At 37.9% G+C, this 288,358-nt stretch overlaps 3 protein-coding genes across 4 annotated transcripts; 1 reads left to right on the top strand and 2 right to left on the bottom strand.

The window, feature by feature from the left end:
• Window positions 1-32,372: 32,372 nt before the first annotated feature.
• Window positions 32,373-33,783, top strand: NKX2-4 (NK2 homeobox 4; the record flags this gene model as incomplete). Its single annotated transcript, XM_084247882.1, has 2 exons — window positions 32,373-32,826; window positions 33,170-33,783. 2 exons carry the CDS (start codon window positions 32,373-32,375, stop codon window positions 33,781-33,783), a joined length of 1,068 nt encoding a protein of 355 aa, XP_084104008.1.
• Window positions 33,784-40,579: 6,796 nt separating this feature from the next.
• Window positions 40,580-121,493, bottom strand: XRN2 (5'-3' exoribonuclease 2; the record flags this gene model as incomplete). 2 transcript variants are annotated; one of them, XM_084247190.1, is made up of 30 exons in its annotated part: window positions 40,580-40,645; window positions 43,040-43,178; window positions 49,666-49,729; window positions 60,793-60,920; window positions 62,906-63,037; window positions 63,133-63,201; window positions 76,452-76,508; window positions 77,473-77,552; window positions 78,162-78,259; window positions 79,189-79,272; window positions 83,740-83,812; window positions 84,462-84,551; window positions 84,641-84,748; window positions 85,989-86,124; window positions 88,221-88,339; window positions 91,796-91,927; window positions 93,379-93,423; window positions 97,730-97,837; window positions 97,921-97,978; window positions 98,078-98,211; window positions 98,624-98,698; window positions 99,721-99,878; window positions 100,351-100,401; window positions 100,925-100,997; window positions 101,758-101,847; window positions 101,924-101,982; window positions 103,262-103,373; window positions 105,214-105,325; window positions 105,407-105,534; window positions 121,419-121,493. In XM_084247190.1, 30 exons carry the CDS (start codon window positions 121,491-121,493, stop codon window positions 40,580-40,582), a joined length of 2,853 nt encoding a protein of 950 aa, XP_084103316.1. The 2 variants fall into 2 exon arrangements, with proteins under 2 accessions (XP_084103316.1, XP_084103317.1); XM_084247191.1 differs by lacking the exons at window positions 101,758-101,847; window positions 101,924-101,982; window positions 103,262-103,373; ... (1 more) ...; window positions 105,407-105,534; window positions 121,419-121,493 and having other exon boundaries at window positions 99,721-99,774; window positions 100,925-100,984.
• A 32,765-nt stretch (window positions 121,494-154,258) lies between these two features.
• KIZ (kizuna centrosomal protein) lies at window positions 154,259-286,182 on the bottom strand (the record flags this gene model as incomplete). Its single annotated transcript, XM_084248451.1, has 14 exons — window positions 286,091-286,182; window positions 280,577-280,639; window positions 278,441-278,603; window positions 266,274-266,366; window positions 233,169-233,814; window positions 232,476-232,791; window positions 203,318-203,431; window positions 195,532-195,673; window positions 184,615-184,780; window positions 183,700-183,765; window positions 166,353-166,457; window positions 164,279-164,375; window positions 156,508-156,551; window positions 154,259-154,362 (listed from the first exon to the last, which is right to left on the bottom strand). The coding sequence occupies exons 1-14, from the start codon at window positions 286,177-286,179 to the stop codon at window positions 154,259-154,261; spliced, it is 2,208 nt and encodes a 735-aa protein (XP_084104577.1). The 5' UTR covers window positions 286,180-286,182.
• Between the last annotated feature and the right edge of the window lie 2,176 nt (window positions 286,183-288,358).

The following is a 288,358-nucleotide window of genomic DNA, read 5'->3' as shown; positions in this document are numbered from 1 at the left end:
ATTGTCCATGGAGAAAATATAAAATAATTAACAAACAAAACAAAACAAAAAAACCACCCTGAAACTAATAAGCAATTACAGCAAGGATATAGAGGATTCATGGTTAATAAGTCACAGTTAACTGCTTTCCTATTTACTAACAATAAAAAACAAGTTTGAAACTAAAACTCAAAACTCCCAAGATCTATATCAAGAAACTATGAGGTCCTCCCTGGTGGCGCAGCAGTTGAGCGCTGGGTTGCAAAGCTGCCCGCAGCCTCTGCAGCGCCGGTTCGATCCCCGGCTGCTCCCCAGCCACCAGAGGAGGGTCCTATATGGCATGCAGACCTCTCCTGCTGCCTGCTGCTCCCCTCAGCGGTGTACTTCGGTCCTTCTCTGCTCTGCTCCCTGCTCTGGCTCTGGTGAATTCTCTCACCCTCCCATGCTTCTGACTGTACCCAGTGCTTGTATGTATGTATGTATAAATCAATCAATCAATCAATAAATCTTTAAAAAAAAAAACTATGAAACTCTGCTGAAAGAAGTCAAATAACTAAATAAAGATTCCATGTTCATGGATAAAAGACAGTATTATCAACATGTTAGCTATTCCTAACGAGCAACATAATCGATGTAATCCCAATCAAAATTCCAGCGTTATTTTATGAATATAATTCATGAATTTTAACTGATTATAAAATGTATATGGAGAGTCAAAAGACCAGGATAGTCCACATCATACTGAAGAATAGTTCAAAATAATAGTTAATTATTTTGTATTTTCTGCCAACCCCTTGTTGGCTCAGGGGTTAAAGTCTCAGTGCTATCAATCTATTGCCAGCCACTGTGGCCTGATTTTGATCTCCCGCCAGGGAGCTGACCCAAATGGCCAATCAGATCTTTCCTGTCTTGCCCGCTGCTCCCCTCAGCAGTGTATTTCAGTCAGTCTGCCTGTTCTGTTCCCCACTCTGTCTCTGGTGATTCCTCTCACCCCCCGCACCTCTGCCCTGTTCCCCAGTTCTTGTATGCATAAATAAATTAAAAATCTTTAAAATATTGAAGAGTAACAAGTTTGGAGGACTGACAGCTCCTGACTTCAAGATTTTCTATAATTCTACAGTAATGCCATAGGATAGCATTTGCCAAATAAATTTGCAAACAAATTTATGGAACAGAATAGAGGACTCCAAAATAGACTGCCCCCCACATAAATATAATCAACTGATCTTTTAAAAGATCAAAGACAATACAATGAAACAAAGACAGTCTCTTCAACAAATGGTGCTGAAACAACTGGATATTAAAAAAAATCACAATTAACTCAAAATGGATCATAAACCTAAATGTAAAACAAGCATATAAAAAGATGTTCCATATCATATGTCATAAAGGAAATACAAATCCAAACAATGAGAGGAAATATATACCTATTACAGTGTCCAAATCCAAAGCCCTGAAAACACCAAGTGCTAGCAAAGATATTAATGGGTAGGAATACAAAATAATGGTACAACCATTTTTTAAGACAGTTTGACAGTTTCTTGCAAACTAAACATAATCTTAACAAAGATCCTACAGTTGTGATCCTTGGTATTTACCCAAAGTAACTGAAAACTTATCACACAAAAAACACCACATGGATATTTATATAAGTTTTGTTTATAGTTGCCAAAACTTGGAAGAAACCAAGATGTCCTTTAGTAGGTGAATGGATAAACAAACTGGTATAACCAGACAATGGAGTTATTCTTCAACACTAAAAAGTAATGAGCTATTCAAGCCATGAAATAATGTGACAGAAACATATATGCATTACTAAGTAAATGGAGTCAATATTAAAAGGCTAAATGATATTTAAATGATAATGCTATGATATTCTGGAAAAGGCAAAATTATGGAGAAAATAAAAAGAACAGAGGTTGCCAGGAATAGAGGCAGGGGAAGATGAAGAGGCAGAGCGCCAAGGATTTTTAGGGCAGTGAAAATATTATGTATGGATGTATGTCAATTTGTCCAAATTCATAGAATATAAAACACCAAGAGGGAACCCAAAAATTAAGGATTTGGGGTAATTACGATGCATCAATGTAGTTCATCCTGGTTTAAAAAAGTGTCATTCTGGTAAATTATGTTGGTAATGTGGAAGGCTATACATGTGTGGGGACATATGGGAAATCTATGTATCTACCACTCAATTTTGTGGTTAATCTAATAAAATTGCTCTAAAATGTTTTCAATAACAGAACTTACCTTCTTATCCAGCACCTAAAGAAGCTATTATAAAATTTGTTCAAAAACAAGGGCCTCCCTGGTGGTGCCAGGGGTTAAGACACAGCACTATGAAGTTATCTGCAGCCACTGCAGCACAAGTTCATCCCCAGCCAGGGAGGTGACCCATATGGTGCACCAGATCTCTCCTGTCTCACCCGCTGCTCCCCTCAGCAGTATATTTCAGTATATCTGCCTATTTTGCTCCTCACTCTCTCTCCGGTGAATCCTCTCACCCCCCACATCTCTGGCCTTTACCCCAGCTCTTGTATGCATAAATAAATAAATCTTCTTTAAAAATGTGTTCAAAAACAGCATACATAACTATTTTAAAAGTAACTTCTTCAATGATGTTGCACCAAAATAATTGACCAACAAGTTAAAAGATAGCAACTAACTATAAGGCAATAATAATTATTCAGTAAACATTTTAAAGCAAAGTCCAAAGTAATAAAGTTAAAGTCAAACCAAAAAAAGTTACCATTTCTATTAAACAAAAGGCACTTGTAATTCAAAAAAGAAAAAATGGAAATACCTTAAACAAAAATAAACAAAAGACATGAACAGATAATTTAGAAAAATAAAAGATAACTCATGACTAATGAACATGTGAAAGATACTTGGCTTTATTTAACATTTAAAATTTTAAAAAATGAAAATTAAAAAAAATAAAATAACATCAAGATATGCATTTTAACTTACTAGTTTGGCAAACATTAAAGTAATTGAAAAATGAATTGCTGCTCAGTGGTGATGGGTAATGTCCTTCAGGGATGGGGAAAGAGAATGTAGACTGGACCATTCTCCTGGAAGGCATTTTAGCATTTGAATAAAACATGTGCATAACAATGACTCAGCAATTCTACTTTTATGAATTTATTCTATTGTAGCAAATTCACCCTTTGTTAGTATACAACTCTGACACATGTATACAATCCCACAGAATAGCTCCATTACCGTCCCATCCCTCCAATTCCCTGTTCTATTTCTTTGTAGTCAAATCATTCCCCCAACCTCACTACTGATCTCTGTCACTATGGTATTGTCTTTTCAGTTGTCATATACTGGAATAATAAAGGATGTAGCCTTTTGAGACTAGCATGTTTCACTTAGTATAATGCATCTGAAATTCCCCCAAAGCATTGGCTATACTCCATTGTATGAGTGGACCAGTTTGTTTATGCATTCTCCAGTATTTAGGTTGTTTCCAGTTTTTGACAATGGATCATTATTTTTCTTTTCTGGATTGATATTTGATGTTCCCATACAACCACAAAAATTTAAGCATAAACTAGAACATGAAATAGTAATGTTGGAGGAGCAGGAGCATCATATAATATCAAAATTTAGTACTTTAGATTTTTTCTTGGAAACTATGTTGAAAATATAATGATTATACCTTCAGAGCATCACTTCATCATAATTTTAATGTTTATTTTCATAGGGAATAAATATAGTTATCTTTTAATAATTAATGCATAGGTGTGCTAAATGTAATTTTGACATAGTATGATGATTATATTGGTCGCATTATAGCATAGGCTTTAATAGGATTCTCCAGTATCCCCTGAAATCTTTCTGAGTTCAGATCTTAGTGTTTTAATTCCATTCCACTTAAGAAAAAAACTAATCCATATCTGCTCCTAGTAGAATCCCTTTGTATTTTATTATGATTTTCTGGTTTTAAGCATAGGGAGCCAACATCATTCTCTTGATTAGAAAAATTACTGCCCCTATTTTAAGTGAAAATTTGTACAACATTTTCCAGGAAAGATGGACTAATGTCTATTACTTTCCTATTTTTAATTTTCAAGGTTTCTACATTAGCAGTTTTTATATTTGCCAAATATATCTAGTAAAGAAATCCTTCAACTTCATGAAGTTGATCTAAATGTGAAATTCCTGTTGATCTTTCAGAAATATCTGGTTTTGAATTTCAGCAAGCAGGAAAATGTAATAAAAAGGATTGATGCAGTGGAATGCACTTGAGTAATACCCTAAAAAAGACAGCAAATTTTTTGTATATGCAATAAGAACTTATGTAGGAAACATGAAATCAAAAGGATTTACAAAAGATATTATAGCTTAAAAACAAAAGAACAGATTAGTAACTCTTTAAAAACAACTTCAAATAAAATCTATGACTTGGGACCCTGGTATATGACAAGTTTTATATAATATAAAAATTAAACATATCATAGCACTAAATGGTGAAAAATAAGTATTTGATTCCTCAGTTTTCCCAACCATGCATTTAAGTTTTGAAAATTAGTATTGGACATGAAACCTAATTTATTTCAGAACTATATATGTTCACAAAGATAAATATACCTAAGCTAAATTGAAGAACCCACTGAAATCAAATGGTCATTTACACTCTCAACAAAAGCAGGGATACCTAAGAAATAAATGCTCCATGATGTCAGTTTGTACAATGAAAGTGGTTACTGAGAAAGACAGAAAATCTGAAAAGCAAGTGGTCAAGGGCAGTAACAGCTGCCTAAAGAGAGAATGAAATTACTGACAATGATGGAGTGATTTCAGGAGGAAATGGAAAAATCGCCTATCAATGAATAGAATTTTCACAAAGGAAAATAGGCACAGTTTACCCAGTTATGATGCTCAGCATTGTAGAAATAAATGCCCAGCTGACATCTGATTCATAGGATATTAGTAACTAAATCACCAAGAAATGGAAAAGCTCAGGACTAAGGCATTATTATTAGAGGAGATAGGACATGTACATTGATGTAGTTAAAGAAGTCATTTGAAATCGGGCACAACATAAATGTGTGGGCTAAGAAGCTTCGGGTTAGGTGTGAACAACCACATCCTAATTATCTGGAATTCCTGACACAGATATTATATTTTTTAAAGGTGACTGGTTGGATGGTTGTCTCTAATTACTAGCAACCACATAAACACCTTTGAGTTTAAACTAGCAATTTGGGGATGTGAAGTTGTCAGTATACTTGTGAGCCTACCTTTCCACACTTGGAGATGCCCAAGGATATATACAGATAAATTGCTCAATGATTGGTGGCTATAATGAGGAGTCTGACAGCTATCAGCTGTTAAGTCACATCCCTCTCTCTGCCCTTCTGCCCCATATCTGAGCAAGCTAATAAGAAAGTCTGGGTCCTCCCTCCATTGATACCGAAACACGCAAGACCTGCCTACACACAGGTACCCTCTCTCCAGCCCCTCCCCCAACCACAGTAAAAAAGCTTATCTCCTTTCCTTACTTTCTCCAGCCATTTCAGGCCTTCTTGGATGCCTGCCCTGCTCTCCACTAGAGATCTTTATTATATATATAATTAACTTTCTCATACCCTCTTGGTGTATGTGGTGCTGAAATGGAGCCAATGTGGGGGAATGGGATCCAGTGTGTGGGTCCTCAGCTGCACACTTAAGAATGCAGTATATGACCTGAAAGTGGACACAGGGTTTGAAATAAACAACAACAAGCTGTGTGTACATAGAGAGTAAGTAAAGGGAAGGGAGGGAGAGAGAGAGATTACAGGCTGGCATGTGGCCAGATGCCATCTGTCCTACCCCAGATAGCATCCATCGAGCAGAGACCAAGGTCTAAGCTGAAGCCACACTTGGCAAGTTGGCACTATTCCATAGACATCCCTCCTGCCAGCAGTTTAATTGCCAAAGCCCCAGCTATTTCAACTGCCAAAAAAACCCCAGCCATTTTAATTGCCAAACTTCAGGCAATTTAACTGTCAAAAGCCCCAGAGGTTGCTCCTTACTCCTGTTACAGTGTCTCAACATGTGATGTTTAGAGGGTGTCCTTTCTGTTTCTCAGTTTCTACAGCTGTTACTAATATATTCCTTAGCTAGACTTCTTTTCCCTTATATATATAAAAATCTAGGCCAATTGATTAGTGACTTAAAAAAAGTAAGGCTTGCATAGATTTGGTCAAAGTTTGTTCAACTTAATAACAAGAGAAACACTGGTTCTATCTTCAATTTACTTCTGAAACATTTGAGGCAACTGTGTAATCAACTGTGTAGACACAACCAATATGATCAAACCCGTTCTAGGTTATGCTCAATTTTTATGATGCCCATAAGATTCTACTTTACCACATGTGTCAAGAAGTGACTTCAGTGTTGGGTGTGGTATGGTGACGCACATCTGAGAAGGTATGAACCTATTCCCCTAAATGGTACACAGTGTTGTAAACCAATGTTACTTCAATTTTTAAAAAGTGACTTTATAATCTCTCCATTCAGCATGGGAAGTCATCCTACAATATTCCATCCCTTAGCAAAACAGATTCTTATGCTTAGATTTTTTTTTAATTATTAGAGGTAACAAACACATTTAATATTTCCATAAACCTTTGAGTGGAAAAAGAATGAAAAATCAGAAGCCATAAAGGAAAATACCATCATGTATGAATGCATAAAAACCCATTTGGCAAAAGGCACTAAAACGTTAGAAGATAACAATTACGGACTGCCTTTTGAGAGCTTCCATATGATCCAGCAATTCCACTCCTAGGTATTTACCCAAAGGACACAGAAACATCAATTCCAAAGAACACCTGCACCCCTATGTTTATAGCAGCACTGTTTACAATAGCTAAGCTTTGGAAACAACCCAAATGCCCAAAAATAGATGACTGGATCAAGAAGATGTGGTACATATATACCATGGAATATTACTCAGCATTCAAAAAAGATAAACACATGCAATTTGCTGCAACATGGATGGCGCTGGAAGGGATCATGCTCAGCGAAATAAGCCAAAAAGAAAAAGAAAAATACCGGATGGTCTCACTCATAGCAGGAATCTAGAAAACTTAAATAAGGGACCAGGAAAATGAATAACTATAAGAAAGTGAAAATCAAAATCAACAAAAAACTATGAACCAGAGACACTTTTAGGGGGGCGGGGGTGGGAGGGGAGGGATTGGGGTCAGAATGGGGGGCTGCAATTGTATGGGGAATATAACAATAAAATTTATAAAAAAAAAAAAAGAAAGAAAAAAAAGAATATTTAAGGAAAAAAAAAAGAAGATAACAATTACAACTGTATCTATCTACAATAGATACACAAGAGGAAGAGTTAGTATCTTTGTAAAGGACTCTTACAAATCAATTTTTTCTAGAAAAAAAGGCATAAACAGGCAAACTCACTGAAAAATAAAATGACCATTACATATGTGAAATGATACTCAACCCCATTATTAATCAAAGATACGAAAACTTGAGATAATAAAGTAAGACATTTCCCCTGGTTTGGGTATGGGTTGAGAGAGATGAAAAAGAACAATAAAGCTCAACAGGAAGGGAAAGTGATCTTATGTACTACTAGTGGGAGCACAAATAATACTGCTTTTCTAAAGGATTGTGTATATTAGAATATAAACTCATCATAGGACTATTGTTCACAATATCTGAAAACTGGAGTGCATGAAGTAAACCAAAGTATAACCAGGTAATAGAATTTCATATAAATAAGAACATGGGAAAAGAACCCAGATAAGGCCTCCCTGGTGGTGCAAGGGGTTAAGAAGCAACCTATGAAGCTATTCGCAGCCACTACAGGAGTTCGATCCCCAGCCAAGGAGCTACCCACATGGCGCAGCAGACCTCTCCTGACTCACCTGCTGCTCCCCTCGCAGTGTATTTTAGTCAATCAGCCTGCCTGTTCCCCACTCTGTCTCTGGTGAATCCTCTCACCCCCCCGGCACACCTGGCCTGTACCCTATTTATAGGGCTTGTATGAATAAATAAATCTTTTTTTTAAAAAAGAACTCAAATATGTTTAAGAAGCATAAAAGAATCCAGAAGACTACATACCAAATGTCTAGATGATTGACTCTTGGAGTTATATCTTGGAAAAGAGGCCAAGAGGGTGGGAGCATGATGAAAGGCCTGGGATTGTCTATCTCCATTGAAGACTGAAATTTGGAAAGCAGAAAAGAGTTATGAAATCTGCAGGTAAATCAGCTTCTTCTCTGGCCCAGCCCTCTCTCTACAGGGGATGGGTCATGAAGGCACAGGGAAAAATTCTCCAATTATAGCAGGTCCTATAAATAGGGTACCATGAACACAATGAGTGTGGATAGCTGAATCAGTGAGTTTATAAATGCATTTTCATTTAGCCCACCTAGCTAGTTATTTCTGGCCATAATGCCCTCAAGAAAAGAAAGATGAGGGGCCTCCCTGGTGGTGCAGGGAGTCAAATTTTGGCAAGCAGGAAACACTACTGCACAGTAGAGGCAACCTAGTGCAACCTTAGCAGGCACAGCAAATGTCCCTATCTATACCAGGAAATGTTTCAACTTTCTGGAATCTGGTGCTCAGCCATGTGCACAGTACAGAGTAAGGGGTAGCTGTTGACTGTGAGTGACCATGCTCAGTCAGTGTCAAGGCAGAGGTGAACAGAAATGATAGCCAACCCAATGGTAGTTAGGAAATGAGAGTCACTGGTAAAGAGAATAGAAGAGATGAGGGTTCCCTGGGTTAAGGTTAAAAAAAAAAGAACTTCCCCTTTCATTCCTCTTTTTCTATAGCCACAGCTATCCCCAGAAGTGAGATATTAACTTAGAACCACAGACAAGGTATAAGAACATAGTTTTCAGTAGTTGATGCTCTATCCCAACTACCTCGAACAATAGAAACAAAATCTATCTACAGCTAAATATGGACTTGGAGAGAGGGTACTTTAGGAAAAAAACTATCTGGTATAGTAAGGTGTGTGCCAAAGGAACTAAAAAAGTCTTGTTTTGGAGGTAGGCAAGGGACCAGCGGGGTCCTCCCAAACTTGATGTGCACTGTGCAGCTCAAACTCAGGCAATACAAGATAACATTAGACAAAAACAAAGACACTTTTACTGGGAATTCGGGGGAAGAAATACCCCTACTTCCTAAGTAATGTTTTATTCTTGAATACCTTTAAGATTAAAACAAATTTGCTAGAAACTACAAAGTAATTATGGAGCAGAGTCAACCAGGATAGCATAAATGGTCATTGTGATATCCGAAATATTTTCACACGACAAGTTTAAACATGTTAACATTTTCATTCCATTATATTGGCAACATAATTAGTTTCGGGATATCTGTACCAAAGGTGTTGATCCAAATGTAATCTCCGTATTTTAGCTCTGAAATATAAATGTCAATGAATTACAGCTGCCTAAGACATTTTTAAAAGTCAAATATCTATACACAGAGAACATCATGTTGTACATCTTGGGCTTGCCACAGCTTAAATAAGCACTGAGATTATGATGGCAGTAAGAGTTAGCTCTTAGCCATACAAATGAATTTCAAATACGTGAGACATCTAGATAAATAAAAGAGAAGCAAAAGCTCAGAAATTTTAGATATACACATATATGGCAATTTGATCTTCAAAAAAGCAAAAGGGCAATTCAACAAATGGTCTTCAAAATAATTAGATACCGACATGCAAAGGGAAGAAAAGCAGCAAGGTAGGAGAGAGGGAGGGAGGGAGGAAAGAAAAGAGAGAAGGAAGAGAGGGAGGGAGGAAAAAAGAAAATTGCAAAATAACTACATCCATACTACTTCTCACTCTTGCAAAAATTGAAAACAGATCATAGTAAAATCTAAAACATGAAAAGAGCATATTTGATATTTTTCAGTTAATGCAAATACCCTGTATTTTTATTGTGATGGTAGTTACATGACCATGAATTTATGGAAGGACACAGAACTGAACACTGAAGAGAGTAAAATTCAATGTATGTAAATTACACTGTAGTTTTATAACATTTAAATTATAGGTGCTAAGAAAGGATCACTTTATATAAAATCTATCAACTTTTACTTGGACAAAAAGCTAAATTTTCTGGACTATACTGAGGTCAATATAGGTGGTTCCTGGAACATATGAAAAATAATATATATATATATATATCTTGCATGATTGGAGGGGAAAAAATCAATGAACTGCATAGAATTCAGAAACATGAATTACATAAATTTCAGACATATCTCAAAATTATATTTCTTAGCCCTTAAAGGCAACTTTTAAAAGACTTATTTTAAAACTAATTTAAAAAGGTTTATTTTTTAACTTTTGGGAACAAGATCTGTTGCCTTAAAATGAAACAGTAAGATAGATGTAAAACAACCAACCAAGATTTTTCCCTCTTTTATCACTAACAATGAAGCTTTTATTGCAAAAGTAATACAAATAGTCATATTACACTCAAGCTTTGTCTTTTCAGTTTGCTATATATAGCAGTTTCCCAGCAATGGAGAGGAATTGAAACACATCTTGAGTCTACTCCTATGCACGTAAGAGGAAAATCAATTGTGAGCAATGTTACTACACCAAGACCCAGTACTACACATATATGCAAATTTGCCTACCGGGATCTCATTTAGATGCATGGCTAGAGTCTGGACTGATAACTCATAATCTCCTGCTGCAGAGACATTCTGTGCCCACACTTAACTGAAAAGTTAGAATTGGGTTCAAGGGACTATGTATCAGCTTCCTTCCTCAAAAGCAATCAACCATCATAAATGTGTAAATAGATTTAAATTCTATATAGAAAAAATTTCTGAGAGTGAACTTTTTCTCCTTAGAGAGCTTTAAAGGACACATTGTCTAAGAATCTCTACATTGGAAGTTGTCGTCCAAGACAGTTGACCTTTCATAATAATTCCTGAGGAGTTGTCACTTAGTTTCTACTTTCACATTCTCAGGAGAGCAGGAAAAACTTCGTGGTATTTCCAAATGAATTCACAATTAGAAATGGATTTTTAAATTTCTAAATTACTATGTATATATCCAACATTGTTGAATAATTATGCTAGAAGGTTAATATATGGAATTAAGATTAAGATCTGCCTACATATATAAAATTTCTTCTAATAGATCTTTTATGTCATCAAGAACAAACCTAACCCTTAATAGCTGACAACAGAACTGAGACATCAAAGGCGGTGAGAGAAAGGAGGGAAAAGAACAGGAAAGGAGGGAGGCAAAATGGTCTGTGGTGGTGGAGTGTGGCCGTTCGGTATTCGGTGTGCTACGGTGGAACTACCTGATGGGGATACCCCAATGTTGCCTCAGTGAAAAAATAAATAAAATTTTTAAAAATAAAATAAACAGTAATGGGAGGGGGGAAATGAAGTTCTTAAATGCATAAAATTCTACTGTCTAGTAGAATTTAGTAGCCACTAAGTGCTCAGCACATTTCACCTCCAACATGAAAAGAGCTTAGAAGTCATCACCCTCCTCTTCACAATAAGCAAAAAGTTGTACAAACTGAAAACTAATGGCTTTACTTGGGTCCATGAGAGAACTGAAGGTATAAGCCCATCTATTACCTTGAAATCTGGAAAAACAGGAGAAACCAAAAGTCACAACTGGAGATTTGCTTACCTGAAGCAGGTGCAAAAAACTGGCAGTGGAACTTAAATGGTAAATTCTTGGAGGCTGAGGGTGGGCTAGTGTAAGAATGAGAATCTTCTGGAGGATGTATTTTTAGGGGGGGTGGTCCACATTCTGTGGGATTTAGCTCCAGCAACCCCACCAGATTCTTACAGTAAAAAGCCGAGAAAGATTCCCCCTCAAGGACCTGGCAGCTGGAGAAGGAAAGTTACCATTGGGAAATATACCCAGAGCATTCCCCTATAGATGCCTGCTCTCCACAGAGAAGGACTTATGAGATTATAGAACACTTACCTTCTCCCACTCTACTACCACAAGGGCTCCAGGATAAAAACAGTGGATTATAACTGAAAGAGTTACAAGATACACTCTACTTAAGGGGTTCTTAGTGACACCCCCACACAACAGAAGAGATGAAAGTAAGACACTAGAAAGATTTTAATTCTCTGGTATCTACCGCTACAGAAAACATTTATTGTAGCACAACTCCCAACCAGATTAACAGTCAAACCTCAAAGCCTGTTTAGATGTCCTATCAGGAAAGGATAAGGAAGATCACTCCTTGGCATTTGGGGGCTCCTTGAGAAGAGACAAATTTACAAAAGATAGAGGTATTGCAGGTGAAATCTGATGGTGATAATTTGGCATGGCCTGTGAGTCCTAAGATAACTTTAAGAGCTTCATCTGAGATTTCATGCAAAAAGTTCCAGCAAAGCAGATCTTAAGTCTATTTAGTTACTTGTGCTCTTATGCAATGAAACAGGCCACATTTAATAGAACCAGACTTAATTGCAATAAATTAATTTTACTGTGAATATTTGGTAGAACTGGGGTGAAAGTGGAGAGAAAAAAATATTTTAGCAACATGCTTTCTTGTAGACATCAGACTCCAATCCTCTAAATCATTTTTGAGGTTTGCCTATAAACTGTGCAGGTTCCTGAATTTTTCTAACAACAGGCTATGACTTTCCAAACCAATATTTCAACATTTTTCACTTGTATTAATTGGAAACCAAAACCAAAGCCACACAAGCTAGAAATGGAGAACTTGGTATCAACTTTAGAGGCTCCATAATGGTGCTGTACATGGACTATCCCTGTGACTACAATGTTTCCCTAAATACCCGATAACCTCAGAGACACTGAAACCCAATCACTTGATCATCAAGGTGCTTCACCCTGACATCTATAAATCTCTTCCCTCAGGACTCCCAACTGGACTTCTGGTTTGTTTCCACCTGTAACCTTTGTTTTTCTTTTGTTTCCAAAGTAATGCCTCTTATTACTGGTACAATATAGATTTAACTTTGAGAAACAACTACAGCATTGCCTCCAAAAATTAGATACAACTATATAATTGGACTGATCTATTCTCAAAATTGAAAGACTAGCTATATGAAATAATTGAACAACTCAACTTCTGAATTGTGTAACTTCTTGAGATGCTCTGAACGTAGGACCCAGGTGGACAAAAATCTAACACCCCAAAATATGTCTTTGGTTAAAGATTGTTTTCATGATAGGGGCTCTGAAGGTTGGCGAGAGGTTACTTATGAAAAAGATATTCATAGGTAAACTTCTATATGGGCCTATACTGAGAAGACCTAACCTCCTTTCCAATGGAAAAGGCAAAACTTAAATCTGCATATTAGTGTCTACTGTGCCTTCCTCAGTAACCTCCCAAATTAACCTTGTTTCCCCCCTCACATGCACAAAGTCCTTCTATCTTAGCTAAGCTATTTCAGATGACATCTGAAGCCATATGGGCAAATTACTCAGTCATGCTGGGTCTCTGCCATGCATACAAGAAGTATACATATTATTAAACATCTTTTTGACTTTTTCTCGTTAAAAGTTTGTTCAAGCTATACTTATATCAGATAAAACAGATTTCAAACTCAAAAAGGTAAAAAGAGACCCCAACGGTCACTACATCATGATCAAGGGGACAATACTTCAAGAAGAAATAACACTCATTAACATATAGTCACCAAACAAAGGAGCACCACAATATATCAGACAACTATTATCATCTTTGAAAACAGACATCAGAGAAAACACATACATAGTGGTAGACTTCAACACACCACTATCAACAATGGATAGATCAACGAGACAAAAAATAAGTAAAGGCACTAAAGCTCTAAATAAGGATCTAGAGCACTTGAGCTTAACAGACATCTATAGAACACTAAACCCCAAAAAATCTGAGTACACATTTTCTCAAGCGCACACGGATCATTCTCCAGGATCAATCACATACTGGGACCCAAGACAAACATCAACAAATACACCAAGATTGAAATCATACCAATCATCTTTTCTGACCACGAAGGCATCAAACTAGAAATAAACCATAAAAAGAAGGCAAGGAACTCTCCTACCTCATGGAGATTGAAAACCACACTACTGGAAGACCACTGGACTAATGAGGAGATCAAAGAAGAAATTTAAAAAATTCTTTGAATTGAATGACAAGGAGGACACTAATTTCCTAAATGTATGGGAAGCAGAAAAAGCAGTAATAAGAGGAAAATATATAGCAATAGAGGCTCACATTAAGAAATAAGAAAGAACTCAAAGAAACAACCTAATCTTGAAGTTCAAAGATCTAGAAAAAGAACAACAAAAAACCCCAAAACCAGTAGAAGAAAAGACATAATAAAAACCAAAGCAGAAATAAATGAAATTGAAACTAAAAAAAAACAATCCAAAAGATCAATGAAACGAAGAGCTGGTTCTTCGAAAAAATAAATAATATAGACAAACCCCTAGCCAACATTCTACATTCTATGAAGCCAACATTACACTAATATCAAAACTGAACAAGGACAACACAAAAAAAGAAAACTACAGGCCAATCTCCCTAATGAACACTGATGCAAAAATCCTCAATAAAATTTTAGCTATCAGAATCCAACAATGTATCCATAAGATAATTCGCCACGACCAAGAGGATTCATTCCAGGAACACAAGGATGGTTCAACATCTGAAAATCAATCAACATCATCCAACACATCAACAAAAAGAAATATAAAAACCATATGATAATATCAATAGATGCCGAGAAAGCTTTTGACAAACTGCAACACCCATTCATGATAAAAGCCCTTGAAATTCTTGGGATACAAGGAACATACCTCAACATCATAAAGGCCATATACGACAAGCCAACAGCCAGTATCATTCTCAATGGCGAAAAGCTGAAAGCATTCCTATTAAGATCTGGTACAAGATAAGGATGTCCACTCTCACCACTGCTTTTCAATATAATACTGGAAGTCTTAGCCAGAGCAATAAGACAAGAGAAAGACATACAAGGAATCCAAATAGGAAAAGAAGAAGTCAAACTAACACTATTTGCAGATGATATGATAATATACGTAGAGAATCCCAAAAACTCCACAGAAAAACTAATTCAACTAATCAATCAGTTCAGTAAAGTGGCAGGATACAAAATCAACATGCAAAAAACAGTAGCCTTCCTATACACAAACAATAAATCTGAAGAAGAAATTAAAAAAAACATCCCTTTTATTATAGAAACAAAAAAAAAATCAAATACTTGGGAATAAATCTAACAAAAGAGGTAAAGGACCTATACAAAGAAAACTATAAAACACTGTTAAGGGCCTCCCCGGTGGCACAGCGGTTGAGCACTGGGTTGCAAAGCTGCCCACGGCCTCTGCAGCACCAGTTTGATCCCCAGCTGCTTTCCAGCCACCAGAGGAGGGTCCCACATGGCACGGAGACCTCTCCTGCCGCCCGCTGCTCCCCTCAGCAGTGTACTTCGGTCCTTCTGCCTGCTCTGCTCCCCGCTCTGGGTCTGGTGAATTCTCTCACCCTCCCGCAATGTCATTCTTCAAAGAAATAGAACAATTATTGATGAAATTCATATGGAATCACCAAAAACCCCGAATAGACAAAGCTCTCCTAAAAAAAAAAAAAAAAAAAAAGAAGGGAATGGAGGCATCACACTCCCAGACTTCAAACTATACTACAAAGCCATATCATCAAAACTGCATGGTATTAGAACAAGAACAGACACACAGACCAATGGAATTGAATAGAAAATCCAGAAATAAACACACAGATTTATGGTCAACTAATCTTTGACAAAGGAGCAAAGAATATGCATTGGAGCAAAGAAACTTTGCTCAATAAATGGTGCTGGGAAAATTGGGTCGCTACATGCAAAAGAATGAAGCTTGACTACTACCTAACACCATGCACAAAAACCAACTCAAAATGGATTAAAGAACTAGACATAAGACCTGAAAACATAAAATACATAGAAAGTAATATAGGCGAAACACTGCATGATATGCACATCAAAGACATCTTTACAGACACATCACCCAAAGCAGTGATAGTGAAGGCAAAGATCAACAGCTGGGACTACATCAAATTAAAGAGCTTCTGCACAGCAAAAGAGACAATAACCAAAACAAAGAGAAACCCCACCGACTGGGAGAACATTTTTGCACACAACACTAATGATAAAGGACTGATCACAAATATCTACAATGAGCTGATGAGACTCAACAAAAACAAAGAAAATAATCCAGTCAAAAAATGGGCAGAAGAGCTAAAAAGAAACTTCTCTGAAGAGGAAATGCTAATGGCCAACAGGCATATGAAAAAATGTTCAACATCACTTGTAATCAGGGAAATGCAAATCAAAACTACCATGAGATACCATCTAACACCAGTGAGAATGGCACATATTAAACAATCTAGCAACAACAAATGTTGGCGAGGATGTGGAGAAAAAGGAACTCTCATGCACTGCTGGTGGGAGTGCAAACTGGTCCAACCACTATGGAGAACTGTGTGGAGATTTCTGGACCTACTAAACATAGAGCTTCCATATGATCCAGCAATTCCCTCCTAGGTATTTACCCAAAGGACACAGAAACATCAATTCCAAAGAGCACCTGCACCCTATGTTTATAGCAGCACTATTTACAATAGCTAAGCTTTGGAAACAACCCAAATGCCCCAAAATAGATGACTGGATCAAGAAGATGTGGTACATATACACCATGGAATATTACTCAGCATTCAAAAAAGATAAACACATGCAGTTTGCAGCAACATGGATGGCGCTGGAAGGGATCATGCTCAGCGAAATAAGCCATAAAGAAAAAGAAAAATACCGGATCATCTCACTCATAGCTGGAATCTAGAAAACTTAAATAATGGACCAGGAAAAAGAATAAGTATAAGAAAGAAAATATCAAAATCAACAAACAACTATGAACCAGAGAAACTCTATGGCAGGTGGGGGATGGGGAAAGGAGGGGATGGGGTCAGAATAAGGGGGTTGTAATTGTAAGGGGAATATAAAAATAAAATTTAAATAAAAAATAAATTAAATAAATAAATAAAAGTAAAATAAAATAAAATAAAACAAAATAAAAGTTTGTTCACAGTTCCTATTACCTGACACATAATTTTTGGTTTTCAACAAAAAAAAAAAATATTAACAAATCATAAAAGGCAGTGTGAAAAGACAAAGCAAGTAACTGAGCCAAACTCAGGTAAGGCTCTCATTTTGGAATTATCAGACAGAGAATTAAAATAATTGTGATTAATATGTTTAGGGTTTTTTAATGCAAAAAAAAAATAAACAATAAGCAAAAACACACGGGTAAGCACAGAGATGAAAATTCTGAGCAGGAATCAAAAGAAAACACTATAAACAAAAACCACTGGTAGGCCTGAAGAACTTCTTAAACTGAAATACAAAGAGAAAAACTAATGAAAAAAGACAATTCAAAAGTTATAACATACACATAATTAGAACATCAGTGGGAGAAAAGAGAATATAAACTATTTAAAGTAATAATGGCTAAGAATCTTCCGAAATTAATGACAGACAACTAAAGAGTCAGGAAGTTCAGAGAATACCAAATAAGATTAATTCCAAAAATCAAAACAAAATTATACTTAGGTATATAATATTTAAGCTGTAGAAAAAAATACAAAGAGAAAATCTTGAAAGAAATGGGATGGAGGAGATTCCTTATTAGAGGAAACAGGATAAAAACTGTAATAGACATACTCATTAGGAACTAGTCAAACAAGAAGAGAAAGAAGTCAAGTACTTAAATTATCAGTAGTAAATGCTACTGAAGATGAGATCACAATATCCACAGCCAAAGCGTTCATTAATTGGAGAGAGATGATTAACATACTGAAAACAGATAATCTTCATAACAACAGTCATGTTTAAAAAGTGAAAATCCCTCCCTTCATTTCCTCCTACTCCTGCTCCCTAGGGGCTGTTCTTTGAAACTATTTGGTGTGGCTTATTCCAAGTCATTTTTTTTCCTTTTTTTTTTTAATTTTTATTTTTGCATAGAAGAACTAGGGGGTAGGCCCAGAGGTGCCGAGGGATGAGAGGATTCACCAGAGACAGAGTGGGGAGCAGAAAAGGCACATTTATTGAAATTCGCTGCTAAGGGGAGTAGTGGGCAAGACAGGAGAGGAGAGGGTCCTCCCTGGTGGCACAAGGGGTTAGGACACAACCTATGAAGTTATCCGCAGCCTCTGCAGCACGAGTTCGATCCCCAGGCTGACCAGGGAGCAACCCACATGGTGCAGCAGACCTCTCCTGACTCGCCGGCTGCTCCCCTCAGCAGTGTACTTCAGTCAATCTGCCTGTTCTGTTCCCTACTCTGTCTCTGGTGAGTCCTCTCACCCCCCCCCACACACACACCTCTGGCCTGTACCCCAGCTCTTGTAGGCATAAATAAATAAATCTTAAAAAAAAAAAAAGACAGGAGAGGACTGCTGCACCATATGTGGGTCAGCTCCCTGGCCATGATCAAACTCAGGTTGTACATTGATAGCATTGAGATTTAATCCCTAGGCCGCCAGGGAGGCCCCAAATAATTTTCTAGGTATATACATAGACTGGTAGAGTTTTAAGTATAAATTTAAATACCTGGTACTTTTTGTTAACAGAAAGCAATCATATCATATGGTTTTATAAGTTATAAAACCATTGCTATCTGTTAATGGCTACGAATGCAGCTCAATGCAACCCTCTCTCACTTATTTCAGAGACTAGCATTTTCCTATGATGGGCACTTAGCTTATATACAATTCTACAGATTGTACTGCTATCACCACATCTTATATATAAACTTATAAACAAAGTTTATATATATTTGTATATAAATACCTGCCCAAATATTTTTGTAGGCTATAGTTCTAAAGATGAATTTAACAGACCAAAGCATATGTGCCTTTAACATTTTCAGACTACAAAAGCTGTATTACTTTACATTTTCATCAACAATGTACCCTTGTGGCCCTATATTCTGTAACTATAGATAGATTGCAAATCTTTCTGGGATTCCTGTGGCTGTTTTAATTTCCAAGTTCTACTACTGGGAAAGGAGCACCTTTTTGTGTGGTTACTAGCCATTTGTGTTATTTCTTTTGTGAACTGTCCATTCTCTACTGGGCTTATTTGTTTGAAGGCACTTTTATAATAACAGTATTAGTCCTTTACAAATATGCTACATTTTAGCCAATCATGCGTCTTTTAACCTTGCATTTTGCTTCATAGGAATTTTGAATTCCAGTAGCATCAAACCTGTAATGTTTTCCTGAACCAAATCAATGCCCTTCATTCTACACTTTTGGAAAAATCAACTCAAAAAAAGTCTGTTTTCTATTCCTAGACAGTATCAGAATCCAGCTCTATCTACATAATGCTCACCAACAATAACAAAATTACAAAGTGATAAATGTAATTGATAAACATAATCATGTAATAGAGTGTAAGTGGGTATATGGCATAAGACAGGAGATCAAAAGGAACAAAGAGGCTTGAAAAGTGTTTATATAATAGAGAATTTAAGCAGGGAGTTTACGTAGAAATAGCATGTAGATTTTGGGGAGGCAGACAGGAACAAAGGAAGGGAGACAGGTCTATGCTTGGAGTGTCCATGGGATAATCAGACACCTCACTAGATTACAAAATGTATCCTAGAAGTAGGATGGTTAGGAAATAGTCACAAAAAAAGACTATGGAAGCCACAAGAGCTGAGTCTATAAAATATTGCCTCTACTTCCCTTAACCCACAAGAAGAACAGGGATGTGAGCTAGTGATAGTGTCCAGTGGAACCTGGAAGAGAAGTGGCTTTGCTAGCTGCAGTCTTCTTCCCTCCGTTGGGTATTCAGAAAAAGTGAAGAACGGGGAATGTGGTGGCAGCTTGAGGTCTACCATTAGCCAAAAGGTTCAGATCTATTGCTAATCAGAATAGCAATAGAACTGTATTATGAACAACATTAACTGTGAGAAACAAGAAGAAGGGAAGTCAGTATCAGAATATAGAATAAACATGTAGTTAGAGGGGAGGTGGTAACAAATTAAGGAAGTTTTAAAAGAAAAAACTGAAGATGGTCCATAGCATCAGTTGTAAAACAAAAGTTAAAGAAAAGGTGCTGGTCAAATCTATTGTATCAACAACAGAGTTTTGGTGGCAGGTATTGTTTGATGTATCCTGCCCCTTCCTCTAGTTGGAAGAGATTCTCTATACATCTCCACTCAAACACACACATATACTGAACCCAACAGTTCTAGCAGTGGTTGACCCCTTGTAGACTGTGGCCACAGTGTGTGAGCACTTGTCCCAAGCTGGGGCAACCAGTTCTTTTTGGGATTAGAGTAGAAGTTACTCTCTGAGGAGGGACTCACAACATGGGAGACCCAAAAACTGTTGCTGGCCATTTCTTCTAACATAGAGGAAATTGATGCATAGTAGAAAAAAATACCACCAACACACAGAGAGGTGGCAGGAGATTACTGTCCTGGTAATCTTTGAGTTTCTAGTTTCATGTGTCCCTGGCATCCAGTTGCACACACATCCTTCTCTGCTCTATGGAACCAATCCTAGCGTCATTCAGTTAAATCCCTCTTCACATAAATCCCTTCAAATTAGGGGCCTGTAGTTTGTAATTAAAAACAGTTATTAATAATACAATATGGGTTTAAATTAAAATTAGTGGCCTGAATTTCCACATGGGGCTATATGTATACAAGTATGTGTATTATGTATGTATTTAACTTACTCAATAGGACTTATACTGCTAAAGAGGGATAAGGAAGATAAATTCATATATTATGACGCCTAGGTTTCCAGACCAAACTATTCTGCCTCTTTTGCCTTGTATCTGTCCTCCATGTCCATGGCTACAACTTAAGTTCATTCTTGCATAAAATTTTGTAACAGCCTCCTAACTGGATGTCCTACATCCAGCATTCACATTCCTAAATGCATTCGCCAATTTGAAGCTTTCTGACCGACGTTCCAGTCCCACTTCCCACTAATTTCCAATTTGTATCTTATGCCCCAGTCACATATAGCCACTTGCCATTCCCTGAACATGCCATGCTTTCATGGAATTGGCACAAGGCAGACATTACTAAGTGGTCACTGACTTAAAATTTTTGTGTGTCTTTGAGTATACTGTTCTGTATGAAACACCATTTCCATCTTAAACTCTCTGATCTATAAATATAAAATTCATCTCATAATCCAGATCACCTTCCTTGAACCTCTACCACCTACTTCCTCTCATCAGAATGAGTTAGGGATCCTTCTTGCACATACTTCTGAGGCCCTTCAATCATAACTACTACTACAATAGCACTTCCTAAAATAAATTTTAAAGTTGCCTCATTTATCTCTTCTTTCCCCTTCCCTGGCCCTACAAAGGATAAAGGGGTTTCAATGAGGAGTCTGTCCTGTCTTCTTATCTACAAACCCACAAATACTTATTGAATGAGGTACTGAGTGGATAAAGCACATGAATGTTTTCTCTATGGGCTAAAATCTGTGACCCTCACTAGACACAGATTCTGTAGTTGTTAGTTTAGCAGCCACACAATACTGGAATAAACTTATATAATAATTAGTGTTCTTCAGTAGTATACAAAATATTAAATATTGCAGAGTACCCAGATATGGTTTCCAGAAACATAAACTTCAGGTTATATTTACCTTGGCATAGAATTTTCCAAAGACAAACTAGATTGATAACAAAATTTGATAAGAAAATTTGATAAAAATTGATAAGAAAATTCAGAATTATGCAGTTGATTTTTTTCAAAAAGAAAAAGATAATCCTTTTATGCCCAAAGAGTCATGTTTTTCCAAAAAGAAGGATAATATTACTTCACATTTTGGTAGCAGAATGTCATGGCACAAGGGCCTCCCTAGTGGTGCAAGGGTTAAAGTCTCAGTGCTATCAAGCTACCGCCAACCACTGCAACTTGAGTTTGATTTCAGGCCAGGGAGCTGACCCACAGGGCGCAGGACTTCTCCTGCCCACCGTCCCAGCAGTGTATTTCAGTAGATCTGCCTGTTCTGCTCCTAACTCTGTCTCTGGTAAATCCTCTCACCCCGCACCTCTGGCCTACACCCCCGTTCTCGAATGCATAAATAAATAAAAAGTATCTTAAAAAAAAAGGAACATCATGGGACAAGAGGAGATTAGGCAAAGGTGTGGTGTCATGAAATGATGAGACTTCCCACAAGTCCAGATGACTAATGTTATTTCTCAACTATTTTCTTTGACATAGCACAGGTCTCAATAAAACATGGCAACTTAGAAAAATGTGTCCTTAACCTCATTTTAAAGAGCAGAGAGTGAAAGTGAATGAAAGGAACCAATAAAAAAGCAAACATTTTGAGGAACATCTATGATAGGGTGATTTCACCTTATTCTTTATGCCTATTTAATTTAATCTTCACATACTGATGAGAAAATTACGATTCAGAAGGGCTTACAACCAAGTTTTACATTTTGGTAGAGTAAGACAAATGAAATCTACCTGAATCTAAATCATAATTACTTTTTTTTAAAGATTTATTTTATTTATACAAGAGCTGGCGTACAGGCCAGAGGCACGGGAGAGGGTGAGAGAATTCACGAGAGACAGAGCGGGGAGCAGAACAGGCAGATGACCAAAAAACACTGCTGAGAGGAGCAGCGGCTGTGCCATTGGGGTGGCCCATAATTACTTTTTCTATGCCATATTCCTCTAACAGAAAAGTAACCAGGATGAAAATGTAAATATATGAGTCCTAAGTTAAAATTTTTAGCTGAATTTCAGGGGACTTTCTCCTTATACTTCACATATTTCTTGGCTAACTTTCTTTGCTTTTTTATTTATTTATTTATTTATTTATTTTAAAGATTTATTTATTTATACAAGCACTGGGTACAGTTAGAAGCACGGGAGGGTGAGCGAATTCACCAGAGCCAGAGCGGGGAGCAGAGCAGGCAGAAAGACTGAAGTACACTGCTGAGGGGAGCAGCGGGCGGCAGGAGAGGTCTGCGTGCCATGTGGGACCCTCCTCTGGTGGCCGGGGAGCAGCGGGGTATTGAACCGGCGCTGCAGAGGCTGCGGTCAGCTTCACAACCCAGCACTCAACCGCTGCGCCACCACCACCGGGGAGGTCCTGCTTTTTGTTTTTTAAATAAGCAAGTGGGGGCCTCCCTAGTGGCACAAGGGGTTAAGTCTCATTACTATGTAGCTATCTGCACCCACTGCAATAGCACAAGTTCGATCCTGGGCTAGGGAGGTGACCCACATGGTGCTTCAGACCTCTCCTGTAGTGCTGGCTGCTCCCCTCAGCAGTGTATTTCAGTAGATCTGTGTGTTCTGCTCCCCACTGTCTCTGGTGAATTCTCTCACCCCCTGCACCTCTGGCTTGCACCACAGTTCTTGTATATATAAATAAATAAATCTTTAAAAGAATTATTTAATCTCAGCTGTTTCTTTTTACTTTGTTTAATGTAGTTACTAAGAAATTTAAATTACAAATGTGGTTCACTCTATTTTTCTGTTGGTCAGCACTGCTCTATATACTTATCAGGACTCCACTAATTCTACTTCAAGTCACTTGAAACTTCCAAACTTTCTACTGTCCTTAAAAAGAAAATATAGGGCCTCCCCGGTGGCGCAGCGGTTGAGCGCTGGGTTGCGAAGCTGCCCACGGCCTCTGCGGCGCTGGTTCGATCCCCGGCTGCTCCCCTACCACTGGAGGAGGGTCCCACATGGCGCGCAGACCTCTCCTGCCGCCCGCTGCTCCCCTCAGCAGTGTACTTCGGTCCTTCTGCCTGCTCTGCTCCCCGCTCTGGCTCTGGTGAATTCTCTCACCCTCCCGCGCTTCTGACTGTACCCAGTGCATGTATAAACAAAAACAAACAAACAAATAAATAAATAAAACATGCCTCTGTTAAAAAACAAAACAAAACAAAACAAAAAACCTTGTTAAATAAAAAAAAAAAAAAAGAAAATATATACAGGGCCTCCCCTCGTGGCGCAGCGGTTGAGCGCTGGGCTGTGAAGCCGTCTGCAGCCTCTGCAGCGCCAGTTCGATACCCAGCTGCTCCCCGGCCACCGGAGGAGGGTCCCACATGGTGCGCAGACCTCTTCCGCCGCCTGCTGCTCCCCTCAGCAGTGCACGTCAGTCCTTCTGCCTGTTCTGCTCCCCGCTCTGGCTCTGGTGAATCTTCTCACCCTCCTGCGCTTCTGACTGTACCCACTGCTTGTATAAATAAATAAATAAATCTTAAAAAAAAGAAAATATATATAATAAATAAATAATTGAATATTAAGTTTGTAACCTTCATTTAGATAACATTCAAAATAGTCTGACAACGTGAGAATAGTCTAACAATAGCTATTCAAGTACCTCACAAATTTTGATCTATCAACCTTATAAAGATGCAAACAGTATAATTTTCTTTGAAATCTTTTTCCCACTTCTTTTCAGAATATTTTTTCACTTGAAATCACTGTCAATGTCTACCACACTTTAAGTTAGTTTCCATTGTAACTACGAAATGAGATAGAAACCTGAAGTTCATGAATATACCTAGCATATTAGTAAATGATTAATAAATGTTAGTGGATTTTAGGACTATAGTCCTATCTCCACCTTACAAATAGAATACATTCTAAATAGTTCAGTTCTAAGTCAGTTGGCTCACATTTTCATATATATATATATATTCACATGCATATATTATATATGAATGTTTATGTAATTTAAAATAATACAGAAAGCTACACAAACATAGGTAGTATAATTTGAAAGTATTATTTCGAGATCAGGATATGGATACCAAGAAGTTTCTCCCCACTGGTGTCACAAGGGTTCCCATCCCAATCTGCTGAAGCACTAGTGACACTCTTAAGCATATAGTAATCGCCTGATAAATTCTTTGTTAATTCAGTTGTACATGTCATTTCCGGTCTCTATGTTCTGAAAGATTCTTGGTATGAAAAGGAGAAACATAAATAGGATAAAATGAAAATAATACATCTTCTCATATTTAGAGAGCTGTATGGGAAGGGACTAAACTTATACTTTGTCGCCAAAGGATGAACAAAGACTGACCTGCAAATTACAATGACATATTTATTAGCCTCAGTATAAGAACTTTGTATAACCAGACTATTGAACAATGTTGGGATTTTTATGAAGTCTTTTTTGCAAAGCATGCTGTTCAGTTCTAGACTATCAGAAGGCTACATGATATATATCACCATCCTCAGAGCTACCTTAATTGAGATGATTTCGTATAGAACTCTCAAGTTCTTGAGGAATGGACTCTGTAATAAGCCAACTCTAGAAAATAATTAACTCCATCTGCTGTACAATTATTAAGAATTTTATATTTAGTGCTCCCTATGAGTAAACCCACCTATGAGAAATTTCTTTTAGAGCTAGAACATGTTTCTTTTCCTCTGGAATCAGGGTCTTTTTCTTCCTAAAAATAAGAAAAATATAACAGGCTTCTTCAACCCAGAAGTTTAGAACCAAGTTTGACATTCAACTATGGGAACTTGATAGGTTCTGTGCAGTTGATGTCTTTTTTACCCTATCTTAACGTCCTACTATTTTATAAGATCTTTATTTATGAGCCCCTGATTCTAACTAAATGTTTAGCGTAAACACATAAATTTATTTATAAATGCCTCGTATCCCTTACAAATCAAGGTAGAGGGAGAATAAATGTTAATTAAGCTTTTTTTTTGCTTCATATAATTAACTCCTATGAGTCCCTACTATCAAAATATCTATGTGAAAGAGATGCACAGAAAGCTAAGAACAATACACAGAAAGCTAAGAAAAATCCAGGATTAGATGCTTGGATATGAAAAGTGATTGACTTTCATGAATATTTACTCACATTAATGTATTGCCTATGTAGTTAAATGCAACCACTTTGGTATATTGAATATATATAGAACATTTCCCACTTCTCCTTTAGAAATAGGTATAGGATATTCACTCCAATTTGTTCACTTCAGATCCATGACCAAATAATCTCTTTATGTCAAATAAATATTTTTTTTCATGAGCAGGACACTTAAACCACACTTGCACCTACTAAACCCGGGTTTTATGTGAAAATGATTTCAGAGGGCATTGGAAACCCCAGGTTTCTTTTTAATCCTCCAGTGTCTTTAGAAAGCAGTTCCTAAACTACCATTTCCATCACCCTTTTAATCTCTGCAAATTGTTGGTAAAAGCTGCATCAATTATGTTCACAATGGTAGCTCAATCATATATGCACTACCACTGATTATGCTAAAGAAATACTACATTTAAGGGATTCAGCTCTAAAAGACATCATTATACATAGGAGACTTTACGGAAAAATAAAACTTCTTGTGTGAAATAGTTCTCATTCAGATCTTTCCGAATATTTTGTTTACATTAGTAAGCATACGAACCATAAAGGTACATAAAATAGTTGCTTTGTATTCTATAATCTAATTCCTAGAGCAACTTAAGCACAACATTCAATGTTAATATACCCTTCACAGTTCAAGAATTATTTATCCCATTAAAATATGACCCTTAAACAATTGTAAATTTGATTCCTCTGTCTTTTTTCACTACAGTATTAAAAAAATATCTTTCATCCATTGAGATCTACCATTGAATCTTAGGGTTATTTTTGAAAGCATATTTTGGATATATGTACTTTCTATTTTGGAAAAGATGGCTAATTTAAAGTTATACATTTCTTCAATTAAATAATTACATATTCTTAAAGACATGTTGTATACCAGTGATAAGAGTTTTCATTCAAGCTGCTACTGATTTTCTCAAACAGTTCTTATTTCTACAGCTTGGCATTTTTGACCCAATTTCAATAGCTTGTATACTTCTGTGAAAATTCCATTATTTCTAAAAGCAAAAAAAAAAAGTTTTAATCACCTTTTAAGTATTAGCCCCATAATTCTTTATGTAGTGCAAAGATAAACTTCCTTTGAAACTTAGCATTTCATTTTCAGAACTGAATAAACACTGAATTTATTGAACAGTTGGATCCCAGTATTAGTTTCCTTCATGAACTAGATTTCTGGAGGCAATAATTAGTAATTTTCAAGTCCATCAAATAGTTTGAGGTGGTTTAAAGGTTCATTAGGTTTTGGTCTTTGTTTTAAAGAAATTTTATCAGGCAAATTTTTATCAGTCAGGTTTATCAGTTATGGTACTCAATGTCTATATAAAATAATCAAATTATTCAATATGAAGCTTTTAAACTGCAAATTATGAAACCAATAATTAAATTATTTTAAATATATCAATATGAATACTGATTTATGAGATGAATGCTAGCCTACAGCATCAAGAATAATTCTCCAAACTGAATATAGATAAACATACTAATATCTGTCAAATATCTTGTCAACACTAGCAGTACACAGAAAAATAAAGCAAAGAAAATTGGGCAAATTGTCCTCCAATTATATTCTTTTAGTTATTTCTTCTAAAACATGTAAATTTTTATTAATAAGTGCAACAAGTAACCAATTCATCAAAATGTTAAATATTGGAGTTTCTGCTTACAATAAGTGATAGCAACAAAAAACCAATCACCTGACACTGATACTTCCTAGATAATTTACAAAATAATTTATAATGAATTTGTATACCTTAAAGGACTTGTCGGAGAAGCCACTTTACATTAAATTCACTGAATCTCCTAGACTTGGAAAATTTGACATCATGTGAGAAAAAATTATGAAAGTATAAACATGTATATAAATACATATTAAAGGCTGTATGCATTCACTCTAATCAGGTATGTGTAGAGATATGGTATAACCTTCAGAAAGACTAGCTCCTCACACAAAATAATAACTAGAAATAGGATTTTGCTTAAAATTCAAGTTTCTTTATCCCATAAAAGTCACTTAAGGACATTCCAAAACATGTTACATATGTCAAAGTTTTTTTTAATGTAAATGTCATTTGTATTAAAAGAAAGTTTTGGCCTTTCTATGTAAGCAACTATATAGAAATTTAAAATACACTTTGCTGTTTTCCCATTTCATATATTTTATTACTTACTCAAAAAAATGTTTAATTTTTTTAAAAACACAAAAAATGAAATTACTAGTTCATGATCACAATCTTAGGGTGAGGGAGTTGTGACATACTGCTCAATTTTCCATAATCAAATGTTATTCTCTACAATGACTGTTAAACCAGTATTACAGCTTGACCCTAGGAGGGGAGGTGTCTAGTTTTTGTTTTTGTTTGTTAGAAAGCATTTAATTATACCTATTATTATGATTTCAACAACGTCTTTAACACCTACCATTTGTTCTCACATTGTACTAATAATCACGTTAACTTAAAATGCATTCATTGCTCAGAAAAGTATTTTCAATCTAAAATTTCTGAATTTTAAGATTTTTTTAAGTAGAAGTTGTAAGAAGTTTGCATTTTGTGAAGAAAATATGAAAGGATGATTGTGTCACACAGAAATAAAGTCATAAACCCAAGTGTAAAATTATTATAAGCAATTCAAAATAATTGAAATAAACATTTAAAACAAAAAGTCTTTGAAAATTAAAAAGAAATAAGAACTAAATTACATAAATTGGTGAAATTAGCAATATTTGTAAATACTTAAACTTTGTGTTTCATCTCTATTGTAGCTGCTTCCTCTTTTTAACCTCAATTTTTGCTTCAAAATGATAGTATCTTGACATGTTTCTTTATTTCTTCCCAAATGCGAAGATGATATTTGAAAGTCCCTTCAAAAAAATGAGAATTTTATTAACCAAATTATTTCACAACTGTTTGAAATTAATCACAATATTGCAAGTGTATCATTTTTAAAAAGCATTATCTTCTTGAATAACAAGCAGACAGTAACATTTCAAACACAGTTTGTCTTTCTAAGGAAGTTAGAAATCTACTTGCCACCTCAGAAAAACAACATTTTCCTTTAAAGTACTGGCTGAATATGTAGGAAGGTTACTCAATGCTTCTCAAACCCCTTTCTCTGAGCTTCTGTCCAACAACAGAAAGTCAGAAGTTTAGGAAGCTTCCTACTTCAGATTTTTTTTGGCCTAATATTTTGCCCTAACAAAAATTACCATATCAGAAATTTTCTATAATTACCACATTTTCATCAGAAAGCAGAGAGCCTACTGAATCTTCCTGTTTAGGAAAATTTTCTGTCTCTGCCAGAGTCATTAATTTGTCACTGCTAAGTGTGATGTATAAAATTACAAAAACCTGAACTTTGAAAAAAGCAAGGTAACAAAACATACAAAGCATACTAAAAGGCATATGCTTCAGGTGTGTGGACCATTCCAGAAGAAACAGACAAGAGTGTCTCTGAAGAGGGGCACTGGGAGTTTGGAGGAGAGGAGGAGGAGGGCTATCTCTTTCCACTGTGTTCTCTTTGGTAGTATTTGCTGTTGTTTTTTGTTGCTGTTGAGTACCAGCACTGTTTTTAAAGAAAGGAAAAAACCCAACAACAACAACAAAAACATTCCTCAGAAATAATTTCCTATGAAATCCAATCTAGTCAACAGTATTTAAGAATCTATTGAGTATAAATTTCCACACCTAATTTAGGCAGACAATGACTTGATGAAGGAATTTGATGGATAGCTTTAATGGAGTATGAATGGGCCTACTTTCATTTGTGACTATCTGTAAATACACATGTATACATACTCTAGACTACATCTGCTTTCAGAATACTCTATATATACCCACTAGTGCTTCCAGGCATGTAATTTGGAGAGAAACAAATAAATGATGGGAGAAATGGTGAAAAACTGTGGAGTTTTCTTCAGAACTGCTCAACCTCCAGGGAAGGAGGTACTACTTTGGGTAGCAAGTTTCCAAGTAATCAGAACATAACTCTCTGCAGAGATATAATAAAGCACTTTTTATTCAAAGATGGGAGCCTTCCAAATGTAGATGCACCTGTAGCAGGACCCAACACAGTTGAAGAACAAAATAATAACTGGTAATATAACCACATGATGTGAACTTTTAGTTCAAAGTTCTTTAAAGTTCTATAAAAGAATTACAAGATGAAGTGTATAAGCTGAAATAGTAATCACCTGGGGGAAGAATCCTGCCATTGTAAACACTTTTTCCATTTAGGTAACTATTTGACATGAAGATTATTACAGTAAATTTAATCTCTGAAACACGCTAGAATCTGAAAAATACAACACATTTCACAAGTGACTTTTATATCCATAGTGCTAATAACCATTTTTCACTTACCCTGTTTATCTCTGAGGAAAGTTTGAAATGAAAGATTTCTACTATCTTCTAATTTAAGCTAACACAAGTGAACAATACAGTTTGAATTAAACCAAAATATAAAAGCCAAACTGCAGTTTTTAGAATTCCAGCAATTTAAATATATACATTAATGATTCCATGCGCATCACTAGTCTGGGGTGGGGGGTGGTGTACACAATTCCAGTGCAGATAAGGACGAACACCTACCGCAAGCGTTTCAAGTGCCAGAAAGACCTGTAAAAGTAACAGCGTGTTAAAATTGTGGCAATGCTAACCTCACTAAGTCAATAACTGAACTCTCTACAGGCAATTTGTATATTTTGTTATTTTTGCCTTTTAAAATATTACTTCTTGCCCCTGCCTAGTTGACACTCTCTCCCCACAGGTGACTATAGTGGTCCCTTCCTCTACCCTCACCAGAGAAAAAAACAGATTCCTTACAAAACTACACTGAAAGGAACAAAACTGTTTAAAAAACAATAAGGGCAAAACCACAGAGGTTATTCCAACCGAGTAACTGAAATCAAACAGAAAGGAATAAGTAACACTGTTCTTGCCTTTAAAACATGTACTGGTAGGTTAAGCGGAAATCATTTTCACACATCCTTTAGTTTAAAAAAAAATAAAATCCTGCTTTAAAAAAGCACTCTCCTAGTGTTTCTTTCTCCTGTCTCAGTCTCCAGAAAAACTTAAAAATCCTGTTTTTGTGTCCCCATTATCATTGTTTTTATTGCAAGATTACTCTCAAAATTTAGTAAGGTTGGCACATTTCTTTTGTCTTATTCCTCGGAGTGTTGAGCATTTGGTGGAGATTGCACAATATCTATGCTTTTCTTTGCTATATAGGTAAATTTGCAAGTCAAAAGATGAAAGTCGGTTTATCTATGGTTTTGTATTTTCACAAGAAGCTACCATTTTCACCTGATTTATGCAACCATTTCACATTCCTTGAACAGGTTACATTTTTCTAACAACAACAAAAAAACCCATATCAAACAGCTAGAAATACTTGAAATTTCAGGGTTTTCCCGTCTCCTCTTCTTGATCATGGCAGTGCTAGGAGCCTGAATTCCTCAGTTCGATATTTACTTTCTTTAGAGAGAACGAGGAAAAAAAAAAAAAGAAAGAAAGAAAACCAGACGGAAAGAAAACTGAAAAGAACTTTCCAGGTAAAAACTGAGCAGAAAACATGATCGCAAATAAAAACATACCCTCTTCCCCGTATCCACCCTCCATTCCCACAGAGGAAGAAAAAAAAAACAACAACAGAATACTTACAAGTTAGCATCTGTGTGTTTGTGAGTGTCTCTATGTGTGTGTTTTCTCTCTTCTTTGGATTTGGATACTTTGAGCTAATTTGGAAGTGCCAGTTTGGTTGCCCGCAAAATGATGCTTAAGAGGCTAAAGATGCATAAATTAGGACTCCTACAATGGCAGAGGACGGTCATTGTACCTCTCCTCTTTATGCGCTCTTATCGTGGGACCCAAGAGCTTTTTTTTTTTTTTTTTTTTTTTTAACACTTTAGACGATGGAGCAAGCGAGCGAGGGGCTGGCGGCCAGAGAGGACAGGGCGAACTCTTGCACACACTCACACACACACACCCCAACTTAGCTCTACCCCCTCCCCAATTAGCCCGGACTTGACTAAGAAGTTCCTGCAGGAAAACCCGGGCGCGGGCGCAGAGGCGCGCGGTGCCTGCACGTCCAGTCTCCGCGCGGGCCTCGGGCTGCCTGTCTCCGGCGCCGCGGGACTGGGGTAACTGCCGGAATAAAGGCGGGAAGCATGGAGCCAGGAAAGGGGGGTGCTCTTTTCCAGAAACACCCAAATGCCCCCTCTACCTTTTTTGCCTCCGTTCTGGGGGGTGGGGGGGCGCGAGAAAAAGATGTCAATGACCATTGTTTGCTCGTTTGGGAAGTTGCTCCGCCCCTCGAGTCTGTCGTAAACCTGGCGCCGGACTGAAATAAACCCCAGCTCCCGCAGCTCGGGGGCTCGCCACGCCGCGGACAGCTCGTCACAGGCGCTGCCGCCGCGGCCGAGGTGGCGCCGACGAGCGGCCGCCGCGTCCCGCCCGCGCCCGCCCGGGCCCCCCTACCTGGCCGCCCGCCGCGCCATGTCGTTGAGCCCCAAGCACACGACGCCCTTCTCCGTGTCCGACATCCTGAGCCCCATCGAGGAGACCTACAAGAAGTTCGGCGGCGCCATGGACGGCGCGCCGCCCGGCCTGGGGGCGCCCCTGGGGGCCGCGGCCGCCGCCTACCGCGCCCCGCCGCCGGGGCCCTCGGCGCAGGCGGCCGCCGTGGCGGGCATGCAGCCCCCGCACGCCATGGCGGGCCACAACGCGGCGGCCGCCGCGGCCGCGGCTGCAGCGGCGGCCGCGGCGGCCGCCACCTACCACATGCCCCCCGGCGTCTCGCAGTTCCCGCACGGCGCCATGGGCGGCTACTGCAACGGCGGCCTGGGCAACATGGGCGAGCTGCCCGCCTACTCGGACGGCATGCGGGGCGGCTCGGCCGCCGCGGCCACCGGCTGGTACGGCGCCAACCCGGACCCGCGCTACTCGTCAAGTGAGCGGGGCCGGCGGCGCGGGGCGCGGGGCAGGCGGACGGCGCGCGGGGGCCCCGCCGCGGCCCGGGGCGCGCGCGCGCGCGGGGCGGGGAGCGCCGGGCCCGGCGCGGGGCTCTCGGGGCGTCCCGGCACGCGGGCGCGGGCGCGCGGCGGGGGGCGCGCAGGGGGGCGCGGGGCGCGGCGGGCACTCGCGCGGGGTGCCGGGCCCCCGGGGCGCGCGGAGGGTGCAGGGGCCGCGCCGGAGTCCCGCGGGCGGCGCGCGGGAAGGAAGCCGGGGGCGACGGGAGCGCAGTGCCCGAGGCTCTGGCGGTCACCCGGCTCCCCCCCTGGGCTCCTCTCCAGTCTCCAGGTTCATGGGGCCGTCGGCGGGCGTGAACGTGGCCGGCATGGGGTCGCTGACCGGCATCGCCGAAGCCGCCAAGTCGCTGGCGCCCTTGCACGCGGCGGCCGCGGCACCGCGAAGGAAGCGCCGCGTGCTCTTCTCGCAGGCGCAGGTCTACGAGCTGGAGCGGCGCTTCAAGCAGCAGAAGTACCTGTCGGCGCCCGAGCGGGAGCACCTGGCTAGCATGATCCACCTGACGCCGACGCAAGTCAAGATCTGGTTCCAGAACCACCGCTACAAGATGAAGCGGCAGGCCAAGGACAAGGCGGCGCAGCAGCTGCAACAGGAGGGCAGCCTGGGCCCGCCGCCGCCGCCCGCCTCGCCGCGCCGCGTGGCCGTGCCGGTGCTGGTCAAGGACGGCAAGCCTTGCCAGAACGGGGCCGGCACGCCGACGCCCGGCCAGGCCGGCCCGCAGCCGTCCGCCCCGACGCCGGCGCCCGAGCTGGAGGAGCTGTCGCCCAGCCCGCCCCCGCTGCACGGCCCCGGGGGCGGCCTGGCGGCCCTGGACGCGGCCGCCGGGGACTATGGCGGTGGCGTGCTCGGCGCCAACCTGCTCTATGGCAGGACGTGGTGACCGCGCGGGCGCCCGGAGGCGGGTCCTGCCTGCGGCCCGATGGGTCTGCGGGGAACTGCGAGATCGGCTGGGGGAACCGTATCGGCGCTGATTCTTGTGTACAAAGCGATCAAAAAACGGACGGGACGTGGAGAGGGGGCAGATCCTCTTTGCTGAGGGAGGGGGACAGCGACAGTTCCAGGACCTAACCTTGTAACATCACACCGGGAAGCTTCCAGATGACGGTCTCCTCCTTCCAGACCTTCTCAAATGATGTGAAAAGCTGGCTGAATCCACATCCACCAAGTTCCTAACGAAAGCTCTGGAGAGTTTTAGAAGTTGGAAACTTTGTTGTTTGTAGCTCTAAAAATCAACCCCAGCTTTCACAGTGAATCCCTTTTGAAGTGAACTTATCTCGGGAGATTAATTTTCGAAGGGCCCCCCTTAAGTGCAATTTCATTAATGTTTGATTGAAATTAAATTGAACTGTGGCTCAAGGTGGATCATGCACATAGCAACATTATTGCAGAGGAACTATTGCCATTTAGGTAATACAGAAATGGAATAAACATAATCAAAATACTGCTTATATGGATTGATATAGCTTTTTAAATTTAATGCGATTTTTAAATGTTTTGATCATTACTTGCAAGAAAGTGTTGTATATTACCCTAAAGGGGGATTTTCCGCCCTAAGGTTCAGCTCATCATAAGAAAGAAGGTTGTAAGCTACTTTTTGTATGGAATTTGGTCTCCCAAAATCAACTGATGAAATAAATATATCCTGTCCTTCTGTAGACATGTTATTTACTCATTCTAAGGCATTCACTGAATTTGAATATCTTGATGAAACTAGAATAAGCAGCAAAATTGCTAATATTGACATCAATTAATCTATTTCAGAGCATGTCAAGAAGGAAGATAAGACAATTTGTTGAATTGTAACCAGGACATAAAGAATAAGTAACTAAGATATAATTTTTCCATCATTTCAAACTTATAGGGACTGCACACCAATTTTGTTGGTGTTTTATTGTACAAAATAATGTATTTACTCTTTAATATGCCAATTTATATTTCCTATGTTTCAAATGTATATTTAAATATAACTTAAAAGAACCTTAAGCACTTACTTGGTAAAAGTCAAGTGGTCATTTCTTTTTCACTAAGTTGTACAGGCTTTGTTTTGGCTTGGTTTTTTTTACACTAGTTTGCATGATATGACAATACAACTCAGTTTACTCTTGATTTCAAAAACTGGTATAAAAAAAGAAATATTGGCGTTGGAGTAAAGATACTAAAAGAAAACTGGGGAAGTGAACTTACAAAAATCAATGAAAATTAAAGACATAACACGGATAAAACATGATTTTTAAATGGTCAAAACCGTTTCTGAGACCCTGTATGTATAGTTTGAGAACTAATTTGAAGCTGAAACAATTTATTTCACTTCATTGTTTGGGTGTTTTTCTAAATGTGGGAAGTGAATCATTAGGAAGGTGTTTTAGAAGTTACAACTTGCACTCTCTCTAAACTATTTCATAAATTTAAAAAAAAAAAAGCGCTCCAGTCCCTATAGAGGGAGAAATAAACTTAGGAAGCAACAGGATCAGACTTTATCAAGGGGCTATGAATACATGTTTGGAAAATGAGAAGCAATTTTTAAAAAACATTTACATTAAAAATAATTTGAGCAGAGCAATTAGTGAAAATGGTACAATAGAGCTATGAAAATTCTATTGCTTTAGGTTTTTGCATGTTAATAATTAACTTTCAAAATGTTAACCAAGTTACCATAACGATTACTGATTTGCCAATTTCAAAATGCTTGTTAATATTGATTTGATTCCCTCACACTAGTACCAGAAGTCTGAAATTTCACTTCTAGAATACATCTGATGATTTGCAATACATATTTTTTACAGTCCAGTACTTAACAAAAGCAATACTAGCTTATAGACTAACAAAAGCAATACTAGCTTATATCCAAGTAACATATATAAAGAAAATAAATCTTTATGGATAGTTTTTTCCTTGATAATTTATTTCCAGAATCAAAAAATGTCTTAAACTAAGTGAACTCTCTATCAAAAAGACCATTATGATGAAACAGCCTTCTTTATACAATATTTCCTGCAAGTATATTTGGTGTGGGCATGTTTTTATTCCTTTCAGCATTCCTTTAAGTAGTAAAGGATTCAAGCCAGAAATAATTGCTGCAGAGGCTTAACACTCTATACCGAGAAATGTACTGAGTTTATGTCTAGTTTATGTCTATACATCCTGCAATTAGGATGAAGTTTAATTCTTGAAACATTAAAACAGAAAATGTTTTTACTATAGAATTACACATTCTGATTAATGCAAAACAAGTTTTATTCTTCTTTTGAAATTAGTGCTTTGCAGATCTTTTATAAAAACACAAATGGCCAGACTAGGTGAAACTCATTAACTGAAGAGGAGGATAAGTGTCTTCACGACCAAGAGGGAGGACTGACACAGGGTCTGAGTGGAACAAAGCCCCCTCAAAGTTTAATAGAAGCCACAACAAAACTCGGCTTCAGAAAAGCAGTCTGCAAGATGTGACATTTTTCAAAATATTTTGAGGTTTAACAAAACTCTAACTTATCTTTTCTAATTGAGGCACAGAAATCAAAATCCAGAATTGCAGAGAGGAAACAACAGGCATTGCAGGTACTTTTCTATAATTTGTGTTAGGATGTAAATTGAAGTGTGTGTGTGTGTGTGTGGGTGGGTGTATGTGTGAAAGTGTGCAATGTTGAAGGACATAGTAAGGGTGTTTTAGGTATGGAAGGTTGTCTTGTATTTAAGGCTTTGCTTACAACTAAAACCTAATGGTCAAAACAGTGAAAGAGACTTTTATCAACACAGATGTTGTGTTCAAACTCCATTCTGCTAGGGATTGTTTACTTTCAATTTAAAGCAAACCAGAGACTCAATCCTGTCCACTAAATGCAACCACCTTCCAAAGACTTGCTTTGTTAACTGCATAGAATACTTATGATTTAAAAAACTTTCACAATAAGTTTGTAACCATAATCACATAAAGACCCATTGATTGGACTTTCAGATATGAATTTGTACGCATGAGAAAACAGTGCATTGTAGTGGCAATGTAAATTTCAAATGTAATTCAAAACAGGAATGCTATTGCCCAACTGTGTAACACAACAGTAACAAGTGTGGATAAGAACCTTAGTTATTTTCAGTCCAATTAAAAAAAATACATTTACTTGTCATGCTCAAATCCAATGAGACAGGGAACTAGGATACATTATATCAAAAACAAATATAGCCATTTACTGCTAGTGAGAATTGATGAGCATCTGGAGGATATTCGAAGGAGACTCATGATGGACTGGGAACAGCAACCACATCTGGGCAGGAATTTGTTCTTTCCAGCCAGTATTAAGATAACTGTGATTTCAGGACAACTTTTATTGTTTTTAAGTTAGGAGGCTAATGGAAGCTTCTAGGTGTCTTTTTGGTTTTACTCGTTTTTGCTTCAGAATTTTACCTGCACTTGAATGAAATACCCTCTATTGCAGTTTTAAAAATATCCCATGTAACCTCGTGTTCAGTAATCATTTAGTGACTTGTAATAAGTTTAACCACTAGTAATGGCTAACTCTAACTTGTGCAAACTCTTTTGCAAGCTCTATTCTCATCTCACAAAAATTAAACGTGTTCTTTCTTGGCCCTCATTCCTTAAATAAGCTATTGGCAAGCAAACAAAACATGCATTTTATTAGTATGTTGCCTTTTTTATCCTTGGTTTAAATGAAAGAGCAGCTGACCGCTAGGACTAGTCTGGCGGCATCTCCGCTCCATGACCTGGAGTGGGCGGCAAGAGGCATCCCAAGAGCAGAGCGGACCCGGCTGGACGGAGACAGCCAGCCACCCCTGCGGCGGAACAGGGAGTCTGAGTTGACATAGATGAATAGCTAAAATTTAGATTTCTACGCGTAGCTAAAGTCGGTTATGGAATTAAAAAACAGCAGCCTTGTAAGGAAGAACATTTGCATTATTTTCTTACAGGTTCGGTGTTTGCGTTCGTGCAGGGCAGTTGAGACGGTGAACCCCAGCGAGCTGAGAAACTGCGAGGGCGCTCCAGAGAACCTAGGGACGGTGCTGAGTGCTCGGATCTGGTCTGGCGGCGGCAGAGACACACAAGTCACCCTGAGAGTCTGAGGTCTGAGCTTTCCCACGCCCACCTCGTTCGACTTCAGCCTCCAGCGAGGCTCCGCGGCGGAGGAGCGGAGGGGTCTGTGGCCCGCGCGCGGGGCGCGACCCTTGCAGGGTTGACAGAGGACCGCGAGTAGGAGTCCGGGGTGCCAGGCACACGCCCCACGTGCTCCGAGAGGCCGGCGCTTCCTGACCCCATGGGGAAAACAATAGATCCGCAGACGAAGAACTTTGCCCTCAAAAGGCCCGTTCTGTGCCGGCCACGGCGGCCCGCAGTTCCCGGACGCCGCCGCCACCCGCACGGGGTGCGAAATCTAAGAGACCAGCGGTGGGAAACTCAGGGGAGGTGCACCCGACCTCCGTTGCGCACGAAGGGAAAGAGTTCCGGACCCTCAGTCCCACTCAGGGCTGCCCCCGACGTCCCGCGTCATCGTACGAAGATTAATCTATGGGTCATTATATCTAATTTGCCTTTGTAAGCGCTAAACGGCAATCTCGGTTTGTAGATGGCTTTGTGCTTTAATGTGCATTACCGAACTTGGTCTTTAAAGCGACAACTGCTCGTTAAGGGCCCTTAGTGCCACAATAAAGTCATAATCTGTTTCCAGGTTCTACGATTTTGAAGAAACTGTAATATGAGAAGTTGAAAAACTATGTCCTACTTTAATATAACGGGAGTTATTTTAAATTGATTCGTTGACTTTAACATCAGGATGTGGAAGTAATGTTTATTGCTTTAACTATTTTAAAGTTCGAGTTTGTTTAAATAATTGCATTTATTTTTTCTAGGAAAAGGAAAATTCAAAGGTGAGGGCAAGTAGGAAAAAGATGGAGGAATAATTAGCGAGAGAAGCTTCAAAGAAGAGTAAAAGATTAGAGCAGGCCAGGAAGCAATGTGATCAGTTAGCTGACAACCTCCATCAGGGTCACACCCGCTTACCTGTTAGAGGACATTCAGACCCCGCCTTATTAGTCTTCAAAAACTTTGAAAATTCATCTTCAAATTTAATGTTTTGAACAGTTACATATAATTGTGAAAAAGGCAAATCAGAAACATTTAAAAATTCACCCCTTTTCTTCCCCCCCCCATCACCCTTCCCTTTCTCAGAGCCCAGAAGGTTATTTATTAATGTCCACTAGAAAAATAATTAGACATGCTCATGACAGCTTAAAACAAAACCCGAAGGTCTGAAAAAAATAAACGTTCTGGAGAAGTGTGGGTTTGGGGTACTTACGAAGCTATACACAGTTAAGACATTTACCTATATTCTTTTGGAAAAGTGTACTTGACTTACAGGATGATACATTTTTAATGTTCAGGGGATAAATTAGAGAAACTTAACGTAAGGCATTATCAATACAATGTGAGTGAAGTTAATATATGATGTGAGGTTAATTCCCATTGGAATGACTGTCTCAACAATAAAGGCCCTGCTGTATTCACACATCACCAGCATAGCTTCAAAATACCTTCCTGTTGAAGGTTAAGGTAGGATTTTTATCCATATAGACTAACAAGTATGCAGTAGTAGAACATTAAAGAAAGATGTCCTAAGTCAGAAGGTCAAAGAAAAACCTTATTTTATAATCTCAGGCTACAATGTAAGAAGGAAAACAAAGCAAGTCTGTGTATCTAAATTTGTTGTGGCAACCAAATGAAAATGCATATGGAACTGCTGTGTGTGACTTCCAAACATAAATTTAAAGAATTGTAGTGTGCTACTGTATCAAGAAAAAAAAAAAAAAGTACAAATTGAATTGAAATCTATTATGAAATAATGCAAAAAATATGCTAAGGTGCACAGACCACTTAGCTATGAATTAAACTTTTCCACTTTTCTTGGATTTAAAGTAAGTATTAAAGCTGGAGCATAAGCCAACCCGAAAGTTGTAACATGTAAATAAATTCGTTCTCACAACTATTTTATAATTTAGTTAAAAACAGCTGACATAGTAGTAAGAGTTGGTTGTCTTGCTAATCATAGCCTCTTAAAATCTACTTCATTGGCTTTCTTTTCATATCTAATTGTAGAAATGAATTGGTTTTTTAAAAGACTGATTTAAAAAACCAACATGGTTGACCAAAATTTTCAAAGCTTAAATACTGTAACAGAATAAGAACACAAGAGACAAAAGTTTTTTTTTTTTTTACTAAAGTCCAGAAATTTCCATAAGACAAGTACATTAATGAAATGTTTTCAAAGAAATACTGAACAATATATATTCTCGCTGGCTGAGTGTTCCAGCTCAAGAGTTCATACCTAATTGTTGTGCATTAAAAATCAGCATGGATCTTAGATGATCTAGAATACACTGTGTTTTGAAATCCACAGCTGGTTTGATTTTTAACCATAATGAAAAACCAGTTTTCCTATTCCATCAAATGTGTTTTACAGCAATAATAAATTCAGATCCACTGTATTATGCAACACACATCTTTGGAAAGCAACAAAAAACAGTGATATCAGATCAGTAAAAATATACACAATTCAAAGAAATACACAAAGTACTGTAGTTTTATTAAAAACTACTACTTGAGAAAAAAATCTTTCCACAAATAGCATAAAATTGTAGAACAACAATGCAAGGATTTGGGAAAGCTTTACAAAAGCCTAATTCCAACTGTATCTTCCTGAGGGTGGTGGCAAAGGGTACTTCCTTCCTTCTCTGGGATAGCCCTGAAAATAAGCAAAAGAAATAATTTATTTTCTGGATTAATACCTGTACAAATAAATTAACTTTACAAATGTATGGAAATTTTACAAATGTATGGTCTTAAAGGTATCACTGGAAAGTCTCCATAAACAGGAGCTTTTAGTTCATAGCTTTATACAAAGGTACTGCAAAGCTGGACATTAGCACAAATGCTACCAGTGAAAACTAAGCAAACAAGCCCTAATAAGCATTTAAAATATTTCTTCAACTACACACAAATGAACTATACTTAAGTGTTTTGCGTAAAACACATTTGTGGTTTACAATCTGTGCCACCATGCCCCAAAGTATCTCAAGCCACACTGTGGTAAAGTACCCACAGCATGTTTGGATATATTACACTAGGAAAGTCACTTTGCTTAACTAAGACAAGATCTTGCTAACCTAATTCAGTTAAAGCCTAATGAATTATCAATTATAGGAATTTTCTTTGTTTACCTATAATAGTAGAATATTAAGTAACAAATTTGGTTTTAAAATCAGTTAGTGATGACATTTGTAACATATCCCAGTACACTTATAAAAAACATTTCTGTACAATGTAAGATAAATGTGACACCTCTTACATCACAATTTCCTTTTGAGGTCTCCAGCATTCAGAAATGAACATTCCTCCCCAAAGTTGTCACATTGAGAGCATTTTATTTTATTTTTATTTTTTTTAAAGATTTATTTATGCATACAAGAGCTGGGGTGTAGGCCAGAGAAGCAGGGGTTGATTGGATTCACCAGAGAGAGAGTGGGGAACAGAACAGGCAGACTGACTGAAAAACACTGCTGAGGAGAGCAGCGGGCGAGACAAGAGAGGTCTGCTGTGCCATGTGGGTTAGCTCCCTGGCTAGGGATTGAACTTGTGCTGCAGTGACTGCAGATAGCTTCATAGTGCTGTGACTTAACCCCTTGAGTCAACAGGGAAGCCCCCATTTTTGCACTGTAAATTATATATATAGACTCTCAAGGCTATAATGCAGCTTAAGGCCTTGTTTATAGTCATATGAACTTTATATATACAGTGAAGTCATAATTATATTGTTTTTAACAATGAATTTCTATAATTTTAGTGCTTCAAATGTTGTGATTTAATGAAAAATACCTCTTACAGATATTAGAAAAGAGACTGGAAAAAGAAATACACTTTCAAAGGTTCTAAAATAATTATAAATTTACCGATTGGTGTATATATTTTCAGTGTAAGAATTTTACCTCCTGTAACAGGAGGTAAGAAATACAGGGCAAGAAGCCCTTAGCTTGTTGCAGGTATTTCAGGGTCTTACTTTCTGACTTGGAAAATGAGGTGATTGGCTTCCATAAACATTCTCCAAGGTTTCTTCCAGTTTTAAGTATGTTCTCATTTCAGTAATACTCATTATTTAGATTGACTAGTATCATCTTGACTCTAGTGGCATAAACACTCTTAATCTACTGATAAGAAGATAGTATTCAAAATAAAATTCCATGGACTTACTCTAATGAACTGTTAACAATATTGTCTCAAAAGACAATTGACTGTTTTCTTATAAAGTGAAGAGAGACTTGTAAGACTATGTCAAAAAATAGTGTAAAAAAAAAAATCTTTCGTAGTTGTCAAACAATTTTCTTAGCTGTCTAAACAAAGGGAGACATGGCAAGAATCTGAATTAGAAAATTGATATTTGAAGTAGTGTGAAAGACTTGTAGGCAACACCAGGTAAGCAATTTAAGAACCACTTCACATCACCACAGGTACCAAACTCCATAAACATCATACACTCTGAATCACAGTGTTCTGATCCTGTTCTTTGGCAGGATTTGATAAAAGAACATGTAAATACTGGCGAGGGTGTCAAATAGCTGAGGAACAGACTGTGGCAAACAGACATTACTAAGACTGAATACTCTGAGACATGGAAATGAACTTTACATTTACTAAATCTGTCTAGAAAGTAGTATACTCATTCAATTCACAACTGTTTAAATTTGGTAGGAAAATTATGGAGAGATTTCTTTCTATGAGGAGCAGTGTTGGAAGAATCAAGACAAGAAACTGATAAGAACAACATAGTTAAAGCTGAAGAGGTAGATTCTTTCAGTTTCCACAAAATTATCTGTAGTCAGATATCTAGTTCCTCTTAAAACAAAGATAAACAATGTGCTTTGGTGACTGACCATATTTATGCTACCACTGGTTGCTGTAATTATAGGGGTTTTGCGCTAAAAAATTCTTCAGCAACCTCAAGGTATTTAATAAGGTAGATAGTCTACCTACAGTTTAAATTCAGCTGAACTACTATATCAATATCTTATCCAGAGTACTGAGAGGCATGGCTCAGTGCAAAGAGAAAAGGATGCTTTTCATCCCACAGCCCATGCTGCATCACCTGTCTCCCTCCGCGGTCATCGCGTCTGGGTGGATAGCCGCCGGGCCCAGCCAGCATCTGGTACTGGCTTGGCTGGAAGGCTGCGTTCTGACTCTGGAGCATCCGGTTCCATGGCAGCAAAGGTTCAGCCCCAAGGCCTCTGTGGAAAAGCATCATGTTTCCATTAGAAGTCAGGCAGTTCATTATACAGTCAAAAAGCTAAAACTGTCAGGTATCAAAACCAAATTTGGATTTGTCCTATGGGGTATATAGTATATGTTTCATGAAGTATCAGCATTTGTTAAAGACGGTATGTGTACTCAACTGGATCAGAAAGGTCTAACCAGAAAAATATTTTATTTTCAGTTGTGGGATTTCCTCTTTAGTCACTTAAGATTTGGACCCAAGATGAGTAAGTTGGCGATATTTAAGATGCTATTTGAAGAGTAAACATGCATAAGACAGGAGAATGAGGCTTTATTTTTAAAAATGTCCAGACTCGTTGTTGGAGTCCATTCTTTCCAGTTAATTGCAGGTTGCAAATGAATTCTTACTGCTGAGTATTCTGAATCTAGGGTAGGGGACTTGGCTGCTTTTTCCCATCTATTATTCTGCTCAATATGTCAGGAGGTCTGACTGGGAGGAAACCTTTTCAAGTTCTATTGATGCAGCTTTCAATTGACCATGGTGACCTAGCAACATGAGCACTAATTGGCATGGGCTGACTGGCATTTGGTGTACAGTTTACATGGGAACACAGATTCAACAGCTATTATAACCCAGTTTGCTGGCCCAGATGACTTGTCAAAAGAAATGTTTTAATTGTCTTCAAGTGCCTATTTTAACTTCACATATACAAAGCAACAGGTATGAGGTATTAAATCATAACTTACATGCAAAACTGTCATATAAATAATACAGAAAAGATATACTTTCTAAAGGCAATCACCATTTAAAACATAACTTTTTCCTTGAGGCATCTTCCTTCAAATTCCATTTTACAGAACAGTCATTATAAAGAATAAACTGGAGCAAAATTCTCAAGTATATTTTAACAGAAGCTTTGGGATTTTTAAGAATGTTAGAAGGAATTACAATAAAACTCTAAATTTGCCCAAACACTGACTAGCTGGAATTAGTTATAACCAAAATGGTCTATGAATTTCATTTCCTAAATATTGCGGGTAAAATTCTGAATTTGGCTCACTGGGTAAGGCATTCTCATAGCCATTCAGGTCTCAATGCCCTATCTTCTCTACTCCACCTCTTCTTCCCTTCACTTACAGCTTGCCTTTAAAAAAAAAAAAAAAAAAAAAAATCATAGATAATAATTTTTGTGTGATGGCTCGACCATAGAAAACTCTCTGAAGAACGCTAGAAAGGTCAAGGCTACTCTTCAGTTAGTGGTAAAACCAAGCTCTAATAATATAATGCTATAAGTGAATCAAAATAAAAAAAAATAAGTCTACATCTCAGAAAGAAATTGCATATACGCAGGCTTTTACTTCTATTTCAAATTTATTATTAGAACAAATATATTTTAGCAAAAATGCCTCATTTGTTTAGCGAGAACAGCTGTGTGCTCAGAGACATGAAGGGTCAGTCTCTTTTGGGCTCTACCAAAACATATGCCAAAAATGCAAGTCACACATTGCATTAACTATGATCAATTTTCCTCTTCAGTTTTAGAATAAAACTCAAATGAGTTTCAGGAAATTTTGCTGGTACAGGTAATACATAAAAGCAACTTCATTTTACATTGTAAAAACAAAAAAAGGTACATTAAAAAACACAATCTTCCTTTTTGTTTGAAATGATTACTTACAATTACTTACTGATTATATTAATTTACAAATACCTGCAAACTGAAATATACGTAGGAAAACACTATTTTAAGATCTGGGATGAAACTGCCATGGCTGACACATTCTAACTTTTTAAAATCAGTAGCTACTAAGGCAACTTACTATAGACATTTAACATCATAAGTAGTAACAATGTATTTTTTTGGATCAGTCTTCCAGTTTTTTCCCCATCCCTTACATATTTCCCCTTGTCCTTTCCTCACTCTTAACTTCAGAGTGCTCAACAGTGTAATGTCTACTAGTTTTCTAAATATTTTAAAACATTATCCTGTATGTAAATGTCCAGTATTTGTCTTTCTGACTTGCTTTACTATACATAATTCACATTTTGCTGAAAAGGGCTGCATATTCTCTCTCTTTATGGCTGAGTAGAACGCCATACAGTGCTTAGATCACATCTTCCTTATCTAACTGTTTCTAGTGGTAGACAGGTTATTTCCTGTCTTCAGGTTATTTCCAAGTCCTAGCTATTGCCATCAACATTGCAGAAATATATTTTTTTGCATTGATAGTTTCGTGTTCTTTGGCTAGGTGCTCAAGAGTGGGACTGTTGGTTGTATGGAATTTCTATACTTAAGTTTTTAAAGATAATTCCAGGGCCTCCCCGGTGGCGCAGCGGTTGAGCGCTGGGTGCGAAGCTGCCCGCAGCCTCTGCAGCGCCGGTTCGATCTCCGGCTGCAACCCGGCCACCGGCGGCGGAGGGTCCCACATGGCGCACAGACCTCTCCTGCTGCCCGCTGCTCCCCTCAGCAGTGTGCTTCGGTCCTTCTGCCTGCTCTGCTCCCCGCTCTGGCTCTGGTGAATTCTCTCACCCTCCCGCGCTTCTGCCTGTACCCAGTGCTTGTATGTATGTACGTATACATCAATCAATCAATCAATAAATCTTAAAAAAAAAAAAAAACTTTAAAGATAATTCCAGACCACCTTCCATAATGGCTACACCAAAAGGGGCACTACTGGTGTAGTAGTATCATGCAAGATTCCCATAATAGCCACACCACTTTACATTCACAAAAACGGTATTATAAGGATTCTTCTTTCTCTGCATCCTCTCCAGCACTTGTTGTTGGGGGGGTCTTTTTAATATGTGCCATTCTCACAGGTACCCCATTGTAGTTTAACCTGCATCTCACTTATTGGAAGCAATAGTGAACAATTTATCTATTGTCCTTCCATATCCTCTTTTGACGAACTTTATGCTCAGATCTGCTGCCCATTTATTAGCTGGATAGTTTTTCTTTGGTTGAATTGTGTAAGTCTTTATGTATCTTGGATATCACCCCTCGTCAGGTTATATTTTGTGTATTTCCTCCCATTCAGTAGGTTTTTTTAATTTCATATTTTCTATTATAAGTTAAAAGTTTTTTAACTCATGATTTATTATAAACTAGTTTGTAACATTTTTTTAAAAAACATTTTTAAGTTTTTAAATTACTGTTTTGGAAAGAAGCTGGCAATATGAAGCATAATTACCACCAATTTGGGTATTTTTAATTTATACTTACGACAAATCAGCGTTCTAAGGGATATTTGTGACTGATTTTAACACCCATGTATAAGGTAATAAAACTTGGCCACCTTGGATACAGCCAGAAGAGAAGCTCACTCTGACAAGAACACAGACAATGGGGCAGAACTAAAGACGAAGGAACTCAAATACTGGACATCTCTTCTAAACACAAACTATTAGAACTAAGTTGTCTGTGTGGGGAGACAAAAGGGGGGAGGATTTCTGTTGCGTTTTTAAATAAAAAATAAAGATTATACAATAGCTAAGCTTTGGAAACAACCCAAATGCCCAAAAATAGATGACTGGATCAAGAAGATGTGGTACATATATACCATGGAATATTACTCAGCATTCAAAAAAGATAAACACATGCAATTTGCTGCAACATGGATGGCGCTGGAAGGGATCATGCTCAGCGAAATAAGCCAAAAAGAAAAAGAAAAATACCGGATGGTCTCACTCATAGCAGGAATCTAGAAAACTTAAATAAGGGACCAGGAAAATGAATAACTATAAGAAAGTGAAAATCAAAATCAACAAAAAACTATGAACCAGAGACACTTTTAGGGGGGCGGGGGCGGGAGGGGAGGGATTGGGGTCAGAATGGGGGGCTGCAATTGTATGGGGAATATAACAATAAAATGTATAAAAAAAAAAATAAAGATTATAAATTATCTCAAAGTTAGGAAATAATTCAAGAAATACGGTGAGCTTAAGGAAAAAATACACTAAAATGTTTCTTTCTTAATAGGGTTCTCAATAGTATTGTAAAAAAGCATTGATCTAAGAATCAATGAAACCTAGCCCTAGTAAAAGTGATACCACTTAGTAGTTGTGAAATCTCAATATTAAGTCATGAGTATATACTTTCTTCTCTATAACTTGTAAGGAATGACTGGTCAGACTGACAAGTACTACAGAAATGACTAATGCACTGTACTTGCTAACAGGCTAACAGAGACGTTCAGGATGGCTATTTTCTTTGTGAATAAATTGGTAAAAGTGACCATAATTTAAGACATAAAATAGAACTAATTCTATTATGCTCACCAATTTCGGTATTTTTAATTTATACTTATGACAAATCAGAGTTCTAAGGGATATCTGTGACTGATTTTAACACCCATGTATAAGTTAATAAAATCTTGGCCACACTGGATACAGCCAGAAGAGAAGCTCACTCTGACAAGAACACAGACAAGGGGGCAGAACTAAAGTTACGAAAACAGCCATCCTGAACGTCTCTGTTAGCCTGTTAGGAAGTACAGTGCATTAGTCATTTCTGTAGTACTTGTCAGTCTGACCAGTCATTCCTTACAAGTTATAGAGAAGAAAGTATATACTCATGACTTAATATTGAGATTTCACAACTTAAAAACATTTTTGTTTTAGGCACAATTTTAAGTTTTTTACTCATATTAAACTCAAAATGCCCCTACAAAACTTGTGCCTAATCTGCTGGGTATACAAAGTCAGTCAGGACAATACCAGTACTTGGCTAGGGCAGCAGAACAAAACCACAATGGATGTCAGGACAATAGAAGGGACAATGGTGATGATCTTGAGAAAACTTTTAAGGTATACAGAGAAGGAAAACTGTCAAAACTCAAGAAAGCGTGCCTTGGAAGTGAAAGTAGATCCTTTACTTTGAAGTCCCTATGGCTTTACTATAACATAGTAAATAAGTATTCAGATAAGTTTTGTTCAAGTGAAAAGTTTCTTAGTGAAGAATGGTGTGTCAGAGAGACCTTAGATAAGCTACTGAACTTCTGTGTGCCTGTTTCCTCCTCTGTAAAAATGTATATATTTAAAAAGTGTATATTTAAAACAATACTTTGAAGAGTTACTAAAGGAAGTGAATTAAGTCATGTTTCTAAAAGCTTATTATTATTAGCACAGTGCTCACACCTGGTAAGCAGACAATAAATGTTAGTGACAATTAATATAGGAAGAAAACAAGCAACAAGGCAGGGAAGACTTAATTTTTAAGGCTTTCTTAAAATCAACCTGACAGACTTACTGTAGAATGACAGCTATTTAAGGATATAAGTTTAAGGTGATAATAGCATTTAGAAAAAATTTATCCTTTATTTTGTATCAGTTTGAAAATGGTGCTATTCTGAGGATGCTGAAATGGGACATATGGTATCTCTGAGCATTTATATTAAAAAAACAAATACAGGCATTATTACTTGTATTATATTTAAAATGCAGTTTGCATTACGTAGTTGATATTATTAATAAATAACATGATTTCTTTTATCTGTTTAAAGAAAATAATGAAATTTTGGTGCCTCCAAAGGAAGGGTTTTCAAAAGAGGGGAACAGTATTCATAACCCTGTTCATAACAATGCTTTATTCATTTCCAAACAGATCAGACTGCTAAAATAATAGAGGAAAGAGGAACAAAACATTGGAATTAGGAAGGCAAAGAAGGAAGACTGCGATGGGCTTAATTCATTTTAGCATTTACAAATTCTGACAAAACTAGCATAAAGGATAGATCTTAAAACTGCCCTTTAAAAAATTATTCTATGGATGTTAATGTAATTATTCATAACACGCCTTGCTGTCTTGTCATGTAGGGACCACCTGATTTAGGAGCACACAAGTTATCAATGAAAGAACACATGTCAAACATCCCTTGTTATTAAACCATGTCACATTCTTCCTAGTCTGTGGTACTTATTAGACTGCAGATCCCATAATCCTCTTCTGAGTCCCTTCTGCGTTTAATTCAGTTCAGTCTTAAGTAGTTAAAGAAACTGTTTTCAGTGGCAACTAATAACTACTGACCTACAGTGACACTGCCCTACAATAGGCTTGTCAGCCCTGAAAAAGTTGTACCAAAGAAGCTGATTAGGACTTCAAGAGGTTTGTAGCAAGAATCAATGGTTGGTCTGTACTAATGCTGTGTTGCCCGCACAGAAATGATAAAAGTGAAACACCATTAGTTATGCCTCATTAAGCCACACAACACTTCTAAAAAGAAATTTGTTTAGCCTGACCAAAACCTAATACAATTTTAAGCTCTCTATGTTGCATTTTTCAGGGCACCTGAAAAGCTTCAATAAAATAAAGGCCAAGAAGCAAGAAAAATAGGAAAGTATAGCAAACATAATCTTTTACTTCAACATGTTAACCATTTATTTTCCTGAAGGATAGGCACAAGAGAAACTTGGGAGGAAGTATGTTTCAATGCATGGGAAGCCCAAACCCCAAATGGTAAAGCGAGAAAATACTTAAAAAGTTACGTTTGTCCTAATATTACCTGTCAAATCTTTGCTGCTGGAAAAGGGGAGGAGGACCTCGCCAGGAATCCTGGGGCCTCATATCTGGAAAATAAACAGGGAAGGGTTAAACACGATTTTTAAAAAGTAACAGCAATTCATCTACCCACATATTTTATAATTAAAAATTCTTGAAAAAAACAAACAAACCTAAGATAAAATATAAAGGAAACAAACTGGCATAATCTACACACACTGAAAACAAAAAAAGATATGAAACCTATAGGGTCAGTATGTTTTTCACTTGTTTTATTAATTGCATTTTGACAATGAAACATCATTAAACATTATTAAACTCACATTTGTGATGGGTATGTGAAAGTATATATTTTAAGCATTGTGCAAAAGGATTTATGCTTTTTCCATAAACAGAAACTGAATGAATTGTAACTTCAGTAGAAGTCTTGACAATTTCCCCCTAAATGTGTAAATTGGAACAGTATTCTAACTTACAGAGCTGTTCTAACAGAAAGCTGGAGAGCACACAATCTTTCCAACACAAGTCAGTAAGACATGTTAATAAAGGGACCACCAACTTTTTTATTGTTCTCTGATAGCCAAACTTCTTTCCCTAACACAAAGCTGAACTAGCAACACAGAATTACAAGAAACGATCAAATGGCTGTTGTTTCTCTAAGTAAACAGGGCGTTCCGTAGTAGCACAGTCAGGTCAGTATCGACCAACCACCTCTCCAGTTTCCAGCCTTGCAGTCCTCTCAGTCACCCTTCAGTGGGGTCTGCATGTGACCTAATTAAAACAGCTGGTTCCAGGAGTTGCCTAATGACTTCACTGTCTGAGGACAGTAACCTCCTCCAGACTCCTGAGACCCAAGGACAACAAGGCTTACCATAATGTATTCAGACTCACATATTAATGGAAACACAAACTAGAAACATGCTTTTCAAAATTACTGTCTCAAAGGAAAAAAGAAATGAAAGCTTAACTCTGGTTAGGAACCAAAAAAATGCAATCTGGGTTTATTAAGAAAAAGTAGAATTGTGCTTTGAAAGAACTCCCAAGAAGAATGTGAGACAAGTAGCTTTGCGCAGTGGCAGTATCGTAGCCAATGAGGTTTATCCGAGGCGCGATTATTGCTAATTGAAAGAATGTGAGACAAGTAAAATACCTGCCTGCTCACAATGATTCTAATGCAAAACCACAGTTACTTCTGCTCCAGGTTTCCTCCCACCTCAGCATGGCTGAATATGCCAGACTGAACAAAGTTTCCTAAATGGACAGATGACCTGCGGCAGAGCAGCTGAGAAAGTTGTTCATCTGTAGCTACCCTGGCTAGCTGCCCCTTGGTGCATGGGTCAACACCTGAGTGTTAAGCAATCAATCCTACAGATATCTGCCTATTTTGAAAAGGAGCAGGGATACCTTCACCACTCTTACTTCTTGATGAATCCCACTTTAAGGGAAATGTGAAATCTCTAGTCAATTTGAATTAAAATTCCTTTTTAATTTTTTAAAAAACCAAACCAGAGTAGCAGTCAAACTGAGGAACAATGCAGAGTTTTCAAGGTACTCATTAGATATTCAAAACCTGAACAGAAACTCAGAAAGCTAATTGTTATACAACCCACAGAAAATAAGGCAAGAAGATCCCTGGTTTAGGTCCAAATTAACTTCTGAACCACTATTATAGACTATACGCTATCAGAAAATCATAATTAGTAGGGTTAAACCCAGAAATCCTTACAGGAACACCAATAGTTTAATCTGTGTGATTTATTTCCATGGAAAAATTTAAGATACATTATATAATTTTTAATGAGTTACTATTTATGAGAAAGCAATCTACTTAAAAGTACATCGAGGCCACCTTTCCAGAGCATTACTTTATTAAACATGAAGCCCACTGACCTATTAAGATACTGCATAAAAATTATTTTATGAGACTTAGTGAGTATAAAAAATATATACAGTGGATTTCATTTGAACCCCTGTTTAATTCTGTACCTCACATGTCTCAGAATCATTATAGACACCCTGGAAACAAGTTTATTTTTACCATTAAGTTTAATTCATGTCATTCTGGTTCCATGGTGTTTCTCTATATATCATCACAGAATACATATCCTTCTCAATAATTAGGGAAACTTCCATACAGGATCCCTAATAATTTAAAACTGAGTGATGATAATGAAAAAAATACCTAATACCTACACTAAGAAAAGTCTATAGAAGTACTTATTCTAATGTTTTATGAAAAACAAAGGCCCTTAAAAAAGCTTGTCTATTTTCTCTGAGGAATAATACAAACGAAGGAAAAGCAATCACATTAGGAATACATATTTATTAGATTCAAATATACTACATGTCAGACTGAGCACAATATTTCTAAGAGAACTGGAATGTGAAAGTTCATTAAGCATAAATGTTTTTCTTGAAGAGAGGTAACCCCTCCAATAGCTATTTTCTGGGCTTAAGAAAAAATGACGAAATTTCTATTCCATTGCATTTACTATTGCTCACCCTCTAAAACAAGTTTTTTTGACAAATTCTGCACATGTGAAAAACAGTTTTCTGCTGAAAACTAAACAAACTTCCTAAAACTTAAAAAAAAAGACACCCCTGTCACACAATTAAACATCTCTTGCTTTCAATTCACAAAAGAAAAAAATATCAATGAAAAATTCCAAGGCTACCTTTAAACAAATCTCTTCATGTGGCTCTGGGTGATAGACAGACAGACAGAGAGATCAATAGACAGATTGCCCCTAAGTATTCACAAGGCAGAAATTTTTCCTGGCTAGTAAGTAACGAAGTAGAAGGTAAAACAAACTTATTATCATTCATTTGTATGGCTCTAACAGAAGATCCATTTGAGAGGGAGGGAAAAAAAATTCTAAGGTGGTGAATTGCACTTCAGAAAGGCACAGGCAAGAGGAAAACGACAGTTAATTTTTTCCTTCGGTCTTTAAAAACTTACCCCTTCCTACAGCTCTAAGGCCATCTAAGCCAAGGCTTCACAAATATCTCAAGTGATAATTTACCTAGTCAGCATGGCAATCACACAGATGATTCCATGTTTACTGATTGTACTAATCAAAAATCACTTTTCAAATGTGGCTAATTGACAAGTTTGCTGACTGAAATGAAGAGAAAGGACATATCAGGTTCTCTAGGCTGAGAAACAAAATGCTTTATTCATATTCAGGGCTGCACTTAACTCCAAGTTATCAGTATACGAGGGTAATTACTCATCAGCCAAAAACTGACACATCAAAGACCAACAGTAAGAAACACCTACAGCAGACACTTGACAAACAGTTGGCAATTTGACCAAATGGCCCTTCTTGAATGTAATTTTGAACTGCATAAGAAAATAGCTGTGATACTAAAAACCATTTTAAAAGGTTATTAAATGGTTTAGATGTCTATTTTACTAAAACAAACTACTTCTGACCAAATTTTAAAGTGAAATTCTATAAAAAAGAAAGCTGATCTTTTATTATTTTTTAATACTTTCACAGTACTTACAGGTTGTGTTCGCTTAATCACTTTCTACTACACTATGCAACTCCAAGTGTCACATGTACTAGTACTGATGGTTGAGTTTGAACTCGTCCTGTTACTCTATTTCAGAAGGATCAGAGAACTCTCTCCTCAGAAGCTTATTGTTTCAAAAAGTAGGATTAAGAATTAGTAAGTTACTTTTAACATTTCAAAAGTTTACAATTAACATTTCTACATGTGTCTAAGACAGGAAGGGAAAATAAATGTACTGAACAAATGCATTTGATATAGTATACATTTGATAAAGACAGATTCATGGGGAGAACCTGCTTAATACATTTGAATCACTGCTCTCTTTAACGGCTGATATTACTACTAAAGATTTAATATTCAAAAGAAAATAGGAAGGATCAGGCTAAAATTAGAACAGGATTATAAAACAGATAAGGATAGATGGATAGATTGACAGAAAAGGAGAGATTAGTTCTGCATAAATATCAAGTCCAGAAATCACAAAATCCGTGAAACAAGTATGCCCCAAAAACCATGACAGTAAACTATAAAAAAAAAAAAAAAAAAAAGCCAAGTCACAGAATGAAATGTATGTATGTATCTAAAGAATACTGGGGAATACAGAAATTAGTTTCTGTTTCTGATAGTTGGTGGCATTTGTCTCAATATATCATACAGTGGTGACCAATTACTCTGCAATGACTATTCTAGATCAGGCCTGACAATTATTTATCCAATGAATCTCTTACAAAGTTATCAGGGAATTATCTGTGAAATGACAAGGCTGCCTTCTACAAAGTCCAACCTCATAACCTCAAGGCTTTTCTAGGTTTTCTTATAACCATGGACATCTGAAATTCATTCATTTATTCCAAATCTTCTTGAACTTTCAACACTTTTTATTTATATGCAGATAATTCCCAAATTTCTCTCTCCAACTCTGTCTTCTCTCTCCTGAGCAAGTATCAGACCCATATTACTACTTGACAGATAACGCCAAAAGCTTCAGGCACTGTGACCTCCATAAAAATCAGATTCATCATGGCTCTGTACCTTTTTGGGTTTCCACATTCTGTTTAAGGGCTCATTAGTTACCAGGAATGCACAACGTACACATAAGCTTCATCTTGAGTCTTCTCTCACACTCAGAACTTTTAATTAATTAGTTCTTCAATCCCTCTTCTTCTACCTTCCCCACTGTGAATTTACTTTGCCAGTGATCTTTCCTTAACTAGAAAAATTGCCACGTCTTTTCCATAACCAAAAGACTTGTGGTTCTAGAAAAGAAATGTAACCAGTATATTCTTCTGCTAAAAGAGCTTTAAAAAGCTCTCAAACTAGAGAAAAACTGGCACACAAGTTAAATCAGCAAGGACAAGAATAGAAATTTATGGAGAAAAAAGTGGATTATAAAAGGTGATCATAAAAATAAGATCAGAATAGTAATTTAAAAAAATCGTATCTTAAAACAAAGATATGTTATTTCTTGTTTATCAAATCAGAAAGCACTTTAAAGAAATAATACCTGGTATTGGTGGGACTTAAGAAACTAGAAATTCTCATCTTGCTGCTAAGGAAATGTAAATTGGCATATTCTTATTTGGGAGTTAATGTGACGACACCTAATCAAAAGTCTAAAAATTCAGGGCCTCCCTGCTGGCGCAAGAGGTTAAGCACCACACTATGAGGCAATCAGCCTCTGCAGCAGGATTTCAATCCCAGGCCGTCCAGGGAGCAACCCACATGGTGCGGTGGACTTCTGTCTCGCTCGCTGCTCCCCTCAGCAAGGTATATCAGTCAGTCTGCCTGTTTTGTTCCCCACTCCGTCTCTGTTGAATCCTTTCACCCCCCCCCCCCACATCTCTGTCCGGTGTCCCAGCTTTTGTATGCATAAATAATTAAATCCTAAAAAAAAAAAAAAAAAAAAAAAAAAAAGAACTGAACTCTTCACCAAAACTTTCTTAAAAAACAAAACACAAGGGCCTCCCTGGTGGCGGAGCGGCTGAGCGCTGGGTTGCGAAGCTGCCCACAGCCTCTGCAGCACTGGTTCAATCCCCAGCTGCTTCCCAGCCACCAGAGGAGGGTCCCACATGGCGCGCAGACCTCTCCTGCCGCCCGCTGCTCCCTTCAGCAGTGTACTTCGGTCCTTCTGCCTGCTCTGCTCCCTTCTCTGGCTCTGGTGAATTCTCTCACCCTCCCATGCTTCTGACTGTACCCAGTGCTTGTACAAATCAATCAATCAATCAATCTTTGGGGGGGGGGGAATTATACCTTAAAAAAAAAAAAAAGTCTAAAAATTCAGACTACAGTTAAATTAAGAAAGATCTATTTTTTTAATATTTATTTATTTATTCATGCATACAAAGACCTAAGGTACAGATAAGAGCTGCAGGGGGTGAGAGGATTCATCAGAAACAGAGTGGGGAGCAGAACACTCAGACTGACTGAAATACACTGCTGAGGGGAGCACCGGGCGAGTCAGGAGAGGTCTGCTGTGCCATGTGGGCACCTCCCTGGCCAGGTATCAAACCAGTGCTGCAGTGGCTGCTGACAGCTTCATAGGTTGCATCCTAACCCCTTGCGCCACGAGGGAGGCCCCTAAGAAAGATCTATTTTTAAGAGATTAGAGAATGCATATATGTTTAAAAATTAAGCAATAATACTTCAAAATAATTCATGACCATATAATAAAAAATGGGAATAAAAAATTTTGATATAAACTGAATAATGACTGGCACAAAACAAAATGAATGTATGAAAAAGCTAAAGTGACTAGAGGGAAATTTACAGCATTTAAGTGCATGTATTAGATGAGAAAGACTGAAAATAATTATTTAAGTTTCCATCTCAAAAAATTAGAATAGTAATTTGATACTAAAGTAGAAAGGAATAATGAAGACAAAAGCAGAAAACATACAATTAGAAAAAAAAACAACAAGCTAAAATTAGTTCAATAAAGAAAAAACTAAATAATAATAAATAGGTCTGAGCAACAACTATCAAGAAAAAAAGCAACAGTGTACATTACCCATATCAAGATTGTCTATAGCCATTATCACAACAAAAGCATATAATGAACAACTTCTAGCAAAAAATTTGAAATTTTAGAATGGGTACATTCCAAAAAAAAGAGGGGAAACTTACCAAAACCAATATGAGAAAAAACAAAAATAAGAAGCTATATCTACTTAAGAATGTAAATACATAATTAAAAACCTTGTGAAGAAATTGTTTAACACAAAAGAACACCATTGAATTCTTCTAAAGATTAAGATATGACAACTATCTTTCAGTAACCTTACAGAAAAAAGAAATGTAGGCAACCCTTTCTAAAATGCAAAGAGAAGAAAGTTATTACTCTCTCATAACATAGGTGGAAAAAAAACTCAATATATTGACACACAGGCAGTGACATATAATAAAAGAATAGTCTCTCACACTGAATTAGGCTTATTCCAGTAATGCCAGGTTAGTTTAACAATGAAACAATCAATGAGTGTAATTCACCACATAACAGATGGAGAAAAGCTTTAATAAGATTCAATACCCACTAGAACCATGGACTAAAAAGAAGGAAACTATCTCAATCTAATAAAGAAAAAAACAAAATCAAACATCTTATTTAATGGTGAAATACCACAAGTTTTCCCCATAAGACCAGGAATGAAGCAAAGATGTCCACAATCACCACTTCAATATATTATAACAGAGACCCTAGCCAGTACAGTAAAGCAAAAAGACCGTAAGGCATTAAAATACGGAAAATGAGTAAATAAAACAATTTGCAGATGACATTACTGTATAGGCAAAAAGTACAAAAGAACATATAAACTTTTAAAAATAAATTTAATAAGGTTGTTGGAAACAGTCAATATTAGAAAGTCAACTTTATTTCTAATATACTAGAAAGCAACTGGAAAATGACATCTTGACGATAGTAATATCCTCCTTATCTTCTTGTGATGATTTCAAAATTTACAGAAAAGGAACAAGAACATGGAGAATACCAATTCCCACAAGCCCTTACCCACTTTCCTCAAATGCTGGTATAAACTTCTGTTTCATATGTGATGCTTATAAAGAGAAAATAGCAAGGTACCAAATGGAAAGAGGTATTTCCAGTACAAAAAAAATTCATAACCAGAATGTAAAAGTACTTGTTAAAAAAACAAACCAATAGAAAAACAGTCAAGGACTTCTCTCTCTCTCTCTCTCTCTCTCTCTCTCTCTCTCTCTCTCACACACACACACACACACAAAGTTGTACAAGTGGCCAACAAACATGAAAAAAATTGCTCAACTATGTCATTAAGATGCTAATTAAACTTCAATGTGCTACCACTACCCATCTAGTAGAATGGCTAGAAAAAACTGAGAATACCATGGGCTGGTGAGAATGTGGAGCACCTAAAATTTTTCTAAAGCTGCTGTAGGAAGGTAAATTGATGAAAAATCCATGAAATGTGGGAACCGTGTCTATCATTTTTATTCACTAACACTGAACATGAACAAAACCCTAACCTGGCAATTCTATTGCTAGGTTTATACCCATGAGAAATGTGGATCAAAAGGCATAAAAAATTTCACAGCAGTATTATTCTAGTAGTCCTAAACCAGGAATCAACCCCAAAGCTATGCCTACTGAATAAATGTTGACATAGTAATATAGTGGAACACTATAAGCAATGAGAATAAAAAAAGATTGCTAAAGCAACAATAGGATAAATCTTTAGAAACATAATGTCAAAAGAGGGAAAATTTTACAGAGTCTAAGAGTCCATTAGATAATAAAAGAAAACAGTTAAAACTCATCTATGGTATTGAAGTCAGGCTAGCAGTTACCTTTAATGAGGAAGGAGGGATACCTGGAAAATGACATGATGTGGGGCTTCCGGGATACCAGTAATTTTCTATTTCTTGATCTGAGTGGTGGTTGGTTACTCATGTAACTTTGTGGTGGTTGGTTACTCATGTAACTTTGTGGTGGTTAGTTACTGATGTAACTTTGTGGTGCTCCCTTACTCATGTTACTCATGTAACCAACCACCAAAGTTACATGAGTAACTTTGTCCACTTCATAAAAATTAATCAAATAGTACACTTATGATTTCTTACATGGAATTCTTCTAAAGATTTAAGATATGTTACATTCTAAGAAAATGTATAATTTATAGCCACTTTTTAAAAATTGCTTATGTGCAGAATGATGAAAGTAACACTGCTTATTTTATAACTGTGGCATAATGGATAATTTTTTTTTATCTTCTATTATATGTTACATTTTATTTAATTAGTTTGTATCACAGTTAAAATAATTTTAAAATGTCACCACAAAATTGGGGGGAGGGAGAAATCAGCCTCTCACTTCCTAAGTTGTTTCATTTTATGCTCCCAGACTAATTTTGTATCCTCAGTTTAATACATCTGATTACTTGCCATGTACTTCAATATCATTTTTTACTCAGCCTAGAGTATATCCCAAATTCCCCCTTATTGGCTCAATTTAAATATCACCTTGTTGAGTGTTTTCCATAAACTTTTCCACTCCCCCCACCACCACTTCCGTTGAAAAGATGTTAAATATAATTAGAATCCCAGCACTAATCCTCAGGTGACTCAATGTTTACAAGTCACCAGGCAGAGAGGCCCACTTGTTTCTTGTTCTAAGTCAATCCCTACAATAGAAGATATGTTCCTTATTTTTAATGATGTAATTAAAATAAAGAGATTCTAACTGGAATAGATTCTAATCAAAGTCTCTTTGTAAGTTTTTAAAAAGATTATGTCTAATAGGAGACCTAACAATGGTAAATGAGGAGTTACTCAAAGCAATACAAGAGGATAAGGGATCCCACTATTTGAAATGAAATGCACAGATGACGAAAGTAGTCTGTTTCCAAAGGAGGCAAACCAAGAACTATAGAACTGTATGCTCCTAAGAGTCCCTAAAATTGTTTACTTCTGGTGTGACCTGAAAAGTAGAATCTTCTAACTTCTCTTTGTGTATGTGGCTGTGTGTACACACATAAACTCACACAAATTTTATTCGCTAAATCTTGGGGGGAAAGCAGCTAAGTAAACCATTGCACCAAGCATATCCACCCTACCCCCCATTAAACTCTAAATAGCAAATAAATAAATAAATAAAAAATTCACTGATATTCATAGTGATGAAACAATGCTCCTTTCAGTATCATTAACGTCACCCAACAAAGTTACAGACACACAGAGAGAACACAGTGAAAACAGCGGACACTTCCTGAGAGAATGAGACCTTTAGAGCCCATCTGTTCCTGGATGATATATATGGAAAATCTGGAGTTCAGGTTCAAAAAGTGGTTTGCAATTTAGTCAGCATGAACACAGTGCTAAAGGCATAGCATAAACACTTCCCAACAATAATATTAATCCGGTACGCTCTCTGATGACAACAGCAAGTTTGGTTTAGAGAATTTCGAGGATTCTCTGCAATAAACTACCTTCTTCCCATTATAAAAATTAAATTTTTTGAAACATTTTGAACAGTTGGAAAAGAATTTAAATAATGAGACACTTAAGAGTTGACAACTGCTAACATTCTGCCTTAGTGCCCATTCCCCTCCATCATTGCCCCAAACTACTGTTGTCTGTCTGGATAGCAACCAGATAATCAGTAGAAGAAAAGCAGGGGTTTCATGAAAGAAGTGGTTGAGAACTTGGCACATAAGTTATACTTTCTTGATAAATGAGCAGTCATGGAGTTAAGAAAAAATAAAGTTAAATAGGGATACAATTTAAAATTAATGTTTAACTTATGTAGAACATCAATGCAAAAAAATAACAGTACAAAACACAACAAAGCAAAACCAGACAATTGTAAATCAAGAGACATACTTCAGGGGAGGGAGAGGGAGAAGTATCAGAGGGAGGGAGGGAGGAGCACAGGGGACTGAGGTGATGGTGCACGGGTGCATTGGGGAAGGAAATTCTATGGGGTTGGGAGAAGCAAATATTTAAAAATGAACAATGATGTAAAAAATAAAAAAATCAAATAAATAATTAATTAAAAAATAAAATTGATGTGTAACTTATGAAATCTCAATTTCATGTATATTCTCCCTTTTCTATTATAGTCCAAACGCCATGTAACTGTTTCCATGGATAACCCTGCTGAAGCACTTTTGTCCAGGAAGTTGAAAAGTATTAGGGAAAAGTCGCCGTTTTTACAGAAACACAAGTTAGAGGCATATTCCTACTTAGATCAATGTCTGGCATTATCTTAGATAGTACTGATACACAATTTGCATAAAAGGGGATACTGCTATCTTTCAGGCAACCAAGTGGCTGCAATTCTATATCTACTACACCTGATTTAATTGCCCCAAAACTTGTATTTATAAACAGTAATTCATTTCACGTACTTAATTCTACATGGGTTCACTTAGAAGCAAATTTATAAATTAAAACAAATTCAAGTCATATTATTCAATTGTAGAGTCAGGATATTGTACAGCCAAAGACTGATCTTACAATCCTTCTAAATTACGTTCTTTAAGCCCACTATCTCTGCATTGATAAATCCTTTTAGCAACACAAATTAGAAAACAATCTTTATTGTAATATTTATCATGTAAAATGATAAGTAAAAACTTACTTGACATAAGTTTTGGAATCTGGGCTTGTCCTCTTAATAGCGGCCTGTATAAGTTTCCCTGATAAGCTGCAGGTGGTGGTGCAGCGTTGCTGTAAATGCCAGTTCCTGAGCCTCTTGGCATAACATGGCTGTAAAAGGATGTCCCCCACCATCAGAAAAAATTACATATAGAGATATAACTATAGATATAGTTATCATATCACAGCTAACACAAATGCAACAAATGCAAGTGTCTATTTCTTACTACTAGAATTGATTAAAATAATATAAATTTAAAAGATAATTTAAAAAGTTCAAGATAGTTCTTTTTTCTTTTTTCAAAATTTATTTATTTATGCATACAAGAACTGGGGTACAGGCCAGAGGTATGGGGGGTGAGAGGATTCACCAGAGACAGAGTGGGGAACAGAACAGGCAGACTGACGAAATACACTGCTGAGGGGAGCAGCGGGCATGCTAGGAGAGGTCTGTTGCACCATGTGGGTAGCTCCCTGGCCGGGGATTGAGCTCGTGTTGCAGTGGCTGTGGATTGCTTCATAGGTTACGTCTTAACCCCTGTGCCACCAGGGAGGCCCTCAAGACAGTTCTTGATGTTAATGGTGACAGCAAAAGTTAATTTGTGACACCAAATTCTTAACTGATAATCATTTAAATTTTTTTTAAAATTTTTTTTAAATGTTTCTTTTTCTTTTTTAGATTTTTTTTTTTATTTATTTATTTGTCCAAGCACTGAGTACAGTCAGAAGCGTGGGAGGGTGAGAGAATTCACCAGAGGCAGAGCGGGGAGCAGAGCAGGCAGAAGGACCGAAGTACACTGCTGAGGGGAGCAGCGGGCGGCAGGAGAGGTCTGCACGCCATGTGGGACCCTCCTCCGGTGGCCGGGGAACAGCCGGGGAGCGAACCGGCGCTGCAGAGGCTGCGGGCAGCTTCACAACCCAGCGCTCAACCGCTGTGCCACAGGGGAGGACCTCATTTAAATTTTTATTAATTATTTTATGCAAAAAACAATGAGTCTATTTTTGCTTTGTTGCATTGTATTTCAGGTATTCAAGGATCAGGATGTATCCGTGTACTTCTCTTCCTAGTTTGAATTTGCTATATCAAATATTTTGTGTCTCTTTGGAAAACTTCATAATTAGAGTATATATACCTATAGACTAGCATGTTATTGAGCCATTCCACTGATTTGGTACTAGTATTATAGATAACAATGCACCAGAGATGGTTAGGCATACAACTTTATGTACCTCTAAAATTCTTTTCTCAGGATAAATTCCAAGAAGAAGGGATATGGATCAAAGAATACACTTCAAAACTTGGAGTTACAGGAAATAACCCCAAGATATTTTTAGACTATTTAAAAGTTGCATCTCTTTTGCTATTAAGAATGAAGAGTTCCAAAACAACCACAATAACAGTTACATAGTTTAGGAACTATCCTATGCATGTGACAGACATCAGCTCACATTAGTAATTCTCACAATAATTTTGTAAGACAGGTGCAGTTATCATTCCTACTTCACACACAGGAAACAAAGGCATAGTTACCTTCTGCCTTTGAATGGATGAATTTGGATTCATCCAAATGCCTGAATCCAGACATTTAGGATCCAGCGTCTGTGCTCTTAACCACTACACAATACTGTCCCTTTCTATTCACACCAGAAAGTACATGCCAGTGATTACCTACTGCTTAAATCCCATCTTGAAATTTAAGATTTTTCTATGAATTGGAAATATTTATGAATTATTGTTAATTCATAATAACTCATGAATTCTTCCTTCAATTCTATTGCTGTTTTTATAAGTTATTGTTGTGAAACTTTCTTGAGGGTAGAGTATTTTATTCCTTCAAAATAACTATATAAAGATAAGTAAAACCTCTTAAGAGAAAACAATGGGATTCTCAAGCAACATATAAAGCAAAATATAAACCACAGAAGTAGAAGTGAATTTTAGACTATGAAAAGCAGAACGCATCAAAGTCATTAAAATATCTGCAAAACAGCTGTATTTAATGGTCTTTCAAATGTCTATGGCACAAATACTGACAATATTTTGTGGATAATTCAGAAAAAGCAAAATATACAAAGGGTAGAAACCTACCACTCACCCCAAAGTCCTGAATGCTGCCTGATCCAGGTGGACAGGCCGACGGTCCCGATTAAAGCCAAGCTGGGGCTTCCACTGCCGTCCATTGCTGGATTTCTCCCAGTCACTAGGTTTCAATACTGGTGCTGGTTTCCTGACCATTTGAAAATACAATATTTAGTTATGGTGATGAACACTGTTCATACAAAATAAACCAAGATAATTTATACTTTGTAACTGTAATGTTACCTTGCTCCTGGAAGCATTACAGCTTTAAAAATGTAATCTTCAGCAAACTGTGGGTCTTTAAAATTAATACTAGAAGAGAACAATAGACAATTTAATGATCTTATTAGCTGGTTTCACTGTCATGTAAACTGAGGTGCTTTTCATGTTCAAATAGATTAACTAATACTCAAAAGACTTCTCTAAAAATTACTGCAGACAACAATTTTGCCAAAGGGTTAAAGTATCTCCCTCACCACACTGCTGCTAATTCCTAGTACGTAGCCTTCATGTAACTTTATGGAAAGAGCCATGGTCTAGCTAACTGTGGATGATCAAAGGGAAATAATAGACATCGTTCCTACTTTCAAGAAATTCCAATATATTAGAAACAGGTGGAAGCGGTTTGGAACACTAAAAAATAAAAACCTACCTTTCACTTTGTTAGGTCTATAGCAAAGACTGTCTCTACCATCTTAGAGAAGATTAGTTTCTACTGCACTAAGGTAAAGATGCAAACACCAACAGAACATTTGTAGAATCAAAAAATGAACACAATAAAAAAAACCAGGATGGAATCTGGCATTCTGCTCTACTAATGTGCACTTCTTTGATAATATTGCAATTTGAAAATGACAAAAGGTTTATATTTTATGGGTTGTACATTTAAGTTTCGAGTATAAGCTGGGTCAAACCTCTCTGGTGACATGTCTAACCTAAAAGCTGTTAGTACACAAATCTTTCTAACACAGCTATGTCTCTTCTAGGTCTCTGGATATGTGCCAGATTTATATTTAAGGATGCTTATAACATTAACATTCCTATGGCTGTAAAACAATAGACTGGTTAAAAAAAATGGTAGCTCTTCCTAAAAATGGAATCCTCAATTGAGATTTAAAAAAATTTAGTAATACTTAATGACATGGGAAAAGTATATACAATATTGGTCAAACATTCACCAAAAGATAAACAGCGACATTCTCTGTATTAACTATCTCTTTTCCTTCTTTGTGTTTTCTTATATTTTCCAAAATTCATCCCCAAATTACAGAATACATTTGTAATCAGTATGAAAAAACAAAAAAAGGTTTATTAAACAGGTTGCCATTTTATAGCTAACTTTATTCTTTTCAAATACTGCCTCTTTAAAGAATTAGGGTCCATCTATTACAGAGAAATGTTTCTTGTAAGGAAATTAACTGTATAAATAGCTTAATTTATCAGAAAAATGCATGATAACAGATGAAAACTTCATTTACTCAATCTTTTCCACTTACAACTCACTCTTCACTGCAACTGTCTTTATCTCAAATGTTCTCTACCGGTCAAGGTAGCACAGAGCAGGGCAAAATAGGACAGGCAAGGTTTTAAGAGGATGATAAAACAGCAATTAAGGATCTGGACTCATTAGGGGTTTGCAGATACAAAGAAAAAAATGGTAAATAAAGCAAGACTTACAAATAAAGTGTCTGAAAGCAATTATCTTTGTGTCAGCGGGACTTGACAGCAGTTTAGCAAACAAACTTTTAGTATGCCCACTGTACACATGGAACTACGGAGGGAGCTGAGGTAAAAACACTGACCAGGAATCAAACCTGCCTCTCCTAGTAAGGGAGATAGGAAATCTTAGTAATAATTTTGTAAGGAAATGGAACAAAATACTAAGTCAAAGGGTGTACATACATATGCCTTCCAAAATAAGCATCTCTTTGTGAAATGGGCTAAAAGTAAGGTGTACGGGGAGGAGGAAAGAGATTCTTTCATCTGGGACCACAGAAGACAGCATGTAAGAGGACACAGTTTAAAGTGAGACAGAACAGGTTACAGAGAGGCAGAGGAACTAAATGAAACAAAGAAATGGAAAGAGATACCAGACAAAGACTGGAGCAGCCTTTTCTTTCCTTTTTTTTTTTTTTTTTTTTAAAGATTTATTTATTTATGCATATAAGAGCTGGGGTACAGGCCAGAGTTGTGTGGGGGGTGAGAGGACCCACCAGAGACAGAGCAGGGAACAGACAGGCAGATCGACCAAAGCACACTGCTGATGGGAGCACCGGGCAAGTCAGGAGAGGTCTGCTTGGAGCAGCCTTTTCAATAGGGATCTAGGAGAGAAGTTGTCCTACAAAAAATTATAAGTGACTTATATTCTCAGTTCTCCCAAAGAAGATACACAACTCTTATCATTCTAAAGGCATAGGACATGATTCATTACATGTAACAGATACTTTAAGTTCTCAAGGCTTAATTCTCAGATGGGACCCTAACTAAGAAAGGCTGAATTAGGGTGTAGAAGTCTGTGAACAGAAGTGGGCAGTAAGACAGGCTCGTTTAACTGGGCTACCTTTGTGAAGGGCTTGTTCTGACCACAACATGAAACCCCTTCAAGCTGTCTGTTAGTGAAAGTGATCAAAGATGCAGAGACCCTCCTGTCAGCAGAGTATAAGAGAGCAGAGGGAAAGAGCCAAAGGGAGAACTCTAAGCAAGAGCCTCCAGCATTCACTTGACATGGGCCTACTGGGCAAGCAAAAGAAACAGCAAGTTGAAACTGGAATGAAGACCATGTTCAGGTGAAGGCTGAAGATAATGATTCCAAGTTATGCACAGAAGGAGTTGAAACTAAGAAAATAAAGGGAGATAATCTAGACAACACAATTCCCGGGGAAGAGATAATTCTAGAGCCACAGGGATAATTTCTCCCTGAAGCACAATGGTTATAACAAGAGATTTAACAAGGTAACTGAAAACTGTGGGAAAAACACAACCATTTTACTTATCAAATATGTGTAGCTTATTATACATCTATTATTTCGTGATAAAACTGATACACTTAGTATTTTAATTTAATTCCTTAAATATAAAGGGATTAAAGAACAAAAGAAGCTAAAGCACAATTCAACTGTACTTTTCCAATAACAACAGCCACAATTTAAACAAATCTACTAAAAGTCAAACACACCAGGAACCCAAAGTCCAAAAGGATAACTTTTTTTTTGGAAACAAATTTTGAAAGCTTGGTCAATTTTTTTCAGATTTAATTTATATAATTCAAATGCTTTGATGCAGAACACTAAAAACAAGAGAGAGAATCATACTATAAAATATATCTTAAAAATAATGGCAATAATAAAGGAGAAAAAAAATACAGATTACTCTGACAAATTTCCACCACCACAAACAAGAGAAGTACTTGTGAGAATTACTAAAAGAGGGAAAGCAGTAACACTGATACAAGACAGAAGACCCATAGAGGGAATTAGTTATCAGAATAGCCTGTGGACTCAACAGTCTGCCCAGATGTGATACTAGAATTGTATTTAGATTTATACAGTTTCATCTAATTCTGTAAATAGGAAAATAATTTTTTTCCCAATACAATCCCTTATGCTCCAGACCCCTTTTGATACTTTTCCCTTCCACTTCCCTCTTAACCTCAGAAGTCTTACTTCCTTCATTAGCAATGGCTAGTTTTTACAAGTACATGGTTTGTCTAATTGTGTCTATGTGAAACTTCAATATTTGCCTGTAATTCTGACTTGCTTTACTACACATAATTCCCTCAAACTTCTTCCATTTTACTATAAATGGAAGTATTTTGTGCTCCATGGCTGAATAATATTCCAGTGTACGAATAAAACACATCTGCTTAATTCAATCCTCTCAGTAAACACAGAGATTGTCTCCACGTCCTACCTACTGTAAGTAATGCTGCAATAAACACTGAAGAGAATATAATTATTTGAATTGATGGCTTAATGTTCCTCAAAAAATGCTCAAGAATGGGACTGATCAGTCATTTGGTATTTCTACTTTCAGTTTTAAGCTAAATCCAAACAGTTTTCCAAAGTGACTGCGGCAGTTTACATTCCCACCAAGTGTTGTAGCGCTCCCTCTTCTGAATCCTCTCCAAGTATTTATTGTTGTTTTGTTTTGTCTTAATAATTGGTTGTCAGAAAAGTCATGATGCATTTCTTCTGTTTTCAAAGAAAAAAAATACGTCATGACTTTTTCGGCAACCCAATTCGTAATACACATGCATGATATCAAGTATCATCTCATTGTGGTTTTGACCTTTTTCTCCCTAATGAGGGATCATAAACATTTTTCCAACGTGTCTATTAGCCATCCTGATACTCTGGTAAATTGTTGAGACCTGGGGCCCATTTATTGATTGGGTTGATTGTTACATTGTTAAACTGAACAAGCTTTTGGTATATCTTGGATGCTAACTGCCTTGCTAGTGGTACACTGTTATGAAAATCTTTTCCCACTCAGTAGGACTTCTTTATATTTTCTTTTATGTATAAAAGCTTTATAACTTGAGGTAATTCCAAATGTTTTATTTTGGCGTTTTTCTCCTAGCCATAGGGTTTAAGTCTCCAAAAACATCTTTTACTATTGATGACATAGAATGCAACACCAATGTATTTTTCTATGTACTTTACTATTGTGTGTCTTATATCTAAGCCCTTAAACAACTTAGCATTTATTTTTGCACATGGAGTTAGGAGTAATCCAACTTCATTCTTTTTACATGCGGCTGTCCAGTTTTCCCAGCACCATTTCTTAAAAAGACTCTCCATTCCCTGACTTCATGGTTGTGTTTTCTTTACCATGAATTAAGTATAGATATATTATGTGGCTTTACTTGTGGGCTTTGCAATCTGTCCCACTGCTGCATGTGCATTATTTTTATTCCAATACCACATTTTTTTTTTAATTACCCTTGCTTTATAGTATATGTTAAGGTTAGGTAGCAAGCCTCCATTTCTCTCCTTTCTAAAGATTTCTTTCTCTTTTTGAGGTCTTTTGTAGTTCAAAATAATTTTTAATATTTTTGTTCATTTCTTTGAAGAGTATTAATGTTTTTTTTTAAAGATTTATTTATTTATTTATACAAGCACTGGGTACAGTCAGAAGCACGGGAGAGTGAAAGAATTCATCAGAGCCAGAGCGGGAAACAGAACAGGCAGTCTGATGAAATACACTGCTGAAGGGAGCAGTGGGCGGCAGGAGAGGTCTGCGCTCCATGTGGGACCCTTGTCTGGCAGCGGGGGATCAAACTGGCTCTGCAGAGGCTGCGGGCAGCTTTGCAACCCAGCGCTCAACCGCTGCACCACCGGGGAGGCCCATTAATGGTATTTTAATGGGGATTAAATTTATATATCACTTTTGGTACAATAGTTATTCTGACTATATTGATTTTTCCCATCCATAAGCAGAGTATCTTTCCCATCTCCTTATGTCACTATCTAAATCCTTTAATAAAATCTTGTTGCTTTCACTGTTTAAATTTCTTCCCTTCCTTCTTTAAGTTAATTCCTAGGTATCTGGTTCTTTTTTTGATGCCAAATTAAATGGAATTATTTATTTTCCTTAATCACTGTGTATAAAAATGCAACCATTTTTTGTATGTTGACTGTACCTATTTTGCTGTATTCACTTGCTTCTAATAGCTTCTTAGTGGAGTTTGTATGATTTTCTACAGAATATCAGATCATCTGCAAATAATGAGTTTCACTTCTCTTCCTACCCAGATTCCTTTTATTTCCTGTTACCTAACTAAAACTTCTGGTACAAAATTAAACAGAAGTAGTGACAGTGGGGCTCTTTTGTCTTGTTCATGATCTTAAAGGGAAAGCTTCCAGTTTTTCACCATTGTTTTATATTGGTTGTAGATCTCTCATCTATTTACTTTATTGGGATAGGTTCAGTCTATTCCCATTTCGTTTAGAATTTTTATCATAAAGGGGTACTGAATTTTATCAAATGCTTTCTCTGCAACTATATTACCATATGATTTAAAAAAATCTTTTGTTGATGTGCTGTTTTACACTGACAGATTTGCATATATTAAACCATCCATGCAACTCTGGGATAAATTCCACTTGGTCATGACATATAATCCTTGTAATGCACAATATGCTGGATTTCTGTAGTAATAATCAACAGGGATGTTGGTCTGCAGTTTTTCTTTTCTTGTACTGGCTTTATCTGGTTTGGTATTAGGGTAATGTTTACATTGTAAAATGTATTAAAGCATTCTCTTTTTTTGGATTTTAAGAAATAATTTGAGCAAGATGGGTATAAGTTCTTTAAAAGTTTGAAAGAATTTACTTATAAAGCCATCTCATCCTGGGGTTTTGTTTTAGGTAGATTTCTGATTACTGTTTGAAATTCTATATTGTGGTTGGTGTATTCAACTCCTTTATTTCTCCTTTATTGATGGTTTAGCTTTGGTAAATGACATTTTTCTAGAAAGTTATCAATTTCTTGAAGGTTACTGAATTTACTGTTGCATAGTTGCAACCTCTTATGATCCTTTGAATTTACATGCCATCTGTGATATTTTCTCCTATTTCATTTATTTTCTCTCATCTTTTGCTAGTGAACTTGAGGGTTTATCAATTTTATCTTCTTAAAGAACCAACCTTTAGTTTCATCAATCTTTTGTATGACCCATTTATTTTTCGGATTTCATTTATTTCCACTCATAATTTTATCAATTCCTTCTACTAACCTAAGATCTTGTTTGTCACTTTTTCTTTTTTTTTAATAATATTTTATTTTATGTAATTCTTACATCATTTTTCATTTTTGCACAATGTATATACATTTTCATTTTGGTTATATTCCCCATACAATTGCACCACCCCCCCTATTTTGATCCTAATCCTTCCTCTCCTTGCCCCGCCCCCATAGTGTGACTGGTTTATAGTTGCTTGTTGACTTTGATTTTTACTTTGTACTAATTAGTCTTTTTCCTGGTCCCTTATTTAGGTTTTCTAAATTCCTGCTATGAGTGAGAACATCTGGTATTTTTCTTTTTCTTTCTGACTTATTTCGCTGAGCATGAGCCCTTTCAGCTCCATCCATGTTGCTGCAAACTGCATGTGTTTATCTTTTTTGATTGCTGAGTACTATTCCATTGTGTATATGTACCACATCTTCTTGATCCAGTCATCTATTTTGGGGCATTTGGGTTGTTTCCATAGCTTAGCTATTGTAAATAGTGCTGCTATAAACATAGGGGTTCAGGTGCCCTTTGGAATTAACACTTCTGTGTCATTTGGGTAAATACCTAGGAGTGGAATTGTTGGATCATATGGAAGATCTATCTTTAGTAGGTCCAGAAATCTCCACACAGCTCTCCATAGTGGTTGGACTAGTCGTCACTCTTTTTCAATTTGTTAAGTGTAACGTTATATATTAGGGATTTTTTGTTTCTTAACGTGGAACTGTATTGTAATGATCTCTCTTAAGACTAGTATGCTAAATCTCATAATTTCTGATAGTTTGTATCCTTATTTTCATTTGTCATGAGGTATTTTTAAAATTTCTGCATTACTTTTTTAATCCAATAGATATTAAGCAGTACACTACTTACTCTCCAAGTATTTATAGTTCTTCCTGTTTCTTTTCTCTTTCTCTCTCTCTCTCAATTGATGTCTACTTTACGGCATTATGATCAGAATGAGTACATGGCATGATTCAATCTTATAGCTATATTGACAACTGACTTGTGTCCCAACATATGGTTTATACTTAAAAATATTTCATGTGCACTTGAAAAGAATATGTATGAAGCAATTTTTGGGTGGAATATCTGTTAAGCACATTTGTTCTAGTTCCTCATTTAAGATTGTTGTTCCCTTATTTATTGTCTGTCTTATTGACCTATCCATAGGTGTATTAAACCCCCTATTATTATTTTATTTTTGTCATTTCTTTCTGCAGTTCTATCATTAACTGCCTTCTGGAAATGTAGGGTTTCATCGTTTGGTGTATATATACATTTATAAGTGTTATTTCTTCTTATTGTATTAGGTCCTTAATCATAATGTAATATCCATCATTCTCTTATTACCTTTTAAAATTGGAAATCTATTTTATCTGATGTAAGTATAGCTTGTTCCTTTTTTTGATTGGCTTTTGTCTGTAGGATTGTCTTCCAGCCTTTAATTCTAAGTCTGGTTGTAAGATGAACATCCTGCAAACACAGAAGGACTTTATTTGCAATCAACTCAGCCACTCAATACCTCTAACTTGGTGAATTCAAGCCATTTGATTTTTTGAAACCTAAGTGCTTGACATTTTGTTATTTTTAAAAAGGTTTAGGAATCTCAAGATCAAGCCAGTAATTAACACTCTGCACCTTTACTATAATAGTTCTCTAATAGTGCACTGCTTGTTCTGTACACCAACTATGTACCCACTTCTCCAGGTCAATGCCAGGTCTCCAAAGTCCTTGATGTGGGTATGGCTCTGAGTCAACAGAAGCAGGATTTCCACAGAGTTATCACTACCCCCCTCCACCCCTCATCAATTATACCACCCAGTATTGCTCTAAACACTGTTCGGTCACAGTTTTTCCTTTCCTTCCTCCCCATGTCACTCCTCTTGATATATGCAATGGCTGGCTGTTTATCTTTCAGGGGTGTTGAATTTACTCTGTTGTAATCTGGTTGTAGATATGTGGAGAAGGCAGGCCCGGTGTCACCATCTTGCTGGACTCAGAAATAGTTTTAGCTATTTCTTTGAGCATAAGCTTCTCTCCACGAGGCCAGCACTGATTCATGAGTAGCCTTTGTAGATAATCTGCCTAGTAGCTAAGAACCTAACTGCCTTCATAAACACACTGAGGACAAAATACATGAATAAAAACAGAAAACCTAGTTTGGCTGAAAATAAGGAAACCAGGACTGTATTCCTGTAACAACAAGTAGCACTTTAAACCATATTTGTAAGAAGAAAATAACCTTAGCAAAGTGTGAACAGAATACAATGTATACCTTTTTTACCAGTCTATTCACTTTAAGAATTATCTCTAGAAATGCCCTTTTAATACTGATTGTTTGAGAATGCTAGCACACTTCATAAAGATAGCAGAGAATTCTGAATACCAAATTTCACCTTTACTCTACCTTTTCCTGACACATTCTATAATTAATGTGAAATCAGCATACCAATGCAAACTGATACATTTGCATGATTCATAAACTTGATATTTGAAAACACCTAGAAGAGTTTATAGAACTTAAGTTGTCTTTTCTAACATTCTATAAAAAGAGGGTGACTAGTTCAGAGTCCATGAAGTATTACAGGCAGTGAAAAGTAAAACCCTCCCAAATGTTTTCAATCATCAAGTCTATTACTGATTGCATATACTCCTCTTCCTTCTGATTTCTAATTATCCATGTGTAACCATATGCCTTATATACACTTAACAGTTACAGTAAAAGTTCACTTTCACATACATTCACATTTTTTAAGGAAGTTGCTTGATATAAAACATTCTATCAGTTGCCCAATTTATTCAAAGGCATACAGAGGAAGTTTGAGAAACACTCCTCTGAAGAAAGAAGTGTAGGTTCTTAGAAGACTTTGGCAAACACTGATTTGAACACTATGAACATTTGAGTTTTTATGTGGGTTTAAAAGTATGCTAGGTATTGAAAGGTCCATACAGGAGGCCTGAATGCAGGAGCCAACCAGGAAGCCCACCTGGGGGGCAGGAATGCAGATACCTGCCTGGAGGACTCAGGCAATGAGCCCCCCCCCCTTCCCCCCACGAGTCTCTTCTCAAACAAAGAACCTCTACCTGCCCTACAAACTTTTCCCGCCGTAGGAGCCCAACTACCCACCTGACCTCTCCTCACCCTATAAAACCCTGCTTCCCCCTAACAATGTGCGCGACTCCACTGACCCCCGCCTTGGGTCTGTGAGGTCCGCCCGGGGCGCAATAAACTTTCCCTCCCTTTGAGAAATGTAGCCTGGCTCTCCTTTTCTTCACCGCGCCGAACCTTTCAGGTATTATGAGAGAAAAAGAAAAAATTGACAATTCAACTGATGAAAATAACATTAAAATTACACACACATTATCTTTTAAAGTGAAGAAAAGCAACAAAAGGCAGGCTACAAAAGGACATTCCAGACCATGGGAGGAAGGCACAGGTCAATGGGATATCAAAAGGACCAAACTGGGTAGCAAGAAGGCATTCCGACACAGAGCTATGGCTGGACCAAATTACAACAGGCCTTGAATAGACAAAGGATGCAATTCCCTGGCACTACAGAGTAACCAAAGATCTGAGGGATGGTAGTGTTTAGGAAAGCTAAGCCTTATATATACCAGCAGATTCAGTAGGAGAAAAGGTAGAATCAAATAAATTAGCTTGGAGACCACTATAATAAATCCAGGAGAAGAGAGTATAAACTAGTCTTAGTGGGAAAAGTCAGATATGAAAAATAATGGGAAAGAAAAAATTATTCTAGAACAGTGGTATAGATATAGGAAGTAATGTAGAGTGAGTTGTAAAAGCATATAATGGGCCCCTAAGTCTGGGTAAGCAGTGCACAGGCCCAATAATAGAAAGGTGAGGTTGGCAAAGAGAACTGTTAAGGGGCAAAGGATAAAGAAGACAGTTTGGAACTCTTGAGTCTGAGTAAAACAAATGTAGTGAGGTGTGTTTATATAAATGTCAGTATGTGCATTGTTTACTCCTCCAGATGAACAGAAAATTGTGCTGATACACCAGGAATATAATTTTTCTGTAATTTTAAAATCATATGCAGAGGCTTTTCTATTTAAAGTTAATAAAGGACTGTCCAAAGGCTTGGACCTTGAGTTGATTATGTTAGGTGAAATTACTCAAAAAAAAGTGAAAGACCTATCAGATGGTTTCATTGATCTGCAGAATATAAGTACCCAAAGAACAATTACATGCAAACAATAGAAGAAATACAAATCTGAACTCAGCAAAAAAGACTGGTTACCAGAGAAAATAGGGAAAAGGGTGGAGGGGATGAGGCATGGAGACAGATGGGCTATGGATATAGGTATGGGTGCTTTGGTGGAGGTGAGGGAAAAAAAAAACACCTAAATAAAAAAAAGAAAATGCCAAATTATAAGTGATTAATATTTTTAACAGATTCATTGTTGTGAACAATTCATTTTGCTAAAATAGCTAACAAATACTGAGCACAATTTAATGTTAAAGCACAGTGTGCTCTGTCATGAACTCTAGTCTATATTTTCCCTTCCAAGAGCCAAAACTCCTAATAATGAGGCAGAATTTTCATGTAAGAATTAGGGGATCATGTCCATTGTTATTATGAATGAAATTAGATTGAGCTGTTTCTAATGATACTCATTTGCAGGTATACACATTATTGCTGAAATCACTTTAGCAAATATTTTAAAGAGGGTCAATTATAAATTTACTTTAATTGCTAGACTATACATGTATTAAGTTCAAAGGTATAAAGTTCGTCTTAAAAAGCAAAATCCAAGAACTGTCCTAAAAGTATTATATCTAAGCAAGTTATAATGGTGGAGGAAGATCAACATGAAGGAAATTGAGGGAAACAGCTCAGTTCTGTTCAAAATTCAGCAACTAATATGGTTGATTTATAGAATCAGAATTGGGGAAAAAAATTTCCTAGGTCACAAATAAATGACTGCAATCTGAGGGTCCTTTTATGAACTTAAAGGATGTTCAGTAACTTCTATATTTTCTCAACACTACAGATAAAAATGTGATGGAAAGTATCCACCTAAATTCAGCTTGAGGAAAGGAAAGGAACACTGGATACACTCAGAGAAAGGGGAAACGATAAGAATCAAAAGAGAAAAATACCTAATAACTGGCACTGGAAGCTGTATTTTCAGGTTTTCACTTATAAAGCAAAAAAACCACTGGGATCCACAAAGCCAGAAACAAACAAAAAATTGCAGCAAAATAGATCTCAATCTCGTTATTACCCTAAGAGAAAACACTGCAAATTAATGTACAAAGCAAAAGTTAACTTTGGTCTTTCAGGAATCGATACGAAATTAACTAATTAAATCAATTCCATTGTAAAGTTATTTCCAACATAAACTTAATATGCACTTCAATCCAGGGCTTATTATATAAATTTAATAATTTTGTGAACAAAAGTGAATGCCAAATAATATGAAAGGCTCCTTCAGGCTCAGAACTAACCAACTAACATCATCACAAACAAAAACTCCAGGATTTGTCATTTTTTAACTCGCCCCTTGGGCAAGTCTCTCTGTCCTAATTAGAAGGTTAAGTAGTATTAACTATTTCTAGAGGGCTGTGTAGGAAAGCCCTTAAAAACCTGCAGAAAAACTGAGGAGCACAAGCAAACATGTAACCATCCAAAGAGAGAACTGGTGGGATTAACTGGCCTGAAGAATCGCTGCAAACCAGAGACCACAGGGTCAACAGGCATTGTCCACACCAGATCTGTGATGGGCAGGCACAGAAAGCACGGTTTACAATTCTGAGCTCCACCCTTAACAAAAGATCTCAAAGACAAAGAGCCGGGACAAATTATTTGTAAAGATAAATGAAAGCAAGTAATATAGGCAGATTTTCCAAATTCACTAGTTTTCTTTAAATATCTTTCATTTGAATGGTAGTTGCTATCTCAACATTATATAGGAAATATAAACATTAGAACATTATCTAAACATAACATTGGCAAAATGTTATATAGGAAAATATACAATCACACTTCACAATAAGAAATATAAGTAAAATCTAAAATATTTCCTGAGAGTGAGAGAAATAATGAGAATGAGTAGGAAAGGAAGATTCAGAAATAGACTTAAGTAAGCTTTTAGGAAATCCTTGAATGACTAGAATGTGTCACATCTATAGACTGAAGAAAACAATAACATAAATTCTGCCATTAAGATTAGTAATTATATACAACTGTTACACAAATGAGTAGAAAATTTGATTTTCATTTTAAACAGTCATGTTATGTTTTACATTTCTTCTTCACAGAAAAATTCCATTATTATTGAAGAAATGAAGTATAAATGTCTACCAGATAGCAGAAACTACCCCTTTAAAGTATAGTTATTGATAAAAATTTCTACAAACATTCTATTTCACCTTAACCAAAATAAAGTACAAAACAGTTGTTTTTAAATACTGCAGGGACAAAATTATAAATATAATTAAAATAACCTGCCTCAGACAGTGAAGCTGTGGGGGTCAATGAGTATAGCGGTCTATTTGCTCCTATATAACAAACTACTCCTAGAAATTCCTACTTTCTACCTCCCAGTTTCCTAATCCAGGAAGAATTAGGTTGTCAGGGAAACCAGAAAGCAGAGAAGAAAGCTTGTTAAATCGGTACCCTTAACAATATACATAATTTAAAGTCAAGAGGTTCTGCTCAGAGTTTGTAACATTGGGACTCTCCAATCTCAAAGCACTGGTAGAATAATAGTCGCCATTTCCTTGTGAATCATAGATCTTTTGAAACTTATTTGCAAGTTCAGAGATGGGTGCTGGGCTAATGCCATGAATTTTGGGAAGACTTACCTGATTGCAGCATTCTGTGTCAGATCCCTTAACATGGGAACAGGAGAACATACTACTCTAAAGAAAAACAAAGAGAAGAACCATCTATTTGCCAATTGTAACGTTTTAAATAGTTGGAATAAGATGTTATGTTTGGCAGGTTTTAGGAAAGAGAAATCATCAAAAGTACCAACAAAAGAAAATGATATAACCATTAACATTTTTAAAAATGGACTGTTTCCCTTATTGTAAACTCATCTACAGAAAACAATTATGGACAAAGGGCTTATACTAAAATTTGTAAAGATTACCTACAAACCAAAACTGGGGGTATGGAAAATAGGTAATGAGGAAAACCAAATGGTTAATAAATGTACTATGTGGCATACAATTTCATTAGTAATCAGAGAAATGCAACTGCAAATTGTAAGATGCCAGTAAGCACAATCAAACTAAAATTAAGGTTGTGACTATTCTAAACTTGCAAGAAGAGTAGAGCAACAAGATCTCACAAACTGCTGTGACTATATAAACACCTTGCATAACTAGAAAAGATAAAATTACACATATGATATGACCAGCAATTCTTTTCCTAGATACTATGAACAGCAACTGTTAAATTCTGATTTCAGAACCACTTTACACTTCTATAAAAATTGAGGACCACAAAAAGAGTGCTTTTGTTTATGTTGGTTATGTCTATCTCTTGAAATATCATACTATAGTTTGCCTCTGGACGTGCAAGAATGAAAGAGAGTAAGAAAAACAAATAATATCATCTTTGTTTTGACATGAAAATAGTTTTGACCTTGTGATCTCTGGGAAGAGTTTTAGGGACTCCTAAGATTCTCTTCACAAAGTTACATAGCTACAATGGCTGAGGAGCTGTCCAACCCAAAAGATCTTTTTAGTTCAGCACATTTTTTGTTGTTTTTTTCCTGAGTTTTACTATAAAATAAAACTTAGGCAACAGGTAAAAAAATGCTAATTAAACTTCCTCACCCGAATTATACACCCCAATTATACACAAATGAACACTTACTGATCTGGAAGAATGGCTACTTCATCCAAAGAAAACTTTCCTTGAATCCCATGGCATAGTTCAGGTGGTACATCTACTGGCTATGGAAAAAATGCACCCCTCATTAGTTACCCCCCCCAAAAGGAAAGTAGAGAGTCAAACATACACTTTTACAAAAAAGTTCATAGTAGCACTATTTTAAATAGTCAAAAGGTGAAAACAACCTAAGTTTCCATTAACAGGTGAACAGAAAAAACAATAGTTTACACAAGCAATGGTATATTATTATTCAGACATAAAAAGAATGAAATTCTGACATATGCTACGTAACATGATGAACCTTGAAATAAGCCAGACGCAAGAGGATAAATACTATATGATTCATTTATATGAGGGAACCAAAATAGGCAAATTCATAGAGGTAGAAGGTAGAAAAAGGTAGAAGAGAGGTTACCAGAAGTAGAAGAGAAGGGAGAAAGGAAACAATTGCTTAAAGAGTACAGTGTTTCTGTTTGGAAAGAAAAGTTTTGGAAACTGATAGCAGTATGGTAGTACAACACTGTGAATTGATTTTAATGCTACCAAATTATTCACTTAAAAATGGTTAAATGGCAAATTTTGTTTATATTTACCAAAATTTAAAAAAATGCATTCCTGAGTAACCAAAAACTTAGTCTAAAAACACCTGATGATGGAAAAAGAGACCATACCTCTGTGGAACCTGTCTGGTAGAGTTCTAAAATGAAGTCGTGGAGTGGGTGATGTTTCCCCACAAATAAAACATCACCTCCAAGACTATTTCTTCTAGCTGGGGGTAAAGTAAGAAAAGAATAAAGATTAAACAATTATATATGCAAGAACAATGTTTATGAGGGTGAACAAAAAGAATCATCTACAGTTAAAAAAGTTCTAAGGGTAACAAAAATAATTTACAAGTAAAAGACCTACATGTTTGGTATGTATGTAAAATAAAAACTTTTGACAGTAAGGTTCAAAGATTAAAGACTATCAGAAAAAAGTGTCACTAAAATATACTCTAATATAGTACTGCAAGCTAAGGAACAAAATTTTCTCCTTGTATTGAACTCAATTTCTTGATATAAGAAAAACATAAACAGACCCTGAGAAAACACAAATTGTATCACAACAAAGATAATTCTAAGGATATGAGAAAAATGGTTTCTATAAGCTTATTATATTCAAATTAAGTAAACTTTCCAACATAATCCAGCTTCTGTCAATATTAATATTAAAATGCCACTTTTTGTCTTATTGTGCAAAATAACATTTCATTTAAGCACTGACAGCAATGTTTCTGTTTCAACCTAAACTCTCAGGCAAAGTTATTATTTGGGGAGGGCTAAAGGGAAGAATGGCAAAGGAAGAAATAATCTCCTAACACAAAAAAATGCTTTTGTATGCACATACAAAAAATAAGAAACATAGGACATTCCTGAAGTGTTGCTTTATAATACATCTGAAAAATACTTACACTAAAAAGTTTTAGTTACTATTTAACTATGGATAATTTTTAAAGATGTAAAGCTAATTTTTATTATAAAGAAGCAAGATAAATTATTTATGTCCCCTCTGCGGGAAAATTTAACAAAGGCCAAAAAAAAAAAAAAAAAAAAAGAGGCAGGGGGTTGGGTGGGCTGGTCAAGTTTTATTTTATAAGGAAATATAGTCTGTAATTCACAGACTCAACATTGACCAAGAAGTATAAGCAATCCTTACTCTCTTCTGGAGTGAGATCTGGATAAACCTCCTCTAGAGCAGCTCGAAGTCTTCGTTCATCCACAAATGGTAACAGTGCAACCCCTGGGGAAACAAATGTACACCAAACCCCTCAGTTATTTGAACATCTAAATTCCAACACATCATTAGTGCCAAATAAACATTTCTGTTAATATAAAAACACAGAACTGAATTCTATTTAACCAAAGCTCAGATATGTAAGTACTTTCCACATGTAGTAATAGAACAAAAAAATTGTACGTATTTTCTACTCTTAAAATGACTCATATATAGAAAACCATATCTGCTGAATCCTAAGTCTGTGATAAAAAATTTAAATTAAATGAATAAGCAGCCACCTGGACACCAAAGTATGTTCCTGCTTTACTTACTACGATGCCTTCGGGCAAGTCTGTTAATCTCCTAGGACTTGAGCTTATCCTTTCATCTTTCTAAGACTTCTTTCGGTTTCTCTTATTGTAAAAAGAAATCATTCATCTATAAAATACTAAAAAGAATGTCTTTTCTAGCTCTAAAACTGCATAATAAACTGTTCATATTTTCAGAGCTAGTAATTTACATATATATATATATATATATATATATATTTAGAGATTTGCTTAAGTAACTTAGGAGGAGGATGTAAGAATAGTAGCTATTCATTCTCGAGCTGAAAACTGTCCTGAGTGTGCTAAAATTAAGGTAATTGTTTTAGTTGGAATATACATGCATAATTTTAAAAGCAGCACATCAGTAATAAAATATCTATTACTAGAAAAATATATGCAGGTACTGAAGCATATATATCCTCTACTGTATACAGTACAAACAGTATTTTGGTTAATTAAAGATTTTAAGAAAAATAGCAAAAAAGAAATGCTGAATAGAGATAATTTTGAAACTAGTGTCACTCGAAACTGATAAATTTATGATTATTCCCTTGAAAATGATGATAAAAAAGCTTCCCACGTTGTCATTAATTATTCAATTACCATACCGTCAAAGTTAGAAAATATGTTCAATTCTACAGCAATATGTGTATTTTAACATTATAAAGAAACTAAGTTCCAGTGTGAATTTTAAATGACTTCTAAGACATTAACATGTATTATCTGAGCCAGCCTATTTCAATGACAAGTAAATATTTACATGGAACACATCTTAGGGGTTGTTCAAGTTTTATTTAATCATACACTTAAAATTCATACCATGAAAAACTACATTATCTAGCTTTCATTTTTACACATTAGATTTAGTATCTAAACAAAATATCAGCAACTCTTTCCTACTTTATCCACTACATAAGCTAACTACAACTCATAAGCAACTTGCAGAGCTAATGACAGAAATATGATTACAAAGCATCCAGGGTAGGAAGGAATGCCTTACACACAAATGTGATAAATGGCAGTGCTTGAGTGAGCTGATGGTAAAAATGATAAGAGCAGCTACTTTTGTCTGAGCACTTATATATTCTACTACAAGCATTGTAATATGCTCAAAAACCCAGAGATAGTACAGGTATAAGTAATAATTAGGAAAACATAGGGAGTTGACGTGAGTTTTAGTCATACTCTCCAGCTTCATTTATTAGCTCTACCACTGTGTGACTTTGATCAGATTACTTTAAATTCTCTGTTCATATATAAAATATATAGAACTCAAAATGACTGCTATATTCTTCTTATATATACAAAGGAAATATGAAAACACCATATTGCTATTATTACATATAAGCATACATGTTCAATAAATATTGAAAAAATACCCAGACACACGGTTATCTTCTACCACTTTAAGGTGTACTCAACTTAAGCAAGAACATAACTAAGTATTATTATTACTTTCAATAAGTTTAAAAGACATGGAGAAATAGTTACATCACCTGTGAGTATTAAATTTTACCTCAGGAAAGGTGTGTTCCTGCTAGTCTAGTTAATGAAAATATTTATATAAAATACAAAATTCTAAAGAACTGAGGTTAGGGTCATTCTAAAATTCATTTGGAATCCCAAGGACCCCAAATAGTCCAAACAATTTTGTAAAGGGATGAAGTTGGAAGACTCACACTTCCTGATTTCACAACTTACTAGAGAAAGCTATCATAATTAAAACACTATCGCACTGGCTTAAGAAAACACATACTGACAAAGGGATAGAGCACCCAGAAAAAACCCTCACAGTCAAATGATTTTCAAAGAGTGTCATTCAATGGAAAGGGGTAGTCTTTTCAACAAATGGTGCTGAGACAATGGGTATCTACATAAAAAGAATGAAATTGGACCCTTATATCATACTGCAAAAATTATCTCAAAGTAGATGAAAGACTTAAATGTAAGAGTTAAAATTATAAAACTCTTAGGAGAAAATAAAGTGGGCAAGCTTCATGACATGGGATTTGACAATTTCTTGGTTATGACACTAAAAGCACAGGCAACAACAAAACAGATAAACTAAATTATACCAAAGTTAAAATCTGTATATAAAAAGACATGGAATGGAAAAAAAAATGGATGCAGGTCATATATCTGATAAGAAGTTAGTGTTAATATATTAAAAAGAGTTCCTAAAATACAGCAGCAACAAATTCAATTAAAAAATGGGGGGCCTCCCTGGTGGTGCAAGGGGTTAAGACACAACCTATGAGGCTATCTGCAGACACTGCAGCACAAGTTCGATCCCCGGCTAGGGAGCAACCCACATGGTGCAGCAGACCTCTCCTGACTCGCTTGCTGCTCCCCTCAGCAGTGCATTTCAGTCAATCTGCCTGTTCTGTTCCCCACTCTGTGGTGAATCCTCACACCTCTGGGCTGTACCCCAGTTCTTGTATGCATAAATAAGTCTTTAAAAAAAAAATGGGCAAAGGACCTAGAAGATGAAGAAGATAAAGAAACAGCCAACAAACACATACTGTACAACATAAAGTATGAAGATTATGACTAATAACACCATATTGCACATGGTATGAAAGCTTTGATAAAGGAGAAGATTGTAAAGGTTCACATCACAAGAAAAAAAATTTTGCAACTATGTACAGTGATAGATGCTAGAAAGATTTACTCCATATTGGGTAAAAACAAGATTTACACATATCCATATGTGGTAGCCACTTTCACAATATGTACAAATATAGAATCATTATTTTTATGCCTACAACAAATATAATGCTAAATATGAATAAAGTAATTTGGGAGAGTATTAATAGAGATTGCTTTGCTTTGGTGATTCATCCCCAATAAAAGCAATTTTTTTTATAAAGTTTAAAAAAAAGTCAATAAATACATTAAAAAAGTTAAAGATCACTAATTATTAAGGCAATGTAAATAATAAAAACAGTAACATGCCACCTCATATCCATTAAGATGAGTTGTACAAAAAACAAGCCAAAAAAAAAAAAAACCAAAAAAAAACCTACCTGAAAATTAAGGTTGGTCACGATATGGAGAAATTTCTTTTTACCGCCCTCCCATTCTCCCATGCCTCCTCTTCTTCCCTCAACTTTAATCAAACTGTACTTCACAAAATGCCTCAAAAGCAACTAAGAGTCAAATACATCTACATATAATAAAATGACTACAGAACACAATACTTACATAATACCAATCAATGGGTTACATTTCCTATAATCACTCCATTAAATATGAAACTTGTTACTACATAAGCCAAAATTCAACCCTAAAACATCATCAAATGATTTTCAATTTGTAGATTATTATTTACCCCCTTTGCCCCCAATTTTCTTTGAGTTGTTTTACTGATCATCTGTATGCCAGATAACACTCAAGTAAAAGAATGAAAGCATGGTTTTACCAAATGTCCTTACCCTAGAAAAATATATGGTGGAAGAAAAAGGTTAGAATGATTTGCTGAAAGGGGCTCTGGTATGAAACAAGTTTTATGTGTGAGAGACTCCTTTATTATGTTTATATTCAGTCATTATCAAACATTTGTTTATTGGTAAATAGTGTATTAAATTTAGTACTAATTTCATATTGCCATTTTTACAAAATCTGTGAAAAGGAGTAAAAAAATAACAAATAAGAAATAAACTTTCAGTAATGATAAATGTCAAGTATTTAAACCAAATTTCTAACACATTATTTCAAAATCTTCCATGGAATATAAGCAAATTTTCACATAGATCTTGTCATGTTTCCTCATGCCTCAGCAACCTTGCTGGGTATCAATGAGTTACTGACTGGAAGGAGCAAGTCCCATGTCTCATTAACTAATCACAAAGAAAACAAAAGATAGAATGACTAATGTATTTCAACCTTCTTTACTACCTATCTAAATGTTACTACCTGTCTATTTACTACCTTTACTACCTATCTAAATAGGTGTAACTACCTTTACTACCTATCTAAATGTTACCATTAAAATTACTATTAATCATTACTAGTTTGGGGTAAATAGAAATATCAAATTTTCGTATGTAATTCTTTAAAAATCTCTAACAGAAATTCTTTCATACCATAAATCATGTAGGTTTACAGTTTTACGAAAATGAGTATAATATTTTAACAAAAAGGGATAAAATCTGTAGTTTACCTTGCCATGCATATTTCTTTCCATTCAAATCAATAGCAAAATCTTCAGGGTAGAAGTCAATTATACTAGAATCCTGTATCGAGGGAAAAGTAAAAATTCAAAATTGAAATATTTTTTCCCAAAACAAAAATATTTATAAAGAATCTGGTAACTTTTGTTCAAGTTATCAGACCTTTTGAGAGAAGTTTTCATTTCATTTAAAAAATATTAAGATATTAGATTATTAAACTCCTGTCAATAAATCAAAATGGGATTTAGGGCCTCCCCTGGTGGCACAGCAGTTGAGCGCTGGGATGCAAAGCTGCCCGCAGCCTCTGCAGCGCCGGTTCGATCCCAGCCACCAACGAGGGTCCCACATGGTGCACAGACCTCTCCTGCCACCCGCTGCTCCCCTCAGCAGTGTATCTCATCAGTCTGCCTGTTCTGTTCCCCGCTCTGGCTCTGGTGAATTCTCTCACCCTCCTGCGCTTCTGACTGTACCCAGTGCTTGTATAAATAAATAAATAAATCTTTTAAAAAATGAGATTTACTGGATTGGGTACTGATGGCCAAGGAAAGCAAGGAAAGAAAGTAGTAAAAAACATACAGAAGAACTCAAATACTTTAACTTTGGTTCTACACACCACTGTTTTAACTATGAAATGCAAAAGTAATCATGACTAATATTGGTAAAATGTATAACATATTAGTTACCAACACATTCAAAATACTTGGAGACTCACAGGATCACTCATGAGCTTTCGCCAAGATGGAGGTAGAAAATTACCACTTGCAGCTGGGAAAACTCCCATAAGTTGTTCCAATGGTTTAAACTATAAGAAAGGAAAAAATATATATATAAATATATAATTTTCATCTAAGCCAAACTATGAATTTTAAGGCATGAAATGATCATGCTTACCGGTTTAGTACCCTTCTCAAAATCAGAAGGCATGTCTGCAATACCTTCAAAGTCTGAAGCAAATGGTGCATAGTGGAATGGATAATACCATTTCCAGGAAGCACAGCCCTAGAATCATTAAAAACAAACAAAACAAAAGTCTGTGTAAATGATGGCACCATAACACACACACAAATGAGACTAATAACCTGTAATGTTCTATTTATGAAACACAGGACTTTTGGTACACATTCCATATATTAATTTTTTCCACAAGTCTCCCAAGTGGTTTGGATTAGATCTGAACTTTTAATTTCACATTAATGGGTTCCTTGATTTAAAAAATACACTGCAAAGCATCTTTAAAAGTGGGTAGTTGATACCTATTCACAAAAACATCTAGTGAAGATTTTTATTCTTAAAATGTGTTTGGTGACATTTTCTTTCAACTCTCAAGCTATTACCACCAAATAAAGAAAAATTGCAAATAACAGTTACTCAGCATATACATGGATAAGGGATATAATCAGAATAGTGACTGAAACAGAAGTTCTTTTTATAATTCCCTATTACATTTTCATGATAAAGACTTAACATACCAAAAACAAAACAAAAGCAAGTTATATAACACTCATGGAAGTGTTACAGAACTGTATTTTGACTTTGTGCCTATGAATTAAAATGCTGAGAGGGAAAATGAAATAGAATAGAATGAAAGTAGAATATTTAGTCAATTCTTTGTGCATTAAATTACTTTCTACTTACTGACCATCTTCCTCTATTCCCAGGTCACACCAAATCTAGCTTGCTTCACTCTCTGAGCACGAAACCCAATATTAACTATTAGTGTTATAATCCCTAATATGTCTACCTAATCTCTCATCAATCTGGTATATCTCAATTATCAAAAAGCTTTAAGTCAGACACAGATTACTTCAATTAGAATGTACTTCATGTAACATCACTACACTATGGAAGGAAGAGAATCATTTAAATTTCTTTCAAATTCCTACTAGTATTTTCTAGGCTTTGTCTTTTGTTCATCTAGTGACTACTTATTAGTTACTCAGTTATTTTTTAATTCCAATTAAAAAAACTAAACTTTTAATCATTTTTAAAGACACACATTACTTGATGCTAAAATTCTTTAACATAACACACAATAACTTTGTTTATAAAGTAATACCTAGGGAGCTTTAAAGGCTTTACAAAAGATATTTTTTAAGGTAATGAATTTCTAAATAGGAAGCTTTTTAAAATAAGTCTGGGTTTAATTTCAATATACCTCAATAATATGTATTATTATAGAAATTACTACCTTCCTAAAATTATTAGCTAGAGATGTAGCGGAGACTAGTCATTCTTGTACCTGGTAATAATATCGAAGAACCCAGCAGAGCCCTTCAACATAAGACTGTACAACTTTACGGCGGAATTTCTCATCAGCTGCGTCAACATCAAATTTGTTCTTGTAGTACCGCTGCTTCCAACCAGCTTCCCACAACCTAAAAACCAGGCAAAACCAGTTTATGTTGAATTAGAACACTTTCAGCAATTGTCTACTAATTTATAACCCAAATTAATATCCAGGTGAAATGTAAATGAGTTAAATATCAATGTTAACCTAGTTTCACTTAATTTTTTCTAAAAAGTTCACTTTCACAGTATTTATTATCAACTTAGACAAACACCAAAAACCCAAACACTGATTCTATTAAAACCATTATAAAACTACATTTAAAAAATGATAATCACTTATTAATATAGACGACTTGTTTGTTCAAACATTAGTGATGTTTTACATGTTGTTTAAACATGGAACATTTCTAAAACCACATTTTAAGATTCAAATACTTAAGGTATTTTATACAAGTTCCTTAGTTTGTTAAACAGGTAATTCTATATCTATACTATTCAAAGAAAAACAATTGCTCTTTTAGAAAAGACTTGCATGGGTAATTTTTTAAAGGGTAAAAATAGTTTATCAAAGAACAACCTAGGAACCAGGCAGAAATTATGTGTGTAACTAGTCTCTCTAACCTCTCAGCTAAGAGTTGTTAGTTTAAGGTCACACGCACAGGTATACTTGCACGTTTTGATAAAATTCAGAAGCAATCAATCAATTCAAGAAATTATCATTAATTACTGAAAACACAATGTAACAAATCACATTTTCACTCAAAGTACATGTTTTAAAAAAGTACTCCTTGTTCTCTAAAAGATTTAAACATTTTATTGAAGGAACACAAGTAAGTCAAAGAACACTAAATTAATCAGGACAGCTCAAGAATACCAATATGATTCTCCATTAAAGGCTATTTTCTACTATGCGCCTGCTTCTTACAAATTAATTGCAGTCATGTTTCAGAATACACCATACCAATTTTAATCACCACCCCCCCAACACACACTCACACAAAGGAGTCACAGAACATCAATTAGGAGAAATATCCTCTCGATCCCATATTATTCATAGATATTATAGATTATCTATATTTTACAGAAAATATTAATGTAGCAAATGTTACGAATCCAAACGCTTCTTGATAGAAGCATTTCTACCATGATTAGCCTCAACACCAATCTCAAAAAATAAAAGCACTAAATAAATCAACAGAACCTACCAAGTTCTGATCATGATTACAACATAGTGAAACAAAAGCATACTCTAAAGAGAAAATCTAGAGCTACAGTAGCACAGGACAAAAACTCAGATCAGGTAAATGGTCACTCAAAAGTCATCACAGATCTCAAAATCTTACATGAGGATGTTAATGTTGGGAAATACAGAGCTATACATGTTACTGGTTAAGTTTCTAATCACAAATACAAATCACCCGTGTCCTGTAAAGGAAACATGAGCTGTGGATCACTATTGTTTAAATCTGAATTACATCATTTCGTCCAATTCTTAATGAGTTACAATTACTGAGATTGTGGGTCTTTTGTACTTGCAGCCCAGAGTTCAAGTCTGGATTTTTTTTTTTTAAGCACAAGAGGCCGTTAATTTCACAATGATCTCAAATGTCTAGATAAATTAAAGAATAAAAGCTTCCTGATACAAATTTTAAATATACAGCTAAAGGGAACCTTCTTTGTCACAAAAAGTATTGTGCATACACAAGATTTTTAAAATTATACATCTTTATTGCTTAACTGAATGACTATTGCATATTTCATTTTATGGAAAAGCCTTTCAATTGAGAAGATTAAAGCAAACTATATTAAGTATCCAAGTGTAACTGAACTTTCTGGGTTAAGCAGCTTGAAAATTTAATCTCAAAACAGTAACATTCAGATCACATAGTCAGAGCTAAACACCTCCTGTCTAGCCCATCTAGTGCCTGGTCTCAGAGGGAAAAGTGGCTTGGAGGACAAAAACCTGCACGCATACTAATCTAGATACTTAGGTTTAACAGCTATAGCTTATACATCTCACTGGAATTTACTGACTATTCTAACTCTCCACATTAATTACTAGTGGATAAAAAGATCACAGGCAAGCATTTGAAGGCACTGCTGCTCTAAGCTAAATAGCATTAATTAGACCGCATCTATTTCAGCAATTTGCTAACAAAGTGCTACCAAAAAATGGCTTCACCTGACGTTATCCTCTGGCTCAGGTTCACTGTCACTGTCTTCTGCTTTTCGTTTAATTCCTCCTATTGGAGATGGGGAGCCATCAGAAGTGAAACTTGTATTAGGAGACACTGAAGGACTCTGCAAACAATTATATTACAGAGGAAGAACTTAATTATTCATTTCACATAAAAAGCTGAACACAACCATTACTATCACCATGCTTCACAGTAATACATTTTTAAAAGGCTGTTAAATAGACATGATAAATATATTTAGAAAGTACAAAGATTGATCTTGGTCTATTTCAACTCCCCTCAAAAAAGTAATTAATAGTACACTAAGCATCTGTGCTTGACCTCAAAATAATTTTTAACTAGGTAAAAATTAACTGGGTAAAAACTGTTTAAACAGATAAAGAAAAATTTAATTTTATGTTTTTTAAAATCACAGGACTTGAATGCTTTATTTTCCTTTGGTGGTTTCCTTGTGTTATGAATTTACAATGACTTTCCATGAAATCAAACAGCAAAGTTGTAAGGGAAAAAATTACATTACTGAATACATGAGTTAATACTGAGGAAAATGAAGGTAAATAAAAATGTTCAACCTAGCACAACTACTTCAAAAAGTAACAGTTTAAGGAGACTATTAAGTAACTGTCAAATTATTTTAAATGTACTGTTTTAAAATTCAATATACAAATAAAAATCTACTAGTCATCTTAGGAAAATGAATATTTTATTACTATTTCACAGACTTAGCTATCATTTTAATTTCAATATTATATTCCTTTTATATCTAACTCAATACTATACTTTGTATTTGAATCTATATTTTATTACTTAATTTAAAAAGAAAATAAAACCTTTTTCAACCTTAGTTTTATGTTAATGACCAAAAATAAAAATAGCAAAAAGTTTTTCATGGTAAAGTGTACCTTCTGCTATTCACAGTATATATTAGATATTTTGAGAAATTGAGTATTTTTTAACTGTGCACTTAGGTGGCTATTTTAATGATACTTTAAAATAAAACCTTAGTAAGAAGGTGTTAACAAGAAGTTACAACAAAACAAAATTATATTTCTTATAGAGCTTAGAACAGTTTCCTTTTAATTATGTATATCAACTTCATTCATTATAATGTATGGGCAATATTGTTTCAAAAAGTTCCCCCCCCACCCAAGAAAACACTATTGTACTTGGAAAATGAGATTTGGGCTTGAAACACCAAATCCAACCTTCAATGAATGGCTATGTGGCCTTGGGCAATTTATTTAGCTTCTGTCAGCCCCAACATCAATCGGAAATGGCAATCATATTCTCTTTTTACAGGTTATTAGAAGGATAAAATAAAACAGTATATGTGAAAAAGCAACAGACTGCTGCCTGCCTGGGACATCGGTGGTTAACCATTCAGTCAGTAAGTGAATCATTATTATTGCTTAAAATTGTATGATATTTCCATCAATCATTTAAGTGCAGAGAAGCTGCATAAAAAAAACTCTCCCAAACTGACAAACATGCTATGGTCTCTATCATAAGATAACAAAAATAATATATGTTCAAAAGTTTAAAAAACTGTTTGCTCCTTAAAGTCTCCACTGTTCTCTTTTCTGCTCTGTCTCTAACCAACAAAAGTATTCTTTCTTGAACACTGGAGTCATACCAATTCATTCAAATTTCTTTTTTTTAAACTGTTTTTTACAAGCAGACAACTATTAAGTTGAGAATGGTTGCAGATATCCTTCTATACAAAGATTCCCATAGAAATAATTTTGTCAAGAGGAATTAAGGGAGGATCAAATAAGCAACCTAATTACCAATCTTCCTGCTCCTACTCTCATGGCATGTGTTATTAATCGAACGTGAGTCTAGTTATGTGGAGCCTAAATATTGAGATTCTTCTCAAAGCAATCATAGCTGGCAAAGTTTAAACCAATCTCTCTCTGAGATGAGGAAAAAAGCATTCTAACATCAACGTGGTGTTTGAAAACATCATCCCCTCTCAGTTCCATTCTGAGGACTTCAGTTACTACGGTATAATCTTAACCAAAGACAACAACTTTTTCTGTTACATTCAAGTGACTCATTTAACCCCTCTCTCTGACTAATAGTATAAGGAATAAGAAAACAAAATCAAAGAGAACAAAAACACAACAGAAATGTAGGCTCCTTCTCTCAGGAGATGCAAATCTCAGTTCTCAAATTCCAAATCTAAACTCCTAATATTTCTAGGTCTGAAATTAGGGTAAAAAGGCTCAGAAAGCCCTCCATAACACCTTCCACTTTGTCATGAGGATTATTCAGAGCTGTAATCAACTGTGGCTCTGCAGGCTCAAGAGAACCCTTTATTACTTCCTTAACTACTAGAAAAATGTCCTCGGGGTCTTCCAAAGAATTAGGAAATAACCTTTCTAGCTGCATAACCTATCTACATGACAGGGAAAACATCTAATTATTGAACATCTGCTCTTCTTTTCATTATGCAAATCATCTTCCTTTGCTCCATGAAAGCCATAGGTCCTTATTCCATTCCCAGCTCAGAATGGCATGTACACCCTTACTTTACCTTTCTGTCCTCAGAACCCCCATGTCTATGTGGATTCCCCCATACATACAAAATTAAATTTAGGTTTTTCTACTAATCTATCTAACATTAATTTGATTACTGACCACCCTGAGAAGAACTGAGTAGGAGGAAATTTCTCTCCCCCACAACAGAAATAATAAATGTGTATCAGTCTTCAGATATAGCAAAATTTCCACAATAAGGTTGCCCTGTACTATGAAATTCAATAGGATAATGATTAGAATAACAAAATTTAAATATCCAAACTTATGCAACTCCCTTAGATAAACCACAAAGGTTCATGTAAGAACCCAAACCTTATAGAATATCTTTTTCCTTCAACTACTCTTTTGCCCAAGCCCACTAGCCTGAATAAGCAACAGCTTTAATTATCTGCTGTCTGTGAACACAAAATTTCCTTTTGTGTCTCCCCCCGACCCCTGCTCTGCCATGTGCTTTGAGCTAATGGTTTTCTATGATTACACAAGGAAGCTACTGGATAGAGTATATACAGTCTTGCTATTGATTTAGATTTTCTTCTGCAGCCTGGATTATAAAAATCCAAAGTAGAGATGCCGCAATGCAAAAACATATTGAACTGAAAAGTAAGAGTCTGGGCAGCAAGAAGTACCTGTATTTGATAGATTAAGGAACATTATTCTGTAAAATGCCCATAACTGATGCCTGGAAGGAAAAGGGAAATAAGGCAACAAAACCCACTCTCTTTTCTTGCCTACTTATGAGAGTAAGATGCTCCCCTCATGCTTCTAGTACCATCACCACCGAGCACCTTTGGAAAAAAGGAGAAGCGCCATGGTCCATTTACATTACAGGAACATTGCAGCCCCTCAGTTGTCTATATTTACCTGTATACTCTGGGAAATTTAAAATATGTTAAGGCAAAAGAAGTTCAGAATCCTATAAACAAAACAACTCCAGGCTAAGTGATAAAATTCACACACAACTACAATAGGCATTGGATAGTCATTATTCTTCAATGCTAGATAAAAGTAAGTCACTTACAGAGTTATTCTGCATCCTCATTTCATAGGCTGCTTGTCTTGGATTACTGGCTACTTGAGAACTGGGTGAATTTCTTAAACCCAAAGCATGAGGGGTTAATAATCCACCAGGAGTGAAAGCTGGCTGATCTCTCTAACAAACAGAAATGAATACAGAAAATTAAAATTAAATCACAACACCGTAAAATGACAGGAAAAAGAGGGCAATGGTGTAAGCACTTAAAAAAACAAATAAATTTCCATCAGCATTACAGGGGTGTCTCCACTATGATGAGACAGTAACTTAAACTGCAAACAATAGCCTTTAATACCTACTAACTCTGGTCTAAAAATACATGTGATGAATACACTGTTATGACACATAAAACCTATTCAAGTCTTACTAATCTAATCTGTTCTGTTTATTTATAATTTCAGACTATAGTCAAAACACAACTTCAGCCAAATAAATATATTAACTACTATTGGGAAAAATAATTTAGGTAAAACAATGAAACTACTACTATGGCAAAAAAAAAAAAAAAAGTCAAGAATTTGATTTACACTTATGAAATAGACCTTTCATTAACCCTTCAATGTGCTAGAATTTCACTATTTCTAATTAATCAGTTATGATTACAGCTACAATAGGTGACAGTTGTAGGTGAATGAGAAAACATTTTTTTAGCAGATATTGTTTGAAAGAATAATATATGGTAGAAATCAAAATTGTTCCTTCTAATTTAGTGATCTTGAAGTTGCTGGTAGCAGTAAGTAACTACTTTTCTCCCTTCCAGGTTCTTGAAATTGCTTAATTCTAACAAAATATAATAATAAAAGGTGGTTGCTAAACTCTATGTGTTTAAAATCCAGAAAACACAAGAAAAACAAGAACTCAAGAAATTGACTATAAAGGCATTACTCAATCAAGTGAGGAAACAGATATTACAAGCAAGAAACAACAGATTTCAAGAAAAGGATTACTCAAGAGGACATCAGCAGAAACAAGACTGTATGGAAAGGAAAAAGTAAGATGGGAAAGAGGCGCTAGTGAGAAATCCATTTGGAGGTGACAACGAAGACACTTTGAGTTAGGAGGGACATGATATCTTTAGAAACGGCAGGGGAAAAGCCGGGCAGTTAGAACTTGGAAAGATCATAGTATACACTGCATGTCAGACTAAGAATTAGATTCTAAGGGGACTAAGGAGTCAGCGGTAAGGAGTCAGGATCTGAATAAAGAAACAACTAAGTTTCTAGTATCATATTCTAGAATAATTAACCTGACAAAAATGTAGGAAGAAATAAGAATGTAGTAGCTTTCAAGATGATATAAAAGGTTGACATTTTATTATAAAAACAAGATAAGACTGTTGAAAAAATTCAGATAGCTAAGTGATGCCTGCCCATCAATGATATCCTCTCAGAATCCAAAGCTCAGAAAGGATTTCTTTGAAATTGACACCAGCATTCTTTCTGCAGGTAAAAGGCTGCTGGGTAGACATTATGTCCCTACCAAATACAGAACAAAGCAACTGTAATAAACATCTTCCTCCTAAATAAACCTACATTATTGTTAATCTTACAAAATTAATTAAAACTCACCTTCATTCTCTTTCTTTTTTCTTTCTGTCGTCTTCTAAAACTGTCCTAAAAGTATAAAATCCACATATTCTGTCAAATAATTACACAAAATGTAAGTTAAACATTACCAGGAATGATTCAGGAAACAATTTAAGTTTTAAAGGAAGACCCCAGAAACTTAGTTATATAATTAAACTAGCCAATGGATATTGTACACAAAATGTTGCTTATCAGAGCTTTCGACAGAGAGCTTTCTAAAATGAGTTTCGACACAATTTAATCGTTCATTTTGGTTTTTTCCCACATAATTTTTGATATCACTTCAGGAGAGAATGTAGAGTCATGAAAAAGACCTTTGGTTTCACCCTAGAGTGAGTAAGCTTCAATTTAGGGAAGAGACAAGTAAGTAAGAAAATTAAGTTTTACGTTGTAGCTGAATACAGTCAATAACCGAAATGTCAATTTAAAAAAACCAACAAAACAACCTTTTATTACCAAAAAAGCTCTTGCCAGTTCCTAACTATGTAACATGGACACACAGAGGGTAGGGAGAGAAGTGGGTTCTATGCAAGCCCTCCCCAACCCGCTCCCAAATTACAAAAAAAAGCAATCAAATGTAAGAAATGTCTATGTATATGTATATACCACTTATTCTGGAACATTTTAATTGACAGGAAAAGGGTCCAGTCTGAACTAATTCTTCCCCTCCACTCATTGTCAAAATGTAGCCATGGTTTTCAAATGAACAAAACTTGGGGTTGATCTTGCTCCTCACTATTTGGGAGCATTGAAAAGCATCCTTTGCCTGAGAAAGAATTCCTCACATGTCCAAGTTTCTATGAGTATTAAGGCCTGAAAAGATAGCTAAGGTGAATATTGCTGCTGCTGTGGCTTAAAGCAGGGGCCAGCAGGTACTATATTGATCACAACCTTACTAGTTCTGTTTCTATTCCTTTCAAGTCAGTATTGTCAACTGCAATATAATTTCTTAATGAGATATGCAATGTGTGCTCTCTGCCAGGAGAGGAGCTGAATGTTACATTCATAGTGACACTCTACCTTAAAACCTCCCAAAGACATGAAAAACACCAATTTCTTTAATCAAGATTTTTGGCCCCCTAATTTTTAAAGAAATATCCCTTATCTAGGTCACCAATGACCTGCAGTAAGTTTCCAGTCCTTATCTGACCATGACTCTTTGCTTCTTGAATCATGCTCTTTAGTTTCCACGATACTACACTCACCTGGTTCTCTTCTCTCTCTGGCTACATGCAAACAACCCCTTAACCTTTTAATGTTGGTGTCCCCATGGGCCCAAAACTTGGAACTCTCCCTCCTACTTTCATGGGAGTAAATATCTACTACCATGGCTCCAATCTGGACCTCCTCCTACTCAACATCTTCATTGGGATATCTCAAACAACTGGTCCAAAATGGCATCCCCACCTTCACCTTTGTACCTCCCAGTCTAGCTCAATGCTGTTGCTCAATTTTACAAGTGCTCAGACAAATACCATGGAATCATTATTGACACAATTTCTTCTTTCACACCACACATTTAATCCATTAGCCAATCTTACTGGTTCTACCTCCAAAATATGTTCAAAATCTAATTACCTCTTATCTCTACTGCTACCATGCTAGCTCCCTTAGATTACAGCAAAAGAGCCTTTTAATTAGGTTCACAGCTTATATCTTTACCTCCAGACAGCCTGCATATGGCTACCGAGGGATCTTTTTAATAATATGTCAGACATGGTCTCTTCTTCCATTGACGCAGAATGAAAACTAAAATCCCTACAATGACCTACAGGGTGTGAGCAGGTCTCTCCCTCCTATCATCTTTCTGACTTCTTATCCCACTACCTTTCTTCTGCTTGCTCTGTTCCTGCCACACTGACTCCTTGCCGTTCTTAAACGTCCTGAGTATGCTCTTACCCTAGAGTCTTTCCACTGAATATTTCCTGTGTCTGAAATGCTCTTCCTCTAAGCATCTGCATGGTTCACTCAATCACATCTTTCAGGTCTTTCCTCAGTCATCTGTCAGAGGCCTTCTCTAGTAACCTTTCCTAGAACTGCAACCTCCCCATCTCCATCTTCCTAGACATTAACTCACTACTGTAGTTTACTTCACAACACTTACCACTCTTTAATATACTAAGTTTTTGTATTTAATATCCATCTCCCCTAGAAGAATGTAAGTTCTATGATACCAGGAATTTTTATTTGTTCTGTTTTTGTTGTATCAGTAACACTCAAAACTATCTGGCACATGGTAAACACTTAATAAATATTTGTAAGACAAAAGGCAAACATCAATGCTCATAAAATAAAAGGCATTGTGTCTGGCCTAACTCCTCGATTTTAATGATAAATATTGATGTATCCCTTTTCTACCTATTCTGCTAGTTAAACACCTATACCTAAAGGTGCTAGTCACAAATAAGCAAAAAGAAAAACCTGTATGGCCTTACTGATGTTTAATCTTTTGCGTGCTATGAACTTCTTTGGAGTTTTGTCAAAAGCTATCAACATATTATTCAGGAAAATACACCTAGATAATTTTATCTTAAATTTCTGAGGGTTCAAAAATTTCCCCCAGGCCCAATCATGTTGAAGGATTTCACCCCAAAGTCAGGAATAACAAAAAAGATCCAAAGCGTTAAAAAAACCCTCTCCATCTGGCCAAATGGAAACCATTTACTTAAACCTGAGGCACAATGTTATCTACCAAATCCTATACATGGTTTCTCTAATATCGACTAGCCCCAATAGCTAATGGTACAGAATCTGCTAAAGTCACAAAGGATTGCTTTAATGTGAAGTGTTTACACCAAGCAGTACACAGTAAATATAATTCTTTCTTAAGTATAAATGGCAGCAGGTCATATAATTGTTGGAGACTTACTTAAAAAATGGCTGTTCTGGCAGACATTTGATACTCCAAAATTAGTTCTGTTATCTGAATTTTACCTGTGAAAAAATTTTGCCATCACAGAAGACTGACAAATACCAAAGGCTAATGCGTACAGTCAATTCACTCTGTTATATGAAATAGTTTCCTAAGCTCTAAAAAAAAAAGTTCATTAGCTATAAATTAGTAGTATACAAAGTTGAAGAAAATACACACTCCTGTCAAACAGAGTGACATGTTTTAATCTGTTAATTAAGCAATGTAGCAATATTATGGTGCTATTTATTCAAAATAGCCATACGACTTTTTACAAAATAAATTTCTGAAAGGACTTCCTTTTCTCTCTAAGAAGCTATTTTTGTAACAATGGTTTGCCTTTCCTGCTACTCCCCCACAATCACCCTTTAACCCACTCTGCCTCCAGCATGCTGCCTCTCCATTACTGCACCTCCCAAGGGCCTCTGAAACCTTGGCTGCAGGTATTTGTCCATCTTGCTCTGACATCTCAGGCAGCATCAACAGCTTCTCCTCTCTTACGGATTTCCTCCACCTCTCTAAAATGGTCTCTATCTCTTTCAAAGTCCACACAATGAAGCTCCTATGGGAGGTGCTCTGACCTCACACAAGTTGTAAGGGATTTCAAGTTCACAGTCATGACTTGAAGTATTTCCCAACTGCTAATGGTTCTCAAATCTCCTTTCAAAAGACTTCTACCTTGAGTTTTACACCCCTCCATCAAACTGTTCAAGGACTTTTCTGTACTGTGGCCCCTCAAACTCAGTATCTACAAAACAGAACTCAATTTCTACCTTGTCTCTACCCTAACTTGTTCTACCCCCACTGCTGCAATATCAGTGAATTGAACCAGGAAACTTCCAACTACCCAATCATTCACCCAATCACTGGGCTTCTCACCCAATCACTCACCCTATAGTATGTAATCAATTTTCAAGAGATGTGTTACCTTTTTTTAATTTTTTTTAAACATTTTTATGTTACATCTTTTATGTTTAAGTGCCTTACTCAAGTTGCAAGCCTTTGCCCTTGCTGATGCAATCTAACCCAGGTCCCCTACAAAGTACAAGTTTCTAGAACTTAACCTGTCTTCTGAAACATAAGTATTTCAAATAAAACATGGAGGCAACATAGCTCAATCCCAGCACATTCTTTTAGCCTTGAAACTTTCTTATATCCTATTAGACAGTATTTGAATTTATAACTTAATTGAAGTTGTGGAGAAAAAAATACAATGCAACTCAAACAATGTGCAATATAGTACCACAAAGCATCACACCCTTTATAAAATAATCAAAGCACTGACCACTCACGATTACATTGATGTGTGATACACTATAACAATATAACAACACACTCAAAGAGATTAAAATTACAATCACAGGATCATCATAGCCTATTAGAGACAGGAGCAATTTAGCTACTGCAATAGAAACACTTTACCTCATCATCCTTTCTCTTTTTAAAAATGCTATCCTCAACTTCACCAACTGCTAACATGATCATCTGTACTCTTTGCAGATTGACATAACCACTTTCTGTAAGGTAACCCTGTAAGTGATAAAATACATGTAAAATGATCTTCTTTTAAAAGCAAGTACTTTTGTTTTGAAATTATTTAAGAGTGAACTTACCCCAGTTTTGTGTACCACATTTTTGTATATGTTAACCAAGCGGTCAATTGCACCTTCCCTGCCAACGGGAAACAAACATTATGCATTAGGACCAGTATGCACTATAAAGGCAAGAAGGCTCAAACTGCAGTTTAAAAACCCACACAAACAGACATACCTAATCTCTAATGATGGCAGGTGAGGAAGGAAGTCATTTCCCACAAAGAAGCACATGAAGACCCAGTCATCAATGCTCCTCTCAATATCAAATGTGAATGGCAGGCTGGCCATGGTGAGTTCTCTTTCCAAATACTACAACCAAAAAAGAACTTTGTCATTAAAACTGTTAGAAGGCAACCTGCTTTAGAATGCCAATTCTTTTTTTTTTTTATTTTGTGTGTTTTATTTTACACCTTTAAGAAAAAAAGATTTATTTATTTATTTATACAAGAACCAGGGTACAGGCCAGATGCGTGGGAGGGTGAGAGGATTCACCAGAGACAGAACGGAGAGCAGAACAGGCAGACTGATGAAATACACTGCTGAGGGAGCAGCAGGTGAGACAGGAGAGGTCTGCTGCGCCCTGTGGGACCCTCGCCAGCAGGCCGGGATGGGATCAAACCGACGCTGTAGAGGCTGTGGACAGCTTCACAGCGCAGCACTCAACCACCTGCGCCACTAGTGAAGGCCCTAGAGTGCCAATTCTTATGTCACTGCCACATACCTCACGGAGAACGTTAAGACGAAGGAAGATGAACTCTCCTTCAGCACAAGGAAGACTATCTGCAAGTTCATCATGCTGCAAGAAAGAACAGATTAAACAAGTCTACTCTAACCCTGTATTTTTTCCCAAGCAAACAAACATGGTTTTTTCTAACGGACGATCCATTTTAGTGTTATATGTATTAAATTAAAAGGAACCTAACCAAAACATTTTAAAAATAAGCCACCAATAAAAATAAAAGCACCAAATAATCCATTTTTTTGCAAAGGGTCAGATAGTAACTATTTTAGGATATGAAGGACAAATATAGTCCCGATACATAGTCTCAAGTTTTATTGTTTTTATAACCCTTTAAAAATGTAAATAACATTCTTAGTTCATTGGTGAAATCCAGAGTGCCATGGTTTGCCAACCTCTGACCTACAATCCAACTAATATTAACAATTTGTGATGCAGATGGACCTACAGCCTTCTCTGTGAAGATATATGCTGAAACACAAATATTTATTTGTTACAAATATGAAATCATATAGTGTTATTTCTTACGTGCTTTCCCCCCCCCCCCAACATTTCTTTTAAAGAGGCACCATAATCTTAAAACAGATAGAAACTTCTTCAAAGGGGACTGGCTATAATCAAATGAGCCCAAAATATACAGAAACTAGGAGTAATTAGAAGTATCAAGAAACTTAAAATATTTGATTAGTAGTTCCTTTTAAAAATAACCATTTAAAACAAATAACTTCTACAAACAAATCATGTTCAATGGGCATTATTACCTATGTCACCTGAGCCTCATAAAGGTAAGTTATGTTAGAAAAAGTGAAGAGCACAAAAAAAATTGAGTGTGTGCATGCTTCTGAATGCGTATTTGTTTTAAAGCACTGTAAAAGATACATCTCTCTGAGGGTTAACAGAGTGCATGGATACAATCTAATCAGTCTTCTCTTTATCCATTTCAAAAATAAGGCAGCCTAAGTATACTTAATACCACTGAATTTAAAAATGATAAAAATTGTATATTTCGTACATTTTATCACAATAAAAAGAATAAATTTTAAAAAATGAGGCAGCTACTATCATCTCAAAGTTCTTACCTTTCCCTTCTTTTCTCTTGGCAAACCTTCACAGTCCTTGACCTCATGTCCAAACTGATTACAAAGACCACATGGTTTGGGTTTGTTTGGTTTGAATTCTTCTCTAATAATGGTAAAGTTGGGTTCGTGTGTAGCAAGGCCGAGCATAATGAGATCAGCTATCAATCAACAAGGACAAAACACTGAACAGTGAGCACTTTGAGAAGATCCTTACCATAACTAAAGACATAGACATGACTTTAACATGAGGCACAAATGCAAAGAAAAGCCCAAATGAACATAGAGTAGCAGCAGCAAAGCCAAAAAGCCTAAAACGCCCTAGCGGTTCTCAGCCAACAACGTGTTCCAGATACATGAACTAAGAATACAGACTACTGCTTGGGAATCCAGACAAGAAATTTTCCATTTTCAAGGTATGTGCAGCAGTATTAAAAGGTTGAAAATTTTTAGAAAATTCAAGATGGGTGAACACGATCATAGCTTAAACAACTCAACACTAGTTCCACCTTAACATGAAATAAGCAAGGTATTTTATAATTTTCAGCCAATGATGACAAATCCATTACAACACACCAACCCATTGATTTGCTATGGTTTAAAACAAGAGAATCAGATTCCAAAAAAACTTACCATCTGCTCCACATAAGCAATGATGAGTGTTTGGATCATGGTTAGGTTGAGCTAAACAGGGGAGAAATGTATTTGTATTTATATATATATATAGAGAGAGAGAGAGAGAGATAGAGAGAGAGAGAGAGAGAGAGAGAGGAGAGGGAGAATCACAGGAATATCACATTTGCTAAATATCTTCTACACATGGCTTTTTTTTTTTAAGTAGAATAAGTCATCCCTCATAATTCATGGTTTCACTTTCCATAGTTTCAGTTTTCTGTGGTCAACCACAGTCCAAAAATATAATGCACAGAAAAGAGTTTTGAGAGAGCTCATTCACATAATTTTTACTGTAGTAAACTGTTACAAAATTGTTCTATTCTATTTTATTATTAGTTATTGCTGCTAATCTCTTACTGTGCCCAGTTTATATATCAAACTTTATCATAGGTTATTATGTACAGGAAAAAACATGGTGTATATAGAGTTAAGTACTATCTACAGTTTCAAGTAGCCACTGGGGGCCTTAGAAAAGTCTCTCCTGCGGACAAGGGTGGAATACTATAATCAACCATTTACAAGAGATTTTTACCTCTTTGTCTTCTAATGTAATCCATGATTTTATGTTCTCCTTCTCCAGGAGCACTAGCATCAGATAAAATAACCTATAAAAAAGTTTCAACACTTTCAGCTCAATCCCAATTTTCTAGCATGAAAATCAACAAAAGTGAATATCTGAAAATAAACTAAAGTAATTCTATTAAGTCTTATTAATTGGAAATTCTTAATAAGGGGTGTGTATGTGCCTGAGCACACACGCTAAATAGAAAAACCATTCCACGATTAATTTACTACATGGAATATAAAAAATGTAATGTCTGGGTCAGCCTTAGTCATTAGAAAAACAGTTCACAAGTTTCAACTATTCTCACTGCTACCCATATAAGCTCCAGGGGTAGTGAATAAAAGACACCCATTAAATACAATTTTCAATTAATAGGAAAACAAGCTTAAGGACCTAAAATTACATAAAAGTTTGTTTAGATTTTACTTACATACTTAGCAGGACACAGCCATACTTTAAAGGGAGCCCCACAACTTTAATATTGCTTTATTTTGATTTCTACTGACAGAAACTTTCATTTAAAAATTACCTTCTCATATATACATTTTAAAAACCCGAAGTCCCATTTTATGGCTTTATAGCAATGGTAAGAGGAAAAATTGGCGTTGAAAGAAAATTCCGCTGTCTAAAACTGGAGCATGCAAGCTACCCCATTTCTAATAATCCTGGAATCTTCTCTTTCCTCTGACAGTCAACTACTATTTTATGGGGGGAAAAAGGACAAATAGTATCAGTCAGATCAAAGTACAGTCTTAGATGATCACCCTAATCTTTCTGAAGTACCAAAATGTGAAACTTACTGTCAAATTTTTCCACCCAGGGTCATTATTTAAACGATCAGCTATGTAATAGCGAAGGCATTTAGCAAGATTGTCCATGAACTCAGTTCCCTAAAACGATAGAAGGAAATAAATTAACCTATCATTTAAGAGTTAGCAATAGCTAGCAAAGTATGAGATTACTTACTGGTGTAATACAGTTGCTATCAAATCTTTCTTTTATTTCTTCTGGAGGAAGATAGCCACCTGGAGAAAAAGAGGCAATGTTTTCTTCATCTCATAAGTAAAGTGAATTACTTAATATTAACCCAGAACAACAACAACAACAAATACAAAAGAAAGAGAAGTATTTTCATCTGAGGAACAATGCTCCCCCTTTGGGGAAGAAAACAAAGAATCCTCCACTCAAATTTAAGTTAATTTTTGACATGACTCTCAAACAATATGGTACATAAAAGATACTATCTTGCTATATTATAATGTAAAAATTATGACATTCTTCCTAATGCCCTGTGCAGCAGTACATGTGCACACACAAATCAAGAGTTGAATTTGGTAACAGTTCTTAAGATAAAGGTGTCTATGAAAAATAAAATTAAAATGTTGAGTTTACCACAGCTTTATATAAAAAATGAAATTATCAGCTAGAGGGATATAAAAAAATTCCATTTTCTCCGCTATGTCACTATTTGGCTATCCAGAACACAAATACATTTCATAGCATCTTTGAGAAAGAAGACATCTCTAAAAATCTTTCTCAACTGCCAAGAGCAATAGCCTGAGTCAATAAATTACGGTTAACAGAACACCAAACAAATCACCCTGCTACAATCACACCCTATCTCACACAGGGGGATCTTGGAAAAGAATCAATCTCAGTGGTTATCAGGATCCCTTGACCTCTCTTCTCTCTGAAATTTAATTTCTATATACATACCCATTGGGAAGCTTTAGTGAGCTACAAAGATGACTGCATCCCCACCCCTACTTTCAAAGTTGGGGAAACCCTGGGGGTACAGCGCCTCCTATATCAACCTATTTTGAAAGTGTTTATGACTTGGTGAAAGTCTGTAAATTTAGGTCCTGACTTCATCCCATACATATCTATGGGGAAGCGATAAGTAAACTACCAAGACTGATTTAAGAAAAATGTTTATAGAACTGCAGCTTCCTAGTAGCCGCCACAGGAAAAAGAGATAGCAAGCACTCTTAATGTATTTCTACATTACAGAAAGATGAAAGTTAGCTGAAAGCTGTACTCGCCCTGAAAGAGGTTGACAATTTGCTCTCTCAGTGAGAATTCCCTTCTTTTATTTCCATATCCTTTTGACCACAGAGTTGGGAAATAAAGTTTATTAAGGGGAGTAAAAGTTTCCACAAACTACTTCTCAATATAAATTTTTCTTGAATAGTCTGGGATTCTAATTAAATGAAAAACATCACCTATTCATAAAGGAAAGCTACCACCCTTCCATTTCTGCATTCATCTTGTAAAAAGTCCAATTTCAAGATGCATATTCTTTACCTTTTGCCAGTATTTCTTCCCTGACTCGCTGCTTTTCTACTGCGGCTTCCATTCCTTCTTTTGATGCTCTGAACCTCCTCGAACGTTGCTGGTTCATTTTAGCACGTGGTGCCTAAAAATATGCATTTTATAGTTACAGGATGTTATACTAAGTTCTGTACATTAGTTTGAACCAATTCTTATAAAAATAGTATACTGAAATAGAAAAGTAAATAATATGTCTAGTAATCCTTTCATGTCAAACAGTCTTGAGAACTTTAAATCAGACCAAGAACCTAAAAGTTGAGTTCAGTCACAGGAGTAACAATGCCAACTAGATAAGCATTCCATGAAATCATAGCACTTAATGCTGCAGGGTGCACAACCTAATGTGCGTTCCATGGAGTTACAGTGCTTGAAGACATCCACAAAGGAAAGATCACTTAGCTCAAAGATCCAATTAGCTTAGAATCAGCAGTTGCTACAGAACCAGAATCAGGGAGACATACTCTTTGTTCACACCTTAAAAAAAAAAATATGGTCTCCACATGGGATTCATAATTCCCTTAAAAGTAATAGAAAACTATGGCTTAATCTATCAAGAGTTTCTATTTTGTATTTTCCACAATAAGGTTCATTAATTACTGCCGTCTTTACAATAAGCAGTTAGAAAGGAACAAGATTTTAACCAAAATACTTTTTAAAATTATTTTAACCAAATTTAATTTAAAACACTGGAAAGGCCTAAATAACTACATAAATTATAAAGTTTTGATGTTATTGAACTCAATTTTGGCACAGGAAGGGAATTTAAAATATCCTGCATTTACCTAAAATAAGTTATTTTAAATTCTTTTTAAAGTCTTTCTAAAATGAGGCCATCTAACTCTTTTATGCACTAAGTATTAAAAATCTACATTTATATTTTAACAAAAAATATGCTCTAGACGTGTATATGTATATATGCATGCAAATATGCACATATTTTATACTTGATCTAGTAGTAAAAGCATATTGGATAAAAGTTAAAGATTTGCTTCAAGAAATTTACTTGGACCTTAAATGGAATATGCTCCAAATAAGACATATATGTGTTTCCTTTATTGTTTACCCCACTTTAAGTGCAACTTAACAAGTTATTAGGCAGCTTTTCATTGAGTAAACAGAACCTTCCAGAAAAATTCTTATACCCAAAGTTTTTTAGATTTTCAAAAATAGTTTCATTAGTCACTAGGATGACTAAATCAAAGAGAAAAAGAATCTATTTGCATATGACTAAATAAATTTAGGGTTATGATTTACCTAAACTGTCCTTGAATCCTGACATAGTTTGCTGGTCATTTATAACCTAAGCTATTTGGTATTATTATAGGGCACTGTCTTGCCTCTAAGATAAAATCCAAATTCCTGAGTGTGGCAGGTAAGGCCTTCTCAAATCAACAAACTACTACTTTTTTCAATCTACATCACCCGCAGTTGCCTCTCTGTGTCACTGTAAGAGTGTGGAAAGCGTGTTTATCTAATATTTGAGGAAAAAGAAGTTCCCACCTCTGTCCCTCCATTCCCCCCCACCACCACCCACCCATCTCCAGCTATTCTTCACTTTTCAAGAAATAGGACAAAGTTGCCTTCCCCACCTACTCCCCTCAGCAGCACTGCTCCCCCTTTCCCTCCGCGCCCAGCATGTAACATCAAGTGTCTATAAAGTCCAAAAATAACCAATCCCATTAATTTATCTATGTTTCTGTCCCTCTAGTAATAAACCTTCAAAGCAAGGGCAGTTACCAACACTCCCAGCATTTCTAGCACAAGCCAGGCATAAAAATTGTTTGAATGAATGGCTGAAAGATGAGGCTTTATTTCCAAACTCACTCATCAGTATTTTTCATAATTTATCTTTCAGTTCAGAAGCTGAAAACACAGCAAGAAAAGGGAAAAAAGGAACCTTCTAAATTAATTATTTTAGTACTTACCACTCCGTCTATTGCCATATACAGAAGTCGTCTTGGTCTTACAATATTGAAAAGTCTGTCGATATACTCAAAAATTGCAACCATCATTTCATCCTCATTTTTTGGTGCTGGTCTATAATGATAAGTAAACAACGTAATATAATATAGTACTCTTTGTAATTTGTGATATCAGTGACCATAACAGGCTACATACTTGTCTTCGGGATGAGTGCAGGGATGGATAATTCCATTCATATCCAAGTACAGATTATCAAACTCCACATCATTTGGATTAGGTTTACTGGCATCAACAGGAATCTTTACACCATTGCATTCTTTTGGCTATGAAAAAGTGATAATAATTTATTCATGTCTGAAGTTGAAACATCTTAAGCTCGTATGAACCTAGATTTCATGTCTGAACTGAAAATACAACATATTAGTAATCTTTAAAGTACATGATAAGCTATCTTACTCCTTAAAATAAATGAAGCAAATACTTCATCTGTACAGAGTTTCAACACAAGTTAATCTTGACTGTGTAGGGGATATTTATCAAATTCCTAAATCATTCAGTTGCCCAAGTAAGATATCATTAGGAGTAATACTATAAATCTTAGAATTCCTCACTACACATTTTATCAATAAATCCTGTCAACTTAACCTAATGAAAAATGCCCCATCACTTTATTTTCCCACTCCTATGACAAATACCAGAACATCATTCCTCACCTAAAAGATCAGTAAAATTGTACAGACTCTCCCATTTCTAGATTCTCCAGTCTCTAATCTACATGCTGCACTGTCAGTTTTTTTTTCCTAAAATACAAGTGTGACTGTATCTTAATCTTGTGTAATTTTTCCAATGATTTGCTGTAGCAATTGCAGACCAATAAGCTTGGACCATTACTATCTCCTGTCCTGTCACAATACTGTTTAGTTCCATCCTATTTCTCCTTAAGTTCTTGAAAAACATTGTTTCATTTCACATTGTCTTTGCACACCGATTCTTCTTTCCTGCCAATATCCACTTCTGGAAATGTTATTAATTTTCCAGGGTACAGACTCAGATCAAATGTCGTTCAATCCAAAACACTTTATACACATACCCCCGGAAAATGAACTGCTCCTCCTTCTGCATTTCTTCATAATTTTGCTTATTCACTTGCAGTACTTCCATGGCTTTATAATTAGTCATTCTAACCCAACTACACAGTGAGTTCTTCAAAAGGTAAGGACTGTGCTTTATTTGCTACTGAAGACACTCAGCTTCAGCAAATGATAAGAACATGAGATAAATTTCTACTGTTACTACTAATAAAATACAGCCAAAAATAACAGTTCTCCTATACATACACTGTCATTTGTAATGCAAAACTTTGCAAACTTAAAAACCCATCATGTACATGCTACATCATGGATAAACCAAAAAACATTCTGATAAGTGAAAGCTAGTCACAAAAGATCCCATTTAGATAAAAAGTCAGAACAGACAAACCCAGAGACAAAAACAGATGAGCTCCAATCTGAAGAGTGGAGGAAGGGTGAGAGATAGGAAATGACTAATGTGGGTACACTTTTTTGGGAATAATGAAAATGTTCTAAAATTGGTGATTGTTGTACAACTCTCTATATACACTAAAAGTCACTAAACTGTACACTTTAAACAGGTAAATATGATATAAATTGCCATGATAAAGTTGCTAAAAAATAAAAATAAATGGTCAATTAGGAAAAAAAGAGAAAAGACCCCATAGAATGGATTAATAAACTGTAATGTGCATATATAATGGAATGCCACATAGAAGATTCAAAGAAATAGAAATGAATGGCCACAAATATTAAGCCAAAAAAAGAGCAATCTATAAACACAGTATACCACTTATAGAAAGTTATAAAATAGACACAATATTAGATATTGTTCAGGGATGAATACATGCATAGTGAAAGCACAGAGGAAAAACCAAGGAAATGATAAACACCAATTTCAGGACAGTGGTTATCTTTGAAAGAAAGAGAATGGGAGTAAGACTGGGTTTTAATTTGTTTTTATAATTGTGAGAAAAGGATATCAAAGTGACTTAAGGGTAAAACAGGGAAGAAGTTATCAGAGCATTTAATACATAGATGCTGCGAGACTGGAAAGAAATGTTTGATCAGAAGCAGTGAATTGAGTAAGGGGTAATAAGAAGAGGAAGAGGTGAGTTTTGAGGTGTCCACTGAAGAAGATAAAATGGTAACTTTCTTTAATTTTTTAAAAAAGATTTATTTGTTTGTTTGTTTGTTTGTTTGTTTATACAAGCACTGGGTACAGTCAGAAGCGCAGGAGGGTGAGAGAATCCACCAGAGCCAGAGCGGGGAACAGAACAGGCAGACTGACAAAGTACACTGTTGAGAGGAGCAGTGGGCGCAGCAGGAGAGGTCTGTCACGTCATGTGGGACCCTCGCCTCGCAGCCAGGGATTGAACCGGCGCTGCAGAGGCTGCGGGCAGCTTCGTAGCCTGGTGCTCAACCACTGTGCCACCAGGGGAGGCCCTGGTAACTTTCAAACATGTACCCAGCAGATACCACACTCAGTGCAATCGAGACCCACCTTCTTTATGCTCCTTAAGAAGCCAGATAATAAAATATTTTAGACTTGTTGGCCAAATGATCTTAACTACTCATAACTGTCTTTGTAAAGAGCAAAAGCTATAACCACTATAAACATGAACGAAAATGGCTGTGTTCAAAAAAACACCTCTTTTGTTTACAAAAGAGGTCAGTGCTTGCTAATCTCCTCCCCAGTGCCTAGCACTAGGCATATTATTGTTTGTCAATCACTGTTACAGTTGCGTGACAATGGCTATTTCTACTACCTAGAAAATACAGCCTGGGGAAGGGAATACAGAAGGCCCCACCCTGAGAAAAGAGCTTTAAGCATACACAATATGAAAACTGTACATATTTTCCTCTCAGCACTATTATAAATATGTCCAAAAGTTAATTATGTAGATTTAGAGTTTGTTTCTTCAAAAGAGGATTTTGATGCTCAACAAAGGAAACCATTCCCCAAGAGCCTTGCCAAATACAGTGCCAACTTGACAGATCCTTAACTCTTGCTGATTTAAAAGGGATTCTTAACCAATCAAAGAGGAGCTAAAAGGAGAGCCACTCTGAACCTAAAATCAATTCATTTCAAATAATGTTTCATTATTTTTAGATTTTCTTGACAATAACCTGGAGCATACACTGCAGTTCTACCTTTTCTACCCCCAGGCCACATGAAAGGCTAAAAAGCAACCAAATAACCACAGTTGTGTAACTATGCTAGAAAACCAAAAGAACCTTCTATTGTTGAGAAATCATGAGGGATGCCTGAGATGTAGAAAACCAGTAGATTTGACAAAATGGAGTGTACAATTAAAACATGCTGAGAGGAGCTCTTGATGACAAGAAGTGGGAGAAAATAAGAGGACTCTGGGAGAGCCTCTGCATGAACCATCGGCACAGCCACTCAAAAACCATGTGGGTGAACCCCTGCATGCTCCTTTCCCTTCATCCTCTCAGGCCACATGTGGACAGGGCAGCTTAAGAGGCAATCCCAGAGAACACACAACCTTAAGTCCCTTGCCTGATTAGCCGTTCCCAAGTGAAATACAAAGCACACTGACACATTAGGTTTGGCAGTCAAGGTAGCTCTGCCCAGCAGGAAGCCCATTTCTCCTTCACTACATGGAAAAAGGAAGGGCTATATGGATTTCAAATACGTAGCTGGAAAATTATTCTATTTGTGCACAAAGATGCCAAGAAATCAAGATTAATTATGGTACAAATAAACAAATCACGGATCTGCATAAAAATATACTCCATAGGTTTTTTTCTTTTAAAGATATAGTTATTTTTATACGTACAAGAACTAGGATACAGGTCAGAGGCATGGGAAGGTGAGAGGATTCACCACAGACAGAGCAGGGAGCAGAACAGGCAGACGACTGAAATACACTGCTGAGGAGAGCAGCGGGCAAGATAGGAGAGGTCTGTCACGCCTTGTGGGAATCTCCCTGGCCAGCCGGGAATTGAACCGGCGCTGCAGAGGCTGCAGACAGCTGAGCACTGCACTCAACCCACTGCACCACCAGGGAGGCCCTTCACAGGTTTTGAAGTAAACCCCTAAAATGATTTTCACATCAAACTATGTTCCAGTCAATTCTATGCCAGCAGCCCCATGTGGCAGCTAGCACTGGAAGCCTATTATCTCCAACACAAACCTATAGATCCCAGGCTTGGAGAGCTGGGAGATTTCAATACATGCATGTGTTACTACTGACTAGCAACACCTCCAAAGAGGGCTGGGTGCTGGAAGTGGACTTTGGCATGGTTATCACAGCCTCTAAGGTGCAGAAGGCATCCATCCAGGAGGGAGAGGGATGAGAGGGAGGGAGAAGGAGCACAGAGGACTATGCTGGTGCACCAGTGAATTGGTGAAGGAAATTCTATGGGGACCACACCTGAGGGAAGGGGGAGCAAACATTGTTTAAAAATGAACAATGAGGGTGGGGGAAAAATAACAATGATGTAAAATATATATATAAAGAAAAAAGAAAAAAAAAAAGAAGGCCTCTATCAAAGATCACTGAATTATCAAGTGCAATGACACCATCTTTCAATGGCTCAAGGATTGGGCCACACAAGCTGGTTCCTTTGAAGGGACTGTGGGAAGAAGTGGTGCCCATCTTGCCATACTGCCATTTTATTTTTTTATTAAAGATTTTATTTATTTATGCATAGAAGAACTGAGGTACAGGCCAGAGGTGTGGGGGGTGAGAGGATTCACCAGAGAGAGTGGGGAGCAGAACAGGCAGACTGACCCAAGTACACTGCTGAGGGAGGCAGGCGAATCTGCAGAGGTCTGCTGTACCAGAACAGAAGCACTACTGGGGTAAGCGGAACATTAATTAGCAATTAACAACCATTAATCTCAGAAACTACTGCCAAGAGAGTCACAATTTGACTGAATTAGTCCGCAAAGAAATTTATGCCCCAGGAACTGTTTAAAACAACAGAGCAATGGACCTCAATTGGGGGAATTTAAGTACTGAGTGTGATCAAAGTTAGAATGGAAGAATGGCTGTGGGTATGCTCCAAACTGTACCTTCCTGGGGGGCAATATGGTGCAGTAGTCGAGCGCTGGGCTGCGAAGCTGCCCGCAGCCTGTGCAGCGCCGGTTTCCATCCCTGGCCTCCAACAAGAGTCCCACGCAGACCTCTCCTGTCACCCGCTGCTCCCCTCAGCAGTGTACTTCAGTCCTTCTGCCTGTTCTGCTCCCCGCTCTGGTGAATTCTCTCACCTTCCCGCGCTTCTGACTGTACCCAGTGCTTTTATAAATGAATGAACAAATGAATGAATGAATGAATCTTAAAAAATAAAATAAAATAACCCAGTCAGATAAATCAATGAACAACAATTACAAGTCTTGGAAAAGCTCGGAAGGGAACAGCATCCAGAGTTGATAAAATACATCCAGAGTTGCTATACTATACATAAATAAAAACAAGTGCAAAAAACTACCAGGAATGCAGAAACACAGAAAATTATGACCTGTACAGAGGGGGAAAGGAAAATAAAAGAAAATGTCCATGAGATTGTCCAGGTGTCAGATAACATAAGAAATTCTACAGGAGCTATTATTATATGTATGTTTACAGAAAATATAGAAGTAAAGCTAAAGAAGTAACTTTAAAGAAATAAAGAAAGTATGATAACAGTTTGTACAAATACAAAATGTCAGCAAAGATAAAAATCATATTAAAAGGAAGTAAAAAAAAAGAAATAAAAAAATTCACTAGAGGGGATCAACAGATTTGAACTGGTACAAGAAAGAATATGCCATCTATACTATGCTTACAAGAGACCCATTTAACATTAAAAGACAAAAATAAACTATATATAAGAGTTAAGATCATACATGCCAATAACTTAGAAAGGGCAGAAACACTATTCTCCTACCAGAAAAAAGGTAATCAAAGAAAAAGATGGCCACTATATAATGATCAAGGGAACAACTCACCAAGGAGATAACTTTTAATATTTATACACCTTATGCAGGAGCACCTAGTTACATAAATCAACTATTAACATCTACAAAAATACAATCATGATCAGAGACCTCAACACACTATTGACACAAAGGGATAGATCATTCAGACAGAAAATTAACAAAGAAATATAGGCCTTAAAAGAAGTATTAGAACAGATGGATTTATAGAGCTTTCCATACATTTCTTCTCTAAGACACATGGAACATTCTTTTTTTTTTTAAAGATGTATTTATTTATTTATTTATATTTTATTTATACAAGCACTGGGTACAGTCAGAAGTGCGGGAGGGTGAGAGAATTCACCAGAGCCAGAGCAGGGAGCAGAGCAGGCAGAAGGACCGAAGTACACTGCTGAGGGGAGCAGCGGGCAGCAGGAGAGGTCTGTGTGCCATGTGGGACCCTCCTCCGGGTGGCCGGGGAGCAGCCGGGGATTGAACCGGTGCCTCAGAAGCTGCGGGCAGCTTTGCAACCCAGCGCTCAACCGCTGCGCCACCGGGGAGGCCCAACACATGGAACATTCTTAAGAGCAGATCATGTAGTAGAACATAAAACATATCTCAGTAAATACACAAAAACAGAATTTACATCAAACATTTTCACAGACCACTATGCCATAAAGCTAGAAGGTTCTAATGCTATAACCACAAAATGAATCCTGGAATAAACCAAAACATGTGAAGATTAAACAAAAGGCCTCGGGACAATTCCCAGGTCAATGAAGAAATCAAAGAAGTGATCAAAAAGTATCCAGAAACTAATAAAAATGTAGACACAAGATACCAGACCTTATCCTGTGTTCTAAAAGCAGTTCCAAATGGGAAGTTTATAGCAATATAGGCCTACATTTAAAAAAAAAAAAATTTCAAATAAACATTCTAACTGCAGCTGCAACAACTAGAGAAAGAACAAACGCATCTCAAAACCAGTAGAATAAAGAAACTGCAGCAGAAATAAATGAAATAGAAAACGAAAGAAAATGTCCAAAAGATTGATGCAACTAAGAGTTGGTCCTTTGAAAAAATAAAATTGGCAAGCTATTAGCTTATATTTATGAAGAAGAGAGTAAACCCAAAACAAGAGAATCAGAAAAAATACACATGATCATAAGAACCCATTACAAGTCTCTATGCAAACAAACCAGTTTTAGACACATACAACCTCCCAGGATTGAACCAGGATTAAACAGCTTAAACAGTCCAATCACAAGTGATGAAATTGAGAGTGGTAAAAGTCTCCCTCAGAACAAACACCCAGGGCTAGATGGCTTCTCCAGTGAATTCTACCAAGCCTTCAAAGAAGATCTAATACCTCTCCAACTCAAACTCTTTAAAAAATTGAAGAGGGAGGAAAACTCCCCAACATATTCTAGGAGGCCAAAACTACCATGATCCCCAAACTAAAAAGACAGGACAAAAAAAGAAAAGTATAAACCTAAATCTCTGATCAGCATAGATATAAAAATCTTTAACAAAAACCTAGCAAACCAAATATAGCAAACATATCAAGAGAAGCATCCACCATGACTAAGAAGGCTTTATCCATGCAAGGCTGGCTCAACATATGCAAATCTATCAATGTCACTCCCCTTATCAACAAAAAGGAATATAAAGACCACAATGATCATCTCAACAGATACCGAAAAAGCATCTGAAAAATTCAATATTCATTTATGATTAAAAACATTCAATAACATGGGAGTAAATGCAATTTACTGAAACATTATAAAAGCCATGTATGACAAACCCATAATCAACATCACAGTCAATGGTGAAAAACTGAAAGTATCTCCACTTAAATCAGGAACAAGACAAGGATGTTCACTATCACCTCTAATATTCAACATAATATTAGAAGTCCTGTCAAAAGTAATTAGGCATAAGAGAATCCAAATGACTACAGAAATAATAGATGAATACAGTAAAGTCTTAAGACCAAAAATCAGTTGCATTTCTGTATGCAAACAAGCTATCAGAAGAAAGGGAAGTAAGCAATACAGTCCCATTCACAACCATGTCAAAAAGAATGAAATTCCTGGGTGTTAACAAAGGACCTATATATTAAAAACTGTAATACTCTGGAGGCCTCCCTGGTGGCGCAGCGATTGAGCGCTGGGTTGCGAAGCTGCCCACAGCCTCTGCAGCACCAGTTCGATCACCGGGCGAGGGTCCCACATGGCGTGCAGACCTCTCCTGCCGCCCGCTGCTCCCCTCAGCAGTGTACTTTGTCAGTCTGCCTGTTCTGTTCCCTGCTCTGGCTCTGGGGAATTCTCTTACTCTCCCATGCTTCCGACTGTACCCAGTGCTTGTATTAAAAAACAAAAAACAAAAAACAAACAAACAAACAAACAAAAAACCTGTAAAACTGTTTAAAGGAAATAAAAAACACACAAAAAATGGAGAGATAGCCCATGCCCATATATTGGAAAAACTAACATCATTAAAATGTCCATATTACCCAAAGCAGTTTACAGATTCAATGCAATATACCACAGTATCAGTGACTTTTCAAGGAAATAAAACAATTGTAAAATTTCTATAGAAACACAAAAGGCCCCAAATAGCCAAAACAATCCTGAGAGAAAAGAAAAATGGGAGGTATTACACTTCCTGACTTCAAACTATATTATAAAACAACAGTAATTAAAACAATATGGTACCAGAACAAAAGCAGAAATGCAGACCAATGTAAGAGAATAGAAAGCGAGAGGTAAACTTACACAAATATGGACAGTTAATCTCTGACAAAGTAGCTAAGGCCATACAGTGGTGAAAAGGTAGCCTCATTAATAAACAGTGCTAGGAAACATGGATAGCCACTTGCAAAAAAAAAAAAAAAAAAAAAGAAAGAAAATATACTTAACTCCATACACAAAAACCTTAACTCATACTTAACTCCACACACAAAAATTAATTTGAAATAGGTTAATGATGTGGATATAAGAATCAAGACCATAAAATACTTGAAAGGAAAAAAAACAGGAGAAACACTACAGGACATCTACCAAAATGATGTATTTGAAGACTCAACTACAACCACAAGAGAAACAAAAACAAAAATAAAAAAGCGGGATGAAAAAAGAGGGACAACATGAAATTAAAAAGTCTTGTACTTCAAAAGAAACCACAAAAACAAAATGGGAAAAAAAATTGCACATCACACATCGACAAGGACCTAGTCTCCAGAATTTACAAAGATACAATCCAACAACACGAAAACAAAAACCCAATTAAAAAATGGGCAAAGGACATAAATACTTTTCTAACAAAGACATCCTGTTGGTCTACAGACATGAAAAATTGTTCAACATCACTTATTTATAAGGGAAATGCAATCAAATCCATACTGAGATACCCCTTAACCCCTGTGAAAATGGCCCATATAAAAAAGAATGGAATCAACAAATGTTGGCACGATTGCAATAAAAAGGGAACTCTCACCCACTGCTGCTGGGAATGCAAGTGAACACAAAAGGGACACTTCCACAAGCTCTGTGTAAAACAGTAGTGAGATCTCTTAAGAAAAATAAAAATGGAAATGTCATAAGATCCAACAAATACCTCTATTAGGTATTTTCCCAAATAATGTGAAAACTCTAATATGAAAAGATTTACCCACACCTATGTTCATAGAAGCGCTGTCCACAACTGCCAAATCATGGCACCAAAATAACTGCCATTCAGCAAACAAATGGATAAAGAAATTGTGGACTGTATACTCACTGGACTATTACACAGCTATGAAAAAAGAAGAAATAGTGGCATTTGCAACAATATGGATGGCTCTGAGGTGATTATGTTAAGTGAAAATAACATCCAGAAAAGATTGTTTAAAAAAATTAAAGGGGAAATAAAGACTTAGCCAGATAAACAAAAACTGAGAGGATTTGCTACTAACAGACCCAATTTACAAGGGATAGTGAAAGAATGTCATCAAGCTGGAAGCAAATGACTCCAATAAAGCATACTTTTTATGCTTTCTTTCTTTAGGTGATTTAAAAAACAAATGTATACAATGGTATAATGGACAATTGGGCTATCACACAGAATATATTTTAAGTAGCAGAAACAGCCCAAAAGGAGGTCGGTGGAAGCAATATTGCAAAGGGCTAAGGAAATAACTGCAGATGATGAAGTAATAGTTACAATGTTGCACTGTTAGGCTTAAAACATTAATATATAGGCGCGCAGACCTCTCCTGCCGCCCGCTGCTCCCCTCAGCAGTGTACTTCGGTCCTTCTGCCTGCTCTGCTCCCCGCTCTGGCTCTGGTGAATTCTCTCACCCTCCCGCACTTCTGACTGTACCCAGTGCATGTATAAACAAAACAAACAAACAAACCAGCAAACAAATAAAGCATGCCTCTATTAAAAAAAAAAATTAAAAAAAAACATTAATATATATACACACACAAATACATCTATCAAAAAAGGAAAAATGGGAACAAAGTATGTACAAGTATTCGACTTATTACTAGAATTAAGCTAGTATAAATCTAAAGATGATGAGATGTATATGGTAAACCCTAGAGCAACCACTTCAAGACCTCAAAGAGTTTTAAAAGTCACTAACGAAATAAAAATGCTGTATCAGAAAATCCATATAGGAAACAAAAAGTAAAACGGTGAATTTAAATCCAACTATATCAACATTAAATGTGAATGGATTAAACAATCTAAGCAAAAGATTGTCTGAAATGAAAACATTCAGTATCATCAGTCATCAGGGGAATGCAAAGCAAAACCACAATGAGTACCACTTCATACTCATTAATATGGTTAAGATATTAAAGTAACAAAGGTAACAAGTGTTAACAAAGAATGCAGAGAAACTGGAACCCTCAAAAACTGCTGGTAGGAATGTAAAATGCAGCCACTCTGGAAAAGAGTCTAGCAGTTCCTCAAATAATTACACAAAGTGACACATAACCCAGCAATTCTACTTTTAGGTACATACCCAGAAGAATTAAAAACATGCCAACACAGAAACTTATACCGATGTAGTAGCATTATTCTAATAGTCAAAAAGTGGAATAACCCAATTATCCATTAACACACAAATGGATAAAAAAAAATGTAAAGCCATACAATAAAATATTTGATAAAAAAGGACATACTAAACTACATACTACAACATGGATGTGTCCTGAAAACACAATATGAAGTAAAAGACATCAGCCAAAAAAACTATGAATGATTTTGTTCATATGAAAGTCAGAATAGGGAACTCTATACACACAGAAAATAGTAGCTGCTTAGGGCTGAAGGTAACTGGCAGGGACAGTGGGATAGTAGCTAAAGGGTACAGATTTTCTCTGGTGGTCATAAAATTGTTCAACAATTGACTGTGATGCACACATCTGTGAATATACCAATAAAAAGCATGAATTACTGACTACACAATTTCTCCATTTTAAGTTTGTAACTCAAAGGTTTTTCATATATTTACAAATGGGTGCAGCTGGAGTAGCCAGCTCCAAAAAATAATCATATTGAAGAAAACAGAATCCAAGGACAGAGGCCAACACCACCCTTATTTACTATCATCCTCCCTGTCCTTAGAGCATTGCCTGTCATAAAAAAAAGTAAGCAATGAAACAGAAGGGAGAAAGGAAAAAAGCAAGGTAGAAAACCTGGATTTTACAACATAATAATAGGAAGAGCACAATTCTACACTGGCAATGTTGCCAAGAGTCAGAAACAAAAATATCCAGTTTTAAGTGGACATAAAAATTATCTTGGATAAAATTCTGAACTATCAAATGCTTCTATGCAAGGCTATTCTGAAGTACTTCATTTGTACTAATTGATTTAATCCATACAACTACCCCATGTGCTACATATACAGCTAATCTTTATTATTATTCATGAATTCCTATTTGCAAATTCACCTACTAACATTTTTTTGTAATCCCCAAATCAATACTTGCAGTACTCTCTTGGTTATCTGCCAACATGAACAGAGTGATGAAATTGAGTTCACCAACTTACACATCTTTAGCTTAGGTTAAACAAGGTGACACTCTTATTTCAGCTTCTTATTTCAGCTCTCATACAGAGATAAACAGAGGACTGAAGGGAGAGCAGTACAATGTTAACGCAAGAAGTTTCTGTTCTTTAGAGTTAAGGAGAGCTCATTCATTTTCCCCAAATCATGAAGTTATTGACTGGAGGACTGTATGAACTAGGACACAAAGTGAAGAAACTGATGATTGAATGAATTAAAAGTAGTTAAAAAAAAAAAAGATATAATGGAATAACAAAAACGCCAAAAGCAGAATTAGAAAATGAAAATAGGGGCCTCCCTGGTGGCGCAAGGGGTTAAGCACTGAACTATGAAGCAATGCGCAGCCTCTGTAGCACCAGTTCAATCCCCAGCCGGCCAGGGAGCAACCCTCATGGCGAGGCAGACCTCTCCTGTCTCACCAGCTGCTCCCCTCAGCAGTGTATTTCAGTCAGTCTGCCTGTTCTGTTCCCCACTCTGTCTCTGGTGAATCCTCTCACCCCCCCACACACACCTCTGGCCTGTACTCCAGCTTTTGTATGCATAAATAAATAAATCTTAAAAAAAAAAATGAAAACAATGAAGATTGAAAACAAGTAGTAAGATGATAGGTTTAAATTTAATTATCAATAATCATATTAAATGTAAATGTTCTAACTGCCCCAATTACAAGACAGAGATTGGGAGAAGAGTTTGGTAGTTCCTAAAAGTCCATCATGGGGCCTCCCCGGTGGTGCACCAGTTGAGCACTGGGTTGCGAGGCTGCCTCCAGCCTCTGCAGCACTGGCTGGGGTGAGGATCCGACATGGCGCACTGACCTCTCCTGCCGCCCGCTGCTTCCCTCAACAGTGTACTTCGTCGGTCTGCCTGTTCTGCTCTCCACTCTGGCTCTGGTGAATTCTCTCACCCTCTGACTGTACCCAGTGCTTGTATAAATAAATACTCTTGGGGGGGGGGGGGGGAAGGAAGTCCATCATGACCCAGCAATTCCGGTCATACATATCTACCCCAAAACAGTGAAAGCAGGGACCAATCACAGATATAAACCCAAGCACTAATTTGATGTACAGATACTTGTGTAAACCATTTCATAGCAGAATTTACAAATCAAAAGATAAAAACAAGTGTTCAAACAAAGTATGACATAAGGATACAATGGGAAACTATTCATTCAAAAAGTATTAAACCCCTGACACATGCTAAACACAGATAAAGCTCAAAAACATTATGCTATGAAAAAAAAGCCTGACATAAAATGAGAAATACATTATTTCACTTATATTAGGTACCAATAATAGACAAATTCATAAGACAGAAAGTAGAAGGGAAGGGAGAACAGGGAATTATTGTTGAATGGGTTGAGTTTCTGTTTGAGATGATGAAAAAGTCCTAAAACTGAATAGTGGTTACTGCTTCACAACATTATGAATGCATTTAATGCTACTTAGTTGTATGCTTAAAAGTGGTTAGAATGATAAATTTTATGTATACATATTTTTCTTGAGTAAAAAAGGAGCAAAGGGCGTCCCTAGTGGCACAAGGGGTTAAGACACAACCTATGAAGCTATCCACAGCCACTGAAGCACAAGTTTGATTCCCGGCCAGGGAGCCACCCACATGGCACAGCAGACCTCTCCTGACTCACCAGCTGCTCCCCCAAGCAGTGTATTTCGGTCAATCTGCCTGTTCTGTTCCCACTCTGTCTCTGGTGAATCCTATCACCCCCCACACTTCTGGTCTGTACCCCAGTTCTTGTAGCATAAATAAATCTCTAAAAAAAAAGGAGCAAAGATCATCAAAATGTATTAAAAAAGCAAGACTCAACTGCATGTTGCCTACAAAATATACACTTTAAAGACATAGACAGAATGAAAGACGAAGTATGAAAAAAGATACACCATGCTAACTAACACCAATCAAAAGGTCTGGTTATATTAATACCAGACAAAATAGATTTCTGAGCAAAGTAGTACCAAGGGATAGAGAAAGTCATTAATTTATAACGATAATGGGGAATATTCATCAAAAAGTCTTAACAGCCCTAAGGATTTCTGCACTTAATAAAAGAGCTTCAAAGTGCAAGGAGTGAAAACCAACAGAACTCAAATAAATAGACAAATCCACAAAACTCAGATGTCCATACTCCTATCAATAATTGATGGAAAAACATGCAGAAAATCAGCGAGTGTTACTCAAATCTTCTATTTTCTAGCTGTAAATGGTAACATTTAACCAACAAGAGCAGAAGCTGTCTTTTTCAAGTCAAATGAAACACTTAACAAGACCATATTCTGAGCCATAAAACAAATTTGATAAGCTTTAAAAAAAAAATTCAACTCAAATAAAGTATGTTCACCGACAAAGGATCTAAATTAGACTTCAAAAACAGAAAAAAAAAAGATCTGGGAAATCCCCTAACTATTTGAAAATTAACATTTTTAAATAATAAGTAATGGACCAAAGAAGTTATCAAAGGGGATATTAAATATCATTTGTTAAAGAATGAAAATAAAGACACATGGAGCTGAAACAGTAACTAGAAGACAGTTTATGGCACTATATCAGAGAAGAATGTATCAAAGCGATCACCTCAACTTCCACTTCAAGTACCAAGGACAAGAAAAGCAAGCTAAAACCCAAAGTGAGCATAAGAAATTAAGAAAAGTCAAAATAAAAACAGAAAAAGAGTAGAGAAAGTCGCCAGACTGATAATGGAAAAAAGACAAAATTATTAGTATCAGGAAGGAGAGAGGTGACGTCACTACAGATATTACCGACATCAAGAGGATAATAAGGAAATCCATGAGTAACTGTATATCAACAAGTTCCGCTACTTTTATATGACATGGCAAATCTATAAAAGATATAAACTATAAACACCCATTCAAGAAGAAATAAATAAATCTGGTAGCTCTATGTCGACTGAAATAGCAGGCAGAATAAGAAATAAAGGCACATTACTTAACAGCATAAAGTTTACCAAAAGAAAAAATAAAGACAGTTATTTTCTATTACCAGGAGGAGGATGGGGTAGGGGTTGCATGTGTGGTTAAATATTCTTCTAGCATAGCTAGAATTCAATAGATCTAAAATCAATAAATGAAGAGAACCAAAACAGTTTTTAAAACACAAAAGAGGTAAAATGCAAATAAAGTTTGATAGAAAGTTTCTAAATCAAAGGAAACGAGCATTCCGTTTAAAAGCTTCTCGGAGAAAAACAAAGAATAGTGGGGATGTCATAAAAACAAGAATTTCGGTTCCTCCTTGGACAGAAGTTAAGCAAAAAATCTAGATCTCATCAAACTAAGTAAGCGATGTAAGTTCACAGACTGACCGATGCCTTCTTCAAAAACGAAGGGGTGGGGATATGTCAATGCCCCTGAACCTTTCCAAACCAGAAAATTCTAATTGTAAAGCACAAAATCGAATTCGGATGGAATCTTGGCAAAAAGAAATACAAACCTCAAAATGGCCCCAAAAAATCTATTTACACATTACAAAGGATCAACAAAAAGTGCATTCAAGCGCACCCACGGTTTGCGAAAATTTCAACAGGCATCCTGTTCAGCAGCGGGACACCGCGAGGAGGCATTGATCAGAATTCTAGTTGTCTCTGACATTTCGCGCTGCTTTCTTTCACCTTAAGACCCGACAACAACAAATGGCCTCCGATATTAGGACAAAACCTTGTGGGCACGGCCAGTAAGCAACGAAACCCCTGCCGCCGGACATTTATTTACAAGGTAGTCACAAGGTGGGAAGCGCCAGCGCCTCCCCAAGCCGCCAGCTCAGCGAGTGGCCTAAGAGTCTCCGGGACTCTTCCGAAAGCCCCGCGCGCGGCGCCCGGAGGAAACAAAAGCCGGAGGCGGGGCCTTCCGGTCCCGGGAAACCAGCAGCACGGTAGGTGCGGCCCTCCAGCTAATTCACATCCCGCTCGGCCCCTCGCCCCATCAAGGCCATTTTCCAAGGTCTCGAATCCGGTGCCACTGCCAACCGCGTGCCGGGCGGCGGCGGCCCGCGGGGGCGACAGGAACGCGAGTCCCCCCGGCGAGGCTCCCTCCAGGGCGAGCGCGACCGGCCCCAAAAGCCGCGGCCTAGATCCTCCGGGGGTGCCGGGGGTGGCGTGGCGGCCGCCGGACACCTCCTTACCTTCTCTTCCACGCAGTTGACAATGATAGACGGGTACTTGCGGCTGAGCCAGCGAAAGAAGGCCGGGACTCCCATGGCTGAGGCCGAGCTGGAGGTGCTGGCCCGGCCCGCGGACGAACGTAACCAGAGAGACTGGCGAGCGCCGCGGCTACGGGAACCGGCACTTCCGCCCACGTGCGCGCCGGCGACAGGAAGTGGTGTCACGGCAGCGCCGCTGGGGAAGCCGGGAAGGAGGCTCGGGTGGGTCTAGGTGACTCTGGACCCGGGGGAGCAGGGGCCGATTGGTTGTTAGGGCGGGGCTGGGCCCCGGATCAGGTGCCGAGCGGTGCGGCTGCGCTGGCTTGGAGCCCTCGCTTTCCCAGGTGCGCAGCTCGGAGCCCGAGGCGGAGCGCGGCTGAGTCCCGGGGCCCCCGGGGTGGTGCCTTTGCCGTAGCTCCCCCAGGATCCGTAGCTCTCCCAGCCTCCAAACTCTCTGGGGGTGAATCGCCACACCCCGCAGACCTCCAGGGAGCACTTTGCCCCTTTGGTCATGTCCTCTTTCTCATTCATTTCAATTCGAGTCTAATGAAAGCATCTAAACTTAACTGTATTTTTCCTTCCTGTTTTCACCCGGTTTTTGTGCCCTAATATGTACCTGTACTATCAGAAGGTGTATTTTCAAGTATTTTGCACTAATGATGGCTGGTTTGCACAACTCATTCATCTTAAATAGTTACAGAATGGAATCTAGCCAGTGTTTTTACTTTCTAATTCAGTTTTCCGGCTATATTTGAGTATAAAGTAATCACTAATGTCACTCTCCAGCACTGAGTATTTACAGCGTACTAATGCCTTGGCTAGGGGATTATCTCATTTAATAGTCATTTGAGCCTTTGGGGGGTACTGTTACTTTTATGTAACAGATGAGAAAGCCAAGTTGTAGAGGGGTTAAGTCACTTGTGTCTTCTAGCAGCTTGTAAGTCAGTCCAAGCAAAGATCATTTAATCCTCTGTTCTTGCACTAACAGGATTTTTTATCCTTTGTTTTCTGATGGTTTCAAATACATTTTTCAGCATATGAAAGGAGAAGTCTGAAAGAGGAGAAGGTATTTATGTCCACTTTCTCAAGCCTGGAAGTCTCTCTCCCTGGAATCCCCTCTTGGCTTGATAGATCACACTCAATCCTAAAGGCTCACCTCAAGAGGCCTCTATGAAAGCATTTCTCTGAGCTTCCTGCCATGCAATATTCATTGCCCCCCTTCTCTGTGGTCTGATGCCACTTTGTTTAAACTGGTAGTGTGGAAATTAGACAAATGGTTATCCCATAGTTTACATCCCAATAGTTAAAATTATTCCAGAGTATTCTGCCTATGGTGAAGTCTCTCATTTCTCCTAGAAACAGCCCCTCCTCATCAAGTGTTTGGGTTTCTTAGGACAAGCTGTGTTCTTAGTGAAATACACATACTTTAGACAATGGGTACAGGGATGAACAATGGAGAAGTTGGGCCATTCAGATGCCTTGCCCAGCATTTTTAAATTTTACAAAATAAGGAAGGTAAGGCATCCCCTCTCAGATGGTTGAAAGCGAGACATTAAGAGTTTGGACAGTTGCCAGCCCGCAACGAGAGAAGCAAATTTAAATCCCTAACTCCAGTGGTTTTTGAGTACAGCTAAATCCCTCTTCCTGCAATTTTGTTAGTTAAACCTGTCTTTTGATTCCATGAGGCAGTAACTTCTTTTTGCTAAGCCGGTTTGTGCTACATTCCTATCCCTTGCAAAGGAAAGACTACAAACAAATAGGGAACTGCACAGCTTTATATATCTCTGCTAAAATTGTTTTACATAAGAAAGATACAAAAATTGGAGATTTGGGCACTCAGAAAATGGTGGGGGTGTGTGGAAGGGGAGGTGTAAAGTAGAAAGGAGAATGAACCTGAAAGGTGTCTGGAGGATTATGGCTAAGGCTTGTGACACCCTTCCCAGCGGGTGTTTCCAGTAAAGTCTACCAGACTCAGGCTTGGGATGAGGTTTGTTGTAGAAATCAAAAAAGAGGGTGAGTCTCATGTTGGAATCGCTGTGGACAAGAACCACAGAGCTGGACAACATCACGGAGCTCAAGAAGCAAAAGAGATAGAGATTTTATAAGCATTGAAACTTAGCAGGATAAGTAAAATAAATCAGAAGTAGAAATACAAAAATCAGATGACTTCACTATGTGGAATATAAAGAAACAAAGCAAAGGAAGAAACAAAACCAAGCCAATATAAACCCTTGGAATCTTTCTACAGAATGGAGGTTGCTAGAGGGAGGATGTGGGTAGAGTAGGCAGCAGAGGGTAAAAGGGGCCCAATGGACTGTGGCAGTGGCTTATTGGTGCTTTGGTGTAGGCATGGTATGATGTGAACCCATACCCCTAAAACACCAACACTACCTCAATTAAAAAAATTAATTAAAAAGGTCTATTCAGATCTGCCTATTTTAAAACCAAATTGTTTATGTTTTTGCTATTGAGTTGTATGAATTATTTTAATTTTTGGAATATTGATCCCTTGTCAGATAATATGATTTGTAAATATTTCCTCCCATTCAGTAGGTTGCCTTTCAGTTTGTCAATGATTTCTTTTGCTGTGGGAGCTTTTTAATTTGATGTAGTATCACTTGTTTATTTTTGTTTTTCTTGCCTTTGTTTTTGGTGTCAGATTAAAAAAACCTTTGCCAAGACCAATGTCAAAGAGCTTTCTGGTTATGTTTCCTTATAGTATTTTATGGTTTCAAGTTTTACATTCAAGTCTTTAAGATTTTTTTTTAAAGATTTATTTATTCATGCATAAAAGAACAGGGGTACAGGACAGATGTGTGGGAGGGTGAGAGGATTCACCAGAAACAGAGCAGGGAACACAACAGGTTAGACTGCTGAGGGGGGCAGTGGGTGAGACAGGAGAGGTCTGCTGCACCATGTGGGTAGTTCCCCGGCTGGCCGGGATCGAACCCACACTTCAGAGGCTGCAGACAGCCCCACAGTGCTGTGCTCAACCACCTGCACCACCAGGGAGGCCCCTTTAAGATATTTTGAATTAATTTTTGTGTCTTGTACAATATAGTGGTCCAGTTTCAGTCATTTATATGTGCCTGTTCTGTTTCCCCAATACTATTAATTGATGAGATTGCCTTCCCAATTGTATATTCTTGTAATAAATGCATGAATATATTTATTCATGATATATATTTATATATGATAGGCATATGTTTATGTGTATTATATATGTATATGCATATCTATGTATATGTAACATCCTATAAGTTTGTTAGTCTGGAGAACCCTAATATGGTTGTTTCATTTACTTGTGAAGTGTCATGTGCACATTTGCTATTTCATGTGTGATAAGCTCCCGATTAATTTGCTTTCCACTCAAAATCTACTTTTCTTAGCTTTGGCACAGCAAAAGAGACATTAACCAAAACAGGGAGACACCCCACTGATTGGGAAAAAATCTTTGCACTCCAGTCAACTGATAAGGGCCTGATTGCAAAGATATACAAAGAACTCACACAACTCAACAAAAACAAAATAAACAATCCAGTCAAGAAATGGGCAGAAGAACGTAAAAGACATTTGTCCAAAGAGGAAATGCAAATGGCCAATAGGCATATGAAAAAATGTTCAACATCCCTGATAATCAGGGAAATGCAAATTAAAACCACATTGAGATACCACCTTACACCAGTAAAAATGGCACATATCAAAAAAACAAGCAACAACAAATGTTGGCAAGGATGTGGTGACAAAGGAACTCTCCTACATTGCCGGTGGGAGTGCAAATTGGTCCAACGGCTATGGAAGCTGTCCGGAGGTTCCTCAGTCTACTAAAAATGGAGCCACCATACAAGCTGGCAATTCCACTCCTAGGGATCTACCCAAAGGACACAAAAACATTGATCCAAAAGAGCACCTGTACCCCTATGTTTATTGCAGCACTATTTACAATAGGTAAATCCTGGAAACAACCCAAATGCCCCAAAATAGATGACTGGATCAAGAAGATGTGGCATCTATACACAATGGAATATTATTCAGCAATCAAAAAAGATAAACTAATGCCATTTGCAGCAATGTGGATGGAGCTAGAAGGAATTATGCTCAGTGAAATAAGCCAGAAGGAAAAAGAAAAATATCGGATGGTTTCACTTATAGCAGAAATATAGCAGAACCCAGTAGGAATCAGTGTAAAAAATAATAACAGTACAAAACACAAGCAAAAATGGACAATCATAAATCATACTGCAGGGGAGGAGGAGGGAGAGACATCAGAGGGAGGGAGGGAGGAGCACAGGGGACTGAGGTGATGGCGCAGGAGTGCCATTGGTGAAGGAAACTATGGGGACTAGATCTGAGGGGGTGGGAGGAAGCAAATATTTTTTAAAAACAATGATGTAAAAAATAAAAAAAATATTAAAAATAAAAATTATCTACTTTTCTTGAGTTGAATGATTTTTTTTTCCTTTGCAGAATTTTGTTTTTAATCCAAGTAAAACAAGTTTAGGACTTAGAAGTTAATGTATAGTTTGCTGGAGAAAGGATGTCATCTAAATTGAGAAATAAGCCTGATGAAACACAAAGCAAAACAGCAAAACACAAAGGAACCTAGAGAAAATTAGCCCCCAAATAGACCTGCATATGTATGAACACTTGATAAATGACAGGAGTTGCACGGTAGAGAAGTGGAAGGAAGAACACTTTTTAAAAGTACTGATCGTAGAGTAATTCCTTATCAATAAGGAAAAAAAGAAATTGTATATCCTGCCTGAAACTGAAAGCAAAAAGCAGCTCTTGGGCCTCCCTGGTGGGGCAAGGGTTAAAGTCAGTGCTATCATGCTATTGACAGCCTCTGCAGCATGAGTTCAATCCCGAACCAGGGAGCTATCCACACGGCAAGGCAGACCTCTCTAATCTTGCCTGCTGTTCCCCTCAGCAGTGTATTTCGGTGGATTTGCCTGTTCTGCTCCCCACTCTGTCTCTGCTGTATCCTCTCACCCCCCCATCCCGCACCTCTGGCCGACACACCAGTTCTCGTATGCATAAATAAAAATAAATCTTTAAGAAAAAAGCAGCTTTTATTAGATTATTGTCTTAAATATGAAAAGCAAAAGTATGAAACGTTCAGAAGGTAATGTAGGAAAATATCTTTATGACATATGGATGGGAGAGAGATAAAAAAGCATTACCCATAAAGGAAAGACTGATAAAGTTAATGACACTATAATTAAGAATTCTGTACCACAAGGACATGACAAAGGCAATAAAAGGACAAGCCATCCACAAAGTTAGAAAAGATTATTGCAACACATATAACTGATAAAGGACTAATAGGCAAAATTCTTAAGGAAATCTTACGATCAATTAGAATAAGACTGAAAACTCAAATAAAAATCAACTGAAGGTTTGAATAAGCTCTTCAGCCAAATAGTAAATCCAAATGACCAATAGTGCTTAATCAGTGAAAATTGCTTAATCAGAGAAATGCAAATTAAAAACACAAGATCCCTTTATATATCCAACAGATTAGCAGAAATTAGAAAGGTGTGGAGCAATAAGAACTTTTGTCTATTGCTGATCGGAGTGTAAAGTGGTAAAATCTCTTTCAAAAACAATTTGATGTGATGTGCTAAAGTTGAAGATAGACATACTGTCCTACCCCACCATTTACTCCTGGAGAAATGCAAGACTATTCATAGCAATGTTCATATTCATAGTTCAGACTAGCCTAAACATGAACCCATTCTAACATCTTCAACAGTAGAACAAATAAATAAGTTGTAATTCCAAAGGTCAAATACTCTACAATAGTGAAAATGAATGAACTGGATCCACATAAAAATATGGATCCTTATTCTCTGTGCGGGTTCAGGCATGCACAACACAATCTGTATGTTATTTGTCTTTTGCATTTTCCTTGGCACTTAAATGATTCAATCATTCCTTCAGTGAACATTTATTGAGCATCACCCGTGTGCCTTTGAGATGGCAAATATTTTCAACGAGAAAGAGAGGGAAAGAGGAAATTACATCCTCCAGACTACTTCTCCCAATTTTCCTTAGCCACCACTTTGCTCTTCCACAGTCATTCTTCTCAGCTTCCACATCTCCCTTCTCTACCTCCAGGGGGCTCATTTCAGGATAGCTGGGCCTGGACTTAGCTTCATCAAAAGGTTTACCAGGATACCAATTATGGGGGAGTGTTTCCATCCTTTTGTATCAGCTACTTTGGAATCAGATTTTTTTTTTTAAAGAATTATTTATTTATTTATACAAGAACCAAGGTACAGGCCAGATGCGCGGGAGGGTGAGAGAATTCACCAGAGACAGAGTGGGGAACAGAACAGGCAGACTGATGAAATACACTGCTGAGGGGAGCAGTGGGCACAGCAGGAGAGGTCTGCTGCACCATGTGGGACCCTTGCTGGCCGGCCAGGATCAAACCGGCACTGTAGATGCTACAGACAGCTTCACAGCTCTGCGCTCAACCACCTGCACCACCAGGGGAGGCCCTGGAATCAGATATTTTAAAAGGAGTTTCCTTTTTGAGTCATGTTATGAATAGCCTAATGCTCTCTTACAATATTGGAGGAAAAAAGCTTCGAGAAAAATCCAGATTAAATGGTTTAACAAAAAAGAAATATTCTGTTTCAATTTTACCCTCTTAGGACTTCTGCAAGATACTGTTGAAGTGACCACAGTCACATCATTTTTCTCACCTCTTTACATTTTATTGACAAAATTTTGAATTTATGTGGTGTGCATTTCAGAAGAAAGCATCTTTGTACTTTTGGACCTATTAGGGAGCAGGACTCGACTCTTCTTTAACATTGCTGTTCATTGAATTTGAGTGATTTGCTGACATAGACTCAATTCAAATCTAAAATTAACCTTGGTCTGTTAAGGAGTTTTGTGGTATTGGAATCAGAGAAATTTGAAGTCTAGACCTAGGTTCTTGGGTGTGATGGTTAAAATTATTTGTTAACTTAGCCTGACCATGGTATTCAGATATTTGGTCAAATATTATCCTGGATATTTCTGTAAAGGTGTTTTTCACATGAGATGAACATTTAAACCTGTGGACATTGAGTAAAGAGGATTATCTTCCATAATGTGGGTAGGTCTGACCCAATCAGCTTAAAGCCTTATAGAACATAGGCTCTGTCAAGAATGAATTCTGCTAGCTGACTGCCTTTGGACTCAAACAGTAACTCATTCTTGAATCTCCAGCCTACCAACTTACCCCACCAATTTTATATTTGCCAAGCTCCTACAACTGTGTGAGTCAGTTCCTTAAAGTAAATCAGCCAATCTCTATCAATCTGTCTACATGCATGCACACACACAGAGAGTTGCTTCTCTGGTGGACTTTGACTAATATGTTGAGATAGATGCTTAACATCTTTTTTTTTTTTTTTGATGCTTAACATCTTTAAACTTTGGTTTCTTCATCTGTAAAGCCAGGATTATACACTTCACAGGTTTGTTTTTGTTTTTGTTTTTGTTTTTTGTGGGACCCTCGCCAGCGGCCGGGATCTGGCGCTGCAGAGGCTGCCGGGAACCTCCCTGCCCAGCGCTCAACCGCTGCGCCACCAGGGGAGGCCCTACACTTCACAGGTTTTCTGTGAAGATTCAGTGATATTGCACTCAGTGTACAGTCCAAAACACGATAAGCACCTTGCAAGTGTTAGTTGTTGGATTATTATCTGTTGAGTTCCACATTTTTGCCTTGATCACAATCTTATTAGCATGTTCCACTTAAGATTTTAGATAGTTTAATAATCTAGTGACCCCTTATTTTTCCAGTCCCCATCTAGTGTTAGCTTTCTGTCTTAACAGGCTTAACAATGTTAACAGGCTGTCTTCATTTTCTCCCTATGTTTCCCACTCATTCCCACCTTACTGGATTTATACCAGTAGTCTTCCCACCACCTTTCCACCTATTCAAACTCTACTCATTCTCTCATGCCATCTCCATAAATCTCTCCCAGCAGCTCACTCCCAGCTGACTCCTGCCCTTTCTCATATTCCACAGCACTCCTCAACTCCTAACATACAGTATTGTATCTTAAATTATTTCTGATTTCATTTGTAAATATTCTCTTTCCTCTAACACATCAGGAAAAGTTAGGCTTTGCTATGATAATAAGTCATGTCAGAAATCTCACTAACTTCCCATATGTTTGGTTGAGCTACTCTCTAGGGCTCTCTTCTATGTGGTGACTCAGCCTCCAACTGCATTCAACTTAAAAGGCTCTGATCTGCCAGATCAGCCTTGGACCAACACCCTTGCCACCTGAAGGGGAGACAAGGCAGAAGGGCATCACTGGAACTTTTATAAGACCAAGTTTGGTGGCGACTTAAATTATTTCTACTCACATCCATTTGGACCAAACCCAGTCATATAGTCCCAGCCCACCTGCAGAGGAGATTGACAAAAAAAGTCTTCCTGAGTGTCCAAGAATTAGTTAAGGAAACAGAATTGGTGAATACATAGTATTATTGCTGCCACTCTCAATTACAATGCAAATAAAATTATTAAATATCTATTTAAGACCCACAATTTTACTATATAAATTGGGCACCATCAGCAAAAAGAGAGCCCACCATCAGTAGAAAGGCCCAAATACAACTACAAAAAAAAAAAAAAAATATATATATATATATATATATATACATCAGTAAGTCTCACACTGCAGCAAATCTTTAAAATCCCAAGCTAATTGTTTTAACAATAATTACTAATGATATTTTAAAAAGACAGAAATCTAATCATCAGAGATGATAGGGAGGAAGTGTTACAGGGCCACCTAGCCAGGCCCTGCTGGTTGAATGGTAGGACATGCCAGCTTAATTGGTGCCATGCTGTGGGCCCTGTGGTACAAGATACTCTGCAAGTGGTTACAGTGGTGGCAGCTGTAGCAGCCACAGCAGCAGCAGTGGTGGGCAGCGGGAGGCTCTGGCAGCAGAGACAAACCCCAAGAACCACAGCTCCTGGCACAGGGTTGCTTGAAGGAGTATTGGACCCCACTAGGGCAGCTCCCACACTGTGGATTTCTGAAGTCAATTATCTCACAAGCCTACCCTGCAGATCTCAGTGCAGGTCAGGTCTGGAGAGAGGTGGAGCTTTTCCCTTTTGTATCGAGAGCCAGGATTGTAAATAGGCCAATCCAGTTCAAGCTCTCTGGCTGTCATTCAAACCTTAAGTTAATTACGTCAATTGAAAATGGAGTGACTTTGTTGCTTAAAGGCACCAATCAAATGCTTAAGATTAAAAATTGGTCTAATCATTATCACAAGTGAATTTGAAATTGTAGAGCAAATACACAAAATATGTTTGTTTATCTGCAGTCCTATATTTTCATTGAGCTTTACACTAGAGCTCAGAAATATAGATACATTTCAAACAGAAATGCAGGTAAGTCAAAATGCATTTTTAAAATTTATTTTTAATCATGCTTATTAAGAGGTAACACTATGTATTTTAGTAGTATAGTTTCACATCTCTACAGATGTCATCACACCAAACCCCCAATAGTTTTTAAGAATTCAATATGTACATGGTAAATATATTCAGAAAGGTTATTTATGTCCAGATTTCTCAGTTTACTCTCACACCTAAGATAACCAAATACATATAGCAATGAGTAGTGAACCCCAAAATGTGTGAGAAAGGGAATCTTTGATGAAATAATAGGGAAGCTTTGGGTTAAATTGAACTGAGCAGACTGCTTTTCTGGGGCCATCTTAGAACCTTTTTATATGCCCTGTCTCTAAATTTTTCTAGCCATGAAAACTTTTGTAATGCATTTAATAGGTCTTGTATCCCTTAGATACTCTGGGAAATGATGCTATATAATTGTAAATGTATACAGCTGCCCCTGATGTTTTAGAAGCTTTGGTTGTATGTACTTAGTGCTCAAAAAAAAAAAAAAAAAAACCAGGATTTGACCAAAACCACACATCTAAATCCATACTTGTTATTACATGGATTTAGATGACAAATCCCCATGCTCTAAACATAACCCCAAACAGTGAAAGCCTGCTGGAACATGATTCGTTTGTAAAGCAGGTAGAAGACATCCAAGATCCAGTGGCATGAAGGAGTCCTACTACATTTTATTCCCTAATATGACATTTGAGAAAATTCTGGCAGATTTCTGTTTAAGGTTGCAGGTTGTATTGTCTCCTAAAGCAAAAGACAGGAAGTTGACAGAAGGCACATGTTTCAAAGAGTTGAACTGTAATAATTCCCTCTGGGAGAATAAATGGAGGGAGCAGGATGGAAAAGACTTCGTTTAAAGGATAATAAAGTAGAAAGCACTCAGAAGTGTTGAAGGTAAGACCTCAACCCTAAAGCTGATAAGCAGGCCCAGACTTTTATTTATAGTGACATGAGTGACATTTATCTCCTTTCACTAGAACATCTAATCCACTTGTCAAGGTGTGTCTTAAACGGAGACCTGATTTCTGGCCAGAGTTGGCAGGCTTTGAATACAAATGTGAATGCCCTGGCTGAAATTCCTGATTGAAAAAAGAAATCATTGAGATATGAAACTATTTGGGTAAATATATCAACTCAATTTCAATTTGCTTCAAAGAAGACATTGTTTAAGAGGGTCTTGGCTTTGCTTTAGAAATTATAATCTATCAATTAAAGTAGAAGTAGAAATGAGCTACTGAGAGGTTCCCAAATCTCAATATCTCTCTATTTAGTCCCTGAGCACAATCATAATAGAATTGTACCTGCATCTTTCTTACCTCAAATTGTTAACACAGTCCACTTTTAGGAACCGAAAATAGGATGAATTAAGAATATCTATAGTGGGGCCTCCCCGGTGGCGCAGCGGTTGAGCGCTGGGTTGCGAAGCTGCCCGCAGCCTCTGCGGCGCCGGTTCGATCCCCGGCTGCTCCCCGGCCACCGGAGGAGGGTCCCACATGGCGCGCAGACCTCTCCTGCCGCCCGCTGCTCCCCTCAGCAGTGTCCTTCTGTCCTTCTGCCTGCTCTGCTCCCCGCTCTGGCTCTGGTGAATTCTCTCACCCTCCCGCGCTTCTGACTGTACCCAGTGCATGTATAAACAAACAAACAAGTAAATAAATAAATAAATAAATAAATAAAACATGCCTCTATAAAAAAAAAAAAAAAGAATATCTATAGAAACTGCCCAGTTGCTACAGTCCAGTAACTATGGGAGATCTAGGGTACATTTGTCTATTAAGAAGCTTATTATAGATAATGAGATAAGGCCTAATAGCATTGAAAATTAAGTGGGTAAGAAATTTGAATACTTGTTCAAGGGAAAAAAGACAATGGTATACTACCAAACTAACTGAACAGAATTTCATAGTTCAGAGGATAGAAAGAAGAAAAATTCCTGTGGGTAGGGAGTCAAGGAAGAATTATAAAGTGGGATTATGAAGTGGGAAAATATGTTTTGGAAGAGTGAGCTAAATGAGATCTTTACCAAAATTAAGTGTCATTAATTCCAGGCCATGGTGATACCCTCATGTCCCACACACACCTCACACACACATGAAACAGATCCCCTTCTTTACTACTTTGGTCACTTAAACATACTGCCATCCACTGTTCTTTGTGTCATAGGGCTGCATCTTGTTTTCATATGAGATCACCAACACCATAGAGTAGTCTCTCCCATTTCCTCTCTGCCTTGATGATTATGGAAATCACCTCCATGAGCAGTATTGTCATTGCACAAAGCTTGGAAGCCTCCCTGATTTCTATAGAGTGGAGTTCATCCTCCTTAGTCTAACATCCTTGGTTCTACCGTCTGCCCTTATTTTGCTTTTCAGACTTTATCTTCCACCTCTCTGGCATGTGCTTCATTCATTCACTCACATACAGTGAGCTCCACTCATCCACAACTGAGCCACACATAGTGACAGTGCTGCCATGACTGCAAATGGATTTGTTCTAGTCCGTTCTCTTCCCCTTACCCCACATTGTCCATGTAAACAATGGCACATACTTACCTACCAAATGGTCAGGTTAAGGTGCAACAAGGTCAAGATCAGGCACCAAATTATACATGTGACTCACCATATTCTTAAGATGAATTTCACAGAAATTATTAATCTTGAAACTCATGTGGGTCTAAACAGGTCAAACATGTATTTAAGCTCTCAGAAATACTCTTTTTTGAAAGGCAGGGAAAGCAGAGGACATTCTCGCTTCACAGATTCAGTCTGCAAACGTTTAGTCAGCATCTACTATTCGTAAAGCTTTGTGGGAGATTCAAATAGGTAGTGTCTCTGTAAGATGGATGTGAGTCACTGCAGTGGTCTAAACAGGGGAAATAGCAGATGGCTCCTAGAGACTGAAGTAACTAAGTGGGCTGATGCGATTTTAACTGAAGCACAAACTGGAAAATTGGAATGTACAGCTCATGACAATTACAAAGAGGAAGAAGAGAGAAAAAGAAAAATGCAGCCTGCCCTGTCTCATTATTCATTCATTGCTTAAGCAAATAAACTTAAATCATCCATTTGGGGATGCTGAATTTGAATGAAGTCTGTTGCTATTAGAATATTTGTCATGAGTGAGATCTGGCCCCATAACGTCTCTTGGGCTCAGCCTGTGGTTTCTACAAGGTAATGCTAAGCATGAAGATGAAAACAAAGAAGGAGGGGGAAAGAATCATGCATTTTAAAAATCACCATTGGCCAATTTTGCTTGTAAGATGATGATATCAATTTGAAGGGAAAAATATGTTAGTAATTTAGTGTGGAAAGCGTTCAGGCACCATTTCACAATTTTCTCTATTTTTTAAAAATCTGATTCGTGCTGTTCTCAGAATCCCCATGTTCTTTTCTGAAATGAATCTTCCACCAGGAGTAGTGCGTTTCTTTGTCCCAACACACATAGTTAAATAGAATCATTCAAAAACCCGAATAAGAACTAAAACACAGAATTGGATACTTAGGTTATGCAAAAACAAGTCATTATTTGGCTTGTGGCTGCACAATGCGGGGCTTGCTCCCACTCCAGAATCTAGTATAGCACAATGGGGAGATGTCTTAAATCCACCAACACTTTCAGAAATGTAACAAAGGTAAGAATTCAAAAGGTTTTGTAAGAATGAGTGGCAATAACCTGTTTCTATTTGACTATCATGGAATTATTTACTTAAGGAGAACAGGCTTAGAAATCTCTACCTTTTACAGAGAGTACTTTAGTGGATGATTGGGGATAGGGGTTGGGGTGGGGAGAATATTTTATGTCACCAAAGAACAGGAATAGTTTTCATGCCACTTATCCTACCACCTAAGATCAATCAAATGAGCTAAAACTTCAATGAAAGTGCATTTCCCTTTTGTAAGTAAACAGAGATTCCACAATGGGTGGGCCTGACTATTATCGTCCAACTTACAGAATCAGTCTCACTTCTAAAACCTCATTCTTTTTGTCAAACCACTGTCAGGCTTGGAATACTCCTTTCCTAAAATATGTTGCACTAGAGAATGGGGCAGCCCTTCTCCAAAGGAATAAGACACCTGGAGCTTTAATTTTACCTAGTGACCCAAGCATGGGGTCTGGCTCCTAAGCCTGCAGCTGTGTGACCTTGAATGAGCCTCTGGCCACCTTGGAGCCCACTACTCTCATCTGCAAAACAGGAACTAAGCTATGTCACTTCTAGGGATCCCTCCAATTTTAACAGTCCACGATTAGACACTGCTCCCGTCCCTGATGCCAGTGACATTTGTGATTTGCATTAAGGGTATTGATGTTCACAGCCCTATTGCCACTTGTTTTCAGTTGTGTGGGTCTTCACTTCCCTGCCTGGAGCCTTCAATACATCCAATAACATTTGACACGTCTTGACTGAGCAGCTGCCAATTTCTAGATTCTATTGTAGGGGCTGAGTGTCTGAAAATCCTCTGGCACTGTTCCCATATCTCCCTTCCCTTGAATTTTTTTTTTAAAGATTTATTTGTTTATACAGCACTGGGTACAGTCAGAAGCGCGGGAGGGTGAGAGAATTCACCAGAGTCAGAGCAGGGAGCAGAGCAGGCAGGAGGACCGAGGTACACTGCTGAGGGGAGCAGCGGGCAGCAGGGGAGGTCTGCAGCAGGGGAGGTCTGCGCGCCATGTGGGACCCTCCTCAGGTGGCTGCTCCGGTGACCGGGGAGCAGCCGGGATCGAGCCAGCGCTGCAGAGGCTGCGGGCAGCTTCGCAACCCAGCACTCAACCGCTGCGCCACCGGGGAGGCCCTCCTTCCCTTGAATTTGGACTGGTCTTAGGTACTTGATTCCAGTTCACAGAATGGAATGGTATGACATGGTGTGACTTCTGAGGCTAGGTTAGAAAAGTCAATACAGCCTCCACTGCCCGGCTCATGTGCTCTCTCTTTTCATCCTCCCCATTACCCCACCCCATCAACCAAGCAGCCCCATGGAGGAACTATGTGTAAATGTTCTGGCCAAGAGCCCAGCTGAGGTTCCAGTCAACATCAACATCAATGACCAAATATATAAGTGAATGAACCTTCGGATAATTCCAGCCCCAGGCTTGAAGTTTTCTAGCTGAGGTGCCAGCCACCACAGAATAAAGTCTCCACTGTGGCCTGTTTAAATTCCTGTTTCACAGAAACTGAGAAATAATAGTTTTGTACAATTGAGTTTAGGAGCAGTTTGTTACTTGACAATATACTGCTACCTCCTGAGTTTGATCCCTAGTCAGGGAGCTAACCGTGGTACAGCAGACCTCTGCTGTTTTTTCCACTGCTCCACTTAGCAATGTATTTCAGGAGATCTTTTTGTTCTGTTCCCCACTCTGTCTCTGGTGAATCCTCTCACCTCCCATACCTCTGGCCTACACTCCAGTTCTTCTATGCAAAAATAAATAAAATATTTTTAATAAAGGAAGTCTGGAAGTTCTAGATTTTACAGTCTTTGACACAAGTGGCTAGGGAGACCTTCAGGAACTTCTCTTTTCCTTATCTTCTGAACAAAGTACAACTCAGAGTTGACACTGGTAGATCTGGGAGCTGGGCAGACAAAAGGTAGAGATGGCATGCCAAAATGTGGTAAAAGAAATTGCATGTAGGTAGGATGAGTTGCCCCATAGCCTCTCTGAACAGGTGGACTAAATCATGGACTGGTGAGCCCTGTGCAAACTATTTGTCCCTCCACACTGACTGTGGAGCTCCATGCTAGACAAAAAGTCTTACACCCTGGCTAATGATTATCTCACAATTTCCTTTGGGGAGAAGGCTGACAGCAGGAATGTGCAGTTGGAGTATAACTGGTCTGCGCATGCCCAGGCATAGGCCAGCCCAGAACAAACTATGTTGCTGCTCTCCTCTCTTCCTTTCACCTTCATATGGATTTATCCTGTAAATATCTTCTCCTAACTGCCTTGGAGGAGTCAGGTTAATTATCCTTTCTGGCATTAGTTCCTTCAAGCATGAGACCCTAATAAAGCCTTGCCTGGTTCAACCACACTTTGTGCTCCCTGGGAATTCTCTTTTGTGGGTAACAACAGGTCCAGGCTGGTAAGACAGGGTGGAAGCAGGAGAGGGTAGTGAAGTGTGCTGTGGCCAATGATGGAACCCAACAACTAAAGACCTTCAGGAGCAAATGTAAAGTCCAACAAAGTTAGCTTTGACAAGCAGCTTTGATAAGCAGGCTGCAACAAGAGAGAGCTTCAGGGGAATTACAGAGTCACTGGCAAAACAAAGGAAGAAATGGGAATATTCTAAAATTGGGGTAACAAGCAATATTTTGATAGGTTCAAAGTGAATTTGGATTTTGTAGGAAGGAATTAGTATTTGGTCTGTACTGAGAAGACGACCCAGGAGCCTATGTTCTCTTAAACTACAAAAGTAAGATAAATGGTGACATTGTATCCAGTGCAAATGGAGGGGTCCCCTGTCTGTGTCAAGGTGACCTGCAATGCTCATCTTGCAGGCCAGAGGCAGTTGCCACGTTCTGACTGATAAGGTTCAAAGAGTAGAATATCTGTTTTAACAAAAGAATGATTTTAGAGGTTTCTCAGCACCTAGTCCATTTTGTTGATTAGCAAAGCAGTTTTTGCAGGTTCTTTAAAAATTCTTTAACATAAAAATTCTTTTATCATAAAAATTCTTTAACAACCATTTGTTGGAATAGTATGGAGAAGAGAAGGCAGAATCTAGATCATCTCTGGTCTGCAACTATTAATGAGCATCCTGGTTGGAAAAGAATAAATGAAACTATCATTATTTGCAGATAATACTACCTGTAGGAAACCCTGGAGACTCCAAAAGGCTATTAGTAATTATTAGAGGGGTCTCCCTGGTGGCCTAGGGGTTAAGTCTTAGCACTATAACTGCTATGGCCTGAGTTCAATCTCCAACCAGTGGAGCTAACCCACATGGTGCAGCAGACCTCTCCTGTCTTGCCTGCTGCTCCTCTGAACCGTGTATTTCAGTATATCTGACTGTTCTTCTCCCCATTCTGTCTTTAATGAATCCACTCACCCCTACATCTCTGGCCTACACCCCAGTTATTCTATGCATAAGTAATAAATAAATAAACCTTTTTTAAAAAAGAAATAATTGGTGAATATAGCAAGTTACAAAATCAACATACAAAAATTGCATTTTTATATGCAAATGATTATTAAAAAGAAAAAGAAATAAAACAAATAATTCCATGCATTTGGAATCAACCTAACCAAGGAGAAGTGGATTTATACAGTGAAAAATCTAAGATGTTATTAAAGGATTTTAAGGTGATAGAAAGGCATGCCATATTCAGGGGTGGGGAGAATCAATGCAGTCAAAATCCTATTATACCAAAAGCGATATATAACCTCAGTACAATTCCTATGAAATAGCAATAATATTCTTCAAAGGGATTGAATAAAAAAATGCTGAAATTTATTTTGAACCATACAAGATTTCAAACAATACAAGTAATCCTGAAAAAAAAAGGAGAGAAATGGTGGCACCATGCTATCTGAACTTAACCTATATATAAAACAATGTAATTAAACAGTTTAGTACTGAAATAAATATAGACACATGAATCAATGAAACAGATTACAAAGTCCAGAAATAAATCCAGGTATATGTTAATGCTTTTTTCATGGTAAAGAAAGCACAAGCATACGATGAGAAAAGGAGTGTCTCTTTAAGAAATGATGTTAGAAAAACTGGACAGCCACATGTAAAGAATGCAGTTGAATTACTCTCAAACTCTATGCATGAAAAAAAATTCTAAACTGATTAAAGACTTAGCTATAAGACTTATGAGAATAAGATATGTAGAAGTTATTGGTTCCATGACATCAAAAATAAAGATGCTGTAGACTTCCCAATGGCAAAGGGGATAAGAGCAAAAATGAGCACTTGGTATTGCCTCAATCTAAAAAGCTTTCACACAGCAAAAGAAAATGCAAGAAGATTAAAATGACATTCTATTGAATGGCAGAAATATTTATGTACTACGCAAACAACATGTAATCCCCATCAATTGTATACCAAAATCTTAATCAATTTAACAATAAAAAAATGACCCAAATAATATATAGGCAACAGATCTGAACATATTATTTAGCAAAAGAATACCCAGAAGGCCAACAGATACATGAAAAAAATGTTCATCATCAATTTTAATAAGGAAAATGCAGGTCAAACCCACAATGAGATCATCTCATTCCCATGAGAATAGCACATATTAAAAAGATTCCCAACAGTAAGTGCTGGAGAGTCTTTTCAGAAAAGGATGCTCTATTAAGCTGTTGGTAGGAATGTAAACTTGTGTAGCCATTTTGGAAAGTGATCTGGCTTTACTTTATTTTTTTTTTTTAAGTTTTTTTTTTTTTTTGTATAGAGGCATGCTTTATTTATTTGTTTGCTGGTCTGTTTGTTTGTTTTGTTTATACATGCACTGGGTACAGTCAGAAGCGCGGGAGGGTGAGAGAATTCACCAGAGCCAGAGCGGGGAGCAGAGCAGGCAGAAGGACCGAAGTACACTGCTGAGGGGAGCAGCGGGCGGCAGGAGAGGTCTGCGCGCCATGTGGGACCCTCCTCCGGTGGCCGGGGAGCAGCCGGGGATCGAACCGGCGCCGCAGAGGCTGCGGGCAGCTTCGCAACCCAGCGCTCAACCGCTGCGCCACCGGGGAGGCCCTCTGGCTTTACTTTAAAGGATTAAAAATGGAAATAATATATGACCCAGTAATTCCACTCTTGTGTATCACCCTGAAGAACAGGAACTGCCAACTTAAAAAATTATATGCTCTCCAATGTTCATTATAGGATGTAATACACCGCCACACCCCCAACTCTGACTTCCCCAACCCTGGATTCTAATGGTCCTTGTTACATGTTAATTGATTGGAGAGCTTAGACTTTGTAGTGCAGAGGTCAGAGTGAGAACCAGAGAGTTTATTTGAGCTGTGTAAACAGAACATGAGGTCTAAGAACTAACCTTCCATTTGTTATGACCTGGTTCTTAATCCAAGTCAAAGACCAAAAAAAGAAATCTGAGCAACTAGAAGGAAGTTTGCACTTCAAGCTGGAAAGATTCAAACAATGTCCTGGTGAAAAGCAAAGAAATTGCTAATCGGGGATACATTTATTCCATCTGGGAGTGAGGAGATGATACTTACACTGACCTATGAGCACAAGAAAGAGCTAATGGTGCCTAAATTAGGAAAAAATAAAACCCATACTTTTATTTTTACTTTTTTATTGTATTATTTTCTTATTGATTTAATTTTGGTTTACAACACTGTGTATGATTCAAAGGTACAGAATCACACCTCTTCAGAATGTATGTTACCAGACTATACCCACTATGAAGGCACCCCTAGGTCTCCACCCTAGTCCATTGGCCCCCTTCCCATTTACTCCCCACTCTCTCTGGTAGTTTCAGTTCCACAGTCAGATTTTTAGGATTTGTTTGGTTTAGTTTTGTCTGTTTTTATTTTCATTTTCCTATATTTCACAAATAAGTGAAATCATCTGGTATTTGTCTTTCCCCTGCCTTATATTGCTTAGCATAATTCCCTTTAGTTCCTGCCATATTGTCGCAATGACAAGATTTCTTTTCTTTCGGATTCTCACTTATTTTTTTTTTTTGGAGATTTATTTATTTATACAAGAACCAGGGTACAGGCCAGATGTGCGGGAGGGTGAGAGGACTCACCAGAGACAGAGTGGGGAACAGAACAGGCAGACTGATGAAATACACTGCTGAGGGGAGCAGCGGGCAAGACAGGAGAGGTCTGCTCACCATGTGGGTTCCTCCAAGGACGGTGGGGATTGAATGGGCACTGCAGAGGCTGCGGACAGCTTCACAGCGCTGAGCTCAATGGCCTGCACCACCATGGGGCCCTCTTTCTTTCTTTCTTTCTTTCTTTTTAACTGAGTAGTATTCCTTTGTGTTTATATACCACATCTTCTTAATCCACTCATCAGCTGTTGGGCACCTAGGCTGTTTCCATAATTGGGCTATTGTACATAGTACTTCAGTGAACATAGGAGTGCATCCTTCCCTTCAAATTACTGGTTTTAAATTTTTTTCAGGTAGATATCTAAGAGCAGAAAGTCTTGATCATATGGTGGATCGATTTTTTTTAATTAATTTATTTATATATACAACCACTGGGTACAGTCAGAAGCACGGGAGGGTGAGAGAATTCACCAGAGCCAGAGCAGGGAGCAGAATAGTCAGAATGATGAAATACACTGCTGAGAGGAGCAGCGGGTGGCAGGAGAGGTCTGTCGTGCCATTTGGGACCCTTGCCAGTGGCTGGGGATCGAACCGGTGCTGCAGAGGCTGTGGGCAACTTCGCAGCCCAGCGCTCACCGCTGCGCCACCAGGGGAGGCCTATGGAGGATCTTTTTTTAATATTTTGAGAAAACTCCATACTCTTTTCCATTGGGGCTGGACTAGTCTACATTCTTACCAACAGTGTACAAGCATTCTTTTTTCTCCACATTCCTGTCAATACTTGTTGCTCTTTTTGATATGGGTCATTTTCAGGTGTGAGGTGATATGTCATGGCACGTTTGATTTGTGTGTCTGTGATAATGACCAATTTTCATGTTTCCATTGGATCTGTATGTCTTCTTTGGAGAAATGTCTATTTAGCTCTTCTGCCCATTTTTTTGATTGGGTTATTTGTTTTCTTTTTGTTGATTTATATGAATTCTTTGTAGATCTTTTTATTAGCCCTGTATCAGATGTATGATGTACAAATACTTTCTCCCATTCATAAGGGTGTTTTTTTTCATTATTTCCTTTTACTGCACAGATATTTTTTAGCTTGATGGAGTCCCATTTGTTTATTTTTGCTTTTTTTTTTTTCCCTTCCTGTTGGAGTAGAGTCCCCAAAGAAATTCCTGAAGCCAATCTTGTGGAAAGTTTTGCCTGTTTTCTTTTATGCATTTTGTTTCTGGTCTTACATCGAAGTTTTTAATCCAGTTTGAATTAATTTTTGTGTATGGTGTGAGAGTGGGCTAGTTTCATTCTTTTGCTGTCCTGTTTTCCCAACATCATGTGTTGAAAAGACTTTCCTTTCTCCATTATACTTTCTTGGCCCTTTTTTGTAGATTAATGTTCCATGTAAGTGTAAGTTTATTTCTGGACTCTTAATTCCATTCCATTTGTTGGTGGGTCTATTTTTATCCCCAAACCATGTTGTTTTGATTACTATAGCTTTGTAGTATGATTTGAAATCTGGGAGTGTGATACTTCGGGTTTTTTTGTTTTGTATTGTTTTGTTTTGTTTTGTTCAGGATTGCTTTGGCTATTTAAAAGCCCATGTATTAACTCAGATTCTAGACTTGCAAACATTTTGCCACATTTGCTTTCTCTCTCTCTCTCAACCCCCCTCTCTTGTACACACACACACACTTGTCTGAACTATTTGAGTAACTTACAGATCTCATGCTCTTTTCCCTCTCAATATCTCAGTGTATTTTCTGAAAATAAAAACATTCACTTACACAATGAGCAAAATCAGGAAAAGTATTTATTTATCCAATATTATTACTAAATAAACTTTCCTTGCTTGAATTTTGCCTTCTGTCCTAATCGTGTCATGTGTAGCAAATGTTTTTCAGTCCAGTATGTAATTTAGGATTGTACACCTGCATTTGTTGTCTTGATCCTTTAGGCTCCTTCAGTCTAGGGCTGATCCTTCTTTTGCATTTGTCATCTTAACCTTAACAGTTTTTAAAAGTACAAGCCAGTCCTTGTGTAGGATGTCCCTTATTGTGGTCTTGTCTGACATTTCCACAAGATTAGTTTTAGATTATACATTTTTTAGGAGGAGTAGTACAGAATTGACGCTGTTTTCTTTTCTTAGGCCTAAATAAGTCAAGTTGCTGGTGACAGTAACATTGACCTCTGGTTTCTCCTTTGTAACATGACTATCTTTATCCTGTAATTAATAAGTAATTTAAGAGTGAATATTTTGATAATATGTATAAGTCTTATTTCTAATAGAATGTTCATGTCCTAGTTTTAGCATCCACTGATGATCCTTGCCTGACTCAATATTATGATGGCTGCAAAATTCCTAACTATGTCATTCCTTCTACATTTATAAGTTGACATTTTGTAGAGATATAAATGGAAGAGAAGGGGAAGCTCTACATCATAGTAGAATGCCAACTAATAACGTAAACTACTATGCAAAGGCACAAATACATATGATATACTAATAATGTATATGTATATATACTTCATTTCAGTAAAGTTTATACTATTGACACTCTAATATATTTTTCATATTCTATATGTACATTCATATACACTGTATATATGCAATAAACAAGCTGGTAAATTCTTATTAGTAGTTAAAATTTATTATTGTCATTATTCATTTTGATGCTTACATTGTCTCAAATTTGGTCAATGGGAATCCCTTCAAATTAACTCCTGCTTTCTTTGGATATGTTTTCATCATTTTTAGAGTATGTGCTTTCTTTGGCACAATAAGATGTCTCCAGTTCACCTTCAACTTTTCCTGCTTCAGTTCTGGAATCATCCTCTAAGGTACCCTGAAAGCTTACATGTTCTGAAATGAATCTGGGGATGATAAAGAGGCAGAGTTGTCAGTCTAATACTCTTGAAAGTTCCTCAAATGTTCCACTGTCATATCTAGTAATAGCCCCACCTTTTTGTAATAAAAACCATCCCTCAGCACTAACATTCCATATGAAGTTAAATTTTATCTCACTTAATTTTTTTATGTCATAATTATTTGTAGCACGACACTGAAATTCCTTTGCCTCTGTTTATCTATAATTACCTTTAATTAGAAACCAACTCAAGGCCCAGGAAGAGCAGTTGGTAGAAGTTTCATTTTAGCGTATGACTCAGTTTTGTATTCCTTTCCATATTCCAGGGGTCAGTTCAAACGAACTTCAGGGAGAAAAGCATTTTTACCATGTTACATGTTAGGGAGACATGATTTGCCCATAGTGCGTGGGTGTGCATGGAAAGCAAAGTAAGAGTATAAGCAGTTGACACTACAGAGCTCTAAAGGCAGTATCCATCTCCTGGGAACTGATAAGAAGTGAAGGTTCCCAGTTTCCACTTAGACCTCTCAACCTGAATCTCTGAAGGATTCTTATCTCTAACATACGTTCCAGGGGATTCTGATGCCACTCAAGTTTGGGAACTACTATTCTAAGAAAGGTGCACTGTCTAACAAAGCTACCTGACTTCCCAGCAGGCCCAGGGAGCAGAAAAGGGAAGCATCTTATACTGGACAGTAGTTTTCCTGCAGTTCTGGCTCCAGCAACCACAAGTTTGTGCACAGCCAGGTGTCCAGAACCGCAGGGGAAGCTACAGGTAGTGAGTCCACTATGTTCACTGAAAATTCACAACAGACAGTGTTAAAAACTAAACTGAGGCACAGTGAAATTTTTAAGAGATTATTTGAGCAAAAATTGATTTCAATTGGCAGCACTGAACTGGAAATGGTTAGGAATACTCCATGACAAGAGCTAACGGAAAGACTTTCATAGAGTAGAGACAGAAGCAAAACAATTATTTGTTGGTTACAGCTTAAGCAGTTGCCTCATTTGGGAAAGCCTAGTTCCTTTGGGTTGTCCTTAGGTTTCAATTTCTTAACATTGAGGCATTTCCAGCTTAGGTTTTGGTTTGCTTACGTAGGCTAATGAGGTATTAAAGTCACTTTAATCTAATGACCTCCTTGCTTAATTAATTTAACAATGGTAAGAGCAAAGATGTGCTTAATTTTTTTGGTCTCCAATAAGTCCTCATTCTATAGCTAATTCCATTTTTAGTGCAATCTTTTTTTTTTTTTTTTTTTTTTTAGTGCAGTCTCGAATCTACCTGACAGGTGAGAATGTGGGAAATCTAAGACAGAACAGTCATATGGCAAAAGGGTTGGGGGCCAGGGACTGAGGGCTGGTTAATGGAGACAAAGGTGGAGGGAGCTTCTCTTCAGCCTTATGGTCTCATATCCGTTCCCACCCCATCCCTGAAATGGGACTGTGGTCAACCTAGGGTTACTATTCATGGCTACTGCGCTAGGGGAAATGGCCATGATCCCCAACTAAAGTTATTATAATATTTGACATTTATTTAAAATCTCAGAATATAGTTTTCTGCTGCCCTAGAAAAGTGACTGACTGTGTTTTGCAAATAAACATAGAGTTAGAGTGTTTAGAAGTGGTTACATAAAAGTTTTGTTTTAAACAACCTATGCAAACAGGAACCAGTGTGTGATTGTGGAATCATGTGGACCAACATCAGTCACCATCCACTTTCTGAGAGAATGGATCTAAAAATTAAGTCTTTTCAGGAAACTATAAAGCTAGGAGCTATGGCAGATGATTTTCTCAGCAGGGCAGTACCAACAGCATAAAGACTGAAATATTTCATAGTTAACAATGAGCGCTGGCCAAGAGTGGCCTCCAAGTGGAAAGCACTGAGTCCTTTTTCTGTTCACTCAGAACAGGGTTTGAGAGTCCTACTAGATTGAGAGGCTCTTCAAGGCTCTCAAGTTTGCCCAGCAAGGACAGTATTTGACCTTCCATTTTGTATCAACAAACAGTTCTCCCTCTGAGACTACACAAACAGGAGATTCAGTCTGTCCTTTCAGCTTCCTTTCTCTAAAGTCTTCTCCCAGTTCTTGCAGAGTTATTTCCTGTGAGAGAAAGAGGTGAACATTTATACATGACTTCCAAGGTCCTAGTTATAGCCTGTGGGGTTCCTGTAGCATTCTATTTTGGTAAGATTTCCTGGGGTAAAGTATGAAGGAGGAAAACTATCTATAGCAAACTTAAAACCTTTCTCTCCCAGCAGAGGTCTTACAGCAAAGGCAGTTTCACCTTACAAGACTGAGATCATGAATATATCTTCCAAAGTAAATAATGACTCCCCCACATGATGTAAAGCAAGGAACTTTAGAATTCTTCCATGAAATATCATCAAGAAACTTGGGGATTTTTTTGGCTTTATGGGAGGTAATGTGTAAACAAAGGATTACTACTCTGTGTATGTCTGGTTCTTCATTAAAAAAATTTTTTTTTTAAAGACGACTAGAGTTGATTAACTCCCACAGCCTAGACTCCCCTCTTTTTCTGCAGTTGTCCTACCACCTCTGCTGCCAACAGATACAGGAAATCCCTGGTTTTACTTACTTTCATTCTCTTGACACTGTGCTCAAAAACTCTTTCCCCTGGAGTGAAACTTTTTTTTTTAATTTTAATTTTATATTCCCCATACAATTGCAACCCCCTTATTTTGACCCCAATCACTTCTTCCCCCCCCGCCTGCATAGTGTGTCTCTGGTTCGTAGTTGTTTGTTGATTTTTATTTTTTCTTTCTTATAGTTATTCTTTTTCCTGTTCCTTTATTTAGGTTTTCTAGATTCCTGCTATGAGTGAGACCATCCAGTATTTTTCTTTTTCTTTCTGACTTATTTCACTGAGCATGATCCCTTCCAGCGCCATCCATGTTGCTGCAAATTGCATGTGTTTATCTTTTTTGAATGCTGAGTAATATTCCATGGTGTATATGTACCACATCTTCTTGATCCAGTCATCTATTTTTGGTCATTTGGGTTGTTTCCAAAGCTTAGCTATTGTAAATAGTGCTGGAGTGAAACTTTTAAGAACCCCCTTCACAGTGATTCACCTTTGCTCAGAAAAGCTTTGTCAAAGTGAGCATGGAAGAGCTAGACATTCCCATGAGGGAAATATACAGCTTGGAATTACTATACAAGAAAATAATGACACATCAAGAAATACAGTAAGAGCATAGACAAGGCTCATGAAGAAATAAATACACCAAATAGCAAGGATACCAAGTGGTGATGTATAATTGAAAATTATACATGTGAAGTTCCTTTATAAGGACTAGTTTACAATAGTGTTGACCTCAAATAAATAATAATTCTTCCTGAAACATTACAACCTATGAAGTAGGTAGAATTGGTAATGTTTCCCAATCTGATAGAAGAAAAGAACTGCCCAGCTAATAGCCACATATTTTGAGACACAAATAGCTAAGTCAAAATAAGGACTATATATGGGATGGCATTATTGAATGAATGCTAATCACCTTAAATATGAAAACAGTATGGTGATTAGGTAAAAGATGCTTTTATTCTTCAAGCAGACTGGAGAGTTCAGGGCATCAGGAAAGAAGAGGAGACCCTGGAAGAGAGGAGAGTGAAGGTATTGGAAGGTCTGGCTGGTCTGCTCAAGATCCCCCCAATCATATGGAAAAACACTGTTTTGAGGGCCTCCCCGGTGGTGCAGTGGTTGAGCGCTGGGTTGCGAAGCTGCCCGCGGCCTCTGCAGCGCCGGTTCAATCCCCGGCTGCTCCCCGGCCACCGGATGAGGGTCCCACATGGCGCGCAGACCTCTCCTGCCGCCCACTGCTCCCCTCAGCAGTGTACTTCGGTCCTTCTGCCTGCTTTGCTCCCCGCTCTGGCTCTGGTGAATTCTCTCACCCTCCCGCGCTTCTGACTGTACCCAGTGCATATATAAACAAAACAAACAAACAAATAAATAAATAAAAAACATGCCTCTATCTAAAAAAAAAAAAAAAAAAAAGAAAAACACTGTTTTGAGTATCTATTGTTGCATAATAAAGCATCCCAAAACAAAGGCTTAAAACAATTGCTTATTTACCTCCAGTCTGTACTTTGGGAGTGCAGCTCATTTCCACTGCATGTATCATCACCAATGGTGCTCAAAGGGTTGGGGGCTAAATGGAATAGTTTGCTGTTGGTCAGGATCTTTGGGTCTCCATTTGTCTCTTCACATTATTAGCTTGGTATTTCTCACAGTTTGGCGGTCTCAGAGCATGTGGATTTCTTACATGGCAGTTGGTTTCCTTCAAAATGCAAAAGTAGAAGCTGCCAGATCTTCTTAAGGCTTAGATCTAGAACTGGTTCTGTGTTAATTCTGCTGCATAGGGCCAGAATAAGAGGCTCACTGGGGACCACTAAATAAATAGTTTACCACACACAGGGATAAGGAGTTGTGTAGGCAACAACCATAGGAATGGGGTCTAATAGAGGGGACTGTGTTTCAAAAATCTTTAACTCTGATTGTACCAGGTCACCTGAGATAAAAAGCAGTGGTCCAACTGTGCTATGAAAAAAGGAAAAACAAAGGTTTCTGGATTGCAGTACCTTTCCAAGAATTTAAGATGTTTGGATAAGTCGGGAGTATAACAGAACGTGCTTTTCAAATCTATCTGGCCATGGTGCACACTTTTTAAAAGAATATCATTTGAGACATTGGGATTATAAAGATTCCAGTTTGGATTATTTTTTCTACTTCAATAATGCTTTATTAAATACATACAATGTGAAATAAAGTACATATAATATGAAATTTACCACTGTAACCATTTTTAAATGGACAGATCAGTGGTGTTCAACACTGAATTTGGCATTCGCATTGTTGTAGCACCATCACCACTGTCCATCTCCAATACTCTCCATCTTGTAAAACCAAAATTATCTACTCATTAAATAAACCCCTAGCAACAATCACTTTTATTTTCTGTCTATGAATTTTTGACTTTTCTGTGCCATGAATGGCATCATTCAGCATTTGTCAGTTTGTGACTGGCTTATTTATACTCACCCTAACTTTTTGGGTTACAACACGCACGAAATCTCTTTTTTCTGTATTTTTAACTTCAATCTATTTGTGAGTCTCTTGTACAGAGCATATGTTGAATCATGATTTTGAAATCCATTCTGTCAATCTCTGTATTTTGATTGCAGAGTTTAATCCATTTACATTTAAAGGAATTCCTTATAAGGAGGGACTTATGTCATTTTGCTATTTGTTTTCTACAAGATTTAGTTTTTTGTCTCCCATTTGCTGCAGTACTGTCTTCTGTGCTTAGTTGATTTTTTTGCAGTGAAATATTTATTTCTCTTTTAATCTACTTTTGTGATAATTTGTAATGATTTTCTTTTTATTTACCATGAGGATTATGTTTAACATGCCAATATTATAACACTCCTTTTGACTTCCACAATATACAAAAATTGCTCTTATAAATCTTCATCCTCACCCCTTTCAGCTACTGATGTTACAAAATTAATCTTTATATAATGTTCAAAACCATAAACTAATAATTATTTTAATACATTTATCTCTTAAGCTATATAGAAAACAAAATGTGGAATTACAAACCAAAGTTATAATAATGCTAGCTTTTAAACTAATTAAGTTTTTTAAATGTGTTAATCTCAAATCATATAGATTATAAAAATTGGAATTGTAAATCAAAGTTAAAATGATACTAACCTTTATAATTGTCCATGAACTTATTTTTACTGGGATTTTTTTTTTTTTTGAGATCTTTATTTTTTACTACAACTTCAAGTTATGATCTACTGTCCTTCCATTTCAATCTGCAGGAATTATTTAGCATTTCTTATAGGGCAGATCTAATGGTAGTCAACACCCTCAGCTTTGATTTATCAAGCAATGTCTACATTTTAGTTTCCTTTTAGGCTTCCTATTGAAATACCTTTATTGATATTTCCATCATTTTCACACATTTCTTTTTTGTGTCCCTTCATGTCTCCTTTTAGGTCTTTGTGTGTATTTATGCCAGTTGTTTTAAAGTCTTTATCTAGCAAGTTATCATTTGATCTTTCTCAGCAACTGTTTCTGTTGAAATTTTTTTCCTTTGAATGGGTAATACTTTCCTATATGACTGTGACTTTTTCTTTTGTGAAGCTTTGCTGAAAACCAGATATTTTAATCTAAAAATGTAGTAGCTCTGTAACTCAGATTCTTTCTTCTTTCCACAGGGTTTGCTGATTTTTTTTTTTTTTGGTTGTTTAAGGTTGTATAAGGTATATATTAATGTATATATTAAGGTCCTGTCAGGTATATTTTAAGCTTGCATATTTTCCTGAACCTGTATGGTGACTTGAAATTTGCCCACATATGTGGTTTCTTTTTAAGGTCCTAAAATTTTACATTTATTTCTCCCAAAAATGAAAAGAAGAAAAATGAAGGGAGGAAATGAAAAAGGAATGTCTTTTTAATCCTCCTGGAAGTTGCTTCCTCTTGGAGGGAGGGGTTTGCATTGTGAAGAAGGGTGCTACAATGACCACCTGTCTTATGTTTCTGTACCTCCAAGATGAGAAGTAACAATCACAAATAGTCAGGTTTTGGAAAATTAAATCTTTATTATCACATAAGGGGTTGGAGGGGATTGGTATCCACTGCCATGCTAGGAGCCAAATTAGCTGACATTAGCAGTTTACTATCCAAGTATGCCCTCAGAAGTTTTTAACCTTAAAATAAACTCCAGAGTTCCAAAATAGGTGCACTAGCTAGATTCTGTCAGTACAATTATTTTCTTTGTGGGGAGACAGATTCCTGAGGCTTCCTGCTCTGCCATCTTCCCAGAATCTACGCTCTTCAGTCTAGATGCCTCTAGATGTGGAGATAGGGTTTTCATTGAATCCCAGTACAATGTCATATACATAGTAAGTATGCAGTAAATATAGCTGACAGAATTATTATTTGCTATTCCATGGAAATACATTCAAAGAATTAGACTACCTGTGCTTGTGTCCTATCAAGTTTTGTTTGATAAGGAGGCAATCTTTGGCTAAGGCTAAGTCTTTGACTTAGCCTGGCTTTTATGCTACCTGTCTCAGTATCAGAATGACACCTAATTCTCATAAAGTATATTGATAGTTTCTCTTCATCCATATTCTCCCAAGGGGATCTGCTTCAGTTCAGTGTTACCATGGAGTCAGGATGTGAGACTCAGTAGCCTAACAAGTTCCTTTGGTATGAGAAAATTCTAGTTGTCTACAAGTAAAAATGATTGTACAATCATGCACATCCCAGAATGACTGAAACCCTAGCTAGCCACTTGTTAAGACTTAGCCCAAGTCAAAGACTTAGCCTTAGCCAAAGGTTGCCTCCTTATCAAAACCTGATAGGACATAAGCGCAGGTAGTTTAATTCTTTGAATGTATTTCCATGGAATCGCAAATAATAATACTGTTGGCTATATTTACTGCATACTTACTATGTATATGACATTGTGCTAAGTACTGGGATTCATATCTAGTCTTGTGTGACTCTTGAATTTGGATGTTTAATCATTGCATGGGTCAGTCTCCTAGAGATATTCCTCCGTCAATATTTAGCATATACACTATGTGACAAAAACTGCCAGTTTTCTAGCAAAATTAATTTTCTTCTTCTTCCTGGGAATATGGTTACCCAGGTGGATAATGTTTTCCAAATTACTCTTTGGCTAGGTTTACCCAAGTTACTATTCACCAATGGAATGTGAGAAATACCAACACCACTACTAAGAAGGAAATCTCTTTCGTAGGAAATCCACTCTCTTCCTCCACTAGTGCTTACCACTCAGCTAGGCCATGCCCACCAAGATAACTCCCTGGAGATGCTGGAGGAACAAAATTAAAGGGACCTGGATTTCTGGATTCTGAATATAAGAGCAGAGCCCTTGCCAAACCTGGGGCTATTAATGACAGAGAAATAAGCTTCCATGTTCTCAAAGCCACTATATCTTGAAGCATGTTTGTTGTAGTAGCTAAAACAGTACACTAGACAGCTTGCATTTAGATGATCTGTTTCTTCCTTATTAGGGAGAGAAGTCCTTGAGGGCAGGGATCTTGCCAAATTCGTGTCCCTGGGTATTTCACCTGGCATAGAGGTTGGGATATAGCAGGTACTCTAGAATGAAAGCATTTGTTAAATAAATGTTAATTCCTATATTATTACAAAAAATGCCAATGAGAAATGTTTGAGCATTGAGCATGAATGCAGGCATATCTGAAAAGGGATAAAGAATTGGTCCTCAGCAAGAATTGGGACCAGGATGCAGGACTAAAGCATTCTCCTGGCACTGGAGGGATGTAGCTTCAGTTTGGTTGATTTCACACCAGAAGTGTTCTTGCAAAGGCTTAGCTAGTGGGACCCTGTGAAGGCCATTTCATAACTACCATGGTGATTAAACCACAGGATGCTGCAGAGTAGCTTCCTAGCTCTTTTCTCTATCATGTTTCCTTGGTCAAGATTCATCCGGCTTTAAATTTGGGAAGGCAGGAGATGGCAGTCCTACTGTCCATCAGTATCATCTGTCCCCATCTTTGAGCTGCCAGAGTGACAGCTGGGGAAAAGCAGGATCAAGTTGACTGGCAGAATGTTTTACATCTAATGAGTTTGTGCACAATAATAGTATAATAAATAAGGCTCTAGAGGAACTTGGTTATCGCTTGCATTCCAAAAGTGAGATATGGCCTTACCAGAAGCTCACAGAGCCATCTGTCATCAAATATTAGTCTTTGTGTCAATGGCTGGACTGGCCTGAGGAAATGGAAAACATCAGCAGAAGGAGGCAAATGACAACACCATGTCGTTCAAAAAGATTTAAAGGGAGCTACCTTAAAGAGTCAGAGATTTCCAGAAGATGTAGAAATATATAAAACCACTACCAAAAGCAGTTAGACTTGAAATCTTAGCTGCTGAATGCTGATGAGTCTTTCCATTGAATGAGTGCAGTTTCTGTCAGTCAGGGTAAGTTCTTGAGTAATATAATCCTTATCTGTTTGAATTTGGGGCTGGAATTATTGCAATCTTCTTTAATGTGTTTTTTGCCAGTTTGATACATCAAAATCTGATTGTCACTGAAGCACTCTGCTGATGACAGAACTGCTAGTGACAGGAATATTGAAAGTGGATGAAAGCTTGAGAATTGGATAAAAGTTGTTAGGATTTGTGGTTGTTTGACTTCCTCGTCTTTTGTTGAGGAAAAGAAGGGGAGAAATCACAAGCTGTCACAAATAGAGAATTGGGCCTAAACACAACTAAATGCTGAGTTTCTCAAACACCTGGTAATGGGGCAGAGTCTGGGAGGACACAGGCATGGTGACCATTTAGAAACATGGGAATTAGAAAAGCAATTCATGAGATGAAAATTTTAAGGATAGCCAGTCCCCAATGGGGACATGGAGATGTAGGTGGTTTTTGGTGCCGTATCTGCGTGTGGCCTCAGCTTACATTGGGTTTATTCATGTGATTTACCATTGTTGATGGGAGGCCCCGGATTGGCCTCTTTTGGGAGTTATGAGGATGGTTTGCCAGAGACAGAGTTCAGGGAGGTTGACTTTTGATGGTTCAAACTCACAAAAATCACCTCCGGATTTAGAACAATTCTCTCCAAGTATATTCCAGGACAAGTAATGGTAGACGTCTACAGGTGATATGGTAGAATGAGGTCACCATCTACCCTAGCCCCTTGTTGTAGGCTTTGCTCTACTGCAGATTCTGGAAAGCTAATGTCTCTATTTTCTACATTCCCTTGCAGTAAGAGCCTATGGTGATTTAGTCAGTTCTAAAATCAGGTGTACTTGTGTTGATTTGGGGAGTTGGCTCATTAAAGTGGTCAGACATGGGGAGTTATTTTTAAATGGGTAGAGAGTTTCAGTTGTACAAAATGAAAAAAATTCTGGAGATGGGTGGTAATGATAGTTACAAACAATGTGATTGCAGTTAATGCTACCAAACTGTACTCTTAAAAATAGTTGAGAAGTTAAATTTTATGTTGTGTATTTTCGTTTGCACACATACAAAGGAAAATACGGCCAATAAAGTAACTTAATGCTTTCCTAAAACTCATTCACATATAACGTACCTCTTTATAAATCACTTTTAAAATAAGATTTTTATTTATTTATGCATACAAGAACTGGGGTATAGGCCAGAGGTTTGGGAGGTGAGAGGATTCACCAGAGACAAATTGGGGAGCAGAACAGGCAGATTGACCGAAATACACTGCTGAGGGGAGCAGTGGGTGAGACAGGAGAGGTCTGCTGCACCATGTGGGTACCTCCCTGGCCAGCCAGGGATAGAACTCAAGCTGCAGAGGCTGCGGATAGCTTCATAGTGCTGTGCTTAACCGCTTGCACTACCAGGGAGGCCCTATTTCAGCCTTTTAATAAGTTTCAAAGTTGGGAATTGTTGAGTATTCCAATTTTGTGTTTCTTTTCAAAGACTGTTTTGGGTATTCTGAATCCCTTGAATTTCTATATGAATTTTAGGATCACCATGTGAATTTCTACAAAGAAATTAACTTGAATTTTAATGGGTGTTTTATTCACAACTTTGCTTTTTGACACACATATAAAGGAAAATGCCAGGTAATAGTTAAATCATGAAATTTCACTTGAATAGCAAAGTGGTTTCAAATTTTCCTACTAAACAGAAGTCATAAAAGGATATGTTTATTTTGGACATCACATATGAACACCAGCTTTCAATTTGTTCAAAGTTTTTATTTCCAACAGACATTACAACTTGTTAGTCATAAAAATCATCAAAATCATCAGTGGATGTGTTATGGTTTCTAGGACGTAAAGCAGCTTCAATTTCTGAGTTACTGTCATCAGACTCACCCCAGAAGGCTGGAAGAGAAAACCAGACAGTTATTTAACATTTCTGCACTCTGATTAGTTTGGTTTAATCAGAAGACCTGGTTAATTGGAATACTTGTGGGCAAAAGGTTACTAGGGACACCACATGATGTGTCTGTTCAAATACACCTGCAATGCAGGTCTACAATACACCAATCTATACATTTCACAGTGTGCTCTGTACATTGTTAAAGAAAACACTTTGCAGAATACCTCCTTTTCCCTTCTATTGTGTCCTGCTCTTTATTATAGAATAGGGATTTAAAATCAGGATTAACACAGAGGTAGGGTTACCTAGGGGTGTTTAATCACCTTTGCTGCTCCTTCACTCTGACCTCCCTTGGTCTTTATAAGAGAGGGAAGAGAGGGCCAAGACAACACGGTGGAGGGGTAGTAGTGAGGTTTATATTGAAACAGAGGCTCAGGTATACATGGTTTATTTGGGAAATGATTTTGAGGATGATGTGGAGGGGCTGGGAGAATGATACAAGGAAGAAAGGAAGCCAGGAGAGGAGGTACTGAGTGGGCTGGCAGTGGCAGTGGGGCTCAGGCATGCAGGGGTCTTCTGAGAGACATTAACTCTCTTCAGATTGTCTCTGAAGAATAAGGAACTCTCATTTCTCATTGGCTAAGGGTTTTTCTCAACCAGGGCATCAACTTTCTGGCACTTTGGGCTGCCCTGGGAGGGTGAGTATGTGCCATGTCTGCTGAAAGCGCTCAGGGAGAGGCCTGATGTAGAAGGCCATGGGCATGCCCATGAACTACACTGAGGTGACATTCAAGGTGATTCAATAAGATGTGGTGGGCACACTGTGACATTGACATCTCCATGATTACTGATAACAACATGGCAGGCTTTGTGATGAGTTCTTATGTGTGACCCTATTTAATCCTTGTACCAACTTTTTAAGGTAGATAAGTATTAACTAATGTCCTTGTTTCTGAGCAGATCGAGGCTCAGAGGGGTAAGTGACTGCCCACAATCACAACATTAGGGGATGGCATCAAGTCAGGACCCACATCATCTGACTCACACCCACATTCTCAATTACAGTCCTTTGGAATGGGGTAGCATTTTCCCTGTGAGCTGGTGTTAAAGGAGCTCGCTGAGCAGAGGAAATAGGAAAGAAATGTGACAGCTCAGGAACAATAGGAGCTAAGGAATGGAGGTACAAGGGTGGTTTATCTGGAAAATGCTGTCTGTGTCTAGACCCAAAGAAAAGAATTTGGGAAGAACTGACTGGAAAGCAGGACAGGGCTAACCTATGAAGAGAGAAAGTTGTAAACTCTGTTTTATAGGTGGCAGGGAGACACTGGCAATTCTTAGATGGGTAAGAAAGTCAAATGATATTTTATTTATTTATTTATTTTTTAATTTTTTAAAATTATTATTATTTTTTTAATACAGGCATGTTTTATTTATTTATTTGTTTGTTTGTTTGTTTTGTTTATACATGCACTGGGTACAGTCAGAAGCACAGGAGGGTGAGAGAATTCACCAGAGCCAGAGCGGGGAGCAGAGCAGGTAGAAGGACCAAAGTACACTGCTGAGGGGAGCAGCGGGCGGCAGGAGAGGTCTGCACGCCATGTGGGACCCTCCTCCAGTGGCCGGGGAGCAGCCGGGGATCGAACCGGCGCCGCAGAGGCCGCGGGCAGCTTCGCAACCCAGCGCTCAACCGCTGCGCCACCGGGGAGGCCCTCAAATGATATTTTAGATGTTGGTGTCCAGGTGGAAGCCAGTCAGGTGTTGGAGAGTGGTTGCTGGTAAGGAAACTGGTTTGCGTCCACTACGAGAGCTCTGTCACTTCTGAGGATGGGGACAGAGGCAGGAAACACTTCATAGGTAGAATATACTAGTGCTGGGAATCAGTTGGCCACAGAGGCCAGGAATCCTTGAAAATTCAAATGCTCTGCCTCTCTGGTCTACAGTGTTCATGTGTTCTCAGTTTGCAGCTCTGTCACTGAAGAATGGGGCCTCAGAAGCCCCTAGAACCCTGCAGATACTACAGGCCCTAGGGGAATAGCAAGGGGTGCCCTGTAAGCACAGTGTGCTGCATATCTCAGGTGTGGCAAAGACATGTCACTGATTATTCTTAGTTAAAACACAAACATCTGGTCTCCAGTTATTTCTCTTACCTTTAGACTTTAAATTGGCAGTCAGTTTCTTTTTGTTTTCATGCCTGTAAAATAAAGAAACAGACTAAGTCCAATATATATTTTACAATGAGTGTATATTAGGAAAGAGACCTGGGTTAGTCACTGAAAGGCCAGGAAATTTATACTTACTCCCTAAATTTTAGCAGCATAAAGAAAATGTAAGAACACTGTGGCCAGAGGTATTTGCTTAATCTTTGGTGGGGGTCTCCCTACTGAGACAGCATTACCATAATCCTTGAGTTTCTAAATCAGACCCAGCCCTGCCCTCAGCGTAACATATGGCATGGCTGGACTGTGAGGGCATAGCAGTGAGGCAGAAGATCAAATTTAAAGATTTATTTATTTATGCATACAAGAACTGGGGTATAAGCCAGAGGTGTGGGGGTGAGAGGAGTCACCAGAGACAGAGAGGGGAGAAGCACAGGCAGATTAACTGAAATACACTGCTGAGGGGAGCAGCGGGAGAGACAGGAGAGGTCTGCTGTGCCATGTGGGGTAGCTCCTTGGCCAGGGATCAAACTCATGTTGCAGTGGCTGGAGATAGCTTGACAGTGCTGTGTCTTTAACCCCTGCACCACCAGGGAGGCCTGGAGGACCAAATTTAGACAAGCTACAGGTGAAATACCTAAAGCAGAGAATTTAAGAAGGTAGAATGCAAAAAGAAGTTGATAAGGTAGTTAAAATAGCAACTGTAGTCAAGCCAGTGATACCAATACTTAATGATTTAACCAAGAAGCTCAAAATTAACTCAGTTTTTGTACTTATAAATATTAACATGCAGTAAAAGAATAAAGCTAATACCCTGAGCACCAAGTGTAGATTTTTGGGTACCACTCACAGACACTGAAATTTAAAATTCATAATTTCATGTGTCACGCAACACTATTCTTTGCATATCTTCCAGCCTTTTAAAAACACACAAACCACTCTTAACTGCTGGTTTGCACAGAACCAGGCTGGGCTTGGCCCCAGGGCTGTTGTTTGCCAAGCCTGTTATAAAGCATGGCCTTCACACACTGCACAAACAGCAAACCAAAGAACCTGCCTTTCCCTGCATGGTCTTTCACAGATAACTCTTGGAACCCCAAAGAGCAGACTTGGTATTCTTTCCCTGTAAGTATACAACTAGACTTGGTATTCTTTCCCTGTAGTAATTTTGAGAACCTACTTCAAAATTAATCATTTTAAGTAAGACACCATGGATATTTGATTTGATTAAAATGTGACCATATTCTATTGGTCTTATTATAACAGGACAATGATCTCTGCAGAACTTCCCAGGAGATTTGGTTTTCTTTTCTCCCGGATGTACAGTGAACACCATAGTCTCACCAGGGAGATGCTCAATTGCAAACATTTTGCCATTCCTGCTTTATCTCATATTTTCTTTGTCTACCCATTAAGTTGTCTTATTTCTTGGTGCATTTAGGCAGTTGCTGATAAAGTCTCCTGTTATTGACAAACGAGATCAGTACAATTCTAATTGGGGTTACTTTTGTTCTCATCCTTGCAAATTTTTAGATGTTATAGACAGCCAGGGTCTTATCAGAGGAGTTACATTCTAAGCATGTAGCAGAGTGAACACCCTATGTACGCCAACATGATGACCCCAGAGCACTAAAGGAACAGTGGGAATTATGCGTGTCAGTTGTTCATCTTATATGAGCAAAGGCTAATGTAGCTAGAAACAAAACATAAATACAAAATTAAATGGGAAGAACTTTTGCAAGTGTGGAAGCAGCAAGTGGCCACAAAAATGATACGTGGAAATATTAATTAGAGCAGAGCATTTTACAGATTAACAGTTCAGTGTCTTTACTGTATGGGTAGTAGAGCCTAGAGTGGCTGATTGTCCCAAGACACACAGCCAGTGGCAGAGGGGAGACAGCAGACGTGAAACAAAATGCTCTTCCAGACACACTGATACAAAATGCAAAAAGCTGTCTCTACCAGGCCTTGTGAGAAGCAGTAAAACAGCAGGGCAGGGGAAACTTGGATCTCAAGACAACTGGTCCCTGTCAAGACAGTGTTAGCTCCAGGGACAGAGAGACTTTACCCCCATTGCTCAACTCTTCCCATTATATGGCCCTGAGTAATTTCTTTACCTCTCTAAGCATCTGTTTTCTTGTCTGTAAAATGGGTCGACACCCCTTCCCTCAAGTGTTTTAAGCTCAGAGGAAATCCTGCTTGAGGTTGTACACTGCAAGTTACAGGAAGCCCAGCCAGGGTATTGGGATGAATAGGGGCACATGCTTGGTTAGGTGACATGTGATCGTGGGTTCTAAGGAGCGATGATAACTACTCAGTGACGAGGACCAGGATAGGTACAGATAGAGAGGACACAGGCCTGACATGCATGGAGTTCCCTCCTTGAGGAGGCTGATGGGCAGGAACACTCAAGGAAACTGCATCCCCAAGACCTTCCACAGCCAGGGGGCAGAACATCTTGTCTGCAGTGTTTCTTTCATTCATTCATTTCTTTTCTTACCCATTCCTTCAGCATATACCTTAGAGGTAACACTATAAAGCATCAGGCTCTGCTGGGGCTGCAACAACTAGCAAGAAAAGCTTGCTTTCTCTTCCTGGGGCTCTCAGGCTCCAGCAGGGAGACAGACAGCAAAACAGCTGTGCCACAGGTCAGAAAGACACTTGTGGAGTGGGCTGGGAATTGACAGCAATGGAACTGGGCATAACATCTTACAGCCCTTATATGTCAAAGGTCCACAGACCCTCGTCAAGTTCATGACCAGGAGCAAGACACCCTTTCACCAGCAGACAGGATGGGAAGGACCCCCCTGAGACACTGTAAGCGTGCCTGCCAGGGCCTGACTTTCTACAAATGAATGCAGAATGCACGAGCAGACCGTGAGAGACTCTTTGAAAATATGTATATGCATGTGCCTCCCTGTCCAATACACTCATGCAGAGGACTTTATGGAAAACAGGATTCTCTGCAGGTCAAGTATGCCATGCCAATAGAGAAGGAAGGTCACTCGTGCAACTGATTTTTATAAAGAAAAATGCCTGAGGGTCTCCCCGGTGGCGCAGCGGTTGAGCACTGGGTTGCGAAGCTGCCCACAGCCTCTGCAGTGCTGGTTCGATCCCCGGCCGCCAGGCGAGGGTCCCACATGGCGCGCAGACCTCTCCTGCCACCTGCTGCTCCCCTCAGCAGTGTATTTCGTCAGTCTGCCTGCTCTGCTCTCCCCTCTGGCTCTGGTGAATTCTCTCACCCTCCCACGCTTCTGACTGTACCCAGTGCTTGTATAAATAAACAAACAAACAAACAAACAAACAAACAAACAAATAAATAAATAAGAAAAATGCCTGAGTGGTACAGCTGTGGATTGATGGCTCCTCACCCAGAAAGCCCAATGGTTACTGAACACTGGACATGGAGAAAAGCCCCCACCCCCGACCACAGGGAGGAGTTCACAGTAGGGAGGGGGTACCTGTAAATAATGTCCACCCCTATAGATGATAGATATAGCCACAGGCCATCGAAGGGTTATCTTGTATGGCCAGGTTCTCTGGTTAGGAAATGTTTAGAAAGTTAAGAGATAAGCTTTGACAATCTGGTAGGCATAAGGCAGGTGAAAGACGGGGTAAGAAGTATTCCAGTCAAACAACAGGAATAAGAGCCAGGGCACATGACATCACATTGTATGAGGGCATGACATACATGGCTATGCAGTGAGCACAGGGATGTGGGGAGCAGGCTGAAAGGCACTGCAGAGTGTAGGCCTTGCAGTGCCTTAAGGCAGGTGAGACAATAGGATCTCAAAAGAGTCTCACAGCTGCAGAGGTGAAATAGTTGTTGGGTTGCAGATACTCATGGCACTTGGAGAGGAATTATTTGGAAACAAGTAGACCTGAAGTTAGTAACACATTGACTTTTCAATTTCATGGTCAATTTCCATAGCTCATTAACACAAATACCCAGGTTACTGTGATTTTGAGGCCATGTCAGTTGAGTTTGGCAATGAGACTCTGAGGGTCCTCCGAAGAACACAGTCTATGGTGTTGGGGACAGTGGGGAGGGGTTCCCAGAGAGACATATCTTTCCAGTTCTATGGTATTATTATAAGCCTTAAAAATAATGAGCTTAGGAGAAGCTGTGGTCTCAACTAAATTCTGTAATTTCTAATGATTTTTGACTGCTAGCTAAAAATCAGTAGTAAAATGTCTCATGCAGCATCTTCAACTAGAATTTTTCTCAAAACATACATATGTATTTCTGGGAAAAAGAAGGCAAAATCAATCCAGAAGTTAAAAATCCAATGAATGTGTGAACAAATTTCTGAATACACTGATTTTAAGTTTTAAAGGCAGACCAGTCTTTTAATTTGACAAAGTCTGAGCGCCCCCTGATGGTTAATTAGGGGCTCTGCAGCCCATGATATTTTTTAGTTTCCTAGGATCAACTTAACTCCTTCCCTGCAACTAATTAAGCAAATGATTGTTCTTTCGTGCTCTGTCTAGAAAAAATAAAGTATTTGAGCTTACAATGAGAAACAGTGAATATTTAGGAAGCTGCTAACTCAACAGAATTTAAGGAGAGTACAGATTTTCTAAGGCAGAGAAAGATGGGTGTTTTTTTAATGAGAACCCAAAAATTTCCAGGAAAATCTTATTTTTATCTCACTGGACTATTGGTTTCTTGGGGAAATTGCACAGTGACTAGGCAAGGAGAGACGCCACAGCCCCCACCTGAGCATCAGTTGTAGCCTGGCGCCCTCCGCTGTCCATTCCCATGGCTGCAGAGAGGACACAATGCCACCCACAGCGGCCTCGCCAGGGTGCGATGGCTGGGTGACTTCTGTTACCTTTCCCCTGAGCAATTATGTCGCAAGCACACATCCTTTTCTTTTGGCAAAATGTTATCTCCATCCTAGCAGTAAACTGAAGTTACACTGCAGGCTGTTAAAATATACTCTCCATTGAATAAATGATCCCGGAGAGTGGAAACAGCTTCCTGGGGAAGGTAAAGGAGACAATGTTTGCAGAGGAGAGGAAGCTGTGGCATGCACCCCTGAACAAAAGGGAACAAGTGGTCTTTACTAGGAGAACGGCTTCCCATTAGGACTCACTCCTTCGTACATTATGCCTTTCATCCCCACTCAACCACAAAATGATTTTGCTGAAGCAAATACAATGGTAGAAAAAGATTTACACTGAAAGAATCTTTAATAATAAACTGTTGCCGATCTGCCTACTTGCCCGTGATTTATAATACAATAAACATCGGATTCTATTACCACTCATACACTGAAAAACAGAATATATGAAAGCACCCGAACCCTACCACCATCACAATGAAATGAGCAAGTATAAATGTGCTAAGAGTATCTCTTTGCATCTTTTATAGCTTGTGTGTATTAATCTGTAACGCTTATTAAGAAAGTCATTGCTATGCAAAGCAGCACCCAATCCCTTTCTCTGGCTTTTCAACAGAGTGCACTGTTTAGCCAATAGGACGGACCCTCTGGCCCTCATTCTGCATTCATCACAGGCAACATTTGCACAATGTATCTCTCAAAGGCGGCTGAAAAGAAGGCCTTAATACTCATGTAAACAACTGCAAACCAATTACTTAATGAATCAGGCCCACACATAATGAGGTGCAGACAAAGAGCTATAAATGCATTTTTGCGCCCAAGCCGCTGCTTTAAAGTAAAATCCCTCAGCTGTAGTTTGGGCTTAACTAGCACATCATAATTATTGTCTCTAGGACATCAGAGGAAGCCATTTTTTTTTTAGGTCCAGAAGGATCTTTTTTTTTTTTTTTTTTTTTGAGGTTGCTCATCAGCTCACTGACAAAACAGAGCAAAGAAGAATTTTTAAAAGTGCTACAGCAGCACTGCACTGTTATGTTTATTCTCAAGTACTGGGTTTCGAGACCACTTGTAAAAGCAATAAAGCACGAGGAGTGACTGCAGTAAGTGGGATCCTTAAATGTAAGCCTCTAAGAAATTTCAGTGAATCCAGGCACAAACAGCAAAACCAGAGCTCTCCAAAGTCCAGGGTGGCGTATTAACAACACCAAACCCAGCACAAGAACCAAACCGTGACAAACAGCACGCCAAACCCACACACTCGACACCCAGACCTTTTCAGCACTGGATTATTATCAAGTGTCTAGAACCAATGGTTTCTTGAAGACCTGGGTTTTTTGTTTTTTTTTTTCCTTAAAGGGGGTGATGAGGTTTCTTGTAATTTATTTAGAAAATTAATTTCATATGGGAACAAGAGTAATAAAAGGCTCCCCTGCCTCAAATTGAAGGAAAAATTTTTTATTTTAATTTAGTAAGATAAGGATGAAAGACATGAAATTATCAGGCTGAGAAAACGTTCCATATAATCCAATGACCTTCTGAATGTACTTAAAAATTGACTTAAGAGAATATTGTATGTGTGCACAAAAGTTTAAGAAGATTGGGCTTTTTAAATGCCTCTTAAATATAATGGAAACAAGCACTTCTAATGTTTAAAAACTAAAGGGATGTATTACTAAGCAACATGGTCACACTAAGCCCTGAAAACTACCAGTTGGATAGATGGTCTCTTAAAATTTCTTTTAGAAGACCTAAAACTTGAATTTATACTCTAATTATAAAACAATCATACTCTTAAACTTTTTTTATCCCATAATTCATTATCTCCCATTTCATTGAAAAACAGGGATGAAAACCCAGGGATTAAAGATATTAATTTCTAAATATTAAATAATTCCCTAAAAGTTAATTTGTCAGTTTTCAAAAAGAAAGAATTTTAGAAAACCCCATTTTAATACTGAATTCCAGGTCTTAAAATTATCGTGAGGTTTTCCAAAATATATATGAAAATGGAATTTTTTGATTTACAAAAATATTACATTTCTACATCAAATCATTTTGTTTTGTAGGACATTATATGTTAGAAATGTAGAGTTTCCTGTTTAAAATTTCATCAGGGCAAGCAGTTAATTTATATGTAATGCAATCATCTAAAGGACATCTTTTAAATGAGAAATATTATAAAAAAGACACTTTTGTGTTGTTTTAAATGCAGTTAGCCTAAAATAAAGGCTAAAATAAAGGTAGATATTTAATCAGATCACTGCTTCTATTCCAATCTGTATATTTCTAAGTGACTAAATGCCACTGCATAATTAGTATTTTATGTTGATGACAAATATAGCATACAACTCACTTATTATTGCTTGGAAAAACTTGCAAGAAGTGCTACTGTTTAACAAATGTGAAAAGATAAATTTTGTTCTTTATGGAAAATAAGCAAAAAAGTATGAGAAAAGATAAGCATCAACAGGCCCAAATACTTGGTAAAAAGGGGGGATATGAAAACAAATATCCAGCAATTGCTAGTATATATATCAGCCCTCTCAGAAAGAAAAAACAGGCCACCTTATTTCTTTTAGGGCCTGATGTTTTCTCTCTGCCCTTTTCCGACACCCTCCATTGTGTGGTCTCTAAGCAGCCCTACTGAGAGCAGCTGTAGACGCTAATTTGTGGTTCACTGAGGTGTCAATTGAGTCTTACACCAAGGAAACAACAGCTGCAAAACAATACTTGGCTCTGGTGCAAATATTTTCAAAGGTAGACTAAAGATTCAACTGTTATTTTAGATAAACAAAAACCCAAACCGTAACCTTCCATCAAGTCACACAAAATAATCTGTGGCCAGAGCTGAATTCATTGCATAGTGACATTTCTTATCTTGTTGTCACTATTTAGAAAGGCTTCCACAACTTTACCTTGACAAAGGACTTCCTTCACTAGATGAAAAACTAGTTTCCGAAGTGATTTTGTTAGTTGTCTTTGTCTTGGATGTACCGCTGCCAATATTCAAACCTGTGGTAAGCGCAAACACAGAGTGAGCATTAGCTGTCACACAGCAATAAAATGTCATGAATGAAGAAGCGGCCTCACAATAACTTTGGCAAAACAAGCATCAACACATAAAGATGCTGTTCAAGCCAAAGAAGGCAAGGGAGCTTCTGAGGCAAGGACAAGTATGTTGGTAGAAAAATGGAAGGAGTAGGGGGCAGGTCTCCTGTGATACTTATAGAGAAAACACAAAAAGTAAAAAATAAAATCAAAGAACTATTTTAAATGACCAAGATGCACTTGTGGGCACATGGGTCTGTACTATGGCACTAAGCACTGGATAATTCTCATTATTATAAGACACAGGCAATGACAGATTACTAAGAGAGTGGATATTGGGAACCAGGTTTCAGAAATAACTGACACTCCTGGATGACTGTTAGCCAGCCACCCACCCATCTTTAAGTTCTCTGCCAAATCCTTCCATTTTTCTACCTTCTAAAGGAGAATGAATCTCCACTGAAAAACCCTCAAGGCCACTCTTCAACCATTCTGAAAAGGCTGAAGGGGAAAATGCACAATCCACTTCTTTCCCTGGAGCTGGGGAACTGACTATGCCCTCAGTACTCCCAGCCTGCAGGGCAATCCCTGCCCTCTGTCTCCTGGGTGTCATCAACCTTGGGTGTTTTTGCTACAAGCTGTTTTTTAACTTGTTGAATAGTGACAAGAAGTCACTCGAGATCATAGACAGAGTGCCTGGGCATCTCTGCAAAAGGCATTTGCTGAGTTTCTAACCTGTAACCTGCTTGCCTTGCAATTAACCTCCACAGCAAAGCAATCTCTTGACAGTGTGTCCAACCCAAAGAGGGTCTCCATGTGCTGAACAGGACCAGGCCTTTTGCACACATGAAAATGAAGGCACAGGTTTAAGTGACTGGTCTACAGACAGAGACGGAAGATATCTGACACATAAAGGAACTGAAACATGTACTGCTTCTTCCATAGTTAGATTTGGGGGTGACTCCTGAGTTCAGAGCTCGCATTGCCATTAACAGTGATGTAAGTTTAACATGGGGTACGTGACATCCTGTCCCTTCTGCCTTGCCGGTCCACTTCCTGCTTTGCTTTGGAGCTCAAAAAAAGTCCTAGGATCAGAGTGAGAGTAAGAGTGAAAAAGTAATGTGTGACCACATTAAAATAAATACCAGAGGGATCTAATTACAATGACAGTCAAGACCAGCAGAAGCACTCCTATGATCTCAGTATAGTGTAAGTCTGAGTGTAGAGTGAGGGGATTGAATCTATGGGTGCTTAACAGCAGAACCTATAAAGTCTCACATTAATTATGAATAAATTAATAGACGAATATGTAAATTATTAGTATATTAATAGTTCCATAATTTTGGATACACATAAAGGGGACAAATTTACTCACCCTTTGAAGTTGTACAATTAACTATTCAGAATATACTTACCAAACCAGATTTATGGAGTCACCTTCCAAACTGTATGCTAACCAGCTGTGATGCTCTGAGAGAAGCGTTATTCTCTTGGGGCCTCATTTGTAAAAAGAGAGGATAGATAACTAAGACATCTCTGAATGCTAACTCTGTGACTCAAATGTGAAGTCAGTGATGAAGAATAGTTAAGGGCTCACAAGTGCCATGTCTTTCCCAAAGTGATGAAGACTGCTAGCAGGACAGAGGCCCTGTTTTCTACTTCACAAAGTATAACACCTTGTATTTCTGGAGATAAATCACTATCACCACCACAGCCAGCCCTCTCTAAGCACTTTTCTCTAACAGGCACTGTGCTGGGTATTTAACCTTCTGTGACTCACTGAGGCCTCTAAACAACCAAAATAACTGAATTGGGTAGCAACTGATCTCAATATTATCTAGAAAATGGTTCTTCAAAGACAGACCAGCTAAGTGCGATGCACTGGCTGCCACCTTGGGCAACCTGGACACTGCCTTCCAGTGTTGAATCTGCCTTTCTTACCTGACAGTTGTGATGCAGAAGCATCCCCCTTGTGGAATCTGTCTTCAGCTGGATTTGTATTATCCTGAAGAGTAGACTGCTTCAGCAACTGGTAGGCTTTTGTTTCTACAGATTACAAAACAGCATTGGTAACTGGATAGTCACATGCAAAAGAATGAAGATGGACCCTTATCTTATGCTATATAAAAACATCTACCGAAAATAGATTAAAGATTAAAATGTAAAACTATTAAATTCCTACAAGAAAACAGAATAAAGTCATCAAGATACTGGGTTTGGCAATGATTTCTTGGATATGACATCAAAAGTATAATCAACAAAATAAAAAATAGATGATTGGAACTACATCAAACAATGACAGAAAATAATTGATATCATATACTTGATAGGGAATAAATATCTAAAATATATAAGGAGTTTCTACAACCTGTCAACATCAAAATAATCTGATTAAAAAATGGGCAAAAAACTTGAATAGACATTTCTCCAAAAAAGATAAATAACTGTAATAAACACATAAAAAGAGGTCAAAATTACCATTCATTAGAGAAATGTAAATCAAAACCACAATGAGATACTGCCTCATACCCATAAGGATGGCCACTATCAAAAGAACAGAAAATAACTAGTGTTGGCAAGGATATGGATATTTTGGAATGCTTATGCACTGCTGGTGGGAATATGAAATGGTCAGCATAGAAAATGGTATGGTGCTTCCTCCATACTTAAAAATACCATATAAAATTATAAACAAAATACAAACTACCACACCATATATAAACACACACACATACATACACATATAAATTGAAAACAGGATTTTGTAGAAATATTGGTACACTGGCATTCATTACAGCATTATCTGCAATAGCCAAGAGATAGAAGAAACCTGAATTTCCATCAATAGTTGAATGGATAAATAAAATGTGGTACATACATACAATGGAATATTATACAGCCTTAAAAAGGAACTCCTGTCACATACTACAGCACAGATGAACCCTGAGGACATTATGCTAAGGGATATGTCAGTCACAGAAAATAATGTATGATTCCACTCACATGAAAAACTGAAAGTCAGTCAAAATCATAGAAAAAGAAAAGTGGAAAGGCTAATAGCAGGGAAGAATGAAGAAGGGGCACTATGATTTATTTGGTATAGTGTTCTAAAGATCTGTTGTATAACAATGTGAATATACTTAACACTATTGAATTAAACACTTAAAAATGGTTAAGATGGTAAATTAAAAGCATATATTTTTTTAAAACTACAATTTAAAAAAAAAAAAGGAGAGTGACCAGACATCCCTATTTGTTTATGACAAATTTCTCTTTACTTCAGACCTTGCAGAAGCCACTACAGGACTAAATCAAAAGAGACAGACTTAATCAAAAGAGACAGATTTCTCGATCTATCACATGGTCACTCTGGAACACTCCCTGCTTTGGCTGAGGCTCAGGTTCTTATATTTCAGTGTGGGGACTCTGGCTAAGTGGGCAGCCAGGAGGGTGAGGAAGGTAAGTAGCAGCAGGATGAACTTAGAGACCCACTGCTGAGAAAACTGAACTGAAGCTTCTTATGGGGACTGTAAAAGAGCGTCTGTAAGGAGCAAAGCCAAATGCCCCAGAGGGATGAACAGCAGCTTGGGCCTGGCTAGGGCCCACAGGATGCCTTTGGCTCTGCAGGGCTTCTGTTTACAGAAAGTTAAAGTGGGGAAGATTGTTGGAAAAAAACAGTAAGATCACATAAAGGGCCCAAGTGATACAACCTTTCCCATTATCTCAAGTCTCAAGGATACCTGGATGGGATAGAGGATGGAGAATTAGAGCTTTAGCACAGACCTAACAAAATAGCATGGATACCCACATTTTCAAAGTGGCCACAAATAAAAGGATTCCTGCTGTCAGTATCAGGAACTGGCAATCAAGTTGCATTCCTGCTTTTGCTGACTCAATTGAAGAACTTAACCAGGAGTCCCTTATTATGGGATTAAACTACTATTACCTTAGAATAAAAACGAAACTTGTTTTGCCCTTTTGAGAATCAATCAAGATAAAAAAGTATTTAAAACAACCATCATATTTAGGAATTAAGTGCTATATAATTAAAATACATACCTATCAGGGACTCTTAACTTTGAAAATAATAAATCCTAAGGCAACATTTTAAAAAATTTGCTGGTGCATTGGAACCAGTATTTTTAAAAACTATTAGGAAAACACCAGGTGTAGTGCATACAGAAGGAGAAAGCCACATTTGCATGTATGTTGGCCTGAAATAGAAAGGGTTTCTTGTAGGTTGGTCCCTAATATCCTAGAGTCCCAATGGATGTCACAATAACATTCTCCAACTAATCTTAATGTCCATATTACTTCAGATTTGTAAGGTAATTTTGGGTGGGGGAGTTATTAATAAAATCAAAGACAGAGCATGTGAATTTTTAAAAGGTAAAAATGCTCTGCTGTTTTGTTTTTCTTTTAACAAGATCAACCAAAAAGTTTTCTATCATTTAGGATACAAATTCAGATAAAAACAACCACATGCTATTTCTGTATTCAATTAAATGTTATCTGGTCAAGGAAAAGAATTTTCTTTAAAGTGAAGGAAAGAAAAGGTAGCTTCTTGATAAACAACAACTCTTGTTGGTTGGAACCTGGATTTGGGGGTTCTGGATTTGGGGGCCCATCTGTTGTTTTAAGATAAATCATTTCATTGTGGGACAGCAAGCACTGAGGGTCCTTGGTGTCTTACAAAAAAAGAATTTCAGGAAGCAACAATAATAAAGCAAGTGACAAGCGTTTATCTGAGAGTGAAAAGTACAAGATACCACAGCAGGTCCTCTCTGAAAACTTGAGGTGTGCCCACAGACTCTAGAGTAGCTGGACTTCGACGCTTCTTTTTGTCTCGGGTTGGGTGGGGTCCCTGATGATTATGCTTATTACCTTGTTCCCATCATTCCTCTCAATCCCTAGATTTGAACTCACCCCCTCCCTTTCTCTTTTTGGGTGGAGAGAGAGAGAGAGAGAGAAAGAGAGAGAGAGAGAGAGAGAGAGAGAGAGAGAGAGAGAGAGAGAGAGAGAGAATGAGAGCGCCATAATGGAGATGGAAGTTTTTTAATGCTGAATGTCAAAACCACAAGATTTGTTGCGTAGTAAGTTGTTGTTAAAAAAAAAAAAAAAAGGCTGTGAAAAGGATAACTGTGCCAACCTGCAATAATTGTTTTTCTTAGCAATAGACCAGGGCTACTTGATGGGATAAATGCAGATGCTTCCTGGGCTCCCGGACCTGTCAGTTTATCTTGAAGTGAGATGATAGTGCCAGCCAGAATGTGGGAATGAAGGACTGTGGGAGTACTCCTCTGGGGGAGTGTGTTAAAAGGGGTCTCCTCTCTATCCCTAACAATTTGACTCTGAAACTAGGGGGTGAAATGTGCTGATTTTCAGGAACGGATTTTTCTGAAAAATATCAAGCTAGAAGTTGTGAAGTAATTTATGACTGGGGGGGATTAAGAATTCTGTACAAATATAAGACAGTACTGATTACTACTGGTCTGAGTATAACAGAGGAAGAATGTGAAGTGAATTCATTCTTAGCAGTACCATGGGAGTACTCTCATCACCATTTTACTGTGGGAAAAGACAGTCTATTTCCATATTCCACACACTTTCCATTCTGGTCTCCTCCCTTTCTTCTTGAAGGACTTGGACTCTAGCTGAATGGTGGGCTTTCAAGGCTGTCCTGAGTCTCTTTCAACTGTACAACAGTTTTGAAGGGACATATATTATCTTCCTTGTCTTATTCAACCAGAACCCATGGTATCGTACTGGCATTTTATCCTTAATCCTTCTGTGGCCCTTCTCTTAAGGGAGAGTTGCTGAAATTCACCTGGACAATTTTTGTCTGGGATGAGGCTGCCCAGACTTGAATAACAAAGGACTGGTGAACTCAAGTTGACTGTTGTTGGACACATGGCTTTTCCTGAGCCCTGATACATGCTTCCTACAACGGGCATAGTAAAGTCTCAAAGGCAAAAGGATTAAGTGCATTCACTTGCAGGAATAAACACTGATATAGGACTGAGACACCAAACCAGCCAGAGTAGTTAGAACAGATGGCAGGAGCTGCTTGTCTAACCCCAGGAGATCTGTGTTGGAGATCTGATGCTGACAACTGGGAACATCTCCCATAGCATATATCATACTCTTATTCACCCTTCTTTTGGTCAGAAGAGCTGCACAAAGCAATATATGGAGACCTGGAGAAGATCCAAAGAATAAAAAAATAAGGATTAAAAGACAAAATCATGAAAGGTTACAGGCTGCACTCTTGCATAAAAACAGGGGAAGAAGGGCTCAAGTACATAGATGCTACAAATAGACTAGAAGAACAAGAATGTAAATGCAGGCACTTTCTGGGTCCAAGCAGGGGCCCACATACAGCTGGTTGGGTGGAAGCAGTGGAAGGGGCTCCAAGTAGCAGGCTGGAGAACAAATGCCTTCCCTAGAGGGGACAGCTGTTTTCCTAGATACAGCCAATGGCTGCATGGCAGGAAAGTGGACCTAGTCTACCTTAAAAAGCAACAGAGTCAGGGCCTCCCTGGTGGCCTAAGGGTTAAGTCTCAACACTACCACAATGGCCTGAGTTCGATCCCTGGCCAGGGAACTAATCCACATGGCACAGCAAACCTCTCCTGTCTCTCACTGCTCCCCTTAGCAGTATATTTACTGTGTATTTCAGTAGATCTGCTTGTTCTGCTCTCCAATCTGTCTCTGGTGAATTCCTCCACCCACCACTGACCCCCCGCCCCCCACCACTGGCCCCCCGCCCCCCGCCACTGGCCTACAAAGAAGAACCCAGTTCTTCTATGCAAAATAAATAAAATCTTAAAAAAAAATCCCAACAGGGCCTCCTTGGTGGCACAAGGGGTTAAGCACAGCACTGTGAAGTGATCCACAGCCTTTGCAGCATGAGTTCGATCCCTGGCCGGCCAGGTAGCTACCCACATGGCGCAGCCGACCTCTCTTGTCTTGCCCATTGCTCCCCTTAGCAGTGTATATGAGTAGATCTGCCTGTTCTGTTCCCCACTCTGTCTCTGGTGAACCCTCTCACCCCCCATACCTCTGACCTATACCCCAGTTCTTGTATGCATAAATAATTAATTTTCTTTTTTTTTAAAGATTTATTTATACAAGAACTGGGGTACAGTCAGAGGTGCGGGAGGGTGAGAGAATTCACCAGAGACAGAGTGGGGAGCAGAACAGGCAGACGGACCAAAGACACTGCTGAGGGGAGCAGTAAGCGAGACAGGAGAGGTCTGCTGCGCCATGTGGGATTCTCGCTGGCCAGCTGAGATCGAACCCACACTGTAGAGGCTGCGGACAGCCTCATAGCACGGCGCTCAACCCGCTGCACCACTGGGGTGGCCCAAATAACTAAATTAAAAAAAAAAACAACCCTAACACATTCAACACAATCCTAATAAAAATATCAATGGCATTTTTTTTTTTTTACAGAACTGGAGCAAACACTAATGAATTTCATATGGAATTACAAAAGACCCTGAACACCAAAAGCAATCCTAATAAAAAAGAAAGAGAATGGTGGTATCACACTTCCAGACCTCAAATTATATTATAAAGCCATAATAATTAAAATAGCCTGGACCTGGAACAAAAACAGACACACTAACCAATGGAATAGAATCGAGAACCCAGAAATAAACCCACACTTCTATGGACAGTTAATCTATGACAAAGATGCCAAGAAAATATACTGGAACAAGGATAGCCTCTTCAATAAATGGTGTTGGAAAATCTGGACAGCAACATACAAAAGAATGAAACTAGTCCACTGTCTCACATCAGACACAAACACATAAATAAAAATATAGGCAAAACATTTCATGACATAAGCTTTAGTGAAGCCTTTAGGGATTCATCTCTCACAGCAAGGAAAATAAGAGAGAATATAAGACTGCCTCAAACTAAAAAGCTGCTGCACAATGGAAGAAACCATAAATAAATTGTAATGGGAGAACATATTTGCATACTATGCATTTGACAAGGAGTGATATTAAAAAGAGCTCATAAAACTATAAAAACAAAACAAATAACCCAATTTAAAAAATGGCAATAGAACTAGACAGATATGTTTCCAAAGAAGACATTCATACTACAAACAGGCACATGGAAAAATGTTCACCATCACTTATCACAGAAATGTAAATCAAGACCACAGTGAGATACTCTCACACCAGTGAGAACAGCCCTGATTGAAAAAACCAAAAACAGGGCCCTCTCTGGTGGTGCAGTGGTTGATCGCTGGGCTGTGAAGCTGCCCGCAGCCTCTGCAGCGTCGGTTCCATCCTAGGCCCCGTCGAGGGCCCCACATGGTGCAGCAGACCTCTCCTGCCACGCCTGCTGCTTCCCTCAGCAGTGTATTTCGTCAGTCTGCCTGTTCTGTTCCCCACTCTGGCTCTGGTGAATTCTCTTACCCGCCCGTGCTTCTGACTGTACCCAGTGCTTGTATAAATAAATAAATCTAAAAAAAAAAAAAAAAAAAAAAAAAAAAGAAAGAAAGAAAGAAAAGACCAAAAACAAGTACTGGCGGGGATGTGGAAACAAGGGAACGCTCTTACACTGCTGGTGGGAATGCAGACTGGTCCAGCTCTTTTGGAAAGCTGTGTGCAAGTGTCTCAAAACATTACAAATGGATCTGTCATTCAACCTGGTAATTCTACTCCTAGGCATCCACTCAAAAAAATTAAAAACATTAATTTGAAAGGCAACTTGCACTTTCATGTTTATTGAAGTGCTATTTACTATAGCTAAATTATGAAAATAAGTGCCCTAGAACAGATAAGTGTGCCTTAGAACAGATAAGTGGATTATGAAGATGTGGTATGTATATATATATATATATATATATATATATATATATACAGTGTAATACCATTCAGTGATCAAAAAAGAAATTCATGCCATTTGTGGCAACATGGTGGGGCTGGAAGGGATAATGCTAAGTGAAATAAGTCAAAAGGAGAAAGATAAATATAGGATGGTATCACTAATACATGGAATATACAATAACTAAACTAGAAGTCAGATAAAGGCAAGTTAAAAACTAACCCTTGATAGCTGATTAAAGAACTGAAGCTCCAAGGCTGGGAGGGAGGAAGTGAGGGGTAAAAACAAAGAGGGAGGGAAGCACAACAGACTATGGTGGTAGGCTATCACTAATTTGGTGGTGGATGCACTGTAGTGGTAATACCTGGGGGTATTCAATATTACCACAACTAAAAATAAGTATATAAATTTATATAAAAAATAAAATAAAAGCAGAGACTGGCAATAAAAGGGGAAAAAGAGGCACAGGCCAAACAGAACTTACTTGTAACCCTGAAATTAGATGGTGATGAGCAATTTTCAGAGTTTTTACTAAAAGTAGCACAAGAACACTTGAAAAACTTCAGCCAAAGGATATAGGCTGGATGTCAGGAAAAGCTTTCTCAGTTGAAAAAGTTGAAACAATGGAGGCTGCAACAGCTGTATGGAGATTTTCAAGGAGCTGTCTGTATCAAATGAACTAGCTTTCAGACTCTTTGGAGGCTAGAGTATACTTTTTGCCAGGAAGTGCGCAAACTAAACATCCTCCTGGAACAGCATAGAAGACTTGCCCAGAACACCAACTTTATAAAGCAGGGTCAAAGCTACATACTGAGGTTTGTGGCAACTCACGCTCAGGGGTTTTGGGAAGGAAGAACGAAAAGAATCAAATGGTGAAAAGTTATACTATGTCACCCTACAAATTCATAATTATTAAATGAAAGAAGCAAAAGCAACAAATCCAGAGATTCAAATTAGCCTGTTATAAGCAAGGTGGGGGCAAGGTTCACGTAATTCCAAGGAGGAAGGATTTTCCAGTCTTTCAAATAAATTCTGCAAATACCAGGAGTGGGTGGCCCCTGAAGTCTTCACTTTCTAGCCTGGTAACTTAAGACTCCAGGAAAACACTTCCTCTCATCAGCAATGTCAAAACTCTCAGGAAACTATTAAGTAGTGAAAACAGCTAGACAAAACAAATATTGTAAAGAATACAATTATTTCCAAACAGAATATTTTTGTACACACAGAAACATATACACTCAAGTTTCCATTTCTGGATCTTTCAGTCAAGAATCTGTTATATACTCAAATCTCTCTCAAGATTAAATTTAAAAAATAGAAAAACATTGCAGTTTAAAACATAAAGGCAAGGGGTTCAGGGGCTTAAAAATCTATCCTCATCTATTAATTCCAGACTGATGACACAATGAGATAGAGGCTTTCTGAAACCGGTCATCTATCTTCTTGCAAAGTGGTGAAGGATCACTGAAATTGTTTTTTTCTTTTTGATATGTATTTTGTGTCTAGAAAATGGAAACAGAGAGAAAGTGAAAACATGTTGAATAAAGGGGGATAGGAAAGATGAAGAGGGGAGGAGAAATAAAAAGCCTCAATTTCTTATCTTTTATTCTCTTTTATATGCAAATGTACACCTGCTAAAATACTTCTAAATCTACAAATAAAAAGAAAATATCTGATGAACAAGTGCTTTTAACAACCCATTACAAGAGTCAGATAAATGCGTGGTTCACCAGCCTCTAAGGGGTGTCTCCAAGGCAGAGAATCTGCCCATGGCTTTTGCAGAAATCCCTAATAAAAAAAAAAAAAAAAGGAGTTGGGCCTAGAAAAGGAATAACAAAGGGAGATGCAAACAATACTATCCCAACAGAAAGAAAAAAATGACCTTGAACCAACAAAGAACTGGGCATACTTGAGTAAGGAAGGATAATTATTAATCCTATACGTAATGTGTTGAAATTTTAAAATTAAATTTGAAAAATATTTTTTATCCACTGAGTTTCCCAGCATTGTTATTTTTCACATATTTCTACAACCATGAACCACCCCCCCATATTGCGTTAGATGTATTGCTGATGTAACAAACCTAGTTGTTTTTACAATGTAAAATAAAAATTGTGGGATATGCTGCTAAAATAAATTCCAAAGATAAATATCATCACTTAAAATCCAAAAATCATTTGTTCAGTAATCTGCTCAAATGAAAATAAGAAAATATTAGGATATGGGCATCTTTACAATTCTGAAAATACAGAAAACTCACACTTAAGTGTCTTTTTCAAAGGCATGAATCTAAATGAATGTGAGATATACATGTTGAATACATAGAAACCATAACCAGAATCACTTTTCATGTCCAAACTTTCTGTCATAAACTCTACACCCACAGTAGTCCTGGGCCTATAAATCTATTGATCAGGTTTCTCTCTGATACATAAGAGAAAAGAAAGTGCTAATTTATATAACTTGACCAGGGTTGCCTCAGAAAAGGGTTATTTACATCACATTCTTATTTTCTATGGAGCAATTCACAATTATACCTGAAAATAAATGCCAGGCTTGTAACTGACCTGTAGTGAACATTCCAAAATGGAACACACTGTTGGCATTACATCATACCTAAATTTACAATCACAGTGCCTGCCACCTATCATTGTTCAAACCATGGGAAGTGAATTCTTAGCTTTCAAGGTCACTGAATTTTACTTTTCAAAGTCTGAGAAATCCTGACCAAGAAACATACTTCATTGACAACTAATTTTAAAATCACTATTTACAGCAACTTACATTCTCTATCTCGCTCATTCTCTATCTCTCTAAATATATATATAGTAAGAAGAACAAGAAATATAGACAAGAATATTAATATTATAATTATCATCATTTATAAGGGCTAGAAGTTAACAACTGTATAAGCTGAACTGAATGCTAGAAATGTAAAATGTGAAGTTTACCCTCCTATAGTGAGTTGAATAATGTCTCCCTCAAATTTCATGTTAATCCAGAACCTCAGAACTTTCCATTCTTCGCAGATGTACTTAAGAATCTCAAGATGAAATCATTCTAGATATATGTTGCACCCTAAGTCCAATGACTGATCTCCTGATAGGAAAAGGAATGGATATAGAAACACAAGAAGGAAGGCAAAGGCAGAGACAGAGACTAGAGTTATGATTCCACAACCAGGAACCAGCAGAAACTGAACTGACAAGGAAGGATTCTCTCTTAGAGCCTTTAGAGGGAGTACAGCCCACTGACCCTTGGTCTTTATACTTACAGTATCCAGAACTTTGAGATAATACATTTTTGTTCCTTTAAGTTTGTGGTACTTTGTTATAGTAGCCCTAAGAAAACAATATACTCCCCTGATCCTTGATTAAAAAAAATTATAATCCAATTTCTTCTCTCTCTGTTTGAGCGTTTCATAATGTGACTTGTCAGGGCTATTCCAGCTTTGAGACCCCCACGCTCCATGGTTGGTCCTCAAACCTGGTTACTCACCTGGGTGTTATAAAAGACTGATGCCTGGGTCTCGATCCTAGAGGTTGTGATGTGGCTGGTCAAGGGTAGGGCTGAGGGATGGGTGTGTTTTCAAATTCTACATAGAGTCTATTATGCAACCATTGAGGAGAATTTCTCTTGGGTACATTTCTTTGAACACAGGAGCATCCAATAAAGAACACTCTTCAGAAAAGTGCCTTTTATTCTTTCATCACTATTAAAGAAATAGCAATCTCCTGAAATAATCACGAGTGAAGAATGTTGTTGCTGCACTGAGCAGTGGGAAGCAGACTCCACGGGTAAAACCCTGGCAGCCTGACCCTGCCATGTGAAATCCAGCAGCTTACAGTGGTTCCTTGGTTTTGCACAAGTCAGGGGCTCCCTGCCTGAGTTGCAGCGAGTATTATGTCTCAGCTGATTCTCATGTATTTCTGGGGTAGCACTGGTGAGGCACATTCTTAGTAAAGTCCTGGGAGTGAAGGTATTATGCCACTACACTCTGGCCGTTCAGAGTTGTCACTAGTCTTTCTCCCAGAATAAATTTAGTTGCCAATGACAAGATGGCCATTGTCTATTTCTAGCCCTTTTCTAATTTGATGTAAAACTCTCGGAATAATGCTTTGGGAAACACTGCTCAAAACCCCAGGTAGCACCCTTCACATCTATGCTGACCTCCCACAAAGCTTCTAAATGGACATACCTTAGGATGGCCTTGAATATTTCAGCTTGCTGAAGAATATCAGTGAGAAATGGCACAGTCAGGCAACCACTTTCAACACAGCTTGACCAAGAGAATTGGTGTCAAAAGAATGAGAGGCTGAATGGACATTCTTAGAGGCTTAATCCTCTTGAGATAAAAGCTGAGAGCCCTTTTCACATGGAGCTTAAGGAGATGAGTTTTGCCAGGATGGGCACGTGGGGTGGGAAAAGTACTGCTGGAGTGAATAACTGAAAGAGATAGTATTCTGGCCTGAATCAACAAGCATTTAAGGAAACTCCTTAAAACTCTCATTTTTATTCATTATTTTGACATAATAAATGCCAGATACTATGTTAGGTGATGAGTTCTATGATGATTAGTATAAGTAACATTAACTGCTATAACTAAAACTCACTTAACTTTCAAGGGCAAATCTAGTGTGAATACAAGTAAAATTGCCAAGGTTGGAAATTGCACTTTGGGGACATACATAGTTCAGAGGAGATTTTTTCTCATAATCTAGATGAGCTATTCTTTAATCCTCGCATAAGCATTTCAGGGATACTGACCTGAGTATCTATCTGACTACCTGCACATCATCTCATCTATGTATATTCAGGAATGCTCCACTTTATAAAAAAGGCATTATCTCTGGGTACAATCTGCACTCCTTTCAAGCTGTCTACCTCTTTAGATGTAACATGAGGGATAAGAAGGTATGGTGCTGTTCATCAGTGCTTTCAAAGCATCCTTATGGAGTTCACCTTTTGTTGTGAGAAACACTGATGCTCAATTGATCTAGACATCAAATGAAGTTACCTCTCTTGCAAACCAAAAGAGGCAGGGTGGTAGAAAGGAAGGAATCAGGGTTTATATCCTTAAGGCTGAGTTTGATTCAAGATCGAACACACTAGCTATATGGCCTTGAGCAGACTGATAACCTTTCTACGTTTCCACTGGACCATTGTAGAATGAGTTACTAATATTTACCCCACAGGACTGTTGTGAAGATTAGAGATGATGCGCATGAGGACAGGCACCCAGTCTTGAGCTGCCCCTGGACTTAACCCAAGTAGACGTATAATATACATGTGCAATATACATGCAAAGGATGCATTATTTATTATATACAGAAAACCACAAAGTCTTCATACATGTGTATATGTTTCTGCATGTGTGTGTGTGTATATATAGTGTATATATATATATATATATATATATATATATATCTCCACAGATATCAAAATTAATCTTTGCTTTCTACCTGGAGTCTTTTCAATTGATTAAACTTTTCATTTTCTTACACGTTATTCATTTTTGTGTAGTATTTGATTTTTCCACTTAGGTGTAGTCCCCATAAATCTCCCACTACCACATCATCTGTGAACTGTTACCATAGTCAAGATGCTCTTCCCCCCCCTGTTTTGACCCCTCTCCCTCTCCTGCTGTATGCCTCAGATCTATAGTGTGCCTGTAAATTTTGTCTTTTTTTTGGCCCTTTGTTCAGTTTCCCTATATTCCTCTTAAGTGAAACCATCTGATATATTTCTTTTTCCTTCTGACTTATTTCACTGAGCATAAACCCTTCCAGCTCCACCCATGTTGCTCGGAATGGCATGAGTTTATCTTTTTTGATTGCTGAACAGTATTCCATTGTGTATATATTCCACATCTTCTTGATTCAGTCATCTGTTTGGGGCATTTTGGTTGTTTCCATATCTTAGATATTATAAATAGTGTAGCAATAAATATAGCAATGCATGTTTCCTTTCAAATTAATGTTTTTGTGTCCTCTGAGTAGATTCTTAGGGGTGGAATCACTGGGTCATATGGTAGATTCATTTTTAGTAATTTGAGGAACCTCCACACAGCTTTCCATATTTCTACCTGCATTCTTAGCATAAACAATTAGACTAATATATCACTAATATATCACACAGGCTATAGGAATACTTACTCTGGTTGTGTGTGTGCTAGAATTTGTAGGGGACAGATTCTACATAAATCTTAGTACATATTGCAGGAGCTAGAGATATAAAATACACTCTCCATAATGATGATTAGCAAAGCAGATACTTTTCAGATGACAGCAAATTTCTTAAGGATAAGTCCCTCTGCTAAGAAGACCTAAGTCTGGTTGGCGGGGGTAAGGGGAGGAGACAAGCAAATCAGAAAAGGAAAAAATAGAAATGAGAATGTTGGCATATTTGGTTCCTTTAATATGGAATGAGAAACACTGTCTCTCAGCATTAGAAGGAATGTCAGAGTTTGAAGATACATGATTTCTTCTGGAGTATTCTCCTGAGCACAGTTTCCCACCATGGTTTAAGCACCCAGATAGAAACTCATACCTGGAAGATACTCAGTTTGATTTTGCTGAAATGAAGAGTCAGAAAGTTTTCTGTTATTGAGCTGTGAATTCCTTTCCTGCAAAATTCAGACAAAAAGGGCCCCCTGAACTATAACTCTGTAAATGTGCTTGATAAAAGATATGCCTTGTATATGCCAGTCCTGCATAAAGATACCTTTTGTGCCCTTCTCAGGTTAAACTTCTCCAAGGCCCTCATCATTATGAAAATGGTGCAATTCAGAACTTCCCATCATCCTGCCCAATACCCTATGTCTGAGATTTCACCTTGGCTTCTTTCTCTTCTATATGCCTTCTAAGGTAGCCTTAAAGCAATAAAGTAATGAAGGCCCATCCTGAAGAAGAGTGTTTCTTGACAGTCAAATATTACTATTGTAACCTGTAGGTCATCTGCTCAGTGAGCAGCTTTAACAAGTAATTTTCAATCCATAACAACATCTGGAGTTTAGTTACACATAAATATCTCAAAGTTTCATTATAGAGTAATCTCATCTAGGGAGGTTCCACATAAAGGAATCATAGGAAACATTAACAATAATTTTAGTTTAATGAGAAAACTGGGGCCCTTTTTAGACTTAAGGTTTTAAAAAATGTTCTATGTCTGTGTGCTGATTTCCCAAAATTTCTGCCAAGAAAATTCTGTTAGCTATTTATAGGAAGGATACCATTTTTTCAAATAGAAAATGTTATTTTTTGACTATAGGTTCACACTGTTAAATGGTTCATTGACTGAAAATATTTTCAAAGTCTTCAATGAGCTCCTGTATGTTGGGCAATCTACAGAGGGAAAGAGAAATTGTGCAGGGATTGGCCACAAAATATGTATTCCTTGAAATATTTTCTTGGGTGGAATATTGCATAAACACACTTGAGGAAATGTTTGTTAGCCCATCAACACCTCAGGGGTCCTGTAGTGTACTCGCCCTTTAGCACCTACGTACGGCAAACAGGATCTCACAGGCAGGGATGGTCTGGCTTTTACCTAAGATCCCCAGGGGCCAATCAGCTTTTTATGACTCTTTCTCTTAGGGTTTCTTCATGGCACTAGTCAGGCATTCCAAAGTATCATGAAATGCTTCAAGATTCCTTTTTGATAAGGTAAATAGCTTTCTTGATTAAAATCATCAGCTGAGTTCTAAGTGGAAATTTCTTGCAGAAACTAATTTAGCTGTAATGTCAGGAAGTGCTTCCTATGAGGAATTATGGCAGCACAGGGCCTTGGGTGGTTCTTGGTCCCAAGTGGATATGGCAACTCAGGAAGGCCAGCAGCTACCAGAATAATTGGTAGAGAGGGTCAGATTCCCTTCTAGGACCCACCTGAGGATTATTCTTTCTGTGGCACCACACCCCACCTCCTGCCTCTTTTCTTCTTTTGAGTTTGCTTTGTGAAATTCCTTTTATCTAGGTGTCACTGGTTTGAAAATGTTTGGGATTGTGGACTAGTGCAAACGCTCAATACTGCTATTAACACTCACTTGAATATAATTATAACAAGTGACAGATAACATGTATCAAGTGTCTGGCATATGCTTGGCGCTTTTCACACACATGATTATTATTTAAACTTTAAGACTATTTTGCCAGGTAGTCTATTTCTGTCCTAACACAGAAGCTCAGAGAGGAAGACAAATAGGGCAGGGAATAAAGATATAGAGCATGCTGGATGATGCCAAAGCCTAGGCTCAACTGCCACATATCAGCTCTTAGGGATAGCCTTTGGAATATTTGGTTTCTTTGGAATATTCATGAAGGAATGCAGCCCATACAAGCAGGAAAGCCTCAACAAAACTATTATAAAAGAAAAGGCAGACCCTTTCTTAACTCAAAGTAGACAGATGCCTTATTCTACTAAAGGCCAAATCTCCAGATAATTATGCCAAATGATATAAAAATTTAATAAAGAGATGATGGTCAAAAACTTAGAGACAGGGCCTCCCTGGTGGCGCAGTGGTTGAGCACTGGGTTGCAAAGCTGCCTGCAGTCTCTGCAGCGCTGGTTCGATCTCCGGCTTCTCCCCGGCCACCAGTGGAGGGTCCCACATGGCGCGCAGACCTCTCCTGCCGCCTGATGCTCCCCTCAGCAGTGTACTTCGGTTCTTCTGCCTGCTCTGCTCCCCGCTCTGGCTCTGGTGAGTTCTCTCACCCTCCTGCACTTCTGACTGTACCCAGTGCATGTATAAACAAATAAATAAATCTTAAAAAAAACAAACAAAAAAAACCAAACAAACTTAGAGACAATGATAGATACAAAAGTATTAAGTAGAGGCAAGGTGCATGTGGCCCTCAAACATTAACTCCATGGGAGGTACAATGGATGGGGAGCAAAGAAGGGAGAGGATGGGGTGGTTAAGGACAGGATAGCAAAACTTGAATGAAGTCAATGGTTTTGAATGTTAAGTTCCAAAATCATACAGCAGGCACAAAGCATATTGTTCTTAAACTGTCCACTGCTGATGGATTGATAACAGGTTATTGGAATTATAATTTCTTTAAAAATCTTAATGGCAATAGCACTATTATTTCTAGGTAAATCGTATCTCTTTCAACATAAAAAGAAGATTTGAAACTCTATTACTTAACTATTTCTTCTCTTATAAAAAGAAACAACATTTGCACTAATTCAGAGGGTAATCTCTTACACCTAACAAGGGATGATTGGAAACAATACTCAAAAGAGAAGAACAGGCAACTAAGTCATTTACTGTTTTCTCATCAGAATGCCTTTATAATTTTAAATAAATTCAGAGGTCATTAGATACTTCTGCATTTAAACATGAATAGAAAAGCATTCAAATGACTTCTTAGTTATTGCAGCTTGAGATCATCTACATTGCTCCTACTAATAAAAAAAAATAAAGAGATTCTATCAGTTTTTTCAAAATGAATATAAAATTGCAATAAATATATCACTGATAAATGTTTAAAAGAAGAGAAAAACCTCCATTTTGGAGTGAAATACTATCTGATGCAGAAAATACACAATAATTGCTCTACAATAAACTCCTTTCTCAAAACCAGAGTTCATCACAGGAACATGGGTTTAAAAAATTAATCATACGGTCATGAATTGTATTGTCATAAGAGAAAGCTATTCTCTTCTGCTTATAAACAACAAAACTATCACATATGCAGATGCATGCCTTTGTAGCTTAGTGCAATCGTGTATTTACTTGTATAAATATTTAAAGCCAGACCTTTGAATTTATAATGAAGTAGTATACCACTTTACAAAATATTAGGTACTAGTAAATTTAGATGTATGACAAATAGAACTCTGTTCAGAATACTAATTCCTGCTGTTGATATTCTAAAACTAAAAATCATAATGATATTCAGACTCCATCTAAACAAGCTTAATATATGTGTAGAAATTTTAATAGGTCTTGATGAAACCATATGGTTAACATTTTTAAATTGTCAGATAGGCTTAGTAACTGAGACACAAATAAGTTTCCTGTCTGGCACTTTTTTCTGCTCTTATTTTAATGATACACATTCAATTATCACAGGAAAGAAAAGAGTAAAATCAGAAACATCTGTAGTTTGCCATATAATGACTGGGTGTTCCAGGAGACTGTTCCATGGAGACTGACCTTTTAACACAGACGCAGGTGCTGAAAGGCTACGTGATGGGGGATGCTCACATGTGTAAATGGATAACATGATTATGAAGAATTCAATAGAAATGCTTATTTTCCATCTTAGTTTATATTAACAGAAGCTCACATATTATGCTCTTATGATTAATCTCCTGCTCCAGCATACAGTAGTTGAATATACTTGCTTTCAGCAAAGTCCTCAAACCACTAGCCAAAATGCTCTGATAATATAAGGTTAAATCTTGTGTTTGAAACTCTTAGGCAACCATTACTTTACCTGTGATTGGAATCTTTGCTGCCAGGCTTTCTTCCTTGCTCACATTTTCACAGCTACTTGAAACTTCTAAAAATTGAACACATGATAATAAAAATGCATTTCAAGGTTATATTTATGGACAGGTGTTTATCTGACTTTCAACTGTTATTCCTTTTATTTTTACTGCTTCCCTCTTTATTTTTTTGTTTCATTTTACTACCTTCCTCTTTTTTTGCTTGCTTTGGTTGGTTTATTTCTTGTCTGAAATGATACTACTGTTTCTAAAAGGAAACCTATTAAAAAACTAAGGTATCTTGATGTTGCTTTAATGAAAATATAGTCTGCCATTTGCCAAATTTGGGTGGAGTTAAAAATCAATGAATCTCAAAATCTGTGTGTGTAGATCAACTTATCAATACATCCTCACAGCTGTTTTGGTGATACTATAATAGCGGTTTACTGGTGTGTTTTAACAGTAAGGCTAAAATAGTCATAATTTCTGGATATTAAAAACTGGTTATTAAATCTGGGAAGGCATAATTTCATTCTTAATCATCTGTTCAGGCTTTTAAGAATTTCTACTATAAGAATGTTTATAAATTATTAGTAAATTCTATTATGTGCTATAAAAAACTGTAATTCTTTATTGAATCATGTTTATCTTTATGGGGATGATCAAAATTGTCTACTGCCAACTGATTAGCTTTGTTAGGATTTCATTACTTACAATAACTTATTTTACTGGGAATTAAATGTTTTTCTAAACAAAAATACATATATTATTGGAAAATGTTATGAAATATATAACACATTATACATATTTAAACCAGAAGTATTTACTAGTCCACTTTATTTTATAGGTATACCTTGAGAAAGAGGGTGTAGTCTTGACTCTGAATGCATTTTTGCTGTGACAGAACCTTTAACAATAGTTACCTTGTTCCCTTGTAAGAACACTGTTGAGCCACAGAGCGGGTTCTGCTTCCTTTATTCGACTATTGTCATTCAGAATAGATGGCAAGCTGCAAGATGATTCATTACTGTGAATAGCTGACCTATCCACACACTCTTCTGTAAGGGCTTTTTTCAATAAAGCTGTTGCCTACAGTGTTTAAAAGCAAGCACAAAGAAATAAAAACAAACTAGCCACATTCCCCTTGGTTTCAAAGACCCAGTCTTTAAATATGATTTTAGGTTAAGCTTTACTTAGGATTTAATTTGCTTCCGATATTTAACTGAAGTTAAAATATCTTCAAGACAAAATAACATCTGATTATTTTCCAGCATAATTTAATTCTTTTCAACTTACATTTATAATAACATGTTTTTGAGGAATGAATCTTAAGGTAATGCAGAAATGTTTTTCTATTTGTGAAGTTTGTGTACGAGATGTGATTACCTCTATTAATCTAAGCTAGTTTATCCAAGATTTACACTTTCATTGTATGAATCCTGTTTTGTGGCATGGTAGACAGTGGATTTGGATTGAGAAAGATCTGGAAAAATGTCACCTGACCCCTGAACTGCAGTAAAACTGGGTGGCTGGGGAGGGTACACTAAGCAAAAAGAGAACTGACCTAATTCTAAATGATAATCTTCAATCAGGCATAAAGATATGCACTGCTTTGTCTCTAAATCTGCTGGGGAGCTCAGGGAAATTCACCCACCACATTGCCCATCTGTTTTTAAAAGGTACTAAGTTGTCTTACATATGATCTCAGGTGTTCTATGAAGGGTGGTAAGCACAGATTTTATAAGGGCCAACTTGAGAGGTAGAGAAAAAATGGCAATTAAAACCCACATTTCTAATTTCCAGGTCAGCACTCTTACCCCAACGAGTAAAAATATACTAGGAACAAAGTGAAACAACTAATGATGACATCATCCATCAGCCAGAATGTGTATTTCTTTCTCACTTTCTACTTGGAAGTGCTGATTTGATCAGGTGGTTGAGAGAGAAAAACTTGGTGGTGATGCTGACCTTTCACTGATATCTGACAACAGTAGTAAATAAAGGACCATGTTCAACCCAGCCTGTGGGAAATGGACATAAAGAGTGAAACTGGACAAAGTCTTCTATGTTATCTTAAGCACAAGAGCAAAGCAGTAACAACACAATTATCTAGTGAACACGGGGAAAGATAGTAATCTTTCCTTGTGATTAACAGGAAAGGTGAAGACGCCCTGACAGGAAGAATCACTGAGGCAGAACACAGGAGACGCAGCCCTAAGAATTTGGCTTTGAATACCCTTTGAGGCTACTGATATCTACCTTGACATCCCTGCAAAGCTCTTCCCCTCTGCATATCCCTAACATTGGCTGGCCTGCAGTTCCTATGGCTTATCCTAGGGGCTGGAACAACTGATTTTAGGGAATTTAAAGGAGTTCTATTCTCCTTGGCCAAAAGAATTGGTATCACGTTAGCCTTGCTGTTAGGACCTGTTTGTGGTTCAGTTCTAATATCCAGGAGCTTTTCCTCTCTTTATCTTTTGTATAAAGTAGCCCTGGATTTTACTTGAGTTGTGCTCTCTGTTGGGTGACCTACATAGAAGCCCTGATCTGCAGATTGGGTTTCTGATATAGTGTCCTGGCCATGAAGCTCAGGTCAGAACTAGGACTCATCACTAATGGCTGCCATGGCACTCCTATCCCAGCTGCCGACAACAGCCCACTAGTCTATATTGCCTCCAGAATCTGTCGGGGAAGAGAAGTGTGAAGAGTAAATCCACCTCTTGAACTGCGGCCTGTCAGTGTGCTCCCTAGATTATCTTGGCATATCTCATTTTTAGATCTCTACCCATCCTAATCTAGTTTGTTTCCACAGAGGGCTAAGCTTTTATTCTGTGTGCCCAATAACCCTAGATGTATCAAATATTTAAGATATGAACTGGCCCACATTCTGTACTGAAAACTATACTTTTCTTTTTTCTGATATTTAAAATAATCCAAACATTCTAACAGGGCCCTCTCTCTCTCTCTCTCTCTCTCTCTCTGTGTGTGTGTGTGTGTACACACACATATATCTTCCTCATATTCCCTTACACAATAGCTGTTACTAATAATTTATTGGCATGATTTCATAATAGCCACTGACTTAAAACACATTTTAAGAATAAAATTATTAAAGGACCATAGAAAATTTCTACATGCAGGATTTTCAAACAAAGGAAATTGTTTTTAGATGGTCTGTGACTCATATTACTTCTCACTAGTCCTTCAATAATGACACACAATTTATCTTGTCATTTTGCATATCTTCTTCATAGAAGACCCTCTTGTGTTTAGTTGTGTTCTAAATGGGCTTCAGAAGAATGCTATAAAATGTTATAATAATTTTGCAAATGTTTTTCTAATAAATCCTTATATGCTTGATAAAAATATTACCACTGGCACCATTTCTATCCTGAGCCCTTTTTTTTTTCTTTTGCCCCAGTGATGTTAGGAAGGCAGTGGGAATACTGCAGGTTTTCATTTATTTCATATATCTTATCTCATTTATCTTTACTACTCAATACTCGTACCTATAAGGTGTGTGTGTGTTTTTTTACTTTTAAAATAGAGATATTATAAAAGGATTCATCTTATAAGATAACTCTGTAGGTATCTTCTCAAATATGCGTATTTTATATCTATAAGGGTTTCTAGGGATGGCCAAACAATAACGAGAATGGTTGGCTTGACTCTATTGGATCATGGAGGGGAGAGAGAAGTGCAGGGGGTTGTGAGGGAAAGAGAAAGAGCAGATCTGTCAAAGCGTCATCTGCAAAGGATACATAGTATAAAATGCCTAACAAGCAGGGAATAACAATAAACAGGGGCAGAAACAAAAGTGAGCCTTAGGCAAGGAATGGTTAGGCAATTTCTTGTCAAAAACTTCTGCCGACTCAGGAAAAACATCTATACTATATTCACAAGATACACTGCTTGCAGATCTTATAGGGAGGCATTTTTCTAAGAAAGCACTCAATTTGAAGGAACTGGTAGTCTGAAGTTGACAATACTACCCATACCTGCAAAGGAACAAAAGCCCTGGGAAAAGTGAAGAAGCTGCCTTACCTCATGCTGGGATTGAATGGGCTCTAAAAATTGGAGCTCTGTTTCTAAAAAATGCCACCAGACAGCAAATTTTCCAAGGGCTTTTGATGCTATTTATGAATGGACTATGCAAGGGTTTCAACTTATCTGTTAGCCAATAAAAGCTCTCTCTCATTTTATATATTTGAAGACTAGAAAGGAAGACTGGAGACCATTGCATAGTTCTCAGCAGCCAGAAGCCTAAATCAATACAAAACAAATGAGTCCCTGACTTCTTTGCTGAAGACTTAAATAATTCAATGCCAAGGCATACACTATTTACAGAATGACTGATAGTGACACCTCCATATTTCAAATCTTAAATCATCCTATGAACTACACCTAACAGAATATGTAGAATTATTGGCTCAATTGTACTAGAATTTTTCTCCAAGTTCAGTTTAAATATGGATCCTACAATGTCTAGAACCCCAAGTTACCAAGGCTAACTCTTAATTTATATTTACAAACTTACCAATTGTGATATTTAAAAGCATAAATAGATAAATAAAGGTATCAATGGAAAAGACTTTGTGTCTAAAACACCACTAAGGAAAATGAAAGGTGAAAATTAAATTGCTCAAAATATTACACCAATTGTACAAATCTACTATTTAGTTTATGAAAGACTCCTTACAAGTCAATAAGAAACACATATTACTAACCTAATAGAAAGATGAACAAAGAACATGAGCCAGCAAATTATAAAAGAAGAAATATAAATGGATAACAAATAGGTAGGGTAAAAATCTGACTTCAATTGTATTACAAAGGTCAAATGAACAAAAAAAAAATTAGATGTCATTTTTACTTCTCAATTTAGTACTCCAAAAATGTTGATAGTATCCAGTTTCATAAAGAGCCCAGAGAAATGACATTTCATCTCTCTGGCACTCTCCTGACCCTTCCAGAGCGAGATATGGCAGAGCAGAGCAAAAGCCTGACAGGTATAAACACTTTGTGACCTAACAATTCTACATCTAGGAATCTATTTGAAGGAAATAGCATTATATTTGTAAAAACTGAATTGCTCAGCTGTTCTTTTTTTTTTTTTTTTTAGGTTCTCAGTAACATTTTTATTTTTTTTTAAATAATAAATTTTATTTTTATATTCCCCCATACAATTGCAAACGCCCCATTCTGACCCCAATCCTTCCCCTCCCGTCCCCCACCCCCCAAAAACTGTCTCTGGTTCATAGTTTTCTGTTGATTTTGATTTTCACTTTCTTATATTCATTTGCCTGGTCCCTTATTTAAGTTTTCTAGATTCCTGCTATGAGTGAGACCATCCGGTATTTTTCTTTTTCTTTTTGGCTTATTTCGCTGTGCTCAGCTGTTCTTTGAAAATTTTTACTATATGAAAAATTATAAACAGGGGCCTCCCCGGTGGCACAGCGGTTGTGCGCTGAGTTGCGAAGTTGCCCGCAGCCTATGCAGCGCTGGTTCATTCCCCGGCCACTGGGCGAGGGTCCCACATGGCACGCAGTCCTCTCCTGTCTTGCCCGCTGCTCCCCTCAGCAGTGTATTTCATCAGTCTGCCTGTTCTGTTCCCTGCTCTGGCTCTGGTGAATTCTCTCACCCTCCCTTGCTTCTGACTGTACCCAGTGCTTGTATAAACAAATAAACAAACAAATATTTTTTAAAAAGAGAAAAATTATAAACAACTTAAATATTCAACAATGGGAGACTGGTTAAAGAGACTGTGGATGATCCATGCCAGGGTGTTTGTTACAGACACCTGAAATGAGTAGAAAACAGGAAATGGTATGACAAAACAGGTAATGTCTTACTTATGACAAGTGAGAAAAACACCCATGCACACAAAAAGCACAACCTTGTTTGTCAATATATTAAATATTAAAAACCACACACCATACGGTCAAAGAGGGTTACAGATATGGAAAGTAGGATCACAGGCAAATTCTTTTCTTTTTCTTTACCTTAATACTCCAAATCTACTCCCATATTTATGCCCTCGGTAGTTTCCTCAAAGAAGACATGCTAGCTCTACAAGAATCTGATCTCTATGATGGGTGGTGCAAATACAAAGAAAAACTGAGTGGAAAAGTATTTAGTAAAACTAAATTTCCTTCTATATGTAAATCAATGTTATAAATGCAGATATAGAAAAAGCAAGAGAATTAAAAACCAGGGATGTAGATATAATATTTTCTCCAAATATAGATATTCAATTGACTCTTCCTTGAGAACTAACTTTCCTCTTTCACACTAGAAGTAACTTTCAGTCATTTTTTTAAAGCATTATCACTTATGTTATATCTATGTAAATGATAGGAGAAAGGGTTTTATCTATGTAGCAATGATAAGAAAGTGACTATATTAGTCAGCAAATGCCTATTCAAAAGATTAAAACAAGAAATCAGCACACTGTTTAGGGAGAGGTGAAGGGATTTCCATGACCAGTCACGTCCTTATGGGGGTGGAGAGGGGAAGGCACCCCCGGCAACCAACATGGTGTGTGGTAAGGGATAGGACCAACATACTCTGTGAGTAAAACCAGCAAGCTGCTCCACTTTGCATGGAGAAGTTCTTCTGTGTAGAAACAGACTTCACTTAAGAGAAAAGGAGTATTAAGGCACTTTGTCTTTTTTTTTTTTTAAGATTTATTATTTATTTATTTATGCATACTAGAGCTGGGGTATAGGCCAGAGGTGTGGGGGGGTGAGAGGATTCACCAGAGACAGAGTGGGGGGGGGGGCAGAACAGGCAGACTGACGAAATACACTGCTGAGGGGAGCAGTGGGAGAGACAGGGGAGGTCTGCTGCACCATGTGGGTTAGCTCCCTGGCCATGTGGATCAAACTTGTGCTACAGTGGCTGCAGAAAGCTTCATAGTGTTGAGATTTAACCCCTTGTGCCACTAGGGAGGCCCAAGGCACTTTGTATTTTAATGAAGCACCCAACTAATTTTTTTTTTTCACATCAAGTAATTATAAGTTTTTCTGATTTAAAAGCATGTAGCTCAATTATGTAATTGCCTAGTAGGTTATTCGGGTGCTAAGGATCTTATCTGGTCTCGAGGGGACATAATATGAGTTTCTGTGGCTCTATTTACTCAAGAGACAGGATTGACTGACAGCTAGGGGACCCACAGGTAAACATCATTTACATGTGGCTGTTTAATTAGTCATTTACCCACAAGATCAAAGTAAATATTTCTGAGCTTCATTCAACTCTTAATCAAATAACTTCTAGTAGAGCTTTCTTAAATTTTGAAAATCTCTTCCTTTTAAGATTTTATCTACAGAAAAATAGTTAACCGGTATTACATATTAAATGGTATATTTTTTCAATACAGGGAAACAATTAAAATATACTTTGTTTTGCTAAGTATAAATGGATAATGCATAAACTAAAATAGCCCAGAAGCAACAAAAGCATTTTGTCCTAAAGTGTGCAAGGGTTGCCCTGCCTTTTAGTAAAACATTGTCCTTTAGGGCTATACATCTCTTCATTCTCAACCCAACTGAGACACTGCCTGCTTATTTTCATTTTTAAGGAGAGATTTTGTCATTAATTTATTGGTAATGTTTATGACTGTCACTTAGATGAGATCATTATGATTTAAAAGGGAACAACAAAACTACAAGGGGATGCAGAATATTATTTGATCCAGAAGTTATTAACTGGGCAGCTGCCTACTTGTTAGTAATGGAGTTATTATTTGAAAATTATGAGTAGATTGGTTGTCCGCAACACGGAATATGTTTTCTAATATAAACAATCCCTTTAAAAAAATGATTAGACAGCAAAGAGAATTAACCAACACCTATTTTACCCTTGACATGGCTGATACACTGCACTTGCAGTGAACAAGAATGGAAAACAATTTTGCAAGATAGTAATAAATGAAATAGACAATAGAACCTAAAAACAAAATCCTTCTTAAGACTCACATATATCAACAAATATTGAATGGATCTAAAAAAATCACAGGCTCTGCTTTTCTTTTTTTTTTTTTTAAGATTTATTTATTTTTTTAAATAAATTTTATTTTTATATTCCCCATACAATTGCAACCCCCTTATTTTGACCCCAATCCCTCCCCTCCCCACCCCCACCCCTTATTGAGTGTCACTGGTTCATAGTTTTTTGTTGATTTCGATTTTCACTTTCTTATAGTTATTCATTTTCCTGGTCCTTTATTTAAGTTTTCTAGATTCCTGCTATGAGTGAGACCACCTGGTATTTTTCTTTTTCTTTCTGGCTTATTTCGCTGAGCATGATCCCTTCCAGCGCCATCCATGTTGCTGCAAATGGCATGTGTTTATCTTTTTGAATGCTGAGTAATATTCCATGGTGTATATGTACCACATCTTCTTGATGCAGTCATCTGTTTTTGGACATTTGGGTTGTTTCCAAAGCTTAGCTATTGTAAATAGTGCTGCCATAAACATAGGGGTGCAGGTGCTCTTTGGAATTGATGTTTCTGTGTCCTTTGGGTAAATACCTAGGAGTAGAATTGCTGGATCATATGGAAGCTCTATGTTTAGTAGGTCCAGAAATCTCCACACAGCTCTCCATAGTGGTTGGACCAGTTTGCACTCCCACCAACAGTGCAGGAGAGTTCCTTTTTCTCCACAACCTCGCCAACATTTGTTGTTGCTAGTTTTTTTAATATGTGCCATTCTCACTGGTGTAAGATGGTATCTCATGGTACTTTTGATTTGCATTTCCCTGATTACAAGTGATGTTGAACATTTCTTCATAAGCCTGCTGGCCATTTGCATTTCCTCTTCAGAGAAGTTTCTTTTTAGCTCTTCTGCCCATTTTTTGACTGGATTATTTTCTTTGTTGTTGTTGAGTCTCATCATCTCTTTGCAGATTTTTGTGATCAGTCCTTTATCATTAGTGTTGTGTGCAAAAGTGTTCTCCCAGTCGGTGGGGTTTCTCTTTGTTTTTGTTATTGTCTCTTTTTCTCTGCAGAAGCTCTTTAATTTGATGTAGTCCCAGCTGTTTATCTTTGCCTTCACTAGCACTGCTTTGGGTGATGTGTCTGTAAAGATGTCTTTGATGTGCATATCACGTAGTGTTTTGCCTATATTTCCTTCTATGTATTTTATGGTTTCAGGTCTTATGTCTAGTTCTTTAATCCATTTTGAGTTGATTTTTGTGTATGGTGTTAGGTAGTGGTCAAGCTTCATTCTTTTGCATGTAGCAACCCAGTTTTCCCAGCACCATTTATTGAACAAACTTTCTTTGCTCCAATGCATATTCTTTGCTCCTTTGTCAAAGATTAGTTGACCATAAATCTGTGGGTTTATTTCTGGATTTTCTATTCAATTCTATTGGTCTGAGTGTCTGTTCTTGTTCCAATACCATGCAGTTTTGATGATTATGGCTTTGTAGTATAGTTTGAAGTCTGGGAGTGTGATGCTTCCATTCCCTTCTTTTTTTTTCAGGAGAGCTTTGGCTCTTCGGGGTTCTTGGTGATTCCATATGAATTTCATCAATAATTGTTCTATTTCTTTGAAGAATGAAATTAAAATTTTTATTGGAATAGCACTGAATCTGTATATTGCTTTTGGTAGGATGGCCATTTTAATAATGTTTATTCTTCCAATCCAAGATTTATTTTATTTATACAAGAGCCAGGACACAGGCCAGATGTGCAGGAGGGTGAGAGGATTCACCAGAGACAGAGCAGGGAACAGCACAGGCAGACTGATGAAATATACTCCTAAGGGGAGCAGCGGGCGAGACAGGAGAGGTCTGCCCACCATGTGGGTTGCTCTGAGGCCAGCGATCAAACAGGGATCAAACCAGCATTGCAGAGGCTGCGGACAGCCTCACAGTGCTGCACTCAACCACCTGCACCACCAGGGAGGACCCAGGTTCTGTTTTTCTTAAAGAATATTGTTTTCTTCTTAAAGAATATTCACACAAATAGTATCATACATCAAACAAAACAAAACTGTAACGTTATTTATTGGGTCACATATAATGTAGTTAAATGAAAATGTATGTGGGAAGGATACACACAAGACATCTCTGAAAAGGGGCATGGGATCCATGAGAGGCACGGGGCCCCCTATCTGTGCCTACAATAACTTATTTCAGAAGAAGGAAGGAGAGGAGGTGTTTAGAAGGGGAGAAAGGGGAGAACAGGGGGAAAGGACAGAAAGGGGAAATTGTGAGTAAAAGGAAAAGAGAGAAGATGAGATAGGGATTTGAGGTGAGAAGAGGTGGGGTACAGAAATGGGGCAAAAAGGAAGAGGGGATGAAGAGGGAGGTTTGATACAAATGTGGTATGAAGGTAACAGCAGGTGTGAATTTAGGTTGGTGGGTGTAGGATTGGTGGGCTCATTATATCACTGTATGTATGTATGTTTGAAATGCTCTCTAAAATGTCCTTTTCTCTTTTAATTAAGGGGACAAGGAAAAGTGGGGATATGGCATGCTCTAGAAGGACCAAAGTGACTCCAGAAATGATTGAGGGGTGAGTGGACTGCAGAGGTGTCTGATTTTGATACATAGGTGGTAAGGCTTGCCTCCAGGTGGGGCACACGTAGAATCCTTGGACTATGTCCATGATAAAAATTAAAAACTTAAAAAGGATCAAAGCCAGAAAACTCATATTGCATTTAAGGATTAAAAACATACTGTGAAACCAGACAAAGTCCTAAAATACTAAATGTTGGAGAAGTAAGTTCATCACTCTGAATATTAAGACTTTTCCAAGGAATCACTAAGGCTAGATAGACCTGGGCTTCTTGGTTCTTCCCCATTCGCTCTCCTTGGGAATTGGCTCCATCAGTTTCTATTTTCTGTTCAGCACCTTCACACTCTGAGGACTGGTTCCTGAGTCAGGCCCCTCCTTGCTTTGTCTGAACTTATGCAGGGCTCTCTCCACTTCAGTCTCCTTGCCAATCTAAGCAGGTAAATTTCCCTTAGGTGCTGCAGAAATCCTATGGTAACCCTGCTCAAAAAGCTCCACTGGCTTTCCAGAATCTACTAAGCTAAATACATACCAGCTTGCCTACACTGGATCCTGCACAACAGGGCTGGTAACTACTTTTAACTTTTTTGCCACCTTCCTGGCCTGGCTCCCACATGGTAACCACAGTGGATGGCTCGGTTTCCTGCACACTGTTGGCTTTCCAGGTCTGCTTTTCATTTCATAACAACACTTCCATGTTGGCCCTGTCCTCCTCCACCTTCCACCCCACTCATAGTTTTTGCTGCCAAAATGTTGTCTGTCTTTTAAGGTTCACTTCATATCCTATTTACTCCTTCTATCACAAAGTCTGCCCTCATTGCCTCTCCAAATACAATAGCTTTGCTTACTTTTCTGAGAATACATATCCTTTGCCATTTTCTTCTTACACAGTTCCCACTATGCCATTCCCCAGGAATGAGGGGGGGGGCACATTTTATTTATTTCCTTATCTCCAGTGGATCTGGGCTGGTGCCTGTGTAGAGAAATGGATCAATATATATCTGCTAAATTGACATGAATGACATTATATAGAGTGGAGAGAAAAAAACAAAATGCTACAAGAAGCTTCTAAGTTCCTCAGAAAATGCTGTGGTAGACATATTTAATTTGGTTACTCTATGGCCTGATTTAATTTTATATAAGAAGTTAAGACTCTTATTTATTTATAACACTAAGAGATCGGTAAATCGAAGCAAACAAACCACAAAGTCTCACTTATCATTTTTTCAAATATGTTCATCATTGTTAAGAATCTGTTTCCACAAATGAATAACTTATACATCTTGAAACTTACTTAAGAAAAATAAAAATTACTAACCATTGTGCTCTGGTCCTTGTTTTCTGGGGTAACTTCAGACAGCTTAGCTACCTCTTGGATATAATTATCATGTTCTTTTAAGGTGGCAACATGCTGACCCAATTTTCCCCTCAATAAGCCTGAGGATGGAGCTTGTTCAGATCTACAAAATACAAACAGAAGATACACTAGAGATTTGTAGTGCTCAGTAACTCGTGATATTTCCACATTTTAATTTGTTTTTAAAGATTGATTTATTTTTATACAAGAACCGGGGCACAGGCCAGATGCGCGAGAGGGTGAGAAGATTCACCAGAGACAGAGAGGGGAACAGAACAGGCAGACTGGCGAAACACACTACTGAGGGGAGCAGCGGGTGAGACAGGGGAGGTCTGCTTCGCCATGTGGGATTCTCGCCAGCCAGCCGTGATCGAATCCAGGATGGAACCCGCGCTGCAGAGGCTGCAGACAGCTTCACAGTGCGGCGCTCAACCGCCTGCGCCACCAGGGAGGCCCTTTCACATTTTTAAATCAAGTTTGTAGAGGACAGATTATCCAGAAAAGTCTAGAACCTATTATATTCTGGACAAAGGAACTTTCCAGAGTCCAGGTATTTTCCCCCCAATTTTTATTTTATTTCAATTATGAGTTCATCACTAGGTAAAAATTCTTTTTTTTTTTTTTAAAGATTTATTTATTTATGCCTAAGAGCGGGGGTACAGGCCAGAGATGTGGGGGGGTGAGAGGATCCACCAGAGACAGAGTGGGGAACAGAACAGGCAGACTGACTGAAATACACTGCTGAGGGGAGCAGCGGGTGAGACAGGAGAGGTCTGCCTCGCCATGTGGGTTTCTCCCTAGCCAGCTGGGGATCGAATTTGTGCTGCAGAGGCTGTGGATTGCTTCATAGTGCGGTGCTTAACCCCTTGCATCACCAGGAAGGCCCACTAGGTAAAAATTCTTAACTTTGGCTACATACTGGGACACCCTAGGGTGGTTTGTAAAATTTAGATGGCTTGTGCCTTCCCCACAGAGCCTAGTAAAACTGCTCTGTGAACAATCTTACCAGTCATCAAGAATTTTTAAATCTCACACACTGATTCTAATACGTAGTCATGGTTTTGAATCACTGCATAGATGGTCAGGTTTTTCTTAAATGTGATTAACAGAAATAGATCACATGTCTACCTTGATGGTTCATTCCTGTTATAATCTTACCACTGTCTACTTATAATTAAAATAGAAATTATGATTATAATAGAGAGAGTCAACAAGTGAGGAAAGTAAGGAAGCTATCAAAGACTATAGAGTCACTGAAAAGGCCTCAGGGGTTATCCTGACGTGCTCCCACTGAACAAAAATGGCACAATTTAACACCAAAAGGAATAATGACTGCAATGTACTGAAACACTGCAAACATATGAAAATCCACAAGCTCAGTAGAAAAAATTCCAAAATATAATGAAAACCAAGGTCTTAAAAAGGAAGTAAATCTTATCACATGCTACAATATGGATGAATCTTAAGGACATTATGCTAAGTGAAGGAAGTCAGTCACAAAAAGAAATATGACATAATTCCACATATATAAAGATACCTACAATAGTCAAATTCATATAAAGAGAAAGTAGAGTGGGATTTCCAGTGCTAGGAGGAGGGAGAAATGGAGAGATGAATGGCTATAGTACAATGATGTGAATGTGTTCAATGCTACTAAATTGTACACTTAAAAATGGATAATTTTTGAGTTATCTATTTTGTTTTTGCCACAATTAAAACACAAACCTTTAAGACTACAAAGGGCAACAACTTGGTATTCTGAAAATTATTAGGTAAAGATGCTAGAATTAAGGATTTATTCTGCCTTGATGGGAATTAAATGGATTTCAGTTGCCAAGTATTTGACAGGAGAAGTTCTTCCAAATAATAAATGAAAAAGAAATGAAGGAATTAGAAAGTGAACATTTTGTTAAGTCTAAATTAACAAATACATCTAGAAAATGATCATGATTCTGTGAAAACTGCATTTGAAACTTTATGTTAGAGGCATCAGTCTTAGTATCACTAACCATGGGGTAATCAGATGTCATGTGATGCCTGAGGAGGGATGATAAGTACAAACACCACCAAGATACCCTCTTGCTAAAATGCCTGGCCTAGAATGTAATCACATATCTGGAGTGAGCCACCAGTTTACAGATAATATCATTTGAATCCTGATTCCAACAAAGCAAATGTAAAAGACTTTTGAGATAAGGCAAACTGACAAAAACAAGGTGTTAGACAAAGTAAAGAATTTTGTTAAGTAGTAATGTATTAAATCCTTGTAAGCTAGGTATCTGGGTAGTTATAAGTATTTGTGAATGAAACATATTGCGTATTTTAAACTACTCAAGAAGAAAGCATAAGTGTGGGAAAAGAGATAAAACAAGATTGGAAAAATGCTGACAATTGGTGAATCTCAGTAATGATTACATGGGACTTCATTATACTGGTATATCTGCTTTGTGAATGCTTTAAAAATTTCCAAGTAAAAATTTTTTAAGTGTAATAATGCATTAAAAAAAAAGTGTACAGGGCCTACCTGGTGGCGCAGGCGGTTGAGCGCAGCACTGTGAAGCTGTCCATAGCCTCTGCAGCGTGAGTTCGATTCCCGGCTGGCCAGGGAGATATACACATGGCACGGCAGACCTCTCCTACCTCTCCCACTGCTCCCCTCAGCAGTGTATTTCCGTCAGTCTGCCTGTTCTGTTCTCCCCACTCTGTCTCTGGTGAATCCTCTTACCCTCCCACATCTCTGGCCTGTACCTCGGTTCTTGTATAAATAAATAAGCCTTAAAAAAAAGTGTACAAAGCACTAAACAAAAGAGATTGAGACTAAAGGTGAATGGAAGAACATAGAGATGCATTTATATGCTAAGGAGAGAAATAAAATGCTAAGGAGAGAATCTGGGTGTGTTAGGGGGAAGTGATGTCCTGAGTTAATCCCATACAGGCTTTGTGGACTCCACCCCCACTCCAGACTAAAACCATCAGGACATTGGGAAAGACAAATCCCATCACCACCAAGGGGAGGGTGGCTGGGACCTGAGGGTGGAGTTGGGCAGCCAGGTTGGATATAAAAACCAAACACGTGGGCCTTGCTCGCTCTCTGGCTCACGATCGCTCGCCTCCCGGCTTCACCGCTCCTGGCTGGCGGCCAGCTCTGAGAGCGCCATTTTGGGATTCCTGATTGGCGGATCGGGTAGGACTCATTTAAAACTTTGTCTCCCGCTTTTCTCCCAGAGCTGTACATTTCCTCATTTCCCCTTCCCTTGTAAATAAACCTTTTATTAACCTTTCACGTGTGCCTGCAGTAGAGCATTGATAAGTCCTTTTAAGCGCGCGGGTGAGGACCCACAGTCAGGCACCCCGTTTTGTATCGGGGTTGCTCTACAACAGGTGGATGTCATATGGATGTTCACTATACAGTTCCTTCTTTACCAAAGTTTAGTTGTTAAAACATTAGCCAGACCTAACCCTTGTCTGCCCCAAGACTTGAATAAAGTCAGATACTTCATTGGAATCCTTGAATTTATTTAAAAACTTCCCAGAATGATTCCAAGGTTCATGACTGGTTTCCTGGAAGCCCCAAACACTTTCTTTTCTTAGTTACATGCAGACTTCACTGATGTCAAAAAACCACCCTATTCCTTTGTTCTGATTCTATGTCAATGAAGCAACCTTTGTGCCTGCATTTGGCTCACAGATCTTCTGACAGAGAAAATACACTATACATGAAAGCATCTATAGTTAGGTTCAATTAAAGTTAGAAACAAGTTTCATCAGGATGAATTAAATCATTTAAGTTAGTTGGGAGAGAACAAATGACTAGAGACAAGTCTCTCTACAAACCCAAGGCAAGACTAGTTTTTAATACCACAGCCAACTGTAACCCTGCCTTGGGTCATGGCATGAAAGAATTAACTAAGGTTTCCTATCATTATAATACTTACTTCACAAAAGGACAAAACCCATTAATTGACTTGCATGAGGTCAAACAGCAAATGAGCTATTGAAGGAGGTATAGCATCAAGTTGTGATCTGAACAGCTAAGCCAACACTTTAAGCACAAAATCAGGCTTTCTTACAGATTGATTTCAAGATGGATTGGGCCAGGAATACACGAGCCATGGTTGTCCTGCATGGAGCCTTGCCCATGTTCTACATAAACACACTGAATCAGAAAATTTGCAAAGTGACTTGGAGGATTTTTTTTTCTCTTTTGTCCACTTTACATTGGAAATTTATAACATCATGCCACATAGGGGGAAAAAAGTTTCGTATCAGCTAATTTATATACTCCTCCAACTGAAAATATTTTAAAAATACACTTTAAATAGTCTATAATTTATCTCATATACTTGGACTGGCTTCCAATCAGAAAACTGCAATTTAAACAAATGTACCAGCATTTCCTAACTACAACTGATTAACAACAGAATGGTAATTAGACCAAAGTTTTAAATGCAAAGAAAGTAATAAACACCTGAATTTTATTCATGGCATAGGCAGGATAAAATAAAGAGGCTTTTACATATTATAACACAAACAATATAAAGCTGACTCAATATTTCAGCTTGAGTTTGAGAGCACAATTGGGCAATTGTATCTGAAAGTAGCCATAACAGAAACAATCAGTTGCACCTGGAAATAAATAAAATAATAAGTAGTTTCATTATGGCTTTCAGATAAATAGAACTACTTACTAAGTAATCACTCTTATGTTACCATGTTTTCCAGAAGGCAATAATGAACATAATTATCCATCAATTAGTCTAAATGACATGAATCATTTTAATAATTCATTATAAGTTAAAAAGACTTGGTTCTCTACCTAGTAATAGTAAACCTTTCATATGAAGGTCTTTGAACATGTAATCCTTGATAGAGCAGAAAAACAATAATGATGGTAAGAATGGTTTTGTTCTTTTTTCTTTTAATATGTTCTGTTTTGGAGGCCTCCCCGGTGGCGCAGCGGTTGAGCACTGGGTTGCAAAGCTGCCCACAGCCTCTGCAGCACCGGCTCGATCCCTAGCCGCTGGGCGAGGGTCCCACATGGCTCGCAGACCTCTCCTGCCACCTGCTGCTCCCCTCAGCAGTGTATTTCTTCAGTCTGCCTGGTGGGCTCTCGGCTCTGGCTCTGGGGAATTCTCTCAATCTCCCCCGCTTCTGACTGCACCCAGTACTTGTATAGATAAATAAATCTTAAAAAAAAAAATGTTCTGTTTTGTGATCAGAAATGCAGATGTCTTCACTCTTTTTAGGGTATGCTATGGTACATGTACCCCATTTTACAGATGAGATTAAAGTAAAAGAGACATGTTGACTGCCATTGCTTGGTCAGGACCTCTATTCAATAAGCTTTAAGGAGTTCATAACCTGTTGAAGCCTTGCCACTCTGCTTAGTTCAGAATTATATGACATTAGAGTCTTTACCAAATAAAGAAGAAAGGTAGATAATTCTTTGCAAAACTGTATTTCTGGGATGGTTTATCAAACTGACCAGAGAATTGCTTCCATCCAAGGGAAATCACAAAGCAGACAGGAATGTTTCACCTAAGGGAACACTCAGAAATAACACTGGATATTGAGGGACAAAAGGGATGGTTAGGGCAAGGAGGGTGGGGGGAGCTTGATGCCCTGATAAAAAGAATCTATAAAGACCTGACTGCTTGTCTCTCAAAGGTCCTATAAATATGTGGCATGTTTCCAAGGCTAAAGATGAACCAGTGACAATCAACGTACATTAAATAGCAGCCCTAGTCACAACACACAGGGCAAATCTAAATGTAACAGAACATAACACTGCATTAGTAACTATTCCTGACTTTTTTATCTGGCTTTAAAAAATGATTGTGGCAAAGAGACAGTCTTGAAGGCTCCAGATATTAATTTTAAAATTTGTGTTGGTCATAAAGAAGGATCATTTCTTATGAAAGGCTGATTTATAATGACTGTAGATCAATAGCCACGTAAAATGCAACCTTTCATGATGGAAATCAATGCTCTATTATGTGTGTTGAGAAACTACAAGGAACGTTAGTCTAGAAGGTGTAGATATCATATCTTATCACCCACAGTTTGGCAGCCTAGGTTAAGAGAGTCACATAATGAATTATTTAGTCTAACAAGTCAGCTTGCACAGAGCATTATAAATATATATAAGCTTTCTATGCCACACACTACAACTGTGGTTTATGCCAAACAGTATATCAACAGATATAAAAGGCAAGGAGAAAGAAAGGGGGATCTGATTAAAGAGCCTTACAACCCATAACTACCAAGTGACCTAGAGAGCTCAGAAAGACTTCTCCCAAGCTTGCTTCTTCTACCACCGTACAAAGGAGTATGTTAAGATGGCATTTTTTATTTCATAAAGTAAGATTTTCTTGCATTGTCTTAGGCTGAAAAGCGACTGACCAGGAAGATTGTTTCCAGCATTTTCTATGGCTTTGAGATCATTATTATAGATATATAAACACATTCAGGACTTGTGAACCTCATCATGTGACCTATAAAATGGTAGCATATGATTGAACTAGTTTTCCTGTGACAAGGTCCTTCTAAAGACCATTATCCTGTCTTCTCCTAGGCCTTGATGGGGTCCAATATACACAAGATTTATGCTGAATTCTACTCTAAAGAAAGTCATTACCATAAAATAGCCCACGTGGCATGTTAAAGATAGAAAATATGAGGTTGGATATAAGATAATCAGACCTAAAGCCCCTCTCACTCTCTCAGCCAAGTAAGGTCCTTTCAGGTGGACTTTCACATATACTCATCTGCTGACCATTTGTCCTCCGCTAGTAAATAGTGGGGACATATTTTAATAAAAGGAAATATAGTCAGTACCCAAAATAAAAGCCAGGGTTATGATACTGATAATATTTATGCAATATGAACTAGGCACCTACCAGGTACCAGAACTGGATAAATTAATTTACATATTACACATTTGTAATTTATATATTCAGTAAGTAGTCCAGAAGTCACAAAGTTCCTAGGCCATGGAAAGAAACTCAGACTGCCTAAGGTGGGCTGAGAGTATAAAATATATTTCTAATTTATAGTGAGGAAGGATGTACCAGAATCATGGTTCACATGTCCCAACTACTCTACAATTAACCTTTTCTGTTGTCCCAGCTTTATGGTCATTTGAGGCATATCCTTGGAGTGATGGCTTTCAAACTTGGGGAGCCAGAGCACTTTTAAGGGCTCATTAAAACCCAGATGGCTGGATCACACCTTCAGATTCCTAATTCAGTGAGTCCTGAGTGTTTCTAACAAGCTTCCAATTCTTATTGGTGCTGTTGGTGTGAGAAGTATACATCCTATATCTTTTAGATTGGAGGGCCTGTAGCATTTACATAACCTTGGAAATTAGGAAATAATCTGGGGTTTGAACCACCAAGGACATCCCTCTAGGTGATGGCTACCCCTGGATTGTATACTGGGTTGTTCTCTAAGATATGCTATTAGACAAAGTCTACCCACATTCCCTTCCTCCCAGTAATTCCTTAAAATACTGCTACAAGAAGGGGCTGAATGAATATATCCAATTAACAATCAGAAACAAGTATACTTACAAAGAAGCAGATGGTGAAGTTCATAAAAAAGTTAAAGTGATGACTACAAATGACTACTAGTGTTGACTGTGGACTAGTGTTTTGCAACTCTGTGACCCTTTTCATTTGGAAGTGTCTGGGAACAAGAACAGCCATCCCAACTTGCATCCCAAGCAGCAATCTCATGACAGTAATACCTGATTTGTTTTTCACTGCTTCCAACTCCAGGGAAGAGTCTCGGAAGCTGGTGAAGGACAGCTGCTCTGCAGGCTTCAAGGTCTTCTTTCAGAATGTCACTGTGATTATAGAACCTATAAAATAAAACAGGTGCTGCATGAAATGTTTATTTAAGCACAGACGGTCAGCTTCTAGAATCTACGGCAGTTCTTTGGAGTTTATTGAAATGTATCTGTAATATAATCTAGACATAAAAATGCAGCAACTAGACTGTCTCTTGACAAAGATGTAAAAGGGGGCAGTTTGAAAAACTTATGTGTATGTGGCAGTTTAAAATCCATCAGAGGAAGTAACTTTTAACCCTTTAAAGACTTTAATGATGCTCAAATCCACAGCTGTGCAATCTCATTCCACATTCCACCTGATAGGAATGCTAGATAATCTTAACAGCAGAAAAGACTAATTTTATATTGTCAATCATAACAAAGTTAGATCTCCACAACTCATATGAAATTTACTTAAATTGTCACTGCTAAGAAATTGAAAACTGCTGGCTGAAGTATAGGTTACGTCCTCTATTTCTGAATGCAGAAAAAATGACTATTATTTCTCTATTCGAATCCCACCACAATAAAATTTTCTTTATTATTAATAAGAACAGGAAGACATGAATACATGGATTTAAAGTTTGTTATCTGTTGCCAGGCTACTGAGGGACTGGTAAAGGCTACAATCTGGCCACTATTTAAGCTTAGGTCCATCATGGTATCACAGTAGCCTCTAAAGAGACTGTTAGTCACTACCTTAAAAAAAAGATATCTATCTGGAGAAAAGGATGATTCTAAAAAACTATGGGAGATGATATAAAAAACCAAACAGTATTTCTACTTTAAAGGAGTTGATCACTCATTATAGTCAGGAATATGTAATACATACCCCCAAAAGAAAATGAAGGTTATTTACAAAGCAATTTATAAAATACGTTAATTAGCAAAGTATTATTCCATAATTGGTATGAAAACTCGTTAAGTTACTGGATCAAGCTGATGGTATGTGTCTGCTCTTTCAGTGATGCAGGAAACATGCTCTGTCCATTTATTGGAGGGTTAGTGACAACCATAGGCTCAAGCTCCACCCACTCTGAAGCAGGCTGTTACCCTAGGCAGGGAATAAATGGTTCCCCCAAATTCAAGCCTTCTTCTGGACTCTGGGGCACTTTCTGGGTACTCTAACTCCTTTCCAAGTCCCTGCCAAGTCCCAAGCTCTTATCTAAATTCTGAATCTGGATTCTTAGTCCCTGCTGGCTGGTTTTAGTCTCTACTTCTCAGCTCTGCTGCTAAAAACCTTCCAGATTCCTGACCTATGCACACCTTTTTTTTTTCTCCCTCAGACAAAATTTGGGCCCTAATTCTGCCTGGAAGGCTCTATCTTTTCATGACTTAATTCACAGAATAATACCTGCCCTCAAGTGGAGGAAGATAAGGAAAGAGTAATATGGCAGCAGAGGGAAGGTGCCAGGCTCTCCCCCCTCTACATACTCACAGCTAAGATTGCAGCAGAACACAGCCAACAACTCCCGAAGGAAAAATGGATGATAACAGCACACGCTAGGTGCAGTGTTCCCTGGAGGGAGGCCCTCACCTCACCTCAATGATAAGCACAGCAGTGGAACTTAACAGACACTCCCTAATGCTGGTGTACAACGGTAGGGTGAGGGGGTGCCACTGTGGCGCTGCTTTTCTTCACAGGAAGACTATTTTATTTCCACCATTTTTAGGAATTGTGATAAGGGAAAGCAGGTGAGTTTCAGTGGCTAACTATTATTTATAACTTCTCTATAGAATATCCTGCATCTGCATCCTTCCTGTTCCACCATAAGACTATATTTATTAACACCTGAATGTCTAGTTGAGACAAATGTTCTTGTCCAGTATGATCAACCCACATGTCAGGCTTACTTAGACTAGCTCATCTCACAATTGTTTAGAAGCTTCTCTATCTCATTCATAGGAATATTTCTTCCTTTAGCATATACAGATCTGACAATCTTTAACACAAATGCAGACAACTCCTACAAGATTCTGCGCTCTAGTTATTTCATCCTTGCCTAGACTTCACAAGACCAAAACTCACTGAGAACAGCAACTGAATGTCTACATTTTTATCTTAGAGTCTAAGCTTCTCCAAGCACTCAGGACAAAGCTGAAAACACACCTAAAAACACTATGACCCTATGTGTTGAACAACAGACCAAAATTTAAACCTAGATTAGAGAAATTCACGACACCTATTTTTTTTTTTTTTTTAAAGATTTATTTATTTATTTGTTTGTCTGTTTATACATACAAGCACTGGGTACAGTCAGAAGCGCGGGAGGGTGAGAGAACTCACCAGAGCCAGAGCGGGGAGCAGAGCAGGCAGAAGGACCGAAGTACACCGCTGAGGGGAGCAGCGGGCGGCAGGAGAGGTCTGCGCGCCATGCGGGACCCTCCTCCGGTGGCCGGGAAGCAGCCGGGGATCGAACCGGCGCCGCAGAGGCTGCGCGCAGCTTCGCAACCCAGCACTCAACCGCTGCGCCACCGGGGAGGCCCACGACACCTATTTTTACAGTATCTGTTGAAATGGTTGTTATACCAGTCCAGAGCTTCAAGGGCTTGGCAATGAATGATGAATAAGATGGCCTTACAGAGCTTATGGTTTCCTTAGAAAATTCTCTGGTTAAAACATCAGTTCTGTGCTGAGGGTTTCTAAAAGTTATTTCCCCACATGATACTAGGCTTTAGTTTGCAAAATATCCATCAGTCTTTTGCTGAACACACCATTATAGAATGCAAAACTTCAATTTCTTTCATGTTTTCTACTTGCATTCCTACCCAAATCATTTCAGGTCGAGGGGCATTGGTCTGACAAGCACATGTCCAGTGTTCAAGACTGCGTGGATTGGCTTGGTACCAACAATGCCAGGTCCAACCATAGGCTTGTTCCCTGTGAAGCCCGGCAAGTGGACAAACCTACTGGATGACAGACAAGTAATTCTTAGAAATACCAATGGCACTTTAAGGAGGCATGTTTTATTTTACCTAACAAATAAAGAGTAGAATACATGTTTGGGTGGGGGAGGAACTGCTAGTAGATGCTTCATTTTCATCTTTCAGTCACACAGAATTTAGGAGATAATTAAAAGAAAAAACTCCACTCCAGACTAATGTGAGGACTCAAATTAAATTACTTTTTCTTTTTTTTAAGTACAGAAGAGAGAAAAAGTGCTATGCTTTTTCTTTCAGTATCACAAACTAAGAATTACTTTTCAGCAAAAATAACCCTATATGAGGGCTACAGAAAATAAACTTTTCTTTACCAGATAACTTTCACACGTTCCTGTGGGTATTATCCTCTGGGGAACTGGGAATTTATATTTCAGTTGCAGCACTATAGGTTTGACCTTCAGGTTTTATTTTCTTTAGGGAACAAAGGTCTCAAAATGTGTGGTAATCAGTGACCATAAATAGTAATGAGTTTACTTAATTTATATAATGTGTTACTTCTAAAACATTTTATAAAATATGTTTACTATATTTTTAATGAGACTGAAAAATCATAAAGCACCATAGCTGGTCACATACAAAAAAATTTTGGAAGGAAATTGTATTTTAAAATGAGCAACAACAAAAAGACATTATTTGTAGAGATGGTCCATTAATTTGTGATGAACATGTGATTTAGGAATAGCACATGTACAGGAAGGTGGGAAATTGGCTTTTGTTTCCAAGTCTAGTGCCCATAGAAACTCTGGTTGAAAAACTCAATTTCTGGGCCTCCCCGGTGGCACTGGGTTGCGAAGCTGCCTGCAGCCTCTGCAGTGCTGGTTCGATTCCCGGCTGCTCCCCAGCCACCGGAGGAGGGTCCCACATAGTCCCACATAGCGCGCAGACCTTTCCTGCCGCCCGCTGCTCCCCTCAGCAGTGCACTTTGGTCCTTCTGCCTGCTCTGCTCCCTGCTCTGGCTCTGGTGAATTCTCTCACCCTCCCACGCTTCTGTCTGTACCCAGTGCTTGTATAAATAAATAAATCTTTAAAAAAAAAAAAAAAGAAAGAAAAACTCAACTTCTTCCTCTTCAGGAAGAAGAGGAAGTACCCTGCCCTTCTTCCAAAACATAAGAAGGCTTTGATCTTTAAGGGAAGGACACATGACCAGGATAGAAAATACTGCTTTTAAAACTATCACTTTAGGGCCTCCCTGGTGGCGCAGGGGTTAAAGACAGAGCCATCAAGCTACTGCCAGCCACTACAGCACAAGTTGCATCCCCAGCAGGCCAGGGAGCAATCCACATGGCGCAGCAGCAGACCTTTCCTGTCTCGCCTGCTGCTCTCCTCAGCAGTGCATTTCAGTACATCTGCCTGCTCTGTTCCCCACTCTGTCTGGTGAATCCTTTCACCTCCCTCACCTCTGGCTTACACCCCAGTTCTTGTATGCATAAATAAATAAATCTTTAAAAAAAATAAAACTATAGCTTTATCAAGTTCTAGTTCTGGATTTTTACATTTAATTCCCAAGGAAATGAATTGATTATAACTAACATTTAAAGTCCTCCAAAGATTTATGAGGGTTCTTAAGTGTGAAGAAGTAACAATGCATTCATGTACCAAACACTCAAAGCGGACAACTGCTAAAAAATATCACTAACAGACCACAGCTGACTGATGTCAGTCAAAACCTGAGATTCAAATTCAATTTGTGTAGTTTGCTTGTCATCCCGAAGCCATTTAGCACCTTCATCAATAAAAGAAAACCTTCAATGACCTCCCATCAACAGGTACACAAACACAAGGAGAAGCAGAGAGGTCTGTAGAAGCCCTACCTCCATAAAGATGCAAATTAAGATTTAAACAGTGTAACAATTGGCTAGCGCTAATCCTTTTACAGAGGTGTAAATGGCTATTGAGAACTGAATTCCGGGCTGCTAGCTTTTGTGAAGTAGCATTATAGACAAACTTCACCCAAGAGCAATGCCAAACCACCAACTCTGAGGACTGTTACCAAAATAGTTTAATAAAACCTGTGTGATTTGCTTGCTTCGATATCAAATTTCCTGACCATAAATCCAAAAGTGTAAATATAAACCACATCAAGAATCAGAGCCCTGGGAAAATAAACTGGAAGCAACTAATTCAAGCCTGACACCCTATGGCAGGAACAGCTGTATGTGCAGCCACAGCGAAGTTTGTATATGGGGTTTTGTTTGCCACACAAAACAGTTGTAGAAAGGACAAACACATACATAGTTAAACAGTATTTTCCTTTTAACAGGCTGTCTAACAAGACCTATGTTTTGGTGGCTACCTCAGTGCCCATTGTGCAGCCCCCTGGGTGGTCCTTTCCAGGGGGCCACTTGAAGGGAGCACAATGCCAAAAAGGAGGGAAGGAGGGGACCAGGACACAAAGGCCAACAGAGCAGGGCGGTCTGCGGCAGGCTGCAGACCAGGGGTCAGCAAACAAGGCTCCTTCTCTTTACCCAGGAAACAAGGGCTCCTTCTCCCTACCTGGAAACAGTGTGATTAAGCTGACAGCTTGAATTATGGGCTACATTTTGCAGGGGACCGTCTGTCTGTGTTAAGGTTCTTTATTGTAGCAGAGGCCGCTCAAGCAAAACCCTTGCCTTTCCTCCCTCTTTGGCCTCAAAACAGACCTCATCATTCTGTTCCATTTTAATTCTCAGACCTATTCCCTCTCCCATACCACCTTTTTAAAAAGTTCCTTAATGAGGCACTGTGAGGCCTAGAGAATTTATAATAGGTGTTTCCCTTCACTGTTAAATAGAGGTAACCAACCTGAACCCATAAATTATGAGGAGCCAGGAATCCTTAGTGACGGGCAGATGTCTTGTATGAAATGGTTTAAGTATCATTTGTCCATTTTTCCTTGATAACCTACTTAATATCTATGTTGGTGAAGTTGCCGAGGGGGTTAAGACTGGAAACATCTGCTCTTGCTACCTAGGTTTTATTTTAAATCAGCACTGACAGGTCACCAAAAGGGTGCCATCATTAGAGTGCACTTAATAGAGGCAACAGATTTATGGAGCCAGTTCCCTAAAGTGACCTTTAAATATCCTCTGCATAAAAGAACATGGAAGGTAAATTCCTGTTATCATCTAGTCCTTTCAAAATATAATATAGTGAGGCCCTATATTGTGGAAAAACCTTTTTTTTTTTTAAATTTGTGAACACGGTGTTACAGGACAGGGAGAGGGGCAGCCCAAACCCTGCAAACCTGCCTATTCTAAATGGGTTCTGCCATCTGCCGCATCAACACAAAACATATGAGACTTTAATGGGAAGGAACTTTAATAAAACCAGGAAACAATACAGGAAAGGCAAAGAATTTCGTTTCTAAATCAAGAACCCAAAGTTACCCGTCCCCTCTTGGGTAAAAGTCCATCCATATGGGATTGGCCCAGAGCAAGGCCCCAAAGCCTGCCACAAGCTAAAGCATCTTCCAGTGGGGACCCACAGAAAAGGGTCAGAAACAACCAGAAAAGCCTGGAAGGAAAAGAGCAAAATCAAAATCAAGATAAAAGCTGCCATTTTCACCTCCCCACGGGTCTCACCCACATCTGTGTCACCCAGTCCACGACCAAAAGACAAGCGCGGTTTCTTCACGTGTCTCTAGGCTCCATGTGCCTCCTCCAGGTCTCCTTCTGGCTCAGTCTGCCTTCCTTCCTCAGTCTCCTCTGCAGCTTCTTCTCTCCCTGCTCAGCTCCACCCTCCCTTGGGTGGGGCAGGGAACCTGGAACCTCCCCCTTTCCTGGGGACTACCCTGTTACAATGGTACTTTTTTTGTTTATTAAACTCCAGAGAGTGCTTTGTACTGTATGGCGTCTGATCTTGCAGGAGTAGAATTATCTTTGCCGAGGCTTAATGACCGATTCAGACTATAAAACAAAACACTACACCTCTTTATGCTGTTACATGTCTTTTTGTGTCTATCTCTGTGTGTGTGTAGGTGTGTGTAAGAGAGGAGATGAGGAAGCTCAGACTACTGGCAAGGGTTACACTGGATGAGGAGATTCAGGGAGGAAGGAAAGCAGAGGGTTTGAGGGGGAGGTCTTACTCATACTCAGGCAATGTTCAGACTTTGAAGTAAGTTAGTACATCACTTCTCTGGGTTAAGTACATCACTTTAGAGCCCAATTAACTCTGATGAATGCTTATGGAAACCAAAGAAAAGTCACCCTTCACTAAGAGGGAGCTCAGATGACTAGGACAGATCCTTCCCAGGGTGTCAAGGAAATAGGAGTGGCTTGAAAAGGAAGTGGATCCCAGGGAGGGAACCTGCCAGAAAGAGATTAAAACACTTGGCTGTGGGGCCTCCCCGGTGGTGCAGCAGTTGAGTGCTGAGTTGCGAAGCTGCCCATAGCCTCTGCAGTGCCGGTTCAATCCCTGACCACTGGGCAAGGGTCCCACATGACGCGCAGACCTCTCCTGCCGCCCACTGCTCCCTTCAGCAGTGTACTTTGTCAGTCTGCCTGTTCTGCTTTCCGCTCTGGCTCTGGTGAATTCTCTAACCGTCCCGCACTTATGACTATACCCAGTGCTTGTATAAATAAATAAATAGTTCTTTTAAAAAAAAAAATACTTGGCTGTGATCATTTGCCACCTGCTGTTTGAGTATGGTAGAAATCAAATGTAGGACTGCTGAAAACACTGCTGGTTTGCCAATGGGCCCTTTAGAGGGTCACTATTGTATTAAAAATAAGTTGGATCAACTTATCATTCAAATACTCACTTACCTAAGAACTGCTAAAAGGAAGTCCAAGACAAAAAGAAGGAAGAAATAAAAAAGTGGACAATACCAAATCATTATGGATAAAGAGATTAACTGTGGCAGAGAGGCAGGCTGGATGAAAGTACATCTGAGGCTGAGCTGGACGACTTCAGGCTCTGCTGGGTACTCACTGCAGCACCTACACATGGCCTCTCCCTGAGGCCTATTTGCTGTTAGTCACATTTTTGGAAACCTGAGTTTGTTCCAATCTCCCCTACCTTATTTGGGTCTTAAACAACCAGGGATACCTCCCAGAGTCTCCTCTCTAACTTCTGAAACCAGGAATAAATTTGTTCCACTCAGAATAAATTACTTTTTGATCCAAAATTTGTTCTGAAAGATGTAGTTTAACTACACTCCTAACCGGATTTGACCTGACCATTGGCCCCTTCCAGGGCATAGGCACAGGCCTGCTGTTCTCACTGGCCTCCCGAGTCTTCCTCCCCTGACCCCTGTCCCTCTCAACCCTTTCTTCTTCCTCTCCCACTCTATCTCTTGTTCTGCTCCCAGACTGCTGGATGGGACACCTTAACATTCCACTGGGAGAAATCCCCCCAAAGGTGTAATTTACTTAAATATCAAATGGCAAAAAGAAGTTTAGGGAAACAGTGGTAGCACAGTCTATCTATTTCTTTTTATTCTTTCTGAATTCCCTTACTTAAAGAGAGAGTGCACAACTAGGAAAACAATCCAAAAACTCATAGATAATATCTATTACAAAATTAGGTAGGACAAACTACTGATACCAACCAAATCCATCTGCAGTTGTATAGAAGGAAGTAGAGATGCTGCAAAAAGACAAAGGATATTCCTGAGAATGCGAGAACAGCCAAATCATCAAGTGTTACTCACTCAAAAGACTGGCAAGCCTAGGTGAGAGCAGCTCCCTTGGGAGGGGGCCTGCAGGCCATTTCAAGGGTGAGAACAAAGACCTCAGCAGGCTGCAGGATCAGTCTTACAATTTGCCAGTCTATGTGCTCTTTCAGCAGAGTTCTGCACTCTGTCTGAGACTGCTGGGAGTAAACTCTAAATTGAGTTGAACTGATACTATAAGAAAGAACCTTTCCACTTAACTCGGAAGAGGGAACAAGAGCTAAGAGATGTAACGGAGTAAGAGGCTACACATGTAAACATTCTGAGAGAACAACAGAAGAGGGAGCTCCGGAGCCATAAAACTAGGAAATCAAGCCTGGCCTACCTGCCCCTCCTGAGTGCAGAACACGTCTCACTTGAAGGTAACCCCAGAGAAGATTCTAGGTTCTCTTATTAGCAATATGTAGGTAGTGACACCTTGCTGCATAGAGTTGCCGTAGTAAATGAGATAATGTGCGTAAAGTGGCTGGCACAGCATCTGGTACACAGTAAGCACTCAAAGATATTAGAAATATGTGCCATTATTATAAGTATTAGCATATCAACTTTAAATAATAACCACAAGCCTAATCCTAACAAAATATTAAAGATTTCAGGTAGACAAGGGTAAAGTATGATAAATCAACACTGTCCCACTCCAGAAAAAGTCTCTCAAGTTGTCCACCCCTGGACTCAGTGCCTTTCTCCCAAGGTCTGTATTGGATGCTTAACTACTCGCTTCTGCCTACCTTTCTAGTTCCTGGGCTGCAGGTTCACCTTGCTCATACACTCACATGCATATACCTTGCTTCAGGGAGTCTTCACAGCTGACTGATAAGTCTGTGGTGTTACTTTATGATAAAGTTCCAACTCTGGTCATCTTACTTCCGGAAAATAACTCAATTTTTAGGAATACTTTTTTTTAAAGATTTATTTATTTATTTATACAAGCACTGGGTACAGTCAGACATGCAGGAGGGTGAGAGAATTTACCAGAGCCAGAACGGGGAACAGAACAGGCAGAATGACGAAATACACTGCTGAGGGGAGCAGCGGGCACGGCAGGAGAGGTCTGTCGCGCCATGTGGGATCCTTGCCTGGCGGCCCGGATCAAACCAGCGCTATAGAGGCTGCGGGCAGCTTCGCAGCCCAGCGCTCAACCGCTGCGCCACCAGCTGAGGCCCAGGAATATTTTTGATCATACCCATTTAGATGATGATTTCCTGGTTGAACTTGCAAAATTCTGATGCCTCACTAGTGATCTGATATACTTATGTTAAGTATAAGTTATTCTTAAAGCCTATCATATCCAGCATTTCTCAATAAAAAGGTAAGTAAAACAAAATTCGCTTTTTGTCATCATTCTACTATGCTAGGAATTAAATTTATCAAATTGCCAAAAATCTGAAGAAGGGAGTATATTTCTGATTTAAAAAAAATTGATTATTCCTGTTTCACCTCATATATATAACTACATCTTGACTTCTAGAAGCACCATTTCAGGTTACCATTAACTGATTACCATATGCCAGCTACTATATCAGGTGACTGAGCTGAAAAAATGAATATGATGAAGGTGGTAAATAAGAACTTAGAAGTCAAGTTCAGTTAGTCAACTGTGATACCAGCCAAAGGGAAATTCAGGATCATAATCACAAAAGGTAACAGCTCTGCCATCTTGCTAATTTTACATGTCTGGAACAAGAATAAAACAAGAGAACATTTCAAACCAAACAAGTAAGTTCCTGACTTCTTTCTAGATAAAGTAAGGGAGTTAATAAGGAGTAGGGTTAGCCTGACATAAGAGATAAAAGAAAGGGAAATGGGTCATAATCTGGATTGTTTCCCAAAAAGTGTATATAACATCATGGAATAGCATATTTTACATGTCAGTTCCACAGTCATGAGTTTGGAAGCTTTCTAGTAATCACATATAAGAAAACAAGAAAATAATGTATACAATCTACAGAGACATTGTTACACATTTTGAAATGTAAGGAAAGAAAATCTATTCCACAATAGATTTAACAGGTAAAAGGAAAACCAAATTAAAAATGAGTTGGCCAATGGGGCCTCCCTGGTGGGCAAGGGGTTATGCTATGAAGCTTACTGCAGCCACTACAGCACAAGTTCAATCCCCGGCCAGGGAGGTGACCCCCATGATGCAGCAGACCTCTCCTGACTCACCCACTGCTCCCCTCAGCAGTGTATTTCAGTCGATCTGTTCTGTTCCCCACTCTGTCTCTGGTGAATCCTCTCACCCCCCCACATCTCTGGCCTGTACCCCAGTTCTTGTATGTATAAATAAATCAATCTTAAAAAAAATGAGATGGCCAAAGCTATGCATTTCCAATTAAAAATGAAAGAAGCCAAATGATATGTTTTCCTTGTTCTTCAGAAAGGAAGCAGTAGCCAGGTGGAAGTGATCAAGAGGGAGAAGGGAGGAAGAGGCACATGGCATCCTTCAAGGTGCTGATAATATTTTTTGACTGAATAGGGATTACTGGATGTGTTTATTCTTTAATTAGTCAAGGTATACACACATGATTTGCTATAATTCAATAATAAAATTTATTTGGGAAACAACATAAAGAGGATTTCAGATTCTCATAATTACACACGAGGGGATGCCAATCTTTGCACTAAGACCAACAAAAAATATAAAAGATATCTCCTCTTTGATAGCACTAGAGAGATAATGTGATAAAGAATTATGGGATGAAACTCAGGAGAGAAGGAAATTCAGAGATGAGCCTGACACTTGGAGCAACTTTTCTTTGTTGGGGTAGATAAAAATGACCAAAAAAGGCAGCTGAGAGTTTAAAAAGTTAAGCAGAACTTTGGACAACCTCACAGAGTTGGAGAATAAAAATTGAAGTCTAAGTCAACCAAGGAAGGAGAATCTCAATAAATCACTCATCTTTTGAACTGGAACCTCAAGGAACTACTTCCTACATATAAAGGGGAAACAGAAAGAGTCTAGCCCTCACTGGGAACAAACCTCATATCTGAATGAAAGGATGCAGGACTGCTTCTGCCCCAAACACCTGCTAAAAGCAAATGCTTATTCACCTAGGAGGAGAACTTCTGAGGTCTCAACATCATTCTGAGACTACAATACTCATTAAAAAATGACTAGAGATTTGAGAAAAATAAGACAGAGTGATAAACCAAGGGAAATAAAATAGAAGGAGAGCCACAAAGAGTAAATGGAGGGCCTCCCCTGGTGGCGCAGCAGTTGAGCGCTGGGTTGCGAGGCTGCCCACAGACTCTGCAGCGCCAGTTCGATCCCCGGCCACCGGCAAGGGTCCCACAAAAAAAAAAAAAAAAAAAAAAAAAAAAGAGTAAATGGAGATATACAGTTTAAAGTACTTATATTGTCCAGAAGAATAGAAAAATACTAATTAACAACATTTGGAACAAAAAATAAGAAAATATACAAATGATTACTATTTAATTAATAAGCTTGAGGTAACGGAGACATTGAATAACCCTATACTAACAAAGACTAAATATACATTCTTTTCAAGCATAGATGGGCTTTTATGAAAATTGACCACTGTGATGACCAATCAACAGAGCTCAAAGCACAGATCTTGTGAACAGTACATTCTTTGTATGACATTCTCTGCACAAAATGTGATAAAATAAGAAAGCCATAGGAGAAATTTAGTCCCTTTCCCCCCTAATATGTTTAAAACCTTTAAAAAATATTTCTAAATAATGCCTGTCAAAGAAAGTATAATATTTATAAACGAGTTGATAATTAAAGTATTTAAAATCGAATGACAGCCATAGCGTTACTTGTCAAAACCAGTGGGGTGCAAGTCCAGCAGTACTTAAAGGAAATTTAAAGACTTAATAGCCTGTGCTCAAATATGAGAAAGATTGAAAATTAGGCACCCAATTCAAGTTAGAAAAAGAACCACAATGTTAAACCAATGAAAGCAAAAAAAGGAAATAATAAAGATATGAACAGAAACAGAAGATATTTTTAAAAAGGCCCAAATGAAGAAATTAACAAAATAGAAAGGATTAATGAAGGTAATATGGCAGATATAAAATTACGAATGAAAAAAGGGAACATAGTTATTAACATAGCAGAAATCCTAAAATATAGCTATGCGTACAAAGTTTCAAAACTTTAAAAAATCAGTAATTTTCTAGTTCACCAAATATTTTCGAAATTGGCTCAAGATGAATAAAAACTTGGGATATATATATGAGCATTTGTGAACTGGAATAGGTAAACAAAAACTGAAGGTAAACCTGTTTTACCAGAAATGTTAAAAAAGTTCTTCAGGTTGTAACCTTCACAAGTACTTCTCAGTCTACCCCACCCCTGCCTTTGTTCCAGGTCATCCAGGGATTCTGACCTACAGTGAGATAGTTGGCAAAGTTTGGGGAACCAGGTTCAAGCTGACCAATAGAAACTTCTTTTAATATTTCCTTTCAAGGTCGCAGGACTATTGCACTCTTGGAAACCTATCTGTGGACTTCTGAAAATCTAAACCAAAGTAAAGATTAAAATATAATGAGCTAACAAAAGAGGCATAGGCAAGGTGGGGAATCAAGTGCCAGGTCGAACACAAAGGGGATATAATGATGGCACCACCTGCTGGCACTAGGTTATTTTTTCGGAAAGTATAATACACAACTACCCTTTAGGAACAAGGACTAGAATTGTTGGGTAGCAAGAAAAAGCTCAGTGGATCATCTGTGTTGCAGAGCAAAGGTCTTGTCTAGGAAAGACAAGTTACAGTGGTGTGGGAAAAAAGAGCTGAGAAGAGACATCTGAAAGTATGATCACATAGAAAGAAACACTAAGTTTATAAATACGCTTCTAGCTCCTCTTAAAGTGAATTCAGGGTAAACTCCAAAAGAACACAGTTGTAACTTATTTCAGGCAATATGATTTCAAGTAGCAAATCTTTCTCAAATGCAAGAACTTCCCACACTTGACTTTGAAGAGGGACTAAATTAAAATTGCTAGATTGAGATTCAATCTATGTGGTCACATTTTTATGTGAAAAACTAAGCTGGATTTAGCTTTAAAAGCAGCATTATGTTTTGTTTTCAGTCATACTCCAGGAGGAGAAAGAACAAAGCAACTTTGCTCAAGCTTGAAGAAAGGCACATAACACTTCATATACTAGATGGCACAAAAATCAATATGGACAGAGCAAAAGGTCAAATTGCCATCACTTAGCTTTCTCCTCTTTTCCTAATTAAAGAATATAATTTTCTTCTTGAGTTTCCTTATTCAACCTTATGAAATTTTATCCTTGAGGACACTCTAGTTACACAGTAAGTAGAGAGCAACTGGGAGACAGGCCAGGATACCAGTTAAGAATGCAGACTCTGGGCCTCCCCTGGTGGCGCGGCGGTTGAGCGCTGGGCCTCTGCGGTGCTGGTTCGATCTCTGGCCGCTGGTGAGGGTCCCACATGGTGCGGCAGACCTCTCCTGCCATGCCCGCTGCTCTCCTCAGCAGTGTGTTTCGTCGGTCTGCCTGTTCTGTCCCCCGCTCTGGCTTTGGTGAGTTCTCTCACCCTCCCGTGCTTCTGACTGTAGCCAGTGCTTGCATAAATAAATAAATAGGTTTAAAAAAAAAAAAAAAAAGAATGCAGACTCTGGACCCAGAAGGTGAAATTCAAAGTGCACTGAGCCACTTTGTGACTCTGAACATAAATTCTGTCTCAGCTTCTTTCTCTGTAAAATGGTGATAACAGCAATACATGGATTATAATAAATTAAGATCTTAGAACAGTATCTGGCACAGGTTGGTGGGTTGGTGCTACTGAAAGGTAAATCACCATAATAATTGTGATTTTTGTGATAGAGCTTAGAAATTAAGAGCATGAATTCTGGTATCCAACTGTCAGTATAGATGTTAGCTACATCTTTGATGAGCTTTGTTTAACCAGTTTATTTAATCTTTCAAAATCCTTCTACTTACTCTACTTGACATCTGTAGCCCAATTTCTTCTTGCTTTTCTCTTTCTTCCCTTCAATCTCTTCTCTGACTCCTTCCCCTGATTCCTTCTGACCTTTCTAACTTCAGCTGTGGAGTCAGGTCTTGGGCTACTTTCCTACTAAAACTTACTTCTTAATAGTCTTTTCAGGTTCCTTGACTTTAAAAATGCAGTCAGGTTAGAGCATGTGAAATCAATACACAAAAATTAGTTGCATTTCTATATAACAAATAACCCAAAAAGAAAATTACAAAAATATTCCACTTACAATAGCATCAAAAAAATACTTCAAAATAGGGCCTCTCCTGATGGCGCAGCGGTTGAGCGCTGGGCTGCAGAGCTGCCCGTAGCCTCTGCAGCGCCGGTTCGATCCCCGGCCGCCGGCAAGGGTCCCACATGGTGTGACAGACCTCTCCTGCCACGCCTGCTGCTCCCCTCAGTTTCATCAGTCTGCCTGTTCTGTTCCCTGCTGTGGCTCTGGTGAATTCTCTCACCCTCCTGCACTTCTGACTGTACCCAGTGCTTGTATAAATAAATAAATAAATCTCTAAAAAAAAAGAATACTTCAAAATAAACAAAATAACAATATAAGCAATTAAAGAAGATGCAAATAAGTGGAAAAATACAGTGTTCATGATTTGGAAGATTAATGATGCTAAAATGTCCATTCTACCCCAAGTGATCTACGGATTCAATTCAAACCTTATCAAAATCCCAATGTTTTTTTTCAAATAAACAGAATCGCTAAATTTCATACGGAACAACAAAGGATTCTGATTAGCTAAAATTATATTGAGAAAAAAATAACAAAGCTGAAGAACCTGAATTCTCTGATTTCAAAACACACTACAAAAGTAAGTAATCAAGACAATGGGGTATTGGCACAAACACAGACATATAGACAAATGGAACAGAAAAGAATTCAGAAATAAACCCAAGCATATACAGTCAATGGATCTTCAACAAAAGTGTCAAGAATATTCAAAGGGGAAACGTAGTCTTTTCAACAAATGGTGTTGGGGAAAATGGATAGCCACATGCAAGAAAATAAAATTGGACCCTTGTCTTACACAATACACAAAAATCAACTCAAAATGAATTAAAGACTTAAAAGTTAAGACTGAAAATGTAAAACTCCTAGAAGAAGAGAACAAAGGAAAAGCTGCCTAATACTGATTTACCAATGATATATTGGATATGACACCAAAGGCGTAAGAAACAAAAGCCAAAGTAGCCAAGTGGGACTAGATCAAATTAAAACATTTCAAGGCGGAGCAAATGGCGGCGAGGAGACCCTGCGAGTAAGATCTCCCATTAAAAAAAAAAGTTAATAGGGAGGAAAAGCGGCAGGTCCCAGTGAGAACTGGGACACGGAAGATAAACCGGTGACTCCAGCAAACTGCCCGAAGAAGAAAGTTGCCATAAAAGAGGACCAGAAGGGAGGAAAGTGCAGAACCCTGCTCCCCTCCCCCGCCCACAAAGTCAGCACTCTCCGACCCTCAGAGAGGAGGAAAAAAAAAAAAAAAAAAAAAACTAAAACGGCCAACAAGAACAAAGGACGCAGCAAGCAGGACTGTGAGTGGAAAGGAACTATTGCAGCCACCACACCCCCTGAACGGGAGCTGTGGAGAACCCTGCAGGATCCGCCTCGGAGGTGAGCTCCAGGCGCCATTAAAGAGCGCCCCGCCCCCCAGGAGGAGGCCAGCACCAGCACACAGCCCCGGCCGCCCGGTAAGCTTGCCTGAAAAGCGGCGCGCTGGAAAAGCAGGTGCGGATCAGGATCAGGATTGCGCGGAAAAGCAGCGCGCTGGAAAACCAAGTGAGGATCGGAATCGGGATCGCGCGCGGAAAAGCAGTGCAGTTGAAAAGCAAACGCGGATCCAGATCGCAGCTGCCCAGGTCCCTGCGCCTGCGATCTAGGCTTGCGGGGAGACGCGCGAAGGCCCTCACTGAGTGAGCAGGAACCAGGCGCCCAGGCACGGGAGCATGATTCAAAAGGCGCCATTCCCGCGCCACTGAACTGGGCTACAGCCTGAGTCCTGGAACTGAGGGCTTTGGAACTGACACCCGGGGCACGAAATTAGGGGCGTGGGTTCCCACGACGGTGGGGCACAAGGCAGACACAGCACCCCAAAGCCGTTGAGGTTTACCCTACCATTCCCGCTCTATTCCCTGTACCACGGGGTGGAAAATCAGCTCCCCAAGGGCTCCAGGAGAGATTTCTGGCGCCACCTAGCGACTTGAAGCCAGCAGAGGCGCCTAGGGGAGCCAGTGGCCAGCTGGGGAGTTAGCCCACGCCAGGCCCCTTCCTACCAGTAGTCTGAGCCCACAGGGGGAGCGAGCACCCACAGCTGGGGCAGACCAGGCGCGCAGAAGAGTGTGCCTGAGACCAGACGCGCAGGGAGTGTGTCCCACGTCACCATCTTAGAACAGGGACATTTCTTCAATAAAGACTACCTGCAGAAGGCTTCCTCAGGAGCCAGAGGTGAGCGGGGGAAGTTCGCCCACGCCAGACCCCCTCTGGCCTGCAGTCCAAGCCCAGAGGGGGAACAGGAACCCACCGCCGAGGCAGACCAGGCGCACAGGGGAGTGTGTCCCCACATCGGCATTTTAGAACAGGGACCTTTCTCCAGTAAAGACTGCTTGAAACTGACAGATGACTCCTGGAGGAACCAGAGGAGAGCAGAGAAGCTCACCCAAGATGCCGGCCAGTCCCAACTACACAGTGTCCCAACGCATACGGCAAATTAGAAAACAGACAGTAGGGAGGAGAAGAACCACACGCAACCTAGCAACTCCCCAGGGAAAAAGCACACCACAAAAAGAAAACCAACCCCCAGATTGCAACGACAGTAACTTGGAAGAACTTCTGAGCCTTCCAGAAAGAGAATTTAAAATTGCCGTGATTAAAAAACTGACAGAAGTCATAAAGGAAAACAATGATAAGGGAAAAATAATCAACGATCAGAAGAATGCAATTGAGTCCCTAAAGAGGGAAAACAATGGTCAGAAGAATGCAATTGAGTCCCTAAAGAGGGAAGTAAAAGAAATACAGGAGATCAAAGAATTAATGGAAGAACTAAAGAATTCTGGGAAAAGCAATGAAAGCAGAATAGATGAAATGGAAGAACGAATAAGTAGTCTTGAAGACACAGAAATTAAAAGAACCAAAACAGAAAAGGAAAGAGAAGTATGAAGGAAAAAGACCGAAGAAAGACTTCGGGAACTATCTGACTCCATGAGGAAAGGAAATATAAGAGTCATAGGAATACCAGAAGGAGAGGAGAGAGATGTAGGAACAGAGAAAATATTCAACGAGATAATTGAAGAGAACTTCCCAAATGTGAAGAAGGAGCTGAAAATTGATATACAAGAAGCAAGAAGAACACCAAACTTCCACGACGAAAGGAAAAATACAGCAAGACACATAATAGTAAGCTCCCAAGAATCCAGGACAAGGAAAAAATAATGAAGCTGGCAAGAGGGAAGAAACAGATAACATTCAAAGGAAAGCCAATCAGGCTGACATCAGACTTCTCTGAAGAAACACTATGGGCAAGGAGAGAGTGGAGGGGGACATAGTCAACAGACTCCAAGAAAACAGATGCCAACCAAGAATACTCTATCCCGCAAAGCTCTCCTTCCTCTTTGAAGAAAGAATATGGACCTTCCCAGACAAACAGAAACTCCGGAATTTCATTACAACTAAACCCCCACTCCAAAAAATACTACAAGGAGTCCTAAAGCCAGAACCTCAGAGGGACGAATAACAATGAAAGAAGGCCAAAAAAAAAAAAAAGTTATTAAAAGAATAAATAAATAAAATCAAAGGAAAGACAATCACAATGGCAAATACAGATGATAACATATCAATATTAACTCTAAGTGTAAATGGACTAAACTCTTCAATAAAAAGACACAGAGTTGCAGCCTGGATTAAGAAACAAAACCCACCTTTTGCTGTCTCCAGGAAACACATTTAGCTACAAAAGATAAAAATAGGCTCAAAGTTAAAGGATGGAAAACAATCCTACAAGCAAATGGACCAAAAAAGAAAGCAAGAACAGCTATACTTATTAGATAAAACAGATTTCAAACTCAAAAAGATAAAAAGAGACCCCAATGGTCACTACATTATGATCAAGGGGATAATACTTCAAGAAGAAATAGCACTCATTAACATGTACTCACCAAACGAAGGAGCACCAAAATTTATCAGACAACTGTTGTCCTCTCTGAAAACAGACATCAGAGAAAACACATACGTAGTGGGAGACTTCAACACACCACTATCAACAATGGATAGATCAACAAGACAAAAAATAAGTAAAGAAACCAAAGCTCTAAATAAGGACCTAGAGCAATTGGGCTTAACAGACATCTATAGAACACTAAACCCCCAAAAAACGGAATACACATTTTTCTCAAGCGCACACGGATCATTCTCCAGGATCGATCACATACTGGGGCACAAGACAAACATCAACAGATACACCAAGATTGAAATCATATCAACCATCTTTTCTGACCATGAAGGCATCAAACTAGAAATAAACCATAAAAAGAAGGCAAGGAACTTTCCTACCTCGCGGAGATTAAAAATCATACTACTGGAAGACCACTGGACTAATGAGGAGATCAAAGAAGAAATTAAAAAATTCTTTGAATTGAACGACAAGGAGGACACCAATATCCTAAATGTATGGGATGCAGCAAAAGCAGTAATAAGAGGAAAATATATAGCAATAGATGCTCACATCAAGAAACAAGAAAGAACTCAAAGAAACAACCTAATCTCGAAGCTCAAAGATCTAGAAAAAGAACAACAAAAAAACCCCAAAACCAGTTGAAGAAAAGAAATAAAAAAACCAAAGCAGAAATGAATGAAATTGAAACTAAAAAACAATCCAAAAGATCAATGAAACCAAGAGCTGGTTTTTTGAAAAAATCAATAAAATAGACAAACCCCTAGCCAGGCTCACAAAGGAAAAAAGGGAGAAAGCACAAATAAACAGGATCATCAATGAAAGAGGAGAAATCACAACAGACACAGCAGAAATCAAAGAATAATCAGTATCTACTATGAACAGTTATATGGAAACAAGTTTAACAATCTAGAGGAGATGGACAAATTAATACAACTCTACAATCACCCAAAGCTAGATAAAGAAGAAATAGAACACCTAAACAGACCAATTACAAGCAGTGAAATTGAAATGGTAATCAAAAACCTCCCCAAAAACAAAAGCCCAGGACCTGATGGATTTACAAATGAATTCTACCAAACATTCAGAGACGAATTAGTGTCTATCCTTCACAAACTCTTCCAAAAAATTGAGAAGGAAGGGACAATACCAAACACGTTCTATGATGCCAACATTACACTAATACCAAAACCGAACAAGGACAACACAAAAAAGGAAAACTACAGGCCAATCTCCCTAATGAACACTGATGCAAAAATCCTCAATAAAATTTTAGCTATCAGAATCCAACAATGTATCCATAAGATAATTCACCACGACCAAGTAGGATTCATGCCAGGGACACAAGGATGGTTCAACATCCGAAAATCAATCAACGTTATCCAACACATCAACAAAAAGAAATATAAAAACCGTATGATAATATCAATAGATGCTGAGAAAGCTTTCGACAAAGTGCAACACCCATTCATGATAAAAGCCCTTGAAATTCTTGGGATACAAGGAACAAACCTCAACATCATAAAGGCCATCTATGACAAGCCAACAGCCAGTATCATTCTCAATGGTGAAAAGCTGAAAGCAATTCCATTAAGATCTGGAACAAGACAAGGATGTCCACTCTCACCACTGCTTTTCAATATAATACTGGAAGTCCTAGCCAGAGCAATAAGACAAGAGAAAGACATCCAAGGAATCCAAATAGGAAAAGAAGAAATCAAGCTATCACTATTTGCAGATGATATGATAATATACATAGAGAACCCCAAAAACTCCACAGAAAAACTAATTCAACTCATCAATCAGTTCAGTAAAGTGGCAGGATACAAAATCAACACGCAAAAGTCAGTAGCCTTCCTATACACAAACAATAAATCTGAAGAAGAAGAAATAAAAAAAAAAATCCCTTTTATTATCGAAACAAAAAAAATCAAATACTTGGGAATAAATCTAACAAAAGAGGTAAAGGACCTATACAAAGAAAACTATAAAACACTGTTAAAAGAAATAGAAGAAGACACAAAGAAATGGAAAGACATCCCCTGCTCATGGATTGGAAGAATAAACATTATTAAAATGGCCATCCTGCCAAAAGCAATATACAGATTCAATGCTATTCCAATCAAAATTTCAATGTCATTCTTCAAAGAAATAGAACAATTATTGATGAAATTCATATGGAATCACAAAAAACCCCGAATAGCCAAAGCTCTACTGAAAAAAAAAGTAGGGTATGGAGGCATCACACTCCCAGAGTTCAAACTATACTACAAAGCCATAATCATCAAAACTGCATGGTATTGGAACAAGAACAGACACACAGACCAATGGAATCGAATAGAAAATCCAGAAATAAACCCACAGATTTATGGTCAACTAATTTTTGACAAAGGAGCAAAGACTATGCATTGGAGCAAAGAAAGTTTGTTCAATAAATGGTGCTGGGAAAACTGGGTTGCTACATGCAAAAGAATGAAGCTTGACCACTACCTCACACCATACACAAAAATCAACTCAAAATGGATTAAAGAACTAGACATAAGACCTGAAACCATAAAATACATAGAAGGAAATGTAGGCGAAACACTACGTGATATGCACATCACCCAAAGCAGTGATAGTGAAGGCAAAGATCAACAGCTGGGACTACATCAAATTAAAGAGCTTCTGCACAGCAAAAGAGACAATAACCAAAACAAAGAGAAACCCCACCGACTGGGAGAACATTTTTGCACCCAATACTAATGATAAAGGACTGATCACAAAAATCTGCAAAGAGCTGATGAGACTCAACAACAACAAAGAAAATAATCCAGTGAAAAAATGGGCAGAAGAGCTAAAAAGAAACTTTTCCAGAGAGGAAATACAAATGGCCAACAGGCATATGAAAAATGTTCAACGTCACTTGCAGTCAGGGAAATGCAGATCAAAACTACAATGAGGGCCTCCCTGGTGGCGCAGCGGTTGAGCGCTGGGTTGCGAAGCTGCCCGCGGCCTCTGTGGCCCCGGTTCGATCCCCGGCTGCTCCCCGGCCACCTGAGGAGGGTCCCACATGGCGCGCAGACCTCTCCTGCCGCCCGCTGCTCCCCTCAGCAGTGTATTCGTCCTTCTGCCTGCTCTGCTCCCTGCTCTGGCTCTGGTGAATTCTCTCACCCTCCCGCGCTTCTGACTGTACCCAGTGCATGTATAAACAAAACAGACAAACAAACAAATAAATAAATAAAACATGCCTCTATAAAAAAAAAAAAGTATGAAAAAAAAAAAAAAAAAAAAACTACAATGAGATACCATCTCACACCAGTGAGAATGGCACATATTAAAAAAACTAGCAACAACAAATGTTGGCGAGGGTGTGGAGACAAAGGAACTCTCCTGCACTGCTGGTGGGAGTGCAAACTGGTCCCACCACTATGGAGAGCTGTGTAGAGATTTCTGGACTTACTAAAGATAGAGCTTCCATATAATCCAGCAATTCCACTCCTAGGTATTTACCCAAAGGACACAGAAACATCAACTCCAAAGAGCACCTGCACCCCTATGTTTATAGCAGCACTGTTTATAATAGCTAAGCTTTGGAAACAACCCAAATGCCCAAAAACAGATGACTGCATCAAGAAGATGTGGTATATATACACCATGGAATATTACTCAGCATTCAAAAAAGATAAACACATGCAATTTGCAGCAACATGGATGGCGCTGGAAGGGATCATGCTCAGCGAAGTAAGCCAGAAAGAAAAAGAAAAACATAGGATGGTCTCACTCATAGCAGGAATCTAGAAAACTTAAATAAGGGACCAGGAAAATGAATAACTATAAGAAAGTGAAAATCAAAATCAACAAAAACTATGAACCGGAGATACTCAATGAGTGGTGGGGGGCGGGGAGTGGAGGGATTGGGGTCAAAATAAGAGAGTTGTAATTGTATGGGGAATATAAAAATAAAATTTATATAAATTTAAAAAAAAGATATTTCTCAAATGAAGACATACAAATGGATGAATAGGCATATGAAAAGATGCTCAATACCATTTATCGCCAGAGAAATTCAAATCCAAAGCTCAATGAGAAATCATTTTATATTATTAGAATAGACAGTACAAAAACACCAACAACAACCACCTCACTGGGCCCCCCTCCAAAAAAAAAAGGGAGAGAGAAAATAAGTGTTAGGGAGAATAATGAGAGACTGAAACCCTTGTACATTATTGGTGGAGACTGTAAAATGTTACAACTACTATGGAAAACAATATGGAGGTTCCTGAAAACATTAAGAATAAAAGTACCATCTGATCTAGTAAACCCAATTCTGGGTATTTACCCAAAGAGTTGAAATCAAGATCTCATAAAGATAACTGCACTCTCACATGAAGAGCAGCACTGTTTACAATAGTCAAGAGGTAGAAACAAACTCTATGTCCCTTGATGAATCAATGAGTACAGAAAATGTAGCATATACATATAATGGAATATCATTCAGCCATAAAAGAAGGATATGCTGTCAGATGCTACAAAATGGATAAATCTTTAGCACATTATGCTACATGAAATAAGCCAATCAAAGAATAGACACTGCAGGATTCTATTTATGTGAGATCAGTAAAGAAGTCAAACTCAGAGAAGAGAAAGTAGAACTGTTGCCAGAGGCCAAGGGAGAGGTGTACTGGGACTTGTTATTGAATGACTGTGATGTTTTAGTCATTCCGGATGAATAAGTTCTAGAAATATGCTATACAACATTGTGCTTATAATTAGCAATACTGTATTGTACACTTAAAAGTATTACGTTTTCAACAAATGGTTTTGGAGTAATTGAACATCTACTTGACCAAAAAAAAGAAGTAAAAGAAAAAGAAAAAGAAAAGGAATCAAGGAACAGATCTTATGTCATTCACTAAAATTAACTCAACATAGATTATAAACAGATGTAAAACACAAAATTATAAGATTCCGAGATGATAATACAAGAGAAAACACAGGTGATCTTGGGAATGGCCAACTTTTTAGATACAATCGCACAGGTGTGATCCATGATATAAATAACTGATAAGCAAGACTTCATTAAAATTAAAAACTTGTGTTCTTATGTACAAACTACGTACAGTGAACTCAAGCCTCAACAAATAAGAAAATTAAGAACCAGATTAATAAACCAAAGATTTTGACACTTGACCAAAGAAGATAGATGGCAAATAAAATATGAAAAGATGTTCCACACCATATGTTATCAAGGAAATGCATATGAAAACAACAATAAGATGCCACAGCCCACCTATTAGAGTGGCCAAAATCCAGAACACGTTGGTAACACCAAATACTGGTGAAGATATCGAGCAATGAGAACTCTCATCCATTGCCCATGGGAATGCAAAATGGCACAGTAACTTTGGAAGACAGTTTGAAAGTTTCTTACAAAACTAAATGTATGTGCATGTCACCCACCATTTGCACACCTTACTTAGTATTTCCTGAAGTGAGTTGAAAATATTCAGCTACACAAAAACCTGTACATGGATGACTATAGCAACTTAATTCATAATAGCTAAAATGTACAAGCAACCAAGATGTCCTACATAAGTGAATGAATAAACTGTGGTACATCCAGACAACAGCATTAAAAATAAATGAGCAGTCAAGTCACATAGAACTAAATATATATTACTAAGTGAAAGTAGCCACTATCAAAAGTCTGCATACTGTATTATTCCAAGTATAAGACATTGTAAAAAGGCAAACTATGGAGACAGTAAATTTATCAGTGGTTACCAGGGGGTGGGGAGAGAACATGATCAGGTGGCACACTTAAAATTTTTAAGACAGTGCAAATACTCTACAAAACCACAAAAGTACATACATATCATTTATTACACACTGTTCAAACCTTTAGAGTACAATACCAAGAGTGAACTGTAAGGTGAACTATGCACTTTGGATGATTATGATGCACGGTGGTCCATGAATTGTAAAAAACATACCACTTTGGTTCAGGATATTAATAATGGGGGAGCCTATGTATGTGAGTGGTCAGGGGGTATATGGGAACTCTCCAAATCTACCTTCACTTTTGTAGTGAACCCAAAACTACTCTAAAAATGTTTAGTCATGAGTGACAGTGGCACTGTGAACATTGAGTGGTCCTACAAAGTCCTTCCCCAGAAACTACTTAGCTATGTTTGAAACTGTCTGGTTCCATTGAGGAGAAAACATGAATATTTATTTATAAAAATAATATTGATATACTAATCAAGGTGATATTGCCTTGTTTGTTTTTGTTTGATTATAAATATGAATGGTAATATTCAAAATTTTAAAAAGGAGGAAAGTTCTTATAATGTATAATATAGTCAAACCTTGAAAACATGCTAAACACTAAAGGACAAATATTGTAAAAATGTCACTAAAATAGACAAATTTATAGAGTCACAAAGTGAAGTAGAAGCTACTAGGGCCTGGGGAATGGGAAGAGTGCAGTTACCACTTAATGGCTATGAAGGTATATATGGGTTGATGGAAAACTTTTGGAAATAGTGGTAATGGTTGCATAATATCACAAATGTAATTAAAATCACTAAATTGTACATTTAAAGATGGCAAATGTTTAGTATATATTTTAACATTTTATTTATTTTTTTAAAGATTTATTTATTTAGGCATACAAGAGCTGGGGTGCAGGCCAGAGGCGTGGGGGGTGACAGGATTCACCAGAGACAGGGTGGGGAACAGAACAGGCAGATCGACCAAAGTACACTGCCAAGGGGAGCAGCAGGTGAGTCAGGAGAGGTCCTCTGTGCCGTGTGGGTAGCTCCTGGGCCAGGATTGAACTCGTGCTGCAGTGGCTGTGGATAGCTTCATAAGTTGCATCTTAGCCCCTTGTGCCACCAGGGAGGCTCTATTTTAACATTTTAAAAACAACTAACAATACACCAAAACTCCCTGAATTGTACATTTTAAATGGGTGGGTTGTATGGTTCATGATATATATCTCACAAAACAATACCCAAACAACATCCTCCACTTCACTTTTCTCCTCATATAGAAATTATGCACCTTCACTGCTTGAAGCTTAAGACCAAGTTTTGTGTTAAGCACAGCAACTCAGCTGGCACACTGACATGCAAAAACATAATAGCTATCATCATCATTCTCATCAAATCAGAAGTTCCAGTTTCCTGTCAATATCATTCTGTGTCTTCCTCTGTCCCACCTCTTCATCTTTGTTAACTAAATTCATTCAACTGACTCTTCTCCAGGTCCCTGGAAGACTCTAAACTTAGATAATGAAATTTTGAGGTCATAGTGTTAGCTCCAAAAACATGATACTATAGCCTCAGATTAAAATTTCACCCTCAGAGCAGAGACGAGCTCATGCTAAAGAATATAAATAAGGGCCTCCCCGGTGGCGCAGCAGTTGAGCGCTGGGTTGCGAAGCTACCCGCGGCCTCTGCAGCGCCGGTTCGATCCCCGGCTGCTCCCCGGCCACCAGAGGAGGGTCCCACATGGCGCACAGACCTCTCCTGCTGCCCGCTGCTCCCCTCAGCAGTGTACTTGGGTCCTTCTGCCTGCTCTGCTCCCCGCTCTGGCTCTGGTGAATTCTCTCACCCTCCCACGCTTCTGACTGTACCCAGTGCATGTATAAACAAAAAAACAAACAAACAAACAAATAAATAAATAAAACATGCCTCTATTAAAAAAAAAAGAATATAAATAAGGTAAAGTAGGGCTTCAGAGGCAGTGGAATGTCACAATCACCCAAAACTACCTTTAACCTATTTTTAGGGAGCACTTTTTAACCATAGAAAATCAATAGATTCACCCTGCAACAAGGAAAGCCTCTTCAATAAATGGTGTTGAGAAAACTGGACTGCCACATGCAAATGAATGAAACTAGACTACTCTCTCACACCATACACAGACACCGACTCAAAATGGATAAAGACTTGAATGTTAAGATCAGAAACAATAAAATATATAGGGGAAAAAATAGGCAAAACACTCCATGACATAAAGGTCAGAAATATCTTTGAGGGTCCTCCCTGGTGGCACAAGGGGTCAAGACGTAGCCTATGAAGCTGTCCGCAGCCAATGCAGCACAGGTTCGATCCGCAGCCAGGGAGGTACCTAAATGGCACAGCAGACCTCTCCTGACTCGTCCGCTGCTCCCCTCAGCAGTGTATTTCAGTCGATCTGCCTGTTCTGTTCCCCACTCTCTCTCTGGTGAGTCCTTCCCCACCCACCTCTGACCAGTACCCCAGTTCTTGTATGCATGAATAATTAAATCTTTATAAAAACAAAAGAAGATGTGGCACATATAAATAGTGGAACACTACTCAGCTATCAAAGAAGATAAACTCACGCTATTTGCAGCAACACGTATGGCTAGAAGGGATTATGCTAAGTGAAATAAGTCAGAAGGAAACAAATAAATATTGGATGGTTTCACTTATATGTGGAATATAGAGAAACTGAACAAAGGGTCAGGAAAAAGGTAAAACTTGCAAGCTGACCATAGATCTGAGGCATCCAGCAGGGGAGGGAGAGGGAGGGAGGTCAAAAGAGGGGAGGGAAGAGCATAGGGGATGCAGTGATGGATAACAGGTGCTGTGGTGGTGGAAGAACTACAGGGGCTACAGCTGAGGGCAGAAATCAAATACTGTACAAAAATGAACGATGTAAAAAAATAAATTGAATAAAAAATAAAAGTGAAAGCTATTTTAAAAAGAATAATAAAATAAAGAAAATCAATAGGCTCAGATTTGTTAACAGACACAGAAAAGAATTATTGCTGATTAACCTTTCATTCTGTGGGTATTCTGTGAAGATAAACATATAATGATTCTACATATTTCCCAGTAAAATTTTAGAAAACCATATCCTTAGATTACCAGAAGTTTGGCTTTAAAGTTAGGAAAAAGTGACTGCATAGAAGGATGGGAGACAGAACATTCCTAATAATACATAGCTATTCAACTTCTTTCATCTCAGAAAAAGGCTAAGTCCTGGTTAAAGTACATTGGAGCCTCTTAGTCTACTAGAGTACTTAACTTGTCCAATTATTTGCTATAAAAAAATACAAAACCCAAATACACACATTCTATTTCTGGTAATAAAGTTTGTGATGATGTAGTATGTAAAAACTGTGTTCCTTTGATGAGAGAGAAGTGTTATTACTAGAAGAATGAATTTGGCTTGTTTCTGCAATAAATCAAATTTCCTATAAGTCTATTAGTTCCTCTGTTCACAGTGCAAGTACTTTGTACTTGGATGTGATTTTAATAAATACTTCTTGAACATCAGTTTGCAATCATTTAGATTATTAAACTTTTCACCATAAGTGGACAATGAACAGTAAGAGGCAATATGTTAAAAGGTATAATGGCACTCTAAGAGAATATATACTTGCATATACAAGAATGCCCACTGGCTTCTCACTGTCTCCAGGATTGCTGGAAAGACTTACAGTATCAGAGTTTAACAGAAAATTCTGGGAGGCAGGCTGTATGGAGGGCTTGCCCCAATGGCCTATGTGTCACTCCTATGATCCTGGCCTCGGTATCCTCATTTTTAAAAGGTGACCTTAGTTTGTTTACTTAGGTTCTCCCTATCCCTAAAAGAGAACTGATGCCATTCTGTTGTTTTTCTTTGCAGAATTGGTTTTCAATAGTTTCCATGTTTTCTATACAATTCCTACCTAGTATTTCAACCAACAGTAAAAAAAAAAGTAAGTTTTATAAGTTGGATATTATAAGTACTCAAAATATATAACATTGATGTTCCTATTTAACATGTAATATTCCAATGCCCTCATATTTATATTTAGAAAAGGAAAACTGACTTAACACATAGAATAACTTATTAACTCATATTTCAGCATATAACAAAAATAAAACTGTTGTAGGCATGTAAAAAGTAAACAAATTAATTAGATGCAAAGTTTGTAGTTTCTCAAATTGAATCCCTACTAAGTTTAACTGTTCGTCACCTTCTGTGTTACCAAGACGTCAAAATCATTTATTTTATTAAAATATGGAGGGTAGGAGGGTGATGGGGTTTGACCTATGAATTAACCAGAGAATGTCTGGACAAAGTTTTAAACTGTTATTTAACATGATTCAATTATATCAAGACTTTAAAAGCTATTTTGTAAAAAAACAAACAAACAAAAAAAAAAAACCCAAAAAACAAAACTGAACCTTATCTGAAAGACTATGAGACTTAAGAAACTTACAAATTCATGGCTGAGTATTCAATAATACATTCCCAATAGAATGGTCTCAAAAAATGTCTATAACTAAAAACAGAATAGTAAAAATATTGAATGGCTTACTGTCTTGTTGGTGAGTTAGTGGAGGATTCCTTTTTTGAATCAGGAGAGCTTAGAGTTTGCAAAATACAATTATGTTTTTCAGTGGATAAGGCATCTTTTTCCTGCTCAGAGTGGATTAATTTTAAGGCCTCCATTCCATCTTCTCCCTCCATCTTGTCACCCGGATTTGGCTGTGGTTCTGGACTCTTGAAAATCAGATCATCTTCACTTACAGAAACTGTGAGGTCACTACTGCTGCACAAACTTTCCTCCTCCTGCTCTTCCTGCATTTTTCTGAAGGGCTTCTGTGACTCTAGGTCCCCTTGAAGAGCATGATCTGTAAAATGGGATATGAATAAATTACTGATCACTAACTTTAGGAGGGGCGAGTTACGATGTTCCACTTCACAGAGCAGAAACTAACTCACCAGCTAAACAATGGAGAAACAATCTGAAGTCATTACAGAGTTTAAAAAAAGCATTAAAATATTTAATAAATGCAACACAAGGTTTAAAAATCAGAGAATTCACTTGCAAAAATATCTGCATGTATATATTTAAAATCCTATTAAATAGAATTTATTGGTAAAGTCACTACTTTGTTTTGAGAAAGAGAAAATGAGAGAGTATATTTATTCTTACATAAGACCACAACCACCCAGAAAAACCAAATACTAACAAAAATCAGCAAACAATCTCAGCCTCTCACCATACCTGAGAAACCTTCCCAAGTAGAATGCTTCTCTTGAGAACACTTCTTTTCAGATGTACAGTAGTCTGTGACTGATACGGGAGAGACTGGCGGTCTGGCTCTTTCTTCCTTGACTTCTATATGTTCCTGTGTCAGTATTTCTCCCTCTGATCCCTCTGATCTGCTGGAACTGTCATGCTTTAAATCAGTGGTTCTGTTCTCTGGACTTAATCTTTCCAGTAACGGGGAATGGAGTTCAGCAGACTTTTTAACTTCAGATAAATTACTCCTGCCATGATGCGTTCTACTTCCTATCTCCAAGCAGTGAGTTTGTTCCTCCTCAGACAATACAGTGACTGTGACTGGCATTTTCTCACCAATCTGAAGAGTTGTCTTTCCATCTATTTTGTCAGACTTATTTAAGAACGGTGTGTCACTATTAGTTTGTACTACATAGCTGTCTGTCACATTACTGCTCTGGGCTGTCTGTTGGTGTGAATGTGGGTCAGGAATTGAAAAGTTCTTCGTGGGTTGGGGAGATTTCCGCTCTGTACTGAAATCTCCAATGCTTGAGACTGCTGACATTTGGCGGCCCATAAAGATTGTGGCTGGTTGATACAGTCCTCTTGACATGGCTGTCCCAGAGTTAATTTCTGCCTGCATTGCAACCTGCAGTACCAAAAGAGATGTGTGTATGTACAATTAGGTTCGTCAGCTGTTCGTCAGAAATGCAATGAGGTAAAAGAAGCATGACCATTCAAATCAGTGCCTACCATGTTTTATTAAACTCAAGGCTTCTACAAAACAAGCAAAAAAAAAAAAGTACAGCCTTATTTAGTTTTAATAACAATGTTGTTTATGAAGCAAATATTGTCAAAGAATTGTGGAGTCTATGTTTTTCAAAAAGAAAAGCATACATTGCACAACTATATGAATGAAGTCACCTAATTCTACTAGTTGCACACTGAAACATGGTCGAAATGGTAGATTTTATGTTACATATATTATAGCACAATTAAAAGGAAAAAGTAGTGAATGAGATGTTCATAGCAGGCTTTGAAAACAGCACATTTTCCGGGCGTTCTACTTCAGATTAGTGAGTTCTAACAACTTACAATAGAGAATTTTGTATTTGATGGAGCTAGGAAGGTACTCAAAAAAAGAGAGAGATTGAGATTCATACAAGGGACAACTAGAAGTTTCAAAACTTATTTTTAGTATTATGTATAATATAAAAAAATTCCAATAATTACATTTAGGATTGCATAAAAATATACTTCATATTCAACATATTCAAGTAATTTTAAAGACATTTAAAACTATTTAAATTTATCAGCATGTCTATGTAGAGAAAAGTGAGGGATAAAAGGAAAGGGGAAAAGGGAAACAGAAGCAATTGGTTTATAGGCTTGATCAAGGGCATACAGTGGGAAGCAGAACCAGAATTAACAATATGAAGTCTTGAGGAAGATAAGTGTTTTTCTTCCAAAGGTACCAAAGCATGTCCATATACATCAGCATTTAGTTTGTAAGTCCTATATAGTAGATGTGGGAAGAAGTTCTTTCATCCATCCTTTGAAGATGGAAAAACTGATATCTAAATTTTAAGAGTGAAAATGCCATACATATGATTGAAACAATCCAGATCTAGTTTACCTTAAAATACATTAAGATATTTTTTTGAAAATAAAAGACAGCTTTGAAGGTAAAAATAAATGATCAATGATGCCTGAGAAAATGGTGGAATAAGGACCTCTCAAACTCTCTGCTCTATAAAAAAAAAACAATTAACACTAGAAACCATCTTTAGAAGAATTTTTTTCTGAACTTTGGAAATTAATCAATGTCTTGTGACAATTTGGGAAGCATTTGTTCAAGAAAAATAACTGAATCTCTGTGTGAACAGTGCACTTTTTGTGTTTTAACTTGTTCTATTCCCATTTGTCCTCTCCTCGAGTCTGTAGTAAACTTGAAAACCAACATGTTATAATCACAACCTGTAAAGCAGCAGACTAACAGTCAGAAAGGAGTAAAAAAGGGGATGAAATTCTTTCAAAGCCCCATTCCCAGAGAATGACCATTTTTTTGGCCTGCTTGGTATTTCCCTAGAAGACCACACTCATAAGACTGTCTTTATTTGATCTGACTTGGATCTTTTCTTCTGAGGACATTTGTTGAAAATAATTAGAGACAACTGTTTCTGGCTACATAAGTCAGTAGGTAACTGCTGGGCAAACAATAGATTAGCCAAAAACAAACAAACAACAAAATTTAAAAATAAAAGCTAGGGAATGAGATTTCCACAGGATGCTTTCAAAATCTATTGCTTTCAAAACCTTTTCCTGGAGATCTAGATGACCAAGTATATGCCCAGGATTGTGTGCATACTCAGCAAAAGTTCTGAGAAGAGCCAAAACTTTTACTTCAGGTTTGTTTAACCTTCAGGCTATTTGCAAGCAGAAAGAGAAGGCAAATGTGGAGTTATAAACTATTTGGATGAGTGTTGAAGGTGTGCTTAACATACATCCAAAGCCCCTTGGTAAAAAGATTGTGAGAATTAGTGGTTTCAGGTATAAAGAGAGATCAATCTAATTACTTCTTGATCATTAAAGTAGCTGACCAGCCACCGCTGGGGCAGACCAGGCTGCAGGGGAGCGCGTTCCCGCATCGCCATTTTGCACCAGGGACCTTTCTTTGCTGGAGACTGTGTGAACACAGCAGAAGGCTCACCGAGGAGACAGAGGTAAGCTGGGGGGCTTGCCCATGCCGGGCGCCTTCTAGCCTGCAGTTCCAGCCCAGAGGGGAGCAGCACCCACCGCTGGGGCAGACCGGGCGTGCAGGGGAGCGCGTCCCCAGCACCGGCATTTTGCAGCAAGGTCCTTTCTTGCTGGAGACTGTGTGAACCCAGCAGAAGGCTCACCGAGGAGACAGAGGTTAGCTGGGAGGCTTGCCCATGCCGGGCGCCTTCTAGCCTGCAGTCCCAGCGCAGAGGGGAGCAGCACCCACTACTGGGGCAGACCGGGCGTGCAGGGGAGCACATTCCGGCATCACCATTTTGCACCAGGGACCTTTCTTTCCTGGAGACTTGAGAACCCAGCAGAAGTTCCCCAGAGGAGCCAGTGGTGAGCTGGGAAGGTCGCCGAAGATGCCGGCCAGTACCAGCAACACAGTGTCACAAGGAATACGGCAAATTAGAAAACAGGCAGTAGGGAGTAAAAAAACCACATGCAACCCAGCAACTCCTCAGCAAAAAAGCACACCGCAAAAAGAAAACCATCTACCAGATTGCAACGACAGTAACTTGGAAGAACTTCTGAGCCTTCCAGAGAGAGAATTTAAAATTGCTGTGATTAAAAAACTGACAGAAGTCATAAAGGAAAACAATGATAAGGGGAAAATAATTAATGACCAGAAGAATGAAATTGAGTCCCTAAAGAGGGAAGTAAAAGAAATGCAGGAGATCAAAGAATTAATGGAGAAGCTAAAGAACTCTGGGAAAAGCAATGAAAGCAGAATAGATGAAATGGAAGAACGAATAAGTACTCCTGAAGACACAGAAATAAAAAGAACTAAAACAGAAAAGGAAGGAGAAGTACGAAGGAAAAAGACCAAATAAAGACTTCGGGAACTATCTGACTCCATGAGGAAAGGAAATATAAGAGTTATAGGAATCCGAGAAGGAGAGGAGAGAAATGTAGGAACAGAGAAAACATTCATGGATATAATTGAAGAGAACTTCCTAAACGCGAAGAAGGAGCTGAAAATTGATATACAAGAAGCAAGAAGAACACCAAACTTCCATGACGAAAGGAAAAATACAGCAAGACACATAATAGTAAAGCTCCCAAGAATCCAAGACAAGGAAAAAATAATGAAACTAACAAGAGGGAAGAAACAGATAACATTCAAAGGGAAACCAATCAGACTGACATCAGACTTCTCTGAAGAAACACTACGGGCAAGGAGAGAGTGGAGGGACATAGTCAACAGACTCCAAGAAAACAGATGTCAACCAAGAATACTCTATCCCGCAAAGCTCTCCTTCCTCTTTGAAGAAAGAATAAGGGCCTTCCCAGACAAACAGAAACTCTGGAATTTTATTACGACTAAACCCCCACTCCAAAAAATACAAGGAGTCCTAAAGCCAGAACCTCAGAGGGACGAATAACAACAAAAGAAGGCCAAAGAAAGTTACTAAAAGAAAAAATAAATAAAATCAAAGGAAAGACAAACACAATGGCAAATACAGATGCTAACATATCAATACTAACTCTAAATGTAAATGGACTAAACTCTTCAATAAAAAGACACAGAGTTGCAGGCTGGATTAAGAAACAAAACCCAACCTTTTGCTGTCTCCAGGAAACATATTTAGCTGCAAAAGATAAAAATAGACTCAAAGTTAAAGGATGGAAAACAATTCTACAAGCAAATGGACCAAAAAAGAAGGCAGGAACAGCTATACTCATATCAGATAAAACAGATTTCAAACTTAAAAAGATAAAAAGAGACCCCAGTGGTCATTACATTATGATCAAGGGGACAATACTTCAAGAAGAAATAACACTCATTAACATATATTCACCAAACGAAGGAGCACCAAAATATATCAGACAACTATTGGCATCTCTGAAAACAGACATCAGAGAAAACACATACGTAGTGGGAGACTTCAATACACCACTATCAACAATTGATAGATCAACAAGACAAAAAATAAGTAAAGACACTAAAGCTCTAAATAAGGATCTAGAGTGCTTGGGCTTAACAGACATATATAGAACACTAAACCCCAAAAAATTCTGAGTATACATTTTTCTCAAGTGCACATGCATCATTCTCTAGGATTGATCATATACTGGGGCACATGACAAACATCAGCAGATACACCAAGATAGAAATCATACCAACCATCTTTTCGGACCATGAAGGCATCAAACTAGAAATAAACCATAAAAAGAAGGCAAGTTACTCTCCTACCTTGTGGAGACTGAAACCCACACTACTGGAAGTCCACTGGACTAACGAGGAGATAAAAGAAGAAATTAAAAAATTCTTTGAATTGAATGACAAGGAGGACACCAATTTCCTAAATGTATGGGATGCAGCAAAAGCAGTAATAAGAGGAAAATATATAGCAATAGATGCTCACATCAAAAAACAAGAAAGAACTCAAAGAAACAACCTAATCTCGAAGCTCAAAGATCTAGAAAAAGAACAACAAAAAACCCCAAAACCAGTAGAAGAAAAGAAATAATAAAAACCAAAGCAGAAATAAATGAAATTGAATCTAAAAAAACAATCCAAAAGATCAATGAAACCAAGAGCTGGTTCTTCGAAAAATTAAATAAAATAGATAAACCCCTAGCCAGGCTCTCAAGGGCAAAAAGGGAGAAAGCACAAATAAATAGGATAATAAATGAAAGAGGAGAAATCACAACGGACACAGCAGAAATCAAAAGAATAATTAATAACTACTATGAACAATTGTATGGAAACAAGTTCAACAATCTAGAGGAGATGCACAAATTCCTACAACTCTACAATCACCCAAAGCTAGATAAAGAAGAAATAGAACACCTAAACAGACCAATTACAAGCAGCGAAATTGAAATGGTAATCAAAAACCTCCCCAAAAACAAAAGCCCAGGACCTGAAGGATTTACAAATGAATTCTACCAAACATTCAGAGACGAATTGGTGCCTATCCTTCACAAACTCTTCCAAAAAATTGAGAAGGAAGGTATAATACATAACACGTTCTATGAAGCCAACATTACACTAATACCAAAACCGAACAAGGACAACACAAAAAAGAAAACTATAGGCCAATCTCCCTAATGAACACTGATGCAAAAATCCTCAATAAAATTTTAGCTATCAGAATCCAACAGTGTATCCATAAGGTAATTCACCACGACCAAGTAGGATTCATGCCAGGGACACAAGGATGGTTCAACATCCGAAAATCAATCAACGTTATCCAACACATCAACAAAAAGAAACATAAAAACCATATGATAATATCAATAGATGCCAAAAAAGCTTTCAACAAAGTGCAACACCCATTCATGATAAAAGCCCTTGAAATTCTTGGGATACAAGGAACATAACTCAACATCATAAAGGCCATATACGACAAGCCAACAGCCAGTATCATTCTCAAAGGTGAAAAGCTGAAAGCATTTCCATTAAGATCTGGAACAAGACAAGGATGTCCACTCTCACCACTGCTTTTCAATATAATACTGGAAGTCCTAGCCAGAGCAATAAGACAAGAGAAAGACATACAAGGAATCCAAATAGGAAAAGAAGAAGTCAAACTATCACTATTTGCAGATGATATGATAATATACATAGAGAACCCCAAAAACTCCACAGAAAAACTAATTCCACTCATCAATCAGTTCAGTAAAGTGGCAGGATACAAAATCAACATGCAAAAGTCAGAAGCCTTCCTATACACTAACAATAAATCTGAAGAAGACGAAATGAAAAAAAACATCCCCTTTATTATCGAAACAAAAAAAATCAAATACTTGGGAATAAATCTAACAAATGAGGTAAAGGACCTTTACAAAGAAAACTATAAAACACTGTTAAAAGAAATAGAAGAAGATACAAAGAAATGGAAAGACATCCCCTGCTCATGGATTGGAAGAATAAACATTATTAAAATGGCCATCCTACCAAAAGCAATATACCGATTCAATGCTATTCCAATAAAAATTTCAATGTCATTCTTCAAAGAAATAGAACAATTATTGATGAAATTCATATGGAATCACCAAAAACCCCGAATAGCCAAAGCTCTCCTGAAAAAAAAAAGAAGGGAATGGAGGCATCACACTCCCAGATTTCAGGCTATACTACAAAGCCATAATCATCAAAACTGCATGGTATTGGAACAAGAACAGACACACAGACCAATGGAATCGAATAGGAAATCCAGAAATAAACCCACAGATTTATGGTCAACTAATCTTTGACAAAAGAGCAAAGAAAGTTTGTTCAATAAATGGTGCTGGGAAAACTGGGTTGCTACATGCAAAAGAATGAAGCTTGACCACTACCTCACACCATACACAAAAATCAACTCAAAATGGATTAAAGAACTAGACATAAGACCTGAAACCATAAAATACATAGAAGGAAATGTAGGCGAAACTCTACATGACATGCACCTCAAAGACATCTTTACAGACACATCACCCAAAGCAGTGATAGTGAAGGCAAAGATCAACAGCTGGGACTACATCAAATTAAAGAGCTTCTGCACAGCAAAAGAGACAATAACCAAAACAAAGAGAAACCCCACCGACTGGGAGAACATTTTTGCACCCAACACTAATGATAAAGGACTGATCACAAAAATCTGCAAAGAGCTGATGAGACTCAACAACAACAAAGAAAATAATCCAGTGAAAAAATGGGCAGAAGAGCTAAAAAGAAACTTCTCTGAAGAGGAAATGCAAATGGCCAACAGGCATATGAAAAAATGTTCACCATCACTCGTAATCAGGGAAATGCAAATCTAAACTACCATGAGATACCATCTAACACCAGTGAGAATGGCACATATTAAAAAAACTAGCAACAACAAATGTTGGCGAGGTTGTGGAGAAAAAGGAACTCTCCTGCACTGTTGGTGGGAGTGCAAACTGGTCCAACCACTATGGAGAGCTGTGTGGAGATTTCTGGACCTACTAAAGATAGAGCTTCCAGATGATCCAGCAATTCCACTCCTAGGTATTTACCCAAAGGACACAGAAACATCAACTCCAAAGAGCACCTGCACCCCTATGTTTATAGCAGCACTGTTTACAATAGCTAAGCTTTGGAAACAACCCAAATGCCCAAAAATAGATGACTGCATCAAGAAGATGTGGTACATATACACTATGGAATATTACTCAGCATTCAAAAAAGATAAACACATGCAATTTGCAGCAACATGGATGGCGCTGGAAGGGATCATGCTCAGCGAAATAAGCCGGAAAGAAAAAGAAAAATACCGGATGGTCTCACTCATAGCAGGAATCTAGAAAACTTAAATAAGGGACCAGGAAAATGAATAACTATAAGAAAGTGATATTCAAAATCAACAAAAACTATGAACCAGAGACACTCTATGGGGAGTGGGGGGCGGGGAGGGGAGGGATTGGAGTCAAAATAAGGGGATTGTAATTATATGGGGAATATAAAAATAAAATGTATTTTAAAAAAATAAAATAAAACTCAAAAAAAGATACTGTATTTACTAGGTATAGGCTTTAATTAACTAATTTAAATGGGTTCAAAGAACTAAAAAAAATTATCATGCCTAAAACTAAAGGAAAGTATGAGAACAATGCCCAAATTGTGATTATCAATAGACAGAAATTATTTTTTAAAAAAGAACCAAGCAGAAATTCTGCAATTGAAAAATACAATCACTAGAATGAAAAATCCAGTAAGGGGATTCAACAGCAGACATGAACAGGCAGAAGAAAGAATAAACAAACTTGACTATAAGTCAATTGAGATTATACAGGCTAAGGAAAAAAAAAACATGAAGAAAAGTGAACAAAGCCCCAGTGATCTGTGGGACACTAACAAGAATGCCACCAGACACATAATGAGAATCCCAGATGGAGCAAAGAAAGAGAAAGATACAGAAATAATTTTGAAGAAGTCATGCTTAAATTTTTGTAGGAAAAAATTGTGTAGGAAAAAATTTGTGTAGGAAAAAATACATTAATCCACATTTTAAGAAGCTCAATAAAGTCCAAGTATGATAAACATAGAGATCCTTACCTAGACACATCATAATCATGCTACTGGAAGCCAAAGAAAAATAGGCAATCTTGGAAGCAAAAACAGAGAAGAGAGTCCTCATAAAGAAAGGATTGTTAGGATTATCAGGTGATTTCTCTCCAGGAACTATGGAGACCAGCAGGCAATTAGGTAATGTAGTACTTAAAGGAAAAAGACTGCCAATAAAGAATCCTATATCCACCAAAACTTTTCTTCAAAAATGAGGGAGAAATTAAAACATTCATCACTAAACAAAATCAGAAGATTTATTACTACCATACCTTACATACTGGAAATATTATACAGAATCCTCCAAACTGAAATGAAAGGATACTACATTAAGAAAGGAGGGAGGAGCACAGGGGACTGTGGTGATGGTGCATGGGTGTATTGATGAAGGAAATTCTATGGGGACTATACCTGAGGGAGTGGGGGGAAGCAAATATTGTTTAAAAATGAACAGTGATGTAAAAAATAAAAAATTAAAAAAAATAGTAAAACCTTTACATATTAACAGGATAAAAAAAGAAGTTCAAATTAAGAAATAAATAGTAAGAGTAATTACACTTACTATTACACTGGTATATATAAAAGCCACCATAAATTTTTGTTTGTAACTCTGTTTTCTCCTATATGATTTTTAAAATTTTATTTTTTAATTTTATATATTTTTACATCATTTTTCATTTTTGCACAATGTATGCATTTTCAATTATTATAAAACTATGTTTAAGAGCATCATATAAGATATAAATACACAGTATGAATTATAACAACATCGCAAAGTAGCAGACATATATGTATATATATACAAACATAAACGAACACACATATAGATATATCAAACAAAGCCCTAAAACACATGAAGCAAAAACTGACAGAAGTGAAAGGAGAAATAGAAAATTAGTAAAATTGGAGAAACTTCAATACTCCACATTCAACAGCTAATAGAATGAGACAAAAAATCAAGGAAATAGAGGGCTTGAAGACATATAAACTAACTAGATCTAACAGATTTATCCAAAAGACTCACCCACCAATGGCAGGATAGATGCCACCTGCTAACTGTATGTGGAACATTTGCAGGATAGGTGCACCTGTTAGGCTGTAAGTCAAGCCCAATAAATTTAAAGGAATTGAAAGTAGGCTGTCTGATGACATTGGAATTAAATTGGAAATCAAGAAAATAAGAAAGTTTGGCAAACTTACAAATATGTGGAAATTAAAAAACATATGCTTAAGTAACTAATGGATCAAAGAAGAAATCACAAGGGGAATCAGAAAATAATTTGAGATAAATGAAAACATAACATACCAAAACTTCTGGGCAGCAGTGTTTAGAGGGAAATTTAAAAAATAACTCAAATCAACAGCTGTAGTAACTGGACTCCTACCCAGATTTCATTTATAGAAATCCTTGAAATATTTAATTTAAACCTCCTTGAAAACTGCAATAGACTCATTGAGAAGCTCAGAATTCAGATAGCATTCCCAGAGCTATCTAGAGCATTGGCAGACTCATTTTGGGCTTGAGTTCTCGGTCTTGATGCTTTAAAAAAAACTCACTTTTCTTTGCCTCTGATTAAGTTGACACTCCCTGCTCCTTGGAAGATATGTTCCAAGAAGCCCAGTGAAAGCCTAAAACAACAGATAGCATAGACACTGCTTTTCCTTACACATACATAACTTTGATAAAATTTCATTTATAAATTAGGCACAGTAAGAGATAATCAATAGTTACAAGTATAAAATGGAATAATTGTATCAATACACTGGAATAAAAGCTGTATGGGGCAGGTGGGGGCGGAGCAACATGGCGGCGAAGAGACGCTGCGAGTAAGATCTCACATTAAAAAAAAAAAAAGTTAATAGGAAGGAAAAGCGGCAGGTCCCAGTGAGAATTGGGACACGGAAGATAAACGGATGACTCCAGCAAACTACCCGAAGAAGAAAGTTGCCATAAAAGAGGACTAGAAGGGAGGAAAGCGCAGAACCCTGCTACCCTCCCCCACCCACAAAGTCGGCACTCTTTGACCAACAGAAAGGAGGAAAAAAACGAACTAAAACGACCAACAAGAACAAACTACGCATCAAGCGGGACTGGGAGTGGAAAGGAACTATTTCAGCCACCACACCCTGTGAACTGGAGCTGTGGAGAACCCTGCAGGATTCGAGCGGCGGTGAGCGAACGGCTCCAGGCGCCATTGGAGAACAGAGACCCCCGGAGATCCACACACAGCCCCGGGCTGGCCTGTAAGCTTGAGCAGAAAAGCGGCGCGCTTGAAAAGCAAACGCGCACGGATCTCGGCTGCCCAGGTCCCCGCGCCTGCGACCTAGGCTTGCCGGAGACACGCGGAGGCCCTCACTGAGGTGAAAGTCCCTCACTGAGTAAGCAGGAACCAGGCGCCCAGGCACGGGAGCGGGGTGCAAAAGGTGCCATTCCTGTGGACACTGAACTGGGCTACAGCCCACGTGCTGGACCTGAGGGCTTTGGAACTGAGACCCGGGGCACGAAATTCGGGGCGTGGGTTCTCCACGACGGTGGGGCACAAGGCAGACACAGCACCCCAAAGCTGTTGAGGTTTACCCTACCATTCCCGCTCTGTTTCATGTCCCACGGGGTGGAAAAAACAGCCCAAGGACAATAGGAGAGATCTCTGGCGCCACCTAGCGACCAGAAAAAAAAGTCACTAACACCCCATAGAACAGGGAAATTTCTTCAGAAAAGACTGCTTGAAAAGGGCAGAGGGCTCCCAGAGGAGCCAGTGGCCAGCTGGGAAGTTAGCCCACGCCAGGCCCCTTCTGACCAGCAGTCTGAGCCCACAGGGGGAGCGGGCACCCAGGGCCGGGGCAGACCCGGCACGCAGAAGAGTGTGCCTGAGACTGGATGCACAGGGACTGCGTCCCACATCGCCATTTTAGAACAGGGACATTTCTTCAGTAAAGACTGCCTGAAACCAGCAGAAAGTTCCCTCAGAAGCTTGGCTCCTGGAGGAGCCAGAGGGGAGCGGAGAAGTTCACCCAAGATGCCAGCCAGTCCCAGCAACACAGTGTCCCGATGCATACGACAAATTAGAAAACGGACAATATGGAGTAGAAGAACCACACGCATCCTAACAACTCCTCAGGAAAAAAGAACACCACAAAAGAAAACCACCCCCCCGATTGCAACAACAGTAACTTGGAAGAACTTCTGAGCCTTCCAGAAAGAGAATTTAAAATTGCCATGATTAAAAAAGTGACAGAACTCATAAAGGAAAACAATGATATGAGAAAAATAATCAACGATCAGAAGAATGAAATTGAGTCCCTAAAGGGGGAAGCAAAAGAAACACAGAAGATCAAAGAATTAATGGAGGAACTAAAGAATTCTGGGAAAAGCAATGAAAGCAGAATAGATGAAATGGAAGAACAAATAAGTACTCTTGAAGACACAGAAATAAAAAGAACCAAAATAGAAAAGGAAAGAGAAGTACGAAGGAAAAAGAATGAAGAAAGACTTCGGGAACTATCTGACTCCATGAGGAAAGGAAATATAAGAGTTATAGGAATACCAGAAGGAGAGGAGAGAGATGTAGGAACAGAGAAAATATTCATGGATATAATTGAAGAGAACTTCCCAAACACGAAGAAGGAGCTGAAAATTGATATACAAGAAGCAAGAAGAACACCAAACTTCCATGACGAAAGGAAAAATACAGCAAGACACATAATAATAAAGCTCCCAGGAATCCAAGACAAGGAAAAAATAATGAAACTAACAAGAGGGAAGAAACAGATAACATTCAAAGGGAAACCAATCAGACTGACATCAGACTTCTCTGAAGAAACACTACGGGCAAGGAGAGAGTGGAGGGACATAGTCAACAGACTCCAAGAAAACAGATGCCAACCAAGAATACTCTATCCCGCAAAGCTCTCCTTCCTTTATGAAGAAAGAATAAGGACCTTCCCAGACAAACAGAAACTCTGGAATTTCATTACGACTAAACCCCCACTCTAAAAAATACTACAAGGAATCCTAAAGCCAGAACCTCAGAGGGACGAATAACAACTAAAGAAGGCCAAAAAAAAAAAAAGTTATTAAAAGAATAAATAAATCAATCAAAGGAAAGACAAACACAATGGCAAATACAGATGCTAACATATCAATATTAACTCTAAATGTAAATGGACTAAACTCTTCAATAAAAAGACACAGAGTTGCAGCCTGGATTAAGAAACAAAACCCAACCTTTTGCTGTCTCCAGGAAACACATTTAGCTACAAAAGATAAAAATAGGCTCAAAGTTAAAGGATGGAAAACAATCCTACAAGCAAATGGACCAAAAAAGAAAGCAGGAACAGCTATACTTATATCAGATAAAACAGATTTCAAACTGAAAAAAATAAAAAGAGACCCCAATGGTCACTACATTATGATTAAGGGGACAATAGTTCAAGAAGAAATAACACTCATTAACATATACTCACCAAACAAAGGAGCAGCAAAATATATCAGGCAACTGTTGTCCTCTCTGAAAACAGACATCAGAGAAAACATATACGTAGTGAGAGACTTCAACACACCACTATCAACAATGGATAGATCAACAAGACAAAAAATAAGTAAAGACACTAAAGCTCTAAATAAGGATCTAGAGTGCTTGGGCTTAACAGACATATATAGAACACTAAACCCCCAAAAAACGGAGTACACATTTTTCTCAAGCGCACACGGATCATTCCCCAGGATCGATCACATACTGGGGCACAAGACAAACATCAACAGATACACCAAGATTGAAATCATACCAACCATCTTTTCCGACCATGAAGGCATCAAACTAGAAATAAACCATAAAAAGAAGGCAAGTTACTCTCCTACCTCATGGAGATTAAAAACCACACTACTGGAAGACCACTGGACTAATGAGGAGGTCAAAGAAGAAATTAAAAAATTCTTTGAATTGAACGACAAAGAGGACACCAATATCCAAAATGTATGGGATGCAGCAAAAGCAGTAATAAGAGGAAAATATATAGCAATAGAAGCTCACATCAAAAAACAAGAAAGAACTCAAAGAAACAACCTGATCTCGAAGCTCAAAGATCTAGAAAAAGAACAACAAAAAAATCCCAAAAGCAGTAGAAGAAAAGAAATAATAAAAACCAAAGCAGAAATAAATGAAATTGAAACTAAAAAAACAATCCAAAAGATCAATGAAACCAAGAGCTGGTTCTTTGAAAAAAATCAATAAAATAGACAAACCCCTAGCCAGGCTCACAAAGGAAAAAAGGGAGAAAGCACAAATAAACAGGATCATAAATGAAAGAGGAGAAATCACAACGGACACAGCAGAAATCAAAAGAATAATCAGTAACTACTATGAACAGTTATATGGAAACAAGTTCAACAATCTAGGGGAGATGGACCAATTCCTACAACTCTACAATCATTCAAAGCTAGATAAAGAAGAAATAGAACACCTAAAAAGACCAATTACAAGCAGCAAAATTGAAATGGTAATCAAAAACCTCCCTAAAAACAAAAGCCCAGGACCTGATGGATTTACAAATGAATTCTACCAAACATTCAGAGACGAATTAGTGCCTATCCTTCACAAACTCTTCCAAAAAATTGAGAAGGAAGGGACAATACCAAACACGTTCTATGAAGCCAACATTACACTAATACCAAAACCGAACAAGGACAACACAAAAAAGGAAAACTACAGGCCAATCTCCCTAATGAACAGTGATGCAAAAATCCTCAATAAAATTTTAGCTATCAGAATCCAACAGTGTATCCATAAGGTAATTCACCACGACCAAGTAGGATTCATGCCAGGGACACAAGGATGGTTCAACATCCGAAAATCAATCAACGTTATCCAACACATCAACAAAAAGAAACATAAAAACCATATGATAATATCAATAGATGCCGAAAAAGCTTTCGACAAAGTGCAACACCCATTCATGATAAAAGCCCTTGAAATTCTTGGGATACAAGGAACATACCTCAACATCATAAAGGCCATATACGACAAGCCAACAGCCAGTATCATTCTCAATGGTGAAAAGCTGAAAGCATTTCCATTAAGATCTGGAACAAGACAAGGATGTCCACTCTCACCACTGCTTTTCAATATAATACTGGAAGTCCTAGCCAGAGCAATAAGACAAGAGAAAGACATACAAGGAATCCAAATAGGAAAAGAAGAAGTCAAACTATCACTATTTGCAGATGATATGATAATATACATAGAGAACCCCAAAAACTCCACAGAAAAACTAATTCCACTCATCAATCAGTTCAGTAAAGTGGCAGGATACAAAATCAACACGCAAAAGTCAGTAGCCTTCCTATACACAAACAATAAATCTGAAGAAGAAGAAATAAAAAAAAAATCCCTTTTATTATCGAAACAAAAAAAATCAAATACTTGGGAATAAATCTAACAAAAGAGGTAAAGGACCTATACAAAGAAAACTATAAAACACTGTTAAAAGAAATAGAAGAAGACACAAAGAAATGGAAAGACATCCCCTGCTCATGGATTGGAAGAATAAACATTATTAAAATGGCCATCCTGCCAAAAGCAATATACAGATTCAATGCTATTCCAATCAAAATTTCAATGTCATTCTTCAAAGAAATAGAACAATTATTGATGAAATTCATATGGAATCACCAAAAACCCAAAAGAGCCAAAGCTCTCCTGAAAAACAAAAGAAGGGAATGGAGGCATCACACTCCCAGACTTCAAACTATACTACAAAGCCATAATCATCAAAACTGCATGGTATTGGAACAAGAACAGACACACAGACCAATGGAATCGAATAGAAAATCCAGAAATAAACCCACAGATTTATGGTCAACTAATCTTTGACAAAGGAGCAAAGACTATGCATTGGAGCAAAGAAAATTTGTTCAATAAATGGTGCTGGGAAAACTGGGTCGCTACATGCAAAAGAATGAAGCTTGACCACTACCTCACACCATACACAAAAATCAACTCAAAATGGATTAAAGAACTAGACATAAGACCTGAAACCATAAAATACATAGAAGGAAATGTAGGCGAAACTCTACATGACATGCACCTCAAAGACATCTTTACAGACACATCACCCAAAGCAGTGATAGTGAAGGCAAAGATCAACAGCTGGGACTACATCAAATTAAAGAGCTTCTGCACAGCAAAAGAGACAATAACCAAAACAAAGAGAAACCCCACCGACTGGGAGAACATTTTTGCACCCAACACTAATGATAAAGGACTGATCACAAAAATCTGCAAAGAGCTGATGAGACTCAACAACAAAGAAAATAATCCAGTCAAAAAATGGGCAGAGGGGAGGGATTGGGGTCAGAATAGGGGGATTGCAATTGTATGGGGAATATAAAAATAAAATTTATTAATTAAAAAAATAAAAAAATAAAAAATAAATTAAAAAAATGGGCAGAAGAGCTAAAAAAGAAATTTCTCTAAAGAGGAAATGCAAATGGCCAACAGGCATATGAAAAAATGTTCAGCATCACTTGTAATCAGGGAAATGCAAATCAAAACTACCATGAGATACCATCTTACACCAGTGAGAATGGCACATATTAAAAAAACCAGCAACAACAAATGTTGGCGAGGGTGTGGAGAAAAAGGAACTCTTCTGCACTGTTGGTGGGAGTGCAAACTGGTCCAACCACTATGGAGAGCTGTGTGGAGATTTCTGGACCTACTAAACATAGAGCTTCCATATGATCCAGCAATTCCACTCCTAGGTATTTACCCAAAGGACACAGAAACATCAATTCCAAAGAACACCTGCACCCCTATGTTTATAGCAGCTCTATTTACAATAGCTAAGCTTTGGAAACAGCCCAAATCCCAAAAATAGATGACTGGATCAAGAAGATGTGGTACATATATACCATGGAATATTACTCAGCATTCAAAAAAGATAAACACATGCAATTTGCAGCAACATGAATGGCGCTGGAAGGGATCATTTTTAGCGAAATAAGCCAGAAAGAAAAAGAAAAATACCAGATGGTCTCACTCATAGCAGGACTCTAGGAAACTTAAATAAGGGACCAGGAAAATGAATAACTATAAGAAAGTGAAAATCAAAATCAACAAAAAGCTGTGAACCAGAGACACTTTTTGGCGGGTGGGGGGCGGGAGGGTAGGGATCGGGGTCAGATTTGGGGGGTAGCAATTGTATGGGGAATATAAAAATAAAACTTATTATTTAAAAAAAATTATAGCTAAATGAATGCAGTATCTCTCAAATTTTATTACTGTATCTAATGTTTTCAGAATGCTGAAACTACAGGTAGTTAAACCACAGGTAAGGGGGTCTATTGTACAATGTGTCCACTCCTTTTATAATTGAAAAGTTTACATAATAACAAGAACAACTCTGAAATAGGTAAAAATCACCTACAACCACTAGTATAATTTAACAACTACTTTCATTTTTCCCTTTCTCAAGAAATGACATTATTTAAACAGATGGTCCAAAATGATGGGCTACTATGGAGAGCTTCAGTTGGCTACATACTGAGGACTCAGAGTAGAAACATAATAATGGTAATTTAGTGAAAACCTGAAGCAAATCAGTGATCAGACTTACGAGCCTAGGAGGTCTTTTATTCTTTATTTTTCAATCCAATTTAGGGAGGAGTATTAATGAACCAACACCAGAGCAAATTATTGACCCAGCATAGAGAGTATTCAGCAGTCCTGAGTAACTCTCTCTCTGTTGATAGGCATGTGTCAGATAGGAAAACAATCTGGAAAGGATCAAATTTCACTGAGTTACTTTTTTTAGCCAGTAATTCTCAAATCTACCTGACCCACTGAGAGAGGCAGGCCTATTACTACTGGACAAAGAACTCAGAAACAACCACCATCAAATGGTATCCTGCACAATCAACAAAAGTACCAGCAACCAGGATTTAACTTATAGTAAATGCTTCCTCACTTTCAGGAAGTGCAAACAAATGACTAATTTAAACCCTAGTAACAAGGGGGTACTTCCTAAAAACAGGAAGTTATAATTCTCTGTTATAGCAAGTCAATATATTAAGTGCCAATTTTGTAAAGCATCCAAACTAAAAAAAAAAAAAAAAAAACCAGAATTCTGTAATACACTGAGATCATTACATTTTAGTGACCAGTAATAAATCAGGAGTTAGGAAAACGTAGTCCTCAATTATGCATAAAAATAAAAATCTATGAACTGGTATATCATTCACCTATAAGGATTAAGATAGGCAGCATGCATTTGAGAATCCACTGATTCTAGTAGGAAGCTTTTTCTGCTATAAGACTAGCTGACTTTTTTTCTTGAGGGGGAAGGGAACTTTCTATTTTGATATCATTTTAAAATTACAGAAAAATCACAAGAATCATTTAAGAAACTCCCCTAACACCCTCTGCTAGATTTCCCAATTTTTTATAGCTTGCCCCATTTGCTTTATCACTATTTCCCTCTACATATGAATATACATAGGTTTATGTGCACACTCTTTTTCCCTGAACTGTCTGAGGGGAAATCAAGTCACCCTGTTTCTTTCCCTGCAGCACTTCAGTGTGTATTTCCAAAGCACAGGGACATTCTCTTTCATGAACTGAGTAAAATGATTAAAGTCAGAAAATATAACATCAATACAATTTTATTTTTTAATCCCACAGTTCACATTTAAATTTTGTCAACTGACTCAATAAAGTCCTTTTTTCCCAATTTAAGATCCAGTCTAGAGTGACGTTTCTAGAATCTCCTTTAATTGGGAACAACTTCTCAGTGATTGTCATTTTTTTTTTTTTAAGATTTTTCTTTTTTCTTTTTTTTTAAAAACATTTATTTATTTATTTATACAAGCACTGGGTGCAGTCAGAAGCGCGGGAGGGTGAGAGAATTCACCAGAGCCAGAGCCGGGAGCAGAGCAGGCAGAAGGACCGAAGTACACTGCTGAGGGGAGCAGGGGGCAGCAGGAGAGGTCTGCGCGCCATGTGGGACCCTCCTCAGGTGGCGGGGGAGCAGCCATGGATCTAACTGGCGCTGCAGAGGCTGCGGGCAGCTTTGCAACCCAGTGCTCAACCGCTGCGCCACAGGGGAGGCCCCATTGTCATTCTTGACCTTGACTTTTTAAAAAGAATACAGGTTGGTTACTTAGTAGAGGGTCAATATGTTTGTCTGATGTTTCCTCATGATTACATTCAGGTTATACATTTTTAGCCGGAAAACCACAGAAGCGCTTCCAGTTTTTAAGAAACAAGGATAATATTTTGACAAGGTAAGATTCTTGGGAAGGAAATTAACTCCCAATTTCACCACTGCGAAACTAAATATTTAGAAATAGTCCCTTTAAAACTTGGCTTCTAAAAAAAGGGGGGGGGGGACAAGATTGACAATAATATAATATCCATTGCATTAAATTTAAAAGAATTAAAATAGTGGCACTCAATCCCAGATTGGATTCTGGAACAGAAAAATAGCATTATTGAAAAACACTAGTGAAATATGAATAAAGTCTGGAGTTCAGTTAATTGAAATACCTATGTTAGTTCCTTAGATTTGACATGCTTGGCACCATAATAAATGACGGAAACTGAGTGAGGGATCCAAGAGAATTCTCTGTAGTATATCAGCAACTTTTTTTTGAAAATCTAAGATTACTCTAGAATAAAAAACTTATTTAAAAATAATTCCCAGGGAAAGTGGAGGATAGGACAGAGAGTGTTTAAGGATGCAAACTTGCAAAAAGTAATAAATAAGTTCTGGACATCTAAGGCACAGTAGAGTGAGTATGGACTACAAAACTGAATTAGAATCATCAAATTTGCTGAGACTAGAACTCCATTTTACCAACTACTAACAAGAAATGATAACTGTGTAACCAATAGAGGTTGGAAATCTACAATGGCAATCATAATATGTAAGGTATCAAATTAACACGTTGTACACCTTAAATTTATACAATGTTATATGCCAAATATATTTCCATTAAAAATAATAAAAATAACAATAAAAATGAAAACATGTAATCCCCAGTGTTGATGAAGGGTGAACAGAAAATTTCTCTGTTATTGGAAGAATAAACAGGCCGAAACCTCTTGGAAAAGAATCTGGCATCAAGAATCCTAAACATCTTATTGTCTTTGGGTCTCTAATTCTCCATGAAGTAGCTTAAGTCAGTCAGTGCAACAAGAAAAAAAAAACAAAAAACTATATAGACAAACAAGTTTATTTGAAGCAATATTTATATCATGAAAAGTTGAAGGCTTTTGCATATATTCAAGGTTTATGCATATTGTAGGAGATACAAATATTTCCTTAATGAGTGAATAAAATGCCATTGCATGGATTTACTATCTTTTGTGTATACTCATCAGATGATACACATTTGAGTTGTTTTTGTTTTCAGGCTAATATGAATACTGCTCCTATAGCATCTGTGTACATGATTTTGTGTGGACATGTTTTCACTGCTCTTGAGCATACACCTAGGGTGGAAATATTGGGTCATCTAAGTCAGAATAGTTAACATTCTGAGAAACTGTCAACCTGTTTTCCAAACTGGCTATATCATTTTACATTCCCACCAGCAATTATTTAAACTTTTATAACAAAAATATGTATAAGAAATCTGTAAAACTTAACTGCTGCTCACTGTAAGGCAATACTAAACTTGAATTGGCTCAACACTTGCAAAATATAATATTTGTTCCAGTAGAATACAAGCTGGGTTTCTGCAGGTTGGCAGCTTTCCCATTTGCTGAGATCAGACACTAACATAGGTGTCTCTTTTCTTTTTTAAAATAGTCTATCATTTTGTTCACTTAGCAACAGGGAATTCTGAACATTACTAGTATCTTCTCAAGGTGATTTCTAAGCCAGAGATGCTGAGAAGAAAATACACGTTACACACTATTGTTGACATTGGAATATCAGAAACTGAAAAGTTTTTGAGAGAAGGATGTTATTGCCAAAAGATGGAGTGTCTTCCTATCATTTTCTGTAGCTGAGTGCTTGAGGTAAATTTATAATCCAATATTTCAGTTAAGTTCTTCCTTTTCCTGTTAGTTACTCATCCTAACAAATATTGGGAGTTGGGGAAAATGCTAACAAAGCAAATGAAAATGACTGAAAATGTTTATTAGTGAACAGAGGATAACTTAAAATCAGGAGTTCATCGTCACTAGAGAAAAGGAGAGATATAAAGAGATAACAGCAAGTTTGAAATTACTGTAATGATATCTTAGCTAATAAATCCTAAGTACAATTTTCAAAGCAGGCGGATCTTGACTATTACCGTACCTTGAAAATATATATATATTTATATCAATTGCTATTTTATTCATTCATTCATTCATTCATTCATTCATTCATTCATTCATTTATACATGCACTGGGTACAGTCAGAAACGCGGTAGAGTGAGAGAATTCCCCAGAGCCAGAGCAGGGAACAGAACAGACAGACTTGACGAAGTACACTGCTGAGAGGAGCAGCGGGCGGCAGGAGAGGTCTGCGCACCATGTGGGACCCTCGCCCGGCAGCCGGGGATCTACCGATGCTGCAGAGGCTGCGGGCAGCTTCGCAACCCAGCGCTCAACGGCTGTGCCACCGGGGAGGCCCCCTTGAAAAAATATATTTATGTTATACTTCATGTTCTGTGACATGCTTAGGAAGTCTTTACTTTCTCTCTTTTTTTTTTTTTTAGATTTTTATTTATTTATTTATTTATTTATACAAGTACTGGGTATAGTCAGAAGCGCGGGAGGGTGAGAGGATTCACCAGAGTCAGAGCAGGGAGCAGAACAGGCAAAAGAACTGAAGTACACTGCTGCGGGGAGCAGCCGGCAGCAGGAGAGGTCTGCGCACCATGTGGGACCCTAGCCCGGCAGCCGGGGATGGAACCGGCGCTTCAGAGGCTGCGCGCTGCTTCGCCACCCATCGCTAAACCGCTGTGCCACCAGGGAGGCCCCAGTCTTTATTCTCTCTTAACATCATTTTCACAGACAAGAGAATGGAGCTGTCAGACCAAATTTTGTAACTATCACTTTTACTTTCTATGTAAATTTATATGTAAGCAGGTCCTTAAGAAGATTATATTGACATACAATTATTCAGAATTATTTCACCTTACCATGTTACGAAAAATTGGTTGTGTCTACAATATATCACAGTGACAAAAATGAAAGAAGAGTGAAAAATAACACACCCCAAAACTCAATTCTTATGTTGAAGCTGTAATCCCCAATGTGACTATCTTTGAAGATAGGACCTTTAAGGAGGTAATAAAGATTAAATAAGGTGATACAGGTAGAGTCTTAATTGGAAAGTACTGGTGTCCTTACAAAAGGAAGACACAAGAGATCCGGCTCTGTCCATACACATGCACAGAGAAGAGGCCACATCAGGACACACCTGCCAAGGGGACAGGTCTCACCAGAAACCAATCCTGCGGGCACTTCGAATTTGGACTTCCAGCTTCCATAACTGTAAGAAAATACACTGTCATTGTGATATTTTGTTTGACAACTAAGACAACATGCCAGTGTTATTTTTTACTCTTCTTTAATTTTGTCACTGTGATATATTTTAGCACAACCAATTTTTTACAACAGAGATGATGAAGAGACGTCTCTGTCATTAAATCTGAAAGTTGCTGGAACTACGTAAATTTTAAAATGGAGTCATTAAATTTAGACTTCAAAGATATGTTCTGTAAGTTATTTTATAGGGTTAATCGTGATAAAAATTTATCTATTGTTGAATCGTCACCACCATCTGGCTTTACCTCTCATTTCTCTAATTCATAGGTAGCTACTCTATCTCCACAGCTGCCTCTCCACTATCCTAGAGAAGCAGCAAGAAGCCAGGATCAATGCACATCTATCTTAATGGAGAACAAAGATGGTAATCACAGTGATGGTGGTGAGAATGGAGACAAGATCGGTGAACATTTATCAAGCAATTACCAGATGCAAAGTAGATTTATTCTCATTATCTTTTTTAATCCTCAAAGCAACAATTACTATACTTAGTCTTTTTTTATTATTTTATTTAATAAAGGTATTTAATTTTATTAAATATTTCTTTTGTTCTTTTTAATTTTTTTATTTTTTATATTCCCTATGCAATTGCAACCCCCTTGTTTTGACCCGAATCCCTCCTTTCCCTGCCTGCCCCCCATAATGTGTCTCTGGTTCATAGTTGTTTGCTGATTTTGATTTTTTCTTTCTTATAGTTATTCTTTTTCCTGGTCCCTTATTTAGGTTTTCTAGATTCCTGCTATGAGTGAGACCATCCGATATTTTTCTTTTTCTTTCTGGCTTATTTTGCTGAGCATAATCCCTTCCAGCTCCATCCATGTTGCTGCAAATGGCATGTGTTTATCTTTTTTGAAGGCCGAGTAATATTCCATTGTGTATATGTACCACATCTTCTTGATGCAGTCATCTATTTTTGGGCATTTGGGTTGTTTCCATAGCTTAGCTATTGTAAATTGTGCTGCTATAAACATAGGGGTGCAGGTGCTCTTTGGAATTAATGTTTCTGTGTCCTTTGGGTAAATACCTAGGAGTGGAATTGCTGGATCATAAGGAAGCTCTATCTTTAGTAGGTTGAGGAATCTCCACACAGCTTTCCATAGTGGTTGGACCAGTTTGCACTCCCACCAGCAGTGCAGGAGAGTTCCTTTCTCTCCACATCCTCACCAACATTTGTTGTTGCTAGTTTTTTTAATATGTGCCATTCTCACTGGTGTGAGATGGTATCTCATTGTAGTTTTGATCTGCATTTCCCTGACTGCAAGTGACGTTGAACATTTTTCATATGCCTGTTGGCCATTTGTATTTCCTCTTTGGAGAAGTTTCTTTTTAGCTCTTCTGCCCATTTTTTGACTGGATTATTTTCTTTGTTTTTGTTGAGTCTCATCAGCTCTTTGTAGATTTTTGTGATCAGTCCTTTATCATTAGTGTCGTGTGCAAAAATGTTCTCCCAGTCGGTGGGGTTTCTCTTTGTTTTGGTTAGTGTCTCTTTTGCTGTGCAGAAGCTCTTTAATTTGATGTAGTCCCAGCTGTTGATCTTTGCCTTCACTATCACTGCTTTGGGTGATGTGTCTGTAAATATGTCTTTGAGGTGCATGTCATGTAGAGTTTCGCCTATATTTCCTTCTATATATTTTGTGGTTTCAGGTCTTATGTCTAGTTCTTTAATCCATTTTGAGTTGGTTTTTGTGCATGGTGTGAGGTAGTAGTCAAGCTTCATTCTTTTGCATGTAGCGACCCAGTTTTCCCAGCACCATTTATTGAATAAACTTTGTTTGCTCCTCTTGTCTACTTTTTGATACTGCAAGGGATTACAGAAGCCTCCACAGGAGAACAAATACTTATTGAACAAATAAGACTTCCTAAACTTAATATACTTATATTTGCTGAAATACCGTATTCTTAGAAAAGAACTTTCTAAGTTCTTTTCATGCAAGTCTTCTTCATGCAGTCTGGGAAAAAAAGATGTGTTCGTGCCTATACTTTTTGGAAAAAGAAATCTGGCAATAACTATCACAAATACACACATATACTTTATCTCAGCAGTCCAACTTTTGGTAATCTATGGTTTAGATGTAAAAGTTCTATCTCTGTGTTTTATTACTAATTTTAAAATGTTAATGAATTTTAAAAATTACATTTATGAGAAAGTTATGGGCAGGTGGTTAACCTGTTTTGGGAAGAAGGAGTTGGCCTGTGGATGAGATTGTTGTTTTTATTACGGGTAGGGTATGGTTGCTTTTGTTCTTACTCATGTGTCTCAGAATTAGCCAGTAGAGGCAGCATTTTATCTCCCTGATGTAGTTTTGAACACTTCTTTAGAGCATTTCTTTGGTGAACAGGAAACTAACAGAAACAGTCTTATCCTTGGTCACCCTATTTGGGAATTGTGAAGCATATAGAGGACATATTGAATTGTAATAAAATGATATGAGCCTGTTGCCTTGGTATTCTCACACACTTGTTAAACTACTGTGCTCACTTGGAAACTATAACTTACTTTTGTATTGTTTTCATCAAAGTATTTGCTTAGACTTACGTGTGTAGGTGATTTGTTTTGTAAAAGTCATTAACTATGCCTCCCTGGTGGCACAGCGGTTGAGCGCTGGGTTGCGAAGCTGCCCGCAGCCTCTACAGTGCCAGTTCGATCCCCGGCTGCTCCCTGGCCACCAGAGGAGAGTCCCGCATGGCGCGCAGACCTCTCCTGCCACCCGCTGCTCCCCTCAGCAGTGTACTTCGGTCCTTCTGCCTGCTCTGCTCCCTGCTCTGGCTCTGGTGAATTTTCTCACCCTCCCACGCTTCTGACTGTACCCAGTGCTTGTATAAATAAATAAATAAATCTTTAAAAAAAAAAGTCATTAACTGGTACAATTTTAGGAATACTGAATGTCTCTTGAAACTTATACTACCATTCCAATTTAACCTACATGGTTTTGTTTATCGAGTACAAGAGCTATATTAAAAGATTTGATTTTGTACTGGTTGAATTCAGTAAGAAATTAGACACATACTTCAGATTCATTAATCAGAATTTATATATATATATATATTGTTTTCAAAACTGTGGTTCAGTAACACAATTTGAGTTGGAATGAATCAGTTTTGAATATTGTAGCATAAAAGATGAACACAGAGCCTTGGTATGTGGGTTTGAATCCTGGCTATGTGACCTGAACAAATTGTTCAACCTTGCTAAGTCCTTTAAGAGTAAAGATAGTAAAACTGCATGGTATTGGAACCGGAACAGACACATGGACCAATGGAACTGAATAGAAAACCCAGAAATAAGCCCACAGATCTATGGTCAACTAATCTTTGACAAAGGAGCAAAGAATATGCACTGGAGCAAAGAAAGTTTGTTCAATAAATGGTGCTGGGAAAACTGGGTCGCTACATGCAAAAGAATGAAGCTTGACTACTACCTCACACCATGCACAAAAACCAACTCAAAATGGATTAAAGAACTAGACATAAGACCTGAAACCACAAAATATATAGAAGGAAATATAGGCGAAACTCTACATGACATGCACCTCAAAGACATATTTACAGACACATCACCCAAAGCAGTGATAGTGAAGGCAAAGATCAACAGCTGGGACTACATCAAATTAAAGAGCTTCTGCACAGCAAAAGAGACACTAACCAAAACAAAGAGAAACCCCACCGACTGGGAGAACATTTTTGCACACGACACTAATGATAAAGGACTGATCACAAAAATCTACAAAGAGCTGATGAGACTCAACAAAAACAAAGAAAATAATCCAGTCAAAAAATGGGCAGAAGAGCTAAAAAGAAACTTCTCCAAAGAGGAAATACAAATGGCCAACAGGCATATGAAAAATGTTCAACGTCACTTGCAGTCAGGGAAATGCAGATCAAAACTACAATGAGATACCATCTCACACCAGTGAGAATGGCACATATTAAAAAAACTAGCAACAACAAATGTTGGTGAGGATGTGGAGAGAAAGGAACTCTCCTGCACTGCTGGTGGGAGTGCAAACTGGTCCAACCACTATGGAAAGCTGTGTGGAGATTCCTCAACCTGCTAAAGATAGAGCTTCCTTATGATCCAGCAATTCCACTCCTAGGTATTTACCCAAAGGACACAGAAACATTAATTCCAAAGAGCACCTGCACCCCTATGTTTATAGCAGCACAATTTACAATAGCTAAGCTATGGAAACAACCCAAATGCCCAAAAATAGATGACTGCATCAAGAAGATGTGGTACATATACACAATGGAATATTACTCGGCCTTCAAAAAAGATAAACACATGCCATTTGCAGCAACATGGATGGAGCTGGAAGGAATTATGCTCAGCAAAATAAGCCAGAAAGAAAAAGAAAAATATCGGATGGTCTCACTCATAGCAGGAATCTAGAAAACCTAAATAAGGGACCAGGAAAAAGAATAACTATAAGAAAGAAAAAATCAAAATCAGCAAACAACTATGAACCAGAGACACACTATGGGGGGCGGGCAGGGAAAGGAGGGATTCGGGTCAAAACAAGGGGGTTGCAATTGCATAGGAAATATAAAAAATAAAATTTAAAAGAAAAAAGTAGACAAGAAACAGTGTTTCCTACAAAATTTGTCTTCCTCTTTCTAAATCAACTCGTTTCCTTTCCCCATTGTCATTCATTTTTCCTAACTTCCCCATCATTTCATTACAAGATGTGCACCTACCAAAATGAACTCAATTTTCTCACCTGTTAAAAGCGTTTGACACAGATCACACTTGTCACATAATTCCACCATAAACAAGAGTAAAGGAATGATGATAATTGGGTAGCCAAATGTCTCCACAAAGAGGAGGTTAAAGAAAATTGTTATATTCAATCTTGACTATATGAGAGAGGCTAAATTCTTAGCTTCCTCCCACTATTTTCCAAAATGAAAACCTTTCTAAACAGTAACTGAGAAGTAAGTTGGTATATTTATTAAGGCCCTGCACCAGTATGCTGGGATTTGAGTTCCAGCTCTACCACAGACCAGATGTATGATCTGGGGACAAGTGACTTAACTTCTTTAGGACTCCATTTCCTGAACTGAAAATGGGGATAAAAACTGACCTTACTTTTTATTTTATTTTATATATTTTTACATCATTTTTCATTTTTGCACTATGTATGCATTTTCATCTTGGTTATAGTCCCCATACAATTCCCACCCCCCTTGTTTTGATCCTACTCCCTACTCCCCTTCCCCCAATAGTGTCTCTGGTTTATAGTTGCTTGTTGATTTTGAGTTTTACTTTATTATAATTAGTCTTTTTCCTGGTCTTGTAATGAGTGCATGTGTATATTTAAATATATTTATACAAATATATTTACTTGCACTTGCATACTTATATGCATAAGTACATATATGTATATCATGATATAAAGTTTTTACCTGAGACAGAGTAAGACCAATGTGTTAGCAGTTAATCAGAGTCACATTCTCCATTACCCCCCAAAAGAACGCACTCCCAAAAGAAAGCTGGATATGTACAGTTCAAACTTCATCTGTGTTTTAATCACATGAAATGGGACACATGGCTGGCTCAAAGAAAGCAGCTCTCTCCTCTTCCTCTTTGTAGGGTGGCAGGCTGCTATCACTCTCCAGGTGTAGCAGGGAAAAGGCCCTGTCCTGAGAGGCTCATGATCTAATGAGAAGAGTATATTCTACCCTCTCCTGAAAAAATATATGCAGATCTAGTTTTAGGACCAGGACTTGAAAAACTATGTGGAATTCAGTTTGATTTCTAATTGTTTTCTTAATAGGAACACATAGTTAATAACTAAGTTAAGATAAAGGAGAGATCTGGCTGAATGCAGAGGTTAAGTTGTCACAACATTGAGGATAGCAGAGCTCAGGGTCACCAGGCCTGTGAAGGTACAACAGCTCATTATTAGAAACCTCGACAACTGCTCAGAGTCCTACTTTAGGGAGATTCTTACACTGTTTATAATTGAGAAGTGATTCAAGGAGATTGTTGGTGAAGGAAGAAAGTAAGTATAAGAAACTGGGTGGTATATAGGTAACTTTAGTACTAACCCACCCCTTCACAAACTACCCACCCCACCCCTACACACACAAATACTATTCTTTCCTGTAGCAGGTAGGACAGGGCCAGGCTCATATCCCTAGGGGCCTTACCACCTCACTACAAGCCCCTGCAAGCAGCTATGCCTCCTAGCCTGAGTGATTTCCTCGCTGCTGTGCAGCAGTCAGAAGTGGAGCCAGATGCAACAGTCAGTGACAGAGGGGCAGTGAAGGGTTAATACCTCCTTCCCCCCTCCTAAGCACAGTAACAGCATAAGGCATTTTCTGCAGCCTTTCTTGGGGGCAAGGATTGAACTCCAGCTGATCACAGTGGTGACCTACCTAGTCACACACTGTTTACTGGCCATGACACTTTCCTCTTCCCTCTACCTGGGCTTCATGGGACCACCTCCCAAATAAACTACTTAACTCAAATCATTAACTTAGGATCTGTTTCCTGATTTACTTCCTCTTTAAATATGAACACTTCAGGATAATCTTATGATTCCTTTCCCCTTGCTGCCAAGTTTATTTCAGTGTTCCCTCCATAGCGCAGGTTGCTTCACCCCCTGGAGGTGAGCTTGGGCCCAAGCAACAGTCTGCCCTTTGCATACAGCTCAGGTCCTGGTAGTTGCAGTCTGTTCTCTGGGAAGGGGTTACTTCCACTTTGTTAACACTGGGATGTCTTCTTCTCAGTCAGCTGTCTCTCCTGCAGCAGATTTGCTCCTGATCACAGCTCTGCCACCTCTTCTGACACAGCTCAAACCCATTGTTGAAATCATTGCACACCAACCACACACTTGTCTTCTCACTTCAAGCTCCTCTTCAGTTGAGTTTTTATGGTATTTTTTGCCCAACAAAGGCAGAAACTCAAGGGGACTCAAATAGATGTTCCCTTCATTACAAACATGAACAGGCTCTCTGCTTCCTACAGCTCACTTGATTCAGCTGTAATATTACAGCAACAAAAGTGACCATTGTACTTTCTTCCCAAGATTAGGTAAAAATGCAAAATCTAAATGAACAATTGAAATGTTCTGGAGGCTATAGCCAGGAATCTGTCCCAATTTTTGAAGAGCATTTCACTCATACTAGCTTAGAAGGCAGTGCAGCATGATTGCTAATGCATGAATGCTGAAGTCAAGTGGACTAGGCTTGAATTTTGGTTCTGCCTAGCTGTGTAGTCTTGAGCAGGTTAACTGACCTCTCAGAGGTTTCCTATCAAATGAGGATAACAATAGTATCTACTTGTAGGATTGCTGAGAGGATTAAATGAGTTGATAAATATGAAGTGCTTAATGTAGCATCTGGCACAGAGAAGGTATACAACAATCATTACCCACTGTTAGTATTAGTATTAGAAATTAATAACTTTATGGCCATTCTCCACATGACCCTTGTAGGAAGGGTGGCAACAGGGGAAGCAGAAGTCCCACATAACCTTAGCACTCAGATGAGATTCCATGGCCCCCAGCCCTGGCAAAAAAATCACCTTGCCAATAAGTATTCAGTTTACTTCTACTTTAAGTAGAATTTATTTTTCAGCACAAACTTCAGAGAAACTTCACAACCCTACCCCAAAATTTACACTCACACTCATAAATATCTCCATGTTTTGGGGTAAATTTTGATGACTCTTATGTATAGTCTCCAGTTACCGCTCATACAAAAAACTGAGCAACTAAAAAAATATGCCTAGAGACCAAAAGAACCAGAGTTTACCCCAAAATAAAAAATGACAATACATGCTAGAGTGGGGGAGGATTGAGTAAAATCTGTGAGGATTTCAAGTGGGGCCTGACCTTTTTTGTATCTGTTAATAACAAAAAAATGTTGACTCAGTAAATTAATACTAGAAATAACCTTGGGGGATGAGAAGATCAATTATTAATTATGTTAAGTTAACACATGACTCTGAAAAGCAGCCACTGGATGCATGAAAACACTGTATGTTTCACTATAAAACTGAGCTAGTTTTGTATAGAAAAAACAGACAACCACTACTTAATGACTTCTCTTAGTAAAGCATCCAAGTTACTACTATGGTTGAAAGTTGCACAAACACTTTTTTAAAATAATTCAGAATTAGCATTAATTTGACAGATCCTCTGTCCTCATTAGTGTTTTTCTATTTCAATGGCCATCCCCAATTCAGGTCCTTGGTTTATTCCTTCTTCTGAATCAACCCTTATTTCCTCAGTCTTAAGAACTTCTTTCCCCAACTCATCCTGCATAGCAATGTTAATCTCAGCTTACTACAGCTGCACACTGAGATATAAGTACTCCATTCACATGTGTTTCTTCCTACACTTGCTGCAACACACACACACACACACACACACACACACACACACACTATTCCTGGAGGAAATATCAACTCTTGAGCCTGGTACTCAAGAATATGATGTACCTTTTCAAGCTTAATGTATACCACTTTGCTACAAGAATGTCAGACTGTAGCCAGACTGGACAACTACCCACTGGCTTCCCTCCCTCTATTCCTTCACTCATCACATTTCTTAATCCTAGAACATCTATCAGATCTACACTGACTGACATCCTACTCCTTCTTCACACCAGCTCAAACCCCACCTCCTCCTCTCAGTCTTTGGTTACATACTTCAGAGGAAGCATATTCTCTTTTTCCATGTAGCTCATGCCTGCCTATGTAATAGGCACTTATCACATACTATCAAGTGCCTTGGAAAGAAGATCAACTTGCAGGAAGCACCTCAAAGGCAAGAACTGTGTCATTTGTAGGGGGACCTGCTGTAGTTTCTCAAACAAAACACTTGATGGATAACCATTTATTGAATTTAACTAGTGAGATGACACTGTGCTTGAGGCCTGTACCTGGAGATCAGTAACTCTGGGCACAGAGGCTAATTCACATGACTGTCTAAAGATCAGGAGCATGGATTTCCAGTGGTAAATATAATATAGCGCACATAATAAGAAATTGTTCCTGAATTAGTATATAATAAGATTAACTAATTCATGAGTTTGCTGAAATGTATTTAACTTTTAATTGATAACCATCAATGAAAAAGGCAAGATTTAAATTCTTCAAAACATACATAATTGATTCTTACACATAGCCAATAGTCAAACCTTTTAAAGAGAAAACATTTTTTCAGTGTAAAGGAAACACTTCTTTCCTAGTTATTACAGATAATATTTTAAGGGACTGTCAGTTGTATATCTTTTGCCTTAATTTTAAACATGGCTTAAAAGGAGACTATATTACTGCATGTAAGGTAAGGAATCAGTAGTCCAAATAGGAAAACAAGTCTCCTGTTTTACATAAGTACCACTGATACTGCTGTCCTGAGAATGTGCCTATCAGGAATGGCATAGAAAGAACAAACTAGTTTACAGATTAAAAAACATGTCAATTATTTCATGACCAAATGTCAAACAGAAAAACTGCCTAAATGATTTAGAAGACTATCACATCATACCACATTTGGTGTACATTTAATGGTACAGAAATCATTTATCATTAAAGGCCTTTTTATATAGGTCAAGGTTACTGGGCCTGGTGTTTCATATCTTACAGGTTGAAGAATGCTCTAAATTTTAGGGTTTTTTTTAACTTTTTAATCTTTGGGAAGGAAAACTAAAACTTCCTATAAACTCAGATTAATGCCTGCTAATGCACAGAAAAAAGAAAAACTAAAACCTTCCTCCTACTATAAAAACAAAATAGTGTGGCCTCTGTTTCTTTTCTGATAAGAGTCTTAAATACCAAACAGTTAACTGCATAATAACATTTACTGGCAGCCAGGCAGCCTGCTTAGCAGATATATAAAGCAGGTAAAAGGAGAAAAAGTTAATTTCTTGGCTGAATGATTCCATCGGTAGCTATAGGGCAAACCTGAAAGTCTTTTAGTAAAGTAGCAGTTGATTCTTCTATCAATCTGTAGCACACATACTCTTCCAAGGAAAGCATTAAATATGAAAATCATATCCCGTTATCATCTGTTTCCAGCTTTCAGCCCAGTAAGCTTTTCTTAATGAATGCTGCAGCCTAAGGAACAAGCACGCTGTTGGCTTTTCTGAATAATGGAGTGATGCTACCATTTTTGCTTATTACAATATCGACTGGCTGAGGGGGTTTCACACATAGTCACAAGTGACTACTCTTGCCAGCATGCTCCAAGTTATTACAAGATGTTTTTAGACATTTCATCTAAAAGAGCTTTACTGCTTTTAGTGAAGAAAACATCTATGGTCTTGAACAGAATCATTTATATGGAGATAGGCAGGAGGATTAGAAGCCTGCATTACAGCAGATACATGGCAGAATTTATTTAAGTATTCCTTGCCTGTCTTTTTGTCTGTTGCTTAGATATGCAATCTTTTCTTTCCACTTTCTCTAAGAAAGGTTAAAATGTACAAAATTATATATATATAAAAGTGAATCAAAATGCCACATTTTGTTTACTTTTCATTTTAAACATTTCTGGACTATGAAAATGTAGTCACAAAGCATTATTTAGCAATTTCACCTACTAAAAACACTGTATTTTTCTGTAGGATCTCCCTCTTTTAAAGCCACAGTGACTGCCTTTCTACAAATTTAATTGAATTAGACATTAAAACTATACTCTATTAGCAAAAGTCTTTAATCATTTAAAGTTTATAAAAAATATTTGGAACAAGATGGCTTTATATAAAATACTATCTTTAAAGATGAACACTCCAGAAACCCTCTGTTAACAGAAAGTTTATCATTTCATTACCTTTTCTCTATCTTCATCTTTCAGTTCATCTTTCATTCCCAGGCTGTCTTTTGAGAGTAGCTGCATCTTCTTAATTTGAGTCTCATATTCACTCTAAATATAATCAAAGTTTGATATTGTGGTTGATATTATTACAAAGAGACCTGCCCATATATTTTAGTCTATATACTATAAAAGAAACAGTTTTTACACCATAGAAGGAAGAAGTAAAAAGTAAAAGCTGATCTACTCAAGTAAACTTAGTAAACAATTTCACAAATAACACATATCAAAAGCAAAATTCCACAAAGACTTCTATATGTTTTAAGTATAAGAATATTTTAAGGATTTTTACTTGGTCTGTCATCAATTTAGGGAATAAAATCTTGATATAAGAAGCTACTGTGAAAATCCAGTTATGCTATTATGAAAGTAACCATTGGGTACTGTTTTCTCTGAAAAGTTTTATCCTAAACAAAGGGTAAAGAAATCAATTCTAGTGACTTCTTATCTGTATGGTATCTATGTACATAATATTATGGTTCTATTAGTTACAGTTATCAAATATATTATTTGCTAGATTATCAACTTAAAATGAATTTCATTTTCTATGAATAAAAATATGCTGCAGTCATCAATGATTAGCACCATAGGAATCAAGTTTGCTCCAACACTAATAACTACATAGAGATGTCTGCATCATTATCACACTATACTTGATGAAAGTGATTCCACCATAAAATGATTTTTTTCTTAAAAGCAAGCATAAAAAGCACTTTGATTCACTATGTTAGTAATTAAAGCCTCAAAAAGTCATTGATGGTGTCCCATCACAGATAAGCATCTGAACACTCACTAAATTAGACAGTGAGGCAGTGCAATTAGAAATACACCCATGAGATCATGATGCTAGAAAATGGTTCCCTTTTTATTTTCAGCTTTGTTTTGATATACGAAAAATGGACATACAATAATAACCAAAATGAACTTGTTTTCCTTAAAATATCTTAAAAGGTGTTATATACTGTCCCATTTTTAGTAACAATTAAGGTGGGCTTTTTCCCCCCTCTATATTAGAACCATATTAATAAGACAGATGGCAGTAAAGATCTGAATAGATGCATAGTTAAATAAAAATTTTATATGGTCAGTAAAAATGATGAAAAAGAAACCAGATAAAGAAGTAAGGTAAACACACAATTTATATTTGCTTGCTCTGTATCTATTCCTTTGAACTAAGATATATTTAATTTTTATTTCCAAGAGATTTAAACAGGCATACTTTACAGATCACAAGGGAACGTATCTTCAAGAAGATATAGAGGGTGGATTATTAAATTAACAAAAAAAATAAACATAGAGGTTAATTAAATAATTAGAAGCCACACAAAAAAGTCTTTGTTCTTGTGGCTGAAAATGTAGTCCTATGCTCTTTGAGATTAGTTCAAGTGTGCAATGGGCATTGTACAAGCTTTCCTCACTATGGAATCATTTCAGAGCTATATCTGCCAAAGACAGAGCACTTTCACATAGAAACAAGAGAGTTTTATTCAATCCATTTTGATGAATTAAAAAGTACATTTTGTAAAGAAACAAAGACTTATATATAAAGAAAACCTACTCTTTAATAATAAAGAAAATCTACTTGTAAAGTAAGAAAGTATCGTCAACAGTCCAAGTTCTCAATGTATCTGAAAAATCTACTGAATTGCAGGTACTCCTTTAAATTAATGATGTAAATAAAAAATGCAATGTATTTGAAGTAAAAAAGCTACTGTAATAAATTGATAATTTGATACAAACTGTAACTGTTTCACTTAGGACCATGGATTTCACTTAAAATTGCTTTGGTCTCCTATGCATTTATTTATACATATGACATGTAGTCATTATCCATTAAATCCACCTCTGAAACATTGGAGAGTAGGGGTATTCCACTATGCCTTACAATTATTATGAAGCTCCCTAGATCCACTTCCTTGTCTATCTGCATTTAAACAAAGGGTTCTATTATGTTTTAAAGTCTTTTTTTAAAGTTTGTAAAACATCATATAGATAAATCTTTCCAAGACTTTCCCAGATGAAATGTCTAATGAAATAGCACATATCCTTCTGTGCATCTGCTTCTCTAAACATCAGTCTTTCCAGTTTTATTCCCAATTTCTTTTAGGATCAGATCCCATGTGTGTCTTCAATTTCCACAGTATATCAGGGCTTGCAGAGTACATCAGAGAGGAAGTACTCCTTCCTGTCTGGTATAAACTTGGGCCCCTTGTTCCCTACTTGCCATGTATCCCAGATTTTTCAGTCATAACTGCTGCTTAAGGGGCCAAATTATTTATGTCCCAGTAGTATCTGCTGGCCCAGAGCTTCTCTAAGGAATGAAAAAGAGCTCCTCCCCCAATTTCCCTAAGAAAATGTTTCAATAAGCCCAAGAGCACTGAACTAACCCATCAAGTGACTTGTCCTCTTTGTTACTGTACTGCGAGGAGGACTGTTGATGGTCTGGTGTTCTGGGAAGAGGAGGAGTTTCTGAGAATTCTCTCAGGTCTCTCTCGTGCTTATAACACATCTCATTTTCCATTATGTTTCATTTTATTTTTCTGTATTCTCAAATTCTTTCAATTTCTTCTCATCACATTACCACTTGCCTGAAACATACCACCCCTATCTTGTTTTTCACAGACTTCTTTTTTCTATTAGTACTTGGGATTGTACAGTAATTCTCAGTTATATAACTGAATAGAGATTCTTAAGACTGGCTCAGCCTCTACACATTAGTGTGGAAGAAATGGGAGTAAAGATACATAAATTGCCTGATTTGATTGTTGGATGAATATGAGAGATGGGACTAAGATTCAGTCTTTTGTTTTCTCTTCTTCCATTTTTTCCTAGTACATGGGCTTCCTCTTATATTTGTTAACAGGCAAGAAACTACCATCAGAAAGAAAATAAAGGGGGGGATTTGTTACAGATTTTGTCCTCTAGGACTCTAAAGATCATGTCCCGTTCACTGTGGCTGTTAAAAGATTTAGAAGGAACTGAATGAGACCTCAGAAAATTTGTTCTCCTCAAAACATTTTCCTCAAATTTTATACCCTATAATCAGTAACCTTGGCTGAATTTTCAACAAGAATTACATCTTTTGTATTTATAATTCTCAATCCATGATTTGTTGTTCAAATGCATGGATAAGAAATATCCTCCTGACTTTTTGAAGAACATCTTTATATAAGCGAATAAATTGAATAACTTAGAATACAGATGAATTCTTAAAATCATACAATGTTCTGAGACTGAATAAAGAAGAAATAGAAAACCTGAATAGACCAATTACAAGCAAGGAAACTGAAACAGTAATAAAACTGTCCCCTAAAAACAAAAGCCTAGGACCAGATAGTTAGACCAATATTCCTTATTAAAGTAGATGCATAGGGCCTCCCCTGGTGGCGCAGTGGTTGAGCGCTGGGCTATGAAGCTGCCAGCCTCTGCAGCACCAGTTCCATCCCTGGCCACCGGCGAGGGTCCCACGTGGCACGCAGACCTCTCCTGCTGCCCGCTGCTCCCCTCAGCAGTGTATTTAGGTCCATCTGCCTGTTCTGCTCCCTGCTCTGGCTCTGGTGAATTCTCTCACCCTCCCGTGCTTCTGACTGTACCAAGTGCTTGTATAAATAAATAAATAAATAAATAAATAAATAAATAAATAAATAAATCTTTAAAAAAATAAAATAAAATGGATGCATAAACCCTCAACAAAATCTTAGAAAGCAAATAGAGCAATACGTTGAAAAGTTCCTACACTGTGGCCAAGTGGGATTTATTCCAGGGATGTAAGAATGGCTCAATATCCACAAATCATTCAGTGGAATTCTTTACATCAACAACAGGAAAGGAAAAAATCTTATGATTAGATAAATAGATGCAGAGAAGGCATTTGACAAGATTCAGCACTCATTTATGATTTAAAAAACCACCCAATAAAAAGGGGATAGTAGAAACACACCTCAACATAATAAAGGCTATACAGCAAAGCCATAAAGGCTATATGCCAAGCTCAAAGCTCCACAACTAATGTCATACTCAGTGTGAAAAACTGAAAGCTTTTCCTCTAAGAACAGATACAACACAAGGATGTTTCATTTTAACCACTACTATTCAACATAATATTGGAAGTCCTAGCTAGAAATAGGCAAAAGAAAGATATAAAAGGACTCCAAATTGAAAAAGAAGTAAAGCTATTGCTATTTACAGAAGACATGATAACATACATTAAAAAAACCCCAAAGACTCACAAAAAACCTATTAAAAGTAATAAATTAGTACAGTGAAGTGGCACATTACAAAATCAATATACAAAAATCTTTTGTATTTCTATATGGAAACAATAAACTAGAAGAGAAACAAATCAAGAAAACAATCCCATTCACAATCACATCAAAAAGAATTACATCCCTAGTAATAAACCTAAGAAAGGAGGTAAAAACCTGTACAATGAAAACTATGACATTGCTGAAAGAAAGCGAAGACACATATAAATAAAAAGATATTCCTTGCACATGGCCTGGAAGAATTGTTAAAATATCAGTCTTACTCAAAGCAATACACATTCAATGCAATCACTATCAAAGGTTCAACAGCATTAAACATTACTGAAATTCACATGGAATCATAAAGGACCACAAACATACAAAGTAATTCTGGCAAAAAAAAAAAAATAATGGCAGCATCATATGCTCAGACTTCAGGCTATACTACAAAGCTATAGCAATCAAAACAGTATGGTATTTCACTAAAACAGACACAGATCAATGGAATACAATTGAAAGTCCAGAAATAAACCTACACTTACATGGACAGTTAAACTACAACAAAGGGGACAAGCTGTACAATGGAGAAAGTATTTTCAATAACAGGACAGTCACATGCAAAAGAAAGAAAGTAGTGTTGCCAGTCTCTCACACCATACACAAGTTGGATTAAAAAGTTGGATATAGGGCCTTCCTGGTGGTGCAGGCAGTTGAGCACAGTACTGTGAAGCTATCTGCATCCTCTGCAGTGCAGGTTTGATCCTAGCTGGCCATGAGGATACCCACATGGCGTGGTGGACATCTCCTGTCTTGCCCGCTGCTCCCCTCGGCAGTGTATTTCAGTCAGTCTGCCTTTTCTGTTCCCTGCTCTGTCTCTAGTGAAGCCTCTCATCCCCACCCCCGCACACCTGGGCTGTACCCCAGTTCTTATATAAATAAATCTTAAAAAAAAAACTTGGATATAAGACCAAAAACCATAAAATACATAGAATAAAACATTCCAAGACACTGGCTTCAAAGATGTCTCATTTCAAGAGTAAGGAAAACAAAAGCAAAAATAAACAAATGGAACTATATCAAACTAAAAAGCTTTCTCACAGCAAAAGCATCATGAAAATGAAAATTCTACTGAAAGGGAGAAAATATTTGTATAGCATACATACAACAAGGGGCTAATATTCATGATCTACTCATATAACCCAATAAACAGAAAAAAAATTAAAAATGGGTAGAAGAGTTAAATAGACACTTCTCCAAAGAAGACATACAGATGACAATAGGCACATGAAAAAAAGGGTCATCATCACTTATCCTCAGGGAAATGCAAATCAAAACCACAGAGACACTGTCTCATACCCATGAGAATGGCCCATATCAAAAACACCAGAAACAACAGGTGTTAGGATGGGGGAGAAAAGAAATCCTCAAACACTGTTGATGGGATTGTAAACTGGTCCAGTTCCTATGGAAGACAGTGTGAAGGTTTCTCAAAAGACTAAAAATAGATTAGCTATATTATTCAACAGTTCCACCCCTCAATATCTATCCAAAGAATACAAAAACACTAATTCAAAGAGATACATGCACTCCGTTCATTGTAGCACTATTTGCAACAGTCAATTATAGAAAAAACCTAAGTGCCCAACAACATATGAGTGGATTAAGAAGAAATGGCATATTGTGCATGAAACACTATTCTGCTATAAAAAAATGAAATCTTGACATTTGCAACAACATGGGTGGAACTGGAAGTGATTATGCCAAGTGAAATATGTCAGAAGGAGAAAGACAAATACTAGACGATTTCAGTGAAATGTGGAACATAAAGAAACAAAACAAAGAAACTGACAACACCAAACCAAAATGAGCCCTTGAAATCTGTCTGCAGATTTGAGGCCAAAAGAAGGGGGAGAATGCAGGTTGGGACAGTCCCCAAAAGGATGATGGGTACTTTGGTGGTATGTGTAGTGTGTTAACATACAGCTGAAGAAGTGTGATCTATGTACCTACATAATACACAGTGCTGTATACCAATACTACCTCAATTTAAAAAAAAAAGGATACAGGGCCTCCCTGATGGTGCAAGGGATTAAGACGCAACCTATGAAGCTATCCACAGCCACTGCAGCAAGAGTTTGATCCCCAGGCAGGGAGCTACCCACATGGCGCAGCAGACCTCTCCTATCTTTCCCACTGCTCTCCTCAGCAGTGTATTTCAGTAAATCTGCCTGTTCTGTTCCCCCGTCTCTGGTGAATCCTCACACCTCCCACACCTCTGGCCTGTACCGCAGTTCTTGTACGCATAAATAAATATTAAAAAAAAAAAAGATACACTCCAGAAAAGAATGATTAGCAGAGGAGCCAAATTTGCCACAGATTTTTATATACTTTATCTTCATCTTGAAATTCTGGTTTTGCAACAGGATGACCAGGTTTTCCTGATTCTCTTGGAGATGTTTACAGGGGTCATGTCTAGGGTAAGTACCACAGCAAATATTGGTGGTGCCAGGAATCTGCCTTTTATTTGAAATTGGTGATTGAACAGTGGCTCCTGGAGAGCCTTATGAAAGGAATGTTGCTCTATTACAACTTTCCCAGGTCAGTGTACTCTCACAGGGTTCAATGTTTAGAACATAAAATATAGTACTTTCTTAATGGGGAAAGATACTACTATTGAGAGAATGAAAATAAGCAACACACAGCAGTGCTAGTTGCTACAATGTCCATTCTTCTATTTCATAGACACAAAACCTCTGATTTTCAGGTGGTCACATTGTGGCCCAGTACAAAGACCACTTTCCCAGGCTTCTTTGTGGCTATTGATGGCTGTATGATTAGATTCAGATGAGTGGGATGTTAGCAAGATTAATGTATACTTTAAACAAAGGGGCGGGACCACTACTTCCTATTTCCGTTTTCCTGGCAGAAATATTGATGTGATAGCTGGATCTTGAATAGCTTTCTGAGACTATGAGGAAAAAACTAGAGGTTGAGAATAATATTGCAGGAATATAGAAGGAGGCTGAAACCATAATGATGGTAGTGCCACCATTCTGCCTGGGACTCAGATTTAACATCTCAAAGAAACTTCTAAGTTGTTTAGGCCTATAAATCTGGGGGACTGGGGTCTCCCTGGTGGTACAGGGGTTAAAGTCTCAACACTATCAAGCTATCACTAGCCACTGTGACATGGTGTAGCAGACCTCTCCTGTTTTGCTCTCTGCTCCTTCAGCAGTGTATTTCAGTGGATCTGCCTGTTATGCTCCCTACTCTGTCTCTGGTCAATCCTCTCACACACCCCCACACCTCTGGCCTAAACCCCAGTTCTTGTATGCATAAATAAGTAAAAATAAATCTTAAAAAAAATAAAATCTGGGGACCATTTTGAGATGGCATCAGGATACTTATATGTGTATGTGTATGTTTTTCTATATGTACACATGTATGCACACTCACAGTGCACACTCACAGTCACACAGAAAGAAGATGGGAAAAATATATACCAAAATGTTTGTTTTCTTCTTGACACTTTGTTATACTCAAAACTTTTTACTGAGCATGTGTTATTTCGAAACTCAGCAAAAATAAAGTCTAAGGAAAAAAAAAGTTCCAGAAGTCAGTAGTCAGAATACATACATTTTTGATGTAAATATTAATAATTACATTTTTAACTAATTAATACAAAGTAAAAATAAAAATCAACAAGCAACTATAAACCAGAGACACACTACAGCGGGTGGGGGGAGGGAAGGGGAGAGGAAGGACTAGGGTCAAAATAAGGGGGGGGGGGTGCAACTGTATGGGGAATATAACCAAAATGAAAATGCATACATTGTGCAAAAGTGAAAAATGATGTAAGAATTATATAAAATAAAATATTAATTAAAAAAATTTTAAAAAGAATACACACACACACAAAATAAAAACATTTGATTTCTCTCCCCCCCCCAAAAAAATTGCATCTTTAAATAACAGCATCTTCAAAATGTCTCTGCTATTAAACACAAATATTTCTGGAAGGTAGACCATAAGGTATAATTAATACCACAGTAGTTTCCACATGGCTATTCATGATGCAAAGAAAACAAGACAAAAAATATGGAAGAGTTAATTTTCAGGGATGTCTTAATGCTTAGTGAATGCTTATTATGTACCACATTAAGGATCAGATACTGTGCGCATTGAAATAATAAGACAAGGAGCTCATGGTGAGGTGAGAAAATAGACACATAAACAAAATACCATAAAGGACGTGTTTACTGAGATAAACACACATCTAAAGCTGGACAGAGGGAGAAGGGTCTTCTAAATGAAGGACCCAGGAGACAGTGTGGTGCTTTCAAGGAAATAGAAATTAATCAACATGTTCATAATGTGGTGGTACATGTGAGTGAGTGAATGAATTGTGTGTGTGTAAGAGAACACAAATGTGTGGGAGATAAAGATACACAGAGACAAAGGAAGACATGGGAGTGGAGAGAGTAGAAGGGAAGAGATGGTGAATCTGGAGGAGACTGTGGTAGGAAGATCTGAGGGTAGGAGCAAGAGAAACAGCAACAGAGGAGCAAGGAGAGATAGAAGAAGAGATGGGGACAGAGGGATAAGGTGGAAGGGGACACACTGGGGAGAGAAAATGTGCATACATCTGTACTTGTGTGAGAGACTGTGTATGAGTGTATTGGAGAGAGTGGGGGTGTGAGTGGGTCATAAAGCTGAAGCATCAAGATTGTATACAGGCCAGCATCTGGGCTTTATTTTGATAAGGCTGAGCAAGCACTCAAGGATTTCAAGCAGAAGAGAGATAAGACTATCCTTTCCCACTTGAGGACCTTCCTTGACGTCCCTGATATGCTAACCCCATGCCTGACCCTTCAACGTGGGAGGTTAAAGCAGACATCATGTAAATCTTATGAGAAAGGTATTTTGTTTTTTGGGGTTTTTTTTGTTTTTTTATAATAAATTTTATTTTTATATTCCCCATACAATTGCAACCCCCTTATTTTGACCCCAATCCCTCCCCTCCCCGCCTCCCACCCCCCATAGAGTGTCTCTGGTTCATAGTTTTTTGTAGATTTTGATTTTCACTTTCTTATAGTTATTCATTTTCCTGGTCCCTTATTTAAGTTTTCTAGATTCCTGCTATGAGTGAGACCATCCAGTATTTTTCTTTTTCTTTCTGGCTTATTTTGCTGAGCATGATCCCTTCCAGCGCCATCCATGTTGCTGCAAATGGCATGTGTTTATCTTTTTTGAAGGCTGAGTAATATTCCATTGTGTATATGCACCACATCTTCTTGATCCAGTCATCTATTTTTGGGCATTTGGGTTGTTTCCAAAGCTTAGCTATTGTAAACAGTGCTGCTATAAACATAGGGGTGCAGGTGCTCTTTGGAATTGATGTTTCTGTGTCCTTTGGGTAAATACCTAGGAGTGGAATTGCTGGATCATATGGAAGTTCTATGTTTAGTAGGTCCAGAAATCTCCACACAGCTCTCCACAGTGGTTGGACCAGTTTGCACTCCCACCAACAGTGCAGGAGAGTTCCGAGAAAGGTATTTTGAATGATGATGTTCATAGCATATCATCAATGGATTCTAAGATCACTAGGTAAAAGACTATTGAGGAACAATTACGCAATGCTGGTCTACACCAAATCCCCAGTTTACAGGATTACAGGGGATGCTATACAATTTAATGATACCTCAGAGAAATAACCAGTTAAATTCAGAATGTGAGTCATTCTATATGGTTGGACTGCCTTCTTCAAAAGAGGAAGACAATGGGATACTAAAGTTTGAGTAAGAGATTTAAAAAGACACAATAACCAAATGTAATATGCAAATGCTAGTTGACTCCTGGTCAGGAAAAATAAAGGGACTTTTTGGGAGAACTGGAAAAATTAAAATATCAGCTAGATATCAAATGATATTATGGAGTTGTTACTAATTTTCCTAGGTGTGATACAGTATAATGATTATATAGGAGACTATCCTTGTTCTTAAGAGATATATACTCAAGTATTTAAAGGGAAAAACGTGATGGTGTCTGTAACATACTTGTAATGCTTCAGGAAAACACACATACGCACACACAGGGCAAATACAGCAAAGTAGTACAACTATTGCATGTGGGTAGAAAGTATATAAATTGTATTAGTCCATTTGAGCTGCTCTAACAAAACATCACTGAATGGGTGGCTTATAAACAGAAGTGTATTGTCCATAGTTTTAGACTGAAAGTAAATGAGTGTGTGTGTATATATCTCAAGGCAGCAGCATGGTCACCTTCTGGTGAGATCTTTTTTCCTGGTTCATAGTTGGCACCTTCTCACTGTCTTTTTTTTTTTTTTTTAAGATTTGTTTATTTATAAAAGCACTGGGTACAGTCAGAGGCACAGGAGGGTGAGAGAATTCACCAGAGCCAGAGCGGAGAGCAGAACAGGCAGACTGATGAAGTACACTGCTGAGGGGAGCAGCGGGCGGCAGGAGAGGTCTACGCACCATGTGGGACCCTTGCCCAGCATCTGGGGATGGAACCGGCACTGTAGAGGCTTCCGGCAGCTTCGCACCCCAGCGCTCAACCACTGCATCACCAGGGAGGCCCCGCCTTCTCACTGTCTTAACATGGTAGACAGGGGTAGGGATTCTTCTCAAGGCCCTTTCGTAAGTTACCAATTCCATTCATGAGAACTTTATCTCCACCTACTAATACCATTACCTTTAGGAGTTAGGATTTTGCATATTAATGGGGGATGGGGTGGAGAATGGGAGGAATACAAACATTCAGACCATAGCATGAATGTTCATTATAATAATTATTTTAATTTTTCTGTATACTTGAAATTTTTACAATAAAGGCAGGGAGTAAACTACTAGTGTTAAAAAAAAAAAAGTTGGGTTTTGTTCATTCATTTTACTTATTTACCACACATTAGTGAAAACAAGCTCTTTGACTGCCAAGAACAAAACAGTGGTTACCAGAAGGGAAGATGCAATTGGAGCGGGGAGGGGGGGAGTAAACTGGGTAAAAAGGGTCAATTCTATGGTGATGGATGAGAACCAGACTTAGATGATGAGCATAATGTAGTATATACTGATGTTGAAATATATGTCTGTACATCTAAAACCTCTATGTTATAAATCAATGATATGTCAATATTAATTAACAGAATTTATTAAAATTCTGATAACAGAAAAAAACGAGAGGGGTGGGGGCTAGAGCCAACTCCTTAGTAATCAGTTTCAGTTTATTCAGTTGGGTTAGCTTGGCCAGCAACCCCTGACCAGTGCAAATGGTGGAACCAAAAAAAGGCCTGCCTCTTCATACTTGGTATGGTTTATGAAGCAAAAGGTTGCCAAGTGCCTTAATGGAATGGCGTGCCAGAATCAGAGAGGGCTGTAAAACTGAGGAGCAGGAAGACTAACTAGTTGGAGCCAGTTCTATTCCCCCAACATACTGCATGACCAGGGCACAGGAGCCCAGGCCACAGAAAGAGGCTATTTTAATGAAGGCAGGAAGTCTAATGTTGCGCAAATCATAGCAATAATGTTGCTCAATCATAGACAATAAATACTACATGCTTAGTGCTAAGCCAGGTACTGGTTAGTGACAATGCTTATTTTAAGTTAATTCTGCATCTGGTAAAAGTATAGATATTCCAACAATTCCTCAACTCAAGTAGCTATCTGAGAAAATACAATTTCATGTTCTCTTATCAAAATTTGGCCATGTGGTAATTGGTGTTGAAAACTCTCAGTTAATCTTATAGAAGAACAACTGAACATTAATGATTGCTAGTGATCTGAACCTTACTGCCCACTGTTTCCCATTTTAACAACAACAATGAAAAAGATTTTTAAAAAGTACAAAACAGGATGTCACCTTCAGTTTTTGAAGCTTCTCTGTATTTGTGGTAAAGTGTCCAACATGAGCTTGGAAACGCTCAAACCGCTTCAAATATTCCTGATTTCGAATACGTGCCTTCTTTTCTGAATCACTTATTTCCTTCAGGTATTTCTTTAGTTTTACATACTTCAGTTTAATTCTAGAAAAATAAAAGTAGATTATTATGCAGTGAGGTTAGACTTTGACAAAGCTAAGGAGAATTTCTATAACAAAATTGTTAATGAGATGATGTATTCTAAAATACTTTACCCAAACACTGACTGAAAGCTAAAGGATAAAACATATACATATGTTTTAGAGAGAAAATTAATGCAACATCACCGAGGTATCATATCTAGGGATAACTCTCCTGAGAAATGTATACAAGATCACATTATAACATTCACATAGTAGAGATTTAGATGGATTTCTTTCTCAAAATTAAATTAATTTCAAGAGCAGAGTCTATGTGAGCATGTTCAGGTGAGTAGCAGATTAGCATTATTTTATATCACAGGCAATTTCAAAACTTCCTGTTCATAATGAAATAGAAACAAACCATAAACCATAATGCACAACACTAAGAAATTTTGAAATTTAAAATACCAAAGCAGCTCTTATTTAGATAGTATAAAACTTTTTTCTAGAAATTGCAACAACATAATAAATTATTAACATCTTTTATAATAATATATGGACTATATACTTCCATTTAAATTGTGAAAAATCTTTAGACACTTTCTTCCAAAGTGTAAGATCAAAAGACACAGTGGATAATTCCTCCATTCTTCTCATGGAACCAACACTAATTCTAGCTCTACCTTTACAAGTATTTAAATAATAAAAGGGTACCAGGTATGTATGATTTCCATTATTGGCCCAATAAATATTTTGACTTTTTTTATCAAGCAAAAATAAATTAAAAATCACAAAAATCTTCACCCTCAAAAACAAATTTGCAAAAGGTACCAGAAATGTTAAAAAATAATCAACAACAGGCCTTAAATTCTACCCTTAAGATGATAATTAAAAAAAAAATCTTCCTTTGGGAAAAATCAGATTGACACAGCCATGTTAGAAAATCCTGTCTTCAGGAAACAAGAGGCTAAGAAAGGGAACCAAACTGGTAGTTTCTTTTCTTACTCCCACCCTTACCACAACCACGTGCCAGGAAGCGTACAAGAACAGTTGCAGGAAAAGTCTAAACTGTCTTCTGGCCCTTTAGCTATATACTAGAAAAATGGAAACTGCCATGGATCCTCTCAGACTTGGACCCAAGGCTAGGGCATCATAACACTGCTAGTTCTTCCACCATATCAGTGGCTCCTCTAGTCTCTTCCAGAGTTATTAAAGACATATGGCTATCTGCCCTGACTGATAACTATGGAATCACAAATCTTAAAGTCAAAAAATAATTTTAAAGGTAAGTGGATGTGATGGGGGATATAGTTTTAAAGTATTCTTGGCCTCTTTCTCTTCTGGATGAGATAGTCTCATTTCTCACTCATATTATGATTGTGGATAAATCACAATTTAATGCTATCATAGCCAGACAGTTTTCATGTGAATAACATTGGAAGTAACACTATAAATTTAACTTAAAGATATTGATAAGTTCTCATAAAACAAAATTAAAGACATTAAAAGTTAGATTTTAATGTTAAAGTAAGTAATCAAAAAGGATAACATGCATATTATCCACCCATCATAATAATATTAGTAGTCATTGTCATATATCCAAGAATAAATAAGACCACATAACTTTCTACAATTTGTGAAAGGTCAGTTCCTTTAATTATGCTTTAATTGCTCCATAGGTTCCATGTGTTTAAGCTGTGGCCAAAAAGAGAAGACTTTAATGTATCTTACACCTAAGAGATTAAGCAGAATAGATTCCTAAAATAACATAAATATCAATAATAAGAGAATTTTTCTTATACTAATTTTAACCAAATTTATTCTTACATTTGATAGCAATAATATTAAATTACAGTGTTGCAAAATAAGAGGCACATTAGAAATAAGAAAATGGTAAAATATTGTAATTATGGTATTTATAATACAAATTAGGGTTAAGTTTTTATTAACATGCAAATTAGCTTTGAAATGGTTGTCACCATTGTCATCTCTTACCTACATACATCAGACTGCTTATATTCATAAAGTTTCTTTTCCAGGTCCAATCTCTTCTTTTCACTGTAATACAGAAAGAAAATATTGTATGTATAATTGCACTGATAAGAAATAGGCAGTCAGATTTAGAACATGATCTCCTTTGAAATCACAACTTTGTGAGAATATTTCTTTAGTCTAAGAAACAGAAAATGCCAGCTGCATTTGAATCTCAAGATACAAAAATACTTGGCAGTCACCAGGGCAGTCTAAAAAGCAAAAAAAGATACTGATAGGAAACAAAAAACCCAAGATACTCAAAGTAAATAGAGAAATGCAGAAAGGAAAGACTAGAAAACAGGTTTATTCATTCAGAAAGTATTTCTTTCTTTCTTTTTTTTTTTTTTGTGGGACCCTCGCCTCGCAGCCCAGCGCTCAACCGCTGCGCCACCAGGGGAGGCCCCAGAAAGTATTTCTTGAGTGCCAAGAACTATTGGAGGACTTGAGACTAATCTGGTGAACAAGCCAGCCAAGGACTCCACTTGTCAGGGTGATATTCTAAGAAAAAGGGCAGATGATTAAAAAGAAATACAGGCAGAAGAGAGATGGTCAGGCTTCTCTGAGTTGCTGGAATTTTGAGCAATGGGTGTTCCACCAAGTCTGGACACAAATCTACCTTGAATTGAAGCCTAGTGGCTTGTTCTGTTCCCAATGGGACAGACTGGTTGGAAGGAGGTAGTATGATCCAGGTAGGAAGAGCCATGTAGGAAGAGGTATCTGAACAGTAGATCTAGCCTCACTCACAATTAGTGAAGACCAGAGGTCCCCTAACACTGTCATTTTAAATTTGGGGGAATTCCTTTATACAACTTTATAACAGCTAGATTTGTCACTGACTGCTATTCCCTGAAGCTACTACCAATAAAGAAAGTCTATGATGCTTAGGTAAGTGTCAGCAGTAAGCTGGACATCAAAGCTTACTCAGCTCACCCAGCTGCCTCAGCAACAGGTAGAGGAAACTGGGGATCAGAGGATGTAGCAGCAAACCAAAGGGCTAGAAGGTTAAACTACTGAATAGGAAAGCCATGCCAAACCCCAAAAAACAGTCCTTGGGAAATTTAACCACAGAATGCTCTACTTGGCCACCATAAAACCAGTAGCCTCAATCCTCTCTAACTGAAGCCAAATTGCTAATACAAATTAATAAAGGCCAGATGAGGTAACAATGTGTGAGAGAAAATTGCTAAACTAAAGCAAAAACTGTGAATCAAAGGCAAGGAATCCAATAGAAGGTAAGCTCAGGTTGGCCTCCTATGGGAAAAGGACTGAGGCCACATTCCACTTGGAAGCTCTTGGTATTTTCTATTTTCCTTCATATATATTTTTCCCTTTATGAAAAAATTCAAAAAGTTATTCTATTAATTACATCACAGGTTAAGTTTCTTTACTTATCATAATCTAGAATGGAAGCACCATTTAACCAAAATTCTTTTAATGGAAAATGGGGCCCAAATCCAAACACCAAATCTTTGCTTGGGGAACACGATCTCTTCATTGGCTGGGGTATGTCTATGTTAAAAATGCAAAAAGAAAAAAAAAAAGGAAAAAATGATATATAAACAAAAAATGTTAATACCTTCACACAGGTATTTCTCATTAATAAGGCTGAATTTAGAAGTAAAGGGAATAAGGCATAATTGCTCCCATGTTAGAAATTTTTATTAATCACATTTCCCCCTTTCAAGGTTTCATGATCAATTGTCTGCTCAGTCCATGAAAAATGAAATATGCACAATTTGTCATTAGATTATAAGGGAAGACAGACCCTGAAGCGCAAATGACCTTACGCCTTGATGTCATTCTTGCTAAGAGAGCAAGACCAAAGTCTGGCCATGAGTAACCATCAGATGAACCCAGCTAGAGAATAACTGCCAGGAACAGGAGAGAGACAGAGAAAGACAGAGGAATAATTCCAGACTGGGAGATACTGAAGAGACAATGGCAACCCCATGCAACATGGGTTCACAGATGGAATTCTGGACCAGAAAAGGAAAAAGATAGTACGACAGGTGGTGGAACTTGATTGGGGTCTGCGGACTGGTATATCAATGTGGACTCCCTAGTTTGGAAAGTTCCATGGTGATCATGTAAGAGAATATCCTTGGTCTTTGGAACTACACACTAGGAGTGATGGTGCATACCTGTAATTCTCAAATGTTTCGGAAAAGACAAATAACTTAGATAGCTAGGATGATAGAAAGAGAAAAAATAAAATGTAATGAAAAGTTAAGAGCTGAGGAATCTGGGTAAGGAGAATATTAGAGATCTTTGTCCTATACTTAAAACTTGTCTATAAGCTTGAAATTATTTCAAAATAATTTCTAAAACTCACCTATGACTCATAGTGAAAGGGACCACAGTAACTTTGGGAATCTACTGCCTTCTATAAGCAGCAAGTTCTCTTAAATAATAAAAATAAATTTTCCTTGTTTTTGTTCTCCCTTCAAAGGTACAGATCCATTGGTCACATTTCTTCACTATCAAGATGCTTTATACAATGAAAACCCAGAATCAAATACCCCCTGGCATTCCATTCCAGGGGAAATAATGTTAATTTCATTAACTTCATTTCAAGCCCAATTTCTAACCTCTTCCACATGGTGCCTCATTCACATGGTGCCTCTTTCACCCCTGTTTTAAATTTAATACTTAACACCAGATATTTATCCTAATAAAAAGCCACAGAAGGATCACCTTGCAGTTCTTACATATTAAAACTCTATTTCAGATTTGAAATATCCACCTCAAGGATGTGTACTCATAGTCTAAGGTTTCAGTCCCCTGACCCTCTTTCAAAGTTTTACACAGCTGGACAGTAGTTATGGGGTTAGGTTTTTCCTTTTAAGCCACTTCTTATTCTGTTTTTGCCTCAATATCATCTTCACCTTTACTCAATATATTAACGTCGATTTCTGGACTATTTTTCCACCCTGAATTAATACTGGCATTGAAAAAACTGGAGCTGGTTAATGGGCCTTTTAAAGGGATGTTTTTATATAATTGCAAGTGTCAATTCTACTTAAATGTTTCTGCCATGCTTGTGGCACTATGCACACCTGAACAAACCATTCCATCAGGCTCTCTTAGATTCACTGACCACAATTCAGGGAACCATTGTAATCATATTGAGGATATAAAATTATATCCTACAACAACTTGAACAAGAAACATACCAGTTACAAGGGAAAAATCATTAGACTAGCTAACAGTTTAAAGACCCTCCTCTAAGAAGGCCAGGAAAGGCAAGTGTTATGATATCTTTCACTCTCTGGTAATTTCTGGACTGATAACACAGCTGTGACTACTCAGAACAGCAGTCTTTGAAGTGACTCTGGAATTTTAGGGGAAAATGGTCCTTGTGGTCACTGGAATTGGTTGGAAAAAACCAAATACCTTCAAATAGGACAATGATATTCATTACTTGTTACTTTGCAAAACTACAACAGTCAATGTTTTTATACCTTGAGACTCATTACTACAGAAGCAAAGAAACAAAAATTTGTGGACTTACTTTACATATTAGTCAAGGCCCCTCATTTCTGGTAAAGAACCAAGGTTTAGAGAAGCTGAACAACCTGCACAGGGTCACACAACCGTTCCTGGACTAGAAGCCAAGTTTCCACATCTCTACTACAGTTTTCTCTGTTTCCAAAGTTATTTGCTTCTATATTTACTAGCAATGCACTAGAGTTAGTTATGGACTTTTTAAGTGAAAAATGAATACACACAGCAAAGATTTGTACTGACTTAAAAGCAAAACTAACTTTCAAATGCAGAACCATGAATAGGCTATAAAATTTGGTTCAAATTCCTTACATAATTTCAACAGCTTCATCTTGCTTTATAATTAAAGCAATAAGTATTAAATATAAAGTGAGTAATAATCATTACACAGTTATTATACCATAAGGACTATAAAACAGCCAGGTGTTGCCCACACAGTAAGCAAATATGCTAACTCACAATTAACTTAGGTCAAAAAAGAATGCCATTTGAACCAGTTAACATTTTTAAATCAGTGCTTGAGCTAAAAGATACAAATAACTTAAAGGCCTGGGAGTAACTAAGAATAAGCTACTCTTCTAACAGAGTCAAAACTTGAACTATACTGATGCACAGAGCAAAGTCTGTCTTTTAATTATCAGATATGCATGGATATTTAATACCATCTTTGAAATATCACACTATCCACTTTTCCTGGTTTCTGGAAAATGGTCATTATTAAGGGACAGTGTATGACTACTAGGTTCTATATAAGAAATTAATAAATTCTGGAAAATGCTGGTTGACTTTGGGATTTTTTTTTCCATTCATTCAACCAACATTTATCAAACACTTCCTCCACTTCAGACATCCTATTAGGAGATTAAGAACCAACTAAATGTGGTTCCTTTCCCAAAGGAATCCTCAGTCTAGGCAGGGAACAAGTAACTTACCATTAGAGTGCTGTAAGAATGCTGAGGTAGCTTAAGTTAAGGAATGGGTTGAACAATACTTGAAGACACAGCAAAGGCACCACAGGAAGTAATTATTTTTTTAAAGTTGGAGGTAGGAATTCACTGGGTTAGGTGAGTGGTGGTATGTCAAAAAAAAAAAAGATGTATAAAAGAATTAAGGGGTAAAGTATGATGAGGACAATTGAGGTCTGTTGTAGATATTTTTTAAATATTTGACAAGAATTAAGTCTGGCATAAGATGAAAATAATTCCTTTTCAAAACCATTCACTTCTGCCTTTCCCTTAATGTTACTTTTGAATTGTCACATATATAGCTGTCCCCTTCACTAAAATGATTTTGTAACTTTTAACACTCACTAAATGTGTTGTTTATCAAGAGATCCAAAAATCTATTTCCAAAAATCTATTTCAACAAATGAGATTTCCAATTCCACTTAGTTTAGCGGCTAAATAATAGTTTCAACAACTCAGCTTTCCTGTGATTATAGTAAATAGCGTTATAATTTTCTCTATGTTTCTTAGATCTAGCTGTTTTCAGTGGTTCTCATATTTCATATCTTAATCAAGGCATTATGAACCCTGTGGAAGCTGAACTCCGGCTAGAAATGTCAACTCTTCGTTGGCAATCTGGTCCCCCAAAAGTCTCCTGCATTTAAATAGGGACATATGTTTGACATTCTCTCTCTCTCTCTCTCAGTACCTTGCACTGTAACTGTCAGGTGGGATGACAAATGATAATTTTAAGAGACTGGGGAGGAGGCGTGTAAAACGCACTAGAGAAATTCACCAGGCTTGATTGAAAGTGACAGGCTGGAAGGCAAATTCAGTGATGCGGGCCCCATCCTCCAGCTGGAGGCTTCCAATCAGCCAGGAGTCTATGGTAACCTGCGGTCGAGGCCCCAGCGGGAGCCTGGGCACCTGGCGAGACAACGCGGCCCACAGGAGAAGTAACAGGGGTAAGGCACCAGAAAACCCGCGTCGCGGGCCGACTCCCGTCCCCGCCCCGGGTAGGCCGTACCTGTCCCTCAGCCCTTGCTGGAGGTGGCCCAGCCTCTCGTAGTAGTCGGGACTCGCCTGGGGCACGGACGTTGCGGCGGCTGGGTGCATGCCGCCGCCCGGCTGGCTACGCTCTACCTCCGGACTTCAGCGGGACCGAGTTGTCCAAGGCGACCGCCCCACCATGCACCGCGGGTAAACACGGCAGCGGCCGCAAGCAAGGGGCGGGGCGGGGGCGGGGCGCCGCGAGTGGGCGGGGCGGGAGGCAGTAAAGGGGCGGGGCGCCGTGGAGGGGCGGGGCGGGAAGCGACGCCAGTCATCCCAAGAGGGCAGAACGAAGCAGCTCTGCGGTGCTGGGCTGCCCTTGCTCTGGGCTCGGCGCGGGTCATCTCCTGCCTGACTCTTCCGGCTCCCTTCGCCTCATCCTTCGGAATTCACACTGGAGACGCTCTAGCCCGCCACCAGACTGGCACTTCTCACGGAAAAGTCAGAAGTCGGTTTCTTATCGCCCCACCCCCCCCTTTTGGGTAGAGGATGGAGCTTGACTGAGCAATTCACGTGATCATTTTCTCCTTCAGTCTCAAACAGCATTAATTTTACAAAGTGTATTCTTTCCTTTCATCTCACCACCTCTTGGCCCCTGTCTCCCCAGGTTTCGCTGAGTGCCAGGCACTGTGCTAAGCTTTTATTTCCTTACCAGCACTTCAAAACAAAACACCACAGAAAGACAAAACCCAAAACACTAAGCAGCTATGCTTAACCCTGTCTGTAGAACAACCCATTACTGGAAAATCTCTGGTGACTAACTATGCGGTTAATGCTGCAGGTCACATTACTGTTGGAGACCCCAGGAACCTGCAGTCCTGAAACAAGAAGGCCATTGAGATTGTGGGAATGCTGGTCAGCATGGGCCAGAAAGCTGACCCGTGTGCAGACCATGATGTCCGTCCTGGGATCAGCGAAACTGAGCGTGAGAAAAGAGCAATTTGATTATGCAGAACCTTGACCGTGAATGTGTGTCAGAACAGTGCTGAATACTAAGAAATAAGAAAATAAATCATTGTTCTGTAGTTCTGCTTATCCTGTATCTTACTTTCTAACTTTGTTGTTTCTGCTAATAAAAGCTGTGGTGGGCTGAGGAGGACAGAGGAGATCTTGAATCTCTCTCCCAGCCGCCCTTTCAAACATCTCAAGACAAGACTCAGGCCCTCATCCTTTTGCCTTGGCTATCGGTGACACATTACTGATTGGTGAAAAGGGAATGTTGCTAACTATTTGTTTATGAAGCAGATACTTGTTTGTGCGGACATAGCTCAGTGGACAAACACTGTGTAGAAACTTTCAGCAGGGATTCTGGCGTTTGACTGCCTGGACTCAAATGTTCTTGTCTTCTGCCTCCTCTGTGATCCTGAGCAAGTCACCCCTCCAGAAGCTTGGGGTTCTTCATATGTAAAAATGGGGAGGCTGCTAGGACTCATCAGCGCCATTTTTCAATCATTACATTAATTATGTGTGTAAGTGTTTATAAGAGGGTCCAACACATAATAAGCATCAGTTTTCTTCTTCATCATTATCATCATCACCCTAACTTGGGAGGAAAGTTTGCTGAAGAAAGACAACCATGTTCTAAAACCCAAAGGGCAGGAAAGGAAACAAACAAGCAAACAAAAAAGCAACTATAGTGTTTCTTTAGTCTCTTATTCTTCTATGGTTTCTTGTCTCAGTCATTAATTGCATTTACTTATGTGCAAGGTCTAATTTAAACTTAATAAATTGATCATTTGCAGGAGAGATGCACCACTCAATGGTCAACAATATAAAATTATGGTGTTACTCAGTCTTTCCTCCACTTTGCCAGGTCCAGGACAAGAGTACAAATGGAGACCCTCATACCATCTTTCAAAAGTATTTAAAAACTATAAATCAAAATGACAAACTTTAGATAAAAATAGGTTATCTTATCCTATCTTGTCCAAAGTACCTTCATAAGAACCTGGAAAGCCAGTCATTTCAGTTCTCTCTCTCTTCTTCTCAGTGCACCAAATTATTTCCCACTCAGCCAACACCTCAGACTTCTACATTGAAAATGGGAATATGTCTCCCCGCAGTCTACAAGTCCCACCTCTGTCCTCATCACCATCTTAGCCTCCTTTTCACCATGCCTCAGGCCTAAAGGTGAGTGCACTTATGTACTTTGGAAAGGCGCTTGGGTCCTTCTGAGCAGGGAATGTCAGTGTGGTGGGTATACTAGAGGAGATGTGTGTGAGTCTGGAAGTGGACTAGAAGACAA

This window comes from Talpa europaea (genome assembly GCF_964194135.1).
Source record: "Talpa europaea genome assembly, chromosome: 11".
Lineage (NCBI taxonomy): Eukaryota > Metazoa > Chordata > Mammalia > Eulipotyphla > Talpidae > Talpa > Talpa europaea.
Note: the sequence above shows the minus strand (reverse complement) of the source record. Positions and strands in the feature narration are given on the sequence as shown.